At 39.7% G+C, this 288,358-nt stretch overlaps 13 protein-coding genes and 1 long non-coding RNA gene across 25 annotated transcripts; 7 read left to right on the top strand and 7 right to left on the bottom strand.

The window, feature by feature from the left end:
* Positions 1–7,001: 7,001 nt before the first annotated feature.
* baiap3 (BAI1 associated protein 3) lies at positions 7,002–50,796 on the top strand. Its single transcript, XM_037792887.1, has 34 exons — positions 7,002–7,274; positions 15,861–16,003; positions 26,254–26,341; positions 28,562–28,645; positions 28,826–28,933; positions 29,383–29,442; positions 31,868–31,934; positions 33,218–33,431; positions 33,667–33,711; positions 34,030–34,107; positions 35,300–35,405; positions 35,535–35,642; positions 35,741–35,833; positions 36,303–36,406; positions 36,501–36,618; positions 36,799–36,923; positions 38,743–38,833; positions 39,092–39,148; positions 39,271–39,368; positions 40,269–40,320; positions 40,452–40,603; positions 40,748–40,871; positions 41,854–41,994; positions 42,177–42,272; positions 42,546–42,761; positions 43,141–43,209; positions 43,328–43,407; positions 45,462–45,570; positions 46,067–46,138; positions 46,233–46,316; positions 46,651–46,771; positions 46,848–46,971; positions 47,596–47,801; positions 47,990–50,796. The coding sequence occupies exons 2-34, from the start codon at positions 15,870–15,872 to the stop codon at positions 48,091–48,093; spliced, it is 3,528 nt and encodes a 1,175-aa protein (XP_037648815.1). The 5' UTR covers positions 7,002–7,274; positions 15,861–15,869; the 3' UTR covers positions 48,094–50,796.
* Positions 50,797–91,010: 40,214 nt separating this feature from the next.
* gpr146 (G protein-coupled receptor 146) lies at positions 91,011–100,863 on the top strand. 3 transcript variants are annotated; one of them, XM_037792239.1, is made up of 3 exons: positions 91,011–91,387; positions 99,239–99,995; positions 100,148–100,863. In XM_037792239.1, the coding sequence occupies exons 2-3, from the start codon at positions 99,282–99,284 to the stop codon at positions 100,250–100,252; spliced, it is 819 nt and encodes a 272-aa protein (XP_037648167.1). In that variant the 5' UTR covers positions 91,011–91,387; positions 99,239–99,281; the 3' UTR covers positions 100,253–100,863. The 3 variants fall into 3 exon arrangements, with proteins under 3 accessions (XP_037648167.1, XP_037648166.1, XP_037648165.1); XM_037792238.1 differs by having other exon boundaries at positions 91,015–91,387; positions 99,242–100,863; XM_037792237.1 differs by having other exon boundaries at positions 91,019–91,387; positions 99,239–100,863.
* On the bottom strand, positions 94,950–113,849 carry LOC119501691. The gene is made up of 3 exons (XR_005209883.1): positions 113,840–113,849; positions 107,538–107,539; positions 94,950–95,553 (listed from the first exon to the last, which is right to left on the bottom strand). It is a non-coding gene; the product is annotated as an uncharacterized LOC119501691 (long non-coding RNA).
* gper1 (G protein-coupled estrogen receptor 1) lies at positions 111,523–115,932 on the top strand. Its single transcript, XM_037792236.1, has 2 exons — positions 111,523–112,174; positions 113,443–115,932. The coding sequence occupies exon 2, from the start codon at positions 113,808–113,810 to the stop codon at positions 114,909–114,911; it is 1,104 nt and encodes a 367-aa protein (XP_037648164.1). The 5' UTR covers positions 111,523–112,174; positions 113,443–113,807; the 3' UTR covers positions 114,912–115,932.
* A 4,272-nt stretch (positions 115,933–120,204) lies between these two features.
* Positions 120,205–137,893, top strand: unkl (unk like zinc finger). 3 transcript variants are annotated; one of them, XM_037793509.1, is made up of 16 exons: positions 120,205–120,416; positions 121,059–121,268; positions 125,087–125,263; positions 126,338–126,471; positions 126,586–126,721; positions 126,812–126,929; positions 127,243–127,327; positions 127,643–127,800; positions 128,171–128,359; positions 129,253–129,303; positions 129,415–129,592; positions 129,687–129,776; positions 129,899–130,135; positions 131,341–131,528; positions 132,057–132,314; positions 132,493–137,893. In XM_037793509.1, the coding sequence occupies exons 1-16, from the start codon at positions 120,352–120,354 to the stop codon at positions 132,646–132,648; spliced, it is 2,430 nt and encodes an 809-aa protein (XP_037649437.1). In that variant the 5' UTR covers positions 120,205–120,351; the 3' UTR covers positions 132,649–137,893. The 3 variants fall into 3 exon arrangements, with proteins under 3 accessions (XP_037649437.1, XP_037649436.1, XP_037649438.1); XM_037793508.1 differs by having other exon boundaries at positions 120,207–120,416; positions 127,643–127,809; XM_037793510.1 differs by lacking the exon at positions 128,171–128,359 and having other exon boundaries at positions 120,208–120,416; positions 127,643–127,809.
* A 675-nt stretch (positions 137,894–138,568) lies between these two features.
* Positions 138,569–151,320, bottom strand: LOC119502485. The gene is made up of 29 exons (XM_037793502.1): positions 151,147–151,320; positions 149,846–149,935; positions 149,621–149,746; positions 149,407–149,517; positions 148,908–149,010; positions 148,689–148,800; positions 148,384–148,620; positions 148,018–148,296; positions 147,790–147,934; positions 147,522–147,713; positions 147,114–147,254; positions 146,835–147,026; positions 146,620–146,727; positions 146,385–146,529; positions 145,970–146,240; positions 145,471–145,553; positions 145,142–145,296; positions 144,757–144,883; positions 143,314–143,445; positions 143,071–143,235; positions 142,603–142,887; positions 141,587–141,753; positions 141,326–141,494; positions 141,115–141,209; positions 140,909–141,023; positions 140,367–140,575; positions 140,190–140,275; positions 140,026–140,095; positions 138,569–138,805 (listed from the first exon to the last, which is right to left on the bottom strand). Exons 1-29 carry the CDS (start codon positions 151,231–151,233, stop codon positions 138,761–138,763), a joined length of 4,242 nt encoding a protein of 1,413 aa, XP_037649430.1. The 5' UTR covers positions 151,234–151,320; the 3' UTR covers positions 138,569–138,760.
* A 1,986-nt stretch (positions 151,321–153,306) lies between these two features.
* Positions 153,307–155,582, bottom strand: igfals (insulin-like growth factor binding protein, acid labile subunit). Its single transcript, XM_037793511.1, has 2 exons — positions 155,508–155,582; positions 153,307–155,391 (listed from the first exon to the last, which is right to left on the bottom strand). Exon 2 carries the CDS (start codon positions 155,384–155,386, stop codon positions 153,653–153,655), a length of 1,734 nt encoding a protein of 577 aa, XP_037649439.1. The 5' UTR covers positions 155,387–155,391; positions 155,508–155,582; the 3' UTR covers positions 153,307–153,652.
* Positions 155,583–161,483: 5,901 nt separating this feature from the next.
* mrtfbb (myocardin related transcription factor Bb) lies at positions 161,484–249,078 on the top strand. Of its 5 annotated transcripts, none has more exons than XM_037793504.1 (16): positions 161,484–161,581; positions 227,748–227,858; positions 233,064–233,258; positions 237,910–237,975; positions 240,942–240,997; positions 241,089–241,164; positions 241,395–241,556; positions 242,752–242,933; positions 243,349–243,495; positions 244,425–244,672; positions 245,553–245,688; positions 245,805–246,653; positions 247,359–247,469; positions 247,647–247,772; positions 247,866–247,926; positions 248,025–249,078. In XM_037793504.1, the coding sequence occupies exons 3-16, from the start codon at positions 233,177–233,179 to the stop codon at positions 248,492–248,494; spliced, it is 2,772 nt and encodes a 923-aa protein (XP_037649432.1). In that variant the 5' UTR covers positions 161,484–161,581; positions 227,748–227,858; positions 233,064–233,176; the 3' UTR covers positions 248,495–249,078. The 5 variants fall into 5 exon arrangements, with proteins under 5 accessions (XP_037649432.1, XP_037649431.1, XP_037649434.1 ...); XM_037793503.1 differs by having other exon boundaries at positions 233,064–233,273; XM_037793506.1 differs by lacking the exon at positions 233,064–233,258.
* shisa9b (shisa family member 9b) lies at positions 174,789–196,409 on the bottom strand. Its single transcript, XM_037793513.1, has 4 exons — positions 195,649–196,409; positions 191,822–191,928; positions 182,071–182,211; positions 174,789–177,551 (listed from the first exon to the last, which is right to left on the bottom strand). Exons 1-4 carry the CDS (start codon positions 196,146–196,148, stop codon positions 177,166–177,168), a joined length of 1,134 nt encoding a protein of 377 aa, XP_037649441.1. The 5' UTR covers positions 196,149–196,409; the 3' UTR covers positions 174,789–177,165.
* Positions 249,079–251,335: 2,257 nt separating the features above from the next.
* LOC119501875 lies at positions 251,336–254,567 on the bottom strand. The gene is made up of 5 exons (XM_037792565.1): positions 254,425–254,567; positions 254,172–254,315; positions 254,004–254,090; positions 252,365–252,512; positions 251,336–252,205 (listed from the first exon to the last, which is right to left on the bottom strand). The coding sequence occupies exons 1-5, from the start codon at positions 254,564–254,566 to the stop codon at positions 252,097–252,099; spliced, it is 630 nt and encodes a 209-aa protein (XP_037648493.1). The 5' UTR covers position 254,567; the 3' UTR covers positions 251,336–252,096.
* A 1,122-nt stretch (positions 254,568–255,689) lies between these two features.
* snrnp25 (small nuclear ribonucleoprotein 25) lies at positions 255,690–259,555 on the bottom strand. Of its 2 annotated transcripts, XM_037792203.1 has the most exons (6): positions 259,255–259,555; positions 259,087–259,200; positions 256,787–256,877; positions 256,514–256,619; positions 256,339–256,413; positions 255,690–256,255 (listed from the first exon to the last, which is right to left on the bottom strand). In XM_037792203.1, exons 1-6 carry the CDS (start codon positions 259,285–259,287, stop codon positions 256,198–256,200), a joined length of 477 nt encoding a protein of 158 aa, XP_037648131.1. In that variant the 5' UTR covers positions 259,288–259,555; the 3' UTR covers positions 255,690–256,197. The 2 variants fall into 2 exon arrangements, with proteins under 2 accessions (XP_037648131.1, XP_037648130.1); XM_037792202.1 differs by having other exon boundaries at positions 259,087–259,550.
* A 137-nt stretch (positions 259,556–259,692) lies between these two features.
* On the top strand, positions 259,693–264,011 carry polr3k (polymerase (RNA) III (DNA directed) polypeptide K). The gene is made up of 4 exons (XM_037792204.1): positions 259,693–259,954; positions 260,324–260,411; positions 262,413–262,680; positions 262,793–264,011. The coding sequence occupies exons 1-3, from the start codon at positions 259,844–259,846 to the stop codon at positions 262,538–262,540; spliced, it is 327 nt and encodes a 108-aa protein (XP_037648132.1). The 5' UTR covers positions 259,693–259,843; the 3' UTR covers positions 262,541–262,680; positions 262,793–264,011.
* cdip1 (cell death-inducing p53 target 1) lies at positions 263,048–269,464 on the bottom strand. 2 transcript variants are annotated; one of them, XM_037792199.1, is made up of 6 exons: positions 269,338–269,452; positions 268,462–268,509; positions 267,829–267,978; positions 267,197–267,343; positions 265,730–266,006; positions 263,048–264,770 (listed from the first exon to the last, which is right to left on the bottom strand). In XM_037792199.1, exons 3-6 carry the CDS (start codon positions 267,902–267,904, stop codon positions 264,659–264,661), a joined length of 612 nt encoding a protein of 203 aa, XP_037648127.1. In that variant the 5' UTR covers positions 267,905–267,978; positions 268,462–268,509; positions 269,338–269,452; the 3' UTR covers positions 263,048–264,658. The 2 variants fall into 2 exon arrangements, with proteins under 2 accessions (XP_037648127.1, XP_037648128.1); XM_037792200.1 differs by lacking the exon at positions 268,462–268,509 and having other exon boundaries at positions 269,338–269,464.
* A 4,730-nt stretch (positions 269,465–274,194) lies between these two features.
* Positions 274,195–284,962, top strand: mgrn1b (mahogunin, ring finger 1b). Of its 2 annotated transcripts, XM_037791472.1 has the most exons (16): positions 274,195–274,563; positions 276,579–276,697; positions 276,841–276,929; positions 277,049–277,195; positions 277,851–277,968; positions 278,885–278,951; positions 279,154–279,197; positions 279,292–279,339; positions 279,952–280,020; positions 280,118–280,277; positions 280,418–280,527; positions 281,672–281,880; positions 282,137–282,248; positions 282,333–282,489; positions 282,844–282,889; positions 283,138–284,962. In XM_037791472.1, the coding sequence occupies exons 1-15, from the start codon at positions 274,476–274,478 to the stop codon at positions 282,882–282,884; spliced, it is 1,578 nt and encodes a 525-aa protein (XP_037647400.1). In that variant the 5' UTR covers positions 274,195–274,475; the 3' UTR covers positions 282,885–282,889; positions 283,138–284,962. The 2 variants fall into 2 exon arrangements, with proteins under 2 accessions (XP_037647400.1, XP_037647398.1); XM_037791470.1 differs by lacking the exon at positions 282,844–282,889.
* Positions 284,963–288,358: the final 3,396 nt, after the last annotated feature.

Raw genomic sequence — 288,358 nt, 5'->3', positions numbered from 1 at the left:
CCTCTTTTCTGCTCGTGTACTGCTACTTTGGAAGATTTGGAAACAGCTTTATGCCGCTCATCACTGAACGAAGTGGGTCAAATCTGAGTGGGAGCACTATAGAAACATGTTGCTGACTCATTGTGCAAATTGTACAATTGCAAGCTTATGGCTGAGCTCTGATACAAACAGCAGGATCAGCAGTTGCTCTGTATTGATCTGTAATCCGAGCGGTAAATGCTGGTGAACATGCTGTTGGGAAGCATTCATGCTCACTCTGCCACTTCCACTTATACCTCTTTCACACCGTGACCAGGGTCGGACCACGGTTATCTGACCAATGTTCAACCCTTCTTTTGTCAATTCAAACCAAGTCGGTCAACACAATATTACAAAGCATCTACAATACACCTCTCTTCTCTGCACTGGTTTTAAACATTATATACTAAGACGGGGTCTCGACCCGCAGGTGGGTTGCAGGAGATTTTATTAGGGTCACCAAATATTTTGCAGAATGTTTTCTATTCAATTTCTTCCATTGTCATTTATATCTGCAGTACACCTTTGAGCCACACGAGGGAGCCTGAATGTCCATTTTGTTCTGATAATTGTAGCCTACTTATAACATTGAATTCAATATGAAAGACCAGCGTACATTCTGTTTCTTTGACTGATTAGAGGAGAAAAACAAGAGCCTGTTAACTCCACCTAAATGCATTTATTTGGTCTCCTTTATAAAGTATTTAAAGGGACAGTGTGTAGGATTTGGTGATATCTAGTGCCGTGGTTGCAGATTGCAACCAACTGAGTACCCCTCCGCTCACTCCTCCCTTTCCAAGACTGTGGTAATGTGAGCCGCCGAGTGCAAAACCGTGGTAACACCGTACGCCTCGCTCAGAGGACATCCTTACCATAGTAACACTACTTTAAGAGCAACGGAAGTCAGACGGCGGCTGGCGGTACCACGATTTTGCTCTCTATGGCTCACGTTACCACAGTTTCACAAGCGTGTCGGAGAACTACGGTGGCCTTCAGGTAAAGTAAAAATGGGAAATTTGTCTGTTCTGGGCTGCTGTAGAAACACGGCGGCTTCGTGAAGAGGACCCATTCCCTGTGTAGATATGAAGGGCTCAATCTAAGCTGATAAAAACACAACAATTCTTAGTTTCAGTTGATTATACACTAATGAAAACATCCATCCATCCATCCATCTTCAACCGCTTATCCGGGATCGGGTCGCGGGGGCAACAGCTCCAGCAGGGGACCCCAAACTTCCCTTTCCCGGGCCACATTAACCAGCTCTGACTGGGGGATCCCGAGGCGTTCCCAGGCCAGAGTAGAGATATAATCTCTCCACCTAGTCCTGGGTCTTCCCCGTGGTCTCCTCCCAGCTGGTCGTGCCTGGAACACCTCCCAAGGGAGGCGCCCAGGAGGCATCCGTGCTAGATGCCCGAACCACCTCAACTGGCTCCTTTCGATGCAAAGGAGCAAGGACTCTACTCCGAGTCCCTCACGGATGACTGAGCTTCTTACCCTATCTCTAAGGGAGACGCCAGCCACCCTCCTGAGGAAACCCATTTCGGCCGCCTGCACCCGCGACCTCGTTCTTTCGGTCATGACCCAACCCTCATGACCATAGGTGAGAGTAGGAACGAAGATTGACCGGTAGATCGAGAGCTTTGCCTTCCGACTCAGCTCTCTTTTCGTCACAACGGTGCGGTAAAGCGAATGCAATACCGCCCCTGCTGCTCCGATTCTCCGACCAATCTCACGTTCCATCGTCCCCTCACTCGCGAACAAGACCCCGAGATACTTAAACTCCTTCACTTGGGGTAAGGACTCATTCCCTACCCGGAGTAGGCAATCCATCGGTTTCCTGCTGAGAACCATGGCCTCAGATTTAGAGGTGCTGATTCTCATCCCGACTGTGTCACACTCGGCTGCGAACCGATCCAGTGAGTGCTGGAGGTCGCAGACCGATGATGCCAACAGGACCACATCATCTGCAAAAAGCAGCGATGAGATCCTCAGCACACCGATCTGCAAACCCTCCTCCACCCGACTACGCCTCGATATCCTGTCCATGAATATCACGAACAGGATTGGTGACAAAGCGCAGCCCTGGCGGAGGCCAACCTCCACCGGAAACGAGTCCGACTTACTGCCGAAAACATAGTTATGAATATTATATTCCATTTCTGCTAATATATCCCCACAATTCTGATGATTTATCAAAAGTATATCTCTTTGAAATGGCTGGTTTACCTATTCAAGATAAAATATAGTGATGTGGAAATGGCAGTAAAAATGGTCAGGGACGTTTCTTTACGGACAAATTTGGAGCGGCAGTAGTTCAGCCTGTAGGCACTTGGCTTGAGAACCAGAGTTTGACAGTTCAAGTCCCCGCATGTGGACTGGTAGCCGGAGAGGTGCCAGGGCACTGCCGAGGTGCCCTTGAGCATCGTCCATGGGCAGCCCCCTCGCTCTGACATCTCTCCATTAATGCACTTGTAGGTCCTGTTTGTGCATCTGTGTATGTATTCCGGGCCTGTGTGTGTGTGTGTGTGTGTGTGTGTGTGTGTAAAAATAACAACAGAGTGAAAAAATTGAATTTCCCCTCGGGGATCAACAAAGTATATCCTCTTCTTCTTCTTCTTCTTCTGCTTCTTGTAAATTCACTCTTCTCATGATTTATGGATAAGGCCTATTGTGAATTGGGTCGCGTTGTTTTGTCATTTTTAAAAGTGGGTCCCCAGAAAAAAAGTTTGGGAAACACGGTACTAGAGAGAAGAGAAGAAAAGAAAAGAAGAAAGACTGACTTGCATCTCCAGAAGTTGTAGCGGTACGACTATAATGAATACGGCGTCTGAGTGACCTGTGAATGACTCCGAACATTGAAGACGTGTGTGTGATTTGAAAAGGGGAAAGTGCAGACTTGACATTGATTGGTACTGCATTCGTTGGAGAAAAATAAATTAATACAAAATTTAAGAATTAACGCAACGACAAAAGACAAGTAAACACAATGTTAATTAAAAAACAATATCCAATATATCTACTGTAATTGATGCAATATATCTGACATGTTTTGCTTTTGTCTTGGTCGTAACTAAATCCTTCACTTGTTATTTGCCGTCAACACATGCAGTCGGGGGGCCAGCTGGGGAAGTTCTCTGATGATGTGTCCATGGAAACAAGGCAAAGGGTCACATGTGTCTTATCACTCAACACAGGAAAAGCCTTGTGTTCAATTTTGCTGAGATTTTTAAAACGATATCAAAACATATCAAACAAATCAGAGAGAAGTCTCGCTTTTGTTTTTCCTCATTAATGAATTAGAGACGGTTTCTGATGCAACTCTCCCGAGTGGAGGTTCAGTCTCCTCGTCTGTCTGTTGTCTGTGTTATTTCCCCCTCACTCACTCGCAGCTCAGGAGGCACTCACAATCACTCGTATAAGAGAAAACCCCCTCTCTTGATATGCATCGGTGAGAAAACACCAAACAAAGTTGAAGAACGACCGACTCAAGCCTTTGACGTTGACAATTATCCAATCATGACCCACCTAAGGATCAAGTAGAGCTGTGAAGCGATGGATGTATGATTCATTTCGAACACTGAATTGCAGCTATTATCTCCTTGAATGCCTATGTGTGTTTGCAGAAGTGTGTGAAGCAGCTCCAAAATGGCTCTCAAACCTTTCGAGCAGTCTGCCGTTTGCAGCACGGATCCACAATACCTGCAGTATAATGTTATTTCCAAATAACCGATCAGATATGATTTTATGTTAAACTGTGAGTTATTAACAAATTTCACTTTTGTTCCACATGACGTAATGAAAGCTTCAGAATTGGCTCCTGTATTATTGTAGGTAAACAGTGATAAGGAAACTCCCAATCGCAGGAAGCTTTGACTTTGTTGATGATAATGATGAAGGGTTCCACTCGTGAACTGTCAGTCCTATATGCTATGAGATGGTGCCTGCTACTATATAATGATCATGTGTGAAATCATTTCTATGCTTAGAAAGAGGCACCTCTAGTCTACAAGCATATAATTAATGCTCCTGTGTCTATTTAAAGCATTTATGCACATGCCCTTGCATTCATGTGTCCTACTCTGCAAACAGAGGAGTGAGAAAATGCCTGACGTGTTCTATGATATACAAGAGCTTCCAAGTGTCGTTTTATCATTATGCTCTTATATGCATGTGCTGTAAATATTACTGTAAGAGTGCCGTTCATGCGAAGCACTGAACCGGAACATATTGGAGTCAATTTAACACAAGTAACATAAAGGAAATTGTGTTTTATTTCAGTTATTTAGATATTAATCCCTTGCTTAATCCTCTATTAATCACTAGGAAATTATGGTTCAAATGTAATAATGCTTAGTGCTTATAATATTTCATAGACATGGTGGACAAATACAGTGAAACAACAGGCTTTTGGGCAGTGACTTGTCCCTCTGATCGGTTTCTTTTAAAATGGAAACTCACATGATTTGACTGACATTATACGGCTACACATCTGACACATGTCAGATGTGTAGTGCATATTTCACAATGTTTCACAACAGCTTCTTCCCAGCTACAATAAGACTGGTGGCAAAGGACGTTAAAGAGGGACAGAAATACCCCACACCTCACCTCCATACCATTATTGACACACAGCACACCTGAACTGAATGGACTGTAATACTGTGCAATATTCTGCCTTCCACTGTGTAAGTGTCTGAAATATATTAATTATTTATTTTTTTAAATATTTTTATGAGAGCTACAAGTTCTTTTGACATGGTCATGGAGCATATATATACTGTATATTTGTATTCTGGGGGTATCGTTCCTATACAGAGGGTAGTTTGGTTTATTTATTGACTACACTGAGGGCGTTTTATATTTTAATAATTTATTTATTTATTGTGTTGAGTTGAATGTGCTACTTATTTTGTACTGTAATTACCTTGTGCCTTTTCTACCCTTTTTTTCTTTTCGTAAAGCTGACTCGGTGTAAACTGCTCAGAATTCCAATGTACTTAGGTGGAAATGGTAAATAAAACTCTTGAATCTTGAATATTTGTGTCATTTTTAATGTTTTGTTATACCTAAATACAATAAACATCAAGCACAGAAAAATTAAAAAAAAATCTGTATTTAATTTTACAATTATTGTTAATAAAAAAATGATGTACATTAGGTTTCTTTGACACAATGTGAAAAATGAAAAATATTAGTTTTGTTTATTTTTCTGTTAGACACTGAGACCTAGTCTACTGTGCACACAGCCTGTGATATATCTTCTTGGTCTCCTGAGCTGCACATTAACATATTCAGATCCTATCAAAGTGTGATATTAAAGCACTGGATGAGCTCATGAGGAGGAACAAAGTAAAAGTACATGGATGTCAGTGTGACTGACAGATGAACCTGCTCTCTCGTCGCTGAGGGGATTTTTCTCGGCGACATCCCTCAGCAACAGTCAAATGATGCCTTCAGGTGCACATCGTAATACTGTAATTCATGCACCTTTAGGCGAAAGTACTAGCCTTACCTTGGCATGAAGAGACAGATACCTTTGCTGTTATTTTGTATAAAATAACAGTAAAGTGAAACATATACATTATAGTTGACATATAGTGACATGTAGTTTATTTAAAATCAAAACATTTCAAACTTTTTTTTTTTGCATTATGGAAATAGGCAATAGATGGTATAGCAGCCTATAGATATTGGTCTACATTTGTTTTTAATTTATGTAAAAAAGTCTCTTTCATTTAATTTCATTTCAAAATGTATTTCAAACATGCAGAATAAAAAAGAAAAGAAAAGAAAAAATAAAGAAAAAGAATGATCATACCAACAGGTGGGCAGTCAGAAACAAGTAGTATTTACATACAATGAAAAGCATAGGAAAAATAAATTGTCAACACTTGATGCCTTGATTTACATATTCGAAAAGGAGTGAGAAGAAGTATAAACTCATTTAATCCCACCCCTTCTTTTATTTAAATATTCACACTGAAAAATATGAAAAAGTAAAACCAAGAGTGCTCTCATCTTCTTTTGGCCGGGTGGTCAGCTTATGGACAGATGACCAAATCTGTGCACCATAACAAAAGCAGTGTACATTTTTGAATAATTGCTTCACTTCACTAAAGAAGATCAGTAAGACTGATTTCGTTTTAGCATGAAATCTAAAATCAGTTAAACTGATTTTGTTACGCTTTCATTTCAGTAATCAGACATAAAAAATGTATTACATTTTGTATAAGTATTAATATATATACATATTTTGTTTTGTTTTTTGTAGAAAAAGACAAAGCATTCTGTAGGCCCACATCAAATTCCATTTATTTTGTATTTATTGTCACTTTTGTAACATAACATTTGCCACTATTTACACTGAATATCAAATAGCAAATGAAACACATCAGGTCAGAAGTCGCAGTTTTCTTTAGGTGCATTTATAAACAGCACATGGGACCAACTATGATGTAGACTCCAAATAGGCTAGGCTATGAAATCGCAAGTGTAAAAAACACAATAAGTAGCTTGCCTAGGCTACAGCACAGGTACAAGTACAGCCTACACCTCGATTTAAAGGTGCAGTGTGTAGGATTTGGCGGCATCCAGCGATGAGGTTGCAGATTGAACTGAAACTCCTCCTGTGTGCTCCAAGTGTGTAGGAAAACTACGGTGGCCGACGCAAAAGTGTGAAAATGCAAATGAGCTATCTAGAGCCAGTGTTTGGTGGACCCGCTCCGGATGTAGGTATATAATGGTTAACGAAAACACGATTCCTATTTTCAGATGATTATAACTGAAGAAAACATACTTATTAATATCATTTCTGGCAATACATCCCCCTAAATGCTACGCACTGTTCTTTTAAAATACACCTACCATGGGTTCTCTCTACATCAAAATCCCATTTTCCCTGTTGCACTCAACCTTTTTTTGTGTCGTGCAACTCAACTCGTAGGCTAATTGCGATATTTCCGACAGTAGTCGAGGGGCAGTGAAGTGTCGCTGCACTTCCTATGCCCATATTTGGGTGAGCATCGGCGGAGCCTGAGCTCAGGAAGCATTTCAGAAGGACTAAAATGAGCTTTTGTCTGTCGTCTATCGCAAGAAAAAAAAAATCCAAACGTTGTTTTGAGTTAAATTGATCTGCGTCTCGTTGACAGAAGCAAACTGCATCTTGCTGCTGCAGAGATCAGAGATTTATCCACAGCAACTCTGACACGCAGCCACAAAAAACATTTCACACTGGAAAAAACTGTCAGGAGACACAGGTGAGCTGGATTTTTTTTTTTTTTATCATAATTAAAATCATTTAACAGCATGAACAATTTGGGTTTAGAATAATAATTAAAACATGCATCAGCTTTACTGCCTCATCCTGTCATTATGAAGGAGGAATTGGCTCATTGGCACCTGTTGATCTGAATTCCCTGTAGTTGAAAAATAACTAGAGATCTTTTTAAAGTTGATAATATTACTGCATAAATGATTATATTTTGGCATACTTGTATGGTGGAGCTCGTGAGCTCAGATCTGTTCCACTTTTTTGTGAGAAGACAAAGATCATAAATGATCCTCTGTGTCTGCCATATGGCCAAAAGTTCCCCTTCTGTTCATCTTAATGGTGTCTCAGTGTGAAACCACATTCATGCAGTCCATCTCAGTAAAAATGTTACACGATGTTGGCTTTACCCAAAACTTGACAGCTGGATATAAGGTTTTTATGGTTGACTTATTGTGTTTGTGTGTTTTTTTTAATTGCTCTCCTGTTATGTAATCTATTACTCTGCACACCCTTCAAGAATCACACATGCAGGTGCAACAGAGCAGCATCACATCAGATGAAGATAAAGCCTGAAGTTGGCTTTGAAAACATGTTGTGTGATGTATTTTTTTGAAACATTTGTGATAGGCTTAAGTGTTGGAAGATGTGCTTCACTGTGTTCTCCTTTTAAATAGCAAGTGGCATGAAAATGAAGGCAGGTTTAGACCTGTTGATGTTAATTTGAACCCCATCAGAAGCTGACACATTCTGCTTGCTGAGCTTCATACTGTGTATAAATCAATTTTGCGCTTTGGAAGATGCTTGTGGAGCTCTCTCTCTCTCACACACACACACACACATACACACACAAAGATGTCGCTCAGCTAGAATTATCTTTTCCCCCCAGTGACAGCAACAGCAGCCTGCGTCTGTAATTTACCTGTGCTTTTAATATTGACAGTGACTACATGCACATACACCTCTATACGCCACTTTAAACCAATCATTATGAGTCCATTAGTCATTAATTCATCTTATAATCATACAGTAGAGCAGTGGTAAAAAAAAAAAAAACTTGTCTTCAATCAAAGAGACAAGATAAAAAGGTTATGGTAATGCTCAGTTGTTGTAATCAGAGGTATTAATAATAGTGTGTGAGCAGTTGTGTGACTCAGAGCATCACTTGTGTTGGAGCACCGTCTCTTGTAGATGCAGATTGATGTTTTTTTACTATGGAGATGGCATTATTGCTTCTGCATAAAAACTGAATGGCTGCTATTTTTGAAAGCAGTGTTGCTGCTGGAGTCAGTGTCGTATTATCTGTGGCACAATAAGGGAGGATTTGTGCCATTGTTTAAGTTTTATATGTCTGTGCTTGGCTGTGTGATTTCTGGCTGTGGTGCAGACGTCCTTTTAACAAAACCGTCAGTTCCTTGGATTTTCTCTGGCAATCAATCTCCAAGCCAAAGTGCCTGTCATGTGCCTTGACAACACAGACACTGGGAGCTTTTGGGGAATAGCAGGCTGGATGTTTCTTTGGGCCGGAGCTGAGTGCTTTATAGATTAGGTGTTATCTACAGGTGCATACAGTATATAGATCATCCACACTTCAATCTACTGGGGAAGCTTGTTAGAGATCTGACACCAGAATTGGCAGCCTGATCCATTAAGCTCATATACGTCCCCCGAGGGCCGCTCACATAATTATAACGCTGATGGCCAATGACGAGGCTCCTGCTTCTGTCGTAAAAGGTTATGATAGTCATGCTTTTTTAACAGAATAATCTACTTACTGTTCTGATTTGAATGTGCATCCCCTCCGGCTCATGTGGTTAAATGAAGTTCAAAATGTGCTTCTTTCATTCAATTAACCGTCAATGTCATCATATAAAAGGAGACTGTTAATATTTCATTTGGGAGACTCAGGGGGGAATGTAATGAATTAAAAGCGTGCTCCTAATTTCATTGATTTTAAGACAAAGGCATGTAGAAAGGCATAATCCCCTCCCTCCATCTCTGTTTTGTCTCTCTCTGTGTCTCCCCCACCCCACCCCCCATCTGAAACACTCAATAACACTCTCAGGATGAAGCTTTCACACTCAAACTGACACCTGCAGAAGTGCTCAACAACAAAAGACTAATGACTTAGAAAGGTGCGTTACTGAAAACGGCACAAAGACGAATCTTGAGGCATTCGCTTGAAGCCGCTAATGACCGACTGGTGCAGAACGCATTGTGAACCGTGTTACGGTATCGACCCGCTATAGGATCTCTTTTCTTCTGATGCATAAACGTTGGACACATCACACAGGAAAAAGGAATGTGAAGCAGCAGCAGCAGTAGTTAAGATGTGACACCGTTGGGTTAAACACTGATTGTCTCTATTGTGTGGTGAAGAATGTGGCCTGTTGTGTTAAACATGTCAGTATGATATATATATGTTCATGTTTTACTGTGTTAATGTAAACACATTATAACACCAAGGGTCTTTTTTTTCCCCAGACTTTGTAGAATTCCGTTTACCTGTATTTACCAGCTCCCTCTCCTCTGCTGTTACCATAGAGACACTCCATCCCTATCAGCAAGGCGCCTTTGGCTGCCGGGCTCATTGGCTCTCACAGGAGAGACACTGGCAAGCATTAGAAAGTGTTTCCCTGGCACGACTTTGGCACCAATGTAGCGAGAAAGGCATTTACTTGGCTTTGACAGTGTTTCCTTGGCAGCCGGCGCCCCACCGGCGGTGGCACGTCGACCCCGTTTTGTCACCACGGGCTGACGGCTGAGACAGAGTGAAATCCAGTTGGGAGAGATCCACTCCCGTAATTGAAATGAGTTCACCTGGGAGACAGCTGCTCTGCGGTACCTGTTAGCTGTCAACAGTCGGTGCTTACCAGGCTGCGTGTAGTGGATATGATGTGATGCCTGAGCAGGTTTGTTTGGAACATTTTTCCTGTTTACCACAGCGAGAAAACATGCCTCAGGTATTTCAGCTGCACGGCCTTTTAGAGATGTCATGAAGAGAGCATCACACTGTTAGATATAAAGTCACCCAGTAAGTAGAGCATAAATCAGTGAGCAGTAGCCTCTGACGGTCAAGATGCACATAAATGCACCTGCAGGAGACTTTCCTCTATACTGGAACATTATGGATAAGAAATAAAACTGATTCAAATCACCACTAAAATCGGATTTGTGATTCCTCGACATTTCCTTTAGGGCTGCATCTAACAATTATTTCATTATCGATCAATCTGCCGATTATATTCCAGATTAATCGATAATTCGTTTGGTCTATTAAATGTCAGAAAACTATGAAAGATGTCCATCCCAGTTCCTCAAAGTCCAAGGTGATGACTTTAAATGTCTTCTTTTGACAGTCCAGTTGTTTAGAGTCAACAATGAAACTAACCCACATGTCTTTGGACTGTGGGGGGGAAACCCGGAGAACCCGGAGAAAACCCACGCTAACACGGGAGAACATGCAAACTCCACACAGAAGGGCCCCAAGCCGGATTTGAACCTGCGACCCTCAGTTTATTTAAAATGCCCATTACCCAGAGATTCTCTGCACACTTTACAAGTCAGTAAAAAACAACAGAAAAGAAAACACAATATTACACGTAAAAGTACACATACTCTGTTGTGTGTGACAACAAGGTTGAGGTTAGTAATTTTAAAAAACCGAGATCATACAGTATAACCCTAATGGGTAGCTAGAGCAGTGATTTGGGGTCCCAGCTGGTGAAATTAGGAGGGATCATAGTGAACAGAAAGTATCAACAGAGCCTTCAGTGAGAGATTATTCCAGAGAAGTGGAGCTTGGTGGGCAAAGGCTCGACCACCAAAAGAGTTCTTATTAAATCAAGGAATGATTAAGTAACCGCCATCAAGGGAGCGTAAGGGGCGTAATGGAGTATATGGGGAAATAAAGCTGGAGATATAATGAAGGAGCTAGTTCATTTAAAGCCTTATACTGTAGGTAAGAAGTTTTGAAACCCTCAAATATAATATTCCTTTTGTAAGAGGTAAAAACACTCTATGCATTTTACCCCGCTGTTTCTTATTCCTGTTGATAAATATCTAAATTTAGCCTTTAATATTTATGGCATATTTTCAGCGCAGCTACAATGGAGATTGACAGCAGCAAGTCTCCACCGCTCTGAGATTCAATCAGACTCAAACACCAAGAGCTTTCTCAAGATGTCGAGCAGTGGCACTCCAAAAACAAATCCATCATACGTGACGCATCAATACTCGCTACTTCAACTCATCCTAAAGCACAAGACGTGTTGTTGAGAAGTATGTCCGCCACATTTGATTCAAAATATTATGTTTACACCTCATCCCTGTCTGCCAGTTTGGAAAAACATAGGGAATCACTATGTGAAGTAAAACAAAAAAAAGAGGAAATTCCCCCGGCTTCTCAGTTGGAAATGACACATTGATGATATCTGACAGAGAAGGAGCCCAGACACTTGAGTCTAATAGAGTAAAGTGTGGATGCTCCAAGTGGATAACAGGTGTCAGCCTCCTGGATCGATAGCATACTGTCCTCTGGCTCAGCCGATGATGTAACTTCTCGTACCATGAATTTCTGGCTCACTCTGCGCTGGAAAGCGGACTCCACGCTGCTCTCTGTGTGCAATTGGCCTGGAGCGCCGAATGATAGCAGTCACACAAATATCTTTCCTTTTCTAGGAATCCATTCGGTGTAAGCGACTGTAATTCAAAACAACCTTCAAACCAAAGAAAAATCAACTTGTAAAATGAGTCTCTTTCCGCATACACACTGAGCTAATTGTCCTCCTCACAGTTTGTTAATAACGAGCGACTATTGTGTCTTTTGCTCGTTGGAAAAATCAGAACAAGCTCCGAGCAACCGTGGCTCATTGCTGCCTTTTTTCACACAGACGTCAGCTGTCAACTATTGAAAAGAGCGTCTGACTGTCTGAGTCTGTCCGACTGTCTTCTGAAACAACTTTTCCATCAATCAAAGCCTCTCTCTTGTGCCCTTGTCATTCCTCTCTTTTTATTTGGAGTCTCTTCTTTCTTCGCCGCTGCTCATCAGCAGGCCGACTGTTGGAGGCTCTCTAAAGACATCCAGGTGGAGCCGGTATCACTGGAGCTCACATCACATTCAACATGCAGTAAATTGGACAAGCGGGGACAAAAGCAATTGGATGCCGTTAAGGAGACTCTTTTGATTTGACAATAAGCTTCACTCTCTTCCTCCGTTGCTAGGCAGACGTATGAGCATCCCTGAGTGTTTTCTGCTGTAGGAACTATACTGACATTTATGCCATTAATGACCTCAAAATCAGATAATTTTCATGCCTTTTTATTTGAAATTGAATAGTGAAATGCAACGCAGGCTGCTGCACTGTAAACATGGCTTGAAATGTTATGTTGTACTTGAAAAATGAGGCATATAATAAATGCATTCTGTTCCTGTGAGGGTGTAGTGACCGACTTCGATATTGAACCGCAGGTATTTATAGACACCCAACCTTCTGTTGAAATTAAAAGGATTAACTCCTAATAAAGGGTAGATATACTGCAGACACGCAATGAAGTTCAGTGTCTGACTTTTGACAATAAAAGGTCATAAAGGGGTGTTAAAAATAATATTCATGCCAATTATGTGGTGATTTAATCACACCGAATACAGAGTGTTCCCATTAAAGAAGTTCTGTGCCTACAGACTCAGCTTTGGTCACAGTTAAGAGGATACATCAAGCTGATATAAAAGCAATCGATGTTGCTATTGAAAAGAAACTGCAACGTTTGCTTACTTCACCTTTTTTCTGGGGGAAAATGCAGACGTGCACAGTTTCATTAAAGTTCCCTAAACAGAACGGTTTCCTTTATTCTTTAGCTCTCCTACTGCGGGAAGCACTGACGGTGCACAATATTATTATTATGAGGTTGTATAATTCAGTTATACTTTAAAGACGCCATGAAGCCAAAATGAGAGTTCAGTTTATGGTTCTGAGAAAGACCCGCTCGGGCTCAGTGAATTGCTTAGCAACACAGTGCCAATTTCTCTGAGGTCATTTCTCTAAATTCATATTTCACAGTCACGACAGACCAAAGTAGCATCTCCCTGCAAACGCTTGGATAACATTCCTGCGTCTGTTATACCTCATCAAAGTGAAAAGCTGCCACATAAAGGAAGTGATGCTTTTAAAATATTAACGTGGTTATTAAATATAATGTCCAATTCCTTCCTAAATAGCTTTCTATTTTAATAATTCTGGTTAATGCTATTAAGAATCAATCATTTGTTAAACACATTCATTAATCAGTTTTAAGCCCAGGCGGATTAACGCAAACAACATTTTGAAAAAGTTAGTCTTGGAAATTATAAAAAGGATTTGGTTTCTCATGATAAATTCTTTGTCCTCAAAATGCAATGGTTGGTCAAAGTGCACGAAACAGCTGGCCTGGCTCTGTCCAAAGACAAGAAAATCCAACTACTGTTTCAGCACCTATAACGCTCACTAATCAACCAGCCGATTAGACTGATATCAGGCCATTAAATGTGTGTTATCAGTGGTTATAATCCTCATAGATGTGGGTCAGTAGGGCCCTGCTACACCCAATAGTAGGTTTTGTCATCTATTAACATGGGCGATCAACGAAAGAAGTAATAAAAGAAGACGACAGTGACCTCTAGTGACTTTGGTAATTATGACTGGAGCAAAATTGGAAGTGAGTCGCTTTAGTATAGACAGACAGATTGGAGGTCGGAGGAGATGGATGGGACACAAAACACAGGGCTTTCATCCAGGAGGCCGGGATTTGCATCTTGTGTGAAACCAACAATGTGTAGTTGTCTTTGTGTTCACAAGCGTTAAGTTTCACTTTCACTAAGTGCTTTTGTTGCCTTAAACAAAAGAAGTTGTAGGTTTGTTACCTAAACCTAAAGAAGCCTTTTTGTTTGTGTTCAAAATGTAACGGTTCATTCAGTTTTACGCGTTAGAACGTGTTGCTTTTAATGGTGCCTTCAAATGGGGTCGTGTTTACCGTGTTCACAAGAAGAGTCCATATGAACGGCCCCCTCTTGTGGTTTTCACGACCTCGTAAGCGGAAAGTTTCTGAAAAGCTCAGAGTTCACGAGTTGTGACGTGTTTGTTGACATTGTCAGAAATGGCGGAGGCCATGGAAGTTAATTTATCGGTACATAACAGGATAATATATTGCAATTTTAGTTATACTGTATATTGTTTTTCTTCGTAATTTTATAATATATCTGAGGAAAATGTTGATATTCCCAACGGCCTCATCTTTTTCCTTTGTTGTGATGCCTTTGCATTTCCTGCATTATGTTACCCACTTGCTAGCTTGCTTAATTGTTAGCCTCTATGGATTCTTGACGCCGACAGTAACGTTAATTTTGCCGTTGCTTAGCAGCGATGTTCTCACTGTAAACACAAGCTCACAAGTTTCATTTGAAGGCAGCACAAGTTTTGCTTTCACTTTTACAACGTAGTAGGTGTAGCAGGCCCCTAATGACCCACATCTATGATGCTAGTGAGTGATAATGCACATTTAATGGCCTGATAGCAGTCAAATCAGGTGCGGCTGTAGCACAGCAGAAAGTAACCCAACCCAGTTTTCTTTTTTCTTTAAGCTAAGCTAAGCTAGGATAAAAAAAAAATGCTAGCAACCCCTTGCCCCCTGCTAGCAGCTCCATGTTGTGTAAGTATTGTTCTTAGTAAGTTCTTAGTGTGAACAATAAACATTTAACTGGCTTTGATTGCAAAACTGCCATGTTTTCAACAAGTAAAGTGTAAATTATTCAATAAACAAAACAAGTTTAATTATAGATTGTAATACTTGTGAGTTGTACAGGTACAGTAGGTAGAGAAATTCTTGCTGAATGTGCTTCTCATTAAACCATAGTGCCTCATTATTAGACTACGTCTCTGTGAAGCCCAGACACTTTTCCTACAAGCTCTTCTGTTGTTGACCCTCAGTAGAAATCTCAATATTCTTTGTTTCGACATCATTTGGCTTTGACTGAGCTGTTTTTGCAACATATTCTGGGTATAGTTTTTTCGTCTTTCTGTAATTTCTTACCCTGCAGACGCTCCAGGTCTACGATTAACACATCCAGGGGAATCATTTCTAAACATAGCTTTTACTTAGCTCTATTTAATTTTAATGATACAGCCGTTTTTATGACTTTGTTGTTATGGGGCTCTTGTGGCTCTCAGCTCTGCGGCGAGGTTTCTTAATTTGCATATTTTGTACAAACCCAGTGTGATCCCAAAAATAAAGGTTGATTGAGTCTGCACTGACCAGACCAAAAGGTTGGAGGATAAATTGCACACCCCACGGCACCGGTTAGACCGAAATAGAACACACCTTGTGCTGAGGAAGAGTATAATTATGTTAAAAGAGCAAAAGGGGTGATTATGCAGCCAATTAGACCAAAAGATTTCTAGAAACAGCTGGTTTGATAAATGTGATCCCACAGCTGAAATTAAATGTATTTTGCCTCACTTCTCTAGAATAGAGATTGTGAATCAGGGGGGTTGCACCAGAGTGACAGCGTCTTGATGTTTGCTCTTTGTGTCTGTTGTGGTAGTGAAAGATCATGACGACGCTGCTGGACCTGAAGAGTAGTGTGCTGAGGCAGGTGCAGAGGAGCCAGTCGCTGAGGAGCCGAAGGGAGCCGTCGCCCACCGCCAGCAGCCCCCTCACACACTGTCCTGACCCTTTACCTCGCAGGTGAGTCACTGGCGTGCACACATGCACACAAGTCTTGTATGATGGTGTTTCATGGATGTAGCATTCGTCAAGTCAAGTCAGTTTACTTATATAGCACAGTTTAAAAACAACCCGCAGTTGACATATTGACAGTATCTAACACACATTGAAAGCCAGAGAAAATAAGTGGGGTTTTTAGCTGGAATTTGAAGCATTTGATTGTGGGGGCTGATCGAACATGTAGAGTGAGGCAATTCCACAACTTGGGCCCGGGCACGGAAAAGGCGCGGTCACCATTACGCCTCAAAGGACTATCGGGGATGGAAAGCAGCAGCTTATCCGATATCCTCAGTGTTCTAGGAGGAGAGTGGGGATGTAAAAGGTCACTGAGATATGCTGGAGCTGACCCATTCGAAGCTTAAAAACCAAAAAGTAATATCTTGAAGTCAACTCTAAATTTCACTCCACTGCAATGACATTCAAATCAGAGTTACGCAGCCGCATTTTGCACCAGCTGAGGGCGCGAGATAAAATTATGTTAGAGATAAAAACATGAATTATTGCCTCAAAATCTCTAAAAGAGAACATGTGCTTGCTTAAAACTCTAAGATGGTAAAAAGATGACTTAACAACAGCATTTATTTGTTTGTCAAATTTAAAATTGGGGTCAAATAAAATGCCAAGACTTTTAGCGTAGGGCTTGACATAACCAGAGAGTGGTCCTAGGTCACCAGCTACATTTTTAGCAATATTTGGGGGGTCCAAAATTTTTATTTCTGTCTTACTCTCGTTAAGTTTCAAGAAGTTACTCGCCATCCAGTGCTTTATATATCCCTTAGGCAGTCAAACAGGCGTTTCAGCATATCAGGGCCACCAGATCTCAAAGGGAGGTACAACTGTGTGTCGTCAGCGTAACAGTGATACAACACTCCATCCTTTTTCATAATGTAGTTTAAGGGGTAACATGTACAGAGAAAATAAAATGCAGCTTAGCACCGATCCTTGAGGTACACCACACACGAGGGATGAAGGGAATTTGTGGAATTTTGGTGGATTGAAAATTTTGATATGTAATGAAATCCCTCCGGGCACTCTGAGTGGCAGAAGATTAATTTATGATGTTAAAAGTAAAGTTGTGATGCCCTCTCTGCATTTGCTTTTAGGAGAAACAACAAATTAAGCCTTGCTTGAGTTTGAGCAAGAAGCAGGAGCCACACTGTTTATTAATATATCTCTTCATAGTTTACTTGATTGTTGCCTTTTAGGGACAAGTAATAGCAGTGCAGCTCCGAAAGCACATTAGAAATAATTCATGTCTTCTATTCATGTGTTTTCCGCTGGTCGTCCAGCCGAAGCCACAGGTCGTTATTTCTTGTCAACAGAATGTTTTAATGCGTTTGGCATTTATGACAGAGTTGTGACTTGCTGTGAGCAGGCCATGCACAAGCTGCCTGTCCCCCAAGGACACATCAACCACACTATTACATGCACAGTCAGGCTCTGAGGGCATCACAAATGCTGCTTTATTGTGTATCAGTTTACACCACATGCTTCTGATGTCCACGTCTCCTTTAGTGCACAGCAATAAAGCATACCGCTGCTTTTGCAGAGACCTCTCATCATATAACAGGAGAGCACATCACCCCCTGTTTTAGTTTATGTATGTGTTTGAGTGAATTTACTATACATGAAAGTTACGGGCACATGGGTTTAGATGGGTGTGTGTGTGTAAACTGTATGTATATTATATAGTATGTGTCAATGCATGTATTTTTGTATGTATGTCAAACATCAAAAATTCAGCAAGACATCTTTAAGTCACTTGCACACGAAGCCAATAATGAAAGCCATCATAACATTATATACAGTACCAACTTGCTGTTTAGCGGGAAGAAATAAAGAGAGCACTTTTACTTTTTTTCCTAATAAAAGACAAAAGTCAGGCTTCCCCATGTAACATGCTAATTTAGATGTTTCAGATGTGAAGAGACGACACTAGAAAATTAAATGGATACAATTTTCCATATCACTGAGATGGCACATTGGACTACAGTTGAAACGATTAGTCGATCCAATCTAATTTCATTTATTATTATTTGTCAATACACACAATCCACAAGGAAATTGGCATTTGAAATGTATCTTTTGCAAATCCCTCTTTATACACAGCACACACGCAGGGTCAGCCATGGTACGGCGACCCCAGAGCAGAATTGGTATCTCTCCAGCTGTCAGTCTATATTTGATCCATACGAGGACTTGAACTGGTGACTCTCTGGTCCTCAAGCCATGTCTCCATCTGCAATTTATTTGATGACCGATTAATCGTTTCAGTCACTTTTCAAGCAAAAATAAGAAATATTTGACGTTTGCACTTTCCCAAATGTGAGGATTTGTTGCTTTTCCTCGTCTTAAATTGTAGTAAATTGAATAACTTTGAGTTTTGGACTGTTGGTCGGACAAAAGGAGCAATGCGAAGACATTACCTTTTTGGAAATTGAGATGGCTATTTCCTGGCATTTTATGGACTAAATGATAAATTAGTTAATCAAGAAACATTGGACAAATCCAATTTACACCTTCCAAACATGCCATCCAGACAGTAAAATAGATCTCAGCTGGGCATATGAAGATGTATACGCCTTAGATAAACTACTTTATAGGGCTGCAACTAATGATTATTTTCATTGTCGATTAATCTGCCGATTATTTTCCCCATTAATCGATTAGTAGTAGGTTTATAAAATGTTATAAAATGTCGATCAGTGTTTCCCAAAGCCCCAGATGAAGTCCTCAAATGTCTTGTTTTGTCCACAACTCAAAGATATTCAGTTTACTGTCATAGAGGAGGAAAGAAACCAGAAAATATTCACATTTAAGAAGCTTTTTTTTCCCCTAAGAAATTACTCAAACCGATTAATCGATTATCAAAATAGTTGACGATTAATTTAATCGTTGACAACTAATCGATTCATCTTTGCAGCTCTACTATTATATTTGTATGTTTATCATAATAAATGTACACTGTTCTGTTCTCTACTCTTAGCAGACAACACTCATCTTATATGAATGTACCTTTTACACCTTTACTTAGTTGACCACTTTGTGTTAATTTGTTATTAATTATTACATGTTTTATGTAAATACTGTATGCATGTACTATATGTGTGTTTGTATACATGTATGTATATGTGGATGTCATTTTTATAGTATGCTATATGTATGCATTTTGTTGTTCTTCTACTCTTTCTTTATTTTCTGCTATACTCTTTAGGTTTCTTGTTGAGTACTGTTTTCATTAATGTCATGTGTTACCATTAGCTTGACAGCACTGTGATCTTGGGGGAGAATAAACTGGACTTGAGTGGTTTTGTTCTGATCTGATCTCTCCGGAGGTTTATTCTTTTCTTTTTTTTTCTCCTTTTTCTCCGGCTTTTATTTTTCCTTGCCTGCCTCGTAGCAACAAATAAAGTGGCACAGGTAAAATCATTCATCTGATTTTTTTTTTTTTTTCAGTCTTGTTTTGAAGCTTCATCTGAAGCCAAAAGTAATAGTATGAACCTGCGGTTTCTATAGCAACCTAAACACCGGCTGCTGCCACCATGTGAACTTAAACTTGTACTGACGACTGTGTCTATTTTTAACATGGAAGATAACCTCAGATGCTGAACACTGAACAATTTTGGATTTGAAGGACTAATGATTGACCATTTTTCATGAATGTGTTTTATTTAATGCGTATTTTGATGCCGTCTCCACACTCAGATTTAGCATTTTTATATACTCTTAATGCATGTGAAATGTGCTCCAGTAGGACCCTATTTTTGCTCTTCATTAAAGAGTATCTCACCTTTTTCTCATTTGCCGTGCCAGCTCCCTGGTGCTACATCCTTCCCACTGCGTCTCAGCCGTGCACGTACGCTGAGCGCTCATCATTAGCGGCAGGCTGTTGATCTTAGTTATCCATTCAGGCTGCTGGCCCGCCTGCACTCTCACTTTAATTGAGAGTTTGCAAATGAGGCTGGTAGATTTGGGCTGCTCCGGCCACAGTTGTTGACCCAGTAGTCTGCTGTCAGAGCTGAGCTCTCAGAGCAGAGACCGCCACGTTGGAGGTTTTTAATTCAGTTGAGCAAATGATGTGCGAGCCTCTGTGTGAGCTGGTTGTCAAGTCTGTGGAAATGCACGAGGCGCTGTCAGAGATGAGCTTGACTGGGTGTTGCACAGCATAAAACCCACAGGGATTTATATTTAAATTAATGTTATTGTCTTATGTCCATCTCTGTCAACAGTGGTGGACTTCATATTTCACACTTGACTTCACTGGGTTTCGAACTGTGAGCTCGCTGCAGTATCATTAATGGATTTGACTCCTCAGAGACACCACCGAGGCTCTCATTTTTAATTAATGCAGAAAAACACAATCAATTTAGAATGAAATTAAATGGAAAACCCTATAATGTGCATGAAATTACAGTAATTAATGACAGATATGGCATACTATACATTTAAAGGATAAGGCTGGTGTTATTCTATATTTTTCTTATTGTCAGTCAATCTCATGAAAACACCAAAACCAACCATTTGTTATTCCGATCTCCCAGCCTGTGTGTTGCACCCAGCCCATTTGTTCCCACTGAAGGCATCTTTAATCATATTTAAAGACTGAGACATTACTCAAACAGGAGTAAACAGTGCATTTGTTGAGGACTATTTTTAACCGTGGATTAATACAAATGAAATCAGAAAATCAGAGTCTACTGTACCTGTGACCCCTCATCACAGGCCCTCATTAGTAGGGCTGTCCTTGACCAAAGAAATAACACTCTAACACTACGATTTTGTTGACTAATCGATTAGTTGATTTAATCAACAGATCTGTAAAACTGCGTTTCTCCACGAAGAATTGCACAAAAGCGCCACTTTAAATCTTGTGTTTCCCAGAGATGTGCTCATAAGTTTCTTAGAAATAAGTCAATCAGCATGAAAAAAGCATAAAAAATGACTAATCGACTAAAGAAATCTAAGTCGACTAAGTCCAAAACGACCGATTATTCGACTAATCGACTACGAGCGGACAGCCCTAATCATTTGAGACAATTGACATGGCTTGAAGAGTTAAAACTAGGCAATATTTCCCCAAAAAACACAAAGAATAGAAAAGTTAAAAAAAAAAAGATTGCTTTGCTTTGTGTTTTTCCGTTCCCATTAACCATCTCACGACATCTCAGATTTATCTATTGACCCATTGATGGGGTCCTGACCCTCCAGGTTCAAATCCCCTGCTTAAGAATGGTGTATGTGTGACTTAAAGGTTACTGTGAGAAACTTTTAACTGGTTATAAAACAGTCTCTATTTAATACAGATGCCCCTATATGACCTATAAGTAAATCAGCGACAAGAGTGGCTATTTCTCTATAGTTAATCTTAATGCTTGTCATCGGTGCCATCAGGCAGGTTGGATTCTCTTAAACTCCTTCGGCTCAGACTCCAGCGGGGGCCTCCGGCAGCTACCAGCGGTTGGACGGACTCAAATCCGGCTTCGCTTCCGCCTTCGACCTGCAGTCGGAGCTCCAGTCTCCGCTGGGAGCCAACACCGACCCCACACTGCTGGAGGTCCAGGCCATATTACTAGGCCCCCTGGAGGGAAGGGAGGCACGGGACTGTCAGACCCTGCTGCAATAAAATAAGAGGTTTTCTAAAGGGATTCATGGTGCTCAGAAACACCACCGCTTTTATCCTCAGGGGCTGCCAAAATCAACACAAAATAAAGTTCCTTGTGGTAGCTTTGAGTAAATATTGCAGAGAATAATAATGGACAATAATGGGAGCTCAGTGGCACAGAGGAATAAGATGCATCAGGCTTCGGCTACACAGGCAATACTTGTTGTTAGCAGCATGAGTTCATTGGTTTTGGTCGATTCATGTGATTTTGGACCCCTAACACATGCAGTTATGGACATATACAGTACATTCAATCCCTGAGGAAGGAATGCCTACAATACTAAAAATATAACTATAATACTGTCAGATATATCCAGTGATTTCCCTTTATGATACAGTTCTATATTTTCTGATGAATAAAATATAAAGAACATAAATCAGAAGGCATTATCTCCCTTGTAGTCAGGAATCATGTGTGAGCTTTACGTTAGAGTTGCCTGCGTCAAATCCTCAGTCCCAGTGAGGAAGTAAAAACGGTGAATCACCATCGTGAAGCACCCAAGAGGACCCGAGTTGAAAATAATTTCACACCAGGCTTCTCCTCTGTCTTATGTGTCTGTCAGTATAGTTCTATCTGTGAAACTGCTGTTATTGAACGGAGAGATTCTGCGATCATATCTCCATGTTAGATCATTTTCACCTGCAATGTTTTGTTGCTTAATCAGATGTGTAATTAGAGTAAAACAAACCGTGTTGTGTGTAGTATTGAGGGTGATCCTTGTCACGGAAGAGATCCTCTGTTGTGATAGGAGCAGCAGGCTGATATTAGGCACTGACAACCGTGATGAATCGCATTAGAAAACCTGCTTATTTTATTAGAACGCATACAGATGTCACATTGTCTTTCATGCTGCAGACAACAGTGATGTCTGCACTATTAATTACTATGTATGCACTGCCATATTATATTGAAGTTTGACGTGAGGCGTTGCCGTCACCTTCATACTCCCAATTAGTCGCGTTTATTCTCGCAGATAGATGAAGTTCAGTCTTCCTGTTTTCATTTATGTTTTCCTTCTGATTGATTGTACAGACAGGAAAACATAATTGATTGAATTCTGAAAATACATTAGAATAACATGACAGTAATAAAAGAAAAGGACCTGTTTCCTAGCAACATCAAATCAGTTTGTTATTCAGGTGGCGTGTGTGAGAGAGAGAGAGAAAGAGAGAGAGCAAAAATAGGTTGAAAGATATCAGCATCATTTGTTTTAGATGTATCTAATCAGGATTCACTGTATTTGCATCATTTGGACATTATTTCAGCTCATGAACACGTCGCCCCAAAGCTCGAAACAAAAAGATCCCAGACTGTCTGGACAAATCCTCGAGCTGACTGACAGAAGACAGGACAGCTTTGAGGATCAGAGGATGCCCTGGACGACTGAAGATGGATGTGGAGAGAACTGAGTGTCTCGTAACACAAGTATTACAATCAAATGCCGCTTATTTGTGCTATATGTGCAAATGAAAACTGTAAGCTCCAGAAAACAAAGCCTCCCATTTCTTGTCAGCGGAACAGGCTTTGTTTGTGGAGGCATTCACAGATTGTCGACTCGGCTTGCAGCTTCAAGATTTCAAACACTGCTTGAGGGGTTTCCGATCAGAATAGCAGCTCAGTTTTTGATCAGTGTTGGGCAAAATCAACAAACACACCAGTGAGGCTGAAAAGTAAATTCCTGTTTTAATGCGAACGAGAGAAAGGTTGAACTCCATCCTTATGTGAAATTAGAGACTGCAGAGTAGAGCTGAAACAGTTGCAGATTGTTTTGAATTGTGTTGATCATCCAAGAATCGCTTTAAGGGTAACTTTGGTACTTTTCAACCTGGACCATATATTTTTGTGTCTAAGTGACTAATGGGGACAACAATTTTTAAAACTGGTCCAGTATTGAGGGAGAACGCTGTAACTGGCAGCTGCTCACGAGTCAATTAGGGCTGTCAATCGATCAAAATATTTCATCGCGATTAATCACAATGACTATCCATAGTTAATCGTGATTAAACGCAAATGAATCACACATTTTGTATCTGTTCAAAATGTACCTTAAAACATAAACAATGACAAATATTGTCCAGAAACCCTCACAGGTACTGCATTTAACATAAAAAATGTGCTCAAATCATAACATGGCAAACTGCAGCCCAACAGGCAACAACAGCTGTCAGTGTGTCAGTGTGCTGACTTGACTATGACTTGCCCCAAACTGCATGTGATTATCATAAAGTGGGCATGTCTGTAAAGGGGAGACTCGTGGGTACCCATAGAACCCATTTTCATTCACATATCTTGAGGTCAGAGGTCAAGGGACCCCTTTGAAAATGGCTGTGCCACTTTTTCCTCACCAAAATTTAGCGTAAGTTTAGAGTGTTATTTAGCCTTCTTTGCAACAAGCTAGTATGACATGATTGATACCAATGGATTCCTTAGGTTTTCTAATTTCATTTGATGCCAGTGACTTCACATCAGCTTTAAAGCTAAAAAGTTGTGTTAATACGTTAAAGAAATTAGTGTCGTTAAAAGGAATTTGTGCATTATTATCATGTTTACTTTGACAGCCCTAGCGCCAGTGTAACGTTACGTCCACTAAAAGTGCTTGTCTTTGACACTGACAGGCTCAGATTGTTATTATAAGTGTCTGACAACATTATGGAAAGGACCCTACAGAGAAATGAAAAATGTTCTGACATTTCGCTTGATCCGGTCTGTTTTGTTATTATGTCCAACTCCCGCTCAAGGAGGTGATCTGAATATCCGTACACTCTGGCTCTAAAAAATACTGGCGGCCATCGAATTGAAAGACCTCGACCTCGTCCTCGTTGTGGAAATCATCTAAATATTCAGCCATGACATTGAAAATCTTTTAGATAACACTCAGCTACGCTTTCTGTACTCCAACCACTCCATTCCACTATTCCACCGTTGTCCTCCGGCAACACGTCACAACGAGACTTCTCCTTGAGTGAGACTCTTTCCATAATGTCAGAAACTTATCATAACAATCAGAGCTTGTCGTGGCAAAAACAAACACTTTTAGTGGACGTAAATGATGGTGCCAGCTTACTTCAATAACACCATATTGCAGCCTGAGAGCAGCTGTTGCTACGGCCCTCTCCTTCAATACTGGACCAGTTTCAGTAACTGTATTAGTATCGTTGTCCATATTAGTCAGTTAGACACAATAGCATGGGAAATAGGGTCCAGGTTGAAAAATCCTAAAGTTACTCTTTCAGTCAATTCAAGCTTCTAAAATATGAATATTTGCTGATTTTCTTAGTTTTTAATGATATTAAACGGACAAAACAAGCAATCTGAACAATGTGAATTTGGGTTCTGCAAAGCTATGATGGGTATTTTTGGACTGTTTTCTGACATTTGATTAATACATTAGTCAAGAAAATAATTGTCAGATTAAAGGTTAATGAAAATAATCAGTAGTTGCAGCCCAACTGCACAGCATGACTTGATTAAAAAACAGTGGTGTGGTATCATTTTTATTCAAAAGAGGACCTATTTTGAATAATATACTGGCTTTTATAGTTAATCTGGCATTTGATAAGAGATTTCTGCCGTTTTAACTCAATACATCCACCTTTCAAGTTTTACTGGGTTTGATGGCGATGGAAACCTGACCAACTCTCTCAGCGTGACTGCCATTAGCTCTCATCAATACCTCAGGGGTTTGCCATCCTCTCCCCCACCATGGCGAGAGCCAGTGGGTGCTGGGATGGGCTGCCACACGCCTGCTGGGATGTGATGACGCTAATAAAGGAGCGTGACAGGGCCTCCTCTGCATAGTGTGACGGAGTTGGCTGAGAGCAAGAGAAGCTGTGGGAGCTGTGGGAGCTGTGGGAGCTGTGGGGGTGTGTGGAGTTACAGGCAGACGGCGTGGCTGATCCCGGCGGTTCTGCCACAGCTCACATCAGAGCTGCTGTCTGCTCCGTTGATCTCCAGACGGGCCTGGAGGAAGACACCCGGTGTGAGATTTGGGTGGGGTGAGAGGTTGGGGTGAAGGTGGTGGTGGTGGGGGGGGATTCCCAAGGTGTTCAGCCAGCTATTCCCTCCCTGAATGTGCCTGTTATCACCATGACAACTGGGGCCGGCGGGAGTCCGGGGATTCACTCACACCTGGAGGAAAACATCATTTGCATTTTGCACACAACCCTGCTCATCATAGTAGATTAACATGGTTCACGCAGAGTGCAGACATGTTGGATCGCTGAGAGCTTTGGTCCAGACCTGCTTTGCTTTTTAGTGCATGAGATGAGAAGGTGTTTGAGAGCTAATAAAGGAGCGGAACTGAAGGCAGTGGAGACATAAGAAGGAAACAGATCGTCTTTACTGACAGACGCTTCTTGTCTGTAAACAGGATGCAGTGTGATCCCACCAATATCACTGAATCCCACTTTGTTTTTAATCACGATTCAGAAAAATTGTAGTTGACTGATGAGATTTGTGTATCTGTTAATACAACATGCAACATATTCTCCAAGTGTTTCATCTCTATTTTAAGAGATGATTTGACAATCTGCTTCCTCTTCTTGGCAGGATTTCCGAGGAGAGCGTGGAGTTCTTTGAGCGCGTGAATGCCATCCTTCAGAAGCAGGACAACATGCTGCGGGCTGCCCAGGCCGAGGTAACCCCCGCCCAACCTCCACCTTTCCGTCTGTTACGCCCATGAAACACGTTGGTGTAGCGAGTAGGCCCCAGCGCTGTCATCCGGGCCAGTATGACGCGTATAGACAGAAGGGCCGGGTTGAGATAAGTGCTCAGAAGACTGGAAGCTCAGCTGTGACAAGCTGCTGTCGGTGGCTATGTGCAGCTTCTCCTGCTGCCAATGTTAATAAGGCAATGCTGCTGTAATAACATCTTTGCTGAGAGCAATCAATGTCTTCATTTCCAAATTGCTGTAAGACCAGAGAGTAAAAAGAGAGGCAAAACGCAGAGAGTCATCATCAAAACAACAAGGAACATTCATAATCTAATAATTAGGGTTGTCCAAGTTACCCGCGATAATAACGTGTTATAAAGCAAATTTGTTTTAATGCAACTAATTTCTGTAACGCATTAATGCAGCTTGCGATTTTTAGTTTGTAGCGGCTCAGTTTTTGGTCCCTTGACCTCTGACCTTAAGTCAGCTGGGCTTGAGTTTGCCATGTAAATGATTTGAGCATATTTTGTATGCTAAATGCAGTACCTGTGAGGGTTTCTGGACCATATTTGTCATTGCTTTGTGTTGCTAATTGATTTCCAATAATGAATAAATATTGTACATTTGCATGAAGCAGCATATTTGTCCACTCCCATGTTGATAAGAGTGTTAAATACTTGACAAAACTCCCTTTAAGGTACTTTTTCAACAGATAAAAAATGTGTGATTAATCGCGATTAACTCTGGACAATCATGCGATTAATCACAATTAAATATTTGAATCGATTGACAGCCCTAATATATAATAATTTAATCTTCTGAGAACTTCAATTTTGGACTGTTTTCCTTATTGTGTATGTCTGAGTCTTCTGATTTTGGTTGGCTATCGAGAAGTGGCTTTGAAGTCAGTAGTGGTGGAACGATATACTCCACTACATTTCAGGAAAATACAGAATGTTTTGCTCCACTAGATTTATTTGACAATTATAGTTACCAGTTACTTCTCTCATTTATATTTTACATAAAAAAACATATGATAAGCTTATAAACAGCAATACAGTGCAAAGGCTGGAAACCAGTGGTTTCATTTTCGGCATTTGACCCCTCACAAAAATTCAAGTCGGGAACGTTTTCACATGTCTATGAGTTGTTAGCAGTCGAATCAAAGAATGATTTAATTTTTAAACATTTATTTAAATAAGTATTTGAGGCCCAATTTGGTAAAAAAAAATCCAATATTTCACAAAAACTAAAGATTAGGGGGAAAAAAAGTATAACAAAAAAAAATGAATACAAATTTATTATGTCTTTACCCCATTAATCATCTCACGACAACACAGATTTATTTTATTTTTTTTACTCATATGACACACAAATATCACAGCAAAACAGTATCATCTCTGGCAGTTATAATAATTGTTAGTTGGTGTAGTTAATTATAACAATAATACCGATAAAGAGAAAGTGAAGCAGGGAATAAATAATAATAGAAATAATAATTAAAAATGGGCAAAAGCAAAACAAACAAAAAAAGAGGGAGTAATTAAATTGATTAAATGAGGAGAGAAAGATAAATAAATAAATAAATTACAAGAAACATGAACAAAACAAAATAGAATATATGTCAATTATTGGGTTTCAAAGTTAAGAGGCCAATGGCAGAATCCCAGCAGCACCGACAGAGGAGAAATAAATGGTTTCCAGACCAGCAGAAATTTCTCTTATCCATCCGTAAAATACCTTATCTTTTCAAGATGAATTCAGCTCATTATGTCACATACCCAACTGATATGAGTAGGTGGATGATTGGATTTCCAATTTAAGAGAATCCGCCATCGAGCTATTGAACTAGAGAAGGCACCCTTATGAAGACTTGAGAGTTTTGTGTTTTGTGGGGAAAGGCCAAAAAGTGCAAAGAGTGGGTTGATTACTGAGCCCAGCGCTATTGACAGAGAGTTCAAAATAGATTTCCAGAAAGCAAGCTGTCGCGAACAAAGCCAGAACAATTGTAGTAGTGAGGCTGGTGCCACCCAGATTTATCTTGTGACCCTTTGGAGGGGCCCAACCTTAAATTAGGAACCACTGGACTAAACTACTAAGAGATGATTGACAGTCTATACTGTCAGTAATGCAACCTCAGCTTCTCCTCTCTCCGGTTCTTACTCAACCCTAGCTTTAAGAAAAGCTGTTTCTGACCCCTCACAGTGCGAAAGAGGGGCCTGCACGGTGCCGCCGCCCCAGGAGCACGTGGACCAGACCTTTAACCCCGACAGAACCCGAAGGACAGAGGTGCGTCTGTTTTCATCCTATTTCAGCAGGGATTACATTTTAAAAGTCGCAATAACAAAACCTTCCCTGCTATTGATGTGCAGCAGAGCAGAAAGCATGAAGGCAAAGGAGCATGAGCTATTATTTTTTTTTTTATGTTTGAAGGGTTGTTGTTATTAAGTGTGTTTTCATGTACTGTAGCTGGACCTGCTTTATGAGGAAGCTGTGTACACGGTGGTCAACCGGGTGGGAGTGCCTTCACCTGAACACGTGAGGAGTGATGAAGAGCTGTTTGCTTACCTGCTAAAGGTATCTATCTATCCATTTATGCATCCATCTGTGCATCTATCCATCTATGCATAAATCCCATCCCGGAAAAACAGACTGTTTTCTAAGCTGCATTAAATCTCTGTTAGTAACAGTGCTGCCAGCCTCGTAGAGAGTGTTATTTGTTGTGAGCAAGCTGTAAGAATCTGAGCAGATGCTCTTGGCTCTAACCTGATTAAACATCAAAGTCCAGTCACACTGTGTGCTGATATACAGCTGTGATATTACATCCATTCAGATGACATCATGCTCAGGATTGTAGCCTCTTTTATGTCTAGAGTGGGCGTCTTGTTGTGTTTTATAAAGGTCATTCAGTGGCGTTGTAGTGGTGATAGTAGTGCATTTTGAATTGTACCAAGAAACTGAATGTTTATCCAGGTTTCTGTTGCACAAAGAAAAACTTTTTTCATTTTACTCTCTGACAATCCAAGGTGTTCGATATGGGCGAAGAGGAACATGACATCATTCTCCAAAAAGTACAAGAAGCCAAGGTGAGACACTTTGTACATGAGTCACTGTCCATTCAAGTGTATCCTACAGATGTACTGTGGGACTGGAAGCTGACATCAGTTTTCTACACTTAAAGGGAGAAATGTGCACTAGTCTGTACATTTCCACTCTGTGCTGACATAATATTATTACATTGTTGGTTATACATCATATTATATATATATTACATATTACGTAAAAAGCTCTAGTACAGTCCTTAAAGTCATTAACAAAACAGATAACAGAATGAACTCCTCAGTGGACACTAAGTACAGATTCAGAGGCATCACTAAACCCTCAGTTGTGCAGCCACAGGTGGTGTTTTAGTGCATTGCCTGGTATTTTCTAACGCTCATAGTTTGCACAGTGCAGTATAGTAATAAGGTGAAAGCATGGTCTGGAGAGAAACAGTTGGAGAGCGCTGATGCCCTTGGAGAGTTGAGAGATGTAAGAGACCTGTAACACCTGAAAGCCTCTTTCACTTGACTGCCAGAGACCTTTCAAATATCTCTGTTCAGAACTGTGAGTCCTTATAATAAATGTTGAGACCAGAGTGAAAATAGTTTTACCCTTTTATATATTCTCTCTGTAATCCTGGGACATTGAGTTCTTCTACCTTGCGACTCACAAAGCTGATACAGACGTAGGCAAAATTGTTGGTACTCTTCCGTTAAAGAAAGAAAACCCCACAATGGTCACTGAAATAACTTGAAACTGACAAAAGTAATAATAAATAAAAATTTACTGAAAATTAACTAATGAAAATCAGCTGTTGCTTTTGAATTGTGGTTCAACAGAATCATTTTAAAAAACAAACTGATGAAACTGGCCTGGACAAAAATGATGGTACCCCTAGAAAAGATGTAAAATAATGTGACCATAGGGACATATTAAACTAAGGTGTGTCCTGTAATTAGCATCACAGGTGTCTTCAAACTTGTAATCAGTCAGTCTGCCTATTTAAAGGGTGAAAAGTAGTCACTGTGCTGTTTGGTGTCATGGTGTGTACCACACTGAACATGGACCACAGAAAGCTAAGGAGAGAGTTGTCTCAGGAGATCAGAAAGAACATTATAGACCTTCATGTCAAAGGTAAAGGCTATAAGACCATCTCCAAGCAGCTTGATGTTCCTGTGACTACAGCTGCTCATATTATTCAGAAGTTTAAGGTCCACGGGACTGTAGCCAACCTCCCTGGACGTGGCCACAAGAGGAAAATTGATGACAAATCGAAGAGACGGATAATACGAATGGTAACCAAAGAGCCCAGAACAACTTCCAAAGAGATTAGAGGTGAACTCCAAGGTCAAGGTACATCAGTGTCAGATCGCACCATCCGTCACTGTTTGAGCCAAAGTGGACTTAATGGAAGACGACCGAGGAGGACACCAAATCATAAAAAAGCGAGACTGGAATTTTCCAAAATGCATATTGACAAGCCACAAAGCTTCTGGGAGAATGTCCTTTGGACAGATGAGACAAAACTGGAGCTTTTTGGCAAGTCACATCAGCTCTATGTTCACAGACGAAGAGATGAAGCATCCAAAGAAAAGAACACTGTACCTAATGTGAAACATGGAGGAGGCTCGGTTATGTTATGGGGCTGCTTTGTTGCATCTGGCACAGGGTGTCTTGAGTCTCTGCAGGGTACAATGAAATCTCAAGACTATCAAGGCATTCTGGAGCGAAATGTGCTGCCCAATGTCAGAAAGCTTGGTCTCAGTTGTAGGTCATGGGTCCTCCAACAGGATAATGACCCAAAACACAGCTAAAAACACCCAAGAATGGCTAAGAACAAAACATTGGACTATTCTGAAGTGGCCTTCTATGAGCCCTGATCTAAATCCTATTGAACATCTGTGGAAGGAGCTGAAACATGCTGTCTGGAGAAGGCACCCTTCAAACCTGAGACAGCTGGAGCAGTTTGCTCACGAGGAGTGGGCCAACATACCTGTCGACAGGTGCAGAAGTCTCATTGAGAGTTACAGAAATCGCTTGTTTGCAGTGATTGCCTCAAAAGGTTGTGCAACTAAATATTAAGTTAAGAGAACCATCATTTTTGTCCAGGCCAGTTTCATTAGTTTGTTTTTTAAAATGATTCTGTTGAACCAAAATTCAAAAGCAATGTCTGATTTTCATTAGTTAATTTTCAATAAATTTTTATTTATTATTACTTTTGTCAGTTTCAAGTTATTTCAGTGACCTTTGTGGGTTTTTCTTTCTTTAACGGAAGAGTACCAACAATTTTGCCTACGTCTGTATATAAGATATCCGATGAAGCATTCAGTAATTCTTTTTTCACAATCAATGTTTATACCATTGTATCTATGGAAATACGTTGTAATGCACTCAATGCATGACCTTGATTTGATTTGACGCATTTACCGTTTCTTACTGAACAGACAGTAAATGCCTTTTTTTCCACAGCGAGCCAGTTTCTCCTTGAGAGTTTCCGTTATGAAAGCAAAGAATCTGATGGCCAAGGACGCAAACGGTGAGTTACTCAAGCATTAGATAACCATAAACTTTCTCTTTTGGATAACAAAAAGTTCTGTGAAATATGACTTATATGCACAGGTTTGACCAGCAGTGATGATAGATCGTGTCTAGATGGTAACCCACAATTTGGGAAAATTCTCGTGGGACTTGCTGCCCGACAACTTATCATAAACTTAACCATTGGAGGTCAATGCATAACCTTAAATAGCATCAAACAACTATTTGCTATGTAAAGATATAGAGGAGTGATGTCTACCTGAGCAGAGAATGAAGTCACTCTCCCTCTGTGTGTGTTGTAATTCAAGCTTCTCCGTGCTTTGTTGACATAGCCGGGCCGGCCATGTGTGCTTTTAGTGCACGTTCATGCATGTGAGTGTGTCCCACTGGCTAGCTCACAGCAGCTGCTCTGCACCGCTCTCATACGGCTCAGCCGTCGCCATGTTGAGAGCCGTAGAGAGGCAATAGAAATGCTCCCAATCTCACATTTAGCACTTTTTAATCATTCAAGATCAATGCCTAACCTTAACCATCCGAGGTCAATGCCTAACCTTGACCATCCGAGGTCAATGCCTAACCTTAACCATTCGGGGTCAATACCTAACCATCTTGCGAGAGTTTTGCAAATTATGACCTTTTGCGGCACTAACACGATAATAGTTCTGTGGTTCATGAACACTATCACCCTCAGAAGCTGAATAAATTACAATAAAGCATAAGCATGTACAGTATGCATGTCATCCTTTGACAGCTGCATAATGTGAGGGTGTATTTGGTATTTGAATAGTATTTCTTTATTGTGAGATGGGGAAAAGGTTAGGGTGGACATGCTGCTTATGTGACTTTTTATGTACTGTATGCATAAGCACATAATATACAGTATGTGTCATATCACACATACGTCATTACATCAACCACTTCAATGACATTATAATGACTGGTTTTATAACTGGTGCGTGATTAAATATGTACAAGAGCAGTCTGGTAATCTGTTAAGTATTGGACTTCATGTACTGTTCCTGTCACTTCCCCGACCACAGCCGATTACCCGTGTCCAATTTCCATGCGAGGTGAATCTGATCTCAAACACGCTCGTTGTCAACCAGTCGCACTCATTACACTGACGAGCACTTAAGCAAAACACCACGCTGATTGTAATCACAAATGAGCCCAAAGGCTTCCCTTCTCTTCCTGCTGCACCAGCATCATCAGGGTGATATAAACAGTTTTGTGTGTGTGTGTGATATAACCTTTTCTATGCGTCACCCCGCGGCCTGCCAGGGTACAGCGACCCCTACTGCATGCTGGGAATCCTGCTGGGTCAGAGCCCGCGGGAGACGGAGGAGAAAAAGGAGAGAAAGTTCAGCTTCAGGAAGAGAAAAGAGAAGCTGGAGAAACGCTCCAGCACCAAGGAGGTGTTACCCGCCAGGTGTATCCAGGTGACTGAGGTCAAACCGGAGACTCTGAACCCCGTTTGGGACGAGCACTTTGTGTTGTGAGTACAGCAGTTCAACCTTTAGCAGAGTGCCGGACATTGTGATATGTGTGACGTGCAGGATTCACAGTTTCATTTGTTTCAACACCTAAAGTTGTTAGATTATGTGACCAGTGCAGCACAGTGTCATCTCTGTGGAAGGATCACTAAAATAGGGATGTGTTCATTATCAGTATTTACTCATGGAGATGATACTTCAATTAGTAATTGTTTGGTTGTTGTTGTTTTTTCACAGTGAAATAGATGATGTCCACAATGACCTCTTACATCTTGACATATGGTAAGATTCGTACGCAGCAGCACCTTGAATTCGTTGAATGTGAGAATAATAATATCAGTATACAGATTACATTGCCTCTTGACCTCAGCTCTAAGCTGTAAAAATGTACATTTATAACAGATTGAAGATCCATTGTTCAGCTGTTATAGAAACTTTTCTGGCCTCTGGTCAAAGCTCGACAGTAAAAGTAGAGTACACTAGGCAAATGCTTTTCTTGGATGGGGTTAGATTGTAGTAGATCTCCTTCACTTCTCAGGTCCGTTCATTGTTGTGAGATGAGAGGTTGTAATAAACTCTGAATTCTCCTCTTTTCTTCAGGGATCATGACGATGACGTGTCTGTTGCTGAGGCCTGCAAAAAGCTCAATGAAGTCAGTGGACTTCGAGGAATGGGCAGGTAGAAGAAACTATGTTGTGTAATCCTGACTTAATGTAATGAAGAAATGCTGGATATTCCTTTAGCAGTGTTTTTTTCCTTTTTGAAGGGCTGAACTGCAACTGAATCACAAATTGTGACTTTGTGCACAATTATATAAGTTAGTAATTAATTTATTCATCCAGTCGACATTGTATCAGTAATTAGATGACTCATCCAACCTGTCAATCAAACGGGTCATTTCCATTTGAATTGAGCCAAAAGTCGCAGTTTATGAATGAAGAAGCCTATGTATGTATCTACATTTGTTGAGAAATAATGACACCATCTTGCTTGTTAATTTTAGGAGATCAATCGGTATTTGTCCTTTAACCTTAAAGGTGCAACGTGTAAGATCTGACCCGAAATTTACTAACTGAAATTATCAACAAAATGTGAAGAGGTCACAGTGCTGACGTCATGTCAAAGACATCTATGTATTGTGTTGCAGAAATATCTACTGAAATGAGCACGCTAACCAGTTAGCCCGTCCTGTCTTGTAATACCACTTGAACCTTGGGAGGTGATAGTGACTCACTGTAGCGTCCAGTTTGCAGAAAACACAAAGACAGCTAACGTAAACTATAGGCCGACGCCACACGGGAAGATTATAAGATAGCAGTGTTATTTTGACTGGCTCTCAGAGTTTCAGCAGTTTGGTCAAAGTTTGCGTATTCTTGCCCTGCTGTTGTAGTTGGCTTTATTTAAGATATAACTGGTGTAACTGTAAGTGCTGCCCCCTATTTGTTTGGAGGAGGTGGCCAGGTACTACACACTGTACCTTTAAAGAAAGACTGACGGACAAAGCCCGGTGCCATTAAAGCCGTGCACACAGAGCACAGAGAGTTCAGCCGGAGCTATGGGGAGACTAATAAATAGCAGACAAGTCTAATGAAAACCTGACAATGTCAATTATAACCAAGGGACAAAAGGACCATAATCCTGTGGTGAAAATGTGCAATTTCCATTTGAATAAAACTCGGAGTAATAGCCAGCTTTCATTCGGCGGTGAAACTCATTCCGCCGCTGCTGTAATATATGTCACAGTTGATCGAGCTAAATGTCCTCAAAGTGAGAATTGTTAGATTATAGCTCTCACAGTACATTTAAACATGAATTCAACCTGTGACAAACAAGGTTCCCTTTTCCTTGCACTCGCTTTTTTTCTTGCCAGGTATTTTAAGCAGATAGCAAAGTCAGTTCGTTCCAACGGATCTGCATCATCAGGCTCCGAAGAGAACGTCGATGACTTCCTCGGATGCACCAACATCCCTTTGAATGTGAGTTTTGGAAGTTCAAAAAACACTCTCACTAGTCAGAGGCAACTAGACATTCTCCAAAGGACACAATGTGAAGGATTTCCCTGGAAGTATGTCGTGTCCGTAACCTGGCTTGTTTCCTTCTTCTAGGAGTTCCCAATTGTCGGTTATGACACCTGGTTTAAGCTGGAGCCTCGATCGAGTACGTCTAAAGTTCAGGGAGAATGTCACCTGATACTGAAGCTCTTCACCAACCAGGTCTGTGTATTCAGATTACAGTATACAATACTCCTCTTGCATGTGTAGGATATGAAGAATTATAACTTTAAATACTCTTTTTTTTTTTTTTTTTTCAGAGAGATACAGATTTGTCTAAGAAAGACTCAAATGTCTCCATTCACAAGAAACTGCTGAGTCAGATTGTGGAGTACGAGCACGCTCATGTTAAGGTGAGTTTCATGCAGATACTTAACCACAAAGCAACATGTCTGTATATATGTGGTTATGTCCTTCACATATCTCGAGAACCATTCATCCAACCCACTTCACGCATATATTGGTGTATTGTTGGGGTGGTAAATTGTAAATGGACTTGCATTTATATAGCGTCTTTCTAGTCTTCCGACCACTGAAAGCGCTTTACATTACATGTCAGCATTCACCCATTCTCACACACACTCACACACCGATGGCAAAGCCTTTGGGAGCAATTAAGGGTTCAGTATCTTGCCCAAGGACAGTTTTGCAATAGCTGGCCCTCAAATGTTGCTCAAATGCTGTGGGCATGGCTTTTATGGCATCTATAGTCATGTTTATATCAGCATTATTCTGCTATTTTGTAAAACAAACTAAAGTTTTTGATGAGTACAAACAGATTATTCTTGAACTAACATGGTAATCTACCACATATACTGCTAGAGAGAGCCGTACAACTGGAACGGGCAGGTTTGTCCTCCAGCATGGACCGTACTGACTCACCATGCTGTGCAAACTGATCTCTCCCCTCTCCACCAGGCCATTATGTGAGTATTAACGGAGGAATAACATTGATCAAATCAAATATGAAAGCTTAAGCATCAGGTAAAAGGTGCATGTTTTTTTTGTTTTTTAACACAGTCGCTGGCAGTGCTACAGCAGCCACCATCGGACCCAGAGGGTGTGCTACTCCCTGCTGCTGCGCCTCCTGAGGACCATCGATGCAGAGTGGGACCCCACCGCTGTGAGGGGAGACCTGGTAGGTTTTCAGCCATCGGCCTCTCAGTAAGAAAAAAAAAACAAAACCTTTCATCATCTGGAAACACTCACCTCATTAGCTCAGCTCTTCACTGACATGCATCAAGGTTTTTGGTCCAGCCAAAAATGTCTCACAGCCAGTGTACTTGAAGCTATAACTGCGGGCCCTTCCTGTGTCCAGGAGAGGCAGCTGTCAGACAGCTTCAGGCTGTACACAGAGCACTGCCTGTGCCTGATGAAGAACATGCGTCAGGTTTTCCCCTGCACCAGCGCTGCTGCCATTACACGCTACGAGCTCATGCTGAGGTAAAGTCACACTGCCATCACATCACATCAAACACTCGCCTGTGCTGCCATACCAGGTACACGCTCAACCTCTCACCCCGACAGACACAGAGAGACTTCAAACCAGTCAGTCATGCTCTGTGGAGGAAGCAGTGTTGGGCTCCCTACTCAAATACAAATATCTTAGTCATTGCTCATTACTCATTTCAAAATGTTTCCCTGACCACAGATACAAATATTGTGGTCATAAGCAACAACTTGCATATGTTTACCTTATGTAACATGTATTATTCCCAATATGATATTATGCTTCCATTACACCGGTAATATCAGTCACCAAATGAGGGGCCGTACAGTCCTGAAAATCTGAAAGTATTACCCTTTCAGAGCATGAATGGATATATTTCGATTACGGCTGTCAAAGTTAACACGATAATAACACGTTAACTGAAGTTTGTTTTAACGCCACTCATTTTTTTAACGCATTAACGCAACTTCCGATTGTTATGTTGTAGCGGGCTCAGTTTTAATGTCATGCTAGCTTGTCATGAAGGAGGCGAAATAACACTCCAAACTTACGCTAAATTTTGGCAAAAACTGTCATTGCCATTTTCAAAGAGGTCTCTTGACCTCTGACCTCTAGATATGTGAATGAAAATGGGTTCTATGGGAACCCACGAGTCTCCCCTTTACAGACATGCCCGATTTATGATAATCGCATTTTGGGGCAAGTCATAGTCAAGTCAGCACACTGACACACTGACAGCTGTTGTTGCCTGTTGGGCTGCAGTTTGCTATGTTATGATTTGAGCATATATTTTTATTCTAAATGCAGTACCTGTGAGGGTTTCTGGACAATATTTGTCATTGTTTTGTGTTGTTAATTGATTTCCAATAATGAATATATACATACCCTTGCATAAAGCAGCATATTTGCCCACTCCCTGGTTGATAAATACTTGACAAATCTCCCTTTAAGGTACATTTCAAACAGAAAAAAACAAATGTGTGATTCATTTGCGATTAATCGTGATTAACTATTTTAATCGATTGACAGCCCTAATTACGATATAGATTTTGATATTGCTTGTGCACAAGTCTTAGCTTGAGGATATCACCAAATCACCAAGCATTCATCCTTTGGAGAACATGAATATCCGCAGTGAGTTTCATGGAAATCCAGGCATTGATTTTTAGACACATTCTCTTCAACCAATGTGTTGACCATCGGGAAATTTTAACCAGAAAAGCTCACGTGTCCATAAAATCATGAGAGACAATCCATGGAACCAATGGATATCTGAACTTCATTTGAAAGCAATCTGGTCGGTATTGCAGAGATATTCTGCTCTGAATGAAAGACTTGGACAGACCGATTTAACTCTGAGTTACCATCACATAAAAGAAGGGAGATGGGGCAGTGAAATTTACCAAATTAGGGATTCTGTTCCACATAAATGCCAGCCAGTAAAACCAGCTAATTATTGGAGCTCATGTTGTCGGACTAATTTGGAGTAGATTGTTTTTTTTTATTAGAAACTTCCCCAGTAAGACGTCCAGCTCTGGCCAGTGATCAATACCTCGAGGGGGATCTTTTCTACACCTCTCAGAAACACTCAGAGTGACTCAAGCTGCATCTCTTCTCTCCTGCAGAGACAGAGCAGCATCCTGCATACAATTAGAGTGGAAACAATTTTAGTGAAATTTGAAGCTTTTGTGCTTATTTGATATTTTTACATTCCGAGAACAATGTTAGTGTATGATGTGAAACCATAATTTGCGTGACCTTATACCAGTCTTGTATTGCAATTGGCTGTTTTTCCCCAACTGTGAATGCCAGGGGGATTGGCTACATGCAGAACATGCGGGCGTTTAAGACTGTGTGTCCTCTTCGAAATGATCTGCATTTGGACATCACTACTGCTGTCAAGGTAACAATGGAAGTGCAATCTGTTTCACAGTAGGTTCACTTAAAGGTACCCCGTGGAGTTTTTGACCACTAGAGGTGCTGTACTGTAGATGAATGGCTTGATTAGCAGGTACATGTATATGTTGTATTGCATGAAAGCAGCATGAAGAACACGCATGTACAACATGAAAACAGTTTCTACCAACTACAGTACTGTACTCCATAGGGCACCTTTAATTAACCCATTTATTCTCCTTAATTTATGTAATTATTTCAACAGAAAGGAACCGTGGAGTGGTACGAGAGCTTAATTGCACGATATAAACCAGAGGACGGGGTACGTCTATACTGATTTAGTAGAAGTCCTGATGATAGAAATCATTCTGTCTCATTATTTTACTGACTGTGGCTAAAGAATTGATATCCAGGATGTTGTTCATTTTTGTGTCGGCGACGTAGAATCTGGAGGAGCAGCTGAAGAAGCTGGTTCAGGTGGTCGACGCCGTGTGTGCAGACGTTCAGAGAGCCCAGAACACTTACAACAAAATCTTCTACAGGTGAATAGCAACGCTGTACATGTTATCGAGTAAAAGGCACTGTCTGTGTTCGAAATCGCATACTAATGTGCTGCATACTACATACTTAATCAGTATGTATTGCATACTGCCTATTAAATGAACTATTAAGTATGATTTTACCAGCAGACTGTTCACACTGAAGTGTGCTCAAGCCACGGCCGGGCCGGTCTCAAGGCACCCGCCAGCAGCGCCGTCACATCTCTGAAAACGTTGCAGCAGCATTATTTACATTATCTGACCACATATTGCGAACGTAAACATTTCCTTTCTCGCATGAAAACATAACGCTATAACGAATTAACGAAAATTTGTTTTTTTTATGCTAGATGCAGTAGCTGTGAGCGTTTCTGAATATGATTTCCAATAATAAATATATACATACATTTGCATAAAGCAGCATATTTGCCCACTCCCATGTTGATAAGAGTATTAAATACTTGACTAATCTGCCTTTAAGGTGCATTTATGAACAGTTAAAAAAATTTGATTAATTGCAATTAAATATTTTTATTCATTGACAGCCCTAATTAAAAGTTAATAAAGTGACGTATTATCAGTTTTTAGCCTGGCTCAAAATCTCTCATCACTGACGTCTGGTCTCAAGGCACCCAGACGCAATGCATTGTGTGGCAGTTGAATATGTGCGGTAAGCTCACGTGTCATACTCAGAAATCCGGGCATTTCTTGCGTGCACAAAATCCACATACTATGCAGTCTGAAAGCACGACAATTTTTCGTCATACTTAGTATGAATAGTATGTTAGTGTGTGATTTCGAACACAGCCAGTGTAGAAATGTTATGCTACCTGGCACAGAAACATTGATTTTGATTAGTTATTATTGGACTGAAGCCACTTTTTCCTTTGTTTGTTCTCACAGTGCAGTGAAAGTAGATTTCTTCAGCATATCATACAGGCAGTTGGAGAAACAGGTATGGCATTGAAAATGATGTGAAAAGACTTTGTAAACAAGTCTTTTAAAGCCTTTAGTGAGTCACACAGTGTTGTTGTCGCTGACTTTGACTCAGGTACTTGAACACGGTCACATTATTTCCTCCTCCAGGTAGCCGACGATGTAAACGTGGCGATGGAGCGGGTGTGTGGGACTCTGGAGCAGGAGAGCTCCAAACTGACTCAGACGATGGGAGAGACCATCTTTGAGCTCTTCATGTCCTTGAAAATCCTCAAAGGCTTTCGGGAGTTTCTTCCTCTCAAGTTGGTTATCAGTTCGACTCTCATGACAGTTCATAAAGGCTCTGACTGCTGGTTATTTGTTGGAAATGTCAGCGAGGAGATGAGAGCTCAACCTTTTCCTTTGCTTTGAAGTTATTAACACAGACTTGTGTTCTTCTCTGCCAGGGATGCTAAGATGTTGGCCTTAACAGGCTTTCATAACTGGTTCAAGTCCTCCATTCACAAGTGGCTGCAGATCGTTCACGACAGATCCTGTGACAGGATGCGTAAAGCCGTGGACGCAGACAAGGTCAGAGGCCATTCAAATATACTATAATGTAGTTGTTAGCAAATATGAGAGCACTTTTTTATTTGATGTTTAACTGTTTATAAATACATAATATCTATAAAAGATATGCATATTGATTAATTGCATACTATGGTTACATAATGTTTAATAAAGCGTTTATTAATGCATTCATTAACCACCATATATACACATACAGATTCTTTGTAGGTAGAATGTAAAAGGCTTTGTGATATCTCAATATGGATTTTTTGGTGTTTGTTTTTCAGAAATATATAGATAGCCAGTTAAATATATTTATTCATCGGCTTATAACAATTGTACAGGATTTATTAACTAGTCACTTTTATTAAACTGGTAATCAATTATTCAGAACAACTCCACAGCATGTCATAAAGTATTTATTAACAGTTAATGCACATTTACAAATCATCCCCAGGCAGGTTAAAACTGCAGACATATCATAATATATGTGATAACAACTATGTTGAACTGAAACATTCATGAACTTTTTATTCCAATAATTAATTAATTTCAATATTCAATATTCTGTGCAATTGCAACATTTCATAATTCATATTCATCTGGCAAAAATACCCCAACCACTCAATCAGTCTATCTTATCTTATCTTATCTTATCTTATCTTATCTTATCTTATCTTATCTTATCTTATCTTATCTTATCTTATCTTATCTTATCTTATCTTATCTTATCTTATCTTATCTTATCTTATCTTATCAGTTATGGGTGCTTCATAGAACGAGTTGGCCAATACATAAATAAATGCTAAATATTGTCTTTATATGTGTGTTATAAAACATGTATTAACTGTTTAGATAATCTTTAGAAATGCCAAATAGGGAGTTGAAATAAAGCTGAACTTTTACGAACAACAAATAAATGACATGGTCATTATAAAGCCACCCTGTTGTATTCACAAACTATGAATGTTTCATGTTGTATTTCTATGTGTTGTGTGAGCAGCTGGAGCCTGTGCAGCAGGCCAAACACAGCACCTCGGCCGTGGAGGTGACAACATGCTTCAGCCAGGTACGGGAGATCTGGCTCCAGCTGGCCTGGCCAGACTCTGCGGGGGCCTTCATCTTTGTCACTCGTTTGACAGACGTGAGTGCTGCTTCCAGTGTCGCCACACTCGTCTACGCACATCCTGCACACATAACAACACGACTCTGAGCAGACTCACATCCATACACACAGGATTAATAAAAGATTTCACCAGTCAAAATCAAAAAAGGAAAAATGCGAATTTCATTTTAATAACAGGACTGGTATTTGATCTGCCACAGAATTTCTGCAGCGAGGCTGTGTCCTACTCGGAGATGATAACACGAATGATTGAGAGGAACCAGCTGGGCCGAGACCACAAGAGCTTCACAGTGCAGGTAACGCCTGTAGCGAGACAGAACTGGCGGAGGGCACGCAATGACGTGGGAAGTAAATGTCAGCAAGTGTTCTCCGTGGCAACACAAAGGCATCAGCAGGAGATCGGATATGTTTACACACAAAAAAAAAGAAAGCCTCTTGTCGTCGTCAATCATTTACACTCGTACCCCGTCCCTCCACTTCTCTGTAGCCTTCCTGCTTTTTTTCCTTCTTTCTTTTCTCCACCTCCACCCCTTGTTTCTCCTCTTCTGCTCCGCCTCGCTTTCTGTTAGCTCTGCATCGCCCTGAACAACATGGAGCATGTGCGTGTTTTCCTGGGTCACCTGCCGCGTGACCTGGACTGGCCGGGTGTGGAGCGGGCCATGGAGGAGTCCTGTGGGGCGGAAGGGAAGGAGCAGGTCTACAAGGCTCTCAATGGGCAGCTGTTCAACATGGACCTGGACCTGCAGAGAGAGGCCAAACGTCTCATCACGCTGCTCACCGACAAGGCATGAGTACCTGCAGATCAATACTACTTGATAGGATGAGACATAGTATACATACAGTACAGTATAATAGGAATGTGTCACTGCCAGTAAAAACCTTGTAACTCTGCTAGAAAGGGTTTCTACAAGCAGTGATTTAATGAAATATTTAAAAAAAAAACTACAAATTAGAGAAAAAGTGCATCATGTACATCACTAAATACAGTTTTTGTGAAGTTTGCATCCAATTTGGCCATTTTTGCATGGAAAAAAATACACTGCATCACTTCAAATGTGTGAACTTTTTGCAAAAAAAATGTTTTTTTATCTGTATTTGCATTATGCACATACTTGTATACATACACACCTGCATGCACGTGAATGAGAGACTATGTCTGTGCAGATGCTGCCTGAGCTGCGGAGGTACATCCAGCACATCAGCCTGTCTCCAGACTCCATCAACAATGACGACGTAAGTCCTCGTAGTGGTTCTCTACTGCAGCATTCATTCTTGTATCAGCGGTGTCTGCAGCCCCTGTACCTGTGGTGGTGCTACCGGTGTAATGTATGTTAATGTGACATTCTTCCAGGCTGTGTCCCCTCTCATGAAGTACTTACAAGACACCATGGTCATCCTCACTGACAACCTTGTGAAGGAGAATCTGACTCGGTAATTACTTTCTCCTCCTCTCTCCTCGCTATTAATATGACTTCATTGATGTTCTGTTTGACAAGGGAAATTAATTTCAACAACTATTCTGAGTTATAATTGTGCCACATTCTGATTAATTGCTCATTTCGATCTGGTGTGTCTGTGCAGCTAAAGATAAAAGTTTAAAGAAACATTCAGTATTGAATTATGAAACACAAACAAGACAGAATACACAACACATGTAGCATGTAATACAAGAATATTTAAAGCAGGTACATACAGTGTACAGAAAGTCTTCAAACAAACCATTAAAGCCACTACAGCACCTCCCAGTTGTAGTATTTTTTTTTTTTTTAAATATATATATTAACAATGTACCAAAAATCCATAATAGCCTTTAAGTATATTGTAATTCAAGCTGTACTCCAGGGTTGGCAGTTTTCTGAAGAATTTGAAAATACAGCCATCATCCTGCAGCTCTCTGTCCCAAGCCCCTCCCACCAGACGAGCACGGGCATATGCACACGTTTTATTCAGTAACCTGCATGAGTACTGGTTATTCATTTCAAACATCATCTCTTATCAGGGTGATTAAAAATTCCAAAAAAAAATCGGGATAGTCCCAAATTACGAGCAGCCCCGAATCCTGTCCTGTTCGTCCCAAAAATTAGACTAAACTAGAGTTTTGATTAGTTATAGCCTTGTTAAAACATTGAATACTGATCGTTGTGAAACATTATTTTCTGTTATGTCCGCAGCCTACATGAATTATGGCTTTTGCAGTTTTTTTTAGGCGTGTGCAGTAGTGCTGCGAATTGAAAAACGACTATGCATAGCGGCGACGCAAAGTGGTCACGCACAGTGACGTTGTTGAATTAAAACATTTACGGAGGGAAATGTAACCATCCATCGCTGACACGGAGCTCGTTGTCCCAGGACCTGCTGAACATTCAGCCGAAAAGCAAAACGTTACTGCAAGTAGGCTACTGGGAGGATTGGGGAGGGAATACCCATGGATCATTGCTGCCATACGAGATCCAAACAAAACGTTTTGCAAAGTCTGCAGGAAAGAGTACTACTATTATCATTACTACTGTTAGTTGACACTGAATGTAATGTACTGGATTGCACACACGTGACCACGCCCTCCCCTGTCCCGAATTTCACCCATTCTCAGCTGGTCACCCTAATCCTAATCGTGAATGTGATCCTGATGCCGTTATATAGCGGTAAATTCTATGAGAACTACCGTCCTGTTTTCTGTACAAACTTGTGGGCCTGCGAAGCCCTTTGAGATGACATACTGTGATTCAAGGCTATAGCGTTTCAGAGACGGAGAGAAAATGTTGCTAATAGTTTATTCTTCTCCTAACCGTAACTCAGAAGGCTAAACTATTCGAGAGATGGAGAGAAAATGTTAATAGTTCAACCTTCTTCTATCCGCAGCCGTGAGCAGAAAGCCAAACTATTAGCAACATTTTCTCTCCATCTCTGAAACACTTCACCGATATTGTCAGACTCTCTTATTGATAAGTCCGTCTTCCTTTTTTTGAGATCGCTTTGAAGTGTAAGCAGTTGTTACCAATGCTGGAATAGCAACCTTTCCTGCAGGATATTCTGCCGTCGAATCAACCTTTCACCATCTGAAGGGACGTGCACGCGCATCTGCTTTTGTAGACTCTGAAATGATTTGTGTTCAGCTCAAATCTCTCCTCAGGGGCTCGATTTTCTAAAGCCTGTAAACAGAGCCACTCAGACCACTTGAGTAACAATATGCTGAAAGGTTATTATGGAGGTTTTGCCCAGTGATGCCAAAAATAAACTGCCTTCCCCAGCTTTAAGACTGAAAGCATGATTTGATGACGCAGCATGAAATGCGCACCACTTAAGCGTTGCGATTGTGTACTGTAAGCTTTGGCGTAATAATAATACCACTCAGGCGTGTATTGTGTTACAACTTATCATTATCTGTGAAAACATACATGAGGCTAAGTGAGGGGTGCTAAAGGTCTTATTGGAGGAGCTGGTAAACACAAACGTGTGAGCGTCTCATTGTGTCTGCTGCCTCGTAGAGTTCTCCAAAGCATGTGGGAGCTGCTCCTGCGGATGATCCTGGACGCGGTTGCAGAAAACAGGGGCGTTCAGGTGGAGTTTTACAACCGCTTCCAGTACACAGTGGAGGTCAGTGGTCATTTCATCACACCAATACTCTTTTATAGCTGTTTCCAGTCCGGCATAGTTTGACTAAGAGGAGAAGTCTGCTTAAAAAAGACATGTGTCAACTCTGTACAGATAATCATCATCCTTTAATTAGCTCTCTATGCTTGCTGTCGTGCAATCATTAGCATATATTAGATATTTATGAAGTCTCTGGGTAGTGGCTCAGCACCAAAGTGAGTTCTCACATGAATGACAATGATGTGGGAGCTATTGTATATTCTAATGCCAATTTAACCAGCTGGCAGTGGACGTGACAGATTTGCATGAAAAGTTGTGGCATGCTACACGACAGGGCTGAGTTTCGAGTTTTGGCAGACGCGTATCGTGTTTGCCTGTCAACGAGGTTTCATGCTGTTTGTGTGAACAACATGTCTCTCTATGCGGGGACTTCATTATATGAAAATGAATGTGATGACAGAGTTATATATATATATATCTTTTTACTTGAATGCTTTAGACCCTGTTGCAGTTCTTGCATGCCAAGGGAGAGGGTCTTTCCGTGGAAGACATGAAGAGCGGAGACTACAAGGTAGGACTTCTTGCAGTTTTTTGCTTTCACGATTTATATCGTTCTACCTAAAGGTGTTATTTATCTTTTCCCTTTTCTGCCCGGGCTGCTTTAGGTCCTGGATGAGGAGCTAAAGCTGAATAAATGCTCCTCCTTTGAGCTGATTGAACAGTACTATCTGGAGAAGATTTCCCTACAGGTGTGTTTCCACTTACCAGACTGGCAGTTTCATTTTTAGCCCTCAGGTGCAAAGGGACATATTGATTGGACAGCACAGCCCTCTGTCTCTGTCTCTCTCGTTGTTTTACCTCTGATTGAAAATCTGCCTTCACCCGGACTCTTGAAAAACAAGATGCTGTCAGGTTATGCAGCACGTAGGCTTAGATACATGAATAATTCCTTCACCTCGTTTCTGCTGGGGGTAAACTCAAAAAGAGTTAAATCATATTATAACATAATTTCAATCTTACTGCACCTTTACATGTTGATTATAATAATCCTCTGTGGTAAAAAAAAAAATAAACTTGTTTCAGAAAACACTCAAACATACTCGTTATGGTCGGATCAGTGTGAAGTGCTACTACGATGCTCCAGAGCAGAGACTGACGGTGGAGATTCTGCACGCTGCAGATATCATCGCACTGGATGCTAACGGTAAAAGTGTCACCGTAAAATACTAGTTTGTGGTTTTAAAGTTGAGTTTTCACTCACTTGTTCTGGTCCACCTCAGGTCTGAGTGACCCGTTTGTCATAGTGGAGCTGTGTCCTCACCACCTGTTCCCAATGGCAAAGAGTCAACGCACACAAGTGAAACTGAAGACCCTGCACCCAGTATTTGACGAACTCTTTACCTTGTGAGTACTGTTTCCCTCTCTTCCTCTTCCTATTTGTGCCAGATTGCAGCTTGATTTGTTCCTTTTCTCTGATAAAATTTTGTTGATTTTAAAGATATGCATTGGACATTTTTAACAAAAAATGTTATAATTTAAAACAAAACCTTGAAAAAAGCCTAATTGGAAAATAAATAAGTAGAAAAAATTATAATATATCAAAAAACCAAATAAAAAAATAATAATAATTACAAATACTAATAATATATAAAAAATAAAACAAACACATAATAATAATAATAATTAATTTAAATAATAATAAATAGCCTGAGTTGTTCTTTTTTATGATCAAATTTAATTTGAGATTTTAAAGATATGCATTGGAAAGTTTTAACAAACAATGGCATAACTCAAAACAAAACCTTCATTAAAAAATAATAAAATAAAATAATAAATAATATAATAATAAAATAAAATAATATATAAAAATAAGTATTATATATATATATAAAAAGTAAAATTAATAAAAAAAAATTAACTAATAATAACAATTACAAATACTAAATTTATAAACAAAAAAACAAAAACAATAAATACATAATAATAATTATAATTATAAATAGTCTGATTTGCTGTTGTGTCTTCCAGCCACGTCAGTCCGGAACAGTACAGACACAGGTTTGCCTGTTTGACCTTCACTGTGATGGACTATGACTGGCTCTCCACCAACGACTTCGCCGGTGAAGCCGTGGCTCCTCTCAGCGACTTCTGCTGGCCAGGGAGACCGAACGCCTCAGCTGCCGGCAAGAGCGTCCAGCCTGTCATTATCCACCTGTCTCGCAGTAAACCCAGTGGTACATAAAGCTCCAGGCTGTATCAAGTTCTTTGTTTTACACAAACATGATATTGGCTTCTTGGGAGACCAGAGGCTGTAGGCCTGGGTTTCCAATTACTTCTCTGATACAACATGAAAAGCCATTCAGTCCAGAGATATTTGTGTCAGGTGTCGGAACTACTCTCATCTGTTTGCTCTCCCCTCCAGAAAAGCCAATCATGAGGATGCTGGACGCTCGCATCGGAGACAAGGAGGCTCAGGAGTTTGTCCGCAGGCTGAAGGAGATTGAGAAGTCAATGGAAGAGGAGTAAAAGCTGTCAACGCTGCCCGTGTTGGTGTTTTCTGACCACGTCTTGCGACATGTGCTTTTGTACTGGTAAAATGTTTACAATATTTAAAATTTTTCCAATGTTATTGTTTGTTCAGTAATTATGCCAAAACGAAAAGAAAAAAAAGGAAAACAGTGAAGCTTATTGCTGTTTTCTAACTGGGAGATGAACATCCTGTCACTGTGCAACCCTATACTGTCTCAGTTAAACTATATTTTAGAATTCAATGGATAGTTGATCCTAAATGTTACTAGTCTATATTTTTTGTAATGAAGTAATTGTTATCTTTGTTGTATGATCTTTGATATGATAGATTTCAGAACTATTTTGTGGAAGTAGCTTATGTATCCAATAGTATTGAGTCAAAGTCTAAATCTATACCTCAGATATGTTCATTAGTTGCAGGGGAGTTTAACAGGTGTCGAGACTTTTCATTCTTGGTGATCGGAGATAAATTGCATGAAAGCCTATTTAGGACGTGAAAGCTTAAACCCACATAGATTTTCCTGATCATAAAGTGGCTTACTACTAAACAGCTATGAATAAAAAATGTCATGAAGGGAATTATGAAGACACATATAGCTTTGGGAGATTGCACTTTCTGAGACTGTGTTTTAAGGCCAGTCAGACAGCTCAGCAGCAGGGAGGCTCAACACTCCCCTGAGGCACACGCCACAGCTCGGGATCATTCCACTTTTCAGATTGCTCTTCACAAAGCTCACGATGGGTCATTGAAGAGGCCAAAAACCTTGTAGAGGGAGGACCAATTCTTTTAACTCAGTTCCCTTTTTGCTGTCAGACAATAGTGAGTCAACATCTCTGCAGAAATGTATGTGACTGGTACAATTTAAAGTTGTACAAAGTCAGCACGCTGACAGAAACAAATTCATCTGTCGTAATGTAAAAGAGGAAAATGTGTTGAACAATGAAGAGGCTCATTTAGAGAACTGACTTTTGTTCAGCTTTATTCAATCTGAATCTGTGTTGTCGACTTCACAGTTAATGAGCTACTAAACCAGCATCGCAGGAGCACCGTGAGATAACAAGCATGTTTGGGTGTCATCGCGGATTTAGTACAAACAGATAAACATCTTTGGCATTAATTGAAGAAGAAACTAGTAATTCAGGGTTCCCACGCGTCTTTGAAAACCTGCAACATAGTTCAAGGCATTGAAAACACATGGAAAATGAGAGGAAAAAGTCAAATATCCTGGAAAGTCCTGTGTTGTCCTGGAAAACTATTTCAACATTCTCCTATTTTCCTTTACTGAGACTATAGGTTATCTATCAGAACTCCCCAAAAGGGATATCATTGCCATCTGAAAGGGCCATGTTTTGTTCAGGATTATATTAACGTTCGAATGGTAGTTTATGGACGAGTCCCAACACATGGTAGCACATGCAGGTTGGATGACATTACATAGCGTTGCTTTCTACCCGACTTGTTTTAAACAGTTGAATAATGTTAAATTGGTTAGCGTGTAACCAAGCATGTAAGAGATGATATTACTTGTGGAGTCCCCCAGGGGTCAGTATTAGGCCCGGAATTGTTCCGTTATAAAAAATACTGAAATTTAGTTTTATTTGCAGACAAAACTCCTATTCCTTGCTTTCATAGTTACACTAGTGCAGTGCCCGTTCGTGGCATGGCCATTCAGAGCATGTGTCCATTCAGAACGGGGCTATAGGTTGGCTACCGGTAGCCTCCCAGTATCGCTGCTTGCAGCGTTGACGGTGGCACGTGTCCATTGGGAGCACATGTCCGTTTGGCAAGGGCTGATTGCAGCGCTCTCGAAAACAGCTCATCGCTCATGGACTCCAGGAATGTGAATAAGAGTTTTGTGGTTTATTCAAAATGTATTAATATCGAAATGTGTTGCGTGTCCAAATTGCACCAAATTCGACAAAGCACTCCACGGGGTCCCCATCAACACACCTGCCAAATGTGGAGTCGATCGGATGACAGACAGACAGACAGACAGAGATCCCTTGCTTTATGGTTAGCTAGAAAGGGGTGGGACCTTTATAAACGTTTACTTCTGGGGTTCAATTTGATGATTAATTTGTGAAATTATGAGCCACTTTTGTGCCTTGCGTCTCCTCCTCGGGGAGCAGAAGCTATATTCAGAACCGTTCATACTGGCATGGTTATGGGGATACACCAGGAGACCCTGACGCCTGATAATTGAAAGGGAGAAAATACACCCTTGACGTGACGTCCCCAAAGATAACACAGTGTGTTTGCACTGCATGTGGCCAGATGGCAGCTAATTGCAGCTAATGAGCTCATGTAGCGTTCTGAAAGTTGTGGAAACGGCCATTAAATAAGCCTTTTGTCATCCAAACTTTAAATCGATGCAGGCTCATCACAGACAGATAAAGGGACCAGGATGTGAGTTTGAGTCTGAGAGGGACTTAATCTCTCGAGGTAAAGAGAAAAGGAAACGCATAATGAACCTGTGCAGTGGCATAATTATACTTCAGGGGTGCAGCCGCTCTCGCCGGTCTGACAGCTTTAATTCAACACCGAGCTCTCGCCAGTCCTCCAAAGCTATATGTCCTCTGTGACCGAAAGGTTAGGATGCTATTATAAAAATAAGGATCAGACTATAACCTGGAATCATCTTATGGAAAATATGAAATTGTTATGTAATTGAAAGTTTACTAAACAACTAAAAAAAAGCACAAATTCTGATAACAGCTAATTAATGGAGTAGATTTTACTCTAGTAGCGGTGACCTAGCAAGCTAATATTATCGTAGCAAGTCTAAAGGTCCAGTTTCCTGGACAGGGATTAAATTAAACCAGGATTAGGTTTAAATCTAGAATAATCATGTCTTAAAAAGTGAAAACCAACAATTTGACTTATTGAATACAAAGTCGTGGACTAGTGAGCTTCATTTCAGTCAGCTGCGTTGGTCCTCTGGTGAGAGTGCACTCAGCTGTCATCAAACCAGGTTAATATAAATCATCTGTCGTCCTCATTGGGGCTGGACTGAAGGCGCTCATGAGAGCTGAAACTGGTTACAAAACTCCCATAATATAGAGGAATCGTGAGCAAAAAATCCAGACAAAACAATGTAAGCATAAGACAAACTTTTTATGTGTCTCTACTTACTGAAAATGAATCTGACCTTCCAAACTAGAGGTTTAATTTAAGCACCTTTAGTCCTGGAGGAACTTAAATCTTCCTACAGGAAATTGAATACGAGACTGAGTTAAATCTAGCACTATTTTGAGTTAGTTTGTAGTATATTTATGATATAATATAGGCTTAATACCTGTCCAGGAAACTGGCCTTTACTGTCACAAATGTAGCTTAAAGTTTACAACTGGTAAACAGATGATAAGACAAGGCAGTTCTGGGCATTTGGAACAATGCAGGCTGTAGGTTCACTCCCCTATACCCCACTCAAAAACACCCAACAAACAGGTATTATGATGTTTCTGTTTGCATGTTAAAAAAAAAGATTTTAGTAGTATACACATCAGGCCTTTTAGGAGTTGTTAATGAATGTTGCCAGTTTAAATGTGGCACTTTTATTGTACCTTGACAAGACAACAGGATCACAAAGTAGTAACACGTGTTGTGAAGAAACACTGAAAAACACTGTAGCAAAGTGCCGAGCACCGGAATTTTCACACCGACAGCATTTTGTTAGTGATGTAACTTAACAGTAGCTGCTTGTGTAGTGCTTTGTCGTTACTCTGTGGAGTTGTGAGGATGAAGCACGCAAAAAAACATATCTATGCCTGGAGAGTGTGCTGCGTAACGGGGACTGTTCAGAGCGAGGAACCCCTTCAGTCCGTCTGAACAGCACTTGCCTTTATGTTTGATTTTGATTTTTAAGATATCACACGCATAATTTGTGTTAGCAATTGAACTCTTTCATTGTTAGTATATTAATATAACCTGCCATCTTTTGTTAACATACTGTAGGTTATCCTAAACAAAGACAGAAGGACTTCAGTATGATATATATAAATAAAAACCAGATATTCTGGCCAGATGTTTACACAAATAAATCCAACCTCACTTTGAGTCTAAACCATTATATAGCAAAATAAAGCTAATATGATATGATAAAATTTATACTAGGGTCATAATAAACCGTTCAGAGGTAATTTACATCTTTCTAACAGCATTGGAAGTCCAATGAGATTTTAAAGGGGACATATTATGCTCATTTCCAGGTTCATACCTGTATTTTGTGTTTCTACCAGAACATGTTTACATGCTTTAATGTTCAAAAAACACATTATTTTTCTCATATTGTCTGAATATACCTGTATTCGCCCTCTGTCTGGAACGCTCCGTTTTAGCGCCTGTCTCTTTAAGATCCAATCCCAAAAAGCCCAGTCTGCTCTGATCGGCTTGCGAGAAAAATATGATGCACCTTTGCAAAGGTCGTTGTCAAGCTGTGGGTGATATATTCTAATGAACCTGCAGTCGTGCAGTCACAAAATTGAATCTATTTGATTTGTGTCGTACGTCTAGACATGAATTTCCATTTTTTTTGGTGACGCTCAGCATGACTTTCAACAATGTATTTTTCGTGCGTTTTCCTACGAATGTCCAGCAGCAAGTGACGCACGTGTCCATTTCCACTCCAGTCAAGTCAAGTCAATTTACAATCTGTACAGGATACGACACCCTCTGTCCGTTACAGTTCAACCCTCTCATCGGATAAGGAAACACCCCCCCCCCCTCCCCCCCAAAAAAAAACATTTTTAAGAAACCTCAGGAAGAGCAACAGAGGAGGGATCCCCCTTCCAGGATGGACAGATGTGCAGTCTTTTCAAAATAAAACTACTTAGTTAGGTTTAGGGATAGATCGACTTGGTTAGGTTTAGGCAACAAACTACATAGTTTGTTTTAGGAAAAGATTATGGTTTGGGTTTAAATAACACCAGAAATGCTGTAACTTAAGTACAGAAGTTACGTGACAAATAAACCAACTTTGACTTTCACACAGGACATGAACAGCTGTCTCCTGAGTGAACGTCCTGTTTGTTTTTTGACCCACCCATCCACCCTGACCCCCTCCCTACATGGCGTTCTTTATACTTACCAGTTCACTATTACGTGAATTACGTACAAACTGATTTCGCGTTGATCATCACAAAAAAAAAGTGAAATTCGTGTCTATATACACAAATCAATACATTCAATTTCATGGCTATTTCACTGCTAACTGCTGTGCGACTGGGCTGGCATGTGACATAGGAAGGGGAGCTTATTCTGAATGGTTTGTTGAATCACATATTTTTTGATCTAGGCAGCCCACAAAAAAGTGACTGGGTTATCTTATTTCACAGTGTGTGGGTTGGTATGGTCTCCAGATACCTAAATGTATGAGCACAAGCACTGAAAAAGTGAGTTTTTCATGATATGTCCTCTTTAATTTGAAAACCTTTTTCCAGATTCTTTGTGAGGAAAGCTCAGTGTCACATTCAATACCATTGTTTATGCTCAGTCACAGTATTGTAGACGTCCATATGTTGCCCTCAGTATTAGTTGAGTAAATTGATTTATTCTTGTGATTTTCAAAAATTGGAAGACAGTATTTTAGCCTTCAAATGTTCAGTGAGTCAGTTGTATTATCATAGTATTCATTTCCTACAAAGTGCATTTCATAAAAGACTAGTTTTGCTGGCCATAATGGAAAAAAAGGCAAAGGATATCAGACTGTGAATTAACAGAATATCATCACAATTTAGTTTCATGACCGTCAGTGTTGACATGGACATATATTTTATTTAAGGTACTAATATAGAAATATTTATTGAGTATTTGGTTTGTCGTCTGCCGTCCAAATTTAAAGGCAACAGCTGGTGAAACGTATGTTCAAGAAGCAAAACACCTTCAACTTGTTATCGTAAAAAGTGAATTATTTGTCCTTGAATTGTACATGCCTGTGTTGCTGTTTACTGGATTATACCTTTGGGAGATGTCTATGACCTTGAATAAAGATTGTATTTAAATTTGAACTTGGATCATTTGAATATGTAGCATTGATATTTGAATAATAGCGCTGTTTCTAGGCTTTAGTGTTAAGAAATGCCACCGACCTGTTTCTCTACACTTCATCTTTCCTACAATGTCATCATCCTCATCATCAGTGCTGTCTCTCAGTCTCTCCTCGACCTTTAATATATCTCCCCTCTGCAGCAGCGACCTGAAGATCAAACACAGCAAGCCTAGAGAAAGACCACATACAAATAGTGAGAAACAGTGTTTATTATGTCCAGAGATCAGAGGCCCAGAGGACTTACAATCATGTTACTGTCCACGTTTCTGAAAGAGTTGCTATGATAGTAGATTAGACGAGGATTCCTCATCGCTGGAGGACATGAGTGACTGAGCGCTCATACTCTACTGAATGCTAGTCGATCCATTTTAATTTGAAAGGGGTATTGAATTGTGTTGTGGCTCAGGTGTGGAGAGGACTTGGTCATCTAATGCAGACATCATGCCCTCTAGTCAGCTCCTGCACACACTACATAGCAGCTCTGTGATGTGTCTGTGCAGCTGGGAGCCTCATGTAGGATAATAATCCTCTCACTGGTTCCCTCTCATCTATTCTGGATAGTAAAGTACAAGCTGCACTCAGTGTGTGTCAGATAAAACACATGTGACAGAGAGAAGATCAAGAGACATTTTCATGTTGGGACTTCTGATTTTAACCACTAGATGTCCTCGTAATTTTACAAATCTTTTCTTGAGCTTGACTCCTCTGATTTGTTACAACATTCAGTCATGGCAAATCATCCCCAGATAGCCTCTTAAAGCTCATGATCATCCTCCTCCATCATGGAGATGATCTCTATGATTTTAGACATTATTTGCAGTGGTAGAAAGAGACTCAAGTACTGTACTTAAGTATACTTTTGAGGTACTTGTAGCCTACTTTTCTTGAGTATTTAATTATATAAAACATAACCTATAATCAACAAATAAATGATTATGTATTATTATAGGTTAAGATGAGACTATATTGATCCCTGGGGGGGAATTCAAGAGCAAAATCAGCCCCATTGTTACCATCTGCGAAATTAAAGTGATGAACGCCTTATTGCATCAATAATTCTGATCCAATAATATAATATACATTGTACTAAAATGGGTCATTATGCATTTTGAGAACTTTTAATTTTGGTACTTTAAGTACATCTTGATGCTAATACTTTTTTTTTCATTGGGCCCGCCACCACCCGTCCTCTTCGGAGGACTAAATTTACTTTGTTTTCATTCGTTTCCAGATAAATAGCCAATGAAGGAAAATAAAACAGATAATACTAATAATAATCATAATCTTAGTCAAACCATATTACTTCAAAAAATTTATAAAAAAGCAGGGGCGAATAAGCTGGCCACCTAAACGACATATAAACAAATGACAGACAACAACAACGACAAAAAAACGTTCAAGAGTAGACATGGACACATATATGTAAACAGACAAATATCAACAATGACAGAAAACAACGAGCTGACGATCATAGAACAGAGACATAGAAAATAAGGCCCCTTTTTTAACTGTGTAAAATGGGATATAGGAAAGGGGTGGGATTGTAATATGAAGACTTTTACTACAAATCCAGGTAAAGTCAAATCAGAGATTTGTTTCTAACACATTATACATGTTAGAAAATAATCGCTGACTACGTGAAAAGACTGTGAACTATGTAGTTCTTAAATGTGGAGGTTTTTGGGCAGACCTGACATCATGGCTCGATGACGCACTGGGGCCATCCGACGCATAACCCCTCCCCTAACACTATATAAAAACTGGATCATAGCGGCTGTAAAACGGTGGATAAAATCGTTTTGAGCCTCACAACCCCATGAAATGACTTGTTTCACTATGAGAATTTGATCACTTCGGTCCGATAACATTTGGAAAGTAGAAGAGCCACATGACTGAATTATTTTATCCTTTTCCCTTTTTCTTATTTGTGTTATTGTGTCCACTGGCAATCTGGGCTGAAGAGGAAGTTGAGGGTCCAGTAGTGTCTTCCTCATCTTGTGTGTTGCCAGACACTGATGGCTAGAAGAGTGTATTAATCGTTCATCACCTTTAAATTTTGTTTAAATGTTTGCTGTGTTCCTGTTAGGATCAGGTTTCAGTGGGAATTTCCCTCACTGGTTTACCTCACCCCTGTGCAGTAGCACAGTCCAATTAGGTAACCCCCAGGCAGTGGTTGAGCCCAATCAGGGTTCGGACCAGGAGCTGTATATAAAGCCACTCAGGCATTGACTGTGGGAGACTTGTTGTTGGTAGCAGCTTGCTGTGAGGCTGTGCTTTTCCATGTTATTTTTTCAGCTTATTAATATTCCCATGACTTTTGCTCTTCTCCTCTATTTTGTTTATATTTTCGGTTTATAAAACCACCCACACAGACACAGACGGCCGCACTAAAATCCCTCATTTATGTAGAATTACTACCAGTAATGCTACACAGCTCTTATAGTTGAAAATAGAGGTGCAACTATGACTAATCTTGCCATTTGCACAAAATGCATTAATGCACTTTGAGGTCCTTTTTGTTTATTATTTTTCAAAAGTGCAACAAAAAAAAGCAGCTTTTATTTTGGGAGTTTCGCTACTTTCTACATGGTTTAGTGGTGTGAGAGGCTACAGTACAGTGACCCTCCCTTATCAGGTGCTCTCTCCGTCCTGGAAGCCGGGGGAGAGAGGTGGGAGCCTTCAGCTGGTGTTGATCTGCAGGAATGTTGGCAGAGTCTGTGCATTGCTGCTGCTCCTCTGCTGGCTCTGGCAGATACATTTAACAGCGCTGTGATCCCGTGGTGTCTTATCTCCACCTCAAACAACCCTAATCCTCCCCACAGAAATGTTACACTGCAGAGCCTCCCCCTGTCCCCTCCCAGCTCAACCTGGAGCCCCCACACAGACGCTCCACTTTTTTTTCCATCAAAGATTTTAGATTACACACCTGCAGATTCCCTGACGTGGCGCCGCGTGGCTTCCCTTTGAAGACTGACTCCACAGGTTTAGTCATGACACTCCCCCTCTGATACATTTACATCTGCCAAGCGATTAATTCAACCAAACCAAGCTACCGTGTGTACAGTATGTGCTTGCGTACTTGCATGTGCTTGCTCGCATGAAGTTATTTCAAGTAGAAGTTCAAAGAATGGAAGGAATGAATATGTCTGATGCACTTCAACAGAAATTTCCTCCTTTGGAATTTCAAGTGAGATGTGATTACATCAGACCACATAATAAATAGTCTGCTCCTGCTAAGGTCTGAGAGGTTTCCTTTAGAATAAAGCAGGGTTCCTCGCAGACTAAGGGCATAAACACCTGTTGTCTGCAGGTGCATCCTTTGCTGTGGTGTCAGCATAATGAGGCACTTGTGAAGTCGGCCTCTCCTCTAAAGCAAACGTGATGAGGCCAGGGTGAGGAGAGGCCAACACAGCAAGTCCTTTGTGGCTTCAGGGGCCTCTATCGGAGTGAGAAGAGATAATACTGGACAGCTTGCCCCTGAGGAATGCAATTGGGACAGTGCTTGGGCAAAAGCCAGAGACTCCACTGAGCCTTTTACCAGAACCCGTCCCAGAATCAGCTTCACACAGAGCAGTGTCGTCTGAGTGAGCGGTCCAATCCCACTCCATGGACACGCAGGCTTTGACATGCTCTGATTAGGTTTACCCTCACTGTAAATCAGTAAGTGCTTGAGGGCTCCTTCCTACAACCCAACAGCTTTACAGAATTACCCACAATTCATAGCATAGTTGCATTAAAAAAGGGGAAAATCCAGAGTTGGCAAGAACAAGATTTAGACTTGCATGCACACGGCTCGGTAGCAATCACTGTGTGTAGTTCTGTCTTCAATAATAGACATTTCTAAATGTTTTCAAATGACTTGAGTCAACAACACTAATAACAATAATCTAATATACTTAGATTGAATAACAAACATTCATATATGATCTTAACTTTAGTGACCACAGAAATGACTCTCAGCTGAGGTTAGTTAAAGTCTCTGAGGGTTCAGTGCCTGCAGGGAAAAGGGTGAAAAGTGGCCTCAAACCATGGCTGACTGGTGAACCCAATACAAAAAAGTTGATGGTTAGCCTTCCAATGTATCCTCATGCAACAGTTCGTATATCTTAAGAAAAGTTATTCCTCATTTTTTGTGCGTTTTCTTATGAATGTCCAGCAACACATGTCAATTTCCGCTCCCTACATGCATACAGTCTTTTCAAAATAAACGTCCGTCTTCACAGGAAATAACTTAGTTAGGTTTAGGCCAATCTCAGAAACCACCGTCTATCAGTTTGATGACAGATAAACCTCTGTTGTCAATATTTCTGAGGTTCCGGTGTAGCCAGTGGATATCCAGGCCAAGACTTCTTTTTCCGTGCGCTACTCATTTTTAAAGTCTTATTAGCAACCTGAGGCGCGAAACTGGAGTTGGAGTTGAGAGACGACATGTTCGACCAGACTGTTTCACAAGTAGTCAGTTTACAAGCTAATTTTAAACAAATAAAAAGCTAAATCATCAGACAATAGCCGGTCGGTTCTGAGACTGCAATTCGGCCAATGTGTTCCGTCTCTTTTGCTCTCCATACAGACTGTTTATCTGCATTCAGCCAAAGCCTGCCCAAACATGATTTGTCAATACAAATAGAAACCAGAACGCTTCTTTTCCCGTTGCCTACAGATTCTACATATGAATGCAGAATCTGTTTATAGAGATTTAGGTTAGGTTATAGGTTTAGGCAACAAAACTGCTTGGTTAGTTTTAGGAAAAGATCGTGGTTTGGGTTAAAATAACTATGGAAGTGGCGTTACTTAAGAACGAATTACGTGACAAAAACATTGGATTCTGGTTTAACATGGGACACAATTACCAGTCTCCTAGGCGAAAGTCTGATGTCTTCATTCAGCCCGGCCTCCTCCCTACACGGCATTTGTCGCTCTCTATACTTCTTGGTTCCCGATTATGCGAATTACCAGCGCGTTCTCATTCCCAGGGCGCCAAATACAGAGGCTTTGCACGGCTGTCAAAGTGTTATCGCCGCACAAGGCACCCTTTAGCGTCGGTATGAGACGCAGCCAGCTTTCCATTAACTACAATGTAAACCCATCTGTGGCAGCAGTAAACGCTCAGAGAAAGAGTACTGGAAGTGTGGTGACGTATTTTATAGAGCGAAAAGACACATAAGCAAGTGGGAAGGGAGGGTGGATGGGTCTAACAAACACAAGGCTTTCATCCTGAAGGCCGCTCCCGTGTGTTAAGTATCACTTTACGTTACAATCAGCTGTTCGTTCGTGTCCCGTGTTCACAATGTTCAGTTTCATTTTCACTTTACAAACGTAGTTGTTTTTAAGCCCAACCATGTCGTTTTTCCTAAACCTAACTTACTGGTTTTGTTGGCTATTCCTAAAGTGACGCCAAGGGGTGTGACAAAGCGGCAGTTTGTGATAAATTGGGATGAGAACGTGTTAGGATTATATACTAATTGATTTTGTGGGATATATACGAAGTACATTACTTTTCGTAGGTATATAGAACGGTGTAAGAGAACCGCCTGAGCCTTCATATGCAGTTCTTCCAAGATCCAGTAGATGCTGGCACCACCAAGACTGTTAAAGCTACTCAAATCAATATTTTCAACAACATAATGATTGTAATGTGTGTAATGTGAAAGGAGTCGCTCATAATGACCCACAGAGGATTACCCGCAGTCCCTCAGCACAACAGAGTGTTTAAGCATCTTTTGCTTGTTGCAGCATAATCTAATTAAACATCGCTGCATGGTGACAGTATAAGCCCACCACCAAACACAACTCTTTTTGTTCCTTTTATGTTTTCTCAGTACACAGTTACATTATATCAAATAGCCCTCGGAAACTGCAGTAGTGATGAACATCTTCCTCATGCCTCATGAACAAACAAATCAAGCAGACACCCCCCTGTTTAGCTTCTCCCCTGCTGGTGCACCTCCCAGCCTTACTAACTCCAACTTCCTGTGCGTGTTCTTGTTCAAATATCCTCAGGGCACCTCGTACAAAGAAGATTATGTACAGCAATGCTTCGGTGTATATATAGAACAGTATGCGCTTTACAGACTTATGAACCATAAGTTATCACATGAACAGCATCGGATTTCCTTACGGCCTCTGATATACTCGTCAACAGCCCAGAGGAGGTTCTTTGAATCCTCTTAAAACCACTGATCACTTTGTCATTTTTAGCTTTCCAAGACAAGACCTGTTTGTGAATTCACTCTCTTGTTGGTAGACGGCTGAGTCATCGCAGAGAGGGAGGTTCTACAAAAACAGAGCGTGAAAAGTAGAGACTGGAGCACTCAGTGGAGGCTAGCCAACACTATAGTTTGATGTCTGAGAAGGATGTTCATTTTGGGACTTAAATGAAAGCAGAACTGTTTTCTTTCTTCACAGAGGGCTCTGTGAAGAAGTCATTATTGTGGCAAGGCATGTCCTCATGAATCCTCTGTTTATCCACTCAGTTGGGCTAGCACACGAACTGTGGTTCCCTCGGTTGGTCCCAAACACGCACATCCATCCCCAGCTATTTCTGCAACAGCACGAACCACTTATATACTTCCTTAGTAGTGAGACTCCCTACATTGGAAACTCTCTTTGTATGGATGTGTTTACAGTGATTACAGGATTGGAAGAGGGAATTAGACGTCATTCATCAGCTCTTCTGGTATTCTGTGTGTGTGCACCTCCAAACTTTATTTTCTTTGGTGGTTTGTTTTATGTGTGTGAAGGCAGACGAAGTGTTCCCATAGACTGTATGAAATATGGACGTAAACTCCGTGACGTCACCCATAGGTTTCTGAAGAGCAGTTGTGAAGCTCAAAGTGGGTCGCTCCGGCCATGGGAATTATGCCCAACGTTTTATCTTCCATATATTGGGAAGACCATTGTACCAGGATGTGCTGGCTGACTTTCTGGCCAAGAACTTACTGTAGTTCTGGCGTTGACTTGTCCACCTTTCAGGGTCATACCTGCAACCCCTGCATTGCTGTCAAGTGTGCAGCCCAAGTAGGCCTAATTGGCAGATATTTACATGCAAAATTTCCTCACGCAAACAGAAAGTTGTCACTAAAATTGAATGTGAAACAGGCAACATTTGATTCAAACAGGAGCTGTAAAACTGTTAATGACTGTCCTTGAAAGTTTGAGATTAAAGGCCGTTATGCACCAGCCGCGTTTTTTTTTCATCATCATCATTATATTTTTTCAAATTGTTGTTTTTGTCCAGGCATGGTCCCACATGCACAAAATTAACATTCACCTCCCGTTCACTTCCATTGTATGTCAGCGAAGGGGCACAAACACGTTCGCTTCCGGTTGCGAAGCAAATTCACATCTTCGCATTCACGTGGAGTTTGGTGAACTTTCAGGCGAATATCACCTCAGCAGGTGATGGTCACTCGCCTGCATTTGCGCATGTGTGAGCGTGAATACTTTTGCACAGAATGTGAATATTACGCGGCGAAAAAGCAACAGATTTTTTTTTTTCTTTTCAGAATAAGGTTGATTTTCTGAGCTTTCACACCTTATGCTATAGATCTCAATGTTGAATATGATACTGCAAGAAAAGAAAGCAACTGTAAATGGTCGGTTCATTGGAATGTATGTGATTTTAATATCCCAATCAAATACAGGAAGGATGATTTAAGGTTGTAAATACATGAAAGAATTTATCTCTTCATGAGGACTTTCTTGAACCTTGTCACTATATTTCATAAAAAAATAAATAAAGAGCAATTTCAACACTCTAAAATGTGAGTATTACTAAATCTGCTGTGCTTTTTTGCACACTGTTTTTATTGGCGCTGCGAGAGCAAAATGGCAGACACTGAGGAAAACTGTATTTAGGGATCATGCCAGTAATCTGGCCTTGATAAAAACAGTTAAAAAAAGAATAATTTTCCTCCGGCACTGCGTGTGTTTTTTATCACATTAGTCATACAGTGTGACACCGTTTTACTTTTACTACCAAAACACAAGCAAACGTAAACCTTCTCTGTTTTTGGCAAATGTCCACTGCAGTGATGGATGTAATACGACCTTGTTCTCTCCCTAAAAAGAAAGACACAAGCTGTATCCACTCCAATTACGCACAGAGGGGATGAAGGTCACAAAAGGTGAAGATTGTAGCAGAGGGAGGAAGACTTGTATCCACTTCTAATCAAAGCTCACCACTGCCTCAACGGTGACATTAAAGATGACATTTGGACCAGAGCTGTTTAGTCCTATTGTCATTTATTCCTTGTCTCTGTTGCCCTTTTCCAAGGCAAGAAATAACAGAACCAAAGTCTGGACAGTATCAGCCATGCCACCCAAAGTCAGTATTAATTGAATCTGCAGGACCACCACCCTCGCATTTATCTCCGAGTGTCCCGTGTTTTCTTCTCTCTTTGTGCTGCAAAGGCTAATATCCTCTGGTGCAAAGCCCTTTTTCATCCCCTGACTGACTGTGGTCGGAGTAATCTTTAGTTCATTTCCTATTAGAGCTCTCCACAAGCGGGGCGTCCGAGGGTCAAGTGGTCAGTCGCAGAGCCAAAGTGTCCACAGCTTTGTCTTTGAAGTCTTTGATGGCCACTAACCAACAAAGACGACTGTATCCATGGCCACCGGTGGTGAAAGGGAGAGAATGTGACCAGTTGCCACATATAAAATCTCCCGGTTCATTTCAAGGTCAGCAGACTTTTCACACTTCCCAAAACTTTGTTGGACAAGAAAACACAGACCACTCCTTTGGGCACCTTTTGGAAACCGATGTGATTCATACAGGAAACTAAGGCCTCTGAAGCCGACTTAAGACTCAATGTGCTTCCTCTCTTGCTCTTTCCATGCTTTGTATTGGCTGCAAATATTTCATAAAATCTATGTGATGTGCTGTATCGAGTCTTTCAGTACCAACTATAGTTACCCTGGTAGATTTCCACTCGTGCCACCTTTCATTCCGTGCATTAATTGGACGTGAGGCCTTGTACAAAGGACGTAAATATAAGTTTTTTGCGGCGGTTCATTAAAAGCCTCCACAGTCAAAGTTCACTGGGTGGGAGGTACAGCTGTATGTAGTGCTCTCTGTCTTTCTCCTCACTAGACCCTCACATGGAGGCTGTGGGAAAGGACCGAAGGAATCCTCCCCAAAGGGAATAAGGGTGAGAAACACAAAATCTAAAGAGAGCTTCTGTGGTCACGGGGTCTGCTGTGGGTACAGTACGTCTGAGGAACAGTGTGTAATGTTGGCCTCGCTCTCATGCCCCCAGACCTTAACATAAGTCAGCTTTCCCTGACAAAGCCCCTGTCCGGCAACCCCCCTCCTCCAGCAGTACATCAGCAGTGCTGTGCACGGGGGGGGCAGTGACGGGGTGTTGGCACTTTCAAGTTGTGTGTTTTTCCGGACAGGAGCAGCTGTTAAAATGTTATCCTTTACCATTCTGTCCGAGCACACGAAGTTTCACAACTGGCTCAGCTGTCCCGTGTTTTGTTTCACTGTCACCTGTGATCTTGACTTTAACTCTACTCTGAGAGCCTATTTAGAAATGAACATGACACATTATTAGAGATAACTGAGTCTCCCTTCTCCCCTGACAACCTATTTAGCTGTCACTGAGGGTGGGATGATACAAAAAGACTGTTGTATTTGAACATATTCTTACATCTCAGACGTTTTAACTACTTATCAACCAACGAGAGCCCTTAGCTCCTCTGATGCTGATATTTTAACTGTTCCTACAAAACAAGACTCTGCATTTTGTATTGTAATGTCCACTAACTATAACTTGTTTTGAAATAGAATACAAATGAGTCCACATGAGCCAAAAGCAAATTGAGGGTCCTCAAAAGCAGTCCTTTAAATAGTCCTGTTGTTTCCAGCACATTCCTTCTTCCTAAATCCTCGACTAAACATATATGACCACTTAGCCACTTGAATACAGTAGCAACTTAAAAATAAAAAAGAGTAAACTCCCTTTTCAGTATTGCAGTAGTGGATCTTGCCTTTAACAGGCCCAGACACACCAAACCGACATCAAAGAACTAACGGCGACGACTGTTGCGTCGCCTCATGGCGCCTGTGTCTTGGCCAAAAAAGTTGCACTTTATTTAACCAGATTAAAGACTCATTGAGATTCAAAATCTCTTTTTCAAGAGTATCCTGGCCAAGATATGTAGCAGCACACTTACACGGCGGCAGACTTAAAACGGAGACAAATAGCAAATTACTGAATCATAAGGTATCGAAAAAAACATTCATCAGCAATCAAAAGCCAGATCTACAGCCAGATGTGCTGGTTTCAAAGTCTTTTAGAAGCACTTTACAGACATCCAGTGAGACCAGCTCTCGACGATTCAGGTAATTTTGTAACTGATTCTAAGAAGAGGGAGCAGCATACTTGAATGCCCTTATTCCCAGTTCAGTACGGGACTTTGGGGACAGTTAATAGGATTAAGTACTAACACTTGAACACACCGCAAAGGCTATACAGCCGATGGCCAGTTAGCACGCACGTTCTGCACCTATGTGAGGGGAAATAACTCTCCTTACCAGCAGGTAGCGATAGTTTGTATTTATCATTTTTAAATGAGGAGCCGGAAGACGGAGGATGGCGGATATACAAGCTGTTAATACATACATAAAACATCACTTTTGGACCCGAGTGTGTCAGAAGAACAAAGATAGCACTGCAGGGAGAGGCAAGCAAATTGAATGTGACCGTTTACTTCAAGGTAAACCTGCTACACGTAGTCAGGCTTTAGCCAAAAAAAAAAAACACATTCAGCCTCTTAACTCTGCTCAAAGCCTGATGGATGTCGTCGTTGAGTCGCTGGGACCACCATGGCAGCTGCCAACACTCCCAGTCTGCTCTCATCAGCTCCCACACCGCCAGTAAACTCTGTGGCCATTGTGGGTTAGCGCTGCAGTGCGTTTTTGTATCATGTGGACATCATGTGGTGAGCTTTTTATAAGAACCTGCCATCCTGTATTCCAGTTGAACAGTAGCTCAGTGCGCCCAAACCCCCCCCCCCCTTTGCAAAGGATCCAGGAGCTAATGCTCGGTAATTCGAGGGTACACTCAGTCTGGATGAAAAGGAGGGAACATTGTGTGCCAGCTTGCAGCGAGGTGACATCTCACTCTTATGTCACCTTGTACTTGTTTGTTCTCACTTGATGAAGAATCTTTTACTGCAGAGCTGGTTCAACTGAACTGTTTACACAACACCATCTGGCCCAAATTCCTTTTGCTAACATGCAAACAAATTGTTTGCCTCCGTTCTGAGCAAAAAATGCTCCCCACAATGAAATGAATTAAAACCTAAATTACATATTCAGACTAAGCACTTGAAGGTTCTCCTTGAAGTTAATAACAGAAACAGAAAGGAACACATGTTGATCAATCAGCACAAGCTTTTACAGTAGATGGAGCTTTCGCTGCCCCTACCACAGAACAGTATGGAAGCACTCTTCTTCCCGAAGTACATGTTATTAAAACTGGCCCCTTTGACAAGCATGCATGAAAATGAGTGCACATATAAGTGCAAGAACCGCCCCTCTGGTTCTAATCAGAGTTGTGTTGCTTGTTTGGCGAGCACCATCTGCACCCCCAGTGGGGTGAAACTCAACCCAGATGCCTGCTATTTGGCAACACCAGCCCTGTCTCATCCTATACTCCTCACTGTAGTCACTCACCAACAACATGGTGGACTCCCCTCATGGCAGCAAGCTGACATGTACACATCTTGACTTGGTGGAAGTTGATCTGATTCCAAAATCTGAGAAATCTTACAGCAGCATGGGTCCAGAAAGAGAGAGAGCTGAGAAATCAGACTCATGGTTTAAAGGGAAATGTGTAGTGTAAATGCAAAATGTTTCAAAACATAATGATAGTCAGTCTGAATATGCTCTTGTGTGTCTTTCCATGGTGAAGATTGTATTATTTTAAAGGTCCTGACACACCAAGTCAACAGTTGCCCGTCGGACAGTTTGGGGCCATCGCTGAGCGTCTGTCAGCCTAGTTTTTTCGGTGTGTCCCACACCGTCGCCTCTAGTCTGCCCGTGTCGGAGGTTTTTCACCCGATTCAGCATGTTGAGCTAGTCGGTGAGAGAAATCACTCTGATTGGCTGTTCAGTTTAAGCAAATCAGTGCACAAGAACAGAAACGGAGTGCGCACAAAGAAGGCTCTTCTCATTTTTCATCTTCATCTCATCTGATCATTCAATACACGGATATTTTCACAACGACATGGCCGTCTAGAATGAAGTGGTGAGTGAGAGTGGTGTGAAAATGGTTGGAAAACGCTGCTTTATTTCATGTACGTATCATAACAACGGCTTGTATATCCGGTGTCCTCGATCTTCCGGTTTCCCTTTTTGAATGACGAATACAGTTTGCAGTGTGTAACTTGTCGGCCTTCATTGCCGCTCGTTCTTTGATGTCGGCTCGGTGTATTTTGGCCTTAAAGGTAAACTTTCACAACTTTCCACTTAAAACTAGGTTTGGTAATCTTAAGAAAACTAGTAAGAGTACGTTAGGTTTTAAAAAAAATTATCCAACCAAAAAACCCAGCCCAGCGTTGCCAACTCTTTTCCAATGAAAGAGTGTATTTAAATCAAGCCTGAAAGTCAGCAACACTGACAGCCCTTCCCTTCAGGTCATTCAGGCTGAATGAAATCATTGACGGGCTTAGTACAGTCCTGCTACAGCCACAGATACCAGATTTGTTTTCTCTTTTTTTCTGTCAGAGAATTTGATTTATTGATTGCTGTCAGGATGTAATGAGAATTTCAACAAATATAACAAAAACTGTTTTTGAAGAAGATTACCAACTCAAGCTTTAACGTCAATATAATGATCTCCCTTCTGTTGCTCCACTTTGCTCCAATGTTAACACACAATGTAACGTAGAATGAGGTTAACCAATCGCCGTTTGCATGCATATTAAATCCTCTATGGAAAATACCACACAGATAATCAGTGCATGCAGACTATACTTTATCAGATCAAGTGCATTCACCCAGCCACACACACACACACACACACACACACACACACCGCCTCCCTTTCGCTCAAATCCTTGAAACACCCCTTGGTTGTTACACAACTGCAAAATCCTTCAGTTTGCCCAGAATGCACTGCTCTCTTTGAAGTGAGGAATGATGGGTTCATTTCAGGAAGAACCCCTGCTGTAAAACCATGCTGTCTGTCCGTCCAATTCTATTTATCCCAAACCTCTCTCCTCCATCATGTATATGTGTTCTTCGCAGGAGCAGATGTCTGTAGGCAGATGACAAACGTATCACTTACTCTTAGTTACAGTATAGAAAGACAACCAGCTTTTTTTTGGTTTGTATTTGCATCACAAACTATTTATAAAATAATCAGTGTAATAAATCTCTGCCCATGCGGTGCAGTGGCTGAATTATAGTGTAGTGTACACAGTTTAAAGAGCCATACATCAAACTGTGCACAACGCCAAAACCAGTAAACAAGCCATTAGACATAATGAGGTATTATTTATGGTGGGTCTAATTCTGGAATAAAGAAATGCCAACATAATGACATCAGATATTAATGGGATGGAAACACTTTTCGTGCCGACTTAATCCATCAACTAAACCCCAGAAGTGCAACAACGTAAACAGAAATATAAAAGCAGGTCGACGACAAACTTTCAGTTTTAAGAGCAGAGCAAAAATGTGGATTCCACAGATGGAAATCAGCTAAAGAGTCAAATTAAGAAGCTGAAAGCATTTTGTTTCATACAGATGTAGTATTAGAAATTACATTTAAGACTGTAACTATTAACTTCCAATCTAGTTCACCTCATACACAGGTACGTGTCCAGAATAAACAGGACGAGAGGCTGACAGCTCAAAAAGATAAACAATATATTTACACAATTTGCATGTTAAAAACATTTTAAAGGCAATTTAGCGTGTCTAGAGCTACGCAGTGCAAAATGGAGTGAGTACGGTGGACTGGGCACTGCACAATCGCTTGATATAAATAGCAAAAACACAGGAAGTCGTTAAAGGCTACAATATAATTTAGGACCCAGCTCACACAGTGAAGCACAAGTAAGATCCCATAAGGCAAAATGTCACTGCACACATTTAAGAAACACAAATCGTGTATTGCACCCAGGAGATGATAGGTGGATTGACACTGCAACCAACATTATGAATAAACAAGAAGGGGTCTCTAAATTTGTGTGGAGCCTTATAACTCCCAATTGATCCTGCTATATCGCACACACCCATCAACACTATTGCACTATGCCCAATAAAGGCCTGTTACTCTAAAGTCACAGTCAATATTGAAATTGAAAAAAACGTGAAATTAGACTACAATACATTCAGACATCCCTTGAGAATAAAGCAATGGATGATTGTAGTCATTGTCAAGTCATGTATGCAGATTAATTGGTTGGTGCGACCGAAAGGCAAGAAGATGTTTTCTTCCCAGAGGCATATAGGGATGGAAGGAGGATAAATTGCTGTCCAAATATTCAAAGCAAAAGACATTTTTCCATTGTTATGGTTGAGTCATATTTCCCGCATTTTATATGAGTATTTGTTCTCCACTCTTTCATTCATGTTGAAATCTCTATTCAGAAAGTGACACATTAACTACAGTGATATGATCCAGATGCTAAAAGAATCCATTGTCTCCCGCAGTCATAAATATGTTTGGAGGCAGCATAGATGGCACTCTATCAACCACCGCAATGTAAATCATTTTTTTTATCGAGTTTTTTTTTCATACTTGCTTTAAATTTAATGTATCCAGGTGTAGAAAGTCAGAAATACCCCGGAGCTTTCCAAATATAATGATACCTTTTTCTCCCTGCGTGTCCCGGCAGCGAGCATTAACCTCATATAGCTTCAATGAATGATATATTGCGATACACATACTGGCTGACGGATAGGTGCAGCAATGTAAACACTAAAAACCATACATAATGATAACTTAATATCTCTCTGCTATGTCCATGACATGGTTGGCCCATTATACATATAGATGTCAGCTCTAATCACATCATCTTTCTGTGTGATCCAGTTAGGTACAAGTGACTAAAGGCTTCAACATCTAATAAGCTGCATACATTGCCACTGGACCACTGGAATAGCAGCCGCAGATATGGAGGGCAGACAAAAGCTGCCTTGTGTGTAGCAGCAGAGGAATGCTCTGAGCCTGCTCCCTGGACTTACTCTTATCTGATGGAAAGCACAGGGAGGCCCATGCATTTATTCGGGCTTTCTTATACAAGCTGGTTAAGCCCGAGGTCTATAGCTCTCCTGCACAGCTGCAGCGGAGCGACTCAAGTTCAAGATGTCAAACCCAGGAGATCTTCGGGGGTGACGGTTTTCTAGCAGTCAATCAGTTCTATGAGCAGAGGCACGTTCTTTGTTTTCGCTACAGTCATGTGTTTTTGGGTGTGAAGGAAATGTGGCTGATGTAAGGAAAACTGTGTAATGACACCCTTGTGGTTCACTGATCCTACCCGAGGTCCTCCATGTGCTGGCTATAAACACAGAGTCCCACCTCTACATGACCTCACTATGCTCACACAAGTCATCCCTCTACCACCTTAAATACATAAATAATGTTGCACATGAGGAACATAAGGACAATGGATTACGCTCCAACAATGTCTTGATTCCAGCCCCGTGTGGGAAAAGGGAGGTGGGTATGTCGTCTGCGTGTCTCTAGAAAATCCTCTGTGGTGAACGTAGACCTCCCATAAAACAAGGCTTCCAGACAAGGGCGGCCACCTCGGCTCTACCTCCACACAAACCTCCCACAGTGCATTAAAAAGGCCAATAAACAGGGCTGTTGGCAGGCAAAGAGTGGGGAATGTCCAGGGAGTAGAGAGAGGATGGTGATACGTGATGGAAGCAGACGGACACGGACCCGGAGATTTGTCAGACGATTAGTTCTATTTAACCTTATTTTTGATATTGTACTTTTTTTCCAGGGAGCAGAGAAAGTCAGAGGGGGAGATATTTGAGATGTTTATAAATAGCAGAGCTTGGAGCCTGCACATCTGATAAGGAAAGGCCTCAAACAAAAGCACCAAACACAAGAACAATAGAGAGTAGGAGGGCTTTGGAAGGGACGGGGGCCCAGAGAGGGGCAGCTGAAAGGCCCACAGTGTAGCAGGACAGAGAGGGAGGGAGGCAGCCAGCGCCATGCTGACAGCACCACTCTGAAAACAGCACAGCAAAATGTGTTTCGCCATCATCTTTCACCAGTTCACAGATCAGCTGCTCCATTTGTGTTACTCAGACATATTGCAATAACAAAATCTAGAAATTTCAAACAGGAAAATCAGATAGAAACTGCTTTTTTGTGGGGGGGTAATGCTTCTGAAACAGTGAATGAAAATATGTCAGCTTTTTCTGACATGTAACTCCACCAATGAAAGAATTAATACTGTCAAAGTTAACACAATAATAACGCTGTTTTAACGCTACTAATTTCTTTAATGCATTAAAGCAACTTGCAATTTTTGGGTTGTAGTGAGCTCAGTTTAGAGTGAAGATACTGGCGTCATATGAAAGTGGAAAACCTAATGAATCCATTGGTACCAATCATGGTTCCATTTTTGCGAGGAAAAACTGACATGGCCATTTTCAAAGGGGTCCCTTGACCTCTGACCTCAAGATATGTGAATGAAAATGGGTTCTATGGGTACCCACGAGTCTCCCCTTTACAGACATGCCCACTTTATGATAATCACATGCAGTTTGGGGCAAGTCATAGTCAAGTCAGCACACTGACACACTGACAGCTGTTGTTGCCTGTTGGGCTTGAGTTTGCCATGTTATGATTTGAGCATATTTTCAATGCTAAATGTAGTACCTGTGAGGGTTTCTGGACAATATTTGTCATTGTTTTGTGTTGTTAATTGATTTCCAATAATGAATATATACTTACATTTGCATAAAGCAAACATATTTGCCCACTCCCATGTTGATAGGAGTATTAAATACTTGACAAATCTCCCTTTGAAGTACATTTAGAACAGATAATAATCATGGACAATCATGCGATTAACTATTTGAATCGATTGACAGCCCATATTAATACACAATGCACCTCTGGATCCAGTGGGCCTGCATTTGGAGGCTACACTAGGCTACCACCAACATGTGTCATGAAACATATGCCCCGATTTAAGCTAAGCTACGCTAACCTTGTCAGCCTTCTGAGGACAACTTTCTATATTGTTTTACTTTACAAGTTCGGCCGTACTAATGGACCGTCAGTCAGTGAGGCTAGATTGTCTCATTTGTGGAGGGTGTCCTCCTCATGTCCTCTGAATGACCCGTCATCGTTGCCTGTGTCCTTGGGAGGATCCAGTCCCTGAATTAGGACACAGCTGACGTCTTTAATATTGCATGTGACCCATTAAAACAAACAAATAATTCATTCCTATTAAGCGATGAGGTGCATGAGTGCCTCGAGTTTTATCACAAGTTTGTCCGAAATGAATGGTGATATATGAACAAACACAAACCGGTCTGGAAAATGTTAGCACCATTTCAAATCTCGCACTGTCCTGAATTATCAAGGACAACATCAAGACAGATCGTGTAACGGCTACAGTATGTTTAAGGGTAACTTCTGTATTTTTCAACCTGAACCCTATTTTCACATGTTTTTGTGTTTAAGTGACTAATCTCTAAATATTCAGCCATGACATTGAAAATCTTTTAGATAACACTAAGCTACACTTTCTGTACTCCAACACAACAAACTCTGCCCGGCTGCCACTCACGTTTCCACCATGGATGGAGTCCACTATTCCACCGTTGTCTTCCGGCAACACGTCACCTCGCCAGATTTCACATCGAGACTTCTCCTTGAGTGAGACTCTTTCCATGATGTCAGACATTTACAATACCAATCAGAGCCTGTCGAGGCAAAAAGAAGCACTTTTAGTGAAATGACACTACTAGGTTGCCCCAATATAGTCCCCCGGGACTGATATTACCAGGAACTTTTTGGTGGAAATGGGGCTTTTGCAGCCCGTGAGCAGCTGCCGTCTACAGCGCTCTCCCTCAATACTGGAAAACTTTCAGAAATTGTCGTCTCTATTAGTCAGTTAGACGCAAAAACATGAGAAAATAGCGTCCAGGTTGAAAAATATCGAAATTGCCCTTTAAGAAAAGGATTATGCAGCCAAAAAAACAGCAGTTTACTGTTTATTGAGCCATTTGTCTATCTATTGTTTACACATTGACACAAGCTTTGTTTCACAATAACAAACTGTTTGTTACTGCACAATAGAGAAATGTGACAGGTTTGAATAATGACAAAAGCCCCACATCAGTGCCCTTTTCCTCTGGTATTTTACTTTGTCCAGAGCTCCATCATCATGGCTGGAGGCGTGGTGACAAAAGATCATCCCTGCAGCCAAGATGATGATTTAATATCACATAAAGCTATGCCAGAGAGGCTGATACTGTTTTTTTTCCTTTTTTTAATCCTCTTGTGAGTCAGAGCCGTATTGTGTACTTTGTAAAGAAACTAATGATTAATCTTTTTGGAACCATTAAGGCAGAAACCCACATAGTCTCTAAAGAATACACTAGGATTGTTATTATTCACATCACAATTTTCACATCTATTTGTCTTCCTTCCTCTAATCCTTTCTCTCCTTAATTAAAGAGCAGTTCCCTCTTTGACAAAGACTGAGATGAGAAAAACACATAAAAAATATCATATACATTTTTTTAACGCTCAAAACTCTGCATGAAAGCACCCCTATAATCACTGAGACATCATGCACACAGCAGATGTTTTAATCTGAGTCTTCTCTGTGTACTAGTGCAGCCCCTTTAGCTTCCCACTGTACGCAGAGATTTCAGGTGGCCAGTCAAGCATATCATTTGAATCAGAGCGAGATCAATGGACTTCATGCGCATGTAGTTTCATATTCTCTGAGCTCTGCACATAGCATAACCCCAGAGGGATATTGGTTCTCTTTGAACTTTAGAGGAACATTAGTGCAGGAATGTAGATTATTAGCGTTTGAAGCTGGTTATATAAAAATGCAGCCCACTGTATGTTCCCTGGCTTGGAATAATTGGTATTATTTGAAAGGGAGTTCAAGGAAATTAATTCAGAATTAAAACATCTCCCTCCTCACACACTAACAGGTGGATTGTATATTATTATCTCAGATTATTGTATAGCATGTATTTTATGCAAGCAAGATAGTACCAAGTGGCAACCTCTGGGTCTGAAAAGTGAAGCCAATGCTGAAGAGTCTTAAACTTCGTCGCAGGGGGCGACTCCTCTGGTTGCAAAAAGAAGTCTGATTGTATAGAAGTCTATGAGAAAATGAGCCTACTTCTCACTTGATTTATTACCTCAGTAAACATTGTAAACATGAGTTTGTGGTCTCAATCGCTAGTTTCAAGTCTTCTTCAATACAGCATGATGTTCATTTAGTAAATTATGGTCCCATTTAGAGTCAAATAGACCATAAAGCAGGGGATGCTTTAGGGCGTGGCTACCTTGTGATTGACAGGTCGCTACCCCGGCGTTGTCCGGTCACAGTGTGTTTTCAATTCATGAAAGTTAATTGTAACATTTTGGTCGCCTAAAAATGTCTTATTCAGCGTTCGGTTGTACTTAGCTCCACCCTCTCGTGTCACTTCTGGTTGCAAAGACCACGATAGCGACGGCAAAAGCCAAACTTGAAATTTCAAAACGGTAGTCCACAAACCAAAGAGTGATGTCACGGTGACTACGTCCACTTCTTATATACAGTCTATGGATATTACACAAGTATGGGTAAGCAATAATAGAACTCTGATATAACTCTGTTGAAAACATTAGAGTAGTGACTTTTATACAATACCTTAAAAAAAAAATCTATGCCTAAAACGTCCATTTTTCAAATTTTAATCTATTTCACACAGTTGCAAAAGTACTTACTGGACACCTGCAAGACTATTAGAAACAAGTATTTTCCATGGCTTTGGTACAGTGTAATACCTTTTATCTGACAGGTTTTATGCCTCCCACTGCTGTGGCGGGGTTTGATGAGGAGGAAGAGGTGACATAAATATGTAATTTCAGGCATATGCTGACACAGTTGAGGTCTCTTTGATGTATTTTATGTTATACGGTATATTTGACTTGACTAGAAATCATGATTTGAGCTGTTGCTTGTACAAACACTTTCAAGCCAACATATACCTTATGTGACTGTGAAACATGTGGTCCTATTCTGCGGCTTTGTTTTCTGCAAATGGCTGGTTGACGTTCGCTCCCCTGCTGGTTGCCATTTGGTACACCACAAGGGTGGAGAAAGATAAATCTCTTAGAAATTGTGGTTTTCGCCTAATGTGGTGGTGAAGCTACAACATGAACCATAACCACAACAAGAAGGTATAGAGCGTTTTGATTAGAATACATGTGGGCGTCATATGTAGTACAACGGTACAAAATGGTTGCTGAAATCCACAGCGGGTGATTAAAAGGAAGGAGATCGCTTTTCTATCAAAGACTGACATCAGCAGGTGTCAGAAACATTTTTGTCGCAGCAGTTGGAAAGAAGGACCAGCTAAATCACTTAACTTTCTTGGCTGAAATTGACATATTACATATTCTCTAACACCGAAAACACATGTCTGGACAATGTTTGCCAGTTTTATGAAATAATTTAAAGGGTGCAGTTGTTTTGAGCCGTTAGGAAAAATACAGTTTTCAAAAACTGTAAGTGTAGACATACAATAATACTGTCGAGGAATAGTTTAACATTTTCGATTTTGTACCAAATTTGCATGTCATTTTGTGTGCAATAAGAACGGCGTTCTTGCTTTTGTCGTGTCATTTGTACGCCGTGTAGTCAGTATTGACTGCGATGTAAATGCATGCATGCAATGCAACGTAAATATATCTACGCTCAGAGCTAATGATGTAGAATAAAAAGTGAAAAAGACAGCTCGTGTTGGGTGGGAGGGGAGGTGGATGCATCCAAATCAGGAGACCGGTGTTCGAGACTGGTGTTCATGTCCCAAAGTGTTTATGAGTTATATTAGTGACGTTTGTTTGACGTCTGTTTTCCGTACTTGTTACGTTGTTTACAATTTACTTAGTTTACGTACTTATTTTAAGGCCAACCATGATGTTTTTGCTGCCTAAACCTAAGTGAGAGGTTTTGTTGCCTAAACCTAACTATGTCTGTTACTGTAGTTTTGTTGCGTGGCACCAAAATGCATTCTCATGTCACGCAGAATGTCCTTTGTAATGTTGTGCTATATATACGCCTTCCCATGAGATCATGTTGGTTTAATCTGCACAATTTCTTAGACTCTTGTTGTCGCAGTGAGGTTGCCAGGCAACCATTGGAGACTCCAAGAAGTGACTACACCCAGTCAAGAAATAGGGCGACACATGACCCCTTTGTAAGACCACATCATGTCGTTTTTACACGTCTGTTTTTGCATGGATTAAACAAACCAGATACAGCCTGTTAATAAGTGAGTGAGTGTTTCCTTTGGACAGAGCCAGGCTAGCTGTTTTAGCCTGAGAGTGGTATCAATCCTCTCATGTAACTCTCAGCAAGAAAGCCAACAAGCCTACTTCTCAAAATGCTGAACTATTCCTTTAAGTCATATCATTCAAAATATGTTTCCGGCACTTTTAGCTTTTTTTATAGGCTGTTGTTTGTACATGAATATTTGTTAGCCATCATCATAAAGAAAGGCCCCACATAGCGTAGTCTAGGCAGCCTTATCAGCTGCAGTGTTATCTGATGAAGGGGCCCCGAAAGCCATCTCATCAGGCTAGGTATAGTGGCAGAGGAGGCTCATGGGAGGTGAAGGAGAAAAAGGAGAAAGGTGGGGGTGTTCTGCTCCATTAGGAGCTGCAGACGGAGGTATATATATCCACCGTGAAGGCTGCCGCCATCCGTCCCTTGCCTTTTAAAACTCCTCAGCTTTGATCACAAAGTACAACACAGACTGCTTTAAATGTTTCAACACACATGCAGGTCAATGACCGGGAGATACCCAAAGGATCAATAATGTTACAAATGACACAGACAGCTGGATGTGTTCTGAAAGGGACGTATTAATGTTAGTGAGTGAGTCTGAATGCACGCGGGAGTTGGGACACTATTTTGTTGTTTTTTTACTGAGGTGAAGCAAAGGAAGAAAAGAGGACATCAAGACGAGACAGTTTATTCTCAACTTCTGTGTTTTCTCATCTCTGCTTGACTAGAACTCCAAAAGACCTTTTGACGTCAGGCTTTCCCCAGACACTCACTCAGATTCCTAAGTGTAACTAAATCACCCCAAAGGTCATGTGCATCTATCAACCTGAAGATATATGTCCTGTTTATTGCCCATAAAGATCATTAGCATTTCCTCCCCTGCTGTCTTCCGTTCCCTTGTACAAACATCCACATCAATTCAATTCTCCACACTCAGAGAGCCCGGCCTGATTCACAGAGTAGCTCAAACAGCCATGCAGCAGAGGCAAACTCCATGTGCCGATCGAGAGCCATAAACGCTGAGGTCCATGGGCTCTTTGTTCTCCATTCAAAGAGTTCCTGTCACTTCCTTTCTCTCTTCCAGTCGGTCCCCACACAGTTCCTGTCAGTCTCCGGTTCAGTTATTCTAAAAATGTTTTCAGAGGCCTGGACTTCCTTCAGGCATCACACATGCACAATAAAAAAAGACTCTATTGTTTGTTTCAAAATGTGTGTTTCTGTCAAAGAGGATATCACAGTATTAGGCATAATGTCAGTATATCGATGACACGTTCAGTGTTCAGCTAGGCCTTTGGAAAGCTATTGTTGAATACTATTTGAGATATGACATAAAATATAGACATCCGGTGGCTGATTTGTGTCTCGCTGTCAGAGCGGAAGTGAACACTGACAGAGGAAGATGGATGTGAAAGAGCTTGTGTGGAGTAGCTAACCCAAAGGAATTGATTTAACACATGATACTGTAAAAGGAGAATTTCAGCCAGGAAACGTAGCACCCAGCTAGCAGGAGATAGGCGGGGTAGCGGCTCACCATCTGTCTCATGTAGGTAGATCGCTCAAACTTTTAGTGGTCACTGGTCGGTCCTTTGTCTGCAAGAATGCTGCTTGAAACATGAGGGTTTAAAGGAGACACATCATTTTCAGGTTCATACTTGTATTTCTGGTTTCTACTAGAACATGTTTGTGGCAGCTGCCAATTCTCTGGTGCTTGCTGTTGTTTCCCTTTTCCCTGGTGTTTTTTTGGTTGAGTTGCTGAGTGATTAGAGGGTTATTCAGTTCACCTGTTGCGCAGGGTGTGGGGACTGGCTCTTAAATGATAGTTGAGAGCAGCTTGGTGCATTCCCCTCTTGGCCAATCAGGGTGTAACGACGCCCTTTCTGTAGGGCTTAAAAGAGGAGGGAAACTGCACACCCAGTGTCATTCTGATCTCTCCTTCACTCACTTTTGGGATTCTGTGATCTTTGTGTTGTGTTTTGTTTGTTGAGAGTGTTGACTCCTAGTTGGGGAAACAAGTTAAGTGCCAACCAATTAGGTTACCTGCACTGGGACGATTAGGTGCTATTTGTGCAACAGCTGGCTTGCCTTACAATAGCCTAACGCCTGCAGGCTGTATTTTTGTATTCTATTCATTTGTTGATTTTCAATGAAACCCTTTATACCCATTTCTTTTAGTGTATTTTATTTGGGAAAACTTTAAAGGAGGGTAAAAGGAAAAACACAAACCAATATTTCATTTTCCTTAATTGTTTGTTAATATAGAGGCATTTGTTCATTATTGAAGAGGCATTTGTTCATTATTATTATTAAGAAGGCATTTTATTTTATATTATTATGTGGATGGGAACTGTTTTTCAGTCTTCTGACTGAACAACTAAAGTCTGGGGAACTCAGTACCGCCACATGTTTACATGCTTTAATGTTCAAAAAACACATTATTTTTCTCATACTGTCTGTCTGTGTATACCCGTATCACCCTCTGTCTGAAACGCTCCGTTTATAGCACCCGTCTCTTTAAGGACCCATCCTGAAAAAGCCCAGTATGCTCTGATTGGCTTGCGGGAATAATATGGCGCACCATATCATATTACTTTGACTAAAGATTATTGCAGTATTAAGTTGCACAGGTTGTATATATAGGGGCATAGGTGACAGGAAGAGGAGAGCACAGGATCCGGGAGAGTCCACAGTTCTGACTAGACAGCCGAACAGACAGTTCAAACCACAGTTCAGGCTCAGATCAACACGCTACAGAATTGAAAACCCTGGTATGTTCATTCATCATCATTGTTCAAACCACTTCAATAAACATTCAACCGAACTGTAAATAACGACTGCTCTGTTGTATTGGGTCTGCGTAAGATCATTCCTACCCTACCTGTGTATAATGGCAACTGGAAAAAGGAACACTGGAAAGATTAAAAATTACCATTACAGCAGCTTTTGTTTTTGCAGATCTCAGAGCAGATTTCACAACTTGTGGGTTACCTTCTAGACACAACCCACCTTTGCAAAGGTAGTTCTCAAGCTGTGGGCGATATATTCTAATGAGCCTGCATGATATAGAGATTTACCTCTGTCTACAGGATAGATGGGAGATACCAAATTATGTACAGCAGATGATGGATTTGTTGCCCAAACAACACATATCTCCACAGCTGCAAAGTTCTTATCATCAGTGAACATCAACAGGCCGTCCAGAACATAAAGCCATTCACTCTAGCCCTTCATTTCTCACACAATAAGGTCTTCCTGTTGCACTATGAATTTCAAAGAGGCGTCTGGCTTCTCTGTTCCTGGAAGGCATCGGGGGAAGTGCAGCAGAAGTTACTTTATCTGACAAAGTGAACGCTTTTAACGAGATAAGCTCTGCACTTATATGAGCAGTCAGCACAGAGTGCGGCTCTGACTGTGATTAAAGATGATGGGTTTCATTAAAAAGTAATGAGCATGTTCTATGTACGCTCCTCGTCCTTCCATTAATAGGCTCATGAGCTGACAGCACTATACTGTACGCTTCTGCATGATGAGTGGAGCTGAAAAACATCAGCTGACTTGAGGTCGGTTGTTGCACAGACTGACAGCCACGGGCTCGTCTTTATGGTTCACCTCCGATTCCAGACTAAACAAGCCTATCTAGCATACATTGTATAGCAGAGACAGTTTATTGTGGAATGTGCAGTGCTTGTGCACAAAAAGAAATACTGTAGTCCTACATACACACGGACACACACACAGGCAGTTGCTGTAGTGGATGGTAGACCACAGGGTGTAGGCAGACAGCCAGTGAGTCAAAATGAGGCCCAAAGTAACCACTCTGAAATGAACGCTTTAGAGGACAGCCAAACCACGACATCAAACACACAGACACACACAGAGAGTGAGAGGAAAGAGGCACTGAATCCAAACAGTTGTTAGCGATGTTGTGTGCGGACTAAGGCCTTCAGGAAAAAAAGTTTGGAAAGACAGCAATTTGGGAAAGTCTTTGAGGAAAAGTGTTTTGAGAAAACAATACATCCCACGCCAAAAAACAAAAAGTCTGGGTCAACAAAGAAATGAGATCAGACAGGTTTGAGCCAATGTTGCTGCTATTTTTGTATCTGCACTCCCATCTTAGTGATAAGAAGTAGTTAAGTGAAATTAAACATTACAAGAGCAGGAGGTAATCAGTTTCATGTCGTACTCTGATTAAAGCCACAGAGGTTCTGAACTTAATTAATGGAGCTAAATGCAAATGCCTCCGCATGGCTCTCAACATGGAGACGGCTCGCAGCTAACAGTGCAAACAACGGCAACGGTGCTGACAGAGCTAACAAGAGTCGGCCATTAGCTAGCCAGTGGGGCACAAAACAAGCCGGCCCGGCTATATCAACAATACACAGAGAAACTCGGATTGCAACACACACAAATAAAGCGTAACATGCTTGGCTCAGGTAGACATTACTCCTCTTTATCTTTACCAGGCAGCATCCTTCAGGTCTGGAAAGTGAAGCCAGTGCTGAAGTGTCTTAAACTTGCATTCTCTCTAATAGCCAGCAGGGGGCGACTCCTCTGGTTGCTAAAATAAGTCTGATTGTATAGAAGTCTATGAGAAAATGACCCTACTTCTCACTTGATTTATTACCTCAGTAAACATTGTAATCATGAGTTAATGGTCTCAATCGCTAGTTTCAAGTCTTCTTCGATACAGCATGATGTTCCTTTAGAAAATGATGGTACCATTAATGAGTCAAATAGACCATAAAGCAGGGGATGCTTTCCTTTTCACAGTGTGTTTTCAGTTCATGAAATATAATTGAAACCTTTTTGGTCACCTAAAAATGTCTCGTTCAGCGTTCAGTTGTACCTCTCGAGTCACTTCTGGTTGCAAAAAAGCGAAATGGCGACGGCCAAAATGTTGGATGACATTACGGTGACTACATCCACTTCTTATTTAGGCTACAGTCTATGATCTTTACATAGCAAATAATAGTTTGTTGCTATATTAATGCTCTGAATATTGTATATAGAACCTTTAATGCTAACATTTTTTAAGTAAGTAACCTGTTTGGTCATGTGTAAAAGCTGGAACGGCTCGGTTAGGTCAGGTTGAGTCTTCCAAAAGCTCCTTAAAATCCACAAAACTATTTTTTCATTTTGCATATCATGAATGTGAGAACACTTATTTTATCTACTAAAACGAAGGGGAAAAACAATCATTTTTAATACTGCGATGACATGACTTATTTGGATTATGCTGGTTTCCAACACTTGCACAGCCTAGATAAATGTATCCTTGAGTGTTTTATATATTTCTCCTACTTCTCCAGGCCGTTTTTATGCCGGTATGTTGAGACATTTCTTTCCACGAGACATTTATCATCTGACATTTTCCACCAACTCTTTGTCCACGGGGATTGTTTTCTGTAAATAGAAACTGTCACCAGCTAACAGTGGCTGCTACGGGGATTTGAAATATGACCACAGTCACTGAAAGGACATAAACACAACTTGGCAGCTTCACCTGCACAGAAGCAATTGTCGGTGCCAGCGGGGGTACCAGCACATCTATGAGCAGTTTCTCAGGCCCAAACAAGGATTTCTTTCTGTATGAGAGGATTATTTAATCGTAGCCAAGAATTACACTGACTGCTCAGCAAGCATACAAAAATGGCTTATATCTTTCCCCAAGGAATACCTTCTGAAACTTGTCGATGAATGCTTGAGATGTTTGTGAAGCTGTACAAATCCCAAACAATTGCAGCCGTTTAAAGAAAAAGACGTTCAGACAATACAGTGTGTCTGAGCACTTCTCTCCCACAATCCTTCGGGGAGACTCATGTTTCTCTGAAAGCTTTCATGCTGTTCCAGAAAGTTTGGAGTTCCTGCTGTCTGCAGTCCTGCAGCTCCCTGAACTGTGAGGTCAGTGGGAGGGAAAGGTGGTTCAGGGTTGGAGCTAAAGCCAGAGACAGGCCAGAGGCCAGAGCATTATGAAACACACAAACACACAGCTGTGTGTGGACAGCCTCCCACTGTTCTTGCCGATCCACCACAACAGCCCGCTAATCCCTCTTAGATCTGCTCATCAGGGCCAGACAGTACCCATCCAGTGGCGCTGCCGCATCTGGTGGAACCAAACAGCGGAATAATCTCCGCTTACGGCCGCAGCAGAATGGAGCAGGGGGCCCAGGAGGTGGGAGCCCTGATGGGGGCCCTCCGGATCCCCTGCTGTAACCCGTCCACTCCTCTCTGCCCCACTGAGAGAGAAAAACTTGAAAGAAGGAAAGATGTCATGAGGACGTATGTACCTCAAGCACATGTGTATGAGTTTGTTGTTCTTTCAATTGTATGCAAGGATACTGTTCAAGTTAGATATATCAACCAAGGTGCCCAAATATAATTGTGTTTCCAAGTTATATTTATTATCCTATTAGAAAAAAAAAAAAACAATAAAGGGAAACAAAAAAACAACCAGACTTGTATACAATAAAAGTGTTTAAAACCAATAAATTCTTAACGAGATTAGGTGCAAGAGGATTTGCATGGCTGCCCCAGACTCAGCAGATCTAGTAAAAGCAAATAGCTGAATAGTTTAATGTGACTTAACCCACATGTACTGGGCAGTGGGATCGTGTTTACTCGCACAATGAATTACATTATTTTCTTTTCCTCTATGATAAGAATGATTTCATATGATCAAGGTATATTCATTATTTTTGACTAATTACTGACTACTGACAGGTTTTCATAAAGGTTTTAGAAATCTTCCTAGCCCATAGGATTTTGAAGTTTTTTGTGTGACAACAGTGATATCATCTGTGCTTTAAGAATATATGACATGCTCTCCTTGTATGTTTATCCACTATTTTTATGATTTTTCTGCAGGTTAAACTACAGACCATCTTGCGATGGCATAACACCAGCCGTGACACCAAATCAGGCCAGGGGCGTAAAGTAGGGGGGCCCCTTTCCCAAGTCCAACAACCCTACTTCCGGCGCTCTTGCTCGGACCACACACATTTTCAAACTTGTCCTTCATTTTGATTTCAACACACCTGTAAGGTTTCATGTCTGCATCTTGCATGCTTGCATCGCTATCACGGTGAAAAAAATCTGTCCGCAGACAGACAGCAGTATAAACAGCTGGCAAAGATCTCAAAAAACACTTCAGTGGTAGTTCTCGCTTCAGGTGTCTCCAGGACTACATTTTGCCATGAGGACGCACACACAAGGTGAAACAAGGACAACCTGGTGTCGCTCCCAGCTCGTCAAATAGCGCCGATTGGGCAGCGTCCCTCGGTATCGGAAACCAACACAAGGAGGCACCATTTAGCAACAGTATGTGACAAACCGGGCTTTCAACTAACTCCAATGTAAACCCACCCACGACTGTCAAGCAGGAAACCGTTGTCCGTGTGAAACTAAAAGTGACGTAGACTTATTTTGTAACGTCAGTCGTTAGTCATGTGACTCGTCGGTATCGTCAGTCAGTAGTCAGTGAAGCTAACGTCAACCACGGCCGTTTCCTAAGCGTATCTTAGTGGTTGTTTTAACTAAACTTCCTGTGAAAATACGTTTATTTTGAAAGGACACTATGCATGTAATGAGCACGCCATCCGTCTCCGATGCTGAGGGTCGCTGACCAAGCGATGGTATTTGACGAGTTGGGAGTGAGAATGTGATGTTCAGGAACACAATTCCTTAAAAGCGCCTTTCACACTGACAATGCTGTTACTGCAACAGAGGGATGTTTTGTTAACCAATAACTTATAAGCAGCCCAAAACATGGCTGTGATGTGAACAACACTCCACATAATGAAAATGACAATGCTGATGAGTGCATCTAGATGATCCAAAATTCACAGTGATGATCAATTTGCCAGTGATAGACAGAGCACCTGAAGCGGAGGCTATTTAATCACTCGCATTCTAATGGACGTCGCCCCAATCTTCTGGATTGTATTTACACTAAAAGCTTCATGCACGCTGACCTGATTTGGACTCCTATTCTGTGACAAAAGGCAACAAATAAATTTCCCTTGAGAGACAGAAAATCCAAAGAACGTGCCATAAAACTACTGTTTAAGCATACGGCTGAAGTGGATGTTATTGAAAAGGATACATTACAAGGTTGACCTGAGGTCAGTGCTCATTCCTTCACTGGGGACAAGCTAACAGCAGAGCAGCAGTGGGTGGAAACAGCTGTCTGCATGTTTTTTTCTCTCTGCACTTGAGCACCACCTCAGTTACCCTGCATCCTCTTTTTACACACGCCCATTACCAAAACAAGAACAGTCCCCTTCACATACTCCAGGAATGTTACAAAGCTATGCATGCCTCTCACCAGCTATGCACTGCAGGATATAATATTTACATGCTGATGATGTGTGATGTGTGCTGATGTTATTGTTACACAATAATAATAATAATAATAATAATACAAGTTAAGTCACATTGTGTTTGTGGGATAGCCCACCAAAGAAAACACATTGAGTTAGTAAAAAACATAGTATAAGTAAGTTTATTCGCATAGCCCTTTGTGAGCAAACATCATAAAACTGCTTCACAATGATAAGAATTTTGAATTTAGATGTTATAAATATGAAATCCAGTGCATTTAGTGACGGTACAGGGACAACCAACACACCTCGGTCAGAGGATATGTGAGCCTGCTGTGGCTCAGGAGGTAGAGTAGGTTGTCCACTTATCGCTATATAAATGCAGTCCATTTACCTTCAAGGCATAACAGTAGAATAAGTCATAAACCATTCATTTGACTTGACCTTACCAATGAAAAAAGAGACACAATACATCGTTCTAATTTAATAAACAGACCTAAGCAAGTAGTTTTGTTGCGGTTTTGTGTTTTGTTTCAATTTACACCGTGAGCCACATGTTTAAAACAGTATAACACTGCAACCGTAATCCGGGAGAAAATACATCTCCCCTCGACACATAATTGAGAATGCAGTTTAGTTGAATGGGAATGCAATTTTGCAGGAGAGAGGGTTGGATTGTCTTGCATTAAGTTGCAGAAAACTCATTTTTACCCTTGATTTAACAAGTCATGTAAATCTGTCTGAAATGTATAAATGGATATCATCTGCATAGCAGTGTTTATAGATACAGTACCTTTTTAAAAGTATTACTACTTCTGCCCAAGGATAGGAAGGAACGATGTAAACTGAAAGGGGCCCAAAGGGGAACCCTGAGGCACACCACAGGAAAGAGCAGCAGTATTAAGTTTCCTCTGCAGTTTTAGTTTAGATTTAGATTTATATGCACACAGGACTGACATATATGGTCTTGCTCAAGGGAAAATTATTTAAAAAAATAATAGAAGTCTGTCAACGTAACAAGTTCTTTATGAATTGTAGTGGTTGAGTTTTGGAAGTTTCCCAAAATAATCCTTTGTGGCACAGATTTTTAGACTATAAAGAAGTAGCTCCAGTTTAGCAGATGTGCTGTTTGCCATCTTCTGCCAAAATATAACGCTCACTTGAGCATAAAGAAAAAGGAGGGCTATGGGCCAGAACAAAGCAAACATCACTACGGATTGCAAAACCCAAAGGTTAATTCATCTTTGGGGCAGAGAGGAGACAGACAGATGGGACAGGGAATATCAAAATTCATCATCAAAAATCTTTCCAAAGCATCAATTGTCCCAGCAGAGAAACGCACACAAACATCAGCTTAGGATACAGGCTTACGTAGCGCTATATTAATCCAGGCTCCACCGTTAGTCCAACAGCATCATTTCTATGTATACAATATACATACATACATATTTTTCCAGGATGGCAGGATGACAGACCCCAGTGTGGTGCCGAATCAGTCGTGATGGAAAAACAAAAACAAGCTGCAGGCTTCATACTGATGTTTATATTATGAACTTGTTTCGGATTATCATTGGAGCTCTCTGTATATAAGCTCTGTTGTGCATATTTTACGTAGCGTTGCACTTGTTTGTTTTTAGCAGTGTGGGTGTGTGCAATTACATTATGCATTGTAATTCAGTCTGCTTTTCCATCATTAAAACATGTTTTAAATTACATCTAAATTAGATTAGTTTCTATTAAAAGGCAGAAGTCTTCATGTCATCTAATTCTATACGGTAATGAAGCATGCATCAGCCATCCGTGTTAAATGTTGTCTTGATAGTGACTATAGGAGGAGCTCTTTCACCCTCATTTATCCACTTCCTCCCTGACATCTGAAAATGAGGAGGCATCCCAGGCCGCCACTGGACGCTGGTGCCAGTCTGCAACACACCATAATCCACCACAGACTTAATGAGCTTAATGTGCACTCCCAGGCCTCTGAGCTTAAAGGCATGTGCACTGTATGCACTGTGTTGCACTGTTTGTGTGCAATCCTCTGCATACAAAAAAAAATCAGACACACAAGCACTGAGGTGTGTCTGCTGCTGTGATTGGTCATAACTTTCTGATACAGTAGCTCTAGTAGTTCTCTGTGAGGAAAGACATGACTTCATAATCTTGTGATATATTTCAGTGTGCCCACAGACACAGTGGTTTAATCATTATCATTAGACCCACATTACGTGTCTGCGACCATCTGGTGCCAAAGTGACTGTGCAAACAGCTGACATGCATCCGGGGCCGGCTGAGGCCGAACGTAGACTTTCACTTGTAAACAAGCCATATGTCGTCATGCAGCCTAAAGTCTTTAGGGGGAAAGTAAATGCAGACCTCAGAGCCTTAACAGACTTCACAGTGGTGCTGAGGCTTCCAAGAATAGGAACAGATTTCAGAGCTTGATTGGGGATAAACTGTGATTTAGTCCTCAGACCCACAGCCCACTCTGCCCCCAACACTAACACTCACTTTCTCTCCCACTGCTGCAGTCAATGACCACATCACAGGCTCTGCCACGCAAACCAGCATCAATCAACATGTGTTCCCTATTCAAACATGTGATCAAGAATTAAAAAGAAGTTGTGTTATTCAGATGGAACACAAATATCTAATCCATTTAAATATATTATACACAAAACATTCAGAAAATATACAAAAGTACTAAACAAATTAATGAAAAGTACCACATCTAATATGAGGGTTTAAGATAAGTAAAATTTGTGGCAATATTAATCTTTTGTTTGATATATAATGTATGACCAAGAAAAAGAAAAGGAAAAGCACAAAATTGTGAATTTTCTTATTTCTCTGGGAGAAAAACACTTGACCAGTTTGTAGTACACACCATACAAGCTAAAGGAAACTGTAAACAGTGAATTAGCATATACTGTACAGTAGAGTTAATGTGATTAATGTTGTGGAACTCTGAGGATTGTATGTGAGGGATTGTTGCATTAACACCCAGCCTTCACACACAAGTGACTCAGACTGTAAGTGATGACGAATTTGCTATTGTGTGGGTATTTATTTCATATTTACTGAAATCAAACAAAGCAAAAGATTCAATCTCCTCTGTCAATTGAAAACATAATATCTGATATCTATTTAAAGGACCAGTGTGTAACTATTAGGGGGAGCTATTGGCAGAAATGGAATATTAATAAGTATGTTGTCTTTATTGTATAATCACCTGAAAATAAGGATCGTTGTGTTTCCGTTACCTTAGATTGAGCCGTTTATATCTACATACGGAGCGGGTCCTCTTCACGGAGCCGGCCGCCATGTTTCTACAGTAGCCCAAAACGGACAAACTCTATGCACTGGCTCTGCTCCAAATTACCTACACTACAACTGGATCTAGAGACGGCCATTTGCGTTTTCACTGTAGTTCTCCTACACATTTGGCATACAGGAAAGACTTCAGTTGGTTGCAATCTGCAACCTCACCGCTAGATACCGCCAAATCCTACACACTGCTCCTTTAATTCTATGACAACAAAATAAATGACTGAAGATTTGAGATACTGTGTGTTGTGAGAATATACAATCTGAATGGTGATGGACTTAAAATGGCTTATCTAATAAGTGAACACCGTCAACAACTCTAATCTTTATCTCAAGGGTGATGCTTCTGCAGGCCCTACGTCATACTGGCCTGTTAAATGTTTTGTCTTATTAGTTGGTACATGGTGTCATTTTAATCCTTGTTGTCATATTATATCCTTGAGTGAATTGGTGAATATCTCCCCGCTCCTCTCCTGGAAATACTCCGCTTGCTTCTGATTTGGCTCCATCATCGCCGCAGCTGTGGAAAAGTGTAGCGCCTGACATTTAAGACTCACTCCTGAGATGCAGAGCTCCTTCTTGCATAAGTGATCGCTATAGCACATGCAAACGGAAAGATTGTATGTTTCCACTGCGCTAATCTCCCATTACTGCCATGTTGTGACAACTGATATTATAAGGCACACTTTTTTTTACTTTTTGAAGATAATGTGACTAAAGACTGAGTTCTCTGCTCTTACGTGGCTGATTAGATTCAATAATAGCTACAACCAGGTTACAACAGTTACAGTTTCCTGAAGGATTGGTTATTAAATTGTACACTATATTCTCATTTATATATGGTTACACATATCTCTGACTGAGCAAGAGGCTAACAACTGAATCTATTGGACCGAGCAGGACTCTGGTACGCTAACTCTTGGATATAAGATCAGTGAAACATGCTGCTCTTGAATTATTCCAGTCCAATATTTCTGCTTCAGTTCTTTCAAAGTGGCACAAGAGACTTATGTTCAGCACTCCTACGCACCTCTCTGTAAAGCTCGAGTGTGCTCGCTTGTTTTGAAACTGTGCATTCCAAAAATCTCTCACTACTGTTTTTCATTTTTATTGCTGGCCTAGAACTAATCCATTAGTTGCAAGGAGAGCTGAAGGGGCGCAGAGACGTCGAGAGTTTAATGAAATATCTGCTTCCAGGTTCTTTTAACACTGTGGACCTTCAGGGTTTCACTTCAGGGCTTTGTTGCCGTATCCCTCTTTCCCCTCAGGTGCTGAGCAGGAAATTGAGGGATGAATCCGTACACATTGAAGCGCTGATTAAGACCTGATGTTGCCATGCTGCATGTGCCATGTTATCAGACCCATGGATGGAGTTTAGCGATGACCAAATAAGGTTTTATAGTAAGTGACAATAAAACTGATGACATGTACTTGCTATCTATGACTCATCTGCACCTACTAAAAGCTGTGGTAATACTGTTCTGTAATGATTATATATTAGACCTTGAAATCACTGCTTTATGTGGGTTATTAAAATACAATATGGTCTCAGGCTTTACAAAAAGCAACATGAAGAATGTTTTACCAGCAACGCAAGAAACCAGAAAATGAATATATAAATATACCCTGTAGGCACTGTAATAAAACAATTGAGTTAAACTTATCATCAGAGTAGATCAAATTAGCTGCTGTTCAAACAAGACACATCTAATACAATCATCTGCTGTGCCACATTGTTCTCCATGTCAGGATTATGATATGTGCTATAAACTGTGGCGAATGTACATGGTAATCCCTAATCTTCTTAGCCAACTTCAGTTGCTTAATTAAAGACTCCATTCAACAGAACAACACAAAGGCATTTCATCATTCTACCATGATTACAGGACTTCCCAACGTGATAATCAGCTCTAGGTCATTACAAATGTTTCCTCATATGATCATCAGAATAGAAAGCCGCCATTCTTCTTCTTCTTCTGTGCTTTCAAACATGATATTAATTCTCTTTCATCTTGAGGGAGGCAGGACAAGCAGGACAGCAGATATCCTTTATGACATGAACAGAGATTTGTCTGAAGCGGGGATTTTTTTCTCTGATGACATTTAGTTTAATGCAAGAATGGAAACTTTCTGACTGATAAGCCTTCAAACTCGTTGAACTTTTACTCAGACTGGCCATCCTGGATCATACTTCATATCTGACACAACAATCTCTGGTGTTGTTTTAAAGCAGTCTGAACTTATTGGTTAAGTGTCTCAGATATAGGCCTAACTGGTAAGGACCATACTTGCCAACCCTCCCAATTTTCCCGGGAGACTCCCGTTTTTCATGGCAAATTTTCACACTTTTCTTCCTTTTGAACATCTTAGCCTGTTTCTGAAACTGAACTGTGTGTATAATCTCTACTGTTTCCACCCGGACGACAATAGAGCTACATCAACTGTCGTTTCCAGGCAAAAGAGAGCAGTCTATGTTCGCGACGTAGCGCATTGTGAGCTCATGTTTAAGTTGCGCTCGCCACAGCATGCAGCGCCCAAAGTTGGCCCTTGCTCGATGCAGCGAAAAACCGTTGTGGCGCGGCGCAAGCCACTGGAAATAATATGTTTCAGTGTGCAGTAGTGCCATTGTCATGTTGTGTTGGAAAAGGACCTTCAGTGAGTAAGAGAAGGAGAGAAAAATGGAGAGTACTAAGAGAAATAAATACTCAAGCAGGAGCAAAAAATAAATAAAAATGGATGAATATGAGTTTATGCTATAGAGATTCACACGCCAAGTTCACACCAGAGGGGCGAATTATTCAGTTTCCTTTCCTGGGAGTTAAAGTGGCAGTAGGCAGAATATTTTTGGCATCATCGGGCAAAAATTCCATAATAACCTTTCAGCATATTGTAATTCAAGTGTTCTGAGAGATAACTAGACTTCTGCACCTCCTCATGGCTCTGTTTTCAGACTTTAAAAAATCCAATCACGGGTTATTTTATTGAGAGAGCGTTCCTATTGACTGGGCTCCGGTCATGTGACCAGAACTTAGCGTTCCTTAACCAGATTTCACAATGGCGGCGGCGTCACAAACTTTCTCATTTTACAGCTAAACAGTACACTACAAGATGATTCTGAGAACATTTGAGGCAAGAAATAGGCATTAACGTAACATAACATTGAATAATATTTGATCAGCGCTGCCTAGTTTGACCGTTTGGTCGGAGTTGGCGAGCGATTGACAACCAGCTCTCATAGACGGCAGCTGGACAGCAGATCTCAGATCAGCTCTTTACTGCTTGTTTTCCTTCCGGTCTGTGAAATCTTGCAGATGCCGTTAGGAGCACCGGAGGACACAGAGACACATGATTTTTTTTTCAGGTTACCTGTTTCATGTACTACTGTCAGGATATAGCGACCGTTTTATAAAAATTACTTTTTTTAATCATAGCCTATTTATGCTTTTTTAAGCAAAATAAAAGGCAGACACAAAATAATGGAGAAATACTAAAACTACATTCAAACTCACCACTTAGGAAATCACATTGTGTTTACTTACTAATTTTAATAATGAATTGCTCAATATTGGTAAAGTTGTAGGTTTTGTGTGTATTAGTTGTATATGTGTGTGTGTGTGTGTGTGTGTGTGTGTGTCCCACCTCCCTGCCCCTCCTGTCCAATCAGAGCAGAGAACGTCCATCGGGCCTCTTGACGCGCTGCAGCGGTAACAGCAGTAACAGCAGTATGGAGCAGTATAACAGACGGTGGGGGAGGGTCACGTGTGTACACAGTGTTGTGTGTCGGTGCTCAGCAGCACTCCTCCAGCAGTAGTAAAGTCTGCTACGGACGGCCCCCTTTCCAGAACAAGCCTCGTCCACCAAAAGTTGATAGATGAAGTAGTCAGTCTCCACCGGAACGCACTTTAACGCTCTTTTTTGCTATTTCTAGGCTCTTTAAAGGAGCGCGTAAAGGAGCGCGTAAAGGAGCGCGTAAAGAGCGAAAGTACTCCAGGACGTGTGTTTGTGATAATGAAAGGAGTGAGAGATGCCAGTGGAAATGCTCCATCCAGACCCAATGCCTCCGTAGGTTTGTCACCGAGCCAGATATATACGTTTCTGGTGAGTTTTCCTCTTCTTTTTGTTATTATGAGTTGTTATTGCCTTGATTATTCACTTCACAGCGGTAGAGAAGTGGCCTCTCTTGTGGAGAAGAAGGCTTATAGATGCGAGGGTGAGGAGCTGAGCCAACAATAGCCGCAGAAATGGCAGAATGTATAATGGTTAAAAGCCGTGACAGCTATCCACGCTTTGATCCGTGCAGTCAAGTGTGATGGAGACACACACAATGTCCGCAATAATAAATAGCCCACAAACCAGCCTATGGTTTGTTTTTCTCTCCTCCTCTTGTTCAGCTCTAGTAGCTCCACATTATATATTTGGGAAAACAACACCTGAAGATGTTTCTCACGGGATCAGCTTTCTTTCCCTAGTGCTGGAGAAGAAAAAGTTTAATCAGAAGTCTCTAAAGTGAAGTGCTTCTTCACTGGCAATAAAAAAAGTGTTGTTTTAAAGTTGTAATAATATCTTGTTGACATGACATCTGCCATTAGAGCTAATCGGATGTCATACTAAGTGTGTTAATTTAGGTTATCATGCGTTGTTTATAACTATAGCACACTGCAACATGAAGGCAGCCTTGCTTATACTGGATTAGTAATATCTATATATATATCCCAGGCCATCAGTGAGGAATTACTACAAATTAATCACACATTTTTTTTTATCTTATTCATAATGTACCTTAAAGGGAGATTTGTCAAGTATTTAATACTCTTGTCAACATGGGAGTGGGCAAATGTGCTTACTTATGCAAATGTATGTATATATTTAATATTGGAAATCAATTAGCAACACGAAACAATGAGAAATGTTTTCTAGAAACCCTCACAGGTAATGCATTTAGCATAAAAAAATAAGTTCAGATCATAACATGACAAACTTGAGCCCAACAGGCAACAACAGCTGTCAGTAGGGATGCACTGATCTGACTTTTTGAGTCCTGATAGACATTACTTTCCTAACTTTTGTAAAGCAAAATGCGACCAATAAATACATACGTATATATATATATATATATATATGTATTTATTTAATTGTTCTTTATTATTAAAATAATAAATCGTACACCAACAACTTGGTATAAATCTTCAAAATTAACAGGAATTACAATTCAAGTGTAAACCTTTTTAATGCAGCAACATATTGGTCAAAACTTGGAATTCAAATTCCAGTATATAATATCTATATAGTATATACATATAGAATTGAATTGAATGGACGGGCCCAATTGTTACCGATATACCGATCCAGCTATCTGAGTCATTATCAGCCCGATATCCGATCCGGTATCTGTATCGGTGCATCCCTAGCTGTCAGTGTGCTATTTGACTTGCCCCAAAACTGCATGTGATTATCATAAAGTGGGCATGTCTGTAAAGGGGAGACTCGTGGGTACCCATAGAACCCATTTCCATTCACATATCTTGAGGTCAGAGGTCAAGGGACCCCTTTAAATTGTCCCCGACAGTTTTTCCTCGCCAAAATTTAGCGCATGTTTGGAGTGTTATTTAGCCTCCTTTGTGACAAGCCAGTATAACATGGTTGGTACCAATGATTACTTAGGTTTTATAGTTTAATATAAGCCTAGCTGCAACCTTAAAAATGGCAAGTTGCATTAATGCTTTAAGGAAATTAGTGACATTAAAACTAATTTGCATTAACTCGTTATTATCGCGTTAACGTCAACAGCACTTATATTACATTCTCCCGGTTTGTAGTTTTCTTATTCTTTTATTTCTATTTTTCTCTTATCCAGTGGTTTCAACATGGCTCGACAGCTTTGTTTTGATAAATGACATCAAGATTTTTGATAAACTTTTAAAGACATTATTTAATAACATTATGTTAACAGATGTTCCCTTCAATGATGTACCACTAATTATGGCCAGCAACTGAGGCTGATTGACTTTCTGACAAAGTAGTTCTGCTCAGATAAGTCCTACCGCTCACCAAATTAAATGCTTCTTGAGATTTTAGGCTTTGCACTTGTTGTTGTCAACTTCATCCATGTGACTGAAGCGGGCATGTGTGCGTGCCATGGCTTAACGGCAGTAAGCCTGCTTTGTGCCGACCATTGAACTCTGACTTTGTCCATCACAGTTCAACATGTTGCTGAAAAGACGCCGAGTGAGTCTTGAAGTGGACGTGACCTGGGCTTGACCAGAGTCTCTTACACTAGAACTTGATATGAGGCAATACTGTTTTTCCAAAACAGATGTGACGTAGTTCCACACCCTCTCTGCAGCAGCAAGTCCAATAAATCATTTCATCTCCGTTTAGTTTTCCCGTCATTCACCCTTCAGATTTAACAGATTAACGAGCAGGACGATAAGCAGGTAGATGATTCACCTGTGAGTACAGTTTGCCAAATTATTCTGTATAGTTTCTGAGGAATCCATTCAGAAACTTCCCTACAACCAAATTCCAGCGCTGTGACTCAGTTCTCTGGAGACTGATGATGATTTGGGGGAAATGTCCTGAATTATATTAAACCCTTCACAGAAATGGAGTTGATGGAAAGTATTTTAATCACCCCTGAGAGCTTAGTAATTTTAATTTGCAAAATGTGATGCAGCATTAGCATGCACCTGAAGTCAGATCCCTCATTAAAAATCTCAGTTAATGGGCTGCTTTCCAAGAATAAAAGGCAGCTGAGAACCAGAAGAGATTAAGGGACTTTCTTAAATGAATCATTTACATCTTAATGGCCTCTCAAACTGTAAGTAGTTCCTGTGGACAGGTACTTAAAATTACACACTATTAATTCCAAGAAAACATTGTGCATCAGTTGTCATTGTGTTATACTTCACCACTGACGTTGCTGCCCAGTCACAGCATGTACAAAATGTGAGACCTTATTTTCTTATTTTTGCTGCTCCACTGCACGCTGCTGCTGCTGCAGACGCAAGCAGCGAATCATGTGACATCACTTTCTGAGAAGAGCCTGTAAATTCCAGTAAGGATATATGAGGGGTGTGGGCCCAGTATGTCACACTGCTCCCATCGGCCCGCGAGATCTGGCTTCAAAACGCTGAGACGTCAAGCACGTGGGCGTCACTCCTACGAGATCATGTTTGGTGGGGCTGAAAGCATGCTGAAGCACGGCCTCCCCCTCTGGGGATATTTAACTTAGCCACGTTTGACACGGAGTAGGGCAAAAAGTTCAGACGGGGCTTAACCAAGTCTACGTCTGCAGTCAAAGTCGTGCAAGATGAACTCTGACAAGAGCTTATCTATTCTTATTTAAGGAAGCAACTAGTAGGAAGCCACCTATCCCCTGCTTTGATTCTCACATGCATACTTCAATATCTAATTTGCACACTTTAATCACTGCATAATTATTGCCTTTTAAAAGAGAGACAACAACCAAAAGATCATATGCCTCAGGTAGTTCGAGTATCTGCTGTAATACCAACAGAATATAGTCTCTGCTTATGTGAACAGCATATCTCCGACCTTCACTCAACCTCAACATCACTTCCGTGTGCAGTTTTGGCAGAATCTGAAATGGACTTCAAAATGAAATGGTCCTCATGACTCTGAATTCAAACAGACGTAGCTCATATGAGTAGGAGGAGTAGGTATTTTTCTTTCACCTCGCCTGCCCCCGTTTGTCCCCTCAGCTGAGTGGAAAACTAGAGATTTCATTATCAAGGGCTGCTGGCAAAATGTGCAAAGCTAAAGTGCAATGAAAGTAGAGGTTGCCTGGAGTGAATTGATGCAGCCTGCAGTGGTTGTTCATACGTTTTAATATGAAAACCATGATTTACAGTATAATATTAGGCTCGTTCGAGATGAGCCAGGCCTGCCTGTGCAGAAGCGATCGCTTCGCAATGCATGGGGGTTATATTTGTGTCCGACTTGATCCCGACTTGCCCTGACGTCGTGCACACGTGGGCAGCGATAACCACACAAGATCACGGCGGCTGCAGTTTTTAGAGCCAGGCGCCACAGTCGCTCTCCACCAACTGCAAGACCCAGGGCATGATGGGAAATGCCTGGCTGTCACCTGATGAAAGAGCTGATTGGCTCTTAAGGCCCTGACACACCAAGCCGACGGTCGGCCACAGACAGTTTGAGGCCGTCGATGAGTGTCCATCGGCCGAGTTTTTTTGGTGTGTCCCGCACCGTCGGCTATAGTCTGCCCGTGACAGAGTTTTTTCGGCCTTAGTTTGACAACAAACACCACGTGTTGTTAATACTAATAATAGTAATAATACTAATAATAAAGAAGGTTATTTATATAGCACTTATCAGAACAAGTGCACATTACAATGTGCTTTACAAGGTGGACATAAAAATAATAAAGGATAGAATCTAATGCCAGATACATGCACATTTCCACATAAATTTACAAAGAAATATAAATGAGTCAGAATGTGGTCTGCAAACTACAAGTAACTTACAGACCACATCTAACAGGAAATCACTATCTTGTGACTTCCTCTTAATTCTGTGAAGGCTGCTGGAAACTGTCCGACTGGACCGCAGCTTTTTTGTCACCGCCTCCTGCTGCTGCCTCTCGTCTACTTTCGAACAAGCCTATTGTTTAGTATGGGCTATGTGTTTTTTCTTTCTTTGTGGTGACTTGGAGTAAATACAGAGGAGACTGATTGCTCCATGATATTGTAGTAACTGGCCTTTCCTTCTCTATTCATGCGTCACAACTAAACTCCGTGGAAACTATTCCTTGATTGGTGTGGCCGATTTTTAGAAGGGTGAAATCCTGGGGATGGGATTTTAAAATGAAGGGCCAGCATGAAACAAAATATGTGTGTACATACTATCAAGTGTCTGTCACTTCCAGTAGGTAAACGTAGGAAATTCCAAGGTTTCAGTTTCCACTGTTAAACCTTCAGTCCAGTACGCATTATAAATGCCATGGCGTCCGTTTTCATCTCTACCTCATCATTGTTTTCTCAAGGTCTTCTGTCAAATACTATTATACTATTATACTATACTATACTATACTATACTATACTATACTATACTATACTATACTATACAATACTATACTATACTATACTATACTATTATGTCCATCGCTCACTTTATGCTCCTCTGGGAAGCGGCCGGACAAAAAAGTTGAATAAATAAATTAGTAAGTAAGTTAATAGTTATAATAGTAACAGTAAGTAAATAGTATAATAGTTTATAATATTTATATTCTTCAACACATGCCATTTAGGTAGAGATATGAAATTTCTGACAATAGAAATAATTTTGTTTTACTTTTGTACGGCACTTTGTAGGCAGACAATTTACTGTCGTCCGGTAATCGCTTTCAGTGCAAAATGGCGAGAGTAGCAAGAGTAGCTTTACTGCTGGGCGCTGATGTTGCAATGGAACGACCATATGGTTTTCACTTCTTAGCAATACACGTTCTTTGACGACACGAATAGGCGACTGTTTGTTCTAAACCTCCTGAAGAGGTTAGCGTAGATGCTGCAATAGCATCTGATATATCAGAACTGGAGAGTATTTCTTCAATGAAAGAAGAGCAAAGAACGGCACTGAAGGCTTTTCTCGATGGAAAAGATGTTTTCACTCTTCTCCTGACTGGCTTTGGCAAGAGTTTGATTGACAGATGGTTCATCCAATCACCTGCCAAGTATTTTTCAAAATACTTTCTAATGATGGCTTCTCTGTGTTAACAAACCATCTGGAGCGTCATGTTACCTCAAACCTATTTATGCAGAATATTAAGAACCCTGCAGCTCGTCGGAAGCTGTAACATGAGCCAATGTGTTAATGAAAGGGCGGCTAAAACGTCTGAACACAGCAGGTGTTAATGAATGGGGACAGCCAGCCACAATGCCGTGCGCTCTCTTTAATAATCACCAACTTCTTAAGTCATTTCCTCCTTAAGTGATCAGAGGCTATTGAAGGAGTGAAGGGCAACTTGTATTCCACACATTCAGAGAAAAGCACATAATCTGTGGGAGAGCACCATAGCTAATTATGTAGTGGTGTCAAGGCCTGTTTTAGTGAATGAGTCACCAGCTGCTTATGCTAGAGAGCCGTGTTTACAAGAGGTCTGCCCAGTGCTCCTGTCCTGGTGAAGACAGGTTGTTTTGTAAAGAGTAACTCTACACTTTCTTCCTCCTGATCCTGGTCCAGTCCGGCTCTGAGCTCCAGCCTCCACTGTAGTCTCATTACAGCCAGTTGGAGTAGTATAGAGGAGGGACTTGACTGCCTTGTGTGTGTATATGCGTCTGTGTCTGAGGCTTAAGGCCAAAACAGCCCCTCTGTAGTGGTGTTACGTAAGTGAACGGAAGAATGTTTCCCCTTTACTGGCATCGTTACTCATCCTCCTGAAAACAAACCGGCCTTCCTGCACTTTGTTCCACAAGTATTTTCAAGGGAGAGGTTTCCAGAAAATTATGCACATATTTTTTTTTTTATTATTATTTCCAAGTTTGTTTGCTCTTCAGAGAATCAATTCCTTTCAAAGCAGCTTTGGGAGTGAAGCCAAACATGTGGAAACATAACTGCCAAATTATCACAGGAAATAACATACAGTGAATTTAGATGACTTATCACGGCAATCCTTTCAATAGCCTTATGATCTTCCACTTCCTCGACCAAAGCTGTTTGAATAATTTATTTAAAATGACCTGAGTTAATTATGCAAGGCAGTATTACATAAGCTTTTTTTTCAAAACTTTGCAGCCCCGTCAAGCTTGATCCCAAACGCTCCCGACATGCGCACGGTCCTTTTCTTTGACCTTGCCCTGAACTCCAACCCCGCGACTCGATCCTCGCTGACCCTCCGCCAGAGCCTGCTTCACATTTCACTCTTTATAAATCTACCCATCACCACGTGCCCAACCCCCAGTCGACCTGAACAGAAGGTGCATGCGCTTCAGCAGTCTGCAAAGTGTCAGGCAAGAGAAGTGTTTTTTCTTTTATCTGGCTGCTGCTTTGACCATGTGAAAAGCACAATGGCAGCACAGCACAGCACAGCACAGCACAGCACAGCACATCTAGCCAATGCCCCCTGCATGTGACTGTGATAGATAGAGAGAGAGAGAGAGAGAGAGACGCAGAGCAAGACAGGAAAAGCTTGCAGAGGTGTCAAACACTTGCTCTGCCCAGTGTGGCTCTCACAGAGGAGGAATAGTGGGTTTTGAGGCCGAGCTAGCAAATGAAACATATTGTGAGGCGTTTGCATTCAGCCAGTCAGATGCAGTGAAGTGAAATTAACAGTGTTACCCGGCGCATAATAGCTGCGCCGTGGCTGACGTGTTTTTGTGTCAAGGCCTTGTTTGCTCCTCTAGCCAGCACAGAAACCAGTAACAGAGAGGGTTGGATTTTTACTCATAGAGGGAAAAAAACAACTGAATGTGGTTTGTTTTTTGTGACTTCCTCAAAACGTAAAGAAAAAAACTCCCTTTTTCAGTGCTTGTGCTCATACATTTAGGTATCTAGAGTTTGCACCAACCCACAAACTGTGAAATAAGATAACCCAAGTTAGTTTTTTTGTGGACTGACTAGATCAGGAAACATGATTCAACACGCCATCCTATGTCACATGCTGGCTCACTACAATATATCGCCCGCAGCTTGAGAACTACCTTTGCAAAGATGCACCATATTTTATTCCTCACAAGCCAATCAGAGCAGACTGGGCTTTTTCAGGAGGGTGGCTTAAAGAGACAGGCGCTAAAACGCAGCGTTTCAGACACGAAACGATTAAATGAAGTACCAAATGAAAGTACCAGTAGTTCTATTACTTCTATTGATTTTTGTTAATATTACATGGCTCTAATTATTATTGGTAATTGATAACAACTATGCCGTTTATTATCTGTTCTGTAACTAACTCCTGTCTCCCTGACTCTCTGCCAGCAGTCGGCCTGTTGAGAGACGTGACCTGTGTCGGAGCCCAGCGATGTGGCTCTGCACGGTTTACAATGAGACGGACACCAGCGTGGACTTCCGGCTCTGCCAGGACTTCGGCCTCATCCTGTCAGTCCTCTCTCTCATCTACCTCCTGGTGTGCTTCCCATTGGGGCTGTGCTACAATGTGCTGCTGGTCGTGGTCAACCTCTCCAACAAGGTGTCCATGACCATGCCGGATGTTTATTTCGTCAACATGGCCATCGCGGGCATTGTGCTCAACCTGGTGGCACCTGTGGAGCTGCTGAGCTCCACCTTCACCCGCTGGCACGCGTGGGAGTACAACAACGAGGTCTACATCACCCTGCTCATCCTCTTCAACATCTCCTCCCTGGTCATCATGTATTCCACCACGCTGCTCAGTCTGGACTACTACATAGAGCGAGCGCTGCCTCGTACGTACATGTCCAGCGTGTATAACACCAAACATGTGTGCGGGTTCATCTGGGGCGGCGCGGTGCTCACTAGCTTCTCTTCGCTGCTCTTCTACGTGTGCAACCACATCTCCACGAAGATGGTGGAGTGCTCCAAAATGCAGAACAAGGAGGCGGCGGACGCCATCATGATGTTCATCGGCTACGTGGTTCCAGCCGTGGCTGTCCTTTACGCCTTTGTGCTCATTTTGCGCATTAGAAAGGAGTCCACGCCTCTGGACCAGGACTCGGCTCGCTTGGACCCTTCTATCCACAGACTGCTTCTAGCCTCAGTCTGTGTACAGTTTGTACTGTGGACCCCGTACTACATGACCCTGCTGGTACACACTATAGCCGGTGCACCGGGTTACATTAGCAACGCACATTACTTGCCTACGTACTATTTCTTGAGATGTGTGTCTAAACTGCTGGCTTTCTCCAGCAGCTTTGCGATGCCTCTCATGTACAGGCAGATGAACAAAAACTTCTCCAACAAGCTGCAGCGGCTGCTCAGGAGGCTGCACTGCAGAGACCAGTCCTGCCCTCATGAACGCTCAACAGTGCAGCAAGTGGTGACGTGAGTTGAGATGTCCCCCTGGGAGATTACTGACGCCCCTCCCACTCCTTCCTTTCCAACCTCTTGGCGTAGCCGGCACTTATCTCCCCCCCCCCTCCCTATGGAGCCAGGATCTGACTAGGCTCCCTCGCTGCTCTGGACTGTGTTAAGAGCGACATAGCTGACTGTGGAATTTCCTGTCACCTTCCAGGACTTGATCTGATCTCTCCAGTTCTGCAGCAGGGGAGGACAAACCAAGCAAAAACCACTAAGTGCTGTTATTTTTTGTCACTGAGTGAAGCTCTCCACTAAAGACACTTGAGCTTCTAGTTTGTGGGCGGTAAATTGGCACAATCAGCTGATAACTTCCCAGAGCATGGTTTTCTCTGAGTTTCAAATATCCTGTTAGCAAGGGACTCCCAATTGCAGTGGGTGCAGCTTCCCTCATACGAGTGTGTTGTGAATATTCTGCTGACAGTGAGTCACAATATGCTACTAGATGCAATTTAAGTCCCAACTAGAATAATTAATCAATGATGCTTCTTCCTATCACACAAGCAGAACCAGCAAGCTTTAATTATCAAGTTATTCTGTTTCTCAATTAAAAGAAAATCCACAACCCTGCATTGATAGATGGTGGCTAGTATATCAACGATGCACCACAGCTAATGAACTCGCCTTGTGTGCAAACCAACATTTTGCGCTGCCAGTGAACATCAGCGTTTACTGCCCTCAAACTAGAGACCTCGATCACTTGAATGAGAAGACATTGCTACCTTTCCAGAGATGATTATTCCTTTTTACTTAAATGTGTTGAACATGATTACTCACTATCAGAGTAAATAATCTTCACATTTTAAAGGTAGAGTACAATATTAATGGTTTCTTCATTTCAAAAGCTATTTTCTCTCTTTGACACCAACCCACAAAATGTTGTTCCCATACAACTAAACTGCAGAACCAAAATACGTTTTGAAAGGAGACATATTTTCTCCTGGATTACGGTCGCAGTTTTAAACAGGTTTAAACATGTGATTAATGTTGTTAATTGAAACAAAACAAAACAAAAACGCAAAAAACGACTTTGTTAGGTTCAGACAACAAAACTGTTGGGTTAGGTTCAGTAAAAAATACATCATGGTTTGGCTTAAAATTACTTAAAAACAAAACAAAAACGCAACAAACACTACGTTTCACACAGGACAGAAACTAGGTATTCGTGATACGTCAAAGAAAAACGTAATCCGCGACAAAATACTTTTCCTTCCAAACGTAACTGAGAATGCAATGTAGTTGGGAACGTCATTTTTAGGAGACAGGGCTGTGACACCAGTACTACCCTGTAAGCTAGATGTACGTACTGGTACAAAGAGGTGTTTTCATTTCACTTTTATAAATTGAATTGGGAGGTTTTGACAGGCTCACAGGCTTAAAGAGATTATCCTTGCGTACGTCAAGCTCCAAAATCAAATATCATAGAATAAGTTCATCACAGAACTACATGAAATGCTCATATACAGTATAAAGCTCTTATTCAGGGTTCAGACATAACCGGTATACCTCTTGTTTCAGTTCAAATCAACTCATTAAATATCAACTCATTCATTTGAGCAGAGAGCTTCAGCCCAGTATGTGATATGTTGAGGAATTCTGCATGGAGAGCCTCACCGGAGGGGGTCAGTGAAGTCCCCACAGGGTCACAGAGAGGGCCCTGAGGAGGTGGCATGTACATTCCCTGAATTGTATGAGTGGTTGGAAGTTTTTGTGCCGTGGAAATATGAAGCCTGACTGGGTCACTCTGGAGGCACTATCAAAACCTTCACTAATTCTAAATGACTCGCCTGTCGAGCACCTGCAAACAGCGTGCTCGACGCAGATTTTGAACTGTAATGCTGCTCAGATCCCGTATCTGCACATTATTGGCTAAGCTGCTTTTTGCTTTCTTGCCTGCCACACAGACTAGTAGTGATGAACCCCACTTATAAAATGAAAAAAAATGATATATAGAAATCTTTTTGCATGAGGTCTGTTGCATCACTGCATTAGTGTAGTTTGTGATTTGCTTTCTGAATTAGAGGGCCAGTGTTTTAATCATCCTGTGAACAGAAGCACCAGCGGGGTGGGGCATTCACTTGAAGAGAAGTGGAAGGTGACAATAAATTATATATTTTGTAGACAGTTTTAATTTACAGCTTTTAAATAAACAATGATATTACAATTCTTGGGTTATTTCCACAAGTGTGCTTGGCTTTCTCTGTGATTGCCGAACTCAGATTTGATGCTTTTCACACGTAATGTGAAGCTTTTATTAAGATTATAACATAGTGCTGTATTCTCTGTAACATCTCGTGACTATTAGGGGATATGTTTGTATAAACAGTGTCCAACATTTTAATTTCCGCTGCATAGCCCCACCCTCGCTATGTGTCTCTGCAATCAATCAGTGAGAAGAGCTGTTTATTTTCAACTTGAGGCTGTGTGTTTACATTATGTGCAACAGTATCTGCTGCCCAGTAAAAAAAAAAACGTAACGTGAAACAGTTAATCATTATTTGAACTCAGTTCAAAGTCCCGATGCTTACTGTTCATTTAGGATCAGAAGGCAAACAGTAGTACACGCAATCAGATGATAAGTGGTTTGAATCAAAGCTTGTGACAATCTGATGGAGGAAATCTAAGCAGCATTTGTTAAAGTGGCGTTCATTTTACATACTGTTAGAGATTGCAGTTAAACTCCAACTATTACAATCATTAGTTCCTACAATGCCACTTGATTTATGGTGAATAGAATTCCAGTTTTCATGGTTATGTTACAGTTGAACATGTTCCCACCGGTATTTTTATCCAGCTAATCTGGATAGAACTGATGTAAACTTTCATTTACTTACTTTCATTTCGTGAAGAGACATCCAACAAGAAGGCACTCAACACAAATTCTTACTTTGATCATAAAAAAAAAATGTTTAGAGGATTTAAATTTCAGTCTGGATCTGAATTTGCATCAAACTACAAAATGACAATTGTGCTGATCTTTGGCTAAATAAAAGTTATGACCAAATAACTTTACCATGTTGCTGCAGCGCCACCTGTAGGCAGAATACCATCACGTTTTGCAAGATTGCTTGGAGTTGATGTGTGCCATCTAAATTTGGTTGCAAGTACATAAAGAAGCCCTCACTTTTACACTAAAATCCAATTAGCTTTCCTTATTGTTTCACTAAATTTCACTGAAATCCAATTTGTTTTCAAAAAAGATCATGCTAAATAAGAGACGAGACCTAAAACCAACTCCTTGGCAGAAGGAATAATTAGCAATCACCACTAATGGACTACACGATGCACTCAAATGGCTAATAAAGCTTCATCAAATTGGGCTCACATCCAGCTCAGATGACTACTCAGGTCTGAGTTTGGTTTATTATTTCAGAGGGGCCATGATCTCACATGAGTGCGAAGACATCTGAGCAATAATCACTGTTAAATTGCTGAAACAGACCGAGCGTAAAAACACCATCAAAGTTCTCGCGTGTTGAACGTATGCGGACACATTTTAGCTATTTGAACGGCAAAACCTCAAAAGTCCAGATGAATCCACTTTTCAGATGTGATGCTTTTTGTGACTGTGTATGCAAGTGTATATGTATAATACAAAAATAATGTGTATATATTGTATGTGAGAGATTTACAGGAAGATGCTCTTTCAAAAACACAGTATTATTTTCTGAGAGATATATTTAGATTCTGTAAGTAATCTACTCAACTGAGTCAAAGACTGATTAAACAATAAACTAACATGGATATTACCACTCCTTATTTCAATGAAATGTGACAATACTTGTGATGAAAATATGTTGAAACATCTGCTTTGCAGTCTGTTGTTGAAATGCTGTTTGGTGTGATTAATGCCAAACCTCTTTGTTCTTGCAACAAGTTGACCAAACATGACCCAAAAATGTCCCTTGCAATGGAAAAATACTACTTTACTCAACTTCCTTATTTGAAAAAGACCGACTGCTTGACTCAAGTTTTGCTTTTATCTACACCTCGAGTGTACATGAAAACAAAATGCTGTTAATTGCAGCTCTTCAGCCCTGTGATCATGTCGGGATGATGGTCAGGTTGTCGAGGTTGTTCCCTCCCTCTGAGCTGCAGTGACAGTGGGAGTGAGGTCGCCACACCGCTAACAGCAGATTGCTTGTGGCGAGACCCTTCAACCACGCCACTCCAACTGGGGGAAAATAGCAGCGTTCCAGGCATTCTGGGAATTGTTTTGTCTTCTGTATGTCTGACAGTCCAATACTGAAAACAGTGTTGTGAAGGATACATCTGATAATGCGGCACACTGAGAGCTGCAAGGTGAAAAAAGTGCTGCAACAGGAAGCGATAATGAAGTGATAAAGCACTCTGTGACTTAAAGATTAGGTTACAATTAAAGCTCAACAGACTGAGGTAAGGTGCCATATTGCAGGGAGGAGTGTCACTACTAGAGACAGTAACCATAACATTTGATTGCACAACAATATCTATTTTCAACATCTTTAGAGCCGAGCAAACACTAAACGTCCAGCAGCAGGAGGAGGAGGGGGGAGGTCTTGAATTATATGTACTACATCTGGAAATGATATGATAATGGAGTGAATTGAACATGGTTGTCATGGTTGCCGTTTCCCTTTCCTCTGAGGACTGCAGTTTCACGGGGCTTTCACTTCATTCTGTGAGCTCAGGCGAACACGCAAAGAACACAAAACATCAGTCAGTTACCATCTGTATTTATGTGCTATGTTTCAAGAGCAGGAAGCTAATTATGCAACAGGGTTTGATTCTTCTAAGATGTAATACAGCTGAAAAAGTATGCCATCATTAGTGTGTCTGTAACTGGTCACAAGAGGTAGGTCTTCTAGCAAAAGGGTAATCAACCAATAGAGAACTAATAATAGGCTATGTTTTTCATCTATGTTTGTTTTCTGTCTATTCAGGGGTGTCAAACATCCGGTCTGAGGGCCAGAACCGGCCAGCCAAAGGGTCCAATTCGGCCCACTGGATGCAAAATGGGAAAATTACAGAGAAGTCTTTCTTTAGTCCAATTTTCAATAAAATACACTGCTAATCTTATTTGTCCACTGAGGGTTACACTGTCCTAATAAAGCTGCCTTCACATGATAAGACATTTTTGTAACACTTCATTTTAAAGGTCCGCAAATTTCATGGTTATTAGGTGATAAATAAAGCATATCAATTAACTTTGTATTATTTTCCTGGAAATGTATTAAATAAATTACCAGTTATTGGGAAATAGCAGGCTATAATTATTAAATAATGTTTATAATAAAGTCATTTTCAATAAATTTTGAGGTAAATATTGGGGTAATTTGGCAGTAATTCCGAAGAAATTTCAAATAGGTTACTTGCTAATTATCACCTACCGTAACTACCATGAAATTTGCAGACCTGTAAAATGAAGTGTTACCGAAATTTACTCTTCGCTCACCAGGAGGCTTGCAGAAGCAAAGCGCTGCACAGGTGTAATATGTCATCAAAAAGTGTGCAAGGAACGCCATTCACAGCAACAACAACAGTTGCAGCTGTTATGTCATTGGCTGCGCTTTGAAAGGTCAGCTGCAACCCCAAAGTTGAAATAATTTGAACTTTGAGCGCAGCGCTCTGTCGCAATTTGCTGGCAACCCTTGGCGCCATGCTAGTAATGGCACGGCCAGCGCAGAGCCATTTTATCGCTGACCATGTGTGGGTGGCTTAAAAGTAGCAGGCCCTATGCTGGATAAGCTATTATATAGATCCCATGTAGGCCTACTTACTCACAGGCTTCGTTACACAACACTGTCAGGCGTATGCTACTGTTCATGAAAAATATCTTTGTCAAGAAGGAGAAAAGTAGAAAAATGGACCAGTTCCTATTTGTTAACAGAGGTTAATGGGAAGCCAGCGTACTTGGTGTGTTCACAGCACCTTTCAGAGCTTGAGGAATATAATGATCGGCACCAATATCAGACTCATCATGGCAAAAAAATACTTGAAAAACTTGCAAGGACAACTGAGAATAGAGAAGACAAATGAATTGTTAGGTCGTAGCTGAGAGATCAGCGAGACATCTCAGGTTTATCATCTGTTTTGCAAATGGATTGTTCATTAACTATGAACGTTTTCAGAATGTACTTGTATTTATTTACCCTAAAATAAAGGGAAATCTAATATTTATAGGTTATTATGCAATGGTTTTACCGGCCCACTTGAGATCAAACTGGGATGTATGTGTGGCCCAGGAACTAAAATGAGTGACACCCCAGGTCTAATTGTTGTTGTGTGTAGCCAGTGGTGCCTTCAAATGGGTTTGTGTTTACCGTGTTTACCGTGTTTACGAGATGAGTCCATATGAACGACCCCCTCATGTCGTATTCCTGACGCCGTAAGTGGAAAGTTTCTGAAAGGTCCTCGTTCACGAGTTGTGACGTGTTTGTTGACGTTGTCAGAAATGGCGGAGGCCTTGGAAGTTAATTTTTTCGGTGCATAATAAGTTAACATATTGTAATTTAAGTCGTATATTGTTTTTCTTGGTAATTTTATAATATGTCTGAGGAAAATGTTGCATTATGTTACCCACTTGCTGGCGTGCTAAATAGTTAGCCTCTGTGGCTTCTAGACGCCGACAGTAACGTTAATATTGCCGTTGCTTAGCAGCGGTGTCCTTCACGACTTAACCACTTGAACGCCAAGCGACTTCCCATGTTGTAAACACGAGCTCACGAGTTTCATTTGAAGGCACCATATGTGGCTCTTTCTTGGCTGGAAGCAGTTGCCAGGCAACCTGTGGAGACTCTGGAGCCAGGTCTAGCTGTTTCCAGTCTTTGTGCTAAGCTAAGCTAATCAGATGCTGGCAGTAGCTTTACATCTAACAAACAGATATGAGTATTATCAATCATCTCATCTAGTAATAGTTTATTCCCATAATGTAAAGTATGAGTGTAAAACTACAGGTTTTGTTTTCCTCAAGTTGCACCAGGAAAAGCTCTTACTTTAACTGTACAAGCATCTGTGGGAATGGGGTAACGCTGACAGAGCACAGTTCTTAATGTGCTGCATGTAGTCCTAGTGTTGTTTTTTTCCTTTAGAGGTTCAGCCAGACCAAAAGTATTAACCTCAGTCAAACATACAGCATTAAACATCAGACCACCTACGTAGCCAGAACATTTGGCTTGTGGCTTCAAATGTTTTATCTGGCTCTCAACCAGATTTCACACACACACACACACACACGCCCTCAGACCACTGTTGTTTTTCTTAATGCGGGTCAAATTGGGCTGCAGAATGTAAAGACGGGAACAAGGCGAGACAGGTTACAGTTAGAAATCTCACGCTGTGATTCAGCTGAGTGTCAGAAGGAGGGCAGCGGCGGAATAAAAATCCTAAATCCTTAAAAACAGGAAGAGAGTTAAAGTGTCAGACCCCTAGAGGCTGAATAATATTCATGTAACAAAACTGATAATGGAAAAGAAATCAAATAGGTTGGAGATTTTGCTGGAAATAGGACATGGGATGTGATTCAATGCAAATAAGATATAATGAGATCAAATAGAAAAGACCACATGATGTGAAGCCAAGCTGGTTTTGATGGATTCAACCAAAACACAGATAACTGTCCTGCATCTACCCGTGTGATTGGTGAACAGAATAAAACAGCTGTAGTTCTTGTCTCCAATGTCCTTCCCATATTTGAACTCTCCCACCATGTGAATCCTATAGGACAGAGCAGAGAGACTTTCAGGAAGGAGACTTCATCCTTGACCCACCACATCACTTCAGCTCTGGGGAGACAAGTGGACCGGGGCAGATGCTTTTAAAAACAATCCACCCTTCCTCCCCAGCCAGTCCTGTTCTGTTCTTTGCTTTTCCTCCTCAGAAAAAGAAAAATACACCAACAATAAAATTCCAGCATCAGCTAAATATCAAACATGGGCCCTGGAAGCGGCGCAGAGGAGCTGGACTGTGCAGGATGTTCCATTCAGAGGTTGTGGTTGTGGCTGTGGGAGATGTTGGATGGAGCCAGGAGCACATCAGACTGGTAAGTGGAGGCAGATGAGGGTGTTGTACCCTCCCTCCTCCAGACCTCCCACTTTCACTCCCCCAACCACAAGCAGTTAAACCCCACTACTTCCCTTTACAGCACTGGTAATGTTGTCTTCTTGATTAGATGTCACTCGGTGGGGAGTATAGGCTATTGTGTTTTTCAGCCTCTTTTTCATACAAGAAAACACAAGTTATTATAGCAATGTGTTTTCACAGTTATGGTATGATTTCATGGTTGTCATAATATAAAACCGAGACCAAAGAAAATGTTGGATTCTCCTTGCAATTTACCATATAATTCAATTATCGAGCCTCTTTGAAAGTCACTCATCTCACCATAACTGACCACAGTTTCAGCCAAAGTGCAGTGATGTTCATATTTTCACCACCTTGCCAAACATTATTCATCGTTTATGCCAGTGGGCCACCCAGTGGACGCACACAGGGAGTGCATCCTCTCTCACAACCCTCAAAAAATGAATCCAGTCTTACAGAGGAAGTAGTTGAAGTGTAAATTCAGAGTCGTAGAGATCACAAAGAGGCAAAAACCGAAGCCAGTCTGGAGATGACGTGTCATTGAACCCTCTGAGACCCACAATAGACCCATTTTTTGTCTTTTTTGGGGGGGTACAGGGGGTCTTTAGGGGGAGATAGCAGGTCAACAGTAGATGTCACATAGAAGTGGTGTACAACATCTGAAAGCTGGGAACCTGAAGAATTAATTTGAGTTGCCTCTGAGCACTGTGTGTCAAGTTGTTTTAGTCATAAATCAGAAATAAACATGAGTTAATTACTTAATTAATTAATCAAGCTTAGAACATTATGAAGGAAGTATTTGATGACCATTTCCATGCTCATTTGGTGCTATATTTGACACTTTTTACCACACGAGAATTGATAAAAAATTATCAATAATCCCTCCAAAATACCACAGTAAGTCACCAAAACGTTGAGGAACTCCATAGAAAAGCCATGCTGTCATTTGGTATCAACAACTTTTGACTTTTGGCGAGCAATTCTGTTCTGGACACTCAGAAACCCCCTTATTCTCAGTCAACCTAGGAAAGCCATCCATCCTCTGAATGCTCTAGGTCTGTAGTTTGTGGTTGTAAAGTTTCATGAGGCTGTGATAATCCTATAGGTCACTACAGGTCATTTTATACAGTGCAAGTCAAGGTCAAGTTTCAAAAAATGGTCTCATTACAATGAATATAGAGTATGCAGAAATATTCAAATACACCATTTTTTCCCCAAACTGCATGTGATTATCATAACGTGGGCATGTCTGTAAAGGGGAGACTCGTGGGTACCCATAGAACCCATTTTCATTCACATATCTTGAGGTCAGAGGTCAAGGAATCTCTCTGAATATCAACATGCCAGTTATCGCTCGCCAAAATTTAGTGAGAGTGTTATTTAGTCTCCTTCCCAACAAGCTAGATTAATACAGCTCTAAAACCAAATCTGCTATAGCCTCTGAAAGACAGTAAAGTTGATCCTGCAGGTCTCGGGGGGGTGAACCGACAGAAAAAGACATAAAACAGAACAACCTGTTGCTGTAAATCATTTTTGCTGCAACACACCTCGTTATTCCTTCAAGTGGTTTATAACACGCTTTCCCATCACACATCATTTCAGCCATTGTTAGCACAGGCAAGATCCTTTTTCTGGAAGTACATTTTCCAGATGAGGTTCCCTGTTTAGTTAACCTCACATTAGCTTATTTAATCAGTTCCTTGGAAGTGATTTATAGTCTGGAGAGATCCTAGAATCAGTCAATGTCACAACTCCACTTTTTAGCCTTTAGTCTTTAGGTACTGTTACAACATTATGCACCAAGACTGCTCTACTGGGCTTCAAACAGTAGTATCACATATACTTTATTTAACTGTAAAATATGTCTAAGATATATTTCCACCAAAAATATTAATTTTACCCGCTCTGCTTGAGTGCTACGTTGGACTAATACTCACTTCATTAACTTGGTGTCATTTAACACCATCACCAGTCAGTGAAATATGCACACTCTCCTTCCTTTCTTCCTCTCCTCTTCCCTCCTCTCTCTGACAGTCTCCAGCACCTTTCCATTAGACTGACCTCCACATCCCTACCTTCCCCTTATCTGTGTGAAGTCATGCGGGCAGAATAACTGAGATTTCAGGTAGTTGAGGGAAAATCATGCTAATGTAATGATTCAGGGAGTTTTTTAAGAAATTTCAAAGAAGTTATTTGCTAATTATTATTTATTTATCAGCAGACATGGAAATAAAGCATATTTATTAAATTGATATTTTTTTCATGGAAATGTATTAAATAAATTACCAGCTATTGGGAAATATAATTATTAAATAATGTTTATAATAAAGTAATCTTTGATAAATTTTGAGGTAAATATTGGGGTAATTTGGCAGAAATTCCAAAGAAATTTCAAATATGTTACTTGCTAATTATCACCTAATTACCATGAAATTTGCGTACCTGTAAAATTAAGTGTTACCATCCTAAATTGTACCCCACCATACCAAGAACTCCACTTGTCCAAGCTGCAGGTGTGAACATTGAGAGTACTGTGACGTGCCCTGTCTTCAAACTCCTGAAGTACATCCACTCCAGCAGCTCTCAGCTCTCTCTGTTGTTGTTTGTATCACATTTAAGGCCCTGGAGTCGGTGCACAGCGCTGCCAAAGGAGCTGCAACCCCCACCCTCCAGGCAGTGATCCAGCCTTGGCCTTGACTTCTCTCTCCCCTCTGGCTGTCTGAGAATGAAGTGACCTTCCCACCATGTGAAGACCTCACAGTCACAGCCAGTCTTTCCTTTAATCCTTATTAGATAGATGCCTCTCTTCTCAGTGATTTCATCCAATTTTATATTAAGTTATCCCATCTACCTGCTGCTGTTTTTGCAGCTGCATACTGATCATTTGGGAATAAATCTACTATGATATCAATAGATTATGTTTGGGGTCAATATTGTCTAAGATGATTTAGTTTTACAACTAAGCTTTGACATGATGCAGCGTGCTCAATTTATAGCTCTGGTGTCGCATATGGTTAATGTATGTGTGCAATTATTGCAGGCATCTGCAGTTAATGCCTCCCGGCTATCAAAAGAGACATTACACAAGCCAATACCACATCAAATAGGTCTCCATAGCCACAGTTTGGACACATAGATTAGTCCAAATTATGTTAATGTTACTCCTTGCCCAGGAGCGAAGAGTCTGTTCTGTTTCCCCCTTATTGAGAGTGAAGGCTCACAGTGTTTTAAGCCTTATTTGAATGTAGTATTGAGAATAAGCAAGGGTCAGTGTCTTTTGGGAATCAATAATCGATACAGATCAGCAGGTAAACTGTTTTACAAACAGATTGATGGAAAAACTAAGAAAAGGGTCATGTGCAGTGTGTTTACACAGCCCTTAAGACTAAGAGCTGGATGACCCAGGTGAACAAATACTGCACACAAATATAAGTTGTTTCCATAACAACACAACCTGGTCGAGGAAAACTCCACGCTTCTTATTTACTGTCCAGACTTTCCCTTGTGTTCACATCAACTCTCAGCCAGTTGGATCTTTTTAGAAGCTCAGCAGACACCTGGAATCACAAACTGGATGAAAAAGAAAAGGGAATTTGATGAAGCATGGTGACCAAACCACGGGCAACAGATCATCTCTTTGCCTTTCTGTCTCTCCCGCCCGCCTCTCCTCTCCAGACAGGGTTGGGCCAAACAGCAGGTGGTGCAGAAGAGAAGCCCCGGACATGGGATTTACAAATCTCTGGTTCTCAGACTTATGCACCGGACAAGCATGGAGGAGCAACAAATCCCACATTTCAAAAAGTAAGTGCTGCTCTATTTGACATTTTGTGCTTATGGAATAGAGCTTTATGGGTTTTATGTCAGTTTAAAATCTTAAAAACAAGGAGAGTTTGCAGTCAAATTATAGGTGATGCACTAACTATACTGTATGTATTTGTTCATTTAGAGTGTAGATGGGGTAATTCATCATGTCTTGGGAATCCAGTTGCATAATAAGTTGTATATTATGTCATCAACTGGCTCTTCATCTTGCTCAGTTACACATCTGGAGTGACTGATTGTAGTTTCATTTCAGGTCTTACTAATTTTGGAAGCGGATCAAAACAAGCTCAGAACTGAAAAACTGTTTCAAAAGTGATTTCAATGTGCTTTTAAATATCCTATCCTGAGATTACAAAAGGATATTTTAACATTCAGATATCAGAGTAAACTAACATTTTGGTGATAAGATAATTTATCTGAATAATTTGTTCAATAGCAGGACTATAAATCAAATGATAAAATGTAAGCTTTTTTGGTGGTTTTGAACTCTCCCTGAAAATGAAAAAGGAAAAGGCTGTGTGCTACTCATGCTGTGATAACAATTATTTATTTATTGGAGGGTTAAAAAAACTATGGCAGACATTTAATTTGTAAGATTTTCAGCCTATACATGGATTTTCTCATTTTGCTTCCCTGTGCATGTGCCGAACCATTGCTGTGAAGACTACTGTTAATAAGAATGCATTAATATTGCAGAAGGTTTCCTCTGGAGGATATAAAACCCTGAGGGCTGTGAATGTTTGCTAAAGGTCATGTTTGCCAAACAGAATACAGTCGTCGGAGAAAGTCACCGATTTTGGGGCCTGAAAACCGTCAACCAAGGAGGAGGATAGTTAGTAATGTAAACGCTTGCAAATTATAGATTTTGTGTGATGTGTGTGTGTCGACTGGAGGTTCACATGGAGGTTGGTTAAATGTTAATGTTAAATATGTTTTCATTGCACCAATTAATAGTCATCAAGTGAGGACAAACCGTTTCGAGTGAGGATTTCTAAGGAGGATTTCAATGCATCTGTTTAAGTCTGACGCCTGAATGTTAATGTGCAGACTTAGTTGTCTGCCATCTTTTTTTAGACCCCCTTTAAACATCTCTTTCCAACGTGTTTCATTTTCATACTTTCTCGATTTTTAAGTGTTTTTGTAAAACAAGTGCTCTACCTCGTTAGTTGTTCTCATTTAACTCCACACAAGATTGCTGCTTTTTCCAAGTCTGTGCACCTGATTGATTTTTGTTCTCCTCTCCACAGCTCAGGTGTCACAGCAATAGCGTCTCTGGCCGAGGCTTGTTGAATAAAGATACACATGGACTTGGACAGATGACTCAAAGGAGGAGAAAGAAGTCCACCCTCTGATCTCAGGACACTCTGTGATGATCATCAGGTTACAAAGGCCAAAGGACGATTTTAAGACATGGAGGTGCTTCTGCTTTGTGTTTGGAATCTATTAGCAGATGAACCTTGATGTCACCATGAGGTCAAAGAAGCCGTAACCATTTTGTTCCACTCACCTGACTTCTGTCAGCATGCCAACGCTGCATAGATGATTCACCCTTTAAGGAGACATCACTGGGAGCTAACAGGGTCTAATGATGTAGCAGCTACGGGTGACCTACATGTGGCCTACGATTCGAGACAGTCCGATCACAGTCAGTATGGAAGAGCAGACAACCTCTCTGGTCTGGATATATGTTAACAGCACAGAACAACTGAACACTTCGCATGAGTACAACACAACGGATTTGACTGAAGACTCAGTCAAACACCAATCTTACATTATCGGCCTCTTCTTGTCCTGCCTCTACACTATCCTCCTCTTTCCTATTGGATTTATTGGTAACATCTTAATCCTGGTGGTGAACCTGAACAGCAGAGAGAAGATGACCATCCCCGACCTTTACTTTGTTAACCTGGCTTTAGCTGACCTTATCCTGGTGGCAGATTCCCTCATCGAGGTCTTCAATCTGAACGAGAAGTATTACGACTACGCCGTCCTCTGCACCTTCATGTCCCTGTTCCTGCAGGTCAACATGTACAGCAGCATCTTCTTCCTCACGTGGATGAGCTTCGACCGATACGTCGCCTTGGCTAGCTCCATAAGCAGCAGACCGCTGAGGACTATGCAGCACGCCAAGCTCAGCTGTGGCCTCATCTGGATGGCGTCCATCCTCGCCACCCTGCTCCCGTTCACCATTGTGCAGACCCAGCACAGGGGCGAGGTGCACTTCTGCTTCGCCAACGTCATCGAGATCCAGTGGCTGGAGGTCACCATTGGCTTTTTGGTGCCCTTCTCCATCATTGGTCTATGCTACTCTCTGATCGTGCGAATCCTCATGAGGGCCCAGAAGCACCGCGGGTTGTGGCCGCGGCGGCAGAAGGCCCTGCGCATGATCGTGGTGGTGGTTCTGGTGTTCTTCATCTGCTGGCTGCCAGAGAACGTCTTCATCAGCATCCAGCTGCTACAGGGCACGGCCGACCCGTCGCAGACGACTGCTACTACCCTGTGGCATGACTACCCGCTCACAGGCCACATTGTTAACCTGGCAGCTTTCTCCAACAGCTGCCTCAACCCCATTATCTACAGCTTTCTAGGAGAAACCTTCAGGGACAAGCTGCGTCTCTTCATTAAGCAGAAGGCCAGCTGGTCAGTAGTGAACCGCTTCTGCCACCACGCCCTCGATTTACGCCTCCCTGTCAGGAGCGAAGTGTCAGAGGTGTGACTGTGAAGAAGAGGGACATTTGTTATGAAACTGAGTCCACAGAATATGCTAAAAAAAAATCTTCATATCAAGGTGATATATGACCTGCGCTTTTCTTCATCTGTTATTTAGCTTTGCCTCATCAGTAAATTTGCTCACTTTCTGAACAAAAACACAAGAATGTACACCCAGAGAAGGATGAAAATGACTTGATGTGTGCATCCCTTTAAGTAGATAATAACGCACATACAATACTTAAAGCTATTTTCATGCTTATCTGCACGTGTTTTCTTTTCGGTGTGTTAAAGTTAGCTGGGTGGCCAGGCAGGCAACAGTAAATGAAATGCTAGTGAGGAGCAAAATGTCAGCATCTAGTTCACCCTTGAAGTATACAGCCAGCGGGCAAAGATAACTAATGCATAGATGAGTGTCAGAGGGGGCCAGCCTTTGTATAAGACAGACAATGATGAAGCCTTTTGTTATCTATAATGCAAATCTTCCAGAACAGTTTCTGGGTATGTGGGATAACCAGTAGAAATAGTAAAGGCATAGAGGAAATACTGCATCACGTCAAATCTAATCAGGCTCTCCGTTTCATCTGCAACAGAAGGGTCATTTTCAGTTACTATCATCTGTACATGTAAAAAGAAAAACATGCATTTATCAAAAAAACAACACATATCCACCATCTACATCAATACCACCATGACAACCCTTGACAAAATGTAGAAACGCAACATAAAACAATCACAGTTTTGGGAACAAAATCAAAGACCCAACAAGCACCAGTGACTTGCTTTTCACTGTCCTCGTCGAATATATTATATATATTACTGTACCCGTTTGCTTTGTGCATTTCAGCTGACATGATTTTTCTTCTGTTGAAAGAAAATTGCCTTATGTATAGTTAAACATTCATTGGACAAAAAATGTTCACATGTTTTATTTTTAGAAATAAAGAAAATGTCCCACTTTTCCAGGAGTGTAAAAGTGGAAGTTATTGAGAGATGTGTTTCAAAAACATTTAACATAGCTACATGTCTTCAAGTATTACATGGAATAAATGAAGCTGCACCCTTTATTTATGGACATTTTGGTCACACTATGAGGTGAATTAGCAACATACCAAATGTATTTTTTGTGAGATCAATCTCAAATATGTGATGTGTGAGATCATATATATCCTGGTTAATGCAGGAGTCAGTGAGACGGCTGTGTTATTACCTCACTTGTCAGCTCCTGTTAGCATGATGGTAAAGCAAAGAGGCAGGTGTTGTTTCGCCAGGAGGGGATGAGACTGGGTAAACACATCATTCAATGTTGATAACATGAAGCTGCTTCAATCTTTTCTTCTTACCCATCTTTAACATATATTACACTGATAAACAGCAATTGCCAACCCAAGTAATGGGCCTGTGACACCAAAAAAAATCATGTAAAACATACGTCATCTGGACATTTGTGGCTTGTTTTTCTGTCTGTGAACTGATTCAGCTATTTTTTTATTCAATTAATACAAATTCTAAAATCAAACATATGACATCAACATATTTTGATTCCAAAAGGCCGTCTCTGGACGTGTGTATTCTCTTAAAGTACATCACTTACAGCTTGATAAAATGCTTTTGACAGAGCAAATATACTCATTAACACATTCATCACAGGTTAATGCAGATTACCAGGCTACACAGGTGCCCTTTAAATATTTTAAATTGTTTCCCATCAGAGAGAGTTTAATGAAACCTGCCATAAAGTTTTACAGCTTGAAATTGTCTGTTGAACCGTCAGAACAAACATTATAAATTGCACTGTTTCTTAAATGCAATAGTGTTTACAGTTATCTGCATAATTATATGAAATACATACAGAATATTCCCTCTCTTATTAACATTTTTACAAAACAAACACTGCATGCACAACAGGTTCTGTGCATGCAGTGTTTGAGGATTGTACATCAATATTATTCATGTATTTTGCCAGCCTGCGGTGGGCCTGAGCTGTGTTTGTGCATGCGGCAGCCAGAGATAATGGCGTGACTGGGAAAAACAGGAGTCCAAACCACAAACTGTTATTCCAGCTGTAACGGTCCCAGCAGCCTGGGAACGCAGCGCTGAGGATTGTTTGACTGATTGTTTATTAGAGGTCTGCAAAAAATGCTAAACTTGTTGTGGTGCATGATGGTAAAGATTCTCTTGCGTCGTGTTTCCATCCACCAATATCCTTACCGTGCGAGAAAGCATGTTCTACTTTTCACCGTTTTTGTCTTTTACACCTTAACAAAGACAGGTTTAAGTATATATTTGTATTTTGTATGTGGATTTAGACATATGTGTGAAGGCTAGAATCTTCTGTCAGAGCCACAGAGGGCACAAAGACAGGAAGACAGGGGAGTAATAATCCAATGAGAGCTGTCAAATTCACTGAGATAAATAAGCAACACCTAACCAAGACCCTCCAAGTTCAACACTGTGGAAGAGACTGAGCATCATCTTTATATCACACATACACACACACACAAACACACACATTGGAGATGCTGTGAGAAGAGGTTGACAGTGGACTGTGTGTACAGCTGAGACTACTGAGGAAGGTTAAAGGTTTGTGGTGACTGACGTCACAGAAAGGAAAAAGGGTGTGACTTTTCCCCTTGCTTACATTCAATACTTCCTCTGGATGATGCTGAATTGAGTTTGTGAGCAACAAATCCATCCAGTAAAAAGAACATAACACAATATCTTTAGGTTATTCATGTGTGACACATATGAGCATGTTCACGCAGCCAAATGATAATGATAGTGTTATCTAGAGACGAATCCTGGAGCTTTTTACTGACTAAATTGGATGAAATTATTATGATTAACAGTAGTTTTGCAGGCACAAGGGCACATTTTCCTCATTGCACCCCTGCTGCGGTTGTTCAAAAACATCAAATTCACACAGGTGCAAAACAAGGTGGTAATTTCAGATGCTGAAGGTAAGGTTGGTGTTTTATTGGATATATTATGTTGATGTAGCTGTTTCTAATATTTTGTCCCCTTCATGCATGCTAATGAGGATGGACAAAACATTAGAAACATCTTTCAATATAGCTCAGTCAAATCAGTCAAGCTTTCTGACACTTCAAAAACTTAATGTATGTATCTAATGAACTGGTACCTGAATGTACGTTCAGCCTCCAATTCTGTCGGTTGAACAAATCCAGGTTTTAATTTTCACGACATCCCAGTCTGCAAAAAAAACAATTGTATTGATTCTGGTTTTATGAAATTTGCACTTTGCTTGAGCTGCTTATAATATGCAGAAAATGAAGTAAGCGAAATATAATTCTACATAAAGGTGAGAACCCTTAAAGTGTTTCTTGCAAGGTAAACTGGACATTGTCCAACTGTAAGCTGAGTGTGGGTGGGGCATGTTAAAAGTAATTACAACAGGACAGTCCGGGGGTTATGCATAATCACAAGGCGGTGCACTCGGTGGACTTCAGCAGCTGAATAATGGATTAGACGTATAATTGCATTTGTAAATTAAAATCCCTCACAGGAAAAAAGATCTGAATAGAACAGATTAGCTTCCCAGATACAGAGGGGAAGAAAAAGGACTGGAGTTTGACATGATGCAGTGCAGGCAGACCTCATGAAATTGCGTATTTGCCAATATATTTGATATTAAGGCAATCGAAACAAAAAATGTCTTGTTAGGAGCAAAACTTAAAACACAAATGTGTAAATTCACACTGGATGCAGATGCAGAGTGTTCGGAATAAACCAAACTTAAGTGCATCCTCTGGTGAACCATAAAAAAACAACATAACTAATCCTAATACATGCTTTATATTTACCCAAAATACATCACATCAGTTCTACAAGGAATTTTATGATTAACACATGCAGTAAATATAGAACTGTTGTAAAATCAGTCATATCTAGTCGACGCCTGTATGCTGAATGCAATTGGCCTGATGGATGTAGATCACTGAGATATAAACAAATAAAAAAGAAGAGTGGCTTAATATTATAATTAATAATTAAATAAGAATATTTCTTGAAATGTACAGTAGACAATACATGCAATATTAATGACAGAGTATTGCACAGTTGTATTATTGCACAAAGTATCGTACAGTGAAGTTAAATTAAGTCAAGTCAGTATTGTATAGCAGCTGACATCTTCATTGTGTCTTAAAATCAGGTGGTAAGGAGCTCCAGTTGCAAGCCTTTTTACTGAAAAGTATGACGGAAAAGAAGTTGTTCTGTGGGACAATGGTGCCATTTCTTTGGTGTCTAATCCATTATATTCAAGAGCAGAGGCGATTATCTTAAATATAACTATTTTAGGTCCCCCAAAAAATAAATAAAATAAAGGGATTTTTGTATTATCCTCTAGAATTATACTGTACTGACAATAGTTTGAGGAAGAGGGGATTAACAGACTTTTTTCTTTCTTTTTTTTGGTGGCTCATTGAAAATTTTCATTGTTATGAATGTGGGGAAAATATTCCTTCACATTATTATTATTATTTTATTTTTTTATTTAAATGTAAAAAAAAACAAAAAACAGTACATTCACAGAGGTGTATTGTCTTATCTTATATACAGTAAACATATATATATATATATATATATATATATATATAGTCATTGTTATGAATGTGAGGGAAATATTCCTTCATCCTTTTATTATTATTTTATTTTTTATTTAAATGTAAACAAAAAACAAAAAAAGTGCATTCACAGAGGTGTATTACTAGAGATAAGGGAATCAGCTGTAACAATCTTAAATACATATACATATACATATATATATATATATATATATATATATATATATATAAAGTCATTGTTATGAATGTGAGGGAAATATTCTTTCATCCTTTTATTATTATTATTATTATTATTATTTATTTAAATGTATAAAAAAACAATACAAACAGTACATTCACAGAGGTGTATTGTCTGATCTTATATACAGTAAACATATATATATATATAGTCATTGTTATGAATGTGAGGGAAATATTCCTACATATTATTATTTTATTTTTTATTTAAATGTAAAAGATGTATATAAATGTGTGTATATATATATAGTCATTGTTATGAATGTGGGAAACATATTCCTTCATATTATCATTATCATTATTATTATTATTATTATTATTATTATTATTATTATCATTATCATTATATTTTAATTTAGATCTTAAAAAAGTGCATTCCAGCCGAATATGTATATATATAGATAAAGGAGTCGGCTATACCAACCAGAAGACTCATAAAGTCTCTCTGATCTGAGGTACACATGCCACTCTGTCTCATCTTTGCAGCCCCCCCCCCCTGCCCTGCATCATCACTGTTTGCAGTGCATGCGCTGGCTGGCTGGCGTGCGTGGGCGGACGTGCATGCACGCACGCGAGCGAGCAACAGATCCCGAGCGCATGCGCAGTTCATTGTTTTGACTGAAAATGCCGTCGGTTTCGAAAACGGCGGCCAATGCGTCTCCTCAAACCGAGAAACCTACCCACTATACGTGAGTACAAAAAGCTGCTGCTGCAACACAAAACAAAACAACTAAACCTCCCGCTCGCTGTAAAAGAAGAACACGTTATATCTTTCACGATATCTACCTACGCTGCGTTTCCACCTTTCTCGCATTCCTCAACTCCTGGTTGTTGTGTGCGTTAAAAACATGGTGCTTTTTCTCTTCCAGGCTTTGTGACTGTCTGCACTAACGTCACACAGCAAACAACGACACCAACGAGCCGTTACTGCCGTTAAATCACTTAACTGACGAGCCCGCGCGCTTACGGAGCCGTTAACAGTTGTTTTTGAATTTGTTTTGAATCAACCGTTGGACGTTAAACCGTCAACGTCTGCTAACTGATTAGCCAGGAACTCGCTTGTAAATAGCTCGGCCTTATTTTGAGTACGCACTTTTATTGACGTACGCTTAAAGACTTTCAACTGGCGCTACGTCGAAAAAGTGACGTAATCAGCGCTGTGAATAGCGAGCTAACGTTAGTGACCCAAAATATATAGTAGTGACTACACCACCACCACTAGCAGCATAATAACACGACACAACTTTCTCCCTTTGACTTATTCATTAGTTAATAGTCGTTTTAAAACTATATCTATCGACTATCTACTATATTTATTTCCCTTGTTTCAGATACTTGAAGGAGTTCAGGACAGAGCAGTGCCCGTTGTTCCTCCAGCACAAGTGTACGCAGCACAGACCCTTTACGTGCTTTCATTGGCATTTTCTCAACCAGCGGAGGAGGAGACCCATCAGGAGAAGAGACGGGACGTTTAACTACAGCCCCGACGTGTACTGCACCAAATACGACGAGACCACAGGCATCTGCCCAGATGGAGACGAGTAAGTCCCCGCGGTTTGTTTCAGTCATTGCCTGTCTGTGTCATGATGCAGCTGCTGACTGATGTTTTGCTGTCATGTTTTGGGATGATTGCAGGTTTGTTATTAAACAAATCAGAACTTTAATCAAACCACAACATATTGAAAGCACAGGAGATTTTATCAGGCAAGGCAAGGCAAGCTTTATTTGTATAGCACATTTCAGCAACAGGGCAATTCAAAGTGCTTTACAGAAACATTCAAGAACATTAAGACATAATTAAAACAGTTATAAAAACATTAAAGATTAGAAAAAATAAAAACAAGCTAGGATAGAAGCTAAAATAGAATATAACATACAATAGTAAAAGTTCTAGTGCAGTATAAGATCATTATCTGGTTTAATAAAAGACAGCAGCAAACAGGACAGTTTTAAGCTTTGTTTTAAAAGAACTCAGAGTTGGAGTTGGTCCTGCAGGTTTCTTGGCGCTTGTTCCAAATATTTGGTGCATAAAAACTGAACGCTGCTTCTGCATGTTTAGTTCTGACTCTGGGGACACTAAGCATACCTGATACAGTGGACCTGAGAGGTCTGGATGGTTCATAACATAGCAGAAGATCAGAAATGTATTTTGGTAGAGGTAGAGAGGTGTTTATGTGTCCTTTTTAAAGGTCCCATATTGTAAAAAAAAATGAGATTTTCATGTCCTTTATATTATAAAGCAGGTTTAAGTGCTATTTAAATACTGGTAAACTATCAAAATGTTCAATATACGGAGAAACACACACAGCCCGTATTCACTAGGATTTCTGTCCATTTGTGATGTCACAAATATACAATTTATGTAGATCATCATACGGTTTTAAACATAAACATTCTAAATGCGTCCCAGTTTATTTCCTGTTGCAGTGTATGCAAATAACATAAGCTGACAGGAAGTAAACATGGACCCAAACTGTTGCCTAGCAATGCAATTCTGTTGCAATTCCGTTGAAATAGATAGATAGATAGATAGATAGTAACTTTATTGATCCCGAGGGAAATTAAAGTTTCCAGCATCACAGTTCCATAGTGCAAAACATGTTAGTAAAAAGGCAGTAAAAAAGTTAGTAGTGCAAAATACAAAGTACAAAAAAATAAAGTTGATGAAGAAAACTGTTAAAAATGAATATAGTGCAGGGTAACAGCTGTGATACACGACTATTAAAAAAGTGAATATAATGCAGAAGAGACTGTTAAAAATGAGTATAGTGCAGGGTAACTCCAGTAGCTTAGTCTATGAAAGTGCACTGTGTGTTTTATAAAGTAGGTTTAAGTGCTATATAAATACTGTTCAACTATCAAAACGTTCAATATACGGAGAAAATACACACAGCCCGTATTCAGTAATTGTGCGTTTGAAACAAGCCGTTAAGATTTCTGTCCATTTGTGACGTCACAAATATACAATTTATATAGATCATCACACGGTTTTAAACATAAACATTCTAAATGTGTCCCAGTTTTTTTTTTTTTTAACATTTAAACATGTTCTAGTACACACACAAAATGCAAGTATGAACCTGAAAATGAGCACGATATGGGATCTTTAACCTCTGGTATATTTGTTAAAGTAGTATTTAATTGCTTCATATAGTAGGGGTGTAAGAAAATATAGTTACACATGAGTAGAAAACCTAAAGAATCTATTGGTACCAACCATGTCATACTAGCTTGTCGTGAAGGAGGCTAAATAATGCTCCAAACTTATCCTAAAATTATAGGCGAGAAAAAAATTGGCATAGCCCTTTTCAAAGGGGTCCCTTGACCTCTGACCTCAAGATATGTGAATGAAAATGGGTTCTATTGGCACCCACAAGTCTCCCCTTTCCAGACATGCTCACTTTATGATCATCACATGCAGTTTGGGGCAAGTCATAGTCAAGTCAGCACACTGACACACTGACAGTTGTTGTTGCCTGTTGGACTTGAGTTTGCCATGTTATGATTTGAGTTCTCTGTAGCTTACTGTTCTGTAGTGATGTTTGCACGGGACTGAAAGCATGTGTTTTTATTAGGGATCCACCGATCCGACTTTTTCAATCCCAGTCATGATAGCAATACCTGGGCTTTGGGTATCAGCCGAAATCCTACACCAGCAACTTGGTGAAAAAATCTTCAAAATTAACAGGAATTACAATCAAGTGTAAACCTTTTTAATGCAGTAACAAATTGGTCAAAACTGAAACAGGAATTCAAATTCCAGTAAATGATGTATAACCTATATAAACATTTAATTGAATTGAATTGAATAGATGGCTATTTGAGTCAGTATCGGCTTGATATCCGATCCGGTATCGGTATCACTGCATCCCTAGTTTTTGTTATGTTTGAGCATTTTGAGGGAAATTCTTATAGATAAAAACATATTAATTTTACCAGCCTGCTTTGTCTACAGTAACACAAGTGTGTAGGATAAACAAGCTCTCTGTTTAATGCCATATGTGCACATCAGCCCAGTTGGGCCTGAATAGAGGTTATAAAATGCCTGTCTGGTTATAAAAGCTATTTTATTGCAGGAGCCGTTTATTTTAATATGAATGCTAAGTGTGCATTTGTAATCAAACATTTCTAGCACTGATAATAGTGATCTAAAGATAACTTCTTTACATAAGTGAGGAGTGCAATATGATGAATATCATGTTTTGCTGTTTATTTATTTATTTATTTACACAGGGAAACAGGATTTGATTGGTAGTTGCTATTTATCATTTAATGTCCCCATCTGAAAGGATGTTGCTGCAGATGTTGGCATCATCTTACAGATGCAACATTGCCCTTTGTGTTGTTGCATGCATGTAGAGTATGCACCAAATTTAACATTTCTGATTGAGCTCACCCTTCATGTGACATGACGGCACCTCTTTGTCTTTGAGATGAGGCTACTTGACAGGTTGTCTCTGAGTGCCCTCCAGCATTATATTCACTAGTGCTATTATTTTAAGCTAATGGGAACATGTAATTTGAGGCATAAACGTGTTTGTCCCTAGCTTCATATTTTTTTAAAAGTTCCCCAGTGTCCCTACAATAATATAAAAAATTAGTTGTGTTTTTCTATATGTTGCCATATAATCTCCATTGTTTTGCACATAGAATCATTTGTCATCATAGGAGGAAAACTGTTTCTAAACATTTTGCGACAGGCTTAAGCATTATCATAACTATTGACTAAACTGTCAGGTCGCACAGAAACTACATAATTCTGAAAAGTGGCGGCAGCCTCTCTGTGTGACTGGGAATTAAAAATGGCACGGCATCTAATTGAGCCCCACATAGAAATACAAAAAAAAGAAATAAGATTATTGAACTAATGGAAAATGAACGAGTGAGATTCTTACAATTCCTCCTCTGCCAATGGCAGCTATTTTTGTATGACCTTATGTGTTGCCATAGCAACTGTGGCTACTCAAGAAAGGAAAATTTGGTTTATTCAAGAGGCTTATTGGCCATACATTTCTCGAGGCATTGCTGGTGTGTCAGCCCTGCACTCACAGTAGAATATTATTCCTGATTAAAACTGTGCTTCTGTAAGAATTTACTCCTTTTATAACAGTTTATAATGCTTTTTTGCTTGGACCAGATGTCAGCGCAGTGCTTGGCTATCATGTTGTCATATGAAACAGCACAGGCATTTTAGAGTTGCACTCTGCAAATATATCTTGAACTTGAAGGAGGATTGTGTTTATTTTGGACATACTTGATGTTTGGCTGCACTTTTTCAGCATTAGTTTAATATCATCTCAAATAATTTTTATTTAGATCAACTGCTAATATTTCAATGTTTTATCCTTTGCTTCCTTAGCTGTCCTTATTTACACCGAACCACTGGTGACACAGAGCGCAAGTACCATCTACGCTATTACAAGACTGGCACTTGTATCCATGAGACAGACGCTCGAGGGCATTGTGTGAAGAATGGTCTCCACTGTGCTTTTGCTCACGGGCCACATGATCTCCGACCTCCAGTCTATGATATCAGGTGACATACAAAGCAAATAGTGGCCTCTCTTTCTTTTCCATGCCAAACTTTTCACTCACAAACTTCACAATGGAACAGACAAATCAGCCAATTTAGACGTAATGTAAACAGAATACCTGCATTGAAAGGGTTTAATGGATTGTAACTTGGGCTCGGCTCAATGAATTTCTAAAAGAACACCTGATAAACATGTTTTATTGAGCTCTGTGCTGCTGAAAGAGTCTGAGTGAGGTTAGCTGAGACTTAAAACAAAGGGTTTCATAAGCAAAATGTTAACTGTAAAGAAAGTTCAGGAGTTAAATTGATAAACATCTGTATAATTATTACATTATCTATCTTGGTATTTAGATATTTCAAGATGCATTTTATGAATTAATTATATTAACATGCTCAGGGTCTGAAATTAGCACCTGCCAAATGCGGGTTAATTGTCGGCAGGCCATCAAATGTAATCCCATAAAGTTTTTGGTAAAAATATTCACATTTAAAGGTGCTATTGATAATATTGATAACATTCAGCCACTAGATGTCGTATTCTCCCTCCCCGTTCCATTGCTTTCACCACACTAACTGACGACACAGAGATGCCATGTGATACCAACGTCGTTTTACTATTGGCTCACAAGCCTTGTTAGAAGTGGGAACCAAACGTCAGATATTTTCCACAGAGATAAACAAAACATTCAATTTGGACCCTCCAAATTTTTTAAAATGATTAAGTCGCAATCTTAATAATTATTTTCAGGAAAAGTCATATTTTTATTCGGCACCTTTCTAAAGACTGTGGATGTATTAATTAAAAAAAATATTCATCTACATAAACATATTATCAATTAGACCTTTAAAGAAGCTGAAATTTAAAATATGTAATTACTCAAACCGATTAATCGATTATCAAAATAGTTGGCGATTAATTTAATAGTTGACAACTAATCAATTAATCGTTGCTCTAACTATATTTAACTGTTTTAGATAATAAGCAAGCAAGGGTGTTCAACCATGATATATATATATATTTTGTTTTCACTTTTTGAGGAATTGAGGATGAAAATAACATTTATTTTATGTGCACAGAGAGATTCAAGCACAAGAGGCCCTTCAAAATGGACAGTTGGGATCTGGGGAAGGTATTCCTGATCTGCAGCCCGGTGTATTAGCCAGCCAAGCTATGATCGAGAAAACTTTGACAGAAGACCCCCGGTGGCAAGGTGAGGAAGCCCCACTCTGGTGATAATAGGCTCATGCAACACCAAATAACACACTTCTTAGTTTCCTGCAAAATAAAAGGAAAATTACATTTATGCTTTGTGCTATTTTTGCAGATACCAACTTTGTTTTAGCCAACTATAAAACAGATCAGTGTACTAAGCCCCCAAGACTATGCAGACAGGGCTACGCGTGCCCCCACTACCACAACAGTAGAGATCGAAGACGAAATCCTAGAAAGTTCAAATATCGGTAAGATATGACTCTGTGTAAGTTAGATTAATAAATGGTATTAAGTTGTGTAATTGTAATGGGTTAACGGTTCTGACTCTATGAATGCAGGTCAACTCCTTGCCCTAATGTGAAACATGGGGATGAATGGGGCGAACCCTCAAAGTGTGACAGTGGAGACAGTTGCCAGTATTGTCACTCTCGCACTGAACAGCAGTTTCACCCAGAGGTGAGTTCATTTTGTTTTTTCTGAAAATTAACGCTTGGATAGGTCATAGCTTTAATCTTCACTATAATAAATTACAATTATAATACCCAAGCCCAAAAACTGACTTGTTACCAAAACAGCCATAGTAAAGATAATGTGTAGTGGGAGAAATACATTTTTCGACTTCTGCAAGTTCAAGATATTGTATTTATAAGGTTTTATTGTTTTGTTAACATCATTGTAGCTTCACATTGTGGCTGACTATTTTTTCTCAGGGAAGACATCTTAAACATTTATACCTCATTGGCTTGTGATTTGTTTTTCTTTCTCTAAGATCTACAAATCTACCAAATGCAATGATATGCGACAAACTGGATACTGTCCCAGAGGACCGTTTTGTGCATTCGCACATGTAGAAAGTAAGTGAAAGTGGCACTACTCTGTTGGAGAATTAAAAATCTATGAAATTTAAAGGTGTTAAATTCCAAATTCAGAGCACATCTAAGATTGAGGCTCTCTACATTGCGACGGCTGAGCTGGGGCTCACAGCTAACTGTGCTAACAGCGCTAAGGGGCCGTACACATGCTGCGTCTTTTGCACGCTCAAATTTTAAAATATGCACCATTAACCCTCTGATTGATTCAAACATAGCCTCAAGCAATGTTACTGGATGTTGGCAGCTTGGTTGTTTACACTCTATATGAAGATTTAATATTTATTTTAATCCTTTCAGGAATTCCCTCTACAGAAGAGACCATGAGCTCATTGCTAACAGTGATACAGTCAAGTTCCCAGTCTCAGCTGGGCTCCCAGCAGTATTCAGAGTGTCCAGTCAGTGAGTGGAACAGTGGAGGCAACTCCACCACCAGCGCAACCAGTAGCAACGGACAAGTAGGAAGTGTATGTTTTCTCTGTTGCTATGCCAGTCCTTCAATGGGACATTTATCAGAATCAACTCGTCCAAGGTGTTGGATTTCAAGAGCAGAGAAATACCTAAATCACAGTTCAGCCATTTACTTGTTGACATGATGTTTACCATGCTCTCACTTTTCTGTTAGCATGTTTTTTTATACATTGATTTGTCATTATTATTTATCTTACATTCCATTACTACATTGTCACTGAAAGCGTAAACAGAGCTAGTCTTCATTTATTGTTACATTCTCAAACCTTCATAGTCCATTCAGAATAATGGTTTTATTTATGTTATTCATTTTTTGCTCATCATTTTATTAAGATCATGTTCACTTCTCTTTCTCAGGTTTCATGTTCTAATAGCTCGACTGTAACTCCATGCTCAGGAAGCGACAGTTTGTTATCCCCAGTGGGGTCCATCAGCAGGCCCAAATCCTTAACTAACAGTAGTTTATGTTCAGAGTCCACCACATCCAGTGTCTCATCTCTGACGTCTAACTATCCTAGAGCTCCGGGCTTTGAACGTGAGGATCAGGTATACAGACTGCTCTCTTCAGCTTTAGGAAGAATACATACAACACATAGGCACATAAACGTAGGGCTTTACACCGAATGTATCACTGTCATTCATTTTGAAATGCTGTTTTATTTATTTCTCATTCATTCATGTCATTTTAATTTGATCACTTTGAGACATTTTCCCATGAATTGCTTTGTTTTTAGATCATTTCATGTGTTGGGTGTTCTTAACTCAATAGTATCTTATTACACGATGAGAGTATCGAGTAGTTTATACCTGGGTGATTTGACAACAAACCTCTCATTGTTGAGCCTTTCTGAGTGCTATTCATAATCAATGATGCATTGTGTGTGCATTCTGAGTAGCTCAATTATGCAATCAGACTGCCTAAAAATATTTTCAAACCGCATACACAGCCAGGAGTGTTTGTAACTCTACACTAAGAATTCCCCTTAGGTTGATTTCACTGTTTTCTGATGTTGTAATTACAGCAGAATGTCGCCCACTCAGTAAAATGTGTTTCTATCATTGGGGACGTACTGTAATCAAAGGCAATATGTTTTAATCATTGTTAGAGCTACAAGTGGCAGACAGAGTTGTTCAGTTTACACACCTCTGACTCCAATCAAATGTAATTCAGTAGACAAGTTACCACAGAAATAATGACAATAACAAGAATTACTGGAAATCAGCCGTATTTAACGTTGCTCCGAGCATGTCATCAAGTCACAGTTAGCTCCATTGGGGAAAGTGAATAGTGGTTAAGGGCAAAATGTGTGTTTAAATAGGCTGTTAGCCTGTGGCTAATTGCAGTGCAAACATGCCTTTAGTTGATGTTAGCTGTCTTGATGTAAAATTGAGTTTTGTCACTGAAATGTCCTTTTTCTGTGTTATTTGATCACTTTCAGATTAAAAACAAGGGGCACATGGATCAGAAATTGATGGACCAAGAAAAACAGGTTTGTGTTTAAATGGGTTACTTTGTGATGATAGCTTGATGATATTACATACTATATAATGTATTTATTTAATTGGGAATTAAACAAATGCCTTCTGTGCTTTCCTTTTAGACACAAAATACTGTATTCTCTGCGGTGAACCCTTTGGCATCGAGCTTTACCTCCAGTATAACATCCAGCTTGGCCTCCAGTATTGGCTCAGATAGTTCTTCACCCACCACCTTATCAACAATGAATGCAAAAGCCACCCCTTTCTATCCAGGGAGCAACACAGTGGAGTCTGTCATAGGTATGTAAAGTCAACTCTAAACAGATTGAGCTGACTAGTGCCACTCTGTATTTTGTAGTTAAATGTCAGCTAGATGTGTTTTGTTTTCCCTCAGGATCCGCTCTGGACCTCAACTTCAGTGACATTAATGTTGCATCTCTTGAGAAGGACTTAGAGGAGCAAGAAAACAGTGTAGGATTGGCAAGTAAGGATAACGTTTGTTAAAGTGCTTTCAGTTGTTTGAGCAGTCAATCTCAATTGGTCTCATCATAATTTGCTCATTAATTATTTTAAAAAGCAACAACAGTATTTACTTTGTCCCCACAGGTCAAAGGGTGCTGGGTGGATCTGCTCCAGTTAACATTCCCGGCTCCCTGGCACGATCGTCCTCTTTTAATTCCTCGTCATCGCTCTCCACCTCGCCGCTGAGCTCCCTCTCTCAGTCTCTGTCGCAGTCCCTGCTGTCTGGGACGGTATCGCAGCAAAATCAACCTTCAAACATGTTAGCCAAGCATGAGCACGGCCTCCTGGGAACACCCACCTCCTCTTCCCAGAATTCTTTGGGTAAGCTGATAACATCAGACAAGTGAGCTCCAAGTGAGCTGGAGAGACGTCAGATTTGAATCCTTGTATGTAGTCTTGTATGTAAATGAAAATAGCTTAAGAGTCTTTTAGATTTGCTACACCACTACTGTTTTATTCTTATTAAGCAGACTTAAGTATATGGAGCACTTCTTTCAGCGTTACTTAGATATTTGATCTAGTTCCATAGGCAGAAGTTAAAATGAGATTAATGGCTATTAGTTTGATTGTGTAAGAAACAATGGGCCTCATGCAAGAACCACTCGTACAAACAGATTTGATCTTAAGTGGCCTGTACGAGTGATTTAGGAGAACTTGTCGCATTCACCAATTTTCTCGTATTTTGAATTTTCTCTCGGGTACGAACACAATTTAGGAGTGGTCCAGACCTGTCGTAGGAGTCATGTGCAGTTAGTCTGCTGATATCCAAACCTAAGTTTTTCACTAATGGATTGTATATTTCATCACTTTGAAGCAATTTTGAGTTTAATTATGTTGACGTTATCCTGTTTGACTCTGCAATTTGAATCATAATTTAATACTAAATGTATTCATATAGCCTAACGATGTCATCATTAAGTTAAATTGGCCATCGATGCTATCGTATAACACTACAATATCAATATGAACATTTCACTCAGTTGCAAAACAACTTAAATTACACCCTAATTGAAGGTTGATTTCTCTCTGTATATAACAATACGAGGAGTGTAACCAGGCGTGTCACGGCTGACTGGCGTCTTTTTGATGCGTGTCAGGCCCTTGGAGTAGAGCGTGTCTATAGACAGCTTGCTGATATATTGGCAGAGACAGATGAATGGGGCTTATAAGGTAGCATTAGGGCGTTAATTATGTTAATTTACTCTGAAGTTAGGAGCATTTGCTGAATCTGACGTGGCACACTCGTACGAGCCCACGGTACAAAAAAACTAAGAGAAAGTTAAGGCAAGAATACGAAAATGTTCTTGCATGAGGCTCAATATTTTTCACAATGAAGCAGCTAGAAAGAGGCAATTTCTCAGTTTCTCAAAGCTATATCACTACTTTATAAAAAATCAATTCAGGATTGATTTAAAATTTGTTTGAATCATCAGACCGCTCTGAACTAATTGAAACTTTCCCTCCCCAACTAACTGTTCACTTTTATGCTTGGTCTTGTGATTTTAACACCTCATTACCTCATCTAGGCTTGAATGGAGGGGCTAGCAGCATTTGGGACTTTGTAAGTGGCAGCTTTTCACCGAGTCCATCTCCAGTTTTCAGCAGCCTAGCCTCTGCAACCAGCAGTGCTGATCTGGCCCGCCTTTTTAGAGATCTGGACGAGGCCAAGAGGAAGATCAAACAATGGGAGGAGGCCTGGCATCAGGTCAAACAGGTCAGTGTTGTAAATTAACTTTCATTGCAATAAGTGTCTTAGCGCTGTGGTTCTCAACAAGTGCTGACTTGACTATGACTTGCCCCAAACTGCATGTGATTATCATAAAGTGGGCATGTCTGTAAAGGGGAGACTCGTGGGTACCCATAGAAACCACTGTCATTCACATATCTTGAGGTCAGAGGTCAAGAGACCCCTTTGAAAAAGGCCATGACAGTTTTTCCTCGCCAAAATTTAATGCAAGTTTGGAGCGTTATTTAGCCTCCTTTGCGACAAGTTAGTATGACATGGTTGGTACCAATCGATTCCTTAGGTTTTTTAGTTTCATATGATGCCATCCTCAGTTAATGCGCTAAAGAAATTAGTGGCGTTAAAATGAATTTGCGTTAACGCATTATTATCGCATTAACCAAAATCTTATCGGACAGAGTTCCCTGAAGCAAAATTGTATCAAATGGGGGTACGTGACCTAATGTGTATAAATGTTTCGCAAGTTTTTTTTAATTGCAAAACTCAACTTTGTTCCAGGCCTGTGAAGCTTGCCAGAAAGATGCTCACGAAGCAAAGGAACAAGCAAAAACGGCCGAGGCGGATCGGCAGCTGGCAGAACAGAAATGGGAGGAAACCGAGCGCAAGCTGAAAGAGCTCCAAGGGGACTTTGATGTGCTTTGTCGCACCCCTGGAGCACCTCTTCTACGTAGCTATGGAGAGCTGGACGAGCTCCCCTTGTCAAAGCTTCACTCCATCCAGAGTCAGCTGCGTAATGACCTAGACCTTATAGACGGGGTAAGACAGACTAGATCACACACAGAATTTCGTTTGTAGCATCTAGTTTTTAAACCGGTTTTTCAGGCTTATCATTCAGATCGACGTTTTGTCATCAAGCATGCTTATTTTGAAAAAGTCTGCATGAACTGTATTTTCCTAAGTTGCAGCTGATATTCATTCTTTTCTTTCCCAACAGGTAATATATCAGCTTCAGTCAAAGAAATGTATAGTTTGCCAAAAGCATGATCGTTGCATTGTTCTGCAGCCTTGCCAACATTATGTACTGTGTGAGAACTGTGCACCTAGTAAAACAGAATGTCCCTACTGTAGAACAAAAATATTGAAGTGGTGATGTACAATTACTCGAGGTACTATTTAAAGAATTAGCCCTTTGAAAAACTACTAATAGATATTACATTTTCTAAATAGCAATGTCTGTTTCATACAGTGATTAAATTAATTTAGAATACAATGATGTTTGACTGACAAAACAAATAGTATTATGAATCAGACTGTGCATTCAATCATTCTAGTTTTTGCTCATTTTATGTGCACATCACTTTGTTCAACCAGATAGCTTTCCCTATGAAAAGCCACGCACTCAAATTAGAATATTAAATTACACTGTGATGCCCTTTCTCAAATCATGGACATAAATCTTGTGTCCAGATATATACATTTTTTTTTTTTACACTTTGTCATTAATACACTTTGGCTAATATGCATTGTCAACCTTGCTCTTATAGTAAATACAAAATTACAGATTTTTAAAAAGTTGCAAACAAGACCAGTAGACTTTGGTTCAAAGCTTTAAACACAAAGACATTAATGGGTGTGAGTTTGTATTTCTGCCCTCACGTTTGGCTGTTTTTGGATTGGAATTACTTCACTGCACTTGGGAATAATTGTGGATAAATCTTTGATCTCTTTACTTAATGCACTTAAAGTCCACCCAGCGCAAATTTGTAAGCATTTCAATCCCAACGTTTCAGAAAATATTGTGGAAATGTGTATTAAGTCAAAAGGTTTTAGTAAATTTGTTATATCGCTCAGATTCTTGTATTTGAAGAAAGAAAACTTGCTCACTGTAACTTTAATATTATGTCTTATCTGAAAAATTGTAGTTTTAAAATAACTCACTTTCTCATAATGTAAATCTTTAGGTAATTTTCAGTCATTCCGATGGTGGGAAAAGTGTGATAAATAAAGTGTCCTTTGTAATAATATCAAGGGGAGTTGTCCTGTAGCCCACTGACCTCCAGAGAGGAATGGAAAATGAAAATGTCCTTAATCTCTCACAATGATACAGAAATATAGACAATGCCATTGTTGATATTTTACCACAATACCTGGTGCCATAGGCATTCAAAAGCTAAGAAATCACTGTGTAAATGTTCGAAATGTACTGCCAGGAAAGTTCACTCTTTCAGTCCGGTGATGTTGAAACATAAAATGGGCAAAACTCAAAGCTGATTTTTCTGTAGTTAAAGAGGAATACAAGACAATAGAACTTTTGGAAGCAAATCAAGAAACCAAACATCCAAGAACCTGAATGTGACTGATACTTAATTAGGAAATCATATTTTTGTTTTGACCTCATTTGTCTGAAATCCCAGTAATAAAAGAGTGTGTGTGCTCGTACCATTTACAGAGCGTGGAGCGTAGAAATGGGTCGCTGATTAACATCACTGAACCAGAAAGGGCTTGAACGTTTAGAAGCTCCACGCTCTGAAGAATTAATACACACTTGCATTCAACCATTGACCAAAGTGCTGTCCAACAATAGAGACTGAATATGCAGATTTGTAAAATGTTTCACATCCACTGAGGTATTAGTGCTGAACCAGACGCAGTAAATCAGACTTACCAATGAAACAACAAAACACATGACACATTTTGTGTTCCTCTTTAAGTCAATTTTCTTTAACATTTTTAATGCAACCAGTCAAGCATCATTATTTTGACCAACTCTCTGAAGAAGTTTGATTTCTTATTAAAGCACTTTGTTGACCTGGGACTTTATTAAAGGGTATATAGAATTTGTTTTGCTTTAAGCTGCTTTGTAGGTATTCTTTTGTGTCTTTTTTTTTTAGATTTATAATTTTTTTTTTCTATATAAGCTAATGTCTGAAGTTTCTTGTGTGTACTGTGAAACATAATTTGGATATTTCATGTTTCCTATTGTTAAATCATGGCATGGTTCTACATATTATTAAGATTTCATAGAAAAGTACTCGATAGTTTCTACTTTCATAGTTAGATTTATAAAATTTCAATCAAATAAGTGCAAATTTAAAATGCATTTTAGGCATAACCAGCAGCTGTAATATCAGTAAGGCACATGCTACATGTTAAGGCTGTTATTCAATCAGTTAGTTTTGTTTGTTTTGTAGAGATTTCTATAGTCTAGCATATTAGAGAAGCATGTATTGTATTTGCTAAAAGCCTGAGATGGTGATTTTTGTAGGAATCTAGTCTCTCGACCTTGTCTAGAACATATCGGCCTCTAACTCTAAAGTGCCTTGTTTTAGTTCAAAAGGGTTATGTGTAGAATTGTCAGAGCAAAACACAAGTAGTTGAAGCTTGTGCACAGGTTTCTGCATAACGTGTCTTGTTTAACTTTGCAGAAGCATTGACATGTGTATGACTAGAGTATGTGTATATATAAATATATGCCAGTGCATTTGGCCCAATCCCATTAAGTATTTCCGCGGAAGATAATTGAAAAACAAACATTGTCAGTGCCTGTGTCCTGACTTCAACCTTAGAAACTTACCCACCCACTCATTCCTTGGTCGTGGTGCTCTTTTGGTGCAGCTTCAGTCTTTGAAATTAGGTTTTTCAATTCAACGTTTGGGAGTATGCAAACAGGACAGATGAATTTGTATAGCAACAATATAAAAATGCTTTTGAAACAGTTCAGTGACTTTAATTTTGTTTTGTTGTAATAATTCTGCAGTGAATGAAGAATTCCATAGTTAACTTGTAAGTTGGATAGTGCTTGTAGGTTCTTCTAATTGAAATGACCTTCTACTGTGTTTAAAAAAAACAAAAAACCTTTTTATTCTTGCGTTAAATTCAATAGAAAATCATTTATCTCCAGGTACACTTTTTTGCTACTTCTAAATATGGGAAATGCATTGTTTACATTCACATAAATGACAATTAAGCAACTCAGAGGAAAATAATCAAGAAAGGTATTTGAGCGTTTTCATGATCTCATTATATTACAGCATAAAAGGCAGGCTAAACACTTCTGGTATTGCATGTTATGCGATATATTAACCAGCTACAACAACAACAAAAAATAGAAAAAAAAAAGTTTGCACTGTGTCACACTGCCAGAATATTTGTATTGACTTCTTTTAAGTGTAGTAAAGGCTTAATCACTTCTGCAAGCTTCGCTGCTACTGGAAAAAGGTATTAATGTAATTTCTTGTTATACATTTAGATGTTTGAATGTTGTTGTGCATCCACAGCTGAGATTTCAGAAACTATGAAACAATCTGCATCTAAGTTGACTAAATCTTATTTGAATTATTGATTTGTAAATCCGTTTGAGTCAAAGTTTCAGTACTTTTGTATATCGCTAAGAATGATGTCACAGACCTGTGCCGCTGTAGATTGTCCCTTTTTTTAAAAAAAATTGATTGAAGGTAAATGTATTTTTGTTGGATTTCTTCCCCTCCCCCCCCCCCATACAATGGGTAAGGCAGCAGTGTGCGGTACAGCTAATTTCACAGGGTCTGGTTTGGTCTATTTTGTTTTGCCTGTGAAGCCAACTAAATTGATGATGTCTAGTGTGGAAATCTAAAAATCAACCAAAGTGGTGTTCTAGTAGCTGTCCAAATATGTATTCTAACCTTGAACAGAATTCAAATCATTTCTGAGGTTACAGATCAGCCTGTAGTTGTGAACAGCGCCGGGTCTGGCCCAAAGTTATAAAGAGCAGTCGGAGCACCAAGGCCATCCAGATGAAAACTGAGACAGCATTGTGAGCTTTTGGATGGATTTTTGCTTTAATATTTCATTGAGTAGGACATATATCCTCGTAGTGAGTAAACGACAGGACTATGCCAATGGCTTTTTGCTTACAACATTAATGGACTTGAGCCCATTTTTTGCAGTTTTACCAAAGACCTGAACTGTTGTTATTTCTTTTGTACTACATTTCATCATTCACTTTTATTTCAGTAAGTAAATTGATTTAAAAAAAAAAAAAAAAAAGTAATCACCTAGTACCTTAAATAGATAATGTTCATTAACAGTAATTAATGGCATCTTTTTTCTATCTAAAGTTAGTGAGTTGATGCAGAAATGATCAAAAATGCATGGGTCAGATCCTTACAAAAATGTGTATTTGTATATTTGATTTAGTGTTAAGTATACATTGACGTTTATGGCAGGTTTGTGCAATACTGGCGAGCACATGCCGACCTTACAGTGAGGATTCAGTGTCAGTTTAATTGTTGTCTACAGTGAAGGAATGTCAAAGACATTTGTGCTTCTGAAGTGGCCATATAAACTTTTCTTTGTTGATTTTGCTTAACTACATAATCTCAATCACTTTGGAAATTGGTGGTTATGCATTATATGCTGTTATGGTTGGTAGGCCTACGGTGACTGTACGGTGCTTTCTTTCTTTCTTTCTTTCTATCTGACTCTTTGTTTTCTAGTTCTTAAAGCCGTGGTCCAAATTAATTTTTGTTTTTAAAATGACGGGACAGATGATGATTGTGACAAACGTTAATGGCAGATACAGACATAATTAAAACCGAGTTGTCGTTATGATAATTTGTTGTTGGTCTCTCTAGTGGTCTACTCGCCCCAATTCAAGTTTTCTAGAAAAGAAATGAAACCTTCACTTGATAAGCACAGCTTCCATTTCTTTAGATTTGTTGAAGTTATCTCTAACGGACCAATTACACTTTCAAGTACATCTGTGCCTTTAATAATTTACATAATGTTGATTGGTAACAAGAGAATATGTCTCTGAGACTGTGTTTGCTCTCAGTCAGATGACAAAATATAATTAGAATCAAAATTCCAGTGCCTTACAATCTTTTTGTGGACCACAATGTGACGGCTAAATGATCCTCTGGATTCAGGCCACTTGAGCTGAAAGGAAAAAGGCTGATTTAATGCTTCAACGGGAGGAAGCGAAGGTTCTAACTGACTGGTAATCGTTTATCTCAGTCTGTATTTGCCATACCATTAAAACAAAACACAGCAATACTTAACCATTGAATACACAATTTTGATCTCAAAATTAGTCATTTGGCACCAAAAACTCAATTGTTTGTAAGGAAAAGCACCAAATAGGAAGACTCTTGTAAATGAACTGTAATAGATGTATCATTATGCTCTGCATTGGAATAGTTTAATCTATTTTGCATTATTGTTAGTTGTTGTGTTGTCTTTTTGTTTTTTAATATTATGAAAAATGGAGCCTGAAGATTTATGCAATCTTGTACATGTATATGAGTATGGTGTATGGAGCTGTTCAAATTAAGTAAAATACTAGCACAACAAAAGTGTTGTCAAAAGTAAATAATCTGGAACCAGCTGTTCCACATACTTTAGAACATTTCAGTAGAAATGTTATTTTAACATTGAAGCCCTGAGATAATGAATGTATTGTTCTAAATTAGATATTCAATGAATAGGTCACTGGATATTATGGAGCGCAGTTAATTCATTATGATGTAGCATCTAGTTGTGAACCGCTATTCAATAAAATTTATTAGAACTAAAACAAATGCAAGTTTTCAAGTTTCTATTTGTAATGAGGAAATATAAGGAAAGAAATGTATTTTTCTCAGGGTGATACAGTGATTTAATAATGTGTTAAATCTGAGGAAACTGCATTTCATGGATTTATTTAGTCAGTGGGTTTAGACATTATTTATAGATTAAACAATATGTCCCTTATTTTGTGACGAGCTGTTTGGATATGTAGGAAATTCTCTACTGATAATCGTAGAAATTATTCTGTTGGTATATTGATATTTTTTTGTGTTGTGAACACAGAAAATAGGTGCAAGTCTTAGAATACTAGATCTTTTCTTTTCTACATTGAGGATTGTGTACAGCATATGTTCTGTAGTGCATTACTAGTTTGTTAACACTTGTTAAATTGTTACACTACAGTTATGCAATGGTTTACAGAGTTCACAAAATTATTTTTATCATCTTGAGTATTAAAATAATTTTTCATCTGAAATGTGTGAATACTTTTTTGTCTCAAAACACAATTTAGAGAACAACATTCTGAAAAACACGGTGATTCTTAAGGGTGAAAAAACACATTTATTACATTACAGTGACTTGGAAAAATATTTATATTATCTAAAAAAAGTCTTCCCTGAACAATTACAATTACATTTTTCTGAGGAGACTTTTGAAAATGACAACTGATGTAGCATTAGCTTTGGCATGCTTGTACTTCTGTACCTATTTGAACTTTATGGCACAATGGTTTCAAATAGGTAGCATAGCAGCTGCTCAGCCTGGAGGAGAGAACGCAACATAAATAAGTGCAAAGGTTACTTGTTGATTAAAACAAAAAAAACAATATTACATGACAATGCAACAAATCTTAAAGGGGACATATCATGCTCTTGTATTTTGGGTTTCTACTAGAACATGTTTTCATGCTTTAATGTTCAAAAACACATTATTTTTCTGCTACTGTCTGTCTGAATATACCTGTATATGAGGGTGTTAGGGGTGGTTTGAGAAAGGCCCAAGCTGTGGGTGGAATATTCTAATGAGCCTGCATGTGACATAGGAAGGGGAGCCAAATCTGAATGTCTTGTTGAATCACATGTTTTCTGATCTAATCCGCCCACAAAAAACTGACTGGGTTTTCTTATTTCACATTTTGTGTGTTGGTAGACACTCCAGATACCTAAATGTATGAGCACAAGCACTGAAAAAGCGAGTTTTTCATATGTCCCCTTTAACACAGCATTGCTGGTTTACATAAAGCAGCTAAGTACACAATTTGTGTTAAAGGTAACACTTCATTTTACAGGTCTGCAAATTTCATGGTAATTAGGTGATGATTAGCAAGTAACCCATTTCTTTGGAATTACTGCCAAATTACCCCAATATTTATCTCAAAATTTACTGAAAATTACTTTATTAAAAACATTATTTAATAATTATATTCCGCTATTTCCCAATAAGCAGTAATAAATAGCTGGTAATTTATTTAATACATTTCCAGGAAAAGAATACAAAGTTAATTGATATGCTTTATTTCCATGTCTGATGGTAAATAGATAATAATTAGCAAATAACTTCTTTAAAATTTCTTTAAAAAAAAAAAAAACTCCCTGAATCATGACATTAGCTACCAGGTTACATTTGTGTAGACAATAAGTCACACAATGGTGAGATTTGTGCCTGATCAGAAGTGTCTTCTATTAGTTTTGGTTTTCCAACTCCGATGAAGAGCAGCACACAGCCGTTTCTCAAGCCTAAGGGCCCTATTTTAACCATTATATGCTTTTATAGCATATCATTATTAAATAATGTTTATAATAAAGTAATTTTAGATCAATTTTTAGTTAAATATTGGGGTAATTTGGCAGTAATCCCAAAGAAATTTCAAATATGTTACTTGCTAATTATCACCTTATAACCATGAAATTTGTTACCATGTTAATCTATTAAGAATAAATAAATGTCTTGAAGAAAAAGATGAATTATATTCAGAATTTACCTCGTTCTGACTCTCTGGGTAGATGATCATTTTCCCCACTTTTTCCAGGTCTGACCTCTCCTTGTAAATTCTAGTGTAACAATGAAAGGCACAGGGAAAAAAGTCATTAATATATAAATATTCTCCATGTATGCACAATAGGTTTGAGTTGTCTTCTCCTATACCTTTCAAAGATCAAGTTAAAGCCGGTCACAACCGCTTCCCCTTGCAGAGCCATGATGAGACAGGGCGCCATGTAAAGATGAGCCATCTTTTGAGGGAAAACAAGAGACCAGGGAAAAAAATCAACTGCTGATTTCTCCGTTTATAAGAAAGTAAGCCAATTTAGCCAATCTTCTCACCCTCTCATCTCCTCTTGATGACACCTTCAGTGTCTCAGCGATGTGTTTCCTCTGCTCGTCATCCAGTGTGCTCATCCGCCCTGCCACCAGATGGCAGCCTAACCTCAGCAGCTGCTCCAGCACGTCCAGCTGGGCTGGCACTACGCTGAGAGGTGGAGCATTTAAGGGTATCAGCAGACAGGTTGTCTGCCAGAGAGCAATGTGTATCCCTGGTACCAATAAACAAGCAAAACAGGACATTTGTGACAAGTTTGACAAAGGTCATCTGGAACGGAGTCGTATTTCAACATCCATTCCAGAGGAGTCGCTGCCAAAGTCACAATAAATGATTAAATCATTTAACGTGACTCATTTTGCTTTAATAAATGATTGAACCATGCAATGTTCAATGACTTTAAAGTGGGTTAAATGTAACGACAATAGTCAGGAAAACATGCCTGAACATAGGGCATAGCCTCGTTCTGCATAGTTTACAGCATTGCTCTTAACAAGAGTTATCAATACTCTGTTAATCAGAATAAAACCAGACAAGTAGTCCAAACCTCGATTTGGTCCTGATTCCATTGAAGGTGACACAGTTTCCTGGTCTACAGGGGCCAGTGTGCGGCTCTGTTCACGCTCCAAAGAGGCTAACGGGTCCGAGCGCATGCAGAGTATCTGAAACAAGAAAACCAGGCACAAAATGTGGGTCTTTTATCAGTCGAAAGTGCAAAAACCAAGTACTGAGTCCTGTGTGTGACATGCATACCTGCTCCTGTCTCATTGTGCTGGTCTCAGTACAGCAGAGCCCTTCTGGGAAAAACCTCCTCACATCCTGAATTGCTTTCTGATATGATCTTGATCCTATAACATTGGTTACAGGCATTTAAAACATACAGTAAGGCAAGGCAAGCTGTTTACATAATGCACTAATACTGTAGCATACATAGCAGTATATTTGCAGTATACAGGGCACTGACCATAGACGCCATTGTATGAATGAGCCTTGCCATAATTGGTCCACATGGATGAGTCCTCTTGGTCCAGCACATCCAGCAGCCTCTTCACAGCATCCTCGCCCTGGAGGCAGAGAGCCAATGAGGAGCCAGAGCACAAGTACTCCACATGGGCCGCCAAGTCTGAGGCGTCCTGCACAACAACAGTTAACACTATCAATTATCAAGGATTATGTGTTTTTGAATGAAAGGAAAGCTTATTTTTTCTGACAGATAATCAGTTACACTCTCTGCAGGCAGTAGTGAGGCAGCAGAGCTGTTGTTGTCCAAGGTCACGACACGCAGGCCCACCAACGTGAGGCCTCTCGGCTGGAGTTTGTGGACTATTTCAGCCAGAGCGCGATTCCAGATCGTTGGCTTGAACAGGCACACGGTGAGCAGCATCTGTGGATCTGAACAGGAAGTTCAGACTCTGTCACTTAAAGATGTATCTTTTGATTATCACATCAACAGTAACAGAATGCACAGAAATTAATTTAGATCATGGTAACACAATAATATAATACACTTTGCCACTGTTATACATATTATTATGATAATACATCTGATTTGTGATGTCAAGACATACAGATCTTATATACTGTATGTGCTGTCTTGAGCCTATGAGGAAAGAAAAATGCTCTTCTGGCAAATTACAAAATACACAAACCTTTTGTACTGCAGTTCTGGGGAGGTAACTTCCGAACTGGGTGTACACTGTGGTCTGTAGAGGATAGAAGTGGGGTGATGAGCCTTTTCCCAGCATATACGCACCAGACTATCTGCTTATTTCCCCTTAAAGGACCAATATATCATATATTTTTATTATATATTATTTTAATATTATTATTTTTGATATTATATATCAGCCTTCTGCAGACATGGAAGCAAGCTAAAAAAAACTGGATGAACAGACATAACATAACATTAGATTCTACCCGACCTGAAAAGATGATTCCGACTTCTGCTTCTGGCCAGAGGCTAACGCCGTTGTGTCTTGAAGGTAACCCTCAAATTGTGAAAACGTACACTGCTATCAGTCACACCAGAAGAGCGGACGGGCCACGGCTCCAATGTTTTGAATTTGGACTGCTGTTACCTATTTTAAACTCTAGCTTTCTGTTCCTTTAATTCCTCCTTAAATGTTGTGATAGGCTCAAATACTTCAAACTGGAGCATCCCCTCAAGAGATTTGATTTTAGACTTGGTATCTAATGTTTTTTGTTTGATGTCATGTTTTATACAGCACTCAACAAACCTACCAGGAATCATCTCGTGCTCAAAGAAGAAGAGGGAGGCTTGTCTGGAAGCCACTTCAGGTGTGGGTGACATCAGGACACTGAGGTTAGCGGGGGAGTCCTGTGGTAGGAGCTTCCTCAATGAGACCAAAGCATCCACCCGTCTCAGAGCACACACTAGGGCAGGAGAGGACATGAGATTGTCCACGCTGTCCTGACAGAGCTGCTCGCCCACCTCGTATGGACTCAGTTCCTGAGCCTCAAGTCGAGTCAACGCAGGCAGCCACTTCAGGCCGAGCAGCTTGAATCCTGTATATCGAGATAAGTTAGGAGAATTATGACTAAATGACATACTCACTGATGAGTTCATTCAGTAAACTGTGTAGGCTGCTATGTGTATTTGCTTATGTACTGTATCTTGTTTGTTTACTGCCACCTCCAGTTCCAGAAGCCAGGACAGGCTGTGCTCAAATACAGTTGAACTTCACCCACCTTCTGGCTCTTCTGTCAGCACTCTGTGTAGGAGGCTCAGGCCTTGGCTCATGTCCTTCCCACTCAAAGTCAAAATCGCCACCTGCTCCACGTCGGAGTTGGACGAACACTTCTGATGGGACAGGATCACACCGGAAGGATCTGGCACGGCCCACATACACCTAACTAAAAAGAAAATACACATGAAGGGAAAGAGCAGAGGAGCATCTACGACTTTACAGACACTGAACACACAGTTCTTACCAAAGGTATGGAGCAGGTTACTGCTGTAAGGTACAGTGTGGAAACAGAAGCTGGGCTCTACTGTGTGAACACCATCAAGTCTGGAGTGGATGCAACCCAGAAGCTTTTGTGCCTTCAATTCTCTCATTAGTGCTGAAAAATATAGCAACTGCACGGTTATTTTATTGACAAAGAAACAGGGTTATGCAGACTTTTCACATTATTACACCCAAATGTACAGAAGCCCTGAGAGCCCAAAAAAAATTCTGGAAATCCATTTTCTAAACTACTAAATAGTTTCTCTCATGTGTTTATGACTTAAGGCTAAGAAGTTACTGACATTTTTATTAATTTGTGAAAACAATTGACAAAAAAAAAAAAAAATTGGGGCTTTTTTTTTGTCAGGATAATTTTCCTAAAGGCCCAGACACACCAAGCCGACATTAAAGAACTAGCGGCGATGAAGGCTGACTGTTGCGTCGCCTCACGTTGCCTTTGTCTTGGCCGACAAGTTGCATTTGAACACACCGCAAAGACTACAGCCGACGGCCAGTTAGCACGGATGTTCTGTGCCTGCATGAGAGGAAATAACTCTCCACACCAGCAGGTGGCGGTAGTCTGTATTTGTCATTCAAAAAGGGAAACCGGAAGACCGAGGTTGGCGGATACACAAGCCGTTGTTATGATACGTACATGAAACAAAGCGCCGTTTGCCGACAGTTTTCACACCACTCTCACTCACCGCTTAGCTTCATTCCAGATGGCCATGTCGTTGTGAAAATATCCGTGTTATATATAGATGAAAAATGAAAAGAGCCTTCCTCTTGACTTTATTCGTTGGCTTGCTTTCCTCACGTCCGTTTCTCTTCTCGTGCACTGATTCGTTTAAGCTGAACAATCAGAGTGATTTCTCCCACCGACGGGCTCCACTGCCGATTCTACATTCTGCATCGGCCAAAAAGCCTCCAACACGGGCAGACTAGAGCCAACGGTGCAGGACACACTGAAAAAAAACTAGGCCGACAGAGATTCACTAATGGCCCCAAACTGTCCCAATGGCCAACCGTCGGCTTGGTGTGTCAGGGGCTTTAAGTGTTTGTTGTTGTAATACTAATTTCGGCCACAAGAGCACCCCTACCCCATGTTCTAAATGCATTCATGTTTTTTTCTTTCGCCTCTTGTGGTTGAAATAAGTATTACAATAAGGAAAACACTTTTATGTACCAAAACTTTTCACAGATGAAAAAAAAAGATTATAGAAAGATTATCCTGGAAATACATTTTTTTCACCTGTTCTTAAATCATAAACACAGGGGAGAAAACTATTTAGATCAGACTTAGAAAATGGATCACCAAAATTTTTTTTTCTCACTTGCCTCTCAGGGCTTCTGTACAATGTTTACTTTTGATATAATTTATGGAGATGAATTATGCTGTAGATATAATTTGAGATGTAATTCAGACCTGCTGGCAGACTAAAACTGTGGTGCACTGCATTTTCTTTCCTCAGTAACAACACCAGACAGTGAGAGGGCAGCTCCAGCTGACCTCGATCCAAGGTCACAGTATGTGGAGTGCAGAACACAAGTGCCTAGAGAAAAAGTAATGAATACAGAAGTACAAGGAGAAATCAGTGTTTCCTTAGAGCCAAACAACTGGAAATTTGGCCCACAGTTAGAGGCACATTTGCTGCAGAGATCACATAGAAATGTCTTAATTAGATTGTCTAATAACCAAAATCCATTGTCCACGAAGCAAATAGTGTACAATAAAAAATAATCAATTATTGACCTTTACCCATGAGGTTTAATAAAATCTCATCTTTCTATTCTACAGACTGTTCTTGTACCTGCTGGTTGGAGAGTCCAAGGACCGCAGCTCCATTGCTCTGAAGCTGCAGCCTCTGCAGCCCCAACAGACAGAAGCCTCTGCGTTCACAAACAGCTAGCAACTGGCCGTAGCAACATGGAGGCACGGCGGGCGACGCCACCAGGAGTAAGTCAGCTATGCGGAGGGGAGAGAGGAAGGATTAGCGGCTCCACTCAAGTAAAAATCTTTGATCCTTTTCGCAAACAAAATTTCCCTCAGGACAGTAAAGATGAAAGCTGAAAATGAAATGTGGACAGAGGCCAGTTTTCCCTCTTTTGAAAGTTTTGGCTCCTCGTTGAGTTGCAGTACCGTTCGTTGTAGCACACAGAAAGGAAGATGATCTACTTAAATTCCTCAGGCTGCCCCCGACTCTGTCATCCAAATGTACACCTCTACAAACAGAAATGAGGGGCACAGATTACAGAACTATTAGAATTAAAAACAGTAATAAAAGAACTATGCTTCAGTATATACTTAAACCCTCTTGGCTTTAAGGAATTTCAGCTATAGAATGTCCTGCTGAAGATATAATCAGTCTTTAACATCAATTTCAGGAGATTCACAGTATTTTATCAATTGCCTGTAGGTATATTAGCTTCTTGAAAGGTGTCAGTTTTCAACCTTTTTTGGACATGAAAATTTTGATTGGCAGTCGCATCATTTTTGAAAAATAAATAATTATAAGCAATTTTTGTTTATCCACAGGGCCTTCCTTCTTTATGTTTTCAATTTCCTCTCACAATTGGTCAAAAAAGTCTGAGAAATAATACAAAATATCACACTATCGAATGACATTTTGACAACAAACCTATTCAGAGGTCCTGAGTTTTGAGTCTGTGCACTTCCTCCTCGAAGTCTTCCTGAAAACCACAAGCACAGATCCCTGTGGACCTGACTGGCCAGTCGAGGGGAGAAGAGGAGTGGAGGCTTGAGAGGGTTCAGATCTGTCTCTCTGAGCATCAGAGGATCTAAGGAACTAGCTAAATCTTTCAACGCTGAGTGGGCACGAGGGCCCCGAACGGCGAGGGCAAGAACAGGCTGGCAGGTCTCATCGGTTCTCTGGATAACTGGTACAGCACCTATGAATCAGAGGGAGAGTTTTTAAAGACTATTTCAATTCAATGAAGACACTGAGAAAGGCCACAGTTGGATCCAGGATACACACCACACCACTGAGCTAGAAGGAGTTATTTTATGACCAGACAGATTTAGTTATGTCCTACCAGCACTGTCACTCAGGAGCTCCTGTGGTGGATAAAGGAGCCGCAGACCACACACGTCGAGTCCTGAGTCGAGAACAAACTGGAGGGTGTAGTGTGTTACGAGGGGATGTAAGAGGAAAGCTTTGCGCCCCAGAGCAACTGATACCTGCAACAAAAATGAGAGCAAACGTATACTCAGTTATTCCACCTTTACTGCCTCTGATTCAGTGCTTCTTCTGAAGGACGTCATGCTCACCTCTGTGTGCAGCTCTCGTGTGGTCTCTCTCCCCTTACAAACACGCCCCTGAGTATCCATAGTCTGCCAGTAAAACCCTGGACTGGGACCAAATGTCCTGTCTATAACCTGAAAGACAAAGCCAAGGGGACAGAATATAGTCAACAGAATGTAAAAATCATCTGTCAGAGTGCTTGAAAATGATATTAAATCACACTCTCTGAAGAAAAAAACACCTTGTTGTTGGAGGTGGTGGAGATGAAACAACTCAAACAGGAAGAGGGCAGATGGATGGGTGAGGCATAGGCTTGTTGGTCCAGCAGGTTTTTGAGCTGAGGAAGCCATCGAGCGATTAGATTGAGCGAGGTCTCAGAGAGGAACCTGCACACATGCTTATAGAAAGGTATGTGGATGTCTATGTCCCTTTTCTACAAAACAAACAAAAAAGGACAGCATCAGCACAGACATTTGAAAGTCTACAGAGTAAGTTTCTCCTTTTTTTTTTTGCTATTCACCCTTGGTGTATAAGAGTGACGAGCCACAGCTAAAACGTGCAAAGCCAGTCCATCCTCTGTCCACAGCTGCTGAAGTCCTGCAACCCAGAATGGGACCTTTGCACCGACCTCGTCTTCATCATGGCGTGGCTCTGGGCCAACCTGATACACACATAAACAAGTGATCCTTACATGGAGCATGAATTCAGCTTTACAGATAACAAACATTGGCACTAGTGCTATCAATCGATTCAAATATTTAATTGCGATTAATCGCATGATTGTCCACAGTTAATCGTGATTCATCGCAAATTAATCGCACATTTTTATCCGTTCAAAATGCATCTTAAAGGGAGATTTCTCAAGTATTTAATACTCTTACCAACATATCAACAATGACAAATGAGAGAGAAGCCACTGCTCACTAACCAAAGACAGAAACCAAGCCACTAAAGTGTTGTAAATGTGTGATTTGGTTGCAGCTGGATTCAGATGTTTTCTCCTCCCATGAGCTCTAGCTCCAACCACGCCAGGACTGGAAAGGTCGACGATCAGCAGCATACGCCCCTTACTCTCAATATCTGCTGGTAGTGTACTGATTGACTGCAGATGAGATGCTTCCTGAAAAACAAATCATAATAAGTGTAGGCCATTTTTTTATATAAGTACTGTACATTTAGAGTTTTGTGGAACTCACAAAATCATAAAGAACATCCGTCCTTTCAGCAGCTGACTGCTTCTGGTTGACAGATCTGGGTGGATGAAGTATTTCCAGTTGCTTAAGAATCTGCTGCTGTTGTCCGTGTTGTAATGTCTGCTTAACTTGTTGTCTCTGTTGGTCTCTAACAAAAGCATTGCCATGGTTAAAATATGTGTTCATTCTCGATGATGTGCTGAATGAATAAAGAAAAAATGCATACAGTACCTCTGATGCTTTGGCTCTCTGATTGTACTTTGCTGAGTTTTCGGTGTGCTTTCCACTTTAGGGTTTCTGTGCTCAAACTGTACATGTGAAGGTTGTTTATTTTCACACAGATGGTGTGACTCATGGCTACATGTAGACTCCACAGGCGTCTCTTTCAGTTCTTCTGCTTCATATCCTGGCACCGAATATGAAGGATCTGTACATTTACTGGGATATTTATTCCCGTTTCTATTCATCTCCCTGATTTTCCGAAGCAACATACTCTTGCCAGTCACTTCCCTGGAAGCAGAGAAATCACAATATGAACTGAAACAGAATGTGCCGGACTGAAGCTTGTCAAATGTTTCTAATGCAGGATATATTTACCTGTCCCCCGTCCGTGATCCAGCATGCACTTTAAGATTGGCTTTCTTTGCAGGAGGTGTTTCCTGGTGGGTGTTGAATTTGCCTGGTGACTCTGATGAAAGATTTGGGGATGTTCTTGTTGGTTTTATTGAAGGCTCGGGGCAACGAAGGTCAATATAAACAGTGGGGCATTCCTGCTGGCTCAGCTGCAGCTCGGCCTCCGTCCCCTCCGATGATTTGTTCCGCACATTATTCTGTCTGTATGAAACAGCTGATTATTATCATGATCTTACAAGTTTGGTCACATTAGCAGTGATGTGACTTACCTGATGTGGTTTGAACTTTTCACAGGCTCTGACGCAGACTTAGATGACTGGTTGTTACAGTAAGCAACTAGTCTCTCCATTATATCCCCCTGGGATCTGTCCCTGTGACCATCTGTGAACAAAAATTGGGTTGAATCTATAACACAAGGTAGTAAATGACCCTTAATAAACCCTTAATTGTTCGCTATAGCTACAGAGTTGTGTGTTATAATGACTTACCTGCATGTGTTTTCGAGGGTTCAACTGACACGCGTTGTCGCAGAGGCAGCCCATCCTCTTTCCAATTTTGGAGGACATCATCCAAATCCCACTGGTCAAGCCTCTGAATGTTGGTGTGAAACAAAACCAATATTATTATTTTTTATAAGAAGCAGGGCTGTCCAAGTTAACGCGATAATAACGCTTTAACGCAAATTTGTTTTATGCAACATGTGTTTTTTAGGTTGTAGCGTGCTCAGTTTTTAAACTAGACATCATATAAATGTAGAAAACCTAAGGAATCCATTGGTAACAGCCATGTTAATTAATCACACATTTTGAACGATACAAAATGTGTGATTAATTTGCGATTAATCGTATTAACTATGGAAAATCATGCAATCAAATATTTAAGTCAATTGACAGCCCTAAAAAGAAGCTATAACAACAAGAGAATATTTAACTGCATTAACCATAACCATAAGAATATCCCTAACCTGTCGTAATTTCCCAAACTCACCGCAAATGAGAGAACGGGAAACTCTTCATCAGATTTTGTATTGTCCACAATTGGTTTTATAGAGTCATCCAGCTTGGCTCTGTTCAACTCCACAATACCTCCCTCACGAGCCTTTAATGGGGAAATAGGAAAGGACAGGTTGCATATTTATTAGTGCAGGCCTACGTACATGATACACTGGTGTGAACAGTGGCTGTAGAGCAATATAACCCACCTCAACATCAGCATCACAGTGTTGTGTACCCCGCTGAGTTACAGTAGAGCCTTCTGCCATTTCATCATCATACAACTTCACACTCTCTTCTGTCCAGCATGGCTGAGATACAGGTTTCAACAGCTCCTGATGCAGAAAACACACAAATGGCAGTGATTATGTTTGTTTGGGGGTCCTGACATTACTATGATTAACACTCATGAAACTGATTTATAACTAACTTACCTCTATCTCGTCATCACCCATTGAAAATAGGTCAGGGAGCTTCAGGCCAGCTGGTCTTTGATATACGGTGACAATCTCTTCATTCTCGGACTGAAAAGTAAGGGGAACCATTATTTTGGTGTTATTTGACGTTGTAAATAAAGGTATATAGCTAACGTTAGTTAACGCTACATGTATTTCCCATCACCATCCGAGGGGAGGAGGTGGAGGTGGAGGTGGAGGTGGTGGACACCTACAAGTTCCTGGGAGTACACACAAACAACAAACTGGACTGGATCGACAACACCGAGGCCCTCTACAGGAAGGGACGGAGCAAACTGTTCTACCTGAGGAGGCTCAGGTCCTTCAACGTGTGCAATAGGCTGCTGCAGATGTTTTACCAGTCTGTAGTAGCCAGTGTCCTCTTCTTTGCCGTAGCATGTTGGGGGGCGGGGGGGGGTAAACACCAACCCAAGGGATGCGAACAAACTGAACAGGCTGGTGAGGAAGACTAGCTCTGTGGTTGGATCTGAACTGGACGATCTGGAGGTGGTGGCAGAGGGGAGGATGAGGAAGAAGCTAGACGCTATCCTGGATAACCCCTTCCACCTCCTCCATTATGAGCTGGTCAAGATGAGGAGCACCTTCAGCCACAGACTCATCCACCCTCGGCACAACACAAAGTGCCTGGGTCAGTCCTTCATGCTGGTAGCCATCAGGCTCCATAACCAAGGCTGACCCCCATATGAGAACTATGAGGACTTTAAGAACTTTTAACATGCACTATCTACCTTTAAACATGCACTATCTACCTTTAAACATGCACTATCTACCTTTAAACATGCAATGTCTACCTTTAAACATGCACTATCTACCTTTAAACATGCACTATCTACCTTTTAACATGCACTATCTACCTTTTAACATGCACTATCTACCTTTTAACATGCACTATCTGCCTTTAAACATGCACTATCTACCTTTAAACATGCACTATCTACCTTTTAACATGCACTATCTGCCTTTAAACATGCACTATCTACCTTTAAACATGCACTATCTGCCTTTAAACATGCACTATCTACCTTTAAACATGCACTATCTGCAACCATCTTGGACTTTAACCACTGGCACATATGTACATATTACATTTATTTATTGCACATACTAAATGTATTTATTGTACAGACTGTACACACTACGTTCACCCATTCACTCTGTATCTTTTATATCTCTATTATTGTTTTTATCATGTTTGTATGTTGTTGTCAGTTAGCTAGCAGTCATAGCACATTTTTTAGGAATAAAAAACAACAACGTACTGATGAAGAGTCGAAGTCGATGGTCGGTATATGTGGTTTCACCTTCTCCAGGATTGAATCCCAACACGACGAATGATTCAGCTCCATCACTGTGGATCAAATAAAGCAGTTTCTCTCCTGTAACGTTGTTGTTTAATGTGCCTCATAACTGTGAGGCTCCTTGGTTACCATGGCAACGGAAAGCTTCTCTGTGCACGTGTGTGCCTCGACAACAATTAGTGATGTGTCGGTACCGCACGAGTCGGCTGTTTGAGCCGGCTCTTTTAAGTGAACGATAAGTTCACTTAAAAGAGCCATAAAAGAGCCATACATTTAAAAAAAAAAATGAATTCAAGGCAGAATGATAGGATGATCTTCTGCGCGCCACGTGCACTCCATGCACTGACTGTGAATGAATGTTGTGTTAATGACGTCCGTGCGACCAATCAGGTGATGACAGACAGGGATCATACCATCAAGCAGGGAGGGGTGCAGCGCGCTGACGGTCTTCAGGTACAGAGCAGGAGGAAGAGGAGGAGAGAATGAGAGAGAGAGGAGTGCTGTGCGCGAATAGCAGAAAAGATGAGTGATAGTCGGAAACGAAACAGCCTGTAAAATTATGGTATTCTGGAAATTATAAGGTTTAGTATAATTATATTGAATAATTTAAGTGATATATGTGCACACGTACTAATGATAGGTCAAAACAGCGCTAAATTTGGCTGAACTATAAAAAGGCAGAAGTAGTAAAATGAAGAGCCGTTTGGGAGCCGAAAGAGCCGGCTCTTCTTAGTGAGCTGGGCCAAATGATCTGGCTCACTAAAAAGAGCCGGACTTCCCATCACTAAGAACAATGTTGCCTTCAGGTGCTGCCAGAAATTACTAATAAACTAACTCAATAAAAAAAACACACACAGGAAGGTGTTTTACATGTGAACAGGCGATTTAGCCCACAGACTTCTGCTGAGATAGAGAAAGAGAGAGAAAGAGACGTGTTGTTGGATGCAACTTTAGGTTAAACTCAGTAGACTGCACACATATAGTGTATAAGACCACAGTAAGTGGCAAGTGTGTGCACATCTATTTACAAATGCTGCATGGACCGTGATGAGGCAACTGTTTGACTGAATTTGAAAGGTAACATTATACATATTCTGTTCATATCCAAGTACATATGGCATTGTATTTGTTGCTATTTATTGTGCTGTGTATAAATCAGTAGTAGGTGTGTGTTTAGGCATCTGTGGTTTAGCCCCATGATGTGATGAACTAGTTAATTCAGTTTCTGTGGGCACATGGGACACATTTCGAAAAGAAAGTGAAGACATACACGTTTAAAAACAGTTATTGCGCTTTTAATTTAATTTCCCAACTGTTAAAGTGACAAACATGGATCCTTACTAAGGTTACATCAAGTAATACACACATCTTGAGGACATTTTAGTGTCTGAGCTGTACAGATATTTCCTCCTTCCTGTAATTTTTGTTTGTTCAACCAGCCCAGTCACATAAATGATCAACTAAATTGTGATTTATACTGTAGCTTAATGGGTTAAACTAAAATTCCATTTCGGTTTTGCATAAGGTTTGTTGGGCCATGGTTTTTCATCAGTTCTCGCCCCACTATCCCAATTTTTATTGTCCCAAAAAATGTTTATGACCAAGGCATGTTCATTGGTATGAAGGGAGGTCTAAGATTAAAATATTTTAACATGTCAAGCAATCCCACCTGGTAACCCGATCCCAAAGTGGAGCAACTCAGGTCTATATAGTCCATCTTACTCCCCAATATCAATATAAACTAAGTTATCTCAAAGCATTTGAAGTGGATTGAAGTGAAAATTCCATCAAAGTCTCCCTTTTCTGCAGAGGGGTGACAATTTACCACCTGTAGTTGCATTTAGTTGAAGCAAAAGACATTTTTGATTTGTCTTTTCATTGAAAAAAGTTCATAGCATCTAGAGCTGCAACAATTAATCGATTAGTTGTCAACTATTAAATTAATCACCAACTATTTGGATAACTGATTAATCAGTTTGAGTAATTTTTTTAAGAAAAAAAAAGTAAAAATTGTCTCATCCCAGCTTCTTAAATGTGAATATTTTCTGGTTTCTTTACTCCTCAAGGACAGTAAACTGAATATCTTTGAATTGAGGACAAAACAAGACATTTGAGGACGTCATCTTGGGCTTTGGGAAACAGTGTTCGATATTTTTCACCTTTTCTGACATTTTATAGACCAAACAACTAATTGATTAATCGAGAAAATAATAGACAGATTAATCGACAATGAAAATAATCATTAATTGCTGCCCGTATAGCATCACTAAAATATTGTTGAACCATTTCATCTAAAGGCTACAGATGACAACCATTTATCTGTAAAGAGCAAATGTGGAACAAGAACCTGAATCATGCATTGGTATTACAATTAAAATCTTGAAATCAGAAACTGAATGAATCTACATTGTTGCACGTATTACAGATAACACCAACCATTTCCCTAAACAGATCTGTGTGTGTTTGTCTAGCAGCTTTGGAAGAGTTCATTGTCAATATCCCGCAGGTCCTGACCAGCTAGACGTGGTGGGCTGATGCAAGTAATGTTGTTGTATATGGTGATAGTTGTGTCAGGCTCTTCCCCCTCTGCGTGGGTCTCCACTTGCCGAGGTATCACCAACGGATTCCTCAAGCTGTAATTTCTGAGTGGGAGGGCACTGCAATCACATTTCCACCGGTTCCCAGAGAGCAAAAGTTTTTCCATACTCTCGGGAAAATCAGGGACCATGCTGTTCAAGGTATTAGCTCTCAGGTCCAGATAGCGTAGCTTTGGGAGTAGCTGCGTTGTGCCATTCTGTAAAAATTGTCGACATTCGTTGTTGGACAACAGCAAGTACTCCAAATTCTTCAGGCCGGAGAATGTATGAGTTGTGAGAACCTCCAACTTGTTGAAACTCAAGTCCAGTCCCAATAGGCCCACCAGGTCCACAAAGCTCTGGCGTTCCACCACAGAAATGTTGTTGTGCTGCAAGAAAAGCCTTCGTAAACCAGAGAGTCCAATGAAAGCTTGGGTTGTGACTCTTGCTAGGCAACCTCTGTCCAGGTGAAGGCTGTGAAGCTTTGGCAGACCTTTGAACATTTGGTCTGGCAGACTGTTGAAGCAGCTTCCAGACAGGTTGATGACAGCCACATGAGAGAGCCCAGTAAAACTACCCACTTGTGCCTCCTGGACTTGGTTGTGCTCTAGCTCTAGGACCTCCAGATGACCGAGCCCTTCAAAGATCCTTTCCCCCAGGGCTCGGATCTTGTTGTAGCTCAGTCGTAGCTCTTCTAAGTACTGCAGATCCCGGAAAGTCCTGGGCCTAATTCCAGTGATTGAGTTGTTGGAAAGACGCAGTACATGAAGACTGTGCAGGCCCAAGAAAGTGTCGTCATGGAGAGACGTCAGTTTGTTGTTTGTGAGATCCATCCATCTCAATGACTTCATGCCTACAAAGGCTCTGGGTACCACTGTCACAATCTGATTCTGGGCCAGGTAAAGCTTTTGCAGTTTAGTGAGTTTAACAAACACATTAGCTTTGATGACCTTGAGGTGATTTCCAGTCAGATCCAACTCTTTAAGCTCAACAAGGTTTGTGAAAAGCTGTGGCTGCAAGTAAGCGAGCCTGTTGCCTGCGAGAATGAGCTCCCGTAGACCTTGCAGGTCGTGGAAAACTGTCTCAGGTAAAACTGCTAATGAGTTCCACCCTAGGTTGAGAAGCCACATATTTGTGAGTCCTACAAACAGTCTTTCCTCAATACGAGCAAGTTGGTTGTTATGCAGACTAAGTGAAGCAAGGTTAGGTGTATTCTGGAAGATTGTACCTGGTAACACCCGGAGGCGATTTCGCTCAAGGTGAATGTGTGCTAGCGACCCGAGTCCTTTGAAAGCCTGAGGGTCAAGTGTCACCAGCTCGCCACTCTGCAGATTCAAAAAGTCCAGGATAGAAAGATCCTTAAAAGACGATGCTGGGAGGGAGGTGAACAGGTTGCCATCCAGCCAGAGGGAGTGAGTGGAGATGGGCATGTCGGATGGGACTTGTGTGAGGTTACGAGCACTGCAGTACATGTTGAGCTCCAAGCTGTAGTCATCATGAAGACAGGTGCATTCCTTAGAACATGGAATAGGCTCTTCGGCGACTTTCTCTCCAGCTGTGTCGGGGTCTGGCAACACCAGGGATGTTCCCAGTATCCACAACACCAACAGCACAATGGTTTGCATACCAGCTGTGGATAGAATATGAACATTAAAATATAAATACTCAGTAAATTACACTACAGAACTCAAGACATTTTAACATTGAAATGTTTTGATGCTGTTAGGCCTACATTGTATTGCTTACCTTCCAATATGAGGGGTCTTGATTTAAGGTCGGACAGGCTGTGAAACACTGAATGACTGAACCTTGTGCAATTGTTTGTATGCTGAATGGAAAGTATGCCAAGCCCCCAAAGCCTTTTTTTAAAAAAGTCAGCTGCACTGAATATGTACAATTAACCCATTCCTGTCCATTAGACTTGTGTTGAATTTTGTAATTTTTCATGTAGGGCCTACAGACCTTTTTTCTCAGAGGCTCATATTTTGTTTTCCATCAATGTCAACTTTGATAATTTCAATGCAATAATCTCTTGTCCTTAATGATTATACTGTTATAAAGTCTTTTAAAATGAGAATATACCCTCCATTGCCTCACTAAGCTGTTAACCATACTTAATTAAGATTCTAATTAATTATATGTACATGTACCTTAATTATTCTTACACTTACTGTATTGTCAACCTAATAGGGATTCAGTGTACAGTAAGTGGCCTTTGGTATTTACTAAAGTCAAGGTCCTGCCACTGAGTGCGCATGCTGTGGATTTTAACTGATACACAGATATGATAAGATGGACCCAGCGCACTAGACCTTTGACTCAATTTTTTCTTTTAACAGGTTCATTTGACAAGGGGTAATATGAGGAGATAGTGTATTTCACTTCTTAGCTAAAACTTGTGTACATGTATACATGTATACTATGCTACGTGTACTGTATGCCTCATATTAAATATCAATTAACCATCTCCCTTGCCATACCTCCTTGTTATATTTGATTAAAACCGACTGTATGTTCATAAAAAAACTTAATGCCAGTGCCATTTCAGTTTCATTCACTTATTTGACAATGCAGGATGAGGTCAGTTCCAGAAGTCCATTTCCTAATCACATCTATGATTGTAATGACTAACTTTCTGTTTACTATTTTTCTTGGTATCTGAGTTCTTTTAGATAACCATGAACTGGTCATGCTCTAAAGGACAACCAAATCCAGATAACACTGTGTGCTTGCACATGAATTCTATTGACTCACTGGCAAACACTGGATTCATAAGACAAATTATCATGTTGAATATATCCTCTAAGTTTTGTAATCTCTGTCACTCAAATCTGGTCCTCTTCTGCAGTGAATAAGTAGGCAAAACATTATCAGGTAGGCAGGGTATGTGGTGTAACTGTACCTCCTGTAGTTGGCTAAGATTACACTCAGTAGATTTAGTGGCAAATGCATTATCTTTCTAATTATTTTATTTTATATTGGAGTGATAATAGTTATTTTTATTTAAAGGACCGGTGTGTAACATTTAGGGGGATCTATTGGCAGAAATGGAATATAATATTAATAAGTATGTTTTCCTTAGTGTATAATCACCTGAAAATACGAATTTTTGTGTTTTTGTTACCTTAGAACGAGCCGTTTATATCTACATAGGGAGCGGGTCCTCTCCACGGAGTCTGCCATTTTGCACCGCCATGTTTCTACAGTAGCCCAGAACGGACAAACCAAACTCTGTAACCTTTCTCTGCTTGGGCCGGAGTCGATAATGTAACTATCGCCGCTGCTCTCTCTCTCTTGCTTCACCACTCATTTCCCACCTCTGCTCCAAATGACCTACGCTACTCTAACAACAAATGGCTCTAGTGAGGGTTGTTTTTGAGGCCAACGTAGCTCTTTTACACGCTTGGCACGTGAGAGAGGCTTCAGTTGGTTGCAATCCGCAACCTCACCACTAGATACAGCCGGATCCTACACACTGCTCCTTTAAGTAATCCTACACAGACTAATTGAGATGTATGCCTGGATTCCATTGGCGTTTTAAGTTTAAATCATGTGTAAATCATGTTTAATTGACAGATTTATATTGAATAATAAATGTGGCACACTTTTAGACAGTACACACGGTGATTCGAAGTATCGTCTGTATTCCAGTAGCAGAATATTTTGTGATAAAATACAATTACATACCAAAAAGAACTACATGTCATAATTATTTTTAAAGGTATGTGAAATGTGTCATGTGAAAGGACTTGTGTGTCCTCACTGAAACCTTTTTTTTAATATGCGTTACATGTCCTACCACCGAATCGATCCTCATTTCACTGGAGAAAGTTGTAATATATTCTGGGGAAATGGAGGTGAATTCTAATTTGTATTTCTCTTGCCAGTAGAGAGCACTGCTGGTCTGTTGTCACATCTCGGACCAACAGCTTGGTATGTCCGTCTGTAAAGGGCTCTCTTAGCCTTTTAAAGGATGGTTATTTAATGCTAATTATAAAACAGATAATTCCACTCCTTGATTATGATTGGCTGAGCCGCATTGGAATCCGTTGTAAAATTCAATACTGTGAGCTGTTGCTCTCATATTTCTTGATGTTTTTAGACGAGGCATACTGTAAGCCGCAGTATATCAACGATTGAAAGTGAGTTTGCTGTTTTTGCTTCATAGAATGAGAAATAAAGTCATTTTACGAACAGGGAAATAAAACACTACCGTTTTTACTGCTGCCTCAGTCAACCAATTGCCACAGCGAATGACTGCCATAGTGAGTTGTTTCAGGATTGTTGCTCCCCTGACAAACACCTCTAATTGGCTCATTCCCCAGCACTCAATCAGACGCAAAGGTTTCCAGGTTTGTCAGTTGCTGTGGGCTTCCTGAGTGGAGGAGAAGAGTGTTAATAGTGAGCAGTAGAGCCTGCCACTGTGCCTGTGCCTCGCTTCCCGAAGGATAATTTCCCCAATAATTCTGTATAAATGTTATGCTTCCTCAGCAGTGGAGAACAGGCCTGAAAGGCATGATGTCAATCTAGATTTGATGGATGCATGCTGATCAGTGTAGAAGCCCATCATACCGTCTCCTTTGCTCTACTGCTCTGCAAATAAATGTCAGAACTCTTGACATGAAATGCCAAGGAAGCCCAGTACAAACTTTTAGGATCCATTAAAACATAAACTGAACATAACGGGTCTCCAGATTAATTCAGTTGCTGCTGTTAGGTCTCTTTAAGTCACTCAGTGGATCTCTTTTGTATTGACAGACAGGTTTAATTGAAGCTGCCATGTTTCTACAGTAACCCAGAACGGTCAAACCAAACACTGGCTCAAACTTTTTACACGCTGAAATTTCTTTAAAGAACCATTACAACCCATAAAACACAGTTTTCACCTGCCAAAAACTGATTGCAGCTCCTACCTTGTGACTGAACGTTTTTTTCTGTCTCAAAATGGTTTGATTTCATTCATGAGGATTATATCTGACAGCTTATTGCCCACTCAGTCCTTTTTACCCCCTGAAATTCTTTTAAAAGGAACATTACAAACCATAAAATACAGTTTTCAGCTGCCAAAAATTGATTGCAGCTCCTACCTTGTGACTGAAAGTTTTGTTCTGACTCAGAATGGTTTTATTTCATTCATGAGGATGATATCTAACCGATTATACCCCACTCAAACCTTTTTACCTGCTGAATGACCATTCGTTGATCACATGTATGAGCACATGCACTGAAAAAGGGAGTTTTTCATGATATGTTCCCTCTAATATATGACTCAGACATTATCTCTTTTTTGTTTGTTTTGAGTTTTTGTCTAGGCTGCTATCCAAGTATTTGCACACAATTTACGGTCAGAGCTGATTCTACTTTGAAACCGTACGACTTTCCCAGTTAGCCTTGACAGACATTAAACACTGTGAGATTAACCAGTACTAAAAATCTCTACTGAGGTATCACCTACTGTATTTGTGTAAAACAAAGACAGCCAAACACCATAGTACAATCCCAAGTGACCCTCACATAAGAAAATAAAAGCAGCAGCTGAATGCAGTAAACTGAACCTCGGGATGAACTCGGTCTATAATGGACAAAACCATAAAGCAACAGGTTACTCCTCCTGGGCTGGTGCAGTGGGGCTCTGGATATGATAATGTCGGACCCTCCTGTTGGGTCTCATCTGTTGCACATTTTGCATAGTGGTGCATAGGGACAGCCAAAGGAATTACTTTCTTTTCCCTGCACTGTTGCTTTAACCATAACCCTCTCTTAGTGCGATGTGTGGGCCCTATTAAAGGATGGAGCTCTTATTATCAGCTATTAACCAAGTCGAGAGGCTTAATTGAACTGTTTTCTTTGTCCCTACAGGCTTAAAGTGAGAACAATTCAGCCTCCCCAACCACGTGAAGTAAGGTATGTTGAACGGGCTAAATTTGAATATTTTATCGTCACACATACACCAACTTTACTTTGTATTGAATGACAGCAGGCTCAGTCAACACTGCCATCCACTGGCAGATTGTTGGACTGTTTCACCTTCACAGTTATTGAAAAATGAACAAAGAAAAACATGTCTTGGTTGAGAAAGACCACTTTCCAGGGTTGTTCAGTGGCCTTTCACCCATCGAGGTGATGGTGGTTCGGCGCTGCTCTGATCCCTGCTGCTACCTCAGCCCTTTGACAGCCAAAGACCCTCGACACCCCTGCAGTGGCTATTAATAACACTCGGAGCTCACAGTCAACTCGCTGCTTTCCAGCGGGAGAGAGAATCCATCGGCTTTGTCTCGACAACTGGAAAGTGCCGGAACTCAGCCACTGTTTCTTAATTGATTGTGATCATTGTGACCAGAGTAAATCATTGCAGCTGATGACCCAATTAGGCCTTTTGAATGTCCGTTAGATGTGTGAACCACATGAGGCCGGATCCTGGTTGATACTTTATACCGAAACATGACAATCTATGGTTTACAATTTGAAAAATACTTCTGAAAGATACAGTAAACATGATGCTCATAATTTCATAATGTTCAGTTTAGTGTATGTGATGATGCTTTGTATTTACATTTGCTTTCATTTACATCAAGGACTGTGTCTTTGAGAATTTAAAAATCAATTTTGTCTGTTTCCTGACATTAGGAAAAGGGAAAGAGGCTTTCTGGATTTACAATCTTTGGAGCTTGCATCCTAGAGAGGGATGAACGAGGGTCTTAGCTGTCTTTATAGTTATTTAATAAAAAGGGAACTTTGTAGTTTTTGCACTTTATAGCAGTTTTAATATTTTCTTAAATCTTAACTATTTCTAAGATAGTATTTTGTGACTGTTGTGTGGTAGTTTTTAGTGTTAATGTAACATTTTGGTTGTGTACTTTTATTCTGAAGTGTATGTTTGCAGTGTTGCATCCTTTGGAGGCTGACCTTTTTATGTGCATAGTTACCATTGGATAATTGAAAAAGATTCAGCCTTTTTGTAGGATAAATATATATTTTAGGGTTGTCAATCGATTATAATATATTGTCCCTAGTTAATCACGATTAATCACAAAATAATCACACATTTTTTATCTGTTCAAGATGTATCCTTAAAGGGAGATTTGTCAGGTATTTGATACTCTTAGCAACTTGGGAGTGGGAAAATATGCTTGTTAACCCAACAGGCAACAACAGCTGTCAGTGTGTCAGTGTGCTGACTTGACTATCACTTGCCCCAAACTGCATGTGATTATCATAAAGTGGGCATGTCTGTAAAGGGGAGACTCGTGGGTACCCAGAGAACCCATTTTCATTCACATATCTTGAGGTCAGAGGTCAAGGGACCCCTCTGAAAATGGCCATGTCAGTTTTCCCTTGCCAAAATTTAACGCAAGTTTGGAGCGTTATTTAACCTCCTTCGTGACAAGCTAGTATGACATGGTTGGTACCAATGTATTCCTTAGGTTGTTCTAGTTTTATATGATGCCAGTATTCACTCTTATTTTAAAACTGAGCCCGCTACAACCTCCAAAAGATTGATTGCTATAACGCGTTAACTTTGACAGCCCTACTATCTATATATATATATATATATATATATATATATATATATATGAGAGCCTTGTGAGCGGTTTTTCCATTACACAAGCGAATAGTGAACACATTTTGTTGACTGTCAAAGGAAAACCTTTTTCCTTTAATTCAACTTCCATGGAAACACTTTAATTTTTTCTCTCTATCCTCCTGTCTTGTGAAGGTGTTCCCAGCGGATTCACTAACATGGATGAAAGTTTTGACTTTGCTGAATACCCTTGAGCCAGACCAGACGATATCAGCTTCTGAGGCCTGGAAGAGGACAGGTGAGAGCCACTTCATGCACTCAAACAAACAAACAAACAAAACACCAAAGTCCGTCTGACTTAGCTGCCAGGCTTTGAATCGAGGAGGAGACCTGGATTCCATTCAGAGGAAGAAAGAAAAGCAGCTGATGAATCCCAGGAGAAACTCAGAAAACACATTGCCTCTTTTAGGTCTGTCATTCATTTATTAATGTCACATGACTTTAGCATGACAACCATTTCAACTGAAGGACACAATTAGTGGTTTATTTATTCTGCTCTTGACGTGTACTTTTTTGTTTTTGTTTGTTTTAACCTTCATGTGAGAAAATGCAGACCTTCAATGGTAGGTTGGCCCAAAAAAGGGCTGACAAGTACAAGGCTACATTCTTATGTTGAGATGCTTTTTAATAGTACTGTGTATAGAGCTCACCATTCCTTTCAGAACTTCATCTGAATGTCATTTTGAAAGGTACGTATTTCATTTTCCTGTGCAGCTGTGTCCAGGTGAAAGAGTGATCCAATTTTGGAGGAAGTGTCATCCTCATCTTCATGTATCTGAGCCAAACAGGAAATGCATATACATAGCAGGCTCAGCTGAGGCAAAGTCAGTAAAGCTTCTGTCAAAGTCTGATGACATATTATGAATTTGCATTGTGTAATGTGAGGTGTCAAGCTCCTCTGCTTCTTTGCCGTGATGCTGAAGTTTTGAATGCATGGTTTGAAAATAGAGCAAATCCTGGTGTTGCAGCTTAGTTGACAGCAGTTGCAGCTCGGGTTGCACTCAGCCACAGAAATGATCTTGTCTATATTCCATTGAATTCCATAATTAATCTCTATAAACAGATTCTGCGTTAACATGTAGAACCTGTAGGCAACGGGACTTTTGAGATTTTGGTATTGGAAGCGTTCTGGTTTCCGTTTGTTGTAGTAGTAGTAAGTAATATTTACCAATCACGTTCAAGCAGGCTTTGGTTGAATGCAGGTAAAACAGTCCGTATGGAAAGCAAAAGATGCAGAACGCATGAGCCTGTAAGCATGAGCCTGTAGCTTGTAAACTGGCTACTTGTGAAACAATCCGGTCAGACTGTAAACAATGAGCACCGCACGGAAAAGGAAGTCTTGGCCCTGATGTTGTTGGGTTCCGAGATTGGTGTAATGAACACTGAATCCAGGAGCGTCTGCTTGTCTTCTAGCTCTGCATATTCTGTTTGTGTAGAAATCTTGAGACACTCTTTGATATCAGGAAATCGCTCCCTAAATTGCACCGAAACTGAGCCTTTACTCGGCTACTGCACATGAGCATGGAGCAGCATGTTTTTTGCGCTCCACATCAGTTCTCCAAATGAGAGTGCAATAGCTGCCTTTCAAGACTTCTTGTCAGACTTGAGCTTAATCTTCTTTTTGACAACCTTCAAAAAAACCCTGATAGTTTTCTTTATCCCTTTTCAATGGAAAAAGTGTTAGCTGTGTCTCTTTTGTATTCATGTCCTCATACATTCTGATGGAAAAACATAACCACTGGAAAAAAAATATGAAAAGTAAAAAAAAAAAAACCGAGCCACATCTAGTGGACTCATCAAACTGGAGTAAGAAACACACGTGGCATTATCCTTCAGATATTCTGACATTACTTTGCATTTCTGTGTCACTTGTTTTCTGAATAACTGAGTATCCTTGACAGTAGCCAGGATTTCAGTCTGTTTCTTGCAATCCCCAAACAGTGAGTGGGCAGCATTGAAAACATGTCTTTATTCATCTGCTACAAAAATGGACTGTTCTGCAACTAGCTGAGATTTTAGTTTTTATAATTCACTCTGGGCTGGGAAATCCTTCTAGTGGGAGCATGGTTTTGAAAAGATGTATCATGTTGCCTCTCTTTGGCGATACTAGTTACTGCAAAGACGTTGATATTAGAGATCGACCGATAGTGGACTTTTAAAGGCCGATATAATAACGATAGTTTGGAGCAGGAAAAAGCTGATATTAGATGTTCACATGCACACAGTTATTTTCTCTCCCTCAAATGCTCAGATACTGTACGGCCCATATAGTTGTGCTAGGCTTGCACTTACGGCTAGCCAAATTATAATGATCATGCTTGCATGCTAAACAGAGACAGCATACTTTCGGCAGAGCAGCAGTTATCTTCAGTCTAATGCATTAATAATGTCATACCATAACAAACAACTTTATCATGCTCATAATTTATGAATAAAGCTTATAAATACTTAGTTACTTCAAGGGTGACTGGTTTTATATTTCCACTTGCAAAAGTTTTGATCTTGAGGTCCATATGCAGATAGTAAAATAATTTTACTAATTTTGTGCGTTGTGTTGTAAACAGTAGTTGTTAACCACATTTCTTTGGTGAAGAATAAGTGCATTCATCACACATACACATTGCCACTCCATGTCAGTTTCTTGCCTAACTTTATCCAGGTCATTTCTGCCCCCCTCCATTTCATCCATTTCATTTCAAACTGTTTTTTGTGATAGAGAAGGACACTGACTATCAAGGGCAGCAGCCGGCACAAAGTACCTTTCAATCAAGTTTTCACACGTTTGAGCAGCATGTTTTTCTGTAGCCCATTGAAAGCTATTGATCCTCTTTTATGTCTGCAGAGGAATCATTTAAGTTTAACATGCAAATCCTACTCATAAAGCACAGAGAGCCTGTTAAACATCATGCAAATGACTTAGTTCTTGTTGCAGGTCGTTAAAATCCAATTCCTCAAAAGGCTTTATTCTAAAATGACCCATTTGCAGGTAAGAAATGTGTGTCACTGCAAGGTGATGAAAGTGGTTTTGAGTGTTATCAACCTGTAGCCCAGGGCTCCTGCTCCACATTTAGGGCAGTAGAGTGAATAAATGTGAATAGAACTGTAGGTCAATAATAGAAAATAACGTTGTGCCTTTGGGATGAGGGGAATCATTTTGATAGTTCCTTTTCTTAGACTGGAATTATAGCACACAGATATCACTTTGACAAGGTTTTATTCTAAAGTCCTAGACTCCTTGTTTGGTATTGAACTTTTTTCTCATAACTTATGAAGAGACTTCACAAACCACAACACAGGCCATTGTATTCAGTAAGATTGTCCTCCCCCTTTCAGCATTATTTCAATCTTTCATAACTGAGCCTCAGCAGCTGAACAAAGCCACAGATGTTTCTACTACAGCTTCCCAAACAAAGACAGTTTTACGAGTCTTATAGTGAGTGAATGAAAGCTTTAAAAAGCTTCTGAAAGCTGAAGGAGGATGTTCACATTGTTAGAAGTGCCTTAACAACGCACTTTGTCAGATTTACTTTTCCTCAGATCGGGTCGCTCCCCAATCAGAATTCACCATAGACGATGGATAAATGAATTATTAACTAGTCCAACAGTAGTTTCACTGCAGAAGAGCTCATTTTGGCTGACAACATGGGTCCTATTTTTGCTGTTTGAATACTGCCAACTGTGATGGTATTCCTCTGGAGAAATTTAAGGCTGCTTTACCCCATCTCATTTTTATTTGGGCTGTAATCTTCACAGTTATGTTGCCCTCCTGACTGAGAGTGCTTTACTGAAACTGGCTTCTCTCTGTGAGTGCAGGGATATTGTTTTCTCTACATATTTTAGTCGCATGCAGTAACAAGCTTGTGTCGGGTTTTATCACTTAGAAAGAGATTCAACAGTTTTGATGCCAGAAATGTTGTAGTAACAGATTAAAAGATTCTTCTCTTTCAACTAGAACATATTACATAATATTAACCTAATGATGCAGACTATGTATTTACTGAGCAGTCTTACCAGAAATTATTGAATTGTATTTTAAAATACATTAACCCTTGGTGTGTCATAGGTGTGTCCTAAATTTGTAAATCAGGGGTGTCCAAACTTAGAAATTTAAGAGCATTAATGTTGCATCAAACAACTATTTGCTATGTAAAGTTATAGAGGAGTAATGTCTACCTGAGCAGAGGATGAAATCGCTCTCCCTCTCTGTGTGTTGTAATCCGAGCTTCTTTGTGCTGTGTTTATGTAGCCGGTCTGGCCACACGTGCATTACTCCCCGTTTGTGTGGCTAATTGCCGACACTCTACACTGCTCTCATACGGCGGTTATAGCTAACGCCGTACCGACCCACGACGTTGTCGTGAAGGGTAACACCCATCCTCTGGTTCCCCCAGCTAACACTGTTAGCTCTGTCAGCACTGTTGCCCTCATTGGCACTGTTTGTGCTGTTAGCACCACTAGCTGCTAGCCACCGGCTCAACCATCGCCATGTTGATAGTCGTCTGGAGGCAATCCCTCAATCATAGATATGCTCTGAAGACTGAGACTATCTTAATGAGTGAGTGTGAAGCATTTTGTGCTGAAAACTAGAATCTGTAGTAATCTGTTGTAAGTAGTGGATGATTTTATCACTACTTAACTTCACTCACCAGTGTCGATGCTTTCATCACACACAGCTGAAAAGAAAATAAGTCAGTGCACATGCTTTGCCTGAAATTTGATCCTTCAGATCTGTGATTCGTCGTGCAACTGTGTTCCTTGCAAGACTGACATTGTTAAATACTTGCTGCTTGTCTGGGCAGATTACAGTGACTACTTTAGTGAGACACTCCTTTTATAATGTCACCCTCTGCAAAAGGTTTTCCACACTGGGCTATAAGTTGAGCCACCTCGGAGTTAGCCTTTGTTGTATTTTACTGAGTGTGATTAACCCAAAAAAAAAATCTTACTTTCCCCTTGAAGGACTTGTGTTTTGTTTCCAAATGTCGTTATATTCCTTTATCACAGCGATTTGATTTTCAAACACACACTTCCCCTCGAACTAAGTTGTAATTTCTCCTTTGTGTCTGCATGATATTTCCTGTATTCACTATCTGTTTTTTTGCTTTCTTGATAATGCTGCCATGTCAAGTGTCTGTGACTGGCAAAGAAAAAGCAGTGTGTCCATATTGTGATAGTCACACCTAGCATTCACAATAAGAACTGCTTTAATTTTAATATAGTCAGTTGGACAAATATCATTTTAATCTTAAAATAACCGGCCATAATAGTTAAGGTTTCGACACCCTGAGCGTAACTCAATATGAGTTAGCTAGATTGATTAGTGGATTTGGATCGGCAGGTTTCATGAATGCCTTTTTGGAGTCTTTGTACTGGTCAGTGTCTGGTGTGACTTTGTGACTAAACCTGTTCTCAGAGGGCTTTTGAGAGGCTGGCAAAGCAAAGGTGAGAGGCCACTCATAGAATGGATGTGAAAGAAAGAAATGAGATAAAGAGGTGTAGCCAGTCTGAAAGGACAAAGAGACGGAGAAATTACAAGCCATGTCTGTAACTTTAATGACTGTCATCATTCAATGAATAGGAAAAAGACACCGGCAAGATAATGAAGGGAGAATTAATTAATGCATTATATGACTATTCTTTTAGTCCATCCAGGAATCTGCATCTGTCAGTTTGTACTGATAATGATGAAACCAAAAGTTTGCACAGAACAGAAAGTAGCAATAAGACACAAGTGAAAAATAAACCATATGAACTACAATAAAACAGGCAATTTTTAGGATAATTTGGGATCCATTTCAATTTTCTCGTGCCCCAAAAGGTTCTTATTCGAAAATGTCTTTGCTTTATTAAACCAAACCTGGTTTTCCATTTCATCAGCTCGCTCTCTGCCATCACTCAACCTCTCCATGACACTTCTTCATTAACTGTGGTCAAACTAAGAGCGCTGCTCTTCACAGTGTATCTGAGTCATCTGAGGTCTTTCACAAGCTCCAGCTGTTGAGCTAGCCTCTGAGGAACTTACTGATGGACACTTGTGTTATAATGTTAGCTAGATGTACTGACAATTTAATTGAAAACTTAATCACGTCTGCTGATGTGTGATGGTGCGACCCAAAGCCACATTGGAGAAGAGATTTGGGAAATAAAATGGTCACTATAGACTCATGACCCACCTGGCAAAATTGCAGCCTGGCGGATCTGTTTAATAAGGATTTGAAACACTAATGCAATGTCACTACTAAGTAAGATAGGGGCCTTACCATCTCATCAAAATATCCAATCGTTGTGAAAATGGTTTCTCTTGCAAAGCATTCAGCTTGTAATCTTACATGTGATCTTTTAGCATAAATATACCTCACCACATACATTTGAGGCATTAGTTCAAATGCTATAAACAAGTAGCAGCACCGCTGAGAAAGCCAGCAGCCTCTGTCGTGTTGACCTCTCCACTGCATTTTAACCTGTGTGCAAGGCAAAGCAAAGAGCGATGCTGTTGAGATGGGAGGGGCAGGAGATCAGTGCATAATGTGCTCTGATGTGATACATGATTTGTTTAGACAAAAACTTGAAAATGATATTTGCACTTTGACACTGAAGCTAGTCTCGTCTTTCCGTAACAAAAACATGCACACAAACAGACAGAGACACTCTGTTAAGGATTCCTTCCTCCTAGGCAGCGCTGTTTTTCTTCAAACCATCCTTGAAGTCGGAGCAGAGAATTCCCTGTGGGCCGCAAATATTTCTTTCTGTTTCTGTCATCTCTGTTTGAGAGGCATCAGTGTGATCTCCTCACAAACGGAGCACGAAATAGTGTAGGTTAAACCAAAATCTCAGTTTTGAAGGAATACAATGACCAAAGATTGGTGGTTGGATTGAATAATACACGTCGTATTAAAGGGACTGTTTGTAAGAATCAGAATTGCTTGTTAACAGCGACACCTGTGGCCATTAAGTCAATGAAAGTCAGCGTCGGGCTCACGCTTGCTCGCTCTAAATAGACATGAAGGAGCATCACTCAACACAGTGAGGCGATACACGTCAGCTAAAACCACAATATCACTCTATATTTCAGCTGCTTGGCAGTAATGTTAGCTGACCAGACGAAGGTCTCTCCATGAATCAATGCTGATCCTAGTGTTGGCTTTTCCTGCTTCAGCCTCCCGACCGCAGTGTGTAGTGTGCGCGCATGCACGTGAGGTGGAGCGAGCTGAGTGAAGGCAGGCAAGCAGAGGAGCAGAGACTCCGGCCCTGGAGACCAAAGCTATGGTCTCCCCCGCGTCCTCCGACCGCAGCCAACCCTGTTTTGCAAGACAGTCTTCACTAGATATAACTTTGCGGTTCTGGTGCTTCAGTGTAGTTTGCGTTGGAGTCTTGTCTGAACAGCGTAGCCACACGCGAGCGCGCATATGCGAGCACGCATGGGACCCATAGAACCCATTTTCATTCACATATCTTCAGGTCAGAGGTCAAGGGACCACTTTGAAAATGGCCATGAAAGTTTTTCCACGCCAAAAGTTTAGCCTAAGTTTGGAGCGTTATTTAGCGTCCTTCGCAACAAGCTAATATGACATGGTTGGTAGCAATTCCTGGGTTTTTTAGTTTCAATTGATGCCCGTGTCTTCACTCTAGCTTTAAAACTGAGCCCACTACAACATCTGAAAGATTGATTAATACGTTATAGAAATTAGTGGCGTTAAAACGAAATTTAAGTTAACACATTATTATCACGTTAACTTTGACAGCCCTATTAAAAATACATTTTAAGAAAACTTGTAATACAAAAAAAGAATGGTCTTAATGTAAGTAATCAACTGGGGAACTTTCATGGTGTTTTTTGTTTACCCTATTCACCTGAGATGTCCTCCCTTAATGTGGTAAAAAAATATGTCAGCCCAAAGTTGTTGCAAACTCTATAAAGTGAGAGTGTTGCAGCGTTGATTCTGTGAGGGTAATCAGAGTATCGCAGACTTTTAACCCGAGAAAACAGCTCCTATCCTAAAATAACATGACCTTTCTTCCTGCCTGGAGCAGGAGGAAAGACTTCTAGTGTCTTTGTCTGCTGCGGAGGCATCTCTCTGAGGAGCTGCTCATTCCTAATCTCTGTGTGCCTCCTTTCAGAAACTCTCAGATTTTGCTCCGAGCTGCTTCGCTTGCTTTTGTAGCGGCACACTGATCTGGGCTATGTTACTGTGCACTGGCTTGGAGAATGGATTAATTTGGAGCATTGACAGCCTATTCTGGCCCTGCTGGTGTCTATTTGTGTGAAGGGAATTGCTCCCTTATTAACAATCTCGCTTGACTGCAGTACAGTGGAAATTATGACCATTGATGTCTTCTCTGCTTTCAAAATGATCATAGTTCCCTGTAGATTTTAGTTTTGTATTATTTCATTTTTTTTCTCCTTTTTCATTAGAAAGTCTACACCAGCATAAGACAGTGTTTGTAGATTAGAGTATTTGCTCATTTTATTGCTAGTTACAAGTGGGGGAGTGCATGAAAACACAGACATTAGACCTCCTTTCTTTGTCTTAATCTCTCGCCGACTCTCAGACAGCAACAGAGGAAGAAGAGAAATCATATCAAGTGCCAAATAACTCAATCATGAAGCTGTGGAAGCTGAATCTGAGCTCACAGATAAATGCTAAATCAAAATGTGACATATGTTATACTTTCTAGGCACATCTAACTGAAAAGCATCATATCTGCACTCGCAGGTGTCTTGAAGCTACACAACTTCCAGTAAGATGCTGATACGTCCCTCATTATCTCGGATAATAACTCAAATTTAGTGCGGAAGTTATTACTTGTCTTGTAAATAGGCAGCAGTTTATGATGAACGCCTCTGTAGCATGAACTGCATCCTGTCACACAGTCCAGTTTTTCATGTCAGGCATTAAGAAATCTAGACAGCTTGTCATTCAAAGCTCCGCACTGGGCTCATATTTGTATTGCAGTCATGAAAAAACACTTGTTTGTTTGAGTGAATGCTTGAAAGAAATGTAAAACTGCTTGTCAATTCTGGAGTTAAATCAACTGAAGTAATTTAATTGCATAATATTATACATTTGTTACACCTCCGGGATTGCATCCTTGTTGGTAGCTCTAGCAGAGATGACTTGTCGTACACAATCCATATTTCACGGTGTAATTGCATATAATTAAGTCATTTGTTTGCAAATGAATCCACCATGAGCCTCTAAATGGGTCTGTTTCAAACCAGCAGAGTCAGCTGTTCTATTAGCCTGTTGGTAGTGAGATTGATGGTAAGGTTGAAAATTACTGGATATGATGTTGCAGACGAGGGTTGCAGTCTCAGTCTAGTGTGTGTGCGTGGTGTTGATGAGCATTGGTGTGATCGTTGCTGAGAAAGGAGAATGGTTCTAGGATGCTGGAATTCACTGCTTAATGTGTCTGAAAGGGCTTCATGGCACACAGGAGCTGATAACTTGATAACCAGTGGTTGAAGAAGACCTGAAAACCACACTTAAGTGAAAGTACAGATATCTAACCAGAAAATGACTTTAGTAGAAGTTAAAGTCACCTATTAGAATATTACTTGAGTAAAAGTCTTAAAGTATCTGATATTTACTGTACTTAAAGCTGCAGTGGGTAGAAATGGAGCAAATATGATTTTAAAAAAAGTTATTTTTATAAAACGGTAACCACAATATTTCATTTAAAATGGTATTTTGACATACAATTCACCTTTTAACAAACATTGCGCCTCCTGCGATTTGAAAATTGCCATAGGCCATATTGTAATTTAGATAAATTTTCGATTAATTGTGTAGCCCTACTAATTTGTCTCCTGCTGTTTTATGTTCAGATCATGGTAACTACGGTTGGTAAAGTCATATAGCTCCAGGTATCCAACAAAAGTCACCACAATGACAAAAAAAAAACCCTAATGGCGCTTTTCCGCCCCGAGTTTAAATCATTTCAGCTCGAGGCGTTCAGCGCGCTCCTGCAAAAAACGCGAGGCACATAGAGCTGAAAAACATGCAAAAGCAGCGCAAAACACTTAACTCTCACTGATATCAATTAACAAAAAGCCGCCCCAGACTGCTAAAACGTGCTCTGTATGATCAGGTCCTTTATCATCCTAAACTCTTGTTTGAATTAGGTCTAAATTAGGTTTATCTTGAGGATTTACACCGATCAGCCATAACATTAGGACAGCATGGACACCCTGACCGGTCTGCAGCTACACAGCCCCATACGCAACAAACTGCGATGCACTGTGTGTTCTGACACCTTTCTATTGGAACCAGCATTAACTTTTTCAGCAGTTTGAGCTCCAGTAGCTCTTCTTTTGGATCGGACTACAAGGGCCAGCCTTCGCTCCCCACGGGCATCAATGAGCCTCGGGTCTGACCCTGTCGCCGGTTCACTGGTTCTCCTTCCTTGGACCACTTTTGGTAGGTCCTGACCACTGCAGGCCGGGAGCATCCCACAAGAGCTGCAGTTCCGGAGATGCTCTGACCCAGTCGTCTAGCCATCACAATTTGGCCCTTGTCAAAGTCGCTCACATCCTGACGCTTGCCCATTTTTTCTGCTTCCAACACAAAGTTCAAAATGTTCACTTGCTGTCTAATATATCCCACCCACTGCCAGGTGCCATTGTAACAAGATAGTCAATGTTATTGACCTTAATGTTATGGCTGATCGGTGTATGTAGATTGCTGTTTATCTTTATAAATCCATGAGATGCCAAATGTATACATACTGGATCTTCAGTGAATAAAGCAGAACGTTCATCTTTCATGTGTCCACCACAATGAAGATAAACCATGTTGGGGCCAGGGAGCGAAAGCCACTGGGGAACCATAGCTGTATTGTGAAGAGAGGTCCTAAGGATCCTTGGGTTATAGACAAAGTCCTTATGTAAAGTTACACTCTTGTGCTTCTTGTCAGTCTCAGAAAGAAATCTTTCCCAACACATTTTAGGAACCTTTATGCAAAGAAAGTGATAAATGCATGTGGTGGCAATGAGCATGAGCTGCCATGAAGTTGTCCTCCCCCAGAAGACTCTCTGAATTAAAACCTGTGGCACACTTAATTTTTTACTCCAGTGCATTTGTTTCTCCCTCATGGATTGGCGGTTTGTTCATGTGGAGAGTACAATCCTGTATTATTTCATGTTTGAAAAATCACACAGCTTTTTTGTATGTCCTTGCTGTAGGATCATGATTTTTCACACACCAGGACTGTGGCTGTGCCCCTCTGTCTGACTGAATTAGGTTATTGTGCCAATTTAATTTCCAGAGGGAACCACCCTGGTGGTAGGAAACATCATTTGCTAATTAACAAGAATGTCTCCTGGCGTTTTCAAGAAAATGACTGTGCTCCCAGAGGCTTGTTAAAAGTGAAGTTCTGATAGAAAGCACGGCTGTAAACAGGAGTAATCTGCAGTAACAAGTCCGACATGGAATGAATTCTCCAACAAGTGCAAAAGTAAAGTGAAAAGCAAAGTGATTCAAAAACGCCCTTCAGTCAATATCTGTATTGTTCTAAACATATATTGGTTAACTTATTCACCTTTGTGCTATTCTACTGCTGTTCTACTTTTATTTAATCTCTTATCCTTGAGAGACAAACCTCCCTGTCCATGGAGTTGAACCAACTCCACGAGGCATTAGCACTTGGCTGAATCGATTCAGCTCCTATATTTATCCAGGCCTTGACAGATAAGCATCTATTGAACGATTCACACGGGAGCGCCAGCAACTTCAAGAAAAGCCTCTCAGTGGTACATCTGTATAAAGCTTCAATGAGGAAATCAATGTGTGTAGCTCCCTGTGCTTGAACTGAATGCATGTGAATGTGAGGTTGTAGCCTGATATTGTTAAAGGTGCTCTATGTAAGAATCAGAAAATTGATTGTGGCCGTTAAGTCAACGAAAGTCAGCGTCCTGTTGCTCGCGCAAATAAAGACTGGAGAAAACACAGAGCTATTAAAAATAATTTTAATGTAGACAGTATAATGACACCACTTTTTACAGATGGAGCTCACTAAAACAGAAAGTCCCATAAACTGTAGTATATTATACAGAAGAGGTCCTTTGGCAGCACTCAAGTGCTCTTCCATGTTATTATGATACCATCTGCTGTGGTGTTGAGGGGGCAGCCAATAGAGACAGCTCGAATCAGAATTTAAAAAGGAAGAAAAAAAAAAAAAAACAATAACAAATTTTATTAAGCACCAAAATTGCTACAGACAAATTACCTCTGTAGAAATTAGTTTCTGTTTTTGTGATGCGTCTTCTTTCTTTTTCTTTTTTTTTTGCTGCTGGCTTACTAGACTCTATCAGCCAAATGTATTTTTTCTTTTTATTTAAAAAGAAAGAGGTAAGTCAGTTGAACAAACCAATTACAAAATGCTAAAAGCTATAGTAGCTTTACTGACATAGTTTATCTGTCAGCTGTACTGGTAAATGGAGCTCACTAACATTGTGCTACAGATGCTTATTGCCAATGTCTATTTTCTTTGTTTGGTGTGCTACACTTGGATACATGAAAATAAGAGGACATTGCTTGCGTGCATCTTGCAGAAAACTTGAATCACCGTAAAAGGCAGTCATGGAGGTTTTCCACATTTAGAAAATGTTTCATGAACCTTGGACCGAAACTATTTCAAAGTACCACAATGAAACGGAATCACTGGTTTAACTCTAATTTCATATAATTAAATACAACAAAAGCGGCATTTTAGAGATTCAAGGTTTTTGCAGGATGCTGGCAACATGTTGATTATATTTAACTGCAGAAACAATGTATGGAAAACATTTAAAATGCTCAGTAATTTCCCATTAACTGCATGGAGGGTGTGAACTGTCGAATACAGAGGTTGTGAATATATTTAACAGGGCATCTTGAACCAAAGTAACCTTGTTTTGTACATAAGACGCATAACAACATTCATTAGAACAATTACTTAATCAGATGCATATTCTGATAATGAGCCAACAGTGATACAAAGTACTGATAGCCATCATAGTGAACTGTATTAGACCTGTGATCATAGGGGCTTTCCTTTAAAGGTCCCATATTGTAAAAAGTGAGATTTTCATGTCTTTTATATTATAAAGCAGATTTAAGTGCTGTATAAATACTGCTAAACTATCAAAGCACTCAATATACGGAGAAATACACACAGCCCGTTTTCAGAAATTGTGTGTTTGAAACAAGCCGTTAGGGTTTCTGTCCATTTGTGATGTCACAAATATACAATATATAGATCATTACACGGTTTTAAACATAAACATTCTAAATGTGTCCCAGTTTATTTCCTGTTGCAGTGTATGTGAATAACATCAGCTGACACGAAGTAAACATGGACCCAAACTGTTAGCTAGCAGCGCAATTCCGTTGAAATGCACTAAAACGGAGCGTTTCAGACAGAGGGTAAATACAGGTATATTCAGGCAGACAATATGAGGAAAATAAAGTGTTTTTTTTAACATTACAGCATGTAAACATGTTCTAGTAGAAACACAAAATATAATTATGAACCTGAAAATGTGCATAATATGGGACCTTTAAACTTTACCCAAATATAACATTGCTGCTTCGTTCTCACTTCTGGATGTTTGCAAAGCAAACAGATATTGTACACAGTATGTCTTTAACAGTATAACAGTAGATCATCATGTGTAAATAGGGTGTTCGGTAGCTTAATAACAGTGATTTCAGTATCTTTGAGGAAACAAATTAAACAATTTGCATTCACAAAACGAAAGCATTCAATGGTAGTCACTATACAACATTGTTTGCATGATTACGAATCTGTTTGAATAGTGTGAATAACTGATTGCATATAACACTGAAACAGTTGATTAACTATGTAACAGGACAGCTCGGTGCACTAGATGTACATATTTTGGAAAATGGTGTGTACAGTTTCGTTGGACTGGAAGTCTGTGAGAATAATAACAGCTATGATTTGGACTTGAGAATACATGAATACACCTTTTTATACTGTACTAGCAGTTCCCACTTCCCACCATAGACTGTATATAAACTTCCCACTTGCACTGTATGAGTGCAGCCTCGTCATCGGCTGCTTGAAATAGTCAACCGCATGAGTAAGACTTGCAGGCAGGCGTGAGCATCTTTTTACAGTATGTCACTTGGCTGGGAAATCAGTGAAACAAATGACCAATCGCACCAGAGAACTTAATTTATTAAAAAACATTTAGCCAAGTGCGGCATGAATGTTGTTCTTGATATGGTGCTTTAGCTGAGATAAGAAGTGGTGATCAATATTAACACATATTCTGTTTAATAGTTAATTAAAATACCACAACCGCAGGTAAATACTGTTTATATGTCTTCAGTTGACATTTATTTGAGTAGTAACAGGCAAAAAACTTGACTTTGCTTCACAACATTTTTACATTCATCCTGACAGAAGTTCATTAACTGTTAACCTCCAACACTGGGAACATCAACTGCTACTGTACCACTAGTTTCAGACTGTCCAGTCCAGATACATTCAATAAATGTGAGATTTAGAATAAAATCATATACAGAGAGTTTTAACTATGATGTAAACTCTGAGCCTCCATCTTCACACTGAAAATGACTTTTGTAGTTGGGCATAATGGATCACTGAAACCAATTACCGTTCTGATATACTGGGGCTTCATCTACAGTATGTTCTAGGATAACCACACACATGCTGGTACTGATGAGAGGCACTATTACACCAATACAACACGGGTTCAACACTCTGCTGCTACTTCTACTAGTGATCATGGAAATATATGTATCAGTAGGATGTCTGTTGGCGGTGACTTGGCGGTTTCCTTCAAAATAAGACATCTACAACTTTAAAAAGTGACATTACATTTAACAAAAATGTAACTTTTGTAATGAATTGAAGTCATTTAGGTCATCAGTAACACTTTCACAGACTGAATCATCTATTTTTTAGAAATACTGAATGATAATCTTAGCTTATGAATCAACCAAAATGAATGTACAGCATTTTGAAAACAAACCTGAATAACTGTAATTTAGACATTTTGAATGACAATACATATATAAGTAATGTTTTCAAGTGAGATGATTGTTGAGAGTTTAGGATATCATCCATTTGAAACTGATAATCAAGTTTAACAGTCTAAAAATGTGCTGTGAGCTCTCATAACATCAGTTATCCTCATTTAACTGTAACTGTGCTCTCCATGATTAACGTGTGCGATCTACTGAGAACTACATCTTCCATTTCAAATAAATAATTAGATAAACAAAATAGCTATAGAATTTGGGCCGAACAATGATGGTTTACTAAACCTAACCAAGTAGTCTTGTTGCATATTTGTTTTATTTTCTTTCAGTTTATAATGTTAACTGTGACCGCAATATGGGAGAAAATACTTAGAAACGTAATTGAGAATGCAGTTTAGTTTATGGGAACATAATTTTGTAGGACACAGGGTTGCATTTAGACAATGTTGATTTAATAGAAATGATATAATATACTAATATGTTAAGGTCCATTGATAACAATTGATACATTGATAACAGCACTGTATGTGTCACACAGTGCCAGTTATATATGAGTAACTTTTAGTGTGTTTTGTTTTAGCAGTTGGATTATATGAATATTGATGACAACATATTCATCACTGAGGAACAGTGATTGAGACGGAGTCCTGTTACAGTGCACTTCAGCGTTTACGTGGCGTCTTAAATGCTGCCCATCAAATGCACAACTGCACTACGGCCCCTGCTGATTTCTAACAACACCACCCACAGTCAGCCGCTTACTGCCTTCCTTAAATGCAGACTGCGTTTCAGCCCGATGCTTGACAGTTCCTCATACTGTCACTTCTGTCTTGCTGTTGGTGACAAAGTATGGTTGTGGAGGCATGTAGCGAGTGGTGTGCAGCTCTCTCTCAATATTGATGCAGAGTCTCTTTGGGCCGTAGCTCTGTCGTAGCCCCAGCATGTCCTTGCTCTCCCAGGATCTCAGCCCCCCCGGGCTGGCAGCAGTGTTGGAGCCGTAGCACAACGACTGGGAGCTGTGGTTCTTGGGGCTTTTGTACTTGTGTCCATTCTGCTTTGCAGACAGCTGTCTGGGTGGGCTGTAAGGATTACTCGGCTCTGGCTCCATATCCACAGCTTCCATGGGAAGGCTGCCCTTGGTTGTCATCTCCATCACTTGCCGCCGGTTGCTGTAGAAGCTGTCATTAGCTTTCTCTGCTACCAGATACAGATAAACAACATGATAGTTCTTTGTCATTTTTCCCTTCATTAGCCATTGCATTGTAGTGCAGAACTAGACAGACAGATTAAAAATAGACCTAAAGTCACATTTTGTTGCTTAAAAAACAAAGAGAGAAAAGAGACAAGTAGTCCAACCTCACATCATCAATCACACTTACTTATTAAAATAGGAATTTACTGTATGCAAAACTCACATTGATCATATTATTCAAATGCTGTAAATGTCCATGAACCCACACACAAAAAAGTCTAATATATACAATTACAGTTGAAATGCAGGTTTTATATATATATATATATATATATATATAACCTGCATTTCCACCAGGCACGACGGTGCCGCCGTATATATATTTATATATATATATATAGTGTATATATAGCCTACTGTACATATATATACTGTATGTATGTATACATACATACTAGGGGTGTAAGAAAATATTGAAATTTCAATTTTTTGAGTTTTGCGATACTTTTTCGATTCTCCCAACCGCTGTATTGATTTTCTAAATAACGCTTCAAACTTACACTAAATTTTGGCGAGGAAAACTGTCATGGCCATTTTCAAAGGGGTCCCTTGACCTCTGACATCAATATATGTGAATGAAAATGGGTTCTATGGGTACCCACGAGTCCCCCACTTGCAGTTTGAATGTGTTATTTTCACCTATTCTAAAAATGGTGTATTTGAATATCTCTGCATACTGGGGTTCCTAAACAGTCTTATTATTGCATAAATTGTGTATCACTGGAAAGCTGAGACTCTAGTAGCTATATGACTATAGTAGCCATTTCACATAATGACTTTATTTACTCTGATTTTTTTTTACATATGGTGGTTTGTCTTTATACTATAACAATTTTCCTAAAATTAGATTTTAAAAAATCGCAATGTAGTCGCCTTGCTTACAGTATCGCAATATATTGAATCTTTACCCCTGTATCATGATACGTATCGTATCGCCAGATTCTTGCCAATACAGCGCCCTATTACATTCACCGGTATATGTATAAACCTGTATTTCTTCTTACAGCTACACTTAAATCAGTCGAGCACTAACAAATAATGATTGGTTATTGTGTTTTCCATATCAATGTATTAGTAGCAACACTATAATAGTATAACAGAAATAGAACTGTAACCTGTATTGTTAATGCAATAACCCTACTTATTACTTAACGTCATATTTAGTTTCCTTAATAGAAATTATAGATCACGTTGTATTTGCATCTTTACAACAAAGAACTCTGCCCTTTACTGCCTTGTCTTTGATTTATGTTTTATTCAAGCATCTTTTTTAGAAGAATATTAACATTAAATAAAAATTTAGATTAAATTTTTTTTTATCTGCAAAACATGCAGAGGAAGTGGAAGTGCTTTATAAGCCCCGTGAGTGTATGCATGTATTCATTTCAACAACCTCCACCAACAAGTTAGGGCAGCTAGAGGCGAAACCCAGGGCACAGATAGTCTGCCAAGCACTGGCCACACCACTCATTAAGATGTCATGATGTAATGACATCACATGTTTCCCCCATCCCCAGTGGAAATTACGCCCCTGGTGCACAGTAATGTAGAATGCTAATAGTGTTTACTAAATTGTGGTAGCTTCAAGCAACCTGTTACATGAAGTCAGAGCATGCTTGAATATATATTTTAACATTATGCCTTCCTGTCAGCGTAAAACGTAAAATTACATTTGTGCCAATTAAAATATTGCAAAATAGATTGTGTGTGAGAGGTCAGTTAATAAGTATAGTAAAGTATTAGTACGACACTGGGAACTCGGTGAGCATGAGGTGGTTTGCTAGTAGATCACTGCACACTATATCTTGTCTTTTGGCATTTGTCCTGCCATAATCAGCTGCTGTAATTTGCTCATAAAAACCACTGCAGTGTGACTTTTTCTATCTCCAATCAGGTGCAGACAATGTATGAAAACTACTCACTTGAGCACTAATTGAGCCTGAGCACACAAGCTCCAGCATTAGCCTTTTCTAACATTTCAAACTTTTTTTTTTAATGAAATGTCTCCCAGATAACCTTTAAAGTAGTCTCTTCATCAGCAGCAAGCTGCGACTGCACTCTGGGTCTCACTTCTCGGTACAGGAAAGAGATGTAGTGATGAGCAGCATATCCGTTACAGCAGCTACTTCACTAAAACCCACATCAGTGCCGGTAGATGAACACACACATTACGATCACGGAGGCTCACATGGCTCACCACGTACAGTAGAGTTGCATCTCTTCACCACTCCCCAACTCATTTGTGTTTTGATTGCCCCTGATTGTCTCCTGTCCCCAGTCTCATTAGCTAAGATTTGCTCTATTTTTATTTTCCCTAATGATCAGTTTGTTTGACGGCACTTCAGTGGATTAGCAGCGGAGAAGCTTCATCTGCTCGTGTGGATCACAAAGATAGTGAGCGGTTTTATGTGATTGGACCTACTACACGCATGCTGAGCTGTCATCCCTTCCATCACAGCCAATTGTTTCATCTATAAAAAGACTCCAGTTTCACCGTGCTAAATAGCATCAAGTAGATCCACAAATACCTACACTCCACACTTTGATTCTGCATCTTTCTTTTATTTCTTTTTTTCTCTGCTAAATTTTTAAAAGCGAAGCGCACAGGCAAAGATGATTGTTGGCCAAATTAGAGGTCAGTGACGATTTGTTCTTTGAAATGCCACTGTGATGATTATTGTTGCAACAGAAATCAAAAAGAAAAGCTGTGGAATATAATTTATTTCCAAAGCGGCTGAGTTATTGTTTTTCACTTTGTTAAAGGGCCAGTGTGCAGCATTTCGGGGGATCTTTTAGCAGAAATGGAATATAATATTCATAACTATGTTTTAATTATGCCATGTTGCACCGGCACGCTACAGTAGCAGGCTGTTCTCATACACCGTTCATAGCTATACCTACGAAAGGTAATGCACTTCCATTTGTGTATACCACGAAATCATTTGTATGTAATCCACGTATCGTGAACCAGGAAGTATAAAGTCCGACAAACGCCGTGTAGGGACGAGGTCGGGGTGGATGGGTGGGTCAAAAAACACTAGACTTTCACCCAGGAGACCGGCGTTCGTTCCTCATGTGAAACCAGAAGTCAACGTTGATTTATGTGTCAAGTAACATCTGTACTTTAGGTACGCCACTGCCGGAGTTATTTTAATCCAAACCCCGCTCTTTTCCTAAACCTTACCAAGTTATATTGTTGCCTAAACCTAACCAAGGTATTTCCTGTGAAGACGGAAGTTTATTTTGAAAAGACTGTATGCATATAACAAGCAGAAATTGGCATGTGTTGCTGGACATTCATAGGAAACCGCATGAAAAATGAGGAATAACTTTTCATAAGATATCGTACGAACGGTTGTATGAGGATACGTTGACAGTAGCCCAGAACGGACAAACCAAACAATGGTTATAGCAATAGCCTTTCGCCCTTTAACGTTACGTGAAGGTCACCGTTAGTTCTCCGCCATCTGACTACTGTTGCTCCTAAAGTAGTGTTATTATGGTAAGGATGGCCTCTGAGCTAGGCGAACAGCGTTACCACAGTTTTGTACTCGGCGGCTCATGTTACCGCAGCCTTGGAAAGGGAGGAGTGAGCGGAGGGGTACTCAGTTGGTTGAATTCTGCAACCACACCACTAGATGCCACCAAACCCGAACCCTACACACCCTACCCTAAACCTCTACATTTTGGAAGTGTGCCTGACTACATATGTGCTCCACTCCACTGTAACATTTAGACTGTCAACATCACCTGTTGGCTGTTATCAGTATTTTATTATGAGCTCACAAAATGTGTACTATTTCCATAATGAACATTAAAGGAATAATGTTCTTATTTTGCACTACTGTATCCCTTTGTCCTTTTTCCTTTCGTTATACGATTTGCTGGAATCTATTTTTATTTACCTTATTGACACACAAACAGGCGTTTGAAAAATACTTTAGCATCATCTTGCTGAGTGATACTATTTTGGTATTTGGTATTATTTCATGATTCAAAGGCTGTTTGTCCAGACACTAGCTACAGAATTTCCAAAATTAGCACATGAGAAGAACAACAAACCTGCTTCTATAAATACATTTTCAGCTCCCCTCTCTGTTGACATTGATAGAATATGGATTAACTGACAAGGATTTCTGTCAGCCAGAGATTTGATGGAGATTCAAACCTACAAGTTTCCTATTTAATGACAAATAAACAATAAATCCAACAACACATGCTGTAGGATTCTTGCTGTATCTGAAGTAGATGAGTTATAAACGACTGAAAAATGGCCAAAGCCACATTGTCTTACGTCATTTTAACGCTAAACCAAAAAGAAAGAGATGACAGTGAAGCTCACTAATAACTGCAGCTAGCAGAACATTTTAATAACGAGTTTTTTGTCTGTTGAGACAAGCAATGTTTAACACAAAATTAACCACATTTAATTTGACTGGGATTCTTAATCAGATGAAACCTTACCCACAGCCTTGAGCGTGGCGTACTTGTTGAGATCCTTGAGAGGCTTCTGTGGTTCATAGGGGCTGGTGATCTGTCCCATGGCCGGGTAAAGCTGTGTTATCAAAGTTGATGCTGAAGCTGCGTTGTTCATGTGGTTGCTGTCTAAAGGAGGGAAAACACAAGTCGTTAACGCAAAAAATGCAGTGTTTCTGTTGTTTGCAATGACAAATTAGACCATTTGTTTAAGTAAATTATTAATATGACTGAATGATTTATTTAAACTGGCTTGGTTTCCTCTAAGTGATTGTTGCATGATCCCAGGATATTAATTAGCTCGATGGATGGATGTGAATATAGAATAATTGTTTCTGTAACGTGGTAGTGTCACTTTCCCTTAAGTAGGCTTTTTCTGGGGACCCAGCTGGAGAGTCATGACTGCTCTTTGTGAAACTGTACTAATCCTACAGTAGACATCTGGTAAATTAAGGGGTGCACAGCAAAGAGACTGGCCCCCTGCCTACTGGCATGACAGAGCAAACAGATGTTCAGAGTGCCTTTTCTCTGCTTGAATGTACCAATTCAGAGGCGGTAGTTCGAAGACTGTGCTGTGTGTTATCTGTATATCTGAGTAGAGATATCAACATGTTTATGGGCCAATACTTGATGTGGATAGTTTTGATCATTCATTAGTTACTTGCTCCTTTTTGACCTCTTAGAAAATCACAATAATTATATTATATGTCATGAGGTTGCAAATTAACGGTCAGGTGGAGAATTTGCGAAAGGATAGCGCAGCTTATTTATTTGCTCTGCAAAGAAGACAAGAATGGTAAATGGATGGTAAATGGACTTGCATTTATATAGCGCTTGTCTAGTCTTCCGACCAGTCAAAGCGCTTTACACTACATGTCAGTATTCACACATTCATACATGCAGACGCTACAAAGGTGCAAACTTTGCCCATCAGTATCTAATCTAAATACTCATTCACACAGCAATTTGGGGTTTAAGTGTCTTGCTTAAAAGACACATCGACATGTAACCCGGAGCAGCCGGGGATCGAACCACCGACCTTCCGATTGGTGGACAACCTGCTCTACCCTCTGAGACACAGCCGCCCAGAAGAAGAAACCGTGTAATTCTCAAAGCACCCGCAGAGGGTGAAATGGAGTGCTCCATGGATGACGTATTTTTGTTAGCATCACCCTGGTTCCCTCGAGAGAAAAAAAGCCAATGAGATTTTTCCATTTGGTTTTGGATCATTGCAGAAAATAAACTCTGTGGCAAACAAACGTTTATGATATTAACACGTTTTGTTCAGTAAGATAATCTTGTAAATGCAATCGCCTGTACTAAAAAGCTAACGTGAGGCTATAGACAAACTACACCACGGTATACACAACGAGGCTGTAACGGCAGAGGAGTCGGCGTGACGACGTTTAGTAGTCTCATATTGTCACTTTTTTAAGACACATTAAAGTTTAAAAATTAATGAGTGGGATATTTATTGATTTGTATTGTATTTTCATCTAACTAAAAACCCGTTCAAAAAACCCATTGACTTCCAGACAAGGGAACCGAAAGTGCTAAAATGCTAACTAATTTCCGTGTTTTAGGACTCATTCCTGTAGCACTCTATGCACCCCTAACTGTGCTGCCAAGCAATAACGTCTTGGTGATCCTGTGCTATTTGCACATATTTAATTCAGGTAACATGCATTTGGCGCAAAATCTGCCCCTTTCTATGCAAATGAGCCTCATTGCAAAAAACAGTCCAGTTCACAAAGGTCAGCGCTAATAGCCACACGCAGTTACAGTGGAATTATCAGCGTCTTCAGAGAGTTGTTGGTTACTGAAAAGCATTTATAAAGGGTGTCTGTTCAAACTCATTTATTTTGGGATGCAATGACAGTTTGGTCATGAAAAATAAATGAATAAAGCTACCATACGTCATTTTTGAAACTGAAATGTTGCTGCTGTGCCACGTGCGTAAATGCGCACAGCGTCTCTCTGAATGGGGAGACACACTTATTGTTTCTGCTGCAGATATTTAATAAACTCAAAGTGTCAAAAAACTCTTAAAATAAGAGAATGTAATTATTATTTTCCTCATCAATGATGTATTATTTCACCCACCTGCATATTTGTGCTCTGCGGCACAATGAAAGGAGAAAAGTTAAACGAGCCTGGGTCGGATGCAAACCCGGTCTGTGTGGCCCGTCGGGTCTCCTCTCACCCCTCACAACCTTGGCCTCAACAGCATTAATCCTTTGTCACATGGATAATTGCAATCAGACTCAGCTTCAAAACGTTATGGGCGTGTTTGTGCTGTGATATCATTAGCACAATATCTTTTATGAATCAGACGTTGAGACGGGGCAGACAGTGGTTTCAAATGATACACAATTCACGGTGCTATCAGCGACCGCAGTCCATTCTTTGTGAATGCACCCCTCATTGTGTTATTTGTCGTGATGCAAATGGTTTCTTTGAAAGGTAACCTGGCTCAGAGGAGTTCTCCATATTTATCTGCTGTAGGTCCGGCACTAATAACTTGAATATGAAGATAAAAAGATGTCCAACAACTCATCAATGCCGTTGTTAATGGATAAAGTTTACAAACTTTAAATTGTGGGGAGTCCACTAGTCCTTGGTCTAGAATGTGTCTGATAAAAACAGATCATTAATACAGAAAATAGGTTAATTAGACGCTTATTCCCCACTGGTCAGCAAGAAACTTTATTACTGTGCTAATTAATTTTTGGAAAGTCTCAAATTATCAATGCTGTCTCATGAAATGATGCAGAGGACAGCTTTGACCATTCTTTCACTCCACTGCACCTCAACAAGGGGGTGGTGTAATGAGTAAGATCAGATTTGGAGGTCATTTAAGGTACCGCTGCGTTCTCCTTATGACAAGGGTGTCTTATAACAAGCTCCTGTATTATCCTGTTTTATTGAAAGCCTGATTGAAAACTGTAGTCGTTGAGAAATACGGCACAATACCTTCACGTGTACGGATAACTTATTAAACTCAAGTGATGGATTCGTCTTCATAAACCCTCATTGATTTAAAAAAACGGCTTTACTAACTAACATTAATCAAATCTATCTGTGTTGCCTTGTGAGGTTCCTTTCAGGGCTTGTTGACCTGTTTCAGTTTCCTACCATTCATCCTAAGTGGGCCATGCACACAGGCTCTCATTCAATTCAATGTGATCTTGTTTAAGATACATGTCAAATTAGATTATCTGCTTCCATAGAATACATTGAATGTACTTCACTTGTAATTTATTTAACCAGGATAATACTTGTTTAGTATGTTAAAAACACACCATACAATGAAACACATAGATAAATCTAGTTTTCTTTCAGATAAGCTCATTGAACCATGGAAAACTATTTTTATAAGGTCATTAGTTGGACCATCCGCTCTGGAGCAAGTTTGTAAGCTATAGCATTTGAGTGGTCACCTGACTATTGTGCTCATCTGATACTCCAGTCAAGGTCAAGGTCAGGGTATCCCCTTAATGATAGAAGCCACCGAAAGTAAATAGTTTAAATGATGTACACTGAATGCTTTGGTCAAACTATTTTCTATCCCAGTTAGGGCTGTTAATCGAATAAAATATTGTATTGTCCATAATTAATCGCAAATCAATCGCACATTTTTTATCTGTTCAAAATGTACCTTAAAGGGAGATTTGTAAAGTATTTAATATTCTTATCAACATGGGAGTGGACAAATATGCTTGCTTTGTGCAAATGTATGTATATATTTATTATTGGAAATCAATTCAAAACACAAAACAATGACAAATATTGTCCAGAAACCCTCACAGGTACTGCATTTAGCATAAAACATATGAACAGATCATAACATGGCAAACTGAAGTCCAAAAGGCAACAACAGCTGTCAGTGTGTCAGTGTGCTGACTTGACTATGACTTGCCCCAAACTTCATGTGATTATCATAAAGTGGGCATGTCTGTAAAGGGGAGACTCGTGGGTACCCATAGAACCCATTTTCATTCACACATCTTGAGGTCAGATGTCAAGGGACTTCTTTGAAAATGGCCATGCTAGTTTTTCCTTGCCAAAATTTAGCGTAATTTTGGAGCCTCCTTTGTGACAAGTTAGTATGACATGGTTGGTACCAATGGATTCCTTAGGTTTTCTAGTTTCATGTGATGCCAGTATCTTCACTCTAGCACTCGAAACAAATTTGCATTAACGCGTTATCACGTTAATGTTGACAGCCCTAATCCCAATATTGTCAAAAACATTTCTTTTTTGAGCTTGTCTGCGTGTCTTTAGTATCTCAAATTTCCTATGTCTATATATAGTCTAAGATGGGAATAGATTTCAGTGCAGTTAATAAATGAGGACAGTTGTGAACATCTGGTGCAACTGTGCTATTTTCAGGATGCCAAACTGGATTTAAACTGAGGTTGCTTGTCTCCCTCTTTAATGTTTATCTAACTTTGTGTTGACTGAAGTGTCATTTGTTGTTTGTACTGTTGTCAAAGTCACAGCTTTTACGTCAGCTGCTGGAGGAAAGTAGGCCACTTCTGGGGACTTGTAAGGTTAAAGACTCCATGGTTGTTGCTGGAAATAAGCGAGTTAACACTCCAGACACAGACACCACCCTGGAACTCATAAAAGATTTAAGAGAGTATTTTGGGAGCTGTATGCCCCAACATAAATGGTACAAGGAGAAGGGCGCTCTTATTTACAGGCAGCCTACTTTCAAGTTAGTGAAAGTATTCTATTATCTCTGAGTCAATATCTTTCCATTACATCAAACACCATGTTTATATCGTATATGTGCATTATTCTTAATTATTAGTTGATCTAATTTATACCTAAAGTTATGTGTACATTGTGACAAAAATCTAGATGTATAAAACCTATTCCAAAGTGTCGATGTTGATTTGTTTGTAAAAAGAAAACATAAAATACTTTATTTTGGGGTGATTCCATTAGTATAAAGCAATCAGAGTACAGTCATAGGTCATAGCATTTAGCCTTTTTGTGTGTCATTTGTACGCCGCGCGACTAAACTATGGTAACGGCCGCAGTTGGGTTGAGGCAGCAAAACCACTTAGTTAGGTTTAGGAAAAAACGTCATGGTTGGGCTTAAATTAAGTACGTAAACTAAGTAAAATACATACGGAAACAACGTAACACAACTACGAAAAAACACTTCACAAATGTCACTAAAAAACACGTGATAATAGTCACCAACGTAACTTAAAGATAGGGTCGACGATGTTGGAAAGCTAGCATTTTTTGAATGTGGCATCGCCTCAGGAGCTCCGTCTCAACCCACCCTCTCCCCTCAGGGCTTCTTCCAAGGCAACGCGCACCACACACATGCACGAGCAGCGCCGCATCATAACTACTTCACAGACACAGAGTGGAGAGAGGACCTCAACTCAATAACGCTACCTCATGACAAGTAACCGCGGCAGTGATACTTTTGGCTGAGTTTTCTCTTCCATTCTCTAGTAAAATTGCGGCGACGACGCGCTTTAAGTTCAGGCTGGTGCACGCCAAGGATAGAGTACGAGCAGGGAGGCATCTGATTGGTTCTTTCCAAGCGGACCGCGAGGCAGTGATTGGTAGACGTTTTTACAGAATTACAGCAGCTACAGATGACGGCCCTTTTCCGGTCCTTTTTCAGAGCTCATAAGTAATGGATCGCTGCCGGGGTGTAAAGACCATTTCAACCAATATAACAAATAGTGTAGACTAGATAACTTTCTCACTTTTTATACTACTTTACTAACTCTTACTGTAGCATTTATACGTGGATGTGTTTACATTGCAGTCAGTGCTGGATACATAGCATACAAATGACACGCGGAAATCAAGAAAGGTGAAATTATTGCACGCTAAACGTCTTGCGCATTATTGTGGCATTCATACGCCTTTTGGTGCGAACGGGCTGAATAATAAGAAAATGTGCACCTCTACATGTATTCACACCACTGCTACACGTTTGTTATTGTGAATCACTGTGTTCAGAACCTATTTTTGAATAGCAAGTCTAACGTGTTGCATACTGCATAGCCCCTGTTTAGTAAATGTATGTTACAATAATACATTATATCACAATTTGTCAGTATTGTGTCCTAGAGCCATCACTTTGCAAATTCAGATCAGATCAGCTTGACTGATGTAACTTCCATTCTTGAGCTTCTAAAAGAAAACAAAATGAACTACAATAGGTGCAGAGCTTTTGTGAAATAGCCCATGTTACTCTGGAACAACCTTATTTAAATTACTTTCTAATTTTGTAAGTTAAGCGTGATACAACTGGCGCTTCAGGATATGACAGTGGTGTAGAAAGTTATTTTTTCACACTATTAGAATACATTCAAGGAGAGACTTCCCTTGCATCAGTCAAATTTAAGAGAAAACCCTGGAAGTGCACCACTCAAAATGGAAAGAAAAAGGAAAATTACAATTCATTCAAGTTGGTAGTGATTATCCTAAATTAACCCATATTTGTCTTTAAGAGAGCCATAATATCGTATACACATACTTCTTCACACAGGTCAGACATTATAGCTAGAGGACAAATTTGGTTTGCATACTTGGCGAAAGGTTGAAAAACTATTTAAAATAAGTTTAATTGGCTAATGCCAATGTGTGTCTGTGTTGTCAGTATAGTGAAAATTGAAGCTAACAATCTGTACATCGTCACTTTCTCATTTCAACCCACGTGTCTCCATCCAAAGTTTTTTTTAAATTATCTGTATTGTCAGTTTGTAATTATCTCCTTAAAGATTTGAGGCTACAGTATACAGTATATGGCAGGTGGAAAATATAACCTACATTTGGTAGCAATTTCTCAGCTGCTGTCAGAGGTAATGCTGCTGAAATACATTTCTATCTGGCAGTGGGGAAATGGACTGTCATGCACCAGTGGAGTGCTGGCAGTGAGCGGAGACTTTGTTCTCTCTGGCTGACTGCCTGGAGTAAAAAGAGGCCACACTTCACAATTGCCCCATGTGTGCATATGGCCAGCAGGACATGAACACGATAGCGCTGGTAGCCAAAGAAGCCCAGCTCACAAAATCTGTATTACTGGTGTCTTGAGGAGAATGAATCCCACGTATCCCAGTCTAACAGATTTGTGTTATCTTTGACAGGCAATAGATGAGGAACAGGGGCTCCCTTTGGAGCATTTCAATCACTGCTTTGCACCACTATCCGTAATATGCAGTGACTATTATAGCTGGGGCACAGTCACACCTGCCAGTAGAAAGCACAGCTGGAGAGGACAAGTACAGGACGGATCCAGGTGGCAAAAAATATCACCTCACCTCTTGTAACCTTGTAAGGATTGCTGTCAAGAAAACAACAATCATCCCTGTGCTGTTGTCAGCTCTATTACACCGAATCCATCCCATACATTCCTGTAAGATACACACTGTACCATGGCTCTCCAGGTGCAAGGTCACCAAGCAGACGGAGAGCTACATAATTATCTTCTTCAATGTAGTAATGCATTAATTAAATAATAAATATTCAACTTGAATAAAACATAAATCGTTTCAACATTTACACTGCAAAAGTGCTCGTCTAAGGTGTTCCACAGCAACTAGTGCAGCCCGTCAATTAATATCTATCTAAGGCTGCAGAATTATTCAAAATTTTAACAAAATCGCAATATGCCCTACTGCAATTTTCAAATCGCACAATTTGTTAAAGGAGAAATGTGTCAAAATATAATTTTAAATTAATTATATTGTGTTGCTGCAAAGATGTCCTGGCCGACACATCATATTCTACAGACTTAAGAAAACATCTTTGTTTGGTACAGATCCCTGCTAAAATCACACCATAATCATTTTTAATATGTTTTTCAATGAAAATGAGAATAACGATGTAATAATGATCATTCCCTCTATTATCGCAAATCATATCGTAATTGCAATATCGGTCAAAATACTCGCAATTAGATATTTTTTCAATATCAAACAAAAGTAATATCCTGTCCTGTGGCTTCTCATATTGTGATACCCTGTTATACACCTGGGAATCTACACTACTGTATGTGGATAGGATGAATGTGTCCGGTGTAACCACGACTTCAAGCATTTGTTTAGACTTCAAGTCAATTTCTTCGTCAATACGCATGTAAACGAGAGGTTTATGCTCAATAAATAGGGCATGGAATAGCTGTGTCTCTGGCCGCAGAGCAGCGGCGATGCACTCAGCTGTGTGTGTAGTTCTGTTAGCTGAAAGCCAAAAACACCTTCCAAAAGAAATAAAAACTAAGCACACTCTTTTCCCCCACTGTGTTTCATTTACAATGTCAGTATCAAACAGGCAACAAAAGGTGTTTTAAGAAAGTGTGAGTCACTGCAACCACATGAAGTCCTTGAGCATGCAGCCATTATATTATGAAGTTTGGTGCAGCAGTATGCAAGATTAGCTGTGGACAGACACAGAGACGAACACACACACACACACACACTCACACACAAGATCTCCTGGCAAATTTTTAATTATAAAATTATTCAAATTTATAAATTTATAATAATTACAGACACCGTCTGCTCATTGAAAATGCTTAAATATTTGCGTAACTAAAGCCTGTCTTTGTATGATGAGGTCATTTGAGATAGTCATCTGCCATGTGTGCCAAGAACGGCACGGTTTTCATTCCAACCACAGATTACACCAGGTGTTTCCACTAATTAGCAAACCTTCCAAACTAATCAGTGAGATCACCTGCTGTACTCAGTTGTTATGAGGACATGCAAACGGATGGCCTTCAAAAGCACATGAATAATCGCTGATATTTGCATCTGCCTCAAATTAAATATCTTGAGAAGCATCTAGATTAAGGGAAATCACTACATCACTTAATGTAATTAATTCATTTTTTATTTGTTATACTGTAACTGAAGCACTAAATGATAACCTGGATTGATTAATTATTTTATTAATTCCTTGGCTTCTACTGTACAGGATGTTATCTGTGTAATTAATTCACAATATGCTGCATTGGACCCAATCAGTATCAGGAGAGTTTATCCTCAGTTGAGCCAAATAATTTTACATTTCCTTTTTTAAAAATCCGTTATTCAGATAGAGCAGGTATTTATAAATAAAGAATGCAACCATAAAAATGCTCCTTGTGGTGTCTGTAAAACTTTTTTTAATGTGAGATGCCATTTGCCGTAATTATCCCGCTCACAGAGAGAGGGAGGGAGGGGAAGCAGAGAGACCTTTATTGACTGGAGCTGTCAAGGCAGTAAGCAGGTTAGCATTAATAAGAACTCCTCTCTGTCGGTGCATTTCTGTGTGGGTGTGTGTGTGTAGGCGTTGGTGTTGAGGAACTAGAGAATGAGAGTGCGATATAATGTGCGAGGCCGTTGCATACTATAAGGATTGTCTATGAAGCCGAGCTCTAGGTTGTCGGTGGTAATTAGTGTATATGTTAAGTGATTGCTGAGGGCATGACTAATTGCTCCATCAGCCCGCAGGGTTGTGGAGAGACCTTTTTTTCCTTCCAGCACTTCAGCTAATTCAGGAAGCAAATAAACAAGGCTCACTTTATATTTGTTTAAAACAAAATCTCTGAGTATCTATTGAAATTGGTTGTGGTGGTGTGATTCTGGTCAGCAAAAGCAGACGGCAGCAGAAAGAGTGAATAGACACATGTGGTTAAACTCACTGCTCTGTCATGTGAACATATGTGTAGGTGTAATAGCTAGGTGCTGCTGTGTGCTGCTGACGTCACAGTACTTACGGAGACTGTTAACTGTGACTCTGGTCTGTAGGTTCTCGTAGTGCTGGCCGAGTCCAATGTCGTCCGTATGTTCTGAGGCAGGATGGCGGATAACGTGTGCAAGAGCTCTGGAAAAGATGAAGAACAATCTCAGAGAGGACATTTTTCAGGGAATAACAAGTACAGATTCTGTGCAGGCGACCCGCTTTGCACTCTGTCATTTAGGAGGACTTGTTAGCGAAAGCCAAAGTAAAGTGTTTGTCTGTGTCGTGTCCTCTGAATAACCCTTGTGACAGTTCACAAACTGCTGGTAGGAGACAGGAGCTCAAACTGTGGTCTCTGGTGTCGAAGTCACATGTTTTGTAAGGCAGTCCTTGATTTAAATGGGTTAAAACTGAAGCAGCAGAGGCTGAGATATCCTGAACTTTTGTCCTTATGAATGCTGCGTTCCATTTGAACTGGAAAGTCGGAATTTCCAAGTTTCCCTTTAAAGTTTGACCCTCTCTACTTGCCTGCACTCTTGCACTCACACACAATTCATATTGAAAACATGTTCTTTCCTTTGGTAAGACAGGTCAAGGGACATATTTAATGAGAAGCTCCTCATGCCAGAGGGGTTGCTAACTAGTGTGGCTATAAAGTGCTGAGTCCTAAAACCTGGAAATGAGTTGGCATTTTATCACTTCCAGTTCCCTTGCCTGGAACTCAATGGGTTTTTTAAATGGGCTTTTAGTTAGATGCCTGAAATAAGGTCTGTGGTTAACACAAGCTTAAGAGATTTTAATGTTTTGTTCTACGATATAAAATACGTCAGTATTGTCCCATTTGTGAATTTTGAAGCTTTTACATGTCTTAAGAAAGACTGTTGCTAACAAGTGGCTAAATGAGACTACTAAACGGCATCACGCCGACTCGTCCGTCTTTACGGCATCATTGTGTATACTTGCGTTCATTCAACCATGGTGTAGTTTGTTTATGGCCTAACGTTAGCTTTTTATTGCTGCAATCGATGCATTCACATTTGAAAAATCATAAAAGTGGTGTTAATTTGTGAAGATTATCTTGCTGAACAAAACGTAAGTATCATAAACTTGTGTTTTCCACAGAACTTATTTTTCTGCAATAATCCAAAATCCAATGGAAGAATCCCATGTTGCATGTCAGAGGCCTCAGTCGATTTTAGGGGTGGTAAAAAAATCGATTCACCTATGTATCACGATTTTTTTTTTTTACGATTTTTTAAATACATTTTTGAATGCCAGAATCAATATATTTGCTTCATTTGAGCCTATGCAGAGGTAGAAGGAAATTACCGCTTTTATTAGTTTGAGTAGCGTGACGTAATATGCGTTCCGTATCCGTCAACCAAAACAAACCGCAGCAAGCCAAAACGACAAAGCAGAAAACAGCGGAGGGTCCACGTGGATACAACCTGCACCCTCACATGTTAAATCCAACGTGGTAAACACTACACATACAGTAAAGTATGGAAACACTTTGAGTTTCACACATTGCAAGAAAAAGCAGAGCTAGACATCACGGCTAAAGCTGCATGCTAACTCTGTCATGGATAGGAAACGTTATCGTATTGCGGTAATGTGCCATCAAGCCAGCCGTCACTCTCATCTCCGTGGTCAAATCGGCCAACGCTACAACTGTAGCGCACCTTTATACTGAAATTTATGTTAAATGCATTCAAACGGCCCCAGTGGAGCTGACCATGGATGTATAAAGAGAACGGACCTGACGGGAGAACTAGCACTGGACTTATACACGTGTGACTACATCCGGTTTTCAAAATAAGGTGTTAACAAAAGGATCTGCATATACAAAATACATATATGGAAATAAGATTGATTGTATTGTATTCACCAGAAGTATAAAACATTACATGTCCCTTATAAATTAAAAAGAAAATACCACTAATTTGTGAGGGAAATGTCTTTATTCTTTGATTTTTTCGGTTGCTGGAAAAAATGTAATAAATAATACCTGACAATGACTGATATATCTGATTTCAGGACATCTCTGACAACAATTTTACTGAATTAATTTAGATATTTTCAAAAGTAAAAGTCCCTAAAAGTGTATGATTCACCTTTTCCTTGAGTACACTTCTATAGCGCTGCAGAAAGATGATGAACTTTAACCACTGGATGTCAGCAAAAGCAAGACTTTTAACTGGTGTGAAGTTTTTCTTTCAAGTCACAGAGAAACCGCAGTGGCAAGTCATGTTTTTATTATGTCACCTGGAGCGTAATTTTGTAAAATATATGGAAACAAAAAGTTGCAGTGATTGAAGTGTCCACTGCTTGTTTGTTTTTTTATGTTTAGGCTATAGAGTAATATATATCATGACTTAAGCTATTCACAGGGCCTGTTAACTTCAAAACCATTTGTGGCGTAAGTTCGGCACCATCCAGATGTCGTGTAATTAACTTTTGTCACAGGTGTCAGCTCAGATTCAATTAACATTGTCTTTATTAAAAACTATACGCTCTTTCAGAATCCACCTCCTCTAAATGACAGTGTACAAGTCAACTCATTATGGTACAGTGTCTTCAACCACATGCATTAGTTTTAAAGAATGGAAACTAGCCTAGATTGCTACAGGCTAATACTCTTTCACTGAACGATAATGACAACACAGTGTCTCCTCAGTTCAGACATTGTTCAGCTCAAAATCAGTCTCTTGAGTAGACTGCAACAGAGTAATAAGCCTCTCTGTGTGCATATGTGAAGTGTGTTTGAGGAAACATTTAGTGTGTGTGAGTGTGTTTGATGCTCACAAGCACATCTGCAATCTGCAATTTTGGGTACAATTTTTTACATATATTCTAAAAACAAAAGTCAGCACAAATGCCATTTTAACAAACTGTAGTTGTACATTTTGCAGATAGTTAACAATAAATGACTGAAGTGGATTTGCAACCAAAACGGTGCAACAATACAGCTGAGCTTGTGCTTGGTTTCAATTGTAACATGCTGAAAATAAAATAATAATAATAATATAATAAATGTATCCATTTTTGGTGTTAACTATCTTCACTTTCTGGGTTATAGCTGGATAAAAAAAAATCTGTTTTAACTTGAGCAGGCACACATGTAACCGTTAAAGGCCAAGGACAATGCAATAAACATCAAAAACACACTTTTGTCTCATAGGGCTACCCCCTCTTTGTCGATTAGTCGACTAATCGGTTGTTTTTGGTCTTAGTCGACTAAGATTTCTTTATTCAATTAGTCATGTTTTAATGCTTTTTCATGCTGAATGACTTATTTCCAAGAAACTTATGAGCACATCTCTGGTAAACACCAGATTTAAAGTGGTGCTTCTGAGTGATTCTTTGTGGATTTTTACAGATCTGTCGATTAAATCAACTAATCGATTAGTCGATAAAATTGTGTGAGTGTTCTTTGGGAGATGACAGCCTTATTTTTCTGCAGCACTGACAAAAATGTGCTTGTGACTTATAGGCTACTGCTGTGCAGGCTGGATATGCAATGACACTGAGTGGCATCAAACTTGTCTCTAACTGGAGGAAATTGAGTGGTACAACTAAATCCATTTTCCCTATCAAATCCCAGGTTGATATGAGTGCAGCTATAAACTTCATGTTCATAGTGTTACACAGTTTTATTTACAAAACAAGTTGTTGCTTTGGTTTTGATTGAAAATTGGAGGGGTTTTGCGCACAGAGGCGAGATAACACACCTCAGGGCTCAGTAACACATAACAGATCAGATGATTTTGACAGAACAAATCAGAACTGATGATGACAGGACAAATAACTCTGAAATGAAAAAAGAAAAAAAGAAGCAAACATTGGTAACATGATGAACCATACCTTGACATGTTCTCTCTGTGTGGACGGTGCGTCTTTTCCAAACCCAGCTTGGTGAAAATCCCAATCAGTGCCATTATGGCCACGACCCCACATATGACATACACAATGAGGTTGGTTTTATCCTTGGCTGCGTCCTGAGATACGTCCACTTTGGGTGGAGGTCTGCCTGTCATCATCCACGGTGGGGTGTCGTAGTTCTTACAGGTGGTCTGGTCCAACCGGGAGCTCTGAAACGCGCAGCAGAACCTGAAGCCACAGGTGCCGCAGCAGTACAGGTAGCTACCTGTCCGGCACACGAACGGAGGATCCCACTGGCCCATCACGTCGTAGTAGCCTCGACACTTGTCCTCAGTGTGCGGGCTCTCCGTGACCTCCGTATCCGGTTTGGAGTCGTTAAACCCGGTCACCAGCATGAAGTCATCCTCCGCGGTCTGACCCGGCTCGCCCTCCGCCATAACTTTCACCAGAAAGTAACCGAGCAGCAGCTCAGTGCGCCGCATCGTTGTGCCTCACTTTTTACTCTCACAAGCCCGGACGCGTCTTCCGGAGAGACGAGACACAGCCATGCGTAAATCTAATTGTTCCAACTTCCATGCGTAAAAAGTGCGCTTCCTGTACTTTTTTCTTTCTCCTTGGGGGAAAAAAATGGTTATTGTGCAAAAGACAGTTCAAACTCTTTCCAAATTGAAGTCCAAAATATAGTTTGGAGAGAGGTATAGCATCACCTGTCTGTGCTGGAGGGTGTCAGACACCTCTGAGGCTGCTTCACTCCAGAGTCGGTCACAGATACAGAGAGAGAGAGAGAGAGAGAGGGAGAGGGAGGGAGAGGGAGGGAGACAACACAAAGTAGAAGAGACCCTGATGAGTGAGTGAGTGAGTCAGGAGGAGAGAGACATAAGAGAGAGAGCTGTGTGCAATAGCTCTATATGACCAGACAGCTATTATTGTGTTGAGTCTTAAATGATCTGTAAAGGTATCATCCGTGATCCAAATCACCTCAACAACAAAATTCAAAACACAGCATTGGAAGCTGCCAGGGCTTTAATACAGGCACTAATAATAGACAGGCTTAAATCCAAGTTAGTGATACTTTTTTTTACATTAGTAATACACGGGAGTAAAGAAATGCACAAAATGAAATGTGTTCCATTAAAGGGACTATTTGTTACTTTCAGAAATTGCTTGTTAACAGCGACATCTGTGGCCGTTAAATCAACGAAAGTCAGCGTCGGGCTCGCGCTTGCTCGCTCTAAATAGACATGAACGAGCATCGCTCAAAACAGTGAGGCGACACACGTCAGCTAAAACCACAATATCACTCTATATTTCAGCTGCTTGGCAATAATGTTAGGTTGCTTTAACCTCCCGACCGCGGCCGGAGGGAACAGGGGAGACACCGGAACTCGGTCGGAGAAGATAACGTTACTCGCTGCGGAGCCCCGTCACTTCACAAGACACGGGAAACCTCTGTTGGTCTGGAGGTTTGGAGGAGCTGCAGCATTTATTTCTGCACAAACGTCAGTGTGTCAGTGTGCTGACTTGACTATGACTTGCCCCAAACTGCATGTGATTAACATAAAGTGGGCATGTCTGTAAAGGGGAGACTCGTGGGTACCCATAGAACCCATTTGGCGAAAAAGATCATAAAATATTTATGTTTTTACTACGGCTGTCAATCGATTAAAATATTTAATTGTGATTAATCGCATGATGCCCATAGTTAATTGCAATTAATTGCACATTTTTTATCTTTTTTAAAATGTACCTTAAAGGGAGATTTGTCAAGTATTTTATACTCTTATCAACATGGGAGTGGACAAATATGCTGCTTTATGCAAATGTATATACATATTTATTACTGGAAATCAATTATCAACATAAAACAATGACAAATATTGTCCAAAAACCCTCACAGGTACTGCATTTAGCATAGAAAATAAGCTCAAATCATAACATGGCAAACTGAAGCCCAACAGGGAGACTTGTGGGTACCCATCGAACCCATTTTCACATATCTTGAGGTCAGAGGTCAAGGGACCCCTTTGAAAATGGCCATGCCAGTTTTTCCTTGCAAAAATTTAGCTTAAGTTTGGAGCGTTATTTAGCCTCCTTCTCGAGCTAGTACGGCACGGTTGGTACCAATGGATTCCTTAGGTTTTCTAGTTTCATATGATGCCAGTATCTTCACTCTCGCTTTAAAACTGAGCCAGTGGTAGCCAGGGTACACCCTCTGAAATCTTGGCGGCCCGTCGGATTTTTAAGAGGTTAATTAAAAATCGCAAGTTGCGTTAAAGCGTTAAAGTAATTAGTGTCATTAAAACGAATTTGCATTAACGCGTTGTTATCACGTTAACTGTGACAGCTCTAATTGCTAACATCATATCATATGTTTCCAGCAAAACAAGGAACAGATACTCTTCACAAGTTATCACTTCCTAAAAGCCAACATAATGAGAATATGTTAAAGTATAACAGTTTTAATTCGAGCTGTAACCCCTCTAGCCTCTGTTATTATCACCTCTCCCACACAGTTGTAACACAAGAGATATCTAAGCAAACTCCCAACAAGGATACAGTTCTGTAGAGGATTCATCTTTGCGATTATTTAGAAGGGTCAAATAAAATGCCCAGAACAGAACAAAAGCACGAAAGGATCATATAATGATACTGCATTAATTACAGCCACTGCATGGCTTTCAAAGAACCTGTGTTGTCCAAGCTTAATTCAAATGGGCCGTCAGCCTATAAATGACATATACTACAAAACCGACTGGTGCACCTTCTCACAGGCTTTGAATCTTGTTGTTTTAGATATTAAAATACAGTCTGAATATTATTACTGCTAGTAAGATTTTTGTATGTAATCAGCTCTGTATTAGAGATTAATTAACCTTACAGTTGTCTTGTCAGATTTACTTTAATCCTATGCATAGCACTTTATTCCATTGTTCACACAGACTGTGTGTCAACCATGATGCTATTAATTACTGATCATTTACAAACAGTAACAGACGATGAAGGGGCCTTGACAAGCACGGATCTGAAAAAAAAAAGTTGGCTATTTATTTTTAGAGAAATCTTTTTATCTAAAATTATGATTAGTGGAAGGAGGCTCACCATCTGCCACTTGAGAAATCTTGCTCTTTTTTTTTTTCGTTTGATGTTGAATCGCCTTAGCCATGGGAGGCTACTTTTATTTACAATCGTCAGGGGAGTTTTTGCTTGTCTTGTCTTTGTGCTTCTTTAAAGTTCACTATAAATAGTTTGCACAGCCTCCAAAAATGAAACTTCCTTTTTAAAATGAAAACACTACAGCTTTATTAGGACCAGATAAACTCCAGATTACATTTCATTTAAATGTTCGATTGTGAAAAATAGTGAATAACTGCCAAGTGAAACAAACACGTTATAGTTGGGTTGCTGTTTACACCCTCCACCAGTTGGTATTCTCGCTGTGGGGCTGCTCAGTGTCATTGACACCCTCTGAAACATTGTTGAGTCACTATTTTTATATTATTATGAATCATACGGTGAACTGAACAAAACTTTTTTTTTGTTACAGCTTCACCGTGTGGATGATATTTTTTATACACCTTTCACAAAAAAAAAAAAACAGAGTTGAAAATGAGGCCCAGTTGTGTTTTTTGTTTTATTTTCAACTCCACCCATAAATAAAATCTAAGATTTACTATATGAATAACATCTAATATGAGCATGAGTCTTTCGTGGTATCTCAGGATGTTTTAGAAAATGCTGAATCTCGGGTGTTGATTAGTTTATTCTGAGTCTAAAACAATTATATTGTATGTTATTATTGTTGTTTTTGTGCACAAGGCACCAAGTTTGACATTTCAGATTTCACAATCTGTCTGAGAAAATAATGAATAAATACAAAATGACATGATGTCAACCAGCGCTGTAATGAAAGTGCAGTATCTGTCGGGGTCATGTTTTTGAAACAGGAACAGGTGACATATTTCTGCAGGCCTACTCTGAGACTACAGATTATATTTACAAGCATACATTTCAACAGTTTGTGCGACCAGGCTGCTGCATGACAACTGCATGACTCTTGCAGGTGCATCTTTGCCAGAAATTTAGTGGCGCAAGTCATTCTGTGCCATGCTTTAGGTGGGAGCAGGTGGGAAGGCGAGAGTGTTGTAATTCTGCTCAGACAGGGAGAGAGTCTGATTAAATGCTCACACAGTGGGGAGTTTGAAAGTAATCTCTCTCAGTTAACATTTGAGCAATGCAGCTATCACATGGATCGCTCAGGCCTGAGAAGGTTCCAGTGTGTTGGAGGGGGAGTCTCATAAACCCATAAACCACCTGTATGGATACTGTGACATCAGTGTTATACAATAACTTTTATTTTAACATTGAAAAGAAAGGTAAAAATTAGGGCTGTCAAAGTGATATTTAATTGATTTACAGTAATAAATATATATATACATTTGCATAAAGCAAGCCTATTTGTCCACTCCCATGTTGATAAGAGTATTAACTACTTGACAAATCTCCCTTTAAGGTATATTTTGAAAAGATAAAAAAATGACAGCCGTAGTAAAAACATAAATATTTTATGATCTTTTTGGCCAAAAGTATTAAAATAAGAACTCCCAAATATCATTGTACATATAATATATTTAAGTGGCAAATGGACTGCATTTATATAGCACTTGTCTAGTCTTAGTGACCACTCAAAGCGCTTTACAACACAAGCCAGCAAGGTGTGAAAATGGTCAGCAAACGCAGCTTTCACATACGTATCATAACAACGGCTTGTATATCCGATGTCCTCAGTCTTCCGGTTTCCCTATTTGAAAGAAGAATAGACTACCGCCACCTGGTGGTGTGGAGAGTTATTTCATCTCACGCAGGTTGCAGGACGTATGTGCTAACTTGTCGTCGGTTGTAGTCTTTGCAGTGTGTTCAAATGCAATTTGTTGGCCAAGACACGGGCGACATGAGGCGACGCAACAGTCGGTCTTCATCGCTACTAGTTTTTTGATGTCAGCTTGGTGTGTCTGGGCCTTAAGATGACTAAAGATGAGGCACTTACTCTAATATTGTATTCTTTAAGTAAGTGGGGCTTAAGCTCTTTGATTATCCTTTCAGTTATATATGAAGTCAAGAATCTGGTCAATTACAATATGGTATAGTGAAAACTGTAAAAGAAATGTGCCATGAACCACGTTAGCATTTGCACCCAGTGTCAACAGCAGTGTGACAATATACTAAAGTGGTTTTGATGCTGCTTCTTAAAAGTTGAAAAAGCTGCATTAAACTTTTCTGTGACAAAGGTTTTGATCTACACTTGAATTGCTGCGATTACGTCTGTTCTTTGTCTGCTTGTGTTCTTTTTTTAAGTCCAGTCTAGTCTAATCTTGCACATCAGGGCTCTATATTTATCTGTTCTTTTCAAGCAACTGCCACTACATGTCATTTTAACATCAGTTGTTTTGAACAGGTTGAAGGGAATCAGATTTCAAAAGTGTACTTTCCAAAGTAAGATTTTCACTGGACAAGAAAATCCATGTTTGCTTCCTTCAATACACAATCCTGTTATCCAAGAAATAACTAATAGTTATTTGATTTATGTGCACAGCACCATGAGGTTTTCAATAAATAAAATAAATAAAACATGTTATAAATCCACAGATATCCACTCACAGTAATCCTTTAATATAAACAATAAAATCAACAGCAATATGACAGTTTTATCAAATAGCGGCTGATATTTCTTGGAAGTCTTGCAGTTAGCATGCTGACCTTTCCCATTCTGAAATATCCACGTTCATCGCTGCATCATGCTCTATTATCCCAGGTTTTTAGGAGGACACTTCATGACAAAGTGTTGTTAAGCTACTTTGCCCTCCATTATTTTGATCATCAGATGAAATATTGTTGTTCTTTAAATCTGTGACGAATTTAACAATTTTGGTGAAAGGAGGACCAATATTTGATGTTTTGCGAGATTTAATTTGCAACAGTAAATTGCAGCTAAATAACAGACTTTATATGAAAAAGGTAGTGAAATCAGTGTAAAGCAGAAGTGCAATGCAGACAGTCTTTTTGTCATGTGACCCCAGTGTTATGGCCTCTGCTCACAGCTGGAGGAGTTATTCATGCCGGCGTGGCTTGAAGCTTTCCGTTTCAAAGTGAGACACAGACAAATAGACATAACCTTCTGATTTGACTTCCTCAACTATGGTTTCTTTTCATCTCCAGATTCTCTTGATACTGCATGAACTGCTCATTGTTCTAATATGAGACAACATGTGGAGGAGTCTTAGTGGGAGAGGGATACTATTATGAATAAAGAGGCAGAATACTATGTTGTCAAGCCAGAGAAAAAGGTACGGTCTTCTGGCACAGGACTGATTGAAACCATAGGGTAGATTTTACCAACTTGATCACATTACTGAAGTCTGCAACCAGCAGAGACTCCAGACTGTGTCCCGGCCAAGAAATAACCCCCGTAAAATCACAACAAACTAGATATAACATGTTAATTAGTGAGCTGTAGAAGTGCTGGAAGGTGGATTTTATTACTTTTGGGCAGCGCCAGGCTAGCTGTTTTCAATCTTTATGCTAAGATAACCAACTGCCGGTGTATCAATCTTCTCTCGGCAAGAAAAGTGAATAAGCAAATTCCCCAAAATGTCAAACTATTCCTTTAAATCTTGACAGTGTGGAGCTCTGAACTGAATTGATCAAAATAATGTGTGATTTGGTTAAACACAGATACAGGCTCCAGAGTTAATTTACTGCTATAAAACACACAGTAACTTCTTTATCCCCAGTGCACCTGCAAACTTTCAGCAGCATGATCATCGAGGTGCTATGACGTCTGGAGAAAATTCACTGGACTAAGAATTTTAGACATATAGAGCGTTAATCTGAAAAGCTTCTTTGTTCTTCTTTCAGTTTGTTGTGGAAAATATCATCAGTATTTATCCCCATGAGGCAGCCAGCCACACAAAACACTACACAGAGCCACTCGTTAGGATAGTTAATGCTTTTGACAACTCTTAAAGAGACCCTATTTTCCCATGTTTTGTGTCCAAGTGACTAATGGGGACAACAATTTTTGAAATTGGTCCAGTATTGAGGGAGAACGCTGCAGACGGCAGACACTAAATGGTTTGCAATGTAATCGCTCGGGGCAATTCCTCATCGTCAAAACGTTGACTATAAGTGTTTGTTTTTGCTACTGACAGGCTCTGATTGTTATTATAAGTGTCTGCAACATTATGGAAAGCACCCTACAGAGAAGTTGAACATTTTTCTTACCTTCAGCTTGATCTGATCCATTTGTTATTCAAAAACAAACACTTTTAGTGGACGTACATTGACAGTTAGGAATTGCCCCGAGCGATTACATTGCAGCACCGTCTACAGCGCTCACCATCAATACTGGACCAATTTCAGAAATTGTTGTCCCCATTAGTCACTTGGACACAAAACATGGGAAAATAGGGTCCAGGTTGAAAAACACCAAAGTTACCCTTTAAGAAACATGCATGTACATTGTGTCTCTGAATTGTGTTGTGTTTTTAGTCTTAGTTTAACTTTCAGTGCAATTCCTGGAAGGATTCAGACGTGCTTGATAAATACAGGCCCAGACATTCATACTAAACTTCCTCCACAACACAGCAGGTTCTTAGCACTGCTGATCAAGTCATACTGGGTCAAATAGGCTTTAAAGGGGAACTAAAGCCATTTTCAGAATTCATACATGTTATTCCTATGGTCAAACACAGTCCAAAAATTATTAGTAAACATGAACAGCTCTCTCCCAAATCCAAAAACTAGAGTGCTAAAACTCAAATTTGTGATGTCATCAAGTATAAAGTGTGTAGCTGCTCCATAGACAATGAATGGGGAGAGATGTTATAGATGACACTGAGAGCACCCAGTGGAATGATCTGAGCATGTGGGAACACTTCCTGTTTCACAACTGACAACACTACAGTAAAATAAAACTTATTTAGGTATAAGAAAGAAAACATTCTGTAGGTCCACAAAATCTCCCATTCATTGTCTATGGAGCAGCTCCAGACGTTATACCCTATAACAAGTTTGAGTTTTAGCACTCTAGTTTTTGGATTGGGTAGAGTTGTTCATGTTTACTAATATTTTTTGGACTGTCTTAGACCTCAGGAATAACATGTATGATTTTTGAAAATGGGTGTAGTTCCCCTTTAAGCCCTCCCTTTGGGCTTTTTGGACTCACAGTAAGCCATGGTGAATGGCCAGTGTGCTTGTGTTCATTTTTATTTTTGTCCTACTTACAGCAGATACTAGGAGGTAGTGGAAAAATGACACCCAAACTAGTCCGTCTAAACTGCGAGTGCAGCTGACAGTTCGCCACTGTATGATGACAGATCAGGGGTGTGTGGTACTTCTAAATCAACCTTTTAAATCCAGACCAGAGTTTCACACCATGTGACAGATTTTATTAATTTAGGATGACAGTGAAGGATTGGCCTGTAAGATGGAGCGACATACTTTTCCATGACTATAGATAGCTGAGTACACTGAGACTAAAATTGGTGAGATATGCAACATCTCAAAGACATCAAGCTGAGCTTTTAAGTAATTTGTAGTCAAAGTAGGCCAGTCAGTGGTGGCTGTTAGTCCGTGTTCAATCGCTGCTGCTGAGCGTCTGACATTTTTCCCTTTTGTCTTCCTGTTCATTTCCCACACAATCAGGAGGCTGAGGAGTGCAGAGAAATGTTGTCATGGTAACAGAAAAAAAATAGCCAGGATGACCATGAGTGAGACAGTCCTGATAGCACACTGTACTGTGCAAAGTGTTTCATGACCCGATGCTACAGCTGCAGGATATTACTTTGAGATTTCCTACAGATGAAGAAGATGCTGAAGTGAGGCAGTAGTATGAGCTTCAAGGTCAACTCTCTATTAGAAACTGGCTTTGTATTGTTGATAAATTTTGTTCAAGCTGTTAAATGTGCATCTGGCAAAGCAGCATAATTCGGTTCGTCTTCACTGAAGTCACTGTTGTCAAAGTGGCCTATTTCCCAAATCGCTTATTTCTTTGTGTCTTCTGAAAATTGAGTTCAAACTGGCTGAGAAAAATGCATAATTTCGTTTTTGTGTAGTGCAAACCAATCACTAGATGGACTGGCAGCTCACAATGGTCCAAAGCATTATTCAGATTTATCGCTGATAGCTTTCTGTGGTCGAGACAAACTTTTGAAATTGAGCGTGTAAGTGTCTTTTCGAGAAGTCTTCTCAAAGCAGAAAGAAGCTGAACGAAATCTGATTAGTTAAGCGCCCAGCTCGAGGGTTTAAGATGAAGTGAACTTTTGTGTTTAGATGATGCACGTTCTTCATGAGAAAGAGGAACATTTGAAAACGTATATCGCTGGAGTAGCACAGAACTTAGTTTTGAAGTATTTAACGCATGTTGTCACGAGCAGATTAGTGTTTAACATCTCATAATGTTTCAGATGCTGTGACTGGTATATTTTTCACATTTGTCACACAAACCAAAAGGCGTTGGTCACTCTCAGTCCCGTAGGGAGGCTGCTCTGCGTAACAAGAAAATATATTCAATCAGAAACAGTTGAACTTTGCTGAAGTGTTCGGCCTGCAGGTATTATTCTGACAACGTGTAAAAAAGACTTCATAATATCTGACTCCTCTATAGCTGGAAATAGCCACCGGAAAGACTTCAAACTCTTTCTGAGTTTAAAGCTGTGAGGAGAAACCTGCTATTTTAGAAACATTTGTCTTCTCTCTTCACTTATTGTTTTTTTCTGTAATTCAATGTATTTCTGCTGCTGTGGTCAAGTCTCTCTTAGAAAAGACTTCTCTGATGCCAACAGGACAAGACTGATCACACTAAAAATAACAGTGGAGCACTGAGCTGTGCAGAAAATACTCATTGATCATGTCTAATTTCTCTTTTTAACCTTTAACAAATTAGACTATGAAGATGTTTTTAATCTAATTTGTTGAAATATACAATATACAGCTTACTAATTGTGAATGTATTATAGTAGCATTCACGCAGAAATAAAAAAAATAGATAAATTGTGCATAGTTAAAATCTGGGAAAACAGAAACTCGAGTAAAGTCCACTTTGACCTGACGAAGATCCTAGCAAGATCGAAACTAGGGCTGTCCCGAATACAATTTTTTGTGCTTCAGTGCGTAATATTCGAAGGTAAGACTAAACACCCAAAAGTCGCGTAAGTGACGTCTCTCTTGCTGAAGCTACGATTACTGTGTGTTTCGTACTGGGATGTACTCACACACAGCAACGGGTCTTGCTCGTTCTTTCACTTCCCGACTGATAAAAACGACCAGGAGTCGCTGGATAAAACACATCCGGTTAAGATAACGTTTTACTTGTGTTTGATCATAGATAAGTTAGCTATCTAGCTAAGTGTTGGTGACGAATATTGTGCGAGATTGTAGTTCACAGAGCGGTTTCACAGAAAACTAAATCATACTACGACAAACCTACGATAAACTGTGACTTTCTTGACTTGCAAAATCATGTTTTGAATTGACAAACATCATATGTGTGATTCATGGTGCCATTCAAATGGGATCAAAAAGACATTTGTCTCTCGCCGTTGACTACCGTACATCTTTTTTCCAAAATGAGGTCCCATGGGGTCCACCGGAAGGGATTTCTCCTTTCTTTGTAGATTTAAACGACTCATTCTAAGGTAATGAAAACACAACAATTCTTATTTCCAGGTGATTATACACTAAAGAAGACATACTTATTAATCATATTCAATTTCTTCCAATAGATCCCTCTGATTGTTACACACTGGTCCTTTAAAGATCCCTTTAAAGGGCTTCCACTGTACAAACAGGATAGCTGATAAATTACAAATACCTAGGGAGTAAGATGGATTATAAAAAAAAAACAAAACAACAAGGTGGCATGTATCAGAGATAATTCTATTAGTCTTCTTTTCTTCTTCTCACAAAGTGCAAGATTCAACATACTACCCAGCATTTGTCTGTTGAAAGTCCGATCATTCTGCTCCACAGAGGGCAGTGGAAGCAGTGATGCCTGGCAGTAGGTACCTAACAGCCCATTCAGGACTCCATCAGAGGCTCCTTTCATTTCCCTCCGTCAGCTGCGGAGCAACAGGAGGGTGGCTGCCTCGCTCCCAAGTTGGCCAGCTTCATGCCAAAGTCTCTAGTGGAATGCCAGGCTCATTATAGCGGGATGAGAGTTCACGTCTCCTCTAACTATGTGAGCTTCACAGGGGATAATGAGCCTCCTGACCACTGGGAGTAAATGCTTGTCTGGCTGCTTCAGTCTGTCTGCGTCTAGCAGGGGAGATTCACTCCTCGCTGTTCTTTTCATGCTCTCCTGAACCCCATCATCACACTTTGTGATGCATGTCAACTTTGCAAATCGCACTTTACTTGCTAGTTTTATAGCTTTCAAATTTGTGTCAAAGTATGTCATATGCCTATTCTCATTTACAGGGCGAGATACTGACGCTTTGTCGGCGTCCAATACCGCCACACAAGGCACCCTTTAGCACCGGAGACGCACTGGGCTTTACATTAACTATAATGTAAACCCATACGCGGCAACAGTAAAAGCTCAGAGAAAGTGATGTGGTAAAAAGCGGAAGAGACAGGGCGGGTGGAAGAGGAGGTGGATGGATCCAACAAACACAAAGCTTTCATCCAGGGGCCCCGTGCGTTTACGTTTCACTTTCACTTTACAATCAGCTCTTTGTTTGTGTCCCGTGCTCACAATGTTCAGTTTCATTTTCACTCTATAAACACAGCCATTTTAAGCCCACCCATGTTGTTTTTGTCCTAATTGGTTTTGTTGCCTAATCATAAGCAAGTGTTTTTGTTTAATTCACAACATTAATCATGTGTTTTTCTGCGACCGAAAAATGACGCAGAGGGGTCTGACAAAGTGTCAGTATGTGACGAGTTGGGATGAGAACATGTTGATGTGCCTGTCAAAATTTGAGGAAGTTAAGTATATAATACGTTGATTGCACGCTATTTGATGACATCCTAGTTTGTCTTAAAGCAAAAGTTATTTGATTACAGAGAGGATCAATACCACTCTCCTATCTGTCCAATAACTATGAGACAGCCAGCATCCTGTCAGCTTAGCTTAGCATAAAGATTGAAAACAGGGGAACATCTATGGCTCTGGAGTCTCAGTGTCTTAACAAAATTGGCGTACTAGCTCCTAAAGCTCACTAATATTTGTTTTTAAACCGAAGTATAAAAACAACAATTTGCTGTTTTTCAGGTGGTTATGTGCCGGAGTATTTCTGCTGCCAGGCAACCAGCAGAAACTCCAGGTAGTTAATGGTCACAGCCAAGAAATACATACATGTAACAACCTGTAAAACGGCAAATTGTTGTTTTCACACTTAGGTTTTTTTATACGGATTAAACAAACACGTTATAATGTGTGCTGTCCTGGTATGCAGATTGTGTTACCTTTGGACAGAGCCAGACTAACTGTTTCTCTGGCTGTTTCCTGAGCTATGATAACCGGCTGCTGGCTGTAGCTTCGTATTTAACGGACAGATTAATCTTCTCATCAAACTCTCTTGCCAGAAAGTGAAGATATGTCAAATTATTCCTTTAAACGCTTTGAAATGTGCAGGTCAAGAAAGGACACTATTTTTAATCTATTTGTTTTTAAGATATTTAAATTTCCGTATTGCACCGCTACTTTTTGTGAAAACAATTTTTTTAAATATTTTGTTATTGTATTAGACCGTACATTACAGGGAGACGGATGATAGGAATGACTGACTTCCATTTCAAGAATCACCGCTGGTTATTTTCAGATGTCATTGAGTATTCACCTTGCCTTTGAAAAACACTCTTGCTGCAGGCGATGCATTATGTGTGAGAGACCCAGATATGTGGGTCTGTGGGGGGGCCATAATGCTTTTGGTGCTGGGAACATTTAGACGCTCGGAGGGGAAAAAAACTGTGGACCTGCCACAGCAGAGATATCCAGAATTGGGCTGCCAGCCTTGGCACGTATCCCGGAGAATTGTGACTCAACTGTAGCAGTAATGTTTGAATGTCCGTCCAGTCCGCTCCCAGGTGAGCCAACCCACTAAATACCCGTTACTATGTTTACAGAGCTTGTGGCTTCTTTGATTATTTTTAGCGGCTTTCAAAGCACAAGCGTAGGAAACATTTTGATACGAATAGAAAACAATGTTGCCGCAAAAAACAGGAACTGTGTTACTCAAAGGACCGAGATGTTTATGTCTCACAATTTTGAGTTGAGTGATAATAAACTATAACTTTTATATGAAGTTATAGTAAAAAATGAAAGGCTAAATTATTTAAAGGTGCTCTAAACGATATCCAGAGCATTAATATAGTATCAAACATCTATTTGCTATGTTAAGATATAGAGGAATAATGTCTACCTGAGCAGAGAATGAAGTCGCTCTTCCTCTGTGCTTTGTTGACATTGCCGCATTGCACTGTGCTCATACGGCGGTTACAGATGATCAGGCCGTCCTGAACAAAGGCGCCGTTGTGGAAGCGTAGCACCCACCATCCGGTAGCCCCCCCCCCAGGTTAACACTGTCAGCTCTGTCAGCACTTTTGCCGTTGTTTCCACTGTTAGCAGCGTTAGCTACGAACCGCTGCCTCAGCCGTCGCCACGTTGAGAGCTGTGTGGAGGCAATAGACATGCTCCCAAGCTTGCTTGTGGTGAGGTTGCAGATTACAACTTCTCCCGTGTGCCAAGCTTGTAGAATTGCTACGGTGGCCAACAAAAAAACACAAATGGCCCCGTCTAGACCCAGTTGTTGTAAGAGTAGAGTGTGCAGAGTGTGTGTGTATGTGGGAAATGAGTGGTGAAGCAAGAGAGAGAGAGCGGTGGCGACGGGACTGAGTAACGTTATCGACTCCGGCCCCAGCCGATCTGGGCTACAGTAGAAACAGAAGCAGTGCAACATGTTGGTCTCCGTGAAGAGGACCCGTTCCCTATGTAGATATAAACGTCTCATTCCAAGGTAAAGAAAACACAACGATTCTTATTATCAGGTGATTATACACTAAAGAAAACATACTTATTCATATTATATTCCATTTCTGCCAATAGATGCCCCTAAATGTTACACACTGTTCCTTTAAAGCCAGGAGAAAAACAATAATAATGTTTAAATAATCTATAAATTGAGGTTCCCCTTTGACAGAGCATTTCATATCTGCACATTTCCCTGTCTTCACTAGCTTCTGCTAGTTCACTGTGTTGATAATGTGACCTTGGCTGGTGTCCTATAAGAGTCTACTGTGTGCTGTTCAGGAGAAGTGGAGACCTCAGTCTCGAAAAGTGAAGGGGACCTCAGTAAGAGCTTTAGCTGCATGGGTCTCCTGTGCAATGTAATATGAAACACTATTCTTCGATCAGGCCTATTTTCAGCCCACACATTTTGCTGGAGCAAAGCTGATCTCCCTGACATGCACCCTGGGAGGATTGGCAGGAGTGGCACACACACACACACACACACACACACATATAGGGCAGACACTTGGCTGGGTTACTCAAATCAAATTGGGGCTAAATTTGACCTTTGAGGGAAAGTCTCAGGTCTGCCCAGCCTCCTCATCTGAAATGAGTATGTGAAAACATTCAGTCACATTATCATACAATGTGCTAATATGCTCTGTCAGTATCCTTAGTTTGCACATTCAGTGGAACTAACAGTTTGGGGACAATCCTCACATAAAAATTAATTGTCATTTTGCAGATTTGTCTTTCATAAATCAAGAATGTACTTTGTCATGTTCAGTTACAGTACGTTAGCTTGTTTTAATGAGCTGGTGATGCCGTCACTACATTTCAAAGCATGTTTTTTTTCTTTTACTATTTTGACAACATGATCAAGCTGCCCAATTTGTTTGAGGGCCAGAAGACTTTTCCATTTACGACAAATTGTGCTTTTATTCGCCGGAGCTTCTGTCAGAGCTGTAAGTCATCGCAGCTAAGATGGACATTTATTGCCGCTGTTGACTTTCTCTCTGCAAATTTACTTTCCCCAAGTCGTATATCTAGCCACGCTTTTCCGTCTGCCCATTATTTTCACAGTTTTATTGCGTAAGTCGTTTGGTGGAGTTGAATTGAAACTGACAACTGTCTGCATCGCAGCTATGAATTTAGTTTTTTATGGAAATTGTTCTCTGAAAGCCTCACATATTTTTTTGCCGTCAAGCAACACATGCATATTTAAAAACCTAGTGATGAGTCAGTCTTAGACAGTAAGTCTCTGTGTGTTGTTGTATTATTGGTATTTATACCAGGCGGCAACCTCCAGGTCTGAAAAGTGAAGCCAATGCTGAAGTGCTTTAAACCTGCATTCTTTCTAACAGCCAGCAGGGGGCGACTCCTCTGGTTGCAAAAAGAAGTCTGATTGTATAGAAGTCTATGAGAAAATGAGCCTACTTCTCACTTGATTTATTATTTCAGTAAACATTGTAAACATGAGTTTATGGTCTCAATCGCTAGTTTCAAGTCTTCTTCAATACAGCATGATGTTCATTTAGTAAATTATGGTCCCATTTAGAGTCAAATAGATCATAAAGCAGGGTATGCTTTAGGGCGTGGCTACCTTGTGATTTATTCCTATGTATTTCATAGGTTGTGTTACAGTATATATGAACATAACGTGATGTACTAAAGATTATATCTATATTTTTGGCCATATAAAGACTTGAAACTTGACACCGTTGTGGACAAAACTGCATCGATAGCACTGCTTCCAAAAAAATACCCAAAACTCTGCTTTTAAGGGCAGCTTTCTGTATTAGGAGTGAGCATCTGGAATAGACGAATCTGAAAGGGAACAGATTGAAGCTACACTTCAGAATTTGCAGAATAATTTTCAAGTTGTCAAAAGAAAACTAAAATCTGGGCATCAGTCCACTTTACTAGACAAAACTGTGTCGCACACTCTCAATTTATGTTTTTTATTATTCAGTTAATGGATTAGTTAATCAACAGAAAATAAACAGCGACTATTTTGATAATTCAGTCATTGTCTTAGTCATTTTCTAAGCAAAAATGCCAAAAATGTCAAAGTTCTAGCTCCTCCAATGTGAGGTGGAATATCTTTGGGAAAACAAAACATTCAGTGACTCTATATTGTGCTCTGAGAAATTGTAATTATTTGGAAGATTTTCAGACATTTCATACACAAAATGATTTATTAAGAACATTATTGGAAAATGATGGTTAGTTTCAGGCTTACCTTTAATCACATTTGTTTGTTTTGATTTTTAATATATGTTTGTACCCAGGGCTTCTCAGAAAGCAGTATTAATACTGATTAATACTGGCTAGTCAATTGAATTAACTTAAGTATAAACTACCAGTGAGCAAAAGTAAATGACACCGATGAAAGCCATTGCAATCTGCCAAATACCTCTTTAACAAATAGCTGTTTGATTACAATGTGAGTGGGTTCTTTTGTGCCAAAGCTGGGTTATTGTGGAAACACTAATGAACAACTATAAACTAAATGCAATAGTTGGAAAAAAAAAAGGAAAAGGCTAATGAGCTTTTCAGCTACTGCACCCAGGGGGATTTCATATCAACCCTTCAACTCTTATCTATTTAAAACAAATGTCATGCTTCTCCAGATGATAGTGCTCAGAAAACCTCAGTGGCTCCAGTGAAGTTTCTGCCAAATGACAGTGTCCCACCTCTCAAATTGTTCTGACATTTACATTCAGCCGAGGCTGGTTTATTTGTATAGGCATTAATCACTGCTGCAGACTCTGAGGACTTCACTGCAGCCACACTGAGAGAGAAACATACTGTTTGGAAATGAAATTACTCATGAGTAATCCAGTTACTCATTCAATTAAGAGTTCAGCGCCACAGGCTGCCGACTGGTTGGTGACTTTTAAAACTAAATACACAATATGACTCTTATCCTAACTGACATGTGATACTAAAGGGGTTTTGCAATATAAAATGATATTGCGATATCAGTCAAACTGCACTCATCACTTTTGCCATAAAATCACACGTTTATATTGTGGCTGCTTGGAAATAGACTGAAAATACATGTCAAGTCAAAGTTTATTATAGACCATTATCACAAAGCATGCCTCAGAGGGCTAACAACAGTAATGAGCAACATTCACAAAAACAACAAAAAAGTAAGATAAACTACATACAAAGCATTACAGAAATTTGACACACACAATAACATACAATAAAAATAGCATATAACAGCATTAACAAAAACGTACAGAATTGTAAGTTGGATAACCATAATTAGTATTTTAGGGCAGACTAAGTAGGCTGAAGGCTGATGCCATAATATGTGACTGAAAATACAGCATCTTAGGAGATAATTGGGCTGTTAAGAGAAAATGGGAGGGCATAACTTTGGACAAAGCAGCAGGAGAAATGATGCAGAATTAGTTGAAAAGTTTACCAGTAACTGTTTGGTGATCAGGTTTGTTGTTGCCTGATGTTTGTTGCAAGTAAAGAGTTGATTACAGATGAGCATTTCTCCTCAGAACTCCAGATACCCTCCGCCAAGGACTTTGTGTTATCAGTTCTCTTTACTTATTTCTTCGTTTGCAGGACGTCTCAAAAGCAACTTGATGGATTTCAATGAAATTCAATGAAAGTTTAGGCCACTGACCAAAGAATACGTTTTCTAGATTTTACACATATTTACAAAACATTTTTTTCACAAAGTTTGTGTTTTTTCTTGATGTTTTTTTTTAGGGTTGTCAATCGATTAAAATATTTAATCGTGATTATTTGCATGATTTTCCATAGTTAATCACGATTAATCGCATGATTGTCCATAGTATCGCGACTAATCGCAAATTAAACACACTTTTTTTTATCTGTTCAGAATTTACCTTATAGGGAGATTTGTCAAGTATTTTATACTCTTATCAACATGGGATTGGGTAGATATGTTTTCTTTATGCAAAGGTATATATATATGTATTATTAGAAATCAATTAACAACACAAAAACCATGACAAATATTGTCCAGAAACCCTCACAGGTACTGCATTTACCATAAAGAATATGCTCAAATCATAACATGGCAAACTCACACCCAGCAGGCAACAACAGCTGTCAGTGTGTCAGTGTGCTGACTTAACTATGACTTCCCCCAAACTGCATGTGATTATCATAAAGTGGGCATGTCTGTAAAGGGGAGACTCGTGGGTACCCACAGAACCCATTTTCATTCACACATCTTGAGGTCACAGTACAAGGGACCTCTTTGAAAATGGTCATGTCAGTTTTTCCTCGCCAAAATTTTGCGTAAGTTTGGGGCGTTATTTAGCCTCATTGACGACAAGCTAGTATGACATGGTTGGTACCAATGGATTCCTTTGGTTCATATGACGTCAGTATCTTCACTCTAGCATTAAAACTAAGCCCTCCAAAAGATCGGCAGCCTGTCAGCCTTTTAACAGGGTAATTAAAAATTGCAAATTGCGTTAATGCCTTAAAGAAATGAATGGCTTTAAAACTAATTTGCTTTAACGCGTTATTATCAAGTTAACTTTGACAGCCCTAGTTTTTTTTTTTATTTTGCCACATCGTTTTCCAGTTGGTTGACATTTCGCCTGCAGGTTGCACTACGGCAACATGATGAATTGGTTTGGAAGTAACGCAGCTCAGCACAGTTCATCCTTGAACAAAGCCCTAATTTACCCTCACTTTCATTTGTAAACTCTGTTGAGCCCCCAGGTAATCATGGTGCCCCAAGCAGCCACTTAATTTGATTCAGCGAGACACTCAAAGACAAAGAAACAACAGTTTTATGTAGTGCAGATTCATGAGCTTTGGCTTTGTGTTTTGATGAAGTGATGCAGTATAACCCCCTCAAAAAAATAGGAGTTACACTGACTTAAATACAGTAGCCTAAGAACTTAAGTGAAACTTTTTATCCTTCTCCTTCACACTTCATAAAGATAATATATTGAAATGAGTGCAATAAATGTGAATATAAATTGAATACAGTTATCCTGATCATGATCACCTCAGCAGCCGTTACTTTAATATAGTTGGACGTTTGAGATAACAAGAATCATGATGGATTCACTCCCAACGATTCGCCTCCAAGGGAGAGAATCACTGACTAATATTATCACACTCTCGTAGCTTCGTACTTGGCTCTATATTTGGACAGAGCTGATGGAGGGCATATGGACTGAAAAGATTTTAAAATTATCACTGTGTGGTACTGAAGCAACACTTCAGATATAATTTTAACCTCCCAGATTCAAAGGAGCCAACTGACAAGCTGCGTCTCATAAAGCCTTCACTGCCCCCTTGTGTCTGTGATTAAATCCTGCCTCGTATCTGGTTCCTACTTTGAAGGGATAAGGAGGTATAAAGGTTTAATCATTCACTTAATCTTTATATGTTCATTTGTTTGTGCAAAGCAGCTTTTAGATTAGAGGTATAAGGTTTGTTTTTTAATAATTACTTGAGGTTAACTTGAGGAAGATTGTCCTTAATAGCCAAACTTGACTATATTGTCCACAGTTTCATTGTCACACTAGTAATCCTCCAGCTATAATATAAATATTTGTCCCCCTAGTCCATAGCCTGAATGTTAATTGGTTGTTTGACATGTGAAAAAATGTGTTAGAGCAGTTTATTTTTGGTGTGCAGACTGTCCTGCAGCCCGTCTTGGCTGACGTGCCAGTTTGAACATTGGATGATACTTGTGCAGAAGTTTGGAGTGCGATTTGGCCACCATGCTCAGTAGACAGAAACACCACAGCTGGTAATTTATGCCTCCATCTTCGGGGCAACGGTCCAGAGTTGATCCGATATTTTCCTCCACACAGCAGACAATAATACATGATTCTAATTTAAACAGCAAAATGAAAAATGACTTGCTGGCTCTTGTGGTTATATTTTCTCTGATGGGTAGAGGAGCTAATAGGCCGCAGCTGCTTTTGGTTTCAGAGTTTGGAATGGAAAGGAAGATACCTATGGGTTTACATTATACTGGCAAATGGATGAAGGGACCTATAATTGTCCCCTTTTATTACACTAGATGGCAGTGTAATCCATCCGTCCATTATCTAGGAGACTGGAGCCCAGTTGACATTGGGTGAGAAGCGGGGCTGACAGACAACCATTCACGCTCACATTCACACTTATTAAGAGTTGCCAGTTAACCTCACCTGCGTGTCTTTTCCTGAGGGAGGAAGCTGGAGCGGTTATCTGTTAGTTGGCACCAATATTCAAACTTAGATCTCCAGATGGTGTTATCGTGGCATCATAGATTGTTTTGTTCCCTTCACGTATAAATTCAACGAAATAAGATTTATAGGATAACTTTTATTTGCAAGGCTGTAAATAAATCTGTTACATGATGATCCTATGTTACCTTAATATCATCACCACACAACTAAGATTAAAAAAAATATCAATCATTTTGTGCTGCAAGTGAAGTTTCACATTTTGCGATATGCTTTTTCCTAAATTGTGTTTTTCTCAACGATGTAGCGAGGTACAACAGAGGGTTGAATAGTTGTTGTGAATGTGATGGAGTAGAAAAGCGTTGCTAGAAGTGGAGGTTAGGGGTCAAGGAGATGTACAATTAGGAATTGTCCCAGATCGCTTCAATTATAAGGTTTTAGTTTAAAAGTAAAAGGTGTCACTTAATACTTAAACCTTTCTCCTGAGATGGCTCTCTACTGTATAATATCTTTTTTAGTAAATTCATCTTTATAATAAACCTGTCCTCAGATAATGGTTATAGGATAAGTCCTACCCAGCCAGTAGGCCCCTCTCACCATGAGGGTGGAGAATATGCATTAGTCAATTACAGGTAGGCTTTCCTGATATACCTGTACTGCATATACCATAAACTGCTTCACAAATAACAAAGCTGAGTTCTTAGTGCCCCCCTCTGGTGGGACTCTCACAAACCATGTGAGCCAGCTTGTAGTGCTGGACATAATGAGATAAGCACTGTTCACTCTTCGTCGTCCAACTCTGTTTTTATCTAATTATGTCCAGTAATGCAAGCTGTTCCATGTACCTGCAGCAGGTGAATTTGATTGAGTGTTTGTGACAATTCAAAATGTACAAACATGAAAAATACTGGCATGTCCTGCCATGTCCCAGATCTTTTATTTTGTCTGGTAAGTACGGCATAAATTTAAGGAGCATAATAGAATTATTGTTTGTTTTGTTTGGGTCAGTTCAACATCAAGAGCAGTGGAATAGTGTTCAGGACTCACAGAGGCTTTTAAAAACACTCTGTTTTTCAAGTTTGAAACCGCGAGAAGTTGGCATGAAAAACATAAACATAGTTGTCACTAGTTGTGGGGAGATGTGGGGGAGTTTCAGGGGGCCTAAAGCCACAGGGGGGCGCTCAGAGAGGCAATATGATCTTGTAAAGTTCTGTGCAGCAAATCCAGTCTTGGGTCTCGTCACTAATCCCACAGCAGAGCAGCATCCATGGATTCAGGAAGTACAGAAGCTTTTTGAAATATCAACCAACTTGATGAGATTATCTAATTGCATCATGTCTCTTGCTAAAGAATATATTTTTCTGTCTGTCTGGATTATGAAGAACTACTCTCCCAGGAACCCTTGGCCTCTGCAGTCCATGATGCATATGCCATGTGGGTGTGGGATCTGCAGTTTACCGCTTCAGGCCTGAGTAAATACTGCAGCCATTCCAGGCATTGCTGTGAATGGTGGAGGAAGGAAACGTCTGTAATCAGGGTAACTTCACTGTTTCCCATAGCTGAGGCAGGAAGTAAATTGGTTGCAGGGAGATGACAGTAGATGAATAGAGGGAGCGTATGTGACAGACAGAAAAAGGGAGAGGTCTTAGGTACGCGTTGAGTTTCCAGTTTTGCATTAAAATGCAGATCAGTGTAATGAATCATATTTTATTCTGATATGTGTCATTAATAGAACATTATTTCATATAACACATTTCTGCTGGGATGAAGAACATTTGTGTGATGATCAATGTGACCTTGTGTTGACTTTAGTATATATGCTGCGTTGTACGTTGTCTATTTGAAAGCAACACTGCACACTTTATATTGCTGGCATTTATAGAGCACTTAATGCTTCCCTTGTGGTCTGGACTGTGTTCTGGCAGCCCGCTGTTCTGACTGTCCGTCTCTCCTGAGGCTGAGGCCATGGTTACGCTGTTATTGTTACCTGTTATTCCAATGAGAACATGTTATTCCTGATCTTTTTCTGGGGACAGAAAAATGGTATGCATACCGCTTGGCTGTGTTGATGGAGAGTATAGTGATGGAGAGCTCGGGAAGAAAATGTTCAAATTTAAGACTTGGGGATTTAACAGTAAAAGGCATCTGCATATTGGATTCTAGCTCCTGAAATTAAGATCCGCTCATGTCTCCGGAGTGTTTTAGTTGCTCAACAAAATTGAGTCCTAGTCTTCCAAACTGAATAAGGGAAGAAGAGGTTTTCACTTTCCATTCAGGCATGGAAAACTTATGTGGTGCCAAATGTTGGCACCTCGCCTCTCTGTAAATCCAGTGCATTAACAGTAATTTGGATTAATGACGTTTTTCACACTTCAGGAACTCCAAAACTCTGTTTTTCTGATGATATCATCACATCAGTCAGTGACTATGCCAAATGCTAAAACCAGGTTTCTGTTAATGTCATTAGAATTAAAAGCACATACATCTAATGCAATGTGAAGACCATGGCTGACATAGAGTAAGACGCTTTCCCCTTGAGTCAGCAGCGATGCAGGCCTGTGATTCTATTACATAAAGTATAGCATATCGTAGCAGTCCACTAAGCAGTCCTTCTACTCTAATGCCACTTGAGCTACTTAAAATAGCTTTGAAGAACTGCTTTTAAAGAATTAATTCTCATGAAAAAGTAAGTAAAGTTTATTTGGTATAGCACCTTTCACAGAGCAAGGTCAAAGTGCTTCACAAAACACAAATTGGTAAAAAATTGGACCAGAAAAACAGTAAAACAAACAATAAAACAAGAGCCCTTAAAAACACACAGGCGAGAAAAAGGCCAGTTTGAATAAGTGTAATAAATGAGGTGCTTTTTAAAGGCGTCAACAGAGACAGCAAAAGCACCTTTTGTATAAGGATGGAGAAGGTCAGAGATGTACACAGGTCCCTGACCATGCAGGGCTCTATATGTGAGAAACAGAACCTTAAACTTAATCCTGAACTTGATGGGAAGTCGAGGGGTGTGCTGTGAGTCGTCCTGCTGGACCTGGTCAACAGCCTTGCAGCAGCATTTTGGACCATTTGTAGGCATTCACGTATGATACAAAAGTGTGAATGATCATATCTAGCTCAGGTTTTGATGCGACCTGAGTTTGGCAATGTTTCTTAAATGGAAGAAACTTGTACAGGTCAAAGATTTGATAAGTTGATCAAAGTACATAGCCTGAATAAATATAACACAGCGATTTCTAAGATTAGCATGTCGAGCTGAAGAAAGGGACCCAATACACTGAGTGAAAACCTCGGAAACTATGCTGTCTGAAGCAACGATAAGGGCCTCAGTCTTATCTGTGTTTAGCTGTAAATAGTTGTTAGTCATCCAGTCCTTAAAGTGCATTTTGTTTTAGTGTCATCGGGCAAAAATTTCATAATAACCTTTCAGCATATTATAATGAAATTGCTCTGAGATAAAACTAGACTTCTGCACCTCCTCTTGGCTCTGTTTTCAGGCTTTAGAAAATCATCATCGGTCATTTTAGAGAGAGAGCGTTCCTATTGGCTGTTCTTCAAATGCAGATGCCCATACACGTCCCTTCAGATGGTGAAAGCGTGATTCAACGGCAGAATATCATGCCGAAAAAGTTTCTATTCCAAAATTGGCAATAACTGCCTACACTGCAAAGCAACCCCAAAAAAGGAAGACGGACTTATCAAAAGAGAGTCTGACAATATCGGCAAAGCGTTTCACAGAAAATGTTCCTAATAATTTAGCCTTCTGCTCACGGCTGTGGCTAGCTCATGGCTCTGGTTAGCAGAAGGCTAAACTATTAGCAACATTTTCTCTCCATCTCTGCAACACTTCGCAAATATTGTAGCTCGCTAGAGCCTCGATTCACAATATGTCATCTCAATGGGCTTTACAGGCCAACAAGTTTGTAAAGAAAACGGTAATTCTCGTAGAATTGCCGCTCTGGCATCGGGATCACAATCCCGATTGGGATGATGTTTAAAATGAATGACTAGTACTTGCACAGGTTACTGTATGAAGTGCGTGCATATGCATATCTGGTGGGACAGACAGTTGTGCAAAACTGTTTAGTCAGTTTATCAGCCTCATCAGGCTTAAAAGAGACATACAGCTGGATATCATCAGCGTAACAGTGTTATGAGATACATTTTAAATTTGCTAATAATATGACATAATGTAAGCACATACAAAGAAAATAATATATAGGACCCAAGACAGAACCCTGAGGCACACCGCAGGAAAGAGCAGCAATTTTAGACATGTAGGAACCAAATCTCCAATCTGAGAGATGGGAGAACCAGTCCATGGTGTTCCCAGAGACACCCACCCACTGCTTAAGCCTTTCAGTCAGGATGATGTGATCTACAGTATCAAAGGCTGCGCTAAGATCCAGCAGCACCAAAACAGAGCATTCATTCACCCACATCAGAAGACATCATTATGTCATTGGAGACTCTGAGAAGAGCTGTTTCAGTGAAATGCTTCTGACGGAAACCAGACTGGAATTTGTTTAAAACGTTGTGTGTAGTCAAGGCAGCAGTGAGCTGTTTGGCAACAACTTTTATCTAAATTTCTTTAAATAAAATCATTTTTGGGAAGGGATGTATCAAGGTTAGTTTTTTTCTTCAGAAGAGGCTAAACAACTGCATGTTTAAAAGAAGCTGGGACACAACTAGACATGGACCAATAGACCCAAGTACATTTTTAAGCATAGAAGTTGATGAAATATCTACAGGGCTTGAGGAAAGTTTCATACTGCCCACCAGATCGATGCGGTCTCATGCAGGGAGAGAAGCAGTCCAAAATTGTTGGCCGAGTTGGATAAGCAGAACAGGAAAAGGAGGATGACGCTAGCCCTGACATCTCTAAGTTTACCCACAAAGAAAGAGAGAAAGGTTCTACAATCCTTATTTGAAAAGACAGGCACATGCAGGATTGACCACGTTGTTGATGGTTTCAAACAGGACTTCAGGGTTGTGTTTGCTGGAGGAAATCAGGTTAGCAATGTAAGAAGCCCTCGCATCCTTAACCATGTTGTTAGATGCAGTTATTATTACAATACTGTGAACATGGAGCTTGGTGGATTTCCACTATCTTTAACTATCTTTTTTTCCCTCTGCACTCATCAGATTTGAACAGATAACAAAGACAACCAAGTCTGTGCAGTTTAACATGATCATTCAGAGAGGATGTGGGTTTGTTTTGACTCAAAGCCTTTTGCAGCAATAAATACAATTGTAAAAAGTTTTCTGTTTTCCTGAAGCTGCCACCCACAGATCATACCGTATCACTGTCACTGGGTTTCACTGGGTTCTACTATGATACCAGATGAAAACACAGAGGCTCTGTCTGGCTCCCAGAACAACACCACAAGTTGCAGCATGCCAGTGAGCAAACAAGAGGTTATTTCTGTCCGTGGTCGACCCCAAACCGACCCTCCTGCCAAACACACTGCCGGCTGGTCCAACCAGGAGGAGAGAAGAGAGGGCTCGTGTTGTGTGCTACTGCTCTGAGTAACGGCCACTCGAGGGTTAATTAGACTTATGGGAAAGTTATGGTTGTTGAAATCAGGGAATGTTAGAGGGGAAGTGTGACGGAGTTGCCCGTCATTCGCAGCAGTTGTAACATTTTGTTTTCTTACATTATGTCCAGATTGTGGGGACACCATTTATACCCCAGACATAAAGAAACGGAAAAGATTTTTTTTTTTCTCCCTCGTCCAGCTGCTTGTTCTGGCTATACGATCAGCTATTTATAGCAGCATAGTCTGCGCCTGCTTTATACTGTAGTGCTGAGTTAATCGCCGGTTAATGTGGGACATGTTTCTTCACGGCAAGGTTTTTGTACCTCCTTTTTAAAACATTTCCCTATTCTATTCTTTATAGCTATGTACACATCACTCTCTCAACACTATTTGAAATGTTTTCTTGTGATGCCTTTCAGTTTACTGGACCGTCATCAACCCATTTTAAAACAACTGTTATCTTTTAGATGAACTTTTAGATGGCTGAGTCAGGCTACCTCCGTACAGTATGACAGTACTGTACAAAGACTGCTACGTATAATAACAGACACATTTTCTTTGCCTTCTTGTCTACAACATACTTGTTAGTTTTAGAAAATAAGTGTCTGTCTACTGTTATTTGTAAAGATGACGTATTATGCTCATTTTCAGGTGCATACTTTTTGGGGTTTCTACTAGAACATGTTTACATGCTTTAATGCTAAAAAAAACGCTTTATTTTACGCAGTAGCACCTTTTTTCACCCTCCTCTCGAAAAGCCCAGTCTGCCCTGATTGGTCAGCTGGACCGCTTTGTTGTGATTGGTCAACCGAACCGAGCTCTTTGGACTCAGCACCAGTTCCGCTCTGTTACTTGGTGACATCACCACGTTACGAAAGAAAAGGCGGTACTTCAAGCAAGGCGTTTCAGGCAGTTCAGGAGCAGTGTTTCTGTGGGAGAGACAAACTCTCTTTTTTAACTTTGCAGACCTTTTACATGCACAATAAACTACATAACAGACTAAAGGAAAGGGAAAGAGCCCAAAAGCATAATAGAGATCATCTTTAAGATAATTGTAAGAATAACAGGTAACTTCATATTCAATCATATATATTTTTGCTATTATTAGCTGACTGACTTTCTACCCTGAAGGCACGCATTTGTTTTGAATACTTCTACTTGATTTGAGAATTTTGAAAAAAGCACCATGATTGAGGAAACAAAGATGATTTTTCTTCTGCATTGTCACGGGTAAAAACATAAAATACATGATGTATGCTTCTGTGATACCTCTATTATTTAGTTATTGCAGAAGATGTAGTACTAGGGATATGTACATGGCATCAAATGATCTCAAGTCTTAACAAAGATACAGCTTTATATACATTAACACAAAAACAACAATGCTACCGTATTATATATTGATTCTGCACTATCTAATACATAATAAGATTTGCTATGTTGGTCAAGGAGATAATGACCATAGAAGACAAGCTGGGAGATAAAACCCTTGAGTTTTAATGACCTTAGTCTAAGAAGAAAAATCAACCAAAAGAAGATTTTATGGGATGTTACTCAATAGAATACCACAGATAATGAAATAAGTGCATCCATCTGATGCTGTGACATGACACAGTTGTATTGTCAGGAAGTATTGCCCCATTGTGTTGTAGTCATAGTTATGGTAAATGACTCCAGTCAGTTTGCCATGGTATATTGTGGAATTTCTTTGCAAGTCTCCATTCATTAGTAATCTTGGTGAAACAGTTGACAGTATCACTATGTGTTAAAACGTGGGAAGGAATGTCTTATTGACCATGGTTCATCCAAAAGCTTAAATGTAATGACAGTTTGCCTTTGGGCAGCTGTGAGTATGTTTACTTATTGGTAAGTGTGTGCAATTAGTTGTTTTTGGTGATGATGTTAATGTGGCCCAAGCTGCCACAGGCCTCTTTTAGCCTCTCGTGGCAGCTGCATGTAGCACAGCTTCAAAGAAAACTGGAGGCCTACAGGGATTTCCCTCTGGCTTTCCCACCATCTGCAGAGCCCTTCATGGGATGTGATGGTGGTGGGTGTTGTGGAGACTCCCCTGTGAAAACGAACAGCCACTTGTACTGCAAATTCTTTTAACAATCTCTCTCGACATCATTGGGTATGCACATATTTATGATTTTAAATCATTTCTAACCTTTTACAGGTTGATGTTTAGGCCCCAGCCAGCGTACAGAACATTTTGACTCTCATCCCATCATTAAAGCACATTCTTGCTTTATTGTCTTTGACTATATTTAGCTCCAGGTGTAATATGATCCACCTAATGCCTTTACTGAAGACAATGCCATGGCAGCCACCCAGACTTTTCACTACCACGATAAAGAACTCTACTCTAAGGTTTGAAATGTCAGTGTTTAATAACCCTGCAATCAGTCATGCACAGCCCAACACCTGATACTTTGAGAACTAGTTTGATTAACAGATTCATAGTTTGATTAAACTGAACATCTGTCTTTGGTGTAGCAGCACATGCTCAGCAATGTGCTGGCGATCTTATTCAGTCTGATGTCTTGGCTCAAAGTGGGCCAGAAATGAGCTGTGTGTTATGGAAGGAGCTGTCTGCTTTGCATACCTGCACCTAAATTACTCCAAATGTGCGTCTTTATCCAGACCTTCGCTGGGATTCTTTCTGGAACCAGCTCAGTGAAAATCCACAAGGAATTTGACGCAGTCTGGGTTTTATAGGAAATACCTATGAGAGCTGAAAGGGGCTTTATCGATGACTCCCTCATCACAGTGCACCTGAATGTGATTACAGTGTGCCAATCAGATGAGGACAGGGTTACTACCAAAGCCTTCAAGTGGTGGTTTGAAATCGGCTTAAGAGTGTTTTTGACCTTTAAGGCAGCAGTAGGCAGAATATTTTCCGCATCATTGGTCAAAAGATCCATAATAACCTTTCAGCATATTGTAATTCAAAACTAGACTTCTGTTTTCAGGTTTTAAAACGTCTAGCCCTTGACGGAAGCGTTCCTATTGGCTGTTCATTCAACGGAGGCAGCTGTCAATTACTCGAGAGCTGCAATCAAGTGGTCAAACTAGGCAGCGATGATCAAATATTAATTCATATTCTGTTACTGTAATGCCTATTTCTCGTGTAAAACATCTTGTAGTGTACTATTTAGCTGTAAAATGAGAAAGTTTGCTCCGGCTGGTGGGCGGTGCTTGGTATTTCCTCAATTGATCAACGTTGCCTAGTTTGACCGTTTGATTGGAGTTTGTGAGTGATTGACAGCCGGCTCAGAGACGGCAGGCACCAGCTCGGCTCCGATTGGTTGTTTTCCTCCGGTCTGTGAAATCTTGCAGATGCCATTAGGAGCACCGGAGGACACAGAGGCACATGATTTTTTTCATATTACCTGTCTCATGCACTACTGTCAGGATATAGTGACTGTTTTATAAAAATAACTTTTTTTGAATTGTATTTACTCCAACCTGCCTACTCCAGCTTTTGGTGTCGTTCTTGTGATGAAAGTTAAACTCAGCGGTTGTCACAAAATTTAGTTTGACCTTGACACTGAACTGTACTGTGAGCAAAAATAAGCTGAGCAAGATTTTGTAAATCTAAGTATGTGCGTTAGTTTGGAGCCCCCACATGGGACTTGATGTTAATGAGGGCTTTGATGTTCAAAGAAACTTTATCTGGGAAAAAGAAAGTGTGGATTTTGGCTCTGAAGAATACTTTGGCACTGAGGGTCAAGAGTCTAATGAGATTGCGGGGATCACAGTGATGGGGTTGGAGTGCACTTTCTCACCAGGACAACAGTATGACAGCACACCAGCACAAACTATCTGACATCACTGGTAGAAAATAACTGGAGGAAACTTTGTGGACTTATAAATAATAATGGGCTAACAGGGTACTTTTTATCCTTCACTACACAAAGGAAACATTGTGCAAGAATCACTTCTATTTCAGTGAGCTGTCATGACATAAGTGGCAAATATAGGTGGATCAAAAACACAGGATGTGATGTTACAGAAGAGTATTATTGCATTGTCAGTATTGCTCTAAAATAGAGCATCTGAGAGACATTATAGCAATTAATATTAAATAAACTTCAAAACAAAAGGAACGCATGAAGCGAGGAGAAGATGAAAGATTTTGATGGAGTCAATGTGTTTTACATTCGTTTTTTTAAGGGCCACTCTGCAAGCTGTCAGTATATTCACAGGTGTTAAGTACAGAGTCCAGAGTCCAGACATTTAAGAAGTTTAACAACGCACAGACGCAGCTCATAAAAGCCATCAATTCAAAAGAATGTCAAAGAGTTGTATCCTGTTGACTCAACCTTCCCAAAGTCAGAAACATTCAGGCCCTGATAGTTTAGCTCCATTTAGCTCCTTTAGTCTGTTCAGGGGCAGGCCGGTCTCACACACTGTTTGTAGCTATGCCTACGAAAAGTGGACGGCTGGGTCCAAAAATACTGGACTTTCATCCAGGAGACCGACATTCATGTCCCGTGTGAAAGTCAACATTGAATCATGTGTCACCCAACTTGCAACGCCATTTCCGGAGTTTTTTTATGCCAAACCACAATCTTTTCCTTAACCTTACTTATTAGTTTTGTTGCCTAAACCTAACTAAGTCGAACTTTTCCTAAGCCTAACTAAGTAGTTTTGTTGCCTAAACCTAACCAAGTCGATCTTTTCCTAAGCCTAAGTTGTTTTGACGCCTAAACCTAACTAAGTAGTTTTGTTGCCTTATCCTAACCAAGTCAATCTTTTCCTAAACCTAACTAAGTAGTTTTGTTGCCTAAACCTAACCAAGTCACTCTTCTCCTAAGCCTAACTAAGTCGTTTTGTTGCTTAACCCGAACTAAGTAGTTTTGATGCCTAAACCTAACTAAGTAGTTTTGTTGCCTTATCCTAACCAAGTCGATCTTTTCCTAAGCCTAACTAAGTAGTTTGTTGCTTAAACCGAACTAAGTCGTTTTGTTGCCTAAACCTAACCAAGTCAATCTTCTCCTAAGTTTAACTAAGTAGTTTTGTTGCCTAAACCTAACCATGTCAGTCTCTTCTTAAGAACCTATATATTGTATTTGTTAGCTTTGTAATTTCATGGGGCAGACAAATTATACATAAAATCACAAGAAATGTCTTCATCTTGCAGGAATGTATTACCTCTGTATGCTCTAAAAATACATCAGATTGAACATTATGGATATAAAGAGCAACTTAAATGTAAAAGAATCACCACTTCTTTACATCATCTTTTTATGTGGAAACAACAACAACCATTTTGCTCAAAATTCCTTCAGGCCAGAAGTGTTGGTGATTATTTTTCCTCATAAAATGTTAAGTACAATGAATAGTAATGTGCCTGAAATGTTATATTTGGCCCACTGGACAATATGGAACATAAATAAATTGTACAAACTTTACTTTAACTTGGATATTTGTTGTAGCTGTAGTGTGGCCTTTAGGTGTGGTCATGTTGTGACTTTGAGTGCTACTTTACTTAATGTTGTGTCTAAGATCAAATAATGCAGTTATTCTTTACCTTGAGTGAAGTAACGTCATCACTAATCAATATTCCTTTCAGGCCGTGGTATAACAGTCTTGATGTTGAGAGCCATTGGGAATGAGAGTATGGATTTAACATGGACAGCACATTGAAGGGCTGGCGTTATTCCTGGCTGAGATTCAAGGCTCATGTTACGAATTGCCCTACGATACCAACAGCGCTGCATTGTACACCAACATTACAGGCCCTTTAGGTTTTTGCCCCCGGATGCCAGGTCATGCATTCTACTACATCACCTTTTTACTACCAAACGTTAGTTGAACTTCTCATCATTTGAAGGAGTCGTAGTCAAGAACCATGTAATGCAGCTGGTTCTTCATTGAGAAATCGTGACACTGTGTTAATGGGACAGATGAGAATGGCGTTGTCCACCCTTGGGGAATGTGCAGCTCGTAATTACAGAGATTCTCATCTAGAGGGGGAGGCCCAGGATGAAACTGTGCAATGTTTGGCACGATGTCACAAAAAATGACTCATCTCCCAAGTTTTTCACAGGAACACAAAACAAACTAGTCTAAGTAATATTATACAGTACATTCAGTGGAGCAATGGAAATGTATAGACAGACAAATAACAAAAATCTCTCAGATTAATGGTTCATTTATAGTAACTTGAGAACTTGATGACTCTGTTTTTCCATGCACAACTTTACGTGGGCAATTCATATCCATGTATTTATTTTAAATAAACTCCCCATCGCACACCCTTACAGTACATAGACAAACGATATATGTTGCAGTATAAATAAATATAGATTTCTGCTCCCTTTGCAGAATCACAGCTTCTGGATGATCAGGAGTCGTGTTTCACTGACGCCTAAGAAGGTCTCGCTCCTCCTGCACAACTAGAAGAACTGTCCCTCAACCTCAAGGACTGCAAGATCAGTGAGTGGACCTAAACGGGGCCGAATCTGTGCCCAAAACATCAGAGTCTGGTAACACATACTGTTGACCATTTAAGAGCAGGGCCACTCTGGGAAAACAAACACTTTTCAGTGATTTGTTTGTGGAATGACGACAGGAATTACATCAAATTGCCTTTGGAAGCCAACACATAATCACAGCTTAAGTGGTTACTGAAATCAAAGTTTTTCCTTGGGAACGTGGATTTGTTATGTGTTTACAGCAAAGCTATTTGGCATTTTATGCGTCATTGAAATATTTTTACCTTTGATTCAATGTTACAAATATTTATACTTTTTTGTTTTTACTGAGAACGATATCCAGCTCTGAGTGTCCTGGTTCTCACTGAGCTAACCAGAAGTGATCACTCCTTAAAAATGACGTATAATGAATTGTTATTTATTATTAATAATGTGGCTTTGGCATTTCTGGTAAGTACATAGGCAAGTAGCAATGCTGAACAGCTAATAAAGGCAGACATGTGACTCTAGTCATTTGGTCCAAGTCTCAAGCAAGTCCCAAGTTATGTTTTCTTGGTCAAGTCATCAAGTCGAGTCCTTAGTTAAGGCAAGAGTCCCTTTTTTCCCCCTAGGATACTACAGTCTTACCTGCAGTATCCGGTCTTTATAAAGAGAAAAAGACAAAGTGTGAGTGCCTGTCTAATAATAATAATATTATTGGCTAAATGATCTCACCTGGTAAAGCCGACGCCCCACGTACCAAAGGCTGAGTCATTACTGCAGCGGCCCGCGGTTCGAAATCGACCCGTGGCCCTTTGCTGCATGTCATCACCTCTCTTTCCCCCTTTCATGACTATCACTATCTCTGTCAATTAAAGGCAAAAGCCAAAAAATAGTCTTAAAAAAAAATAAATAAATGCGATCAACATTGAAACGTAACGTAACTTAGAGATTGAGATTAATTTGATCTGTGATGTACAGAAACGTTACAATGCCAACGTTTTATTCTGTCAATTGGGTTGATTAATGATATCAATCGTTATCAGGCTAACTAACGTTCGCTAGCGACGTAGTTGTGAGAGAACAGATTGTATCTGGCTAACGTTAGCTAACATCAGTCCTCACAGACACTGACCAATTTCGAATGAGTCTTCAGATGACAACAAAGTTTGATGTTATAGTTTTGCTGTCAGAAATCTGTGATGAGCAGGTCTTATATTCAGCAGTTTGCCTTTTTCCTTCACATGTGATTGGGAAACTCTTGAATCTGAATGTGATGACTCTTGGCACGGGCATCATCATGATCTGATCTGATCCATTGACCATCAGGTAGCGTCGCGAGGAGCTTGACTGACAGGGTTGTCATCCAATCATGACCATAGCATTCCCAGTGTGCGCTCACATGCCGGGTAACATTACACAGACTAATGTCAACACTGACAACGCTGAACTCGAGTCCAAGTCACAATGACACGAGTGCACATGTCTGAACAACGTTCCCCAGATTTTGCTCTTCATGGCATTGCTCTTTTGATAACGTTTTATATTACGGCCTGGGAATTACAGTGTTGCTTTGTACACATAGGGTATCAAATATAATACCTCTGGGTGTCTGGTGGTACAAATAAGTAGGTACACAGGAAGGAGACTGGTTATTGAATAAGGGGGGATTTTGTGTGTAGGAGGGATGTAAATTTACATTTGACTGTAAGTAATACAGGAAGTGTGGGAATAACAGTATTGATATTCTGACGAATTAGTTATGATTCATATAATTTCCTTAAAGTGTATGATAGTGACTACAGTGTAGAGTATGTGTGCTGCTTAATTGTAGTTGGGAGTCTCTGGGTAAAGCTGAATAAACATGACTAACAAGTTTTCCAGTTAGAAAATTAGTTGTGCTCTTCATTTCTGCAATTAAGTAATTGGGAGACTTTTCTGTTTTTTAGTGGTGATAAAACACAATTTAAAGCTAAGTGCTTGGATTCTTTTCTAATTCCCCACCTCAAAATTGTATTATTGTACCCCAGCATTATTAGTAAGTTGCTAATAGCCCTGTTCTCCGTCTCTCTTAAATGCATTTTTTATCTTTCCTTGTATTGTAAGTAATTTATATGTACTATACCCTGTACGTACAAAAACTACACTGTAATTTATAGGCTAGAATATAGGCTTTACCCTGTTTTTTCCACATCTGCCTATTTGTTTTGGTTTAAAGGAGCTCTGGTGTGTTTGTCTGTTAGTTTGGTTGGTTTAGGCTGCTGTGGCAGTGTACTGTGTCACATGTTGGTTGTTTTATGATGGAACAAAACCAAACCAAAGTCCTACTGCACAATCAACTCTGGTCCGGATTAAGCAACCAAGACCGCCTGAATGAGGTCCTCAGTTGTGCGGCTCATTTGGTGTGTGAAAGCAAAATGGACCAACCATAGAATAGCAGATATGTGATTTTAACATGATTTGAAATGCTAAACTACTATTTAATCCTGTTCAAAAAGATAGCGGTGTGCTCAGTGGATAAATCTTGAGATGTACTAAACAAACAAACGACGGTGCTCTGGAAGAAAAAAGGGTTGAAATCTTCAATCGTTTACTAATTAATCCATCTGGTGCATCCCACTGGTGCATCCCACATGTGTGAGATACGCAGCACTTCAGCGAGATAGCCGTCATGCACTGCTCATGCGTCAGGCTTTGATTTCTCCATGTGGGTCCATGTAGCAGTGATGATGCAGATAAAACTCAATCTTTCCTGCATCATGAATCAAACACTTCTTAGTGATGACAAATGTTATTTTGTATGTTTCCATTGTAAATGAGTAATCATGAAGTCATAAGAGGATGAAGAACAGCTGGCCAGTTGGAAGCAGATTGATGTAATACTTTAATAATTGTGATCATCATCAAGCTAAGATGGCTATTAATAGCTGTCAGTGCAGTGACATTGTTGTAGTGCTAAAAGATCTGAATACAGTCTAGAGAGTTTTTTTTTTTTTCAAATATATTTTTGTGTGAATGGAAAACATCTTGAATTAATACACCTTGCAGTTTAAGACAAGAAATTAGACTTTTAAATTGTTACTGAAGATGAAAAGCAGCATTGTTCTGGACTAGGACCGGAATTTGAGAACCCCCAGCTGACTTTGAGGTTTTGATTGTGGGACAAAAACAGGTATATAAGGCATTCATAAAATCTGTTGTTGCTGTGGCCAACACTCTTGCGAAATGGAAATTTGAAAGAATTCTTTGTATTTATGGACGCTGTGACATGCCGAAAGATGTTTTTCCACATACCAAACGCTCCACCACTACTCACCATTATTCAGTCCCAGCGGTGAGCTGTCATAACATATTGTGCCTGACTGTACCAGTCCCATTAACTTTATCAACTCCATATTTCCCCTGTCCCATGCTGTTTGACATGCATATTTCTTGATTATTAATCCAGAACAATGCGGTCCGGTCCTCCCCGGCCAGCATGCATTGTCCTGCTCAGTCATATCACAGGAACAGCCGGGGGACTGAGAGCATCCTGTGTCTCTGCAGCTTCACCTTGACATCAGATCCTCTGTGGGATCAGACGCCTACTCTTTAGCTTTGACATGTTTTCTAACCAGCCTTCCTGGATCCACTGAGACACACGGAACGCACCACAATTAGTGTAATTCCCCTTTTATCTCATTTCCTGTTGGTGCGTTTTGTAGTCATGGATGCCGTCTAACCACCATTGTAAGCCACGACTTAGCATGTTTTTGTATGAGCTGCTGCATTTGCTCCTCTTTGGCCACTTTTTGAATTTTTTACACACCTCTTCTGTCTAGTTTGATGTTTTTTCGTCACATTTTTTTAATAAATAGTCACATACAAGTTGGAGTTGCTGGGAACTGTTAAAGCTGCAGTAGGTAACTTTGAGCAAATATGATAAAAAAAAGTTATTTTTATGAAACTGTCACTTTATCCTGACAGTAGTGCATGAAACAGATAATCTGTGAAAGAAAAATAATGTTCTTCTGTGTCCTCCTAGTGCCTCTAATGGCATTTGTAAGATTTCAACTTGCCCGGACAAAAACAAGCAATCAGAGCCGAGGATTCTCTACAGCAGCTGACAATCACTGCTCCCGAAAACTTGTGAACTCTGATCAAACTGTCAAACTAGGCAGCGCTGATCAAATATGAATCAAGATTCTGTTACTGCAATGTCTATGTCTCACCTCAAAGGCAGGGCTTGAGCTTAAGGACGTACTGTCGTCCCGGGGCCGAAAAAAATAGGATCGGGAAGGATAAAAGTTAAATCTGGGACGAATGTGGTACAAGAGTTGAAAGAAAAATACCTGTTAGAATGAAAGGCAATGAAAATGACTGCACGTGAAAAAAGTTAGGTGAGAGCCCTGCTCCAATGTTTTCAGAAACATCTTGTAGTGTACTATTTAGCGGTGCTTGGTTTTGGGTCGACTGTTTTCAACTTGGGGGCCGGGTCACAAAGTTTAGCATTTTACAGCTAAACAGTACACTACAAGATGTTTGATAGGAGTTCGCAAGTTTTCGCGAGCAGTGATTGACCGCTGCTGTAGAGACTGCTCAGCTCTGATTGGTTGTTTTCCTTCAGGCGCTGGAATATTGGAATATAAAATATAAAATGCCATTAGGAGGACACAGAGGAACATGATTTTTTCACAGATTATCTGTCTCATGCTCTACTGTCAGGATATAATGACAGTTTTATAAAAAATAAGTTACCGACTGCAGCTTTAAGATGAATTGACATTGGCTGCTATAAATCAATGACGTCGCAAAACAACAAGGAAAACAATCATTATGCATGTAAAAAATAACAAAAAAAGCTCATTACTAATCATAAAAAAATGCAGAAAGATAAGCTTCCATGTCCCCGAGGACCCAGTGTGTTTGTTCATGTCATTGTTATTTAGTGCTTAAAAAAAAATTCTGGGGAAAAACACTGTTGCTGTTTCTCATGGAGAAAACAGCTTGTTTTGATCAACTATTTATTGGTTTATTTGGTTCCCTGCTGATTATGCAAAAAAGAATTTCAAATGTTCCCCGGGGTTTTGTTCTGTAGTATGATGAGCCCTCTGTGAGTAGAGCAAAATGACCCAGTGAGGGTTAACATGAGCAGCGCTGTGTTCCCTCCTCCTGACATTGACTGAGCACTCACACACACACACACTCTTTCTCTCTCACACACACACACTTTCTCCGCTGAGGCCAGCACGGAGCCAGAGAGGAGGGACCGTTTGCAGCTCTGAGAGCCAGCTGTCGTTCGCTCAGAGCTGGGTCTATTCTCTCCCTGACTCCCTCGTTCTCCACTGGCCTCATCACTCCATGGGACTCCAGACCTGGCCGCCAAGCAAACCACTGTCCTCTATGGCCTGCCTTGATGTGGAGACCCCGTCCATCTGCAGGGGTAAATTCAAATCAGGTGCTTCTTCGTTTTCTTGTCTAACCTGCATGTTGTTTTAGTTGTATGTCTTTGTTTCCATAAAGTTTTTTACTAATGTTCACTGATGCTGGCAGGAAAGGGGGGGTCGTAGTGACGTAGACGCAGCCCTAACAGGAAGTGACAGGGCAACAGTGAAGCTCATCACAATGACTCATATCAAGCATTGTTCTGACAGGAGAGGACTATTGTGTTTTCTGATAGATCATAAATCAAAGTTGCTCCTGAAAACACAGTCTGTGAGGGAGAGAATACTCCGTTTATACCGCCTGCGTATGTTTATATTGGCACTCTGTCGAAACACTATTATGGTTTTCTGTCATATAATATAAGCATGACTTCACACATGTAATGTAAGTACACACAATGAGCTTCATTCAGATGAAGTGCAATAACCACATATGCTGCTGATCAGTATTTGCACATTTTGAATTTTCCCTTGTTTGCATTCATCTGCAGCGAATTCATGTGATTAGACCAGGCCTGGAGTAGTTTGGACTCTTTTCTGTTTAAAAAATAAAATACAAAATACATACACCAATGCTACTAGTGTTTAAGTTCTATACTAGACTATGTTTATCTTATTATATCATCTGTGAAGTTGATGCACACTACGCAGTTTCGTGAGTTGTCTAGAGCTTGCGGTTCTCAACCTTTTTCGTTGATAAGATTTTGCTTCAGGAAACTTGTGCTGCAGTTATCATCTACATTTGAAGAGATGAAAGGAAGTGAAAACCTATGATCAGAGTAGTCACTCTTATGACTCTTTCTCACATTGGGCTCACTTCTATAGTGAATTAAATAGTGAAAAGTCCCCATTTTCTTGGAACCCCCTGGAACTCCCCTGGGGGTCCTTGGACCCCTGGTTGAGAACCAGTGGTTTAGGGTGCATTACGAAATAGAGTAAGAAGACACATAACGACTAACTCATGGCAAAAGTGTATAATACTAGATACGTATAGCATGCAAGAAAAATGTAGATTCCTTTCTGTCAGGGCCATCATGCAAGATTTGCAGGCTTAACATAAATTCCTTGTCAATAAATTATTATTCATGGCCTGACTAAATATATCTAATTTTAGCCAAACCCAGACCAGTTTGCCAACACAGACTCATGGGGAAGGAAACTAATGTGTTTTCTCATCACTTTGAGTCTGGCTTCATTTTAGGCCCTTTTCCGTTGGGAAAATAACACACCACCATCGGGATGTGGTTGCAAATGATATTAAATTCAGAGAGCCACTGACTGACTACCCATATCAGTGTTTTATGCAGACAATCATTTTCAAGTTAAATCCATATAGTTAAAATCCAGTGTTCAACAGCTGCATTTGACCTTCTCAGTCATTATATAACAATCACCTCACTCACACTGTTTAAGCCTTGCTGATACATTTCTGTTGAACTGATTTAGGATAAAATGAGAACTGGTATAGTTTAATTTAGGAACATGTCAGCTGATATGTTTATAAGATCTTTCAAATAATCACAATCCAAATATACAATACTTAATTGTATCCAATTTTTTACAATTGGGGCTGTCAAAGTTAATGCGATAACGCGTTAACGCAAATTCGTTTTAACACCACTAATTTCTTTAATGCATTCACGCGACTTGCGATCTTTAGGTTGCAGTGGGCTCAGCTTTTAAAGCTAGAGTGAAGATACTATGAAACTAGAAAACCTAAAGTACCAACCATCTCATACTAGCTTGTCACAAAAGAGGCTAAATAACGCTCCAAAGTTACGCTACATTTTGGCAAGGAAAAACTGGCATGGCCATTTTCAAAGGGTTCCCTTGACCTCTGACCTCAAGATATGTGAATGAAAATTTATTCTATGGGTACCCATGAGTCTCCCCTTTACAGACATGCTCACTTTATGATGATCACATGCAGTTTGGGGCAAGTCATAGTCAAGTCAGCACACTGACACACTGACAGCTGTTGTTGCCTGTTGGGCTTGAGTTTGCCATGTTATGATTTGAGTATATTTGTTATGCTAAATGCAGTACCTGTGAGGGTTTCTGGACAATATTTGTCATTGTTTTATGTTGTTAATTAATTTCCAATGATACATTTTTGCATTGCATTGCCCACTCCCATTTGATAAGTTTTAAATACTTGATTAATCTCCCTTTAAGGTACATTTTGATGTGATTAATTTGTGATTAGTCAAGATTAATCATGGACAATCATGTGATTAATGGTGATTAAATATTTGAATCGATTGACAGCCCTACGTACAATACGAGACAGAGTCTATCAATTCAGTTGAATTTACGTAGACTTTGCCCCATGTGAAAGCATCATAGGAAAATGCATCTGAATCGGCTGCTGCACACTAGGGCTGCCCCCTCTTAGACTATTAGTTGACTAATCGGCCGTTTTGGTCTTAGTCAAAGTTGACTAAGACTTCTTTTGTCAAGTAGTCATTTTTTTAAGCTTTTCATGCTGAATGACTTATCTCCAAGAAACTTATTAGACATCTGTGTTTACCAGAGATGTGCTCATAAGATTTAATGTGGTGCTTTTGTGTGATTCTTTGTGGAGAAACTCAGTTTTACATATCTGTCGATTAAATCAACTAATCGATTAGTCGACAAAATCATATTAGTGTTAGTCGACTAAGAATTTCGAGGACAGTCCTACTGCACACACAAATGTCTTTTTTGATAAACCAACGTAATCTGTATATTCATGGTTTAGTCTATCTCTGGCTATAGATGCCTCAAGCTTTGCTAAAATGGGATTCTGTTTAGAGTCTTTGATATTTATAACAGTAAAGTCAACATAACCCCCTGTCAGTCTGTTTCTAAACTAAATTCAGCTTGGTCTGGGCTAAGAGTATCTGAAGCCACGACAAACAGTTTTTATTATTTGTACCGTTTCTAAAAGAAAAGAAAAAAAGAGAGAGAGAGAGAGAGAAAAGTCGAATAAAATAAAAGTTCAGATGGGAGACCTCCAGGGATGATTTGCTGAGAACAACATGGGTCTGAGATTAGAGATTACATCAGTAGACAGGGATTTCAGCAGAGCCCTCTCTCTCTCTCTCTCTTTCTCGCTCTCTCTCTCTCTCGCTCTGTTTCTCCACGTCTGTTTACGCTCTGCTGGTGAGCAGGAGAGCGGAGCCGGTTTGTATCGTGGAGAGGTTAGCCAGGGTTCAGGTTGAACACAAGATGACACAAAGTGAGGAGGACCCCGGGCATGAGGTGTACCCCCATACTGACGCTCAAATTAAACTTCTCTTGTGGCGCTGGAAGGCAGCTTTGGGTGTTATTGATATGCAGCAATATGCACTCATAAACTGTCTTGCCTGTGGCATCTTTTTCCAAGTCACAGTGGGATATAAATATTGAGACAAACCAATGGCAATTTTTTACAATCTCCCGGTATGATCTGTCTCAGGCTGACCATAACCCCCCTGGCCTGGGTTTGTAATAGGAAACACAGCAGGCGGGGCCGGCACACTGTGTTCTCTGCCCCAGAGTTGATGGGCTGCTGTGAGAGTCGACTCGGCCTCCCACCCTTTGCCTCAGCACTTGTCAGTCTGTGTTCCCTTGCCCACCAGTGGAAGCCCCCGTGAACGTCCCCTCGGCTCTGCATACGACTGGAGACCCCACCCCCTTAACTACCCCTAAATTTCATGGTTCCCAGGCCTTGTTCTCACAGCTGCCCAGTTTATTTTTGCTAGAGTGAGTCACGGAGGCTTGTTCAGTCGCAGCGCCTTTCCCAGGAGAGTTGAGCAGGTCTGTGTGTGTGTGTGTGAGTGTGTGAGTTGGAGTAGCTGTTTCCCCTGAGCCACTGAGTAGCTCTAGCAAAGCCGCCGTCGCTCCACTACAGCGGTGACGATAGGGGTCTCATGTATACCTCACGCCGCCGCCGCATTCGTCACCAATTACCTTCCTCTTTAGACTGTGTTTTTTCTGCAGAGTGTTGTTATTCTACTGAAATAACATGTCCACGCTCACTTGTTTATAAATGTTTAAACTGGGATCTTACTACAGTTTATATTGATGGGAAAATAACACTGCGGACCATACAAGTGTATGTGGGGCCTGCATCTGCTGGAAGATAGTCGGGTCTTTGATGTGTCACAAGAACATAACTGATCGCAGCTTATCCACCCAAAGCAAGATTACATTTTTAAAACTATTTATTAAATACACATGACGCACTTGGCTTTTGCTGGTGTAGTGAGCATCTCCAGTGTTGCTCATTATTGTGACAGCAGCTTTAACATTAATCCCTCTTTCATCTGTTTCTGTACTGTCGTTACTTTGTTTGACTCCTCTGTGTATTTGCATCCCGCACAGAGATATTTCTCTTGGCCAATCACGTCGCACTGTTCGAGAGTAACCGTTATAAAACTTGCGGTACTCTTAACAACCCTAGTTAAAGCCATACAGGAAGTGAATAGGATGTCTGTGGTGGTGGACGGGGTTTACCGTTGGGCCTTTGGGGTAGCGTATTGATTGGGAAATAATAAGTAGTTTGTTTTATTTGAAGTCTGGCCGGTTTCACGGTTAAAGCCGGAGAGGGTCGTTAGTTGACTCAGCGGACTTGGCTCTGAATGGCAAAAGTTGAACTCTGACCTCTGTGTCTCTGCACTCTCACAGTCCTCCAGCTCTGTCTGCAGCAGAGGAGGACTCGGGAGCAGCTTGTGGAGCAAGGCATCATGCCGCGTGAGTATTCAGATCACACACTAACAAAACGGAAATTATACACTCAAGGAGAAAGTAACCAACATGTCCTGTTCTCTCTCTTAACTACCTTTACTCTTCTTATTACTTACATTATTCTTAAATTTAAAGTTTTTACGTTATTCTGTTGCTCTTACAAGATAGAAATAGGGATGAAATTCAACTTTTCCTAACATTTATCACCACCACCACCATTTTCATCAACCAAACTTCTTCATGGCTTTTATAGCGCATATTTGCAATATCAGTAAAACAATGTGACAAAGGCAAGACACATGTAAACAACATGTTGTTTACATCGGGATTATGCACTCTAAAGAGGACATATCATGCTTATTTCCAGGTTCATACCTGTATTTGGGGTTTCTACTAGAACATGTTTACATGCGTCAATCTTAAAAATTATTTTTCTTATACTGTCTATCTGAATATACCTGTATTCACCCTCTGTCTGAAACACTCCATTTTAGCGCCTGTCTCTTTAAGACCGCCTCCTGAAAAAGCCCAGTCTGCTCTGATTGGCTTAAGAGAAAAATATGGTGTTCCTTTGCAAAGGTAGTTTTCAAGCCAGTGTTTGCACTCCAGATACCCAGATGTATGTGCACAAGCACTGAGAAAGTGAGTTTTTCATGATATGTCCCCTTTAAGTGTATTCACAGCAACATGTACAGTACTCCTGCTTTACTTGTATGATGTTGGAGCTCACACTGGTCAGTCAAAGGTTTAAAACATTACATTTGCAATCTTTTGCACCTCAAAGGGCTTTAGGGCTATTAGGGGAAGTTTTCAGGGTTCAACGTTAATGTTTTTCTACTTGCCCGGAGTTGATTTATACTTGCCCCTATACAAATTTATTTATTTTTTAGCAGTTATCAAAATAACAATAAAGAGCAAAGTTAATTGTCATGTTTAATCTTTATTTAAGTAAATTAATCAGGAGTTTTGCCCACATCCTCTAACGCCGCCAAACTAAACTCCTGTTTACAGGATAATTGAAATGCTCGCCCAATCGATTAGCCGATTAGACTTTTGTCAGGCTATTAAACAGGTGTTATCAGTTGCTAAAAGCCCCATTTATGTGGGTCAATAGGGGCCTACTACACCCACTAGTAGGTTCAGAACACAACAGTGTTTTTTTGTTGCCTAAACCTAAAGAAGTTGTAGTTTTGTTGATAATTTATAAATGATTAATTTTGTTGAGCCCTGGTTTTTTGTTGTAGTATTGTGTAAATGGCTTAATAACATTGTGTTTTTCTTTATTCTAGACAGTGTGCAGTGTATTGTCTTACTCAGACTGTTGCTAATAGAAGCGTAATAGTTCTCATGTAAACATAGTCAAAGATAAAAATGGCTCAAAGATGAGGCAGCACACCAGTGCCATAACAGAAAGAACAAGCTCCTACTTTATACCGTCCATCCTTTGAAGTGACAAAAGTGGAGCAGACTCAGTCCCCGTGCTACACCTAATAAAAGATGAGCTGAATATGTGACAGAATCATGCTGATTGCTGGAAAGGTAGAAAGAGTGAAAGACAAAGCTGTTTGTCCTGTTGACCTCCTGCAGTCAGGCTTTCAGCTCCTCTCTGGCTCCACACAGCCACATGAGTCAGCGACTGAGCCTTCGGTGGAGGTCAGTGGCCTGGCCAAGCGTGGCCTCCACACAAACCTCCCCGGCCATTCTCCACTAAAGCACTCTGGTGCTCCCACACTTACAGGCTTATGGTAGGTATGCAGTGAGGTTTAGGTGACGAGCAGGAATGTTTTGCTTTGGTCCTCTGACACACTCCTCAGAGCGCCCCCCCCGGCCAGTGTGTCCTTAAACCAAACAGCGCTCATCATAGCAGAGGTGACTACTCGGTGAGCCAGACCTCGCTTAAAGCAGGACGAGTTTATTCTGCCAGATCAAAGATTAACTCTGTCACAATATCTCTGCTTGAGTCAGTAAAGCTGGTTCTTCCTGTTTGACTCCCAGAAGCTTATTCATATCACACTAAAAAATAATGATATGAAAGATGGATTACAGTGTACTCAAATCAGAGAGGAAAGTGGTTGTTGTCATATCCAGGTGAACTGCTTACAGCACGATAGAAATGCTGAAATGAAACTCATTATTTGCTCATGCAGTTTATATTGATTTGTGTATATTCTAAAATAAATGATGCAGAGAAGACAGGCCAATTTATACCGTCCCTCAGTTCACTAAGTGCATTATTAGTCAAACTTTTATGTTGTGTAAATATTTGCTACTGGATGTCTATGATTTTAAGGACACCATGATTAAAGGGTAACTTTGGTATTTTTCAACCTGGGCTCTATTTTCCAATGTTTTTGTGTCTGAGTGACTAATGGGGAGAACAATTTCTAAACTGGTCCAGTATTTAGGGAGCACGCTGTAACCAACAGCCGCAAAATGAGCTGCGAGGGCAATTGAGCAGCGTTAATGTAACGTTATGTCACTAACAGTGTTTGTTTTTGCCACAAAACAGACTCACATTTTGATTCTAAGTGTCTGACAACATTATGGAAAGGAGCCTACAGAAAAATTAAACATTTTTCTTTTCATTTTCTCTTGATCCAGTCTGTTTTTTATTGTGTCCAAGTAGGAAGCAACTTTGATAAACTTTAAACTGCTTCCATTAGTCCTAAGTATAGGAGTGTATACAGTGAAACTATTGTGTAGCTCAAATTATTCCACTAATGTTGTTACGTCATCCTTTGTGTTGTTTCGGAGATCATTCTTATCAATAAGTGGTTTGTTTATTTAATTAAAGGTACTTTGTCATAACTCCAAAAACAACCAAAAGGAAATGGCTTTTGGAAATAGTAAGAAGGAGATGTTAAATCAATAATCTATTATTTAAAAATGGAAGGAACAGTTTTCTTCTGTGTGGAAATACAGTTTATTGACTGAGAAAAAATTATGGATTTTGTTGATTCACCTTTTCACAGCTCTGAAAACGCCTGCTGCCTTTCATGAGCAGATTCGCAGCCTGGAGAGAGCCAGGGTGAGTCTAGAATCATCACTCTGCAGCTTGTGATTTTATTGATCTAAATGCTAAATATAGATTAGATTATTATTAATTGTTTTTTTAACAGACTGGGAGCTTCTTGAAGCACAAACTCTGCAGCAGACCTGAGCGCTCTGAGCTGGTCCGTATGCACATCCTACAAGGTAATCTTCTTCCTGTGTGTTCCTACTGAGTAATGGCGTTGAGATAACAGAGATGTATAAGGTGCTTATACATCCAATCGCTCTTATTGCCTGTTTAAATTTGTTTTACAAAGTTGGAACCAGATGAATGTCTTTGAGGTCTGGCTGAGCCTGCAGTGAGTCACCCTGATGAAGCAGTGAAGACTGCTGCTGGTCGTATCACAGCTGATGATCCTCTGTGTGTTTATCAGAGACGCAGGCTGAACCCTCCCTGCAGGCCACACAGATGAAGCTGAAGAGGGCCAGACTGGCTGATGATCTCAATGAGAAGATCTCCCAGCGGCCTGGACCCATGGAGCTGGTGGAGAAGAACATCCTGCCTGTTGACTCTGGTGTCGAAGACGACATTGACGGTAGATACTCATCGATGCTATTATATCCTATGTTCACCACCAACAGTTCACCACTTCCAGTGACAGCCAGAGAGTTAACTCAAGCCAGCAGTGCAGCACATCAGGCACATGTTTTAGCCATTATTGATGTTATTACACCTGTGTTATCTGAAATATCTCAACAACTGTTTGATGGATTATGATTACATTTGTATACACATTCATGGAGCCCGGTGGATGACGCATACTGACTTTGGTGATACCTTGACTTTTCCTCTTGCACCACCATGAAGTTGACATTTTTGGGTTATTATAGTGAAATATCTCAACAACTCTTGGATGGATTGCCATGAAATTTGAGTTTTTTGACTTTTCATCTAGCGCCACCATCAGGTCAAAATATAAATGTGTCCAATACTTTGGTTTATGATCAAATACCTGCAAAACCAATGACATTCCAGCCTGCGCTCATTCCCAGGGTGTCAAATACAGACGCTTTTGTCACGGCCCTCTGCGTGTGATACCAACGCACAAGGCACCCTTTAGCATCTGTATGAGACACACCAGGCTTTCAAGTAACTACCATGTAAACCAGGGCTGTCCCGAATACCATTCTCTGAGCTTTGAAGCTTCGGTGAGAAATATTCGAAGGTATTCGAAGCTTCGTGGCGCATCGCAACAGGCTGACATGTTCTTCTGTCTGTCTCCATCTCTCCCATTCCAACAAACACAGGACTTCATCCGGGAGGCCGCTGTTTGTGTCCCATATGAAACCAACAACGTGTTGTTTGTCTTTGTGTTCACAACGTTAAGTTTCATTTTCACTTCACAAACCGATGATGTTTTTCCCAAACCTAAGTGGTTTTATTGCCTAAACCTAAGCAAGTGTTTTTGTTTGAGTTCACAATGTTAACCACGTGTTTACGGTGACCGTAGTGGAGCGTCATAGTTTGACGCGCTGGGCTACCCAGTGCGTTAGAAAGTGACGCCAGAGGGTCCTGACGAAGCGTCCGTATGTGACGAGTTGGTATCAGAATGTGTTGGACATTGGCTGTAAACTACTGTGGTCATGTGTGGCCATCAAGTGACGGCTTCTTTACTCTGTAGTCACTGATAACTCAAGTTTTCTTTTTGTAATCATAGACGGTATATAGTATGTATATAGTGTTTGCAGTAAATAATAAGCTGTACTTATGTGTTGATGCTGTCCCAACAGATGGTGAGGCGAAGTGCTCTAAGCCACCAGACATTTACAGCTTTGATGAGGACAGCAGTGATGCTTTATCACCAAAACAGCCTGCCAGCCAAAAATCTCCCAGCTCCACCTCCGCCTCTCCAAGGGAGTCTGGAGGGACTGAGGCTACTTCTGCTTCCTCTAATGTAAACTCTCCCATACAGGTACACCAATACCTGGAACCATTACAATTTATAAAACATGAACTGTCAATGTCAGCAGACAAACTGACCTTCTTGACAAGTTATCTTGTCTAGCAGAGGCTTAAAAGTATATAATTCTTTAAATAATGTCAAGAAACTTGTGTTTAAAGGATGGTTGGACGCTGGTAGAATTTTTCACTTATGAGAAAAATTTGAGACTTAATTTAACTTTTATTTACTGTATGCACACAGTGTACTAACTGTGTGTAATGTATTTATCATTTGTAGAAATTCATTCTTTAGAGTGGTTTTGGTTTTATAATTCCAGTTGAGATGCTTTTCTTTTCTTTCGTGGGATGATGATTAACAGGCGTAGTGGCTTCACTGTTCTTACAGAACGGATCATGTGGTTTCTCTCTGTCTCTGCTTTTCCCAGCACTCCCCACCTCCTAACTCGCAGTCCACATCAGATATAGTCAACCTTGTCTCCACCAGTGAGCAACAAAGCAACCCACAAGCATCTACACCTCAGCCAATCACCACTGTTGTCCCCAGTATCACACCGGGGCCTCTTCTTGTGAAGGTGAGCTTTTTTCACAGCTCAAACTTTGACCAAAAGTCATTTCAAAGTCTTCTTGAACATACTGTAAGAAGTAGTGATTTTTTTTTTTTTTTAAAAGGAAGAGTTAATTTAAGCAATTTATTCACTTTGAATATTTACAACCAGCTGATATAAAATTGACCTCCAGTACTGCGCTCTCTGTCTCTCTGATTTATAGACAGTGTTTTTGTTTTGTTTTTTGTTTCTTTTGGAAATGTGATGCAATTACAGAAGACACAGAGTCTGTGTTTTGTCATACTGATAGTCATATCAATTTTAGGGTCAGCATTCAGCCAAGTTAAACGCAGTTCAAAGAACAACAGGGTTTAAAGTCGTTTCACAAATCCTCGGCCTGAAATCTGTGCCAGCTACAGTTTGTCTTCCATTAGGGTCAAATGACAGGCTGGCCTTCCTCATCCAGGCTGTGTAAATTATAAGCCAGCAATCAAAGGACGGGAGAGAAGCAATAACTTGTGCATTTATCATAATCCAGTTATCCTCTCTGAGCATAAGATGAACTCTCCCTTCCTTGGAATACAATAGGAGAATGAGTTTTACAAATTGGAGGGTGTGTGCTCGCTTAACCCAGCTTGAGTTTCTGGTTTCATAGCTAGAACCTGCTGCTCTTATGCCAGGCCGTTTTCATGTGTATCCTGTAACTGCAGGTGGTAAAACAATAAAGGTCACATTTCCACTACCCGCTTCCTCATCCTGCAGTGTCAGAACAATGTTCTACCTTAATGCCTCAAGCTATAAAAATCCACCATCACTTCCAAGTCTTGTAGTGTTGGTACTGGCAATGCTAACTGTGTTCTCTGATAAACTGGACTGAGATCAGTCATAGGGATCAAATATCCTCCAGATGGTCCTCTCAGCTTTTACATGCCCCTTTTCTGTGTTCTGTTCTGCAGCAAAGCCTGCCCAAGCTATCCAGCGATAAAAGCCGCAGCAAAAAGAGCAAAGAGCCCAAACCGCGAGTGAAAAAGTTAAAGTACCATCAGTACATCCCCCCGGACCAGAAGCAGGAGCTCAATGAGATGCTGATGGACTCAGCCTATGGCCGTCTCCTGCAGCAGCAGCAACAGTTCCTGCAGCTTCAGATCTTAAACCAGCAACAACTGCAGTACAGCTACCAGGCCGTCCTGCCGGCCACACTCAAGTATGGCTCCATTTAGCAACACGCACACTCCTTCTACACTGTCAGAGACCACAAAGTTTACCTTTATCTGTATAGGCTGATAACTTAAGGTTCCAGCGTGTAACATTTCGGGGGATCTAATGGCAGTAATGGAATATAATATTCATAACTATGTTTTCATTGGTATATAATCACCTGAAACTAAGAATTGTTGTGTTTTCGTTAGCTTAGAATGAGCCCTTCATATCTACATAGAGAGCGGATCCTCTTCACAGAGTCTGCGGTTGTTACTCCGCCATGTTTCTACAGTAGCCCAGAATGAACAAACCAAACACTGGCTCTAAAGAGAGACTTTCCTTGTTTTTACGTTACCTGGAGACCACCGTAGTTCTCCAACACGCTTGTGAAACTGCGGTAACGTGAGCCAAAAGTAATGTGAGTGCAAAACCGTGGTACTGACGTCCGTTGCTCCTAAAGTAGTGTTATTATGGTAAGGATGGCGAACAGCGTTACCACGGTTTTGCACTCTGCGGATCACGTTACCACAGTCTTGGAAAGGGAGGAGTGAGCAGACAGGTACTCAGTTGGTTGCAATCTGCAGCCACACCACTAGATGCCGCCAAATCCTACACACTGTGCCTTTAATCTACCGTAACAACTCTAAAGTACAAATGTTATTTGAATATTGGTTTTCAACAAACTAAATCAAAAGTTTACACCTGATTTTACAGAAAGTAATAACTGTTAAGCCACAGCTGCTGTTTGTCTCAAATACTTTACATTTCCTGCCTACAGCATCCTACACAGAAGCTGTTGATTGTGAAAAATGGATAACCGTTTAGATTCCATTTCTAATCTTTACTCCCTTTTTTCTTCCTGTCTGTACGTCTTATTACAACAGACCAACAAGTGAGGTACAAACCAGCTGTTCCAGTGTTGTTCTGAGTGGAAACGCTTCGTCTACCCCTGCGCAGCCCCGGCACACTCAGACGAACCGCAAGCCGGATCATTTACCAGCTAATCTGGATGAGATGAAGGTGACACGTTGCTGCCTGCCCTGCACACAGTCTGACTATATGCACCTCATGCATGCTGCAGAGGAGAACAAGCTACATTTTGAGAGTCATTTCATAATAATCTGTTATCTTTACAGGTCGCTGAGCTGAAAATGGAACTAAAACTCAGATCTTTGCCTGTTTCTGGGACTAAGACAGATCTGATAGAGAGGCTCAAGTTGTATCAGGAGAACTCTAACATCCAAACTGCCGTTGAGACACCAGCCATCACAGCAGCTGCACAGTCTGAAAACAAAAAGCTGACCCCACCTGTGTCCCCTATAGCCTCCAAGGTGTCCAGTCTGGGCATAGAGGACAGTAGTGTGGCAGACAGCCCGGCCAAGCTTTCAGATGCTCTGTCTCCAACTCACACTGCTCCACAGGAGGAGTGTCCCACAGAGACTCGATCCTATGAGAGGGACTCTGAGAAGGACAAACGTCTCCACGAGAAGGAGCGTCAGATTAAGGAGCTGATGAGGAAGCTGGAGCAGGAGCAGAGGCTGGTGGAGGAGTTGAAGATGCAGCTGGAGGTGGAGAAGAGGAGTCAGCACGGAGATTCTCCACCTCAGCTCAGCCCTCTCGCTCCCATCCAGGTCAAAGAGGAAAACAGGACAAACTGCTCAGCGTCTTGTGGTTCTCCTGGTCTGCCAGTGTTGGTCAAACAAGAGGAGGTGGCTCCTCAAAATCAGTTAATCATCAGCCACCAGACTATTACGCAGCCTGAAAGCTCGCAGCCAGTCCAGGCCGGAGCTCAGATCCTCCCGCCTGCATCCCGTCCTGCCTCGGCAGTCGCTCTCCAGCTGCCTGCCAGCAGCATTAAATTACACACTACTGTTAGCGGCACAGCCCCAGGCCTCATCCAGACCTCTGGACAGGTGCCACAGAAAATAGAGGCCTCAGCAGCATTACAACAGCAATGCAGCACTCAGACTCAGCCACTGGCAAAGGTAAGAAAACACACTAATGATTGCACAGGCTGCCTCGGTCCGTTTCTTTATTAGTCAGCACTAGCTGTGACTTTCTGTTAGTTCTCTTTAAAATGTTGAGTTGCACGTGATCATCCGTGTGTGTGTGTGTGTGTGTGTGTGTGTGTGCACCTGGAATCATAAATTGTGTTTTCTATGCAGTAAATTCAGGTTAGGTTGCACATCATACATCTGGTGCAGTGTTTATCTAACCACACATCACAGGGTTTTTTTTTTTTTGTTGACTCTCTGTCATGGGTGATGCATCTTGCTTGTTTCCACAGTAATAACAGGCCCCAGCTGGGTGGTGAAATCCTTCCCTATTCACATCAAAAGAAGGCTTGTGGAAAGTTGGGTTACTGGAGCAACGCGCTGAGTGAAGGCTGACAGTCGTGCCCTTACTGCCCTCTGTCGTCCCTCTGCTCTGAGCCAAACAAGCAGCCAGAATTAGCAACAGAAACCACAACTCGATGCTAACTGAGGAGAGCACTCATGAGCTACTCTGCATAGTGCTGTAAAAACCGCTGTCAGTAGTAGTAACATCGATTAAAAAGCAGGGAGTGGAGGGCAGTCTTCATTTAGGTCCCACAAAGATAATGGGTGTTGTGATGCACTACTTCTTTGTGATGACATTAATGCATTCATTAAAGTATGCCTCCATGCTGACCTGTCTAAATTTCTCTGCAGACTTGGAGGATTGGTAGTACAGCACAAAGCTTACTCAACACATTCCCAGCGAGTGGATGTCCTGTGGGAGTCTCCTCTAGCCAAGCTGGTCCTAAAGATCCTACAAATAAGGTAGAGGATGATCCTTTTGTCTCCTACTTTCTCTTTATTTTTTTATTTTTCTCTAAAGCGCTGGTTTATTTACTTATTCATGCAGTGCCAACTGCATTTGAATGATGGTTTATATCAGATGTATCCTGTTTTTGTTTCATTTGGTGTAAGGGATTGTTGTCTTTTCCTGTTTAACAGTCTCCCGGTACCAGCCAGCCAACGATGATCTTGCCAAAATTCACAAACCATGTGTCAAAGTGTAAAGACCCGCCCCGCTACGAGGATGCAGTAAAACAGACACGCAGCATGCTAACCGCTGTTCAGGTGACAAATAATTACACTGTTTAGTGCAGCATGTCTTTTTAAATTGTTAATTTTGCCACTTAAACATTTACTGATCTTTTTATTTCCCTGCAGGGTCCCACTGCAGCGAGCCAGCAGATGGATGACTTGTTTGATGTGTTAATCGAGAGTGGTGGTGAGAAATACTGCAACTTTTCTTTTGGGAGGGGGCACTGGTAAAATAAGACATGAAGTACTGATTTATTGGATTCTCACACTGAACTTGTTTTTCAGAGATCTCACCCTTCATCAGACAGGATCCTCCCAGCCAGGACAAGCCTCACCCTGTGACAGCCAGCGTAACCACCCTTCCCATCAACACGGTTTTATCCCGCCCTCCACCCGTGGTCCACGTGGCCCAGCCGCCCGCGGCACAGCTCGACCCCTCGGCCAGCTTGGCAGCCTTAACCTCTGACGCCCAGCTGGAAACCCTCCTGGATGTCTCGCTGGGCACCGAGCCACAAGCACTGAAGCTAATGGAGGAGCTGCACTCACCTGTGGTTACCATGGAGGTGGACTTTAATGAAAACACATCGCCCTCTGCTTTGAACTTGCACAGCACCAACATGGACAATATGGATTGGCTGGACCTTACCCTGTCTGTGCCAGCAGAGGGGGTCAACCCTTTGGACATGTCAGCGCCGGTGGGCGTCTTCTCCTCTGACTTCCTGGACTCACATGAACTGCACTTGAACTGGGACTAAAGGAGAATTTGTACACCTAAGAGACAGTTTCAGATAACTTACTTTTTTAATGCAAGGGAGGATGTTTTTTGTTTCCTATGTGGAAAAATAAGGGCTTTTGGAGTTTGGGGCAGCTCTGTTTTGCTTCCTGGCCTTGTAAATCAGCTCAATAATAATCTAATTGTGCTGCGTCAGTTTAGAAGTTCTCGCATTGCTTCCTTTGAGGTGTAAACCTCTGATTGTACGGGGAGACTGAAAGTAGGACTGGTACTGGCAGATTGAGCTGACAGTGCAAGTAGCTTTTAACATTTCAATCTTAAATTGTGCCACAGATTTGTTATCAATCTGTTCTCATGTAATTGCTCTCTCTTTGTCCTCTGATCACAATGAATGTACAGTGTTATATTGGAGCAGAAAGAGTAGGAAAATGTTCTAATGCTGGTTACAGAATTAAATGGACAAACACTGCATGTAGCTGAGGGCTGTTATGTAATTCACTCCACCCTGTCTCGGAATGATCACTATCAAAACAGATTGTAAACACACAACTAGATGTTCCCTGTGTATATGTAAATTGTGAAGCATAAATCGGACGTTTAACTGAACTGAGAGTGCGAATATGATAATATGATATGAGACCACTGAGTTACCATAGTGTCAAACCAGCCTGACCAACCAAGTATTTACTACAAAATACATACTCATAGAAAATGAAATGCATACTCATACTCATAGAGATACTCATCTCTCAAACAGTTCTAGCAGATCAACCAAATCTTCACTCTTGCATCTCCAGTGTGCATCTGTGTAAAACATACTGTATGGAGGACGGAACCTGCCAAAATAAAAATAAATAAATAAATGACTCAATAAATAAATAAATAAATATGCCATTAAATGTAGCAGTAATAATATTAAAAATAAATGTAGCCATTAATTAATTGATAAAATGTAACATAAATTGATATTTCTGTTTTAATTTGCTTCTTTATGTATTTATCTATGTAATTCTTCCCTTATTTATTTACTCTTCTGTTTAATTTTCCCTTTTATTTATTTATGTATCTATTTTTATTCATTTTAAATTTATTTATTATTTATTTTTGCATTCATTTTTTATTTATAAATAAAATAAAAAATAAATGTCTATAATAACATGAAATGCATAAAGAAATGTATAAAGAAACATTTAAAAATGTAAATAAATAAAAAATAAATGCAGAAATAAATAAATACATTTAAAAATTAATGATAAATAAATACAATGGAAAATTAAACAGAAGAGTAAATAAATAATGGAATCAACACAACTATAAATAAAGAAACAAATTAAAACAGAAATATCAATTTATGTCACATTTTATCAATTAATTAATGGCTACATTTATTTTAAATATTATTTTTGCTACATTTAATGACTCATTTACTTAGTGAGTCTTTTATTTATGTATTCCTTTATTTTATTTTTGGCAGGTTCCGTCCTCCATACTTACTGCACATGCTTTTGTAAAAACAATAGTAGCTTAAAAAGTACAATACAGGTAAGGGCAACTAATCACAAGAGTCATCTGCTGTGCTCCATCAAGACTGTTTCCAACTGAATGGAGATAAAATTGTTCTTGGAACATCATTAATTGACTCTTAAAGGGTTAAAAACTATTGAATTATTATGGTCAGCTTGGTTTTTGTTGTTTATTTAAGAGGTGAAAGCATGGCAGGGCATACCAGACCACAATCTCTGTACTCAGCATTACATACAGACATGTCCTACAGAAAAATAACAATATCCATCAGTATGAACTGCTGCTCATGTGTGTTCTTCACTCACTTTACACTGAAATAACATGAATGCATTACAGTTGATTTGTATTGTAGTGACATCTGCTGGCCACATCCAAATCTACTCAGCTTGAGCATGCAAAGTCTGTGGTCTGACTGGTTTTCTTTGTTTTAGCAAATTGCAAAAGACAACACCTGGTATGAAGAAAACAAAATGTAGTGTCAAAGAAACCATTATACACAACATGATGCACCACAGCAGGATAGTTTCTGGGCGGTGGAGTGGTTGTGTTTGTGCATAAAGGTCACCACACTGAATTTTTACGGATTCACTGTCTGCCTCTGCAGGTTATCTGGAGCGTTGCTGGCACACTCATCTGAATGTTGAGGGATTTTTTATTATCTTCCTGTCAGCACATTAATGCCTCATTTGACAATCCAAATGTCACCCTTTTAAAGGGGATTATGCGCTGGAATGAGAAATATTATTTTGTCTTTATAACTCAACACCAAGAAACATTGTAATGCATAGTTTGTAGACCATCTCTCCTGAAACTTTGTCTAAACTGGTGTTTGCTTCTAAACCAACTACCTGCCTCTTCAACCCTTTCTGGGACCTACAATGCTGAATATTGATAATTTATCACTTACGACTGGCATTGTTCCCAACTGCTGTGGTTAAACCTCTGCTGAAGAAACCACACCTTGATCCAGTGAATAATTATTGATCGATCTCTAACCATTCTTTTCAAAAGTACCAGAAAGAGTCGTGTCTCAGCAACTCTCAGCTCACATATTTAACAGTAATTGATTTGACCTTGTCAATGTGTTTTCAGGGCCTGCCACTTACTTAAGTGGCGAATGATCCTCTGCTTACTATGGATTCAGATTTCCCCTGGTGCTTCTATTACTGGATCTAAGTGCGGCCTTTGACACCATAGATCACATATACTCCTAGACTGACTGGAAAATCAATCTGGTGCCTGCCTCTCGCGTGATAAAAGTCTTCTGAAAGAATACATTATGTTTCCTATAGTAATACTACATCTACATTATTCTGATGTGAAATATAATCTATGCTTTTCTCTCTTTATATTTCAACACTTGGTCAAAATATACGCAGTCATGGAACTAATTTCCACTGATGATACTCAGCTGTATGTGCCTGTAAAAGCAAAAATAATCCAGTGCCTTTTAAATCACACTTTTGTACAGCCATGGTTACAGACTCTACACCTTCCTACACTCACATTTTGAGTGTAATTCATTTGCCAAAAAAGAGACAGAACACACAAGTTAATATTATGTTGTTGTATTTTTCAAATTTTCTATGGATGTAGTGATAATATCATTATTGTGAATTCTTTTGGCCATGATAATCGTCAAAATCGTTAAAAGAATATACAAGGAAAGGCTTTAATTTTATTGTTTTGTTTAACAAACAGCTCACCGCATGTGTAAGCCTTAATAGATAACCGAATGTTTACATGATTTCAATAACTTCACAGATTTGAAGTGCTACAGCATCCTTACAGTCATATTGATCAGGTTTTCTAATTCAGTTAAAAATCTATTTGAATATACAGATACATCCTAAAAATCTAATCTGATATATATTTACATACAGGCCACATTTTCCTTCTGAGATGTGCTCCTCCATTAAAATCAAAGTGCTTGCTGAACTGATAAACATTATCCCTCATCCACTGATATTCAGTGATATGACGGTAGTGGATGCAAACAGATGAACTCTGCAAGGGAGCCGTGCTGCTACTTCACCATTAGGTCGATGTGTCTGATGCTCTTTCAGTCTGAGCTTCAAGTTCTCGTCAGCTGCGTTTCTCTCACAGCTTTTTAACAGTAGTAATTTTCGTTCGACACTTCGGACATCTGTGTATGGTCGATTTGAACCTATCGAAGCAGAAAGGAACGAGGCAGCAACCAACCACGCAGCTGCAAAAGAAGGAACAGGAACAAAATACAATTTCAACAAACCTTGGAACATAAAACAATGTCTGTAACACCAGCTGCAAAAATAGAAACAGGCCCGACAAAGGTGTGATTATATTCTCATGCAAATATTTCACCACTGTGGAGGTAATGGTTTCATACCCCGCCAAAGCTGTCATGCAACACACCAGCCAGGTCACACTGCTGACAGCGGTGTAAGTCTCTGTCACGACAAACTGCTGACACTCTGGACACTGTGTCCTGCATGGAAGTACTGGGAAGTTTTCCACGTCCAGAATCACTGCAGGGGCTGTAAAGAACAGGAAGAATTCATGTTAGTTTCACCAACAAAAATCTCACATTTACTATTTTCTCTAACCGCATTAACGCAACTTGGGATTTTTAGGTTGTGGTGTCATATGACACTAGAAAAAGGAATCCATTGGTACGAACCATGCCATGTCTAGCTTGTCGAGAAGGAGGCCAAATAACGCTCCAAACTTGCGCTAAATTTTGGTGAGGAAAAACTGTCATGGCCATTTTCAAAGGGGTCCCTTGACCTTTGACCTCAAGATATGTGAATGAAAATGGGTTCTATGGGTACCCACGAGTCTCCCCTTTACAGACATGCCCACTTTATGATAATCACATGCAGTTTGGGGCAAGTCATAGTCAAGTCAGCACACTGACACACTGACAGCTGTTGTTGCCTGTTGGGCTTGAGTTTGCTATGTTATGATTTGAGTATATCTTTTATGCTAAATGCAGTACCTGTGAGGGTTTCTGGACACTATCTGTCTCTCATTTACATACATTTGCATAAAGCAGCATATTTGTCCACTCCTATGTTGATAAGAGTATTAAATACTTGACAAATCTCCCTTTAAGGTACATTTTGGACAGATAAAAAAATGTGTGATTAATTTGCGATTAATCACGATTAACTATGGACAATCATGCGATTCATCGCAATTAAATATTTTTGACGATTGACATTCCTGAAGTCAACAAATAAATTCCAATATATTCTTATAGGTTAAGCTACCCAGCAGTTTATAAAGTAATTAAAATTAGCTCCACTTTTATCAGCTGCAATATTAAAGCACACATTAATGCATCAATAATTATGATCCAATAATATAATATATATTATTCTGAAATGGGCCATTCTGCATAATGAGTATTTTTATTTTTTTTTACTTTTGGTACTTTAAGTATATTTTAAAGCCAATACTTCTGTACTTTTACTTAAGTAAAAAATTGAATGCAGGACTTTTACTTGTAACAGAGTATTTTTATACTGTGGTATTGCTACTTTTCCTTAAATAAAAGATCTGAGTTCTCCTTGAGCCACTGCATTTCAGTTACATTTACTGACACAAGTGCAACAAGGTTGCACGTGCATGAAGTAAGATATTGTTGCATATAATAAAAAGGACATTTGAGGTTTTCTTTTTTTCTAAAACATAAGATAGAGAATATGAAAACAAACTCTCATGGGGTATAAAGTGCTCTATTAATCAGATAACAGTCCACCATTTGCCCTAAAACTGCATTTTTGTTCTTTTGTTGGGTGTAAAAGTCCACACGTAAAATTGTATATGAGCTGCACTCCAGCTAATGAATGAGGAACTTGATCAGTGCAAAAAAATGTTTGTACTGATGAAGCTTAAAAATGTTAAAGGACAGAAGTCTGTTCTCACTAGATGTGACAAGTGTGACTGGCTGCAGGTGTTGCATTGTGAAGTCAAAAGCCTCAAATTGAACAGTTAAAATGAGCATTTGTGCATCACCGACTCACCAGGGAAATCAGGTGGAGCCTCAACATAGAAAATCTTGGTGACAGGAACAGCAGGCTCACTCTTCTGATAGGAGGTGGAACTGTCCTCTAACAGTGAAGAAAAAAGGTGGTTACAAAACCAACGTATGATGATGAGCAATGATTTGCTGCCAGTAAATTTGGACTCACTCGCTTCTACTTTCTCTGTATTCTTCTCATCTTTGGCATTGAGCATGTTCTCGTAGCTTTGTTCGAGCTCTGCCTTCCTTTCTGCCAGTTGTTTCAGTTTGTCATCAATGCTGTTGATCTCAGGCTGACTTAAGTCTTCCTCCTCTGAAAGAAAAAACAGAAACATATATACTCATAAGCATGAGACGGCAGGTGCAAAATATACAATATGCAAAAGACTTGAGAAAGCTATAGAATTTATTTCATACGCCACCTGTTTGTCTAAATTCAATACGACTCCTCAACTCCTGAAATATGGACTTGAATTTATTTTTTTCCAGAAGTTGTTGTTTCGTGAGTGAAAGCTGGTTCAACTCTGCAGTTATCTGCATCAGCTCGCTGTCTGAAGAAGCCATGGTAAATGCTGGAAAGACAAAGAGTGATTGTTGGATTGTTTTCAATATAAATCTTATGTTTGTTACTGTATGTTTATGCCTGTTTGGTGTACAAAATGCTCCATACTGTAGTGGTGGAAGAGGTACTTTTAAATATATGAATACTCTCCTACAAGTAAAAGTCCTGCATTCAAAATCTTATTTATGTAAAAGTACTAAAGTGTTAGCATCAAAATATACTCAAAGTACCAAAAGTAAAAGAACTCATTATGCAGAATGGCCCATTTCAGAATAATATTAATTATATTATTGGATTTTAACTATTGATACATTCATGTTTTATCACTTTAATGTTGCAGCTGGTAACGGCGGAGCTAATTTTAATTACTTTATATACTGCTGGGTGGCTTAATCTATAATGTTATATCAGAATTTATTAGTTAAATAATATTTTCTATTAATAATCTGAATCTGCAAAGTAACTAAAGCTTTTAGATAAATACAGTGGAGTATTATTTATAATATTTGCCTCTAAGATCTAGTAGACTCGAAGTATGAAGTAGCATAAAAGTGAAACACCCAAGTAAAGTACAAGTGCTTTAAATTTGTACTTAATTACAGTATTTGAGTTAATGTAGTTAGTTACTTTCCTCCACTTGTTTTCTCTTTAGTTTGAATCAAACGTAAGGATACATGTAATAATACATTATCATTTATTAGTTGATTTTAGTGCAGTAAAAAGTACATTATTGAATTCTAAATGGTAGAGTAGAAGTATAAAGGACCATAAAATAGAAATACTCAAGTAAAGCACAAGTAACTCAAAATTGTACTGAAGTACAGTACTTTAGTAAATGTACTTAGTTAAATAGAATGAAGAAGAAAATTGGATTTAGGTTTACTAGTAGTGACATCTCAAACTAAAGACCAATTTTGAAAGTATTAATTGTTTCATAAATCGTTTAATCTATTAAAGCAAATATATTTGCAGGTATCATTTATATACTGTACTTCTCTCCCATCTGTAACATGAACCAGAGACAAGTTTCACAATTTAAAAAAAAGAAGACTAAGACACTAAGAAGTCAAAGACATTACTCAAAACAACTCAACTATTGTTCATAAAGTCCCATATAAAACAGTATTAAAGAGAAACCGTGTTTATTACCATATGTCCTCAGCTGCTCCCAGTGTATCCTTCACAGGTAACATTCAAACTAGGTCAACAAGGGCATAACAGTGTTCACTTATACCAGGAAATATTCAAATTGTCGGATTACGACGGCACCTCTCTGGAAAAATGTAACAGCATGCTCTTGTTGCGATGCAAGTAAAACACAAACACACAAAAATAAAAATAAAATACGGAAATATGTTTTATTGTTTGCAGAAAAACTATACAAAAATCCCACTGGCAGTTAAATGGGGGCTTAACATCTCCAGATATCTTATTTACATGTAGCGTCTTTGAGAAGCATGCTCAGTGTGTAATGTGTACAAAGATATGTCAAAACTTCCCCAAAAAACACTTAAAATACAAATCATACAATCATGAATACTTTGTGAAAGTCATTTCCAGTCTGCGAGGCCGGTAGTACACACTGAAGGAACTGGTGTTTCTTCCTGACGTCACAAACGTTGGCTGCGACATTTCACTTTTTCCTGAGTCTCTTCATGAACGTCACTTCATCTCTGTTCCTGATCCCGTAGCTGAAGATATAAAGAAATAGAGTGAAACAGTGCTGATGATAAGAGCACCACAAGTGAAAGAGGTGATTATTTGATGCACTTACTCTTTAAGCCTCATCTTGTCGTCTTCAAGCTTTTCCCCTTGAAATACTAACTGATACGTTCTCCAAACATATCTCCTTTAAAAGAAAGGAAGCAAACCGAGGCAATCAGTTTGGGCATGTTTTTTAAATTTGAAATCACTTTTATGTTCTTGTGTTTGTGTGTGTGTGTATTTACCAGCTGACATGTTTCACTCCGCCTTCACGTTGTTGTTTCAGCTCCATGAATCTGCGAATGGCCTTCTTCAGATCAAGTACACAGGCATTTTGCACCACCACTATGGCTTAGGGAGGAACATTGTTTTAAGGTATGGTTAATAAAAATAAACTTTAAAAAAAACAAACATTATTGTTATAATTTGAATAATTGTGTTCACAAATGATTATGTGATCAGAAAACAAACTACTGTATTGCTTCAAAATGACACAACAAAACAATCTCAACACTTACGCATTATCTCTCCATCTGCCTTTAAAACCCTCACAGTCATCGCCTGGCCGTACTCCAAAGCAATCTGAGAATTCACCTCCTCCAGAGTCACCTAAAGATAAAGATGATCTCGGTTCAGGAAAATGTACAGGACTTATTTTATCTATTGAACTGTTTAAATGATATCAGAACTTGGATGGATCTAAACTTCCTCTATATTTGAACAACACTTAAATTACCCTCTTCCATCATAAGACATTGGCTGCAGTTTATTTTTTAAATGTATACATTTCAACAATTACCCTCACTATTTAAAACAGTGTATGGTACCTTCCTCCTCTAATTATCAATTGAGACACTATATACAGCTCTTTCTTTCTGTTCCTGCTGTCTCTAAGTCAATAGCTTTTATATTTTAACCTCCCACTGAGTGTAATAATCTACCTGTAAATATACAATCCATATCATCTTTCCACTTGTTCAAAAATGCCCTGTCTTCTTATTATAGGATCAGTTGTACATGTCCATAATAAGAGATAAGATAAGATAAGATATTCCTTTATTAGTCCCGCAGTGGGGAAATTTGCAGTGTACAGCAGCAAAGGGGATAGTGCAAAAAACAAGATGCGTCAGCTAACACAGTAAAAAAAAGAGCTAAACAAAGTGTAACCAAATATGAACCATTTAAATAGAAGGAAGTATAAAAATAGGAGCATTTTATACAAAATTGACAATAAACAGACTATTAACAAAAATGCAGAAGTGGAAAATGATATTGCACAGTGAGAATGAAATGAAATTCCACCTGAAAATATCAGGTTATTGACAGTTTTTGGTGTAACACCTCTATGATTATGATCTCCTGATCTTATTTGATATTTATTGATTTGTCACATTTGGTTTCATTTAATTATCTTTTATTCATCTAGTTATTTTTGCTTTTTACTAAATGTTTGGTCTAATTGTGCTTATATTGTCTTTTTCTCGTTGAGGACCACCCTTGAAAACGATACTGTACATCTCAAGGGGTTATTCCTGTTAAAGGTCCCATATCGTGCTCATTTTCAGGTACATACTTGTATTTTGTGATTCTACTAGAACATGTTTACATGTTGTAATGTTCAAAAAACACATTATTTTCCTCGTACTGTTTGCCTGAATATACCTGTATTTACCCCTCTGTCTGAGACACTCCGTTTTAGTGCATTTCAATGGAATTGCAACGGAATTGCGTTGCTAGGCAACAGTTTGGGTCCATGTTTACTTCCTGTCAGCTGATGTTATTTACATATATTGCAACAGGAAATAAACTGGGACACATTTAGACTGTTTACGTTTAAAACCGTGTAACGGTCTAAATATTGTAAATTTGTGACATCACAAATGGACAGAAAACCTAATGGCTTGTTTCAAACGCACAATTTCTGAATACGGGCTGTGTGTATTTCTCCGTATATTGAGCGTTTTGATAGTTTAACAGTATTTATATAGCACTTAAACCTGCTTTATAATATAAAAAGACCCGAAAATCTCACTTTTTACAATATGGGACCTTTAAAGCATTTCCCCACTTTGTGGCTTGTTTTTTGCTCTGACATTCACTATAATAAGGAGTGGGAACTTAATTTAACCAAGTTTGAGCAATTCTACCAGTTAAATGAGATTGAAGTCTAGAGACATCTCAAGAAAGATTGTGATGTATTCAACCAGGAGTGTGAATGTACTGCAAGTAAATGTAAAATATATTTAATTATATATATATATATATATATATATATATATATATATATATATATATATATATAATAAATATATATTTAATAATATATATAATAAATATATATATATATTATTATATTATAGAATATAAATATATTTTACATTTACATGCAGTACATTTTATATATATATATATATATAAAAAAATTCTGTATTTTATATAATATTATATAATATTATATATATATTATAATATATATATATGATATTATATTATATATATTATAATATATATATAATAATATATATATATTATATAATATATATAATTAATATATATATATATTATATATAATATATAATAAATATATATATATATATAATTAATATATATATATTATATTATATATATTATATAATATATAATAAATATATATATATATTAATTATATATATTATAATATAAATATATTTTACATTTACATGCACTACATTTTATATATATATATATATATATATATATATAATATTTCTGTATTTTAACTAGTTTTCCTCACAGGACACACTGCATATAAAGTTTATTACTGACAGATCAAACCAACCTGAATTGGCAGATCACAGAGTAAAGGGTCCTGCACAAGTCGAGCAAGTCCCTCCTCGAAAATATCCAGGATCTCTGAGTGAGGAAGAGCCTCCTCATCTTCCTCCTCCTCCTCTGGGTCTAAAGCTGTCATCTCTGTCTGGTCGTCCAGCTCTTCATCCTTCACAGACAGTACAGTGTCTCTACTCTGCTCCTCCATCATCACACACTAAAGTCATTTAACTAACACTTTGTCACGTTTGCAACAATAAAACTACTAAATAATATAAGTAAAAAAGACTATAACATTTAGTGCGATACTCAGATTTAACAAATACAAGCTGACACTTTTTAAACTGGAAATTATTTCACTGCCAAAAAAGCTAGGAAGTAAACAATGTGTACAGCAAAAAATACCGGTAGGCAACCGTAGCTCAGTATAAAAGGTTCCGCTTTAGTTGACGTAAAATTCAGACACCACTTTAAAAGGTATTTTATTAAGTAGACAAATGTTATTCAATGTTATTCAGAAGTGGTTGTATTTTTTAGGATGTGGTTGTTAAATTAATGTAAAACCATTATTTGTGTGTCGTTTCCCACCGAGCGATAATAAGAGTAGCACCTGCTTTCATCAGCCACTTCCGCTGCTCCACATGCCTCAAACTGTGTTCAGCAAGGAGGTTTAAACAGTTCACTCTAGCTGTGTACAAGAGAGTGACTTGTATTGAGTTGTGTTGTTTTCCCAGTAGCTGTTAGCTACATATATATTCCCGGATAACATGCTTCTGTTTTGTCCAACCTGCGGGAATGTTTTAATTGTGGAGGAAGGACAGAAGTGCATGAGGTTCGCCTGCAACACCTGTCCATATGTCCACAACATCACCAGAAAGGTGAGACATTATGTACCTTCAATGGGTTATTTTAAATCAGTGTTAATGTCTCCTTGGTCTCACATGTGGCTATCTTGCTGCTGCCTTTTATTAAACCAGATAATGCTCTTATACTGCACTACAGCTCTTACTCTTGTGTGTTATATTCTATTTTAACTTCTATCCTATGGCTTTTATTTTTAGCTTGTTTTTATTTTCTAATCTTTAATGTTTTTATAACTGTTTTAATTATGTCTTAATGTTCTTTTGCACTTTGTCTTAATGTTCTTGAATGTTTATGTGAAGCATTTTGAATTTCCCTGTTGCTGAAATGTGCTCTACAAATAAAGCTGCCTTGCCTTAACTTTGACATGATTTTCTTTTCTGTAGGTAAATAATCGGAAGTATCCCAAGCTGAAGGAGGTTGATGATGTTCTTGGTGGAGCTGCAGCTTGGGAAAACGTGGACTCAACTCCTGGTAAGTGACATAATTCATGGTGTGTGTGTGTAGGCTTCAGTTTATCCCTGCATCAAAGGCCAGTAATCCTGGGGTCCTATACTTGCACATCTAATCCAAAAGGGGCCGGTGCTGACCTGAAAGTGAGCAGATCTATACAATCATTTAATTTTAACTTAAAATCATTTGTTTGTTTTAGGGCTGTCAATCAATTATGATATTTAATCGCAGTTAATTGCATAATTGCCCATAGCTATTAATCACATTTTGTATCTGTTCACAATGTACCTTAAATGTATGTATATATTTAATATTGGAAATCAATTAACAACACAAAACAATGACAGATATTGTCCAGAAACCCTCACAGGTACTGCATTTAGCATAAAAAATATGCTCAAATCATAACAAACTGCAGCCCAACAGGCAACAACAGCTGTCAGTGTGTCAGTGTGCTGACTTGACTATGACTTGCCCCAAACTGCATGTGATTATCATAAAGTGGACATGTCTGTAAAGGGGAGACTCGTGGGTACCCATAGAACCCATTTTCATTCACATATCTGGAGGTCAGAGGTCAAGGGACCCCTTTGAAAATGGCAATGCCAGTTTTTCCTCACCCAAATTTAGCGTACGGTTTGGAGCGTTATTTAGCCTCCTTCGTGACAAGCTAGTATGACATGGTTGGTACCAATGGATTCTGCAGGTTTTCTAGTTTGAGCCCGCTGCAACTTAAAAATTGCAAGGCTGCGTTAATGCGTTAAAGAAATGAATGGCGCTAAAACAAATTTGCGTTAACGCATTATTATTGCGTTAGATTTGACAGTCCTAGTTTGTCTTAGATCTCTACAGTGTCATCGTTGATTTAAATAAAACTTAGGTAATAAGCAAATTGTGTTTGAGATTTAAATCACAGAAATGAAAAATAGGACATGCAAACGTATATTTTTCGTGTACAGCCCGATTTAGACATTCGAGCAGCTCAGCCTTTTGCCATGTTATGCATGTTTGATATCACATAACATATATATTTTATATAAATAAAAAATATAAAATTCTGTGAAAGTCTTCATGATTCACACAGATGGCACATTAGGAGTGTCTTACAGTATAAAACATATTGCAGGATTACCTGTGTGGCCATTCTATCCTCATCATGGGGAAAATGTTGTGATAATGTCGTCTACCGTATAATCTGTCATTCTCAGCAATGTTTTTAATTTCAGCTCTTTATTTAACAATAGCTGGATTCAGGGTGTCATTTTATTTTAAGCCATCAGTGGAACTGACATTCAACACTTCTCTCTAGGGCTGTCCTCAACCAAAGAAATTCTTAGTCGACTAACACTCTTGATTTTTGTCGATTAGTTGATTTAATCAACTGATCTGTAAAACTGAGATTCTCCACAAAGAATCACACAACAGCACCACTTTAAATCTTGTGTTTACCACAGATGTGCTCATACGTTTCTTGGAAATAAGTCATACAGCATGAAAAAAGCATAAAAAACGACTAAAGATTAGTCTACTAATCGACTGAGAGTGGGCAGCCCTACTAATCATGTTTTCTGAATTTAACTATCCTACACCCTAAAATCAGTTTGTTTTGTTTTTTATTTTAACTTAAAACTGAAGCACAACAAATTGTACAAACACTCATGGAGTCTATTTTTTTCACAGCACTGAATAAAGCCTTTCACTGTATCAATATTACACTGTTGAACTTTCTAGTAAAATCTAAGCACCAGTTAATCTCATTAGATTCCTTGAGTGTGTGTTGTTCTTGGCAAAGCTGTTCTGATTTCTAAGCAGATCTTTACTAGAATAAATAAAGGCTGCTCGCACACACAGATTTGTTTTTCTTGGAGATGATTCATGTATTAATTTGAATATTAATCCGGTGAGCTGTTACAGCTGCATTGTCTCATACATGCCTTCTCTTTTGCAAAGAGTAAACCAAATATGGTCAACTCCAGGATTTCTTGTGATTGTAAACTGACACTTACTACCATCTGCTTACAGAAACCTGTCCCAAGTGTGGCCATCTTCGGGCGTATTTCATGCAGATTCAGACCAGATCAGCTGATGAACCGATGACGACTTTCTACAAATGCTGCAGTGCCCCGTGTGGACACCGATGGAGAGACTGAAATCTTTGCACTTTGAGAATTGTAATGTACGTAAATGGGACATATCCCAAAAAACTCACTTTTTCAGTGCTTGTGCTCATACATCTGGGTATCTGGAGCGTCTACCAACCCACAAACTGTGAGATAAGACAACCCAGTCAGTTTTTTGTAGGCGGTCTAGAACAGAAAACGTGATTCAACAAGCCATTGAGATTTGGCTCCCCTTCCTATGTCACATGCAGGCTCATTAGAATATATCACCCACAGTTTGAGAGCTACCTTTACAAAGGTTCACCATATATTTCTCTCAAGCCAATCGGAGCAGATTGGACTTTTTCAGGAGGGGGTCTTAAAGAGACGGGCGCTAAAACAGAGTGTTTCAAACAGAGTGTTTCAAACAGAGGGTGAATACAGGTATATTCAGACAGACTATGAGAAAAATGTGTTTTTTGAACATTCAAGCATGTGAACATGTTAATAGGCATGGTTAATTTTCCAAATAACATTAAAATGAGTTTCAAGGAAAAGTCCTGTTCTGATTTTTATTGATAAAATAGTACCTGTACACAACAGTCAAACAAATTTTGACTTACATAGTTATACATATCACAGACATTTAGAGAGCAATGCAGACCAGCATTATCCACGACAATGGCATACAGTACTTCGTATTAAAAGTTTCAATGCAATCCTTCAACTCAAAATTCACTTTCTTGCACAGTTTAGCTAGCCTCAAGAAGAAAAGAAATCAAATGCATATATAGTCAAGGAACTAGCCAGTGAGAATTATTTGTTTTTTGATGTGTGGCTCATGCAGACAAACTGCACTTTGTGAGTGATGGTGAACCGCAGATCGGGCATGCTGTGGTGAGCATACAATGGTCCTTCATTGTTAGTAGTAATCTCAATGGAATCACAATGTCTTTTTGCAAGATGTCGGATACAATCATTTATTTGAAGCTTAGTCCTAGCAGAGAGGTCACTATTTAGACATCTGTATTTATTAATCTAACATGCATCTGAGCAATGCGGGTAATCTTAAAGGGCTGATGCCATATTAGGAGGGTTACAGGCTAAACAATGTTATGTGATGATGATGGTGCCACCACTGTAATTTGTTTGCCAAGATACTTTTCTAGAGAGAGGACACAAGATGTCATTAAGTGTGTCTCCATCAGTAACAGTCAGCTCTACTTTTAAGTCTACTGAAATTATACACTGCTTTTACTCATGAGATGACACTAAAGCCCAAATCTCTCAAATACCAGTGATTGCTGAGGTTGATAGTTTTTATGAATGCATCAGAGGGGGAAATTGAATTCCAACTTAAAGTGCAACTCTTTGCTTTTTTATCAAAATTAAGTACATCATGGACAGATGGCCGTAACCGTAAATCACTGAACCTTTCGTGACTACTGACTGAAGCCTAAAAGATTAATAAATAAAGCAAGTAACATCAATCTTGGGCATTCCCAGACAAGCAAATACATCAGTTTTATCGAGCTGAAAATGGTTCGTTAATTTGCTCACATTCAAAAAGGAGTAATGATAAAAAGGAAAAACTATGTCTGTTAGAAACAAAATGATCAAAATGGACAAAACTGTTCACAGTTCTCAATATTAACTTGTTAAAATAGTGGATAAAATATTTAAAATAAATACAAAAATAAACAAGAAAAGCTAACCCAGCAAGTTGCTTCTCAGCAAGATTCACAGATGAATTCAAATAAATAAAGTGACCATTTTCACAGCTTTCGCCGACTGAGGCTGTCAGTCTATCCAGATTTTTTTTGTTTACCGTTAACATGCGTAACATTACAAGCCTTTTCTCCGGCTTTCCATACAGGATCCCGTGTGCCTGCAGCCTATCCATCTCTGTGGATGTTTTAGTGCCCTAGGTCTTCTATACTTCGGTGAGATTTGTACATTTCAAATGCATATTTATACATGAAAGAATAATGCTGAAAGATATATACAGTAAATACTCGGTGAACTAATGAGAAAACCGCACTGACAATTTAAGAGGGCTACACAACACTTTGCAAAAATGGGGGGAAAAAGCCTGTCACTACCAGCAGGAGGAGCTGTGAGTTTATGTGTGTGCATGTACATGTCTCTGTAGCATACAGCTGTCGGTGGTTAGCATATACGCTTGTATGTATAAATGTAGCCCTTACAGTAAGGGCAGGTGTGTGTCACATCCTTGAGGTCATCAATCAGACAGGGAATCAAGCAGCAGCCGAGATCACACCTGAAAACGAGGGACAGACAAAATATGATGCAAATGAAAACACCCGCACACGGTTAAATACGTTAAACAACCATTTTGCTATTGTAGTGAGTGGAGTGATGCCATCCTGAGCAGAGAATGAAGTCACTCTCCCTATGTGTGGGTTTCCCGTCCGATGCACGGCGTCAATTGTGCTGTTAGCACCATTAACTGCTAGCCGCTGGCTCAGCCGTGGAGTCAATCCTTCAATCATAGGGTAATGTCAAAAGGGGAACCCGCAAGTTGGGGAAACTCTCGCCATATGTTAAGGTTAGGCATTGATCTCAAACAGGTAAGGTCAGCATAGTTCGTTGGGCAGCAAGTCTCGCGAGAGTTTTTGCAGATCTCAGATCAGGTTTTGCAATATGCGGGTTACCTTCTAGACACAACCCAATCATAGATATGCTCTGAATTTCAAATTTAGCACCTTTAGTGCCCAGAAAAGTAGAAGTGGAAGTCCAATGGAAGAAAAAACAAAAGCTTTTTGTCAACATGCAGACATCTGGAGTCAGCACAGCTTCTGTGACAAAAGCAACTTTATGAACTCTGTTAATAGCCGGTGTATTCTCTGCATGCCTGGGGACAGGAATGAAACGAAGACGAGTATCTATAGTTAGCCTATTCAAATACAGGTCACAGGCAGCTATGTAGGTTTTCTTCCACAGTATCTTTTTAATTTGCATGTGTCAAACCATAAACAGCTGCACTTGCTTTGCATATAGACGGGTTTACGAGAATATGCGTGAGTGTGAACTACTAACAGACAGTTAAAAGGCTTGATGAGTTTGAGCCTCTAATTTACTCTAAAGGAGTCATGTGTATTTTAGAACTGCGGTCTTATGTGTGTGATAAATATTTATAAAGTAGAAGGCCAACAAAAACCCTACCACAATGCTACAAACAACTGCTAGGTGACCTTAATGAGTGTGCTACTTACTTACCCTACAAAGAAGCAGAAGAGGCAGAAGAGTGTGTTCATGAGGCCGACATCGTGGGAGATGCGGGTGACGATTGCCTGCTGACAGTGCGGACACACCGTCTGCACCGGTGAGGTCTGGAACATTTCCCCCTGCAGTACGGTCACGGTGGTGGCTGCTCCCGGAGGAGCCAGGACGGTCGCTGTGTGACCTCCCATGTGGACAAAATGACTGGGACCGGGGCCCATCTGTCCTGGCATCGGGTGAGGAAAGTGACCGGGCGGAGGTGGGTAGGGGCCACCTGTGTAGAAGGAAATGATACTTAATATACTGTATTGTATATGAATTTAGACACAGGTAAGTGATGTTAACAATGAATTCAATGACTGATGTTCAAGTGTCACTAGTACTGCCAAACCCACTGAGAATTAACATCCAACATTGCAGCTCAATGTAGTTTTTAGACATTTTATACTCTGTATATATATGTATATGTATATATATATATACTTTGTTTAGGTTTCCCAGCTCCTACCAACCAAAGGTGAAGCCGAGCCCAAGGAAACAAGTGTCTGGTGAAGAAAGTTAACAAGGTAAAGCTAAATAATTGAATTATGTCACGTCAAGTGGCCAAAAACATGGCTCCAAATGAAAGCTTATGTTGCTCCATCTGTCATCATATCATATGTTATGGCGGTGTTTTATTTTAGGACTGTCAAAGTAAACGAGTTAACGCAAACTCATTTTAGCAACACTAATTACTTTAACGCATTAGCGCAACTTGTGGTATGTTTAGGTTGTGTCGGGCGGGAGAGTTTTAAAGCAAGAGTGACGATGCTGGCACCATATGAAATTAGAAAAACTTAAGAAATCCATTGGTACCAAAATGTCATACTAGCTTGTTGCGAAGGAGACTAAATAACACTCTCCAAACTTGTGCTAAATTTTGGCGAGGAAAAACTGGTATGGCCATTTTCAAAGGGGTTCCTTGACCTCTGACCTCAAGATATATGGATGAAAATGGGTTCTATGGGTACCCACGAGTCTCCCCTTTACAGACATGCCCACTTTATGATAATCACATGCAGTTTGGGGCAAGTCATAGTCAAGTCAGCACACTGACACACTGACACACTGACAGCTGTTGTTGCCTGTTGGGCTGCAGTTTGCCATGTTATGATTTGAGCATATTTTGTATGCTAAATGCAGTACCTGTGAGGGTTTCTGAACAATATGTGTCATTGTTTTATGTTGTTAATTGATTTCCAATAATAGATATATACATATATTTGCATAAAGCAAGTATATTTGTCCAATCCCATGCTGATAAGAGTATTAAATACTTGACAAATCTCCCTTTAAGGTACATTTAGAACAGATAAAAAATGTCATTAATTTACAAATAACTATGGACAATCATGCCATTAATCAAGATTAAATATTTTAATTGATTTGACTAGTTTATTTATAAATGTAGACTGTCTGCAGCACCTGGAGGTGGTAGAGGCATTGGCATGGGCATGGGCCCTTCTCCAGGGACATGTGGGGGAAGGAAGCCTGGGTGTGTGGCCTCGTAGGGTGGAGGACCGTAGTCTGGAGGCAAGGGCTGTCCCTGTATGGGAGCATTTCTGATGGGAACTGTTATTGAAAGATAAACACAAAGAGAAAAAAAGCTATTGAAGAAAAGTGCACACAGATTTGAGTTAGAGTCAACAAATGCAAAGAATTCATACTGCAATACAATTGCACTTTCTATTAAGACTTTTGCAGTTCTTGGTATATTAATTGGTGTTGTGGTTTAGATCAATTCAAGCTGCTTTATGATACCAGCAAGTGTTACATTAATGTCATTCTGTCTGGAGCTTCTCAGGTTATGATTTCAGTCTCAAATCAACATGAAACCAAACTCCAACCAGTCAAGCTGGCCCTGCTTGGTTATGTGTTCAAAACATTTTGTTCTCGGTTAATGAATCAGAGATGCACTTTTTAACAAACACAGGGACTATTTTTAAGTCTCCATGGTGACAGTTTACTCAAGCCATAATGATTAAAATTTGGTCACACACTGCATCTGTGAGTGCCCATTAACATTCACCAAAATCCTGCATGTTTAGTTTTATTACCAGGTTGTCCATTCTTCTCCTCAATGAGTGGGGCACTGGGTCCTCCGGGGTACGGAGGAGGAGGATCACTGGACATAGTGGCCGGATGTCTGTATAGGGAAAGGGGTTGGACACGAAGCTCCCCTCACAACTCTCCTGTGGACTTTTATTCTGTTAAAAAAAAAAAAACACATGCAGTTTGACAACTTAGTAAAATGCAGTAGGGTTTTTTAAGCAACTTTGTGATGAAAAACATTGACTTTTGTTGCTCTCCTTTATTGGAGCACTGTCTAATATTTGTTGAGTACTCAAACAGTACAGTAAAGCCTGCGATATTATTTTACTATGATGTCGTGACTGTAGAGAGCTGCAGGGAAATTTGAACCCACCAAAATAGATCACTATGTGGGTCAAAAATGTGTTAGTGAATGTTTTCCACAGGAAACAAATCAGAATCGTGTTTATTGCCAGGTGTATGAGGTATACACTAGGAATTTGCTTTGGTTTTGTTGGTGCAAATAAGCAGTAAAATAACAAAAGAATAGATAAAAAAAACATTAGAATAAAAAAATAAGAATAGATTGAGGCTCTTTCAATTTTCCAATCTGTCAATATATTCACAAAGAACTGGCTAACAATGAAAAAAATACTTACTTGTTACTGAGAAAAGAAAGATTCCTCCTGAGGAATCTGTGCCACAACCTGTAATATGATGAAAATATAGAGGTTTACTTTATTTTTTTTACTTTAAGTTACTTTACTTGCACTGCACCGAAGCAAATTCCATCAACTGTGGGTTGATATGGCAATAAAAGGATTGATTGATTGATTGATTGATTGTTAATAAGGTACATAACAATGAATCACTTTAGTGGCCAAAATCCAGACTTTTATTCAGGCTCAACAAAACTGCCCCTTTGAGTTTAAGTAAATAAAGCCCAGCTGAGTGACACCAGAAACAAAAGTGAAACACCATCTCAATAACACGTGTTTACATACAGCAGGTGCCTGTTCTCAGCTAAGCAACTAGCCAGAGAGCTAGCTGATGTTGTTTCTTAATCCTTCCTCAGATAATCCAGCTCACAGCTACTTGCACAACTAACCATGAACAACTTAGTTACGTAATGCAGGCTAGCAGCAGAATGATGTTAACTTGAATTAGGGCGCGTTTCTAGAACAAGTCACATTATTATTAACATGTTAGCTAACGGAGTGTTTACTAGTGTTAGCGAACTGGCAGATCATTTATCCCACCTTGCTCTTATACAAAAGGTTGCTGAATGACTGACAATGTCAATGACAATGTTTGTTTACAGCTGGTTAGGTAACTAGTAGGACAAAGGTGTGTTTGTATGTTAGCTAGCTGTCGTTAGCTAGTTAGCATGCTAGCGTCGCCATTCTCGACAGAGAAAACAACAGACTGATAATAACAAACACGTGTTCATAAATGAATGGAATAAACGTCTATAGCGTTGTGAAACATAGTTCATGTTGATGGTGCAGCTGTCAGTGTGTTGAGAGGTGAATTACCTGGTTGTGTGAGAGACGTGTAGCCTGTCTGTCTGCTCGCTGTGTAGCTGGAGTTGTTTGACGTTAGCAGCTCATCCGATCATCCTCCCGACGATGAGAGTCAACATCCGGTCAGACACATTACTGACGTCATTAAGTCATATTTACACTGGCAGGTGTAAATATGACTTAATGGGAAAAAAACTTGTAAAAGATAAGTATTATTATATACTATAATACCAAACACTAAGAGGTAAAAGCTATAAGGCAGCAAGACAAGTGCTTTTTTGATTAAATTGGCTGCTGACATTTCATATTATTTTATTAAAACCGCATTTTTGTGATTTAAGTTGCATGCTTAATATTATCTTTATAAAGTAAACACAAAAAAAATAATTATTATTATATTTATTTTGAAAGTATTCACCGGAAGTGTCAGTGTCTGCGCTGTATTCGAAACCGCATACTGCATACTACTGAGGAACGCAGTATGCAGTATACAGTACATACTGCATACTGCGTTCCTCAGTAGTATGCAGTATACAGTACATACTGCATACTGCATACTACTGAGGAACGCAGTATGCAGTATACAGTACATACTGCATACTACTGAGGAACGCAGTATACAGTATACAGTACATACTGCATACTACTGAGGAACGCAGTATGCAGTATACAGTACATACTGCATACTACTGAGGAACGCAGTATGCAGTATACAGCACATACTGCATACTGCATACTACTGAGGAACGCAGTATGCAGTATACAGTACATACTGCATACTACTGAGGAACGCAGTATGCAGTATACAGTACATACTGCATACTGCATAGTACTGAGGAACGCAGTATGCAGTATACAGTACATACTGCATACTGCATACTGCATACTACTGAGGAACGCAGTATGCAGTATACAGTACATACTGCATACTGCATACTACTGAGGAACGCAGTATGCAGTATACAGTACATACTGCATACTGCATACTACTGAGGAACGCAGTATACAGTACATACTGCATACTGCATACCACTGAGGAACGCAGTATGCAGTATACAGTACATACTGCATACTGCATAGTACTGAGGAACGCAGTATACAGTACATACTGCATACTGCATACTACTGAGTAACGCAGTATACAGTATGTACTGTATACTGCATACTACTGAGGAACGCAGTATACAGTATGTACTGTATACTGCATACTACTGAAGAACGCAGTATACAGTATGTACTGTATACTGCATACTACTGAGGAACGCAGTATGCAGTATACAGTACATACTGCATACTGCATAGTACTGAGGAACGCAGTATACAGTACATACTGCATACTGCATACTACTGAGGAACGCAGTATGCAGTATACAGTACATACTGCATACTGCGTTCCTCAGTTCCACTCCTACCACTATTACAATATTATCAAAAAATATAACTTTGATTTTGTTGTTTATGTTATGTTTGTTTACTTTTAAAGATACTGCATGTTTAAACTATTTATTCATTTAACAGCTCATAATGAAGTCCGACAAACATGATCATCAACGAGGGGAGACGGGAAATATAAAACATTCATCCACAACATTTACTAGTTACTCAAACTGCTTTTTCAGTTACAGCAACCAAACAGTGGACTGATCTCCCTCCAGATATTAGAGGAATGTTAAAAAGGATCATGTTGTCTCAGCAGGTATCTCTCTGCCCCCTCAGAGGCTGCTCTTCCCTCTCCTCTTCCTCTCCTCCTCTTCCTCTCCTCTCCTCTTCCCTCTCCTCTTCCCTCGCCACTCTGCTGCTCTGTATCCGCTCTGTGAGCGTCACTGGCCCGCTCCCCAGCGAGCTACGCCCGCGGCCGATTGTGGAGCTTTTTAACTCCAAAAAGGCAGATAAACACAGGTTCCTGTTAATTTATATGGACATCTGTGTTGTGATATTTAAACAAACTATCCGTCAATGAGGACCAATTAGGGCCACATAGAGGAAAAAAATCAAGTAGTGATTTTACGTGATTTTACGTGTTATTTTCTTATTTTCTCTTAAAGTTATTCTCGTAATATTACGATTTTTTCTCTCGTAAATTTATGACTATTCTCATAATATTACGACTTTTTTTCTCGTTAAGTTACGACTTTTTTCTGATAATATTACGACTTTTTTTCTCTTTAAGTTACGACTTTTTACTCGTACTATTACGACTTTTTTTCTCGTAAAGTTACGACTTTTTTCTCATATTACGGCTTTTTTTCTCGTAAAGTTCTGACTTTATTCTCGTAATATTACGGCTTTTTTTCTCGTTAAGTTACAACTTTTTTCTCGTAAAGTTATGACTTTATTCTCGTAATATTACGACTTTTTTCTCGCAATATTACGGCTTTTTTTCTCGTAAAGTTATGACTTTATTCTTCTAACATTACGACTTTTTTCTCGTAATATGACTTTATTCTTGTAATATTACGTCTTTTTTTCTCGTAAAGTTATGACTTTATTCTCGTAACATTCCGACTTTTTTCTCATAAAGTTATGACTATTGTCACTATTCTATTTATATTTCTGTTTAGTTACTATATTTTGAAAGGACACACCGGAAGTATGTCACGTCTGCATTGACTTGATTAATGTAGTGTAATGAAGTTCCTCTCTGTGGCCACTAGATGGCAGTAAACACTCAGGTCAACCAGAGGGTAGACTTGTCCCCATAACAAAAAAAAACATAATTAAAACAGCTATATAAATCACACCAATAGTTCATTTTACATATTGATACACACCATGATTTATAGATGATTATATTATTATAAATATTATTATTTGTATTTGTGGTTATTGTGTTTATTTCATGTAATTCATTCTTTACATTTAATGTAATGAAGTTCCTTGCTGTGGCCACTAGAGGGCAGTAAATACTAGAGGGTAGACTCGTCTCCACAACAAACACAAATTTAAACAGCTATATAAATACTATAATTGCCATTTTTTTCTATACTTTATTTAGAAAGTTCAATACAGTAGTTACATTAACATGTTACGATTTTTCGTTACAAAAAAACAGTAAATATATTTCACAGTATAAAAATAATGTAAAAATAAAAGATATTGGGGTTCATAATTGTATGAAAAAATGAAGACACGGCTCCAACAGTTGTTTTGATTTTGCTCTAACGTTACTAATACTTACTACTTTATTTTTTCCCTTTTTTCAAGGTTGTTTTCATATATGCAATTTACAGTTCGTAATTACAATAGTTTATAAACCAATTTTCAAGTAGATGAGCTTATAGACAAACTCATTAAGTACACTAGAGAAAACAACTTCAACATTCAAAATTGAAATAAAATTAAGAAAAGAAATAATAATAATAATAATAATGATAAAAAAGAAAGAAACGAGTTAAAAAAAACACAACAAAAAATAATAATAATAATAATACAAAAATACGAGAGTAATAATAAATAAAATCAACAAATAAGTTAATAGAAAATAAAAAGGGAGGAGTGGGGGGGGCATAAATATATAGTAATATCATTTACTTGGGCACACACATGCATCCTCCTTAAACACAGGTCACCTCCAAGCATATGTATATGTGCATGCGTGTTAACCCATGTAACTATATTTCTCCTTCTTGTTAGACTCCATCTCTTCTCAAAAACATCCTCCATATTCCTTATTTTGTGAGTTCCCTTTTCCATAACTTGAATTACACTTTTGTTAGTATTATTTTTACTCCATCTACTTTTTTTCCTATAAAATGTATAAAAACGAATGGACACCCTTGCCTTGACCCTCATGAACATGATCATATACATTTCTACATCTGAACAAGAATTTTGTTTAAGTGTAATAATTTTAACCACCCATAAACATGACAATAAGAAGATTAACTAAGATAGTCCTCATAGGTGTGTGTACTGAGATGCAGGTAATTATATGACCAGTTGAAAGGCCTGGTGGCATTAAAATGTGTGGTGTTTTTTATGGATCTCCATTTCCCTCGGGATCAATAAAGTTACTATTTATCTATCTATCTATCTATCTATCTATCTATCTATCTATCTATCCATCTATCTATCATTCCTTCCTCCCTTTCTTCCTTCCTCCTTCCTTCCTTCTTCTTTCCTTCCTTCCTTCCTTCCTTCCTCCTTCATTCCTTCCTTCCTTCCTCCTTCATTCCTTCCTTCTTTCCTTCCTTCCTTCCTTCCTCCTTCCTTCCTCCCTTCCTTCCTTCCTCCTTCCTTCCTTCCTTCCTTCTTCCTTCCTTCCTTCCTTCATTCCTTCCTTCCTTCCCTCCTTCCTTCCTCCCTTCCTTCCTCCTTCCTTCCTTCCTTCCTTCATTCCTTCCTTCCTTCCCTCCTTCCTTCCATCCTTCCTTCCTCCTTCATTCCTTCCTTCTTTCCTTCCTTCCTTCCTTCCTCCGTCCTTCCTCCCTTCCTTCCTTCCTCCTTCCTCCCTTCCTTCCTTCTTCCTTCCTTCCTTCCTTCCTTCCTTCCTTCCTTCCTTCCTTCCTTCCTCCTTCATTCCTTCCTTCCTTCCCTCCTTCCTTCCTTCCTTCCTTCTTCCTTCATTCCTTCCTTCCTTCCTTCCTTCCTTCCTTCCTTCCCTCCTTCCTTCCTTCCTTCCTTCCTCCTTCATTCCTTCTTTCCTTCCTTCCTTCCCTCCTTCCTTCCTTCCTTCTTTCCGTCATTCCTTCCTTCCTTCCTTCCTTCCTCCTTCATTCCTTCCTTCTTTCCTTCATTCCTTCATTCCTTCCCTCCTTCCCTCCTTCCTCCCTCCCCCCCTGACCTCCGCCCCGCCGGGCGGTCCCAGCACCCAGAGCGAGCGCCCTGAATCTCCGTATCGCTTGGAGACAGCCAATCAGGTTGACTCCCTGCTACGTCACAGCTGTTAGGTTAGCAACACTTTAGCACAGCTGTGACACAAACAACAGTCGTCTCAACCGTTTCCTGTTAGCACTAGCATCCACAACGTAGCCGCATCATCAAACTCAACGTGTAAACATGTTGAATTAACGAAAGCGTTTATACCTGGTCGGTGTTATATCTGTTTTTAGTGTAGCGTTATTGAAGTCGGAGGTAGTCGGGAGCTGTGACGCGACTGTTAGCTGCCTAGCTGCTAGTAGCTGACTGTAGCTAGCATCCATCAGAGGAAGATGGGGTCCATCCTGAGCCGCAGAATCGCTGGTGTTGAGGACATCGATATCCAGGCCAACTCAGCCTATCGATTCCCCCCGAAATCTGGTAAGTGATTGGTCGTTTTTGGCTAAATCCAGATCTTCTAAAACAAGATGTAAACATTGAGACACCGAGCAGACGTTAGGAGCTAACGTTAGCTAGGCTCTAGTTATTATTGTTTGTGTTGTGTTGCTTTATCATCAGCTGATACTAAACATGTACCAGCCTGTAGACATGTAACTGTCTGGGTCACACGTTATTCACAACATCTTCTGATATCTACAGTAGTTTATATATTTCAGCTGAAAACACTGAGTACAAATATAATATCAATATCACTGATCATTGTGTGCAATATTAATGTCCAACATGTGCAATATGACTTATTTTTCGCTTACTTTACCTTTTTTATTTTACTTATCTTATTTTATTTACTCATTTCACTAAATGTATCTTACTTAATTGTTATTCTGTTAGACACTAGTGCTAGAAATAGTACTTTTTTATTTTATACACTTGAATTGTTGTTATTATTATCTTATCTTATCTTATATCGTGCTACTGGCGAGGACTGTCTGAGTAATGCAAATTGGTTTATTATTATTATTATTATTATTATTATTATTATTATTATGACAGTATCGTGAGCATGCCCAACATCAAAATTGAATGTACAGACTTTGATAAAAAATGTTTTATTTTGCATTAAATTGAAGCTACAAGAGCTGAGGAACAAGTGATGATGACACTCATGTCAACAAATGACTTTTTCAGCTTCCATAAACAAGAAAATTAAGACACATTTTCTTCTTAGTGTGCTATTTCAGAGGTATTTAAAATAAGTATGAATTGCTTTCACGTGTTTGCTACATTTCCAAACAGAAAAGACACAGGATGGAGATACGTATGTCATTGTGAGACCAAGAAATCAGATCCATAAACACATTTTAATGCCACCAGGCCTTTCAACTGGTCATATAATTACCTGCATCTCAGTACACACCTATGAGGACAATCTTAGTTAATTTTCTTATTGTCATGTTTATGGGTGGTTAAAATTATTACACTTAAACAAAAAATCTTGTTTAGATGTAGAAATTTAAATGATCATGTTCATGCTACAACACTTTTATAGGCAGAGATAATAAACAGTGGCATGGTGTTGTGTGACTTGATCCCATTTAGTCAACCAAGCAGCCTTCATGTTTCTTTTTCTCAGCTGAATTATAGATCTACATTAAATTAGGGATGCACCTATCCGACTTTTTTAGACCTGCGTTACCTGGACTTTCAGATCGCCGAGTACCGATCTGATACTGTTTAATTAATAAGCTGTATGCCTCACTGCGTGGAGGTGACTGGGATCAATCTTTTATGTGTAAGGAAACATGAGGCCTGACTTAAACATTGTTTTCTTGCCTTTGTAAAACAAAATGTGATCAATAAATACATAGATATAAATGTATTGAATTGTTCTTTATTATTAAAATGATAAATTGTACATCAGCAACTTAGTAAAAAATCTTTAATATTAACAAGAATTACAATTCAAGTGTAAACTTTTTAAATGCAGCACCAGATTGGTTGAAACTTAAACAGGAGTTAAAATTACAGTATATAATGTATTTAGTATATAAATATAACATTTTATTGAATAGATCGGCCCCATTGTCACCGATCCAGCTATTTGAATCGGTATCGGCCCGATATCCGATCCATTATCGGTGCATCCCAACATTAAATGCAAAAAATACCTGAGAAGAGAATCTGAAAATATGTTATTATTATCACCACCAGTCTGAAGTTGTGTTGAGGCTACTGTGCTCCTGCCTCTGAAATGACTGCATTATTAAACATGAGCTCAAACATGTTGCTCAAAAGAGTCATATTACACTTCAATCAACAATTTGTAAAGCTATACTATTTAATTTTTTCCTGACAGATCATTTGAAGTAACTTTATATACATATTGTTATTGTTTACGTTGACACAGACCGAGATGTCCCTTTTTATAAAGAAAGTAAGAAAACTATATTACGTTGCTCACAGTGCCTTTTATTATTCATGTTTTGTTTCCTCAGGGAATTATTTTGCGAGCCACTTCTTCATGGGAGGAGAGAAATTTGACACACCACATCCAGAGGGATACCTTTTTGGAGAAAATATGGACCTGAATTTTCTTGGAAATAGGCCAGTGCAGGTGCAAACTAATGTTTCTTCATCATAGCTTTAAAAACTACTATGATGCTGTTCTACATTTCTTGTCTCAGTAATAGAATTAGTCAAATATTGTTGCTAATTTCAAATCAAATATCATTCATGTTCCTGTTATTATTTCACTAGTTTCCATATGTGACGCCTGCCCCCCACGAGCCTGTGAAAACTCTGAGAAGTCTGGTCAACATTAGAAAGGATTCTCTGCGTTTGGTCAGGTAAAGATAGTGAGATTGCTCTACATTATGATACAAATCACAGTAAACATAAACAACTGTTTTAAGGAAAATAGTTCCCACTGTGCCGACCTAAAGCTTGTTGAACCTCTTGATTCTAGGTATAAAGATGACTCTGACACACCGGTGGAGGAAGGTGGAAAACCAAAGGTTCAGTATGGTGTGGAGTTCACTTTTGATGCTGATGCTCGGGTGGCCATCACTCTCTACTGCCAAGCATTTGAGGAGTTCACCAACGGGATGGCAGTGTAAGAATTTGATCATCTCTTTTGAGGCTAAGTCAGATGAAGCTTTAGCTATTAGTAGCACAAAGAGTGAACTGTTACTTAAAAATTCAACTGATGGAATCTGACTATTGGCTAGTCTTCTATTATTTATCTGTAAATGTCATATCTGAATCAATTTATGACACAAAAAAAGTCAGTTGTTCAGTTTTGAATCAAATTAGTGGAAGACCTTGTACTAGAGACATTTAAACTCTGTTTTATGGGCAGTGAGATTCAAGCCTTAGAGCACAAAGACTAGAATAGATACAGTGGGTCCTTAGCAACCTCCAGTCGCCATGGATACTGCTGATAAGACTTGGAAGAAGATGAAAGTAACAGTTCATACTGAAGTTATTTTCTTGCAATGAGATGAGACAGACATATTTTTATGGAATCAAAAAGATCAGATATTGCTACTGTTGTGCTGTTCAGTTTTCTTTATTTTGTCTCGGTGCACTAATGCATGTATTGAGTACTTAAAGATGAAGGCCATCATTAGGCTTTCCTTACTGGTAAATATGTCTAAATGTCAACTTTTGCTGTTGCTCAGTTAGAAGTGTACTGACTCACTGTCCATCCAGGTTTCCTTCATCCTCCTGAACACTGATCAGTTTTCTCTGTAACCTGCTGTGTGCAGGTACAGCCCAAAGAATCCATCACTGGTCTCTGAAACTGTGCATTACAAGCGAGGGGTGAGCCAACAGTTCTCCATGCCATCTTTTAAAATAGATTTCTGCGAGTGGAAAGACGAAGATGTAAGTATTCTTTTTTTATTATTTTTATAACTTTTATTGAAAATGTTTTTTGAACAATACATTTTGTAATTTATTACATAAGACCTCAGGAAATGATCAACAAAGAGTTAGAAACAAAAGAAAAAATAAAGCTTATTTAGCTCCCATGACAGAAATATGCATAAAGAGAAAAATAAAAAATGTACAATGACAAAAGTAACATACATAATGAACCCACACAAGATAATCAGGTATCGGATTGAAGAGTTTGCATTTATTAATAGTTTTGTTTATTTTCATGTTTTTAGATGTGATAGTGTTTGAAGATCTGTTTCTTTAAATGTAATATAAGATGGTAATTTCTTCAAGAATTTCATTTTATGAATGTAAAAATTGGCTAAAATAATGAGCAAATTAATGACGTATTTTTAGTTGCTGGAGATATTAGGATTGTTGGAATATTAATAAGAAATTGTGTTCTTTAAGTAAAATTTCCTTACCAAAATATGTTTTAAGATCAACTGAAAATCAGCCCAAAACACTGTCACATGTACACACTGAATAAACAAATCTTCTAGCGTCTCCACCACAGAATTACAATCTTCTTTTTTAGGAATAAATGTATATATGATGGAATTTATTGGGTAATATGTATGTATGATTTTAAATAACAGTTGTTTGATTTTGTTAGGTAACACATTTGTAGGGGAGAATAAGTACAGTATTCCATAAGAGCTCAGTCCATTTATATTTAATAGGCATCATTACTGAAACAATAATGCCTATGAACAGTATCTTCAGCAGTTAGTGGAGTTTGTTACTGGATCACACATCACAAAAACCCTTTGTACCTTACTAACAATGTATCAACACAACTTTTGACTTCTCTGTTTTTTAACCGTGCCTCATTAAAATCTATGTTCCTCTTCCCTTACAGCTGAACTTTGACCTCGACCGAGGAGTGTTCCCCATGGTAATCCAAGCTGTGGTTGATGAAGGGGATGGTAGGTCACTAGAGCTTCATAACAGTCAGGACTATTGAAGCTGGCTGTACAAACATAAAGGAATATTTATGAAATAGTAGTACAACATCTACAGTATAAGAAATTGCACCAATAATGTCCGTGTTAGCAGTTGAATTGTACACTTAAATACACATTTGGGTCAACATTTGTACTTACCAGAATATTGTGTGTTCTTTTGAAGATTGCCTCGGACATGCTCACGTACTTTTGGCAGCCTTTGAAAGAGTATGTATACATCTAAATAAATGTAAGTAATTTAATTCTGTGTAAGTTTTTGTGGGAGCTAAAACATGTTTTTTGTTTTGTTTTTTACCTCCAGCACGTTGATGGCAGTTTCTCCGTCAAGCCTCTGAAGCAGAAACAAATTGTAAGTTTTTGAATGACGTTATTTCAATTATTATTAATCATGTCATTATTAATCAGCAAATGATTAAGTGGAATGTCTAGTGGATATCCTCACTTTGCTTTAATCTATTAGTTGTTTTTTAATCACCCTAAATCCAAGTCAGTAAATTGTGAAGCACATACGGTATGTGCTTCGGCACGTTGTTAATGCAATGCAGGATGTTTTACGGAGAGCATCAGTGACCCTCATACACATCTGCAGCTTCTGAAAAACACTGAGACACAAAAATCTGTGCCGAGACCCTTGGGAGTCTTGCAATAAAGGAGATCTGTGAAGTAGACGTTGAATGTATACTTTCTGGGAGCTCAAAGTAATTTCACATAGACTCCCATGTCTTTGGAAATGAAACATTACAGTGTTTTTAATCAAGTACATGAGACAAATGGTTTCAATCTTAAGACTGTAAATAGCCTAACCTAAATAATCATCGTTCCCTAAATAAAAAAAATGAATACAAACAAGACAGTGGAGCGAACAGGTTGCTGTATACATTTTGCTTTCCAACTCCCTTAGAACTCATTGTGTGTGGACATGGGTTTCTGAAATACAATTTCTCTTACTGTATCTTTCCAGGTGGACCGTGTGAGCTACCTCTTACAGGAGATCTATGGGATTGAGAACAAAAACAACCAAGAAACCAAGGTTTGAGTGAATATATATACTCGAATCACAATGCTGTAATAGATACTTGATGTTTTATTTGTGTGACTTTTGGTTTGATTTTGTTTTCTTTTTCCAGCCATCAGATGACGAGAACAGTGACAACAGCAACGAGTGTGTTGTCTGTCTGTCTGACCTGCGAGATACACTCATCCTGCCCTGCAGACACCTGTGTCTCTGCAACTCCTGCGCAGACACTCTGCGTTACCAGGCCAACAACTGTCCGATCTGCAGGCTGCGTAAGAAGCCTTACATTATTTTAATGAAGTTTTGTTCTCTACGGTGCTTTATTGATTCTATTTGAAGAGTAGTCAACATTTAACATAATGAATTTACATTATTATTGTGTTTTAATTTAAGCCTGTTTTCGTCTTACCAGCCTTCAGGGCCTTGCTGCAGATCAGAGCTGTGAGGAAAAAGCCTGGTGCTCTTTCCCCCGTGTCCTTCAGCCCTGTTCTGGCTCAGACTATGGACCATGACGAGCACTCCGTAAGTCTCAGTTACATTTGTCTATAATCAGATAAAATTGTGATATGAAGTTCTGCAGTGTAAATTAAAAACAACTTAGAAAAGAAGAATGTGATCTAGATTTATAACAACTTTTATTGAGCAGAAAGTTGGTATGTTGTGAAGTATAGTATGCCTTACATGTCATAAGAGTCATAGTATAGTATGCCATAAAACAAAGTCATGTCAATGACGTAAAAATATCATAGTATAGTATAGTGTGTCATAAAATAATAATAAAAGTCAGTGTTGTATGCCATAAACAAGTCACTGTAGTAGGCCATAAAAAAGTCATAGTATAGTATGTCATAAAAGAAGTATGCCATCAAAAAGTAATCGGATTGTTATGGTCCATCTCATTCGGGGAAAGGAAATCAACATTAAACCAGTTGGTAAAATAAAGTTATTTATTGACAGAGCGTGGTTATTTAATACAAACAAAAATAGGTGAGGCAGACTACAAAGAAAAAATAAAAAGGCTGTTGGGTGCTACGACTAAAACAGAGCTACGACTAACTATAGGAAAAACCAAATATGAAAATAAGACTTCAGCAATCAGACAATACTTGTTATAAATCAAAACACAGCCAAAACAGCACCCCTGCATCCAGTGATCTCTAAACATGTAATTTTCTGAGTGAGAGTGGCCCTCACAGGTAGCTGACGAGTACCTTAATTCATAGAATTATCCACAGTTAACATTTATCGACTAAACAACAATAGAAAAGACACACTGGTGAGCTGCTTAAGTGAAATCACAACCGCCCCGCCACTTCAGTCCCCAAATTGCAGCCTCTGGATTGGAGAGCCGGACCAAGTTCCCGCTCCAATCAGGATCCCTGGCTTGTCAGAAAGTGGGAGATAAATAAAGAATGCTGTAAAAATGTCATAGTATTCCATAAAAAATGTCATAACAATGTCATAAAAAAGTATACTAGTAAAGTATGTCATAAAAAAAGTCATACTTTAGTCATGGTTACAGTACGCCATATAAAAATGTCTTTTAAAAAAGTCACAGTATAGTACGCCATTAAAGAAAGTCATAAAACGCCACAGTATAGTAGGTCATAAAAAGTCAAAGTAGCCACATGTTTATCTACTCTGCATTCTTACGTTCTCTTTGCAGAGCACAGACTCGGTTCCTCCCGGCTTTGAACCCATCTCACTGTTAGAGGCTCTGAATGGTCTGCGGTCAGTGTCTCCTGCCATCCCATCTGCTCCCCTCTATGATGACATCAACTTCACAGGGGGCGGTGAAGGCAGGCAGCTGAGCTCCCCAGAGCATTTAAGTGATGGGAGCCTGCAGAAAGGCAAAGTCAGCAAGTCACCTGACAGGTACGTTTCCACGTACATGCACAGAAAAACATAACTGTAAGAAATCAGGTTAGGACGGGAAATTAGATCATGTTTGTATGTGCAACATTAATTGCAAACATCACAGTTACATTAGGCTTGGTCAGTAATCAGACACCGTAACCGCTTTCTGACAAAGATGTGGTGTTTCGTTATTGAAAGATAGAGGTGCAATTAAAGTGAACATCATTCCATGTAGATAGCTGTGATTGATTGAATTACCTGTTCTACTCTCCAGCACCCTTAGGTCTCCATCGTCTCCCATCCAGGAAGAAGATGAGGAGAAGCTGTCCGAGATGTCTGACGCTCAGCCACTCACGCTGCTGTCCAGCAGCCCCGCTCCCACTGATGTAAGCCGCCACTGCACCACCTGACACTTAAACTCTGCTACAAAACAAAAAGCTTTTAACCAGATCTTTTCGTTCTTCTTCCAGGCCACAGCCGCAGAAGACGTGGCAGAATCCCTGTCTCCAGATGATGATCCAGAGGACAGGATGCATTCTGGAGCGGACATCCTACAGGACTGCAGCAGTGAACACAGCAGCTTGACCAAAACAGAGAGCGACCCACCGGGCGACCTGTCCCTGCCAGGTGAGACGTTCTCTGCAAGGAAAAAAGAAGAAATAGCAGACTGTGAAGAATAATCTTTAAGCCCCTGCAAACAGGAAAGGAAAGAAGCAGAATATGTAATCTCTTAATGTATAAAGCCATATACAGTGTACATTCTGATGATGGCTTAGAGCTAAAGAATTGACAGCAGCTCCTAAAATTGTCTGGTTCTTGCTTATGTTTGACTCCTTTCTAGTTCTCTAATGTTCCTCTTCTCAAACTCAAGGGCTGTGATTCCCTTTGCTTTTCATCTAACCTGTGTGCTTCTCTGTTTCCTAACACTCCTCTTCTCTTTCTCTGCCATCCTGTCCCTTCGTACCTCCTCACTTTGGGCAGCTCTAGGTCCTGATGCCTGCTCTATTGGTATGGAGGAATAACTGTGGTATGTAGGCTTTCCTGTCTGCTCTTGCTTCTGTGTATGAGCTCTACTGCTCTCACTGAATCCCATTCTCCCTGTAAAAATAGATCCAACGTCATCGTATCACAGCTAGAAAAACAAAAGATCCGGCTATTATCAAGTGAATTTCCTGCGATAGGCCCATCTCATCAAGAATGAGCACTGTTTTCTTATATGAACTGGAAACTTCACTGTGAAGCCATGTTGCTTATCTGTTGCTTCTTCCTCTCCAGGTTCATCCGAGTCAACAGAAAGCCTGAAAAGTCAGAGCACAAACTGCTCCAGCCAGCCTCTCCTGTGTCCCACGAGCAGCCTTCATATGGAAGACGAGCACCTCAACCCTTGACTCTGATCCAGCCTTTTCCCTCCCATTCATCAGAACAGGTTTATGCATTACAAAAATCATCCAGTCCCTTTTATTCCTTTTACCCCCCCACCCCCAGAACTAGGCTTCTGCTTCAGTGATCAGAGACAATGACGGCCCTGAAGTAAGTCCACACAGGACGAGGTAGGACTCTGTTTAATCCATCAGTGTCTCTACGGGAGTCAAATTTCTTTTTTCTAATGTCAAATATGTTCTTTGTACCTTACTCTATGACTGATGTTTTTAAAAAAAAAAAAAAGATATTGTTTCCCCAACTTCTAAAACATTTCATTAACTGTCTGATGGTGTTCAGTTGTGGTCTAGTAATGTGGATTCCAGAGATACTTCACTACCTGTCATGGTGGTTTTAAGCACACTTACTTTAAATATTAACTCTGTATCAATTACTTAACACAAAATTCAGAAGAATTTTTAAATACAGTCTAGATATTGTGTTCATCAGTAAAATACACTTATGACTTGAGAACTTATTTTTACAGTAAGGATCATTTGGGTTATAAGCAGAAATGTATCTGTGTGTCCATTTGAAGTGATTTTGCACTCCAACAAAAAATCGTTTATAATCCATTCCTTATAACGAGAGTTTATGATGAGATGAGTTTAAGTTGTCTGCCATCTTAAACATCTACATGTCACTTTTTATTATTATTATTATTTCTAATGATGTGATATCTATGTATCATAACTGTACTAGAATCCTGTGTAGTTACTTCCAAAGTTGTATACTTGCATATTAAATAGAAAAAAAAGATCCTGATATTGAAATAATGGAACTAGATTCAGTTAACATGCACATTATATAAGACTTGGATAATAGAGCTACAGATTCACATCCTAACAGCTAAACTCAAAGATAGCTAAAGCCTGCAACAAGCATAGACGCTCCATGTATGCTGACTCACTATGGCACAGTAAGTGTGCTTGTCGTAGATGTGGCAGATCTCTGTACAGTCTTTTTGTCTGCTTATGTGATGTAGCTGCAAAAAAAAAAGGGGTTCCGGTGTTTGTGTGGCTGCAACATCTTTACATAACTTGTTCCTGTATGTGTAGCGCCATGCATATAGATCTATGTGCCTTCAATTGATATGGCTGCCTGCTTGTTGCATTGGGCATTAGTGTTCTTATAAATGCTACAATATACAACAGTTTTCAGCCCGTAGACAGGATTTTTTGATGCTGATGTACAGAGCCTTTTTTTCTATCGCAAACTTCATGCTACTGGAAAAACATGTATCTTGTTATTGTTATTGCAATATGAAATTGAACTGTTCATTTTACTATGTTACGGCCATGTATCAATTATGCATTTAATCTTAGTATTTAGGTTCAAGCGGATTCTCTTAATGTACGTTTGATTGGAAGGACCACATCCAATGCAATAAGTGCAAACATTGCATTTTAATAATTGGGCTACCATTTGCATGTGAATTCGTAGAGTCTTAAACCTCTCACGGCTTTTAAGTAACATAGTTATTTTGTCTTTCCCCCCTCTTTTGTGCCATTTCAACTTGACACTGTGCCTTCCTGTTCCTGTTCTGACCACTATTGACCTGGTATCCAGGATAACTCCACAGTAGGTGGTTTGTGGCTCTGTAAAATCAATATCTGTATTTCCTTGTGTGTAAAGCAGCATGTCTATAACAATAAAGAACAAAGATTCAGTACTTCAACTATCAGTTGTTTTTGTGAACACTTATTTACTACTTTCTTATTTATGACGATATTAATAATACATCGGATTTTTATTTTTATACTTTTCAAAGTTCTCGAGGACACTTAATACTGTAGACTAAATAAAACAGACGAACTCTTAAAAACAGGCGGAAAAACGCCCGGTCATCCCAGGTTTTGCACTTGGTCCTAGAGACTTACATGTGGTTGGCATCAGCAGACATGAGGCATCGGGAATGGGCGTGCTGGTAGAAACATACCATGACTGTTTTCAGCATATTATACTATGACCTTTTTTAGGACTTTTTTTGACGTACTAAAAGATGACTAATAATTTTTTTGGCATACTATGACATACTATACAAAGACTATTTTATGACTTTTTGACGTACTATACTATGACTTTTTTTTACATACTTTGACTATTTTTTCGACATACTATACTAAGACTTTTTTATTTTTTCGACGTACTATACTGTGACTTTTTTCCTTCATACTATACTATGACTTTTTTTCAACATACTATACTATGACTTTTTTTGCATTTTTTTCAACATACTATACCATGACTTTCTTTCATGAAATTTTTCAACATAATATAATATGACTTTTTTCCATGAAACTTTTCCACATACTATACTATGACTTTTTTTGGTGAAATCTTTCGACATATTTACTATTACTTTTTTTGGTTAAATTTTTCAACAAAATACGATTTTTTTCATGAAATTTTTCGACATACTATACTATGACTTTTTTCATGACATTTTTCGACATAATATACTATGACATACTTTCATGAAATTTTTGGACATATGCCATTTTTCAACATGCTTTATTTTTTTCATGTTTTTTTTCGACATACAATACTATGACTTTTTTTGGTGACATTTTTCGACATACTATAATATGACTTTATTCCATGAATATTTTCGACATACTATGCTATGACTTTTTCATGAAATTTTTCAACATGCTTTACAATGATTTTTTTAAAACTTTTTTTTCATGAACATTTTCGACATACTATACTATGACTTTTTTTCATGACATTTTTCAACATTCTTTATTATGACTTTTGTTGGACTTTTTTTCATGTTCAGTTACCTCTTTTCACTTGGTCTTGGTCCAAAAGGATCTTTCCTCCGCTGTCCGGCGTTGCATCGCTGCAAACACCTGGCTGTGCGACACACCTGAATCTAATTAGTCCTCACTACTATGGAATACTATACTACTATACTACTATACTAGTATACTACTATACTATGGAGACCCAGAGCGCCACTCAGTGGCCGCAAGTGAAATTGCTCTAACACTATGACACTTTGTTTATGACATTCTTTATGGCATAGGTGACTATAATATGATATTTTATGAAATACTGTACTATGACATTTTTTATGACATTCTTTATGGCATAGGTGACTATAATATGATATTTTATGAAATACTGTACTATGACATTTTTTATGACATTCTTTATGGCATAGGTGACTATAATATGATTTTTTATGATATACTATACTATGACATTTTTTATGACATTCTTTATGGCATAGGTGACTATAATATGATTTTTTATGATATACTATACTATGACATTTTTTATGACAAAAATATCACAGTATAGCATACTGTGATATTTTTATGGCATACTATTCCATGACATTGTATATAGAGGAGGGAATCTGCCAAAATAAAAAATCAATCAATCAATAAATAAATGACTCGATAAATAAATGAATAAGTCATTAAATGTAAAAAAATATATATTTTATTTTTATTAAAATAAAAATAAATGTAGCCATTAATTAATTAATTGATAAAATGTGACATAAATGACTAAGGCTATAAACAAACTACACGGCGGTCGCATGAACGCCAGTATACACAGCGAGGCTGTAAAGGTGGACGAGTCGGCGTGATGACGTTTAGTAGTCTCATTCAATAAAACCCATTGACTTCTAGACGAGGGAACAGGAAGTGTTAAAATGCTAACTCATTTCCGGGTTTTAGGACTCACTCCTGTAGCACCCTTTAGCGTGTCATTTATAGATTTTAGATTATAAGTGAAAAAAAAGACAATAGGAGCATGTCTTTTTCATTGTATGTGTTCTACTGTATAGCATTAGGTCTCGTCTTGAAACGAGTACATACATGATGATGAAGCTCGCATAACTTGCTGTTGTGTGACAGTTCATTTCAGGATGAATTTTCTAGGTGTTTCAGATTTCAAACATAATTCCTCTGCAGTATCGGTTAACCGCTGCTCTCTGCTCAGCTGGACCAACAGGTGTACGCCGATGTAAAGTTTAATGAGGTTTCAGTTACGCTGTGGCCTCCAGCTTGCCTGTAAAAACATAATACACTGAGAAAATGTGTGTGCATGTGTATACTGTAAATGAGATTAGGGTCTATGACACTTTCAGCTAGAGAAGGTCAGTGGGTGAGGTTATACTGTGTACATTTAATCTTCTATCAGCTCGAGAGCCAAAGTCCTGTCTCCTTTCATAAACCCTTTTAAATTTATTAGCTTGCCGAAGCTGAAACATGTTTCTCAAAACTCAACCTTGCTTTTCACTTGGCTATTTTAAGAGGAATTATTTCAGACAGCCCCTCGCCTCACAGGCCACACAGATTGACAGAGTTGCAGTTCAGAAAAGGTGATTTAATCTCTGGACAACCGTGTACGTGCTCGCCAGTAACATCTGATGATCTCACGGCCAGAGATGTTCTCGTATTTATGATTGGCCATCTGTCCAGATGACGTGGGAGATTTCCCATTCATCACTGTAGAGAAGGCCAAAAGAAAAGCAGTGGGGCAAAACAATAATCCTTCGAACAATTTTGATTTCATCTCTTGAGGCTACATTAAACAATACTATGCGCTAAGCCTCAACCCAGGTGATTGTGGTGCGAAGCCTGTTTTTCTGCAGAGAAATAAGTAAACTAAGACCACTTCAAAAACAGGGTGTTCATTATTTATAGATGCTTGAGAAAGAAATCAACCAAGAATACTGTTTTAAACTATTAGATATTTGCACAACCATATTAGATTTAGATGAGAATCTATGATCTAGAGCTTTAGGATTATACTGAATTTAAAAGACTCGTCTATTATAGTGTGTTAACAAGTCTGTGTAAACATGTTTGCCTCAGGCCAGTCGAAGCAAGTGCTCTCTCATTTAATTAGTCTGTGCTAAACCTCTTTGAGGCCTGAAATCATCCCAACAGCAATCCACACAAATCTCCGCCCTCTCTCAGTACGGTTAAATTAGCCCACATGCCCTTGATCTGCGCAAAACATGTGTATCACCGCATCCAGTCACACCACATCTCGCTCATCCCCACCCTGAAAAGCACATACTTAAATGTACAGTTAAGATGTACCGCTTAGA

Source organism: Sebastes umbrosus, chromosome 14 (genome assembly GCF_015220745.1).
Source record: "Sebastes umbrosus isolate fSebUmb1 chromosome 14, fSebUmb1.pri, whole genome shotgun sequence".
NCBI classification, from domain to species: Eukaryota; Metazoa; Chordata; class Actinopteri; order Perciformes; family Sebastidae; genus Sebastes; species Sebastes umbrosus.
The sequence above is the reverse complement of the archived record's forward strand: the minus strand, read 5'-3'. Positions and strand labels throughout refer to the sequence as shown.

What these genes read in the sequence shown, in the direction of transcription:
- baiap3 (XM_037792887.1), top strand. Translation starts at nt 15,870, where the DNA reads ATGACGACGCTGCTGGACCTGAAGAGTAGTGTGCTGAGGCAGGTGCAG. An exon ending in TGAAGCTCTTCACCAACCAG is followed by an intron (nt 35,643 to 35,740) that starts GTCTGTGTATTC and finishes TTTTTTTTTCAG; the next exon opens with AGAGATACAGATTTGTCTAA. An exon ending in ACAAGAGCTTCACAGTGCAG is followed by an intron (nt 42,273 to 42,545) that starts GTAACGCCTGTA and finishes GCTTTCTGTTAG; the next exon opens with CTCTGCATCGCCCTGAACAA.
- gpr146 (XM_037792238.1), top strand. Translation starts at nt 99,282, where the DNA reads ATGTGGCTCTGCACGGTTTACAATGAGACGGACACCAGCGTGGACTTC.
- gper1 (XM_037792236.1), top strand. Translation starts at nt 113,808, where the DNA reads ATGTGGCCTACGATTCGAGACAGTCCGATCACAGTCAGTATGGAAGAG.
- unkl (XM_037793508.1), top strand. Translation starts at nt 120,352, where the DNA reads ATGCCGTCGGTTTCGAAAACGGCGGCCAATGCGTCTCCTCAAACCGAG. An exon ending in ATCTGCCCAGATGGAGACGA is followed by an intron (nt 121,269 to 125,086) that starts GTAAGTCCCCGC and finishes TTGCTTCCTTAG; the next exon opens with CTGTCCTTATTTACACCGAA. An exon ending in CCTAGAAAGTTCAAATATCG is followed by an intron (nt 126,722 to 126,811) that starts GTAAGATATGAC and finishes CTATGAATGCAG; the next exon opens with GTCAACTCCTTGCCCTAATG.
- LOC119502485 (XM_037793502.1), bottom strand. Translation starts at nt 151,233, where the DNA reads ATGGAGCTGAATCATTCGTCGTGTTGGGATTCAATCCTGGAGAAGGTG. An exon ending in AAAAGTTCAAACCACATCAG is followed by an intron (nt 148,621 to 148,688) that starts GTAAGTCACATC and finishes TGTTTCATACAG; the next exon opens with ACAGAATAATGTGCGGAACA. An exon ending in TCTGTGTGCTACAACGAACG is followed by an intron (nt 145,297 to 145,470) that starts GTACTGCAACTC and finishes CCCTCCGCATAG; the next exon opens with CTGACTTACTCCTGGTGGCG.
- igfals (XM_037793511.1), bottom strand. Translation starts at nt 155,386, where the DNA reads ATGCAAACCATTGTGCTGTTGGTGTTGTGGATACTGGGAACATCCCTG.
- shisa9b (XM_037793513.1), bottom strand. Translation starts at nt 196,148, where the DNA reads ATGCGGCGCACTGAGCTGCTGCTCGGTTACTTTCTGGTGAAAGTTATG. An exon ending in CACAGAGAGAACATGTCAAG is followed by an intron (nt 191,929 to 195,648) that starts GTATGGTTCATC and finishes CATCTTTTCCAG; the next exon opens with AGCTCTTGCACACGTTATCC. An exon ending in AGTCACAGTTAACAGTCTCC is followed by an intron (nt 182,212 to 191,821) that starts GTAAGTACTGTG and finishes TCCCTCCTTTAG; the next exon opens with ACAGCAACCACATGAACAAC.
- mrtfbb (XM_037793503.1), top strand. Translation starts at nt 233,177, where the DNA reads ATGGGACTCCAGACCTGGCCGCCAAGCAAACCACTGTCCTCTATGGCC. An exon ending in GTCCTGCCGGCCACACTCAA is followed by an intron (nt 244,673 to 245,552) that starts GTATGGCTCCAT and finishes TTATTACAACAG; the next exon opens with ACCAACAAGTGAGGTACAAA. An exon ending in TGTGTTAATCGAGAGTGGTG is followed by an intron (nt 247,927 to 248,024) that starts GTGAGAAATACT and finishes CTTGTTTTTCAG; the next exon opens with AGATCTCACCCTTCATCAGA.
- LOC119501875 (XM_037792565.1), bottom strand. Translation starts at nt 254,566, where the DNA reads ATGGCTTCTTCAGACAGCGAGCTGATGCAGATAACTGCAGAGTTGAAC. An exon ending in TACAGAGAAAGTAGAAGCGA is followed by an intron (nt 254,091 to 254,171) that starts GTGAGTCCAAAT and finishes CTTCACTGTTAG; the next exon opens with AGGACAGTTCCACCTCCTAT. An exon ending in TGCATGACAGCTTTGGCGGG is followed by an intron (nt 252,206 to 252,364) that starts GTATGAAACCAT and finishes CTTCTTTTGCAG; the next exon opens with CTGCGTGGTTGGTTGCTGCC.
- snrnp25 (XM_037792202.1), bottom strand. Translation starts at nt 259,287, where the DNA reads ATGATGGAGGAGCAGAGTAGAGACACTGTACTGTCTGTGAAGGATGAA. An exon ending in TCTGTGATCTGCCAATTCAG is followed by an intron (nt 256,878 to 259,086) that starts GTTGGTTTGATC and finishes CTTTATCTTTAG; the next exon opens with GTGACTCTGGAGGAGGTGAA. An exon ending in GACAAGATGAGGCTTAAAGA is followed by an intron (nt 256,256 to 256,338) that starts GTAAGTGCATCA and finishes TTATATCTTCAG; the next exon opens with CTACGGGATCAGGAACAGAG.
- polr3k (XM_037792204.1), top strand. Translation starts at nt 259,844, where the DNA reads ATGCTTCTGTTTTGTCCAACCTGCGGGAATGTTTTAATTGTGGAGGAA. An exon ending in TCCACAACATCACCAGAAAG is followed by an intron (nt 259,955 to 260,323) that starts GTGAGACATTAT and finishes TCTTTTCTGTAG; the next exon opens with GTAAATAATCGGAAGTATCC. An exon ending in AAACGTGGACTCAACTCCTG is followed by an intron (nt 260,412 to 262,412) that starts GTAAGTGACATA and finishes ATCTGCTTACAG; the next exon opens with AAACCTGTCCCAAGTGTGGC.
- cdip1 (XM_037792200.1), bottom strand. Translation starts at nt 267,904, where the DNA reads ATGTCCAGTGATCCTCCTCCTCCGTACCCCGGAGGACCCAGTGCCCCA. An exon ending in GGAGAAGAATGGACAACCTG is followed by an intron (nt 267,344 to 267,828) that starts GTAATAAAACTA and finishes TTTCAATAACAG; the next exon opens with TTCCCATCAGAAATGCTCCC. An exon ending in AATGCCTCTACCACCTCCAG is followed by an intron (nt 266,007 to 267,196) that starts GTGCTGCAGACA and finishes CCTTCTACACAG; the next exon opens with GTGGCCCCTACCCACCTCCG.
- mgrn1b (XM_037791470.1), top strand. Translation starts at nt 274,476, where the DNA reads ATGGGGTCCATCCTGAGCCGCAGAATCGCTGGTGTTGAGGACATCGAT. An exon ending in TCGATTCCCCCCGAAATCTG is followed by an intron (nt 274,564 to 276,578) that starts GTAAGTGATTGG and finishes TTGTTTCCTCAG; the next exon opens with GGAATTATTTTGCGAGCCAC. An exon ending in GCAGCCCCGCTCCCACTGAT is followed by an intron (nt 282,249 to 282,332) that starts GTAAGCCGCCAC and finishes TTCTTCTTCCAG; the next exon opens with GCCACAGCCGCAGAAGACGT.